Here is a 270971-nt window from a genome sequence, read left to right on the forward strand (position 1 = left end):
TCAACATTAACTTAATTTCATAAATCATAATAGTTTGGAGAAGTCATGTCAATGTATAATCATATATCATTATGTAGTCCTGGTAGAAAATTCATCATAATAATTAGAACAAGTCATCCATCCAATTAGAAGCTAATGCATGAGAGCTTTAAACAATTTACACAAGTCAATAGACCAATTGTGAATAATTTATAATATTGAAATAAACTTATGACTTTAATTTTTTTTTTTTTGCAACCTGTAGTGCATTTAAGTCATATACAATATAGATGATACAAAAGTGAATACTTGAATAAGTAATAATGCAAATCAATGATAAAAAAAAAAAAAATGAACAAAAATCATAATAGGTATATTAATGAATTTCCACTTTGTTACATCATGTCATATTTTTAATATCTTTGTCATAACATTAAAAGGGGTTGAATGTGTCATAGAGTGCTATTCTAATGCCCCTTACAAAGAGTAAAGATGGTATCATGACTTTTTCTCATGCCTTTTTTTTTATTTTGTTTATTTTACAGTATTATTATTCATTCATTCACTATTTTTTTTCCTTGATGTAGAACCTTAGGGATACTAAGCCACACACTTGTTGATTATTGGACGTTTTCTCAAGTGTTGGATCCTCTTTACAGTTTTTAAGATTTTGTAACCCGTTTCTATAAAGGGATTTGATGACATACATGAACTCCTTTACCCCCAATTTGATTAGAGGCATTGGTATAAATATGTTGTTTGTCGATAACGGTTTTTCTTAGCCAAGGCCTTTTGTCATAATTATGTGAAGTTTTCTTCCCCAAAGATAAAGATATTGTTGCAAATTTTTCCCAGGGTGTTCTAGAGGTGGTCCCTACCGTTGTTTACAAGTCTTCTTGCTATATGAAAGAAATTGAATGATAAGGATAATATTTTAAAGGAAAACGTGGATAGGATGGCAAGTCTTAAAGTGTTCATTTTTTTTTCTCAACAAGAGATCAAGATTTATGAGACAAGGCTTCCTATCTACGAGAGTAGGTTAGTCTTCTTGAGGTCAATCCAATTGCCTCCCAATCTCAAGTAAATGCTCCGGATAAAGAGTAATAATATGGCAAGATTGACATTGATGAACTTTTGATGGCTTAGGAGGAGAAATCTCATGAAGTCATTGATTGATAATATGAAGACTATCAATTCCCTATTTGCTAACATAGCCATTGCCCATATGGACACGTGAAGGGTAATAGATGAGACAACTCAAGATTTGACCACACAAGTTAGGTTGACTTTTATGCGAATAAAATGATGGATAAAAGGAAGTTGTGGCTAGGTTTGACATGAATGAGGCTAAATGCACCAATGAAGAGAAGGGATAAAAAAAAGAGGTTGAAGGAGGATAAAATGGGAAAGGTGAATTTTTATTTTTATTTTTTAAAACAGTAGAGGATAGTGTTTTGGGCCACCTCATTTTTTATTTATCAATCAATCATCTATTTGATAATTCTATTTTTAGTTGTTTTTTCTTAAGTGGTTTTGCTTATGTTTGAGGGTTACTAGATAAGTCATCGATGACCCTTCAAAGAAAAATTTGTTTATGGTTTGATTACCTGTGCAATTTATTTCAAGGGTCGTTAATATGACCTTTTCTTAAGGCTTCATTAGTGAATGTACTCAAGGGTTGTTAAAAGGATAAAGGTCTTATTAGAGTACTCGTATTGGGAGGTTAATATCCTTGAGAGAGTGCTTTTAAGGGTTTTAGGCTATTGGGATTGTTAAAAAAAATATTGCCTAAGGAAAGTGCTCGATATGGGTGACTAATGATTCGGAGGTATTTGTTGTTGAGGACTTTTGACTAATTGGGCATAATTAGACACATAGTTCTCACATTGAGGTGTTCGACTTGAGTAATTGGTCATTTTTAACTCTTAGGCATATGTGGTTGATGCGTTTAGACTACTATAAATCGAGTTATCACAAGGAGTTGTCGTATCCAAGTAACTAATAACCCTTGAAAATCTATTTTTTCGTTAACTAAGAAAAAATAAATAAAAACTAAAATTATCGACATAGTTTTGTATCGAATAACAAAAAGTAATGTTAAACCATATTAAACAAATTAAAAGTAATTTTTTTTTTACAAGAAAACCAAATTAAAACGGAAAAGAAAATAAATAATGAAATTTTTTATTATATAGTATATAAATTAAAACTATAAAATACAATGCGTAAGTAACAAAATCGAAGTTGCATTGATTTAAAATATAAAGTTTAAATAAACAAAACTTCAAATGACATGTATGGTGGATATTGTCGACTTTGGACCAAAATCATAACTCTGTACTTTAAAACGCATTTATAAGATTAAAAAGAATTCATACTTATATAGTATTATAAACTTTATCCAATATTTACAAAACATAAAATATTCTTATCAATAATTTCTGGATTAAAAAGATATTTAGAAAAATAAAATTTGCCTTTTAAAAACATAAAATATAACTTTTTGGAACCAAAAAAAAAAACCCTATCAGTCTTTTATCCTTATTTCAAACCCATATTCCAAAAGGTGTAAAAGTAACGACTTAAAGTTACATTTATTAGTCTTAACAAAAAAAAAATTTAATTAGAAATGAATAATTAAAAGATAAATATTTATTTTTAAAATAAAGTTTTTTCTGCAAAAAAATCGGCGATTTTTTGCCCCAAGTGACTTTTAGTCGATTTTCTCGATTTTTTCCTTATTTTTTGTCCAACAATAATCGTTCGACCATGTCCAAATATTTTATTGGTATTTCGGTGAAATATTCCGATTTTTCAAACCTATCAAATATTTCATATTATATAATATGAAATCCCAAAAGAAACCCAATAAGACCTTACAGCACTTCCCAAAAAGAGAGGGAATGACATAAAAACCATTCAAAAAGTCCGGTCCATGACCTCCTAATTTCCAGGCGATAAATTTATTTTTCTGTTTTCATAAGTTTAATACTCTCTTCCTTCTTTGGAATCGTCGTTTGATTCTCGATCCTCCGGGTGGGGTAGGTGACATTAGCTCCACTATATAAGGAGCCAACCACAGATTTTCGTCAAGCCAACTCTCTCTTTTTCTGCATCTGTGTCTTATTCTATCTATTCCACCATGTCTCTCCTCGCTGATCTCCAGAACATCAACCTCAGTGACTCCACGGAGAAGATTATCGCCGAATACATATGGTATCGCCTCTCAAATAACCCGCCGATTCTTCTTCCTTTTTCGCTTTATTTTTTGGGTCTATTTTTTATTTTTTATTTTTTTGTTTTAGGATCGGCGGATCCGGAAATGATTTGAGGAGTAAAGCAAGGGTTTGTATCAGTCCGCAGCGTCTCTCCGTTTCTCCGATTTCTCTTTGAAACAAAGCGACGCCGTTTTGACTTTTTAAAAACTTTTCTCTGTTTCAGACCCTCTCCGGTCCGGTCACTGGCCCAGCGCAACTGCCGAAGTGGAACTACGATGGATCCAGCACCGGCCAGGCTCCCGGCGAAGACAGTGAAGTCATTTTATAGTATGTGCTATATAAATATATTTATACTAGCCGTGATTTGCTTTTGCGATACTGAAGAATCTTTTTTATTTTTTGACCGAGCAGCCCTCAGGCGATCTTTAAGGATCCCTTCAGAGGAGGAGACAATATTCTGGTAGAAATCTTCATATTTGTTTCATTGCTTTTCCGGGTAACAAGAGGGAGTGTTGAGGGGTAGTAATGTCTTTTTTTGTGGGGTCGAATAGGTCATGTGCGATGCCTACACTCCAGGGGGCGAACCAATCCCGACAAACAAGAGATTCAATGCTGCCAAGATTTTTAGCCATCCTGAAGTTACCGCCGAGGAGCCTTGGTAATATCATATAGTATCCTTGAATTTATCATCTATGTTGGTTTCTTAGTTCTCTTTTCTTGTACTGAAAAGACGAAAATGCCACTGCCTTCGCGGGAGAATCCTGTTGGGGTTGGTCGTGGTGGAAGTTTGGTAGTGGTATTCACGTGTTAAAACTTAAAAGACACCATTGCCATTCACGTGTTATCCACCATCCCTCCTTAAAAAGTCAAACGTACCATCAGCCAGTCACGGCGGTGCTTTCGTATTTCTATTTTTACTATTTTAATTTTTAATAAAAATTTCATACCTTAGACAGTAATGAAAATAAAAAAATTATCATATTTATAAAAAAATAATTTTCATAAAAATCAAAGTACAATTCCTCTTTTTTTCTATGGATAAAACTAGGCTTAATCCGACGTGGCCATGTAGATTCTAGCTGTTTTGGCTTGTCTCATGGTCAAACAAATCCTATCTCCAATAAATTGGAGCAGCCCATCCAGGCTGTCGTTTTGAATAGGCACTTTCATGGAGGTTGTGGTGTTGAATATACCTTTCTGATTCATGTGGTTGGTGGTGTTGAATATACCTTTCTGATTCACGTGGTTGGTGGTGTTGAATATTCCCTTCCATGTATATCATTTACAAAAGGGTTTTTTTTTATTTTTATTTTTCTCTCTGGGAAAATTCCCTCTTTACTGAGTGTTATTATTATTATTTTATTTATTTATTTGTCGGTGGCGGAGTTGTTTGGTTTAGGTTGTGGTGGTTGGCTTGTTTTAAACTTTTTATTGTTAATAAATTGGAGTCATGCTTGGACTTTAAGGCAAAGCGGGTTGGCGGGTTTCTTGGGTGATTATATTATGTTTTCTTTGCTTTTAGATTAATGTATAGGACAAATTTGCCAACTCAGACTTTGCGTTGGTTGCCCATCAGTCCATGTCAATGCGACGTCGTATACTCCAAACCCACTTTTTATATTTATATGTGTGTTTTTAAATTGATACAATGAGTTCGTTCTACCCTTTCTTTTTTTTTTTTTCTTCAGAAAAACTTACTAATGCCTCCTCTGCTAATCCAAAAAGATAACATCCAGGACTCTTGTCACATAAGCACTGTTTTTTTTGTGCAAATAACAAGATATTGTGCCAATAAGTCAGTCATTGGGTCTTAACTGTGAATCTGTCTCCTCTTGTGCCTAGGTATGGCATTGAGCAAGAATATACTCTTCTTCAGAAGGACGTCAACTGGCCGCTTGGATGGCCAGTTGGCGGCTTCCCTGGCCCTCAGGGGCCATACTACTGATTATTGTTCTAAATTCCACCTATGTCCCCAACTGTCTTGCTTAATGGGTATCTGAATTTAGGATCTGAACACCTAATTGTTGCCCAGTTTATGAGAGTCTCATGCGTGTAAACCTGTTTGCAGGGGCCATACTACTGTGGAATTGGGGCTGACAAGGCCTTTGGTCGTGACATAGTAGATGCTCACTACAAGGCATGCCTGTATGCTGGAATCAACATTTCTGGAATCAATGGAGAGGTCATGCCTGGGCAGGTATGGTTGTTAGTCCTCCAACTGATTGTTGAGAAAAATGGATAATCATCTAGTATGCTTTGGTTTAAAGCAATATTAGGAGCTTCTTTGATAGATAGTTTCTGTCATTGCCTTGTTTGGTCCTCCTACACTGTCCTAATTTCTCACTTCTGTGTCCTTCATGCATATCGGTTAGTTGTGATGTTCACATTATTCGTAATATTAGTGGGTCCTTTTAGTTGTTTGAACTATTGTTTAGTTTTGATGGAATAACTATGGTTTGTAACCATTTAGAAAAAGATTGTCTTATCAATGTATGGGACATTTTAGAATGACTATTATTAGGAGTTTTGCCTTTACTGAAAACTTCTAAATACATATTCATTATGCTTGCATGTATAGTGGGAATTCCAAGTTGGGCCTGCAGTTGGGATCTCTGCTGGTGATGAATTATGGGTTGCCCGGTACATTCTGGAGGTATTTATTTTCAAACAGTTGGTTGAAGTGGCTGCTCTTTTACTATTTTTCTGAAGTTTTTTCCTGATCTTTGATCCCCTTGACATTAACAGAGGATTACAGAAATCGCTGGAGTTGTCGTTTCATTCGACCCAAAACCTATCAAGGGAGTCTGTATCAGTTGAATATAGAGCTTCTCATTCTCTCTAGTTCAATTTTAATAATCTTGATTATTGTTCCATTTCCTTTCAAAAACTACTCTGGGGCACTGGTAGTTGACTTCTTTAGATTTCTTGGTTCCTATGACTCAAGATTGTGCAATCAGTAGACACATAACAGACCATCTCATGTTCAAAAATGTTGCCAGTAAAGAATTGAACTGTTCTACGTGTCCATGATCTTGCATGGTCCTTTTCTAGCATTTGGTTTTAGTCTAATCTTATTTTCTACGAAAAATCAGGGAGACTGGAATGGTGCTGGAGCTCACACCAACTATAGGTAGATATTTACCCTATTCTTTTGAAGTGCTTTGCTTGTGCTTTTATTCTGTGCAATTTTTCAACTCGTTGTGTTTTTCAGCACGAAATCCATGAGGAATACTGGTGGATATGATGTGATTAAAAAGGCAATTGAAAAGTTGGGTTTGCGCCACAAGGAGCATATTTCAGCTTATGGAGAGGGTAATGAGAGAAGATTGACTGGTCGCCATGAAACAGCTGACATCAACACTTTCTGTTGGGTAAGTTACAAATCTATATGCTGTGTTCTTCTTCCATCCCATTGTTGTTAGTAGTACAATTTTCTGCTCACAAAAGTTTTTATTTAACTATATTTTATACTAATCTTTGCATCATCCATCCAAATCCCAGGGTGTTGCCAACAGAGGTGCCTCTATCCGTGTTGGCCGTGACACTGAAAAGGAAGGAAAAGGTTAGCCATATGCTTGCACTTCAGTCATTTCCATTTATTCAACTCTTCCCAATGCCATATTTCATTTTCTATCATTTCTTGACGAGCCCTTCTGTTCTGAGCTTGACTAAACAAGCTTTTAAACTCTCTGAATTAGAGTCACAGACCAAACTTCACATGTTATAACCTTTCTGCATGCTTCTTACACATAATCTCTATAAGATTAGTAAATAATAACTACAACTGTTCTTCCCATTGCAGGTTACTTTGAAGACAGAAGACCTGCTTCCAACATGGATCCATACGTTGTCACTTCCATGATCGCCGAGACCACCATCCTCTGGAAGCCTTAGAAAGGAAAGTGGAATATAGAAATTGATTGAAGGAAAACCAGTATGGTCAGATTTCTATAAATAATTGTGTTAATTCCTATTTCTGCTGCTTTGAATTGATGGGTTGCTTGTCAAACTTGGGTTTCCTTTTGGCTTTGGTGGAAAGTTCTCATCTGTGGAACTCTCTGTTTAAAGTACTGCTATATTCTGCCTTTGAATATTGACGTTATGAAGTGGTATGTATGCCTTCTCAATTCATGTTTTGATTCATGTTGTGTTTTGAATTTTATGCTTGTGAGTTGGCAGTCCCGTTTCGGATTTGGGCTTATTAAAAATGGTTTTTTGTTTTTAAAAACAAAAAATTGTTTTTAAAATTTCCTAAATAGTTGTTATTTGAAAACACTTTTTAAAAATAAAGTGAAATAGAAAACAAATAAAACTTATTTTTTATCATTAAAAAAACAAATAAAATTGAACATGATATTATTCATCATCTCTTTTCATGATCTAACTTCAGTGCATACTTAATATGAATTTTTATTTCATAGCAATATAGATGGTATGAAAATTCTAAAATATATGCAAAAACAATTATTGCTTAAAATTTATTACATTTTAAAAATACATTATTAATATTAAAATTGTTATGAAAGTTTTATTAATTACTTTCAACGGATACTAAAATGTTATATCATTAATAATAAAATGAAATATGAAAAATAAAAGTAAAAATAAATTTAAATTATATAAAATATTTTTTTTACTTAAAATTTCACTTATTCAATTATAAAATATAAAAATAAATCAAATTATAAATATTTAAAATTAAAAATATATAACTAAAAGTCTATTAATATATGTATTGTGTTTTCAATTTTCAAAATTTTTTTAATAAAAAGAAAAATGAACAAATATTAAAATATTTTTAGAAAATAAATTAAAGAAATGAAATAAATGTGAAGATCGAAATGAGAGAATAAAGGAGTAAGAGTATATATATAGGAAAATATGAGACTCGTAAACACATTCATTTTTCGTGATTTTTTTAAAATATATTTTTGTCTTTCATATTTCACTTCTCAGCATCAATTATGTTAATTTTAAACCCATTATTCTCTTTATCAAACCTGAATCATAATTATCCCTAAAAAATATATATTATTTGTTGCATTTTTAACATTTTGTATTTGAGATTTGAAGCCGCGAAACACAAACAAGGAGAAGTAAAAAAAAAAAAAAATCTTTTAATCAAAATAAAAAAGGCAAAACTGTTTCTCAATTCAATTTATTTTCAGAAAAAAAATCAATTATTATAAAAGAAAATTATTCCAAAAATGGGAAGAGAAAATAACCTAAATTGTATGATTGTTATTTTAAATTGATTACTTAATGTTCAATTACTTTACGTTTTAAAAAGAATTGTTTGGGATAACATAAGGTTTTTGACAACGGTAAGTGAGTTGGGAAGTGGGTTTTTTAAACTTCAAATGATTTCATGAGTGAGTGGACTCGGTATGAGAGTTTGAGTTTGATAAAAGCTCTAACCACCGTAGTCAAGTTTTGTTTTTCTTATTTTATGTAAACTCGAACTTAGCTTAACTTTATTTATTATCACATGAAATTGAGCTACAATTTTTACTTTCCTTTTTATCAATATATGCCTTTGTCGTTTCCAATAAAAATAAAATAAAAAATTGAGCTATAATTTTAAGTTAGAATTAAACTTAAATAAAGTTTGAAAATGGTAAATTTACTTTTAAAATAAATATTAAAATTTATTATTTAACATTTAAATTTTATTTTTTATTGATTTGTGATTGGAGTGTAGTGTAAAATCCAATTTGATTTATCGTGAGTCTTAGGTTATGTTTGGCTCTTGAAAATTTTGAGAGAAAATGCAATAAAAAAATGCAAAAGGAAATAAAAACGAAGGAAAAAAAAAAAAGAAAATTGATAAATTATTGTTATTTATCGCTTCAAACTCATTTTACTTATTTTAACTTATTGAAATACGTGAATTTTTAATTATTTATAATTATATTTGATTTTCTTTAATATTTTTCATAAGACAACAAAACTTGAAAAAATAATTTTTCTTTATATTTTTTTTTTTAGTATTTCTGGATAACCAAACATAACTTAAAAAGTGTGTTTAAAAGTATTTCTATTTGAAGTATTTTCTTATTAAATGTTTTAGGAGAATTACATATCAAGATTTCTTCATTTATATTTTTTACTATCTTAAGTGATTTGAAAATTTTTAAAATGCGTTTTCGAAATTTTATTAAACATTTACAGCTCATTTGGTAATAATTATGAAAAATATTTTTAATATTTATAATACTTTAAATTTTTTATCATTCAAGTATTATAAATGTTTTTTAAAATCACTTTCAAACGCATTATTATAATTATTATTATTTAGTTTTTAGATTAAAAGCTTGTTTGATAATAGTTTTAGAAAACATTTCGAAAATTTTGAATACTTAAAAGTTTTTATTAAAAAAATTGTATTCAAATATTAAAATTGCTATAAATGTTTCATCTAATCATTATCAAATGAGTTTTAAAAACACTTGTTGCCATTATTACCAAACAAATTTGTAGAACTCAACATTGAATTGATAAATCCAAATGACAATTATTTATGATTAGTCTAATGCAGACCTAAAAATATATATATATTTCTTTTAATAAAAATTATATTCTGAGTTATTTTTTTTATTCATGTCTACCATGTTCACTCTTAAAATTTATAGTTTTGTCTTTATTTAAGTTTAAACTAAATGTTCATTTCATCGAGACCCTCATATTTGGTGTAAATATACAACAATACCATTAGTTTCAAAATTCTTTAAATTAGCATTCCTATAAATTTATTTGTTTATCAATTTTATTTTTTAGAGATATATCAAGTAAAACATTTTTAATAAGAGAGTTCAATAATTATCTAAAAACTAAAATTAATTATTTAAAAAATAAATTTTATATATAAAATACATTTATAAGGGTGATAACCGAGTATATTTGAAACCCTTAGTGACTTAGAACTCATTTAACACTACTTCTTGGTGAAGTGTTTTTATTGAAAGAGTTTCATCCTGTAAGATTTATGCGAAAAATGTTTTTATTAGGATGTAAAAAAGTGATTATAATATAATTTATGACAATACATTGTATAAATACAAAAACCGTTATAATAATAGTAAATTATGAAAAATGACATTTATTAAAAAAAAAAAAATAATAAATCGAAAACTTTTAGTACAAAAAAAAAAAAAATTTATATTATTAAAAAAACTCAAAACAAATATTTTTATGAAAGGGAAGTGAAAGAGGGATAAGAGAGTGAAAGGGAAATGAAGAATAGCGGAAAATGGTATTTTAAAAATATATGAAAAATTTTTAAAGTATTATTTTAAAGAAATACCTTTTTTCAAGTGATTATTTAAAAATCACTTCGAGTGTTTTTCTAAATTTTTAAAAATATTTTTTAAATATTATCAAACACTTATTTTTTTTATTTTAAAAACACTTTTAAGTGTTTAAAACTAAAAACACTTTTAAAAAATATCATCAAATGAACTTTTAGTGTATTAACTCTTTAAACTAAAGTAAAAAAACAAAAGAAAAGGTGGAGCTCGAGGAGTTGTATTTAAACCTTCACAAAAATTGCTTGTAGAACTCCAATGATACTTTAAGGGTTTAGAATGTCTCCCAAACATGGCCTTAACCATAAAGAGGTACAATCCTAATTAACAAGGATAAAAAAAGAGAAAAAAAAGTTTTGAAAATGTTTTTGCTCTTAAAATCATGTCCTAGTAATTCGTTCGTATTTAACACGGGGCATACGTGGTATATATGGCACTCGGCTGCCGTAGGTTTTCATTTCTCACTTTTTACATCCGTTCGCGTAGAACCCTGGGGTCTGAGCTCTTATCTCTCCCCAAACGGTCTTCACGCACCTTCTTACGCTACTCTGTTTTGGACGCCCATGGGCCACCATTCTAGGGTTTGATACAACAAATTCCATTAGGTCAGTTTCCGTCTTTCCGTCTGATGCACCGAGTTTGAATGCTGAGGATATCATTGGATTAGATTTACAATTTTTTTTAACGAGAAACAGATTTGCTTTTGATGAGAAAGGACAAAAGTTGCGAAATTTGAACGCTTATGAATTTAAGCGTATGGGTCTTGATTCAATGGGGTTTTGTTTTCCCCGGTTTGGGCATTAGGAGGATATGGGATTCGGAAATTTTTTTTTATTAGTTTGTGCTGTTAACACCTTTTTTCTAGGCGCCCAAACGGAGGATCAGGGTTTCTTTATGGTTTGGAGGTTGAAGAATCTATCAAATCAGCTGTTCGTAGTTGCCACTGAATGCATTTAGAAGTGCAATTTTATTTTTAATGCATCATGAACTGATGTCTCCGTGAGTGTTTTTTACGAGTATTGAATGCACACAAGCTCGTCCATTGATTCGGTATTGAAGCACTTTGCCCTAGCGTTATTAAGATTCAACTCTTTACGAAAGAAACATTGCATCAAATAGGTCTTATGCAGTTCTCTGTTAATTTTAGGTTTTTGATTTTTCCCCGGGAACTAAGGGGTAGAGAATGTAAGACTTCAAATTTCATGTTGTTTTCCTAATAGAGCCTTAGCCTCGTTTCAGATAAACATTTTTTCTTAAAACTTAAATTTGGCTTTTAGTCAAAGTTTAGAGCAATTTATATGAACTAATGCGTGGATATTTTGCCATGCCAGGTATTCGTCATTGTGAATTAAAAAGTTGCAATGTATGCGAGGAGACTCCTCAAGAATAGAAATCTGAAATGGGATTTTGTGTTTCAGCCATCCAAGTATTATATTACTCCGAAGCACAAAGATTACATGTTTTCCCGGTCTTTGTGCTCTAGAACTTTAGCAGGAAACTGTTCATTATGTGATAATTTGATCAGAAGATATCTTTCAGATTCATTATTGACTCAGGGTGTTGCCGCTGGAAATAGTAATGTTAGGTTGCATGGGAGTTTTAATGTAACTTTGCGGAGTAGTCAGTTAAGATTCTACAGTTCTGATGGTGATGGAAGGAATGCCAGTGAGGATGAACATATACCTGTGAAGGATGGGGCTAACTTTGATAAGGGGAAGACTAAGCGGAAGGTTAGAGAAGCTGTGAGGCACTGTGATGAGCACATTCGGCTTGGGGAACAAGATCAAAAGGAATGGCTCAATAATGAGAAACTAGCCATCGAGAGTAGAAAGAAGGAATCACCATTCCTATCTAGACGGGAAAAGTTAAAAAATGAGTTCTTGCGGAGAGTTGTTCCATGGGAGAAAATAACTGTTTCATGGGAAACATTTCCTTACCACATTCCGTAATTACTGTTAACTTTTATGTTTTCTATCTCTCTGTTTTGATTATTAGATTTTTACTTTTTATTTTATTCTTTTCTAGGGAGCATACCAAAAATCTTTTGGTGGAATGTGCTGCTTCCCATCTGAAACATAAGAAGCTCACTGTGTCTTATGGTGCTCGTTTGACCTCTTCAAGTGGGAGGATACTGCTTCAAAGTGTTCCAGGTTGGTCCATTTGGAACTCTCTTTTTTCAGTCATTTTTTGTCATCTCTTTTGCTCAATAATGTGCTTTTGAGTTTGCCTTTAAAAGAGAAATGGAAATCATCAAAGTAGATTTTTTGGATTACACATGCTATTTACAGGTACTGAGCTATACCGAGAAAGATTAGTCAGAGCACTTGCAAAAGATTTACAAGTTCCCTTACTGGTTCTGGACAGCAGTATTCTTGCTTCTTATGTAAGATTGTCAATTGTTGGATAGTTTTTTGATGGTGAAATCTCTTTATTATTCTTCATATCCATGGTATCTGATACTGCTAATTGGTGCAGGATTTTGCTGAAGGTTGCTCATCAGAATGTGAATCAGATGATGATAACTTGGAATCGTGTGAAGACTGCATTTCAGAGTCTGAGATTGAGGATGAGAGTGATTCAAATGATGAGGAAGAATGGACAAGCAGTGGTGAGGTGAAGTCAGATGCTAGTGATAATGATGATGTGCAGGCGTCTGCTGAAGCTCTAAAGAAGCTTGTTCCCCACAAGCTCAAAAAATTTGAACAGGTATAATTTGCTTGATGCATTAAACAAAATTGTTGAAATTTGTGAAAATAAGTAGCGATATCACCCATTCATGCTTTTTTCTCTCTGAGAAAGTTTTTTTTTTTTTTTTTTTTAATTTAATTTTTCCTTAAGTAGATATGTGCTTTTATTAGAAATTTTAAACTGAGATAAGAAACTATTTTATTCCTGCTTGATTGCTGGAATTCTGATGTCTTGAGGGAGAAAGCTAAATAATTTATGCAATAGGTACAATTTGGAGTATAGGAGGGCATCTTTTTAAAGACACTTCAGGAGTTCACACTTCAAGAGTTTGATATATGATATAAGGAGATCATTCATTTTTATCCATCAATTACTTTTCTACAGAAAGAATGAAGTGGAGGGTTCCTGGGAAAAATGAGACCATAGATTGAACAGCACAAGCCTACCATCTACCATCTGTTTCTACAATTATCGTTAAATGCATGTGATTATTGCCTTAACTAGTCAACTTAGATGTTGTCTCTTAGCTTGTTCTCACCATCTTTGGATGTGCACTTTTTGGTGGGCTTTGGTGTATGAGGCTTCCTTCTCTTTCATTTATTTTTTGAACACTGTGATATGTTATGAACCATGGTTTAATTTCTTGCTTTGAAATTATCTTTTATGCAGAGAGTTGCTGCAGAATTGGAAATTTCCTCCGAATCCTCAACTTCTGAGGCTGTTGAATCTTCTGATAAACCTAAATGGTCACTAAAGAAAGGTAATATATGTGGTCCTCATAATTTATTTGTATTTTAACTTTCATGATTTGCAATGTTTTTTAAAGCCCTTCTTTCATGTTTTTAGTAGTACAAGTCAATCTGGCATACTTTCTATTTTTAATTTTTGACAAGTAGTTATATAATGGATTTCTATCACAACCACCACTTCTACTATTAGCATGATATTGTTGCTGCCACCATCACCAGTATCAGTGTAATTCCTGCCACTACCAGCCCTCCCTTTGTTAAACATACACCTTCATTAGTTACTACTACAATGCCATCATATTCACACACTTAAAACCAAAATATACATTGAAACTCTCTAGAAAAAACGCCTTCTTTTGGGGGAAAAACCATGGGCCAGAGTGGTGACAAGGAAACTTCATTAAATTCATGAAAATTACATAGTTTTACCTAATTATGTACAATTCTGAAGGACCTAATATTGTCTGCAGTCATATACTTCCACACTTTCTTGATGCCATGATACTCATCACACTTTGGGAGTTCCAATTGAAAACACTTCTCCAGAGCAGAACTCTTTAGCCCCTTTGAGAGCCCTGCCTTTGTTGGGAAAGGTGGATGTGAACCACTCATGAGATCAACCAGTGAGATATTTGGGATTTTTGATTATCAAGATGTTGTAACTATGTCTCAAATAAAGAAGGAAATTGGTCTAATCACTGTATCTACATCAATAAACTTTTATTTGAATTTTATTCAACTAGGAAGGATACCCAAAAATATGGGCAGGGTAACTTTTTCCTTGTCTGGTCAATAAAGTCATTAAACATTGTAATTTCTTTGGCTTTTTTTTTTTTAAATTTTATTTTATAAATTTTTAATGGATTTGCCTAGAACATTACAAGATTTTTTTTTTGTAGTCTAGCTGGGTATTAGGTCTTTATGTTAGGGGTCTAGAAGTGGCATTACTCACTAATTCAATCTCGTTTACGTTTTCATTGAGATAGGTTTTTGTTCATACATCCTTATTCTATATTCCATGAAACTGCCATTTGGTAGTTGTGGCACAACGATTCTTTTGAAAGGCATAAAAAGTCTCCTAAAGCTTAGATGCTAGGAGCAATACAATGTACACGCATGATTGGAGTGAGACGCAATCTAGGGTGCATGTTAATTTTACAAAATGCGATCCAATATTCAATCCAAGCAACAAAAAAATTCAATATTCCAAGCATTTAAAAGAAGCCTCTAATAAAAAACTGACGCAACTATATAATTTCAATTTATAATCATAATTTTAAGAATAAAAATGTTAAAAAATTAACGAAGAAAATAAACGAGGCATGCTGCACTGACAAGGCAAGCTCATTTGTAAATGAGGCATTATCATTAGGGAGTTATTGCACTTTTGGCCTGGGGTAGCCTAATATGCACCTTTAACAACTATGGGCTTAACTCCCTATTTACATATTTATATGGGAGCTACAAATTTTTTAATCATAATTGTGGTGATGTTCACGAATGGTCCAAAATATTTACAAAGATTTTAATCTTTGGTATTTTGTAAATTTATTTTTTGCTCCACTTACTGCTGTTCTAGTTATGTCAATTTAGGAGGCTGTTTAAACTATAAGATTGTTTTGTCAAAAAAAGTATCGGAAGAGCTCCTTGTAGAATGTACCCTGCTGTCTTTTCTCTAAAGTGCCATTTATATCAGAAAAAATCAAAATCCTATTAGAGATGAGTTGTCTCAAAATTTTTGGGCTTGGCCCAATAAAAACTGATTTTTAAAATAAAATCCAAGCACTAATCAATTTGAGTCTAGCATTGATCCATTTCTTGAAGTTGAAGGTACTCTAAACAATTGTTCAATATACTCCAATTTCTTTTTCTTCATTTTTCAAGGTTGAAGACTTGATTTATTGCACTTATCAAAACTAAAAGTTTGTGTATGTTAAAAGCTATGCATTTAGTGTAGATTCTTCCAATTTCATGCACTTTCCTTTTTAAAGAAGGTTTGTCACCATAACTCTACATCTCTTTTGAGGCCTAACCATTTGGTTCCTGAGGGATGTGTCTTATTTACCTTGGTGTACTGTTTTCTTTTGCCATTTATATATACACATCTTTCTTTGCCTATGAAAAAAAATACCATGACTCTGCAACTGCACACTAGCCCCTAGGAAATTATGTGAAACAGTGAAGCTTAGGCTGGATGTTTGGATTGGAATTGCCAGCACATTTTACATACACTATTACTGCTGCTACTATGCCTACTGCAACAAGTACCATTGTCACTATCAATATTGCCACCATTATACTACTATGGCATTCCCAAAATTATCATTGTGATCCTTGCGGTTGCTATTGCCACCATCACTACCACAATTTCCATGTCATGACTGCCATGCCAGAGATGGCAATGCCATTGATGTGGGTGCCCCCCTTTCTTTGTTCTTTTTGCTTGGTGCCCTCTGTATACTACTTGTGTATGTTGGTGCGCCTTAGCCCTATCTTTTTTTCATATTTATACCATTTTCTGTGTGCTTATCTAAAAAAAATATCACCATCCACTCGCACCACTGCTGCCACTACCATCATTTTGACAACAACATTTCCTCCATTGCTGGTTCCAGGTTCACCATTGTTTCCTTCATTGGCACCATAATACCTATTTCCACCATCACCATAGTTTTCTTTGATAAAATTGCATATGACCAATTCATGACTTGTCTTAGTGGTTTCCTAATCCAATTGTAATCATACTCTTACCAAACGTATTTTTTTCTATTTAATTAATATTTAGTTAGTTTACCAATTAGGGTGGTGATAATTCTTTCTATAGCTAGACAATTCAATTTATTAAAATCAGTGGTCATAATTGTTTTAAGATTTCATTCATATGCCGAAATTCATTTACTAATTCATATATTTTTGGCCTAAATACTACTGTATTATAATAAGAGGTGGTTGTTAAATCCTATTAAAAGAAAATAAAAAAAGGTAGGTGTGAGTGTGTGAAGGTAATGATGACAGTGGAGGTTATGGTGGTGACAGAGTGGCTAATGGAGAATGGCAATCCATGATGGTGGTTGCTTTGGAGTTTGGAGGTGGGCTGGTTATGGTGGTGGTGGGTAGTGGCTCTGCTTATGACCATGGTGGCTCATGACACTTATGGTTGCTCATAGTGTTTTAGTATTGCATTAGAATATATGCAGATTTTTTTTGCATCTGTATTTGGAATATAAATGATGTCAATTTTTCAATATTGAATTCTTTATGCTCTCATTATTCTACTGATTATTTTTATGACATTTGTTTCTAGGGGATCGAGTAAAATATGTTGGGGCTTCTATTGATATTGAAGCTGATAACAGGTCATGGCCTTTCCTTTATTTGTTCTATTTGTGCTTGTCATGCTAGCTTTCTTATGATTCCTATGAGGCTAGGAATAACTATTCTTAAAATGGTAATCTTATTGTTTGCCATTAGCTTATCATTCCCATGACATTGGAAATTGCTATTCTTAAGATGGTATTCTTGTTGAGTTGACGTCACATACATACATAAATATTAAGTAGCACCATAGAGGGGGGGCGCATCCTATGTATACAAGCAGTACACACCAACAAAAATCATTTACAAGGATGGCCTACATAAACAAGCTAAGCTATCCACAAGGAAGAGCATCCAAGAGATATAAATTAGAGGGGCTCTCCATTTCTAATGAAGCATAAGAGCACTTCAATAGTGATTTAATGACGAATTCCTTCAATCTCTGATCTAGGAACTCTTCTTCATAAAAAATCTTTCAGTTCTACTCTTTTGTATAGACCAAAATTAGCAAATCGGAGCCATACACCAAACAATTCTTCTCATCTGATCTAACCCCTAAATTTCCACTTGAGGAGGGGGTTTCTTGCTGAAACCGGAAACACCCATTTCTAGCTAAAGAGCCATACACCAAACAATTCTTCTCATCTGATCTAACCCCTAAATTTCCACTTGAGGAGGGGTTTCTTGCTGAAACCGGAAACACCCATTTCAAGCCAAAGACTTCTAAGAGGAAAGGTCCATAACAATCGTCTTATCACAATGAATCAAGATATGATCAATTGATTGTTCATTGTCTTTACAAAGGCTACATCTATTGACCATGGACCATTTCATCTTCATTAACATATCTATAGTTGACAAGTTTTAGGGTCTTAGAAATATAAAGGTCATCACTTTCCGTAAAACTACACAACAATGCAATAACTTAGGATTTCCTTATGCATTGTTTGGACAGTTTGGAAGGAAAGGAACATAATTGCTTTTGAAAATGAGACCTTCTGTAATGGGATCGCCAATGCTTTTAAGACGTTGTTGTCTAACCCGGGGGATTGGAGACCTTCTGTTTCTGGGCTGCAGTTTGAGATGTTAGAGCCTTTGGACGTCAGTGCATTGGAGTCTCCTTTTATGGAAGAGGAGGTGTTTGACGCTCTAGTGGGCTGTAATGGGGATAAAGCCCCGGGGCCAGATGGATTCTCTATGGCCTTTTGGCTTTTTGCTTGGGATTTCGTGAAGGCTGATGTGATGAGCTTCTTTAAGGAGTTTCACGAAAATGGCAAATTTGTTAAAAGCCTAAATGCAACATTTATGGTCTTAATTCCAAAAAAAGTAGGGGCTGAAGCTTTAGGGGATTATAGGCCTATAAGCTTGGTGGGAAGCTTGTACAAGTGGCTGGCCAAGGTATTAGCCAATAGGCTAAAAAAAGTGGTTGGAAAGGTGGTCTCCAAAGCTCAAGGGGCGTTTGTGGAAGGTAGACAAATCCTAGATGCAGTGTTGATAGCCAATGAAGCCATTGATTCGACCCTGAAGAATAATGAGAGCGGCATTTTGTGCAAATTGGACATAGAGAAGGCGTATGATAAAGTGGACTGGAATTTTATTCTCACAATCATGAAGAAAATGGGCTTTGGGGAGAAATGGATTCGGTGGATTCGGTGGTGCATATCCACTGCAAGTTTCTCAGTGATGATCAATGGAACCCCTACGGGCTATTGTCAAAGCTCCAGGGGTTTGAGGCAGGGCGATCCCCTTTCCCCCTACCTCTTTGTCATTGCTATGGAGGTCTTTAGTGTTTTCATCAAAAGGGCATTAGAGGGAGATTTTTTATCTGGTTGTAGGGTAAAAGGTCGGAGTGAAGAAGGGGTCCTAATTTCCCACTTGTTGTTTGCTGATGATACACTGGTGTTCTGTAAACCTTCACAAGATCAGTTGACTTACCTCAGTTGGCTTCTCATGTGGTTTGAGGCTGTTTCAGGATTGAGGATAAATTTGGAAAAAAGTGAATTAATTCCAGTGGGGAGGGTGTGGAGAGTATGGATGATCTTGCTGAGGAGTTTGGATGTAGTATGGGTAGTCTTCCAACCACCTATTTGGGGATGCCCCTGGGTGCTCCTTTTAAGTCAGTCACAGTTTGGGATGGAGTGAAAGAGCGCTTCCGAAGAAGGTTAACTATGTGGAAGAGACAATACTTGTCCAAGGGAGGAAGGGCGACTCTCATTCGTAGTACTTTATCGAATTTACCCATCTATCTAATGTCATTGTTGTGCTTACCAAGCTCAGTTAGACGAAGATTAGAGAAAATCCAAAGGGATTTCCTATGGAGTGGGGGCAACCTGGAACATAAGCCCCATTTAGTAAGATGGGAGTTGGTGTGTTTAAGCAAGGCGAAAGGAGGCTTGGGGGTCAAAAGCCTATCCCTCCTTAACAAGACTCTTCTTGCTAGATGGAATTGGCGTTTCGCAAATGAGAGAGAGGCTTTGTGGAATCAAGTGATTAGAGGGAAATATGGAGAAGCTAGAGGGGGATGGTGCTCGCGGGAAGTGAGAGAGGCTCATGGTTTGGGTTTGTGGAAAGGAATTAGGGCGGATTGGAAGTTGGTGAGTGATAGGATGGCTTTCACAGTTGGTAATGGAAGAAGGGTGAGCTTCTAGAGGGATAGATGGTGTGGGGAGTCTCCTCTATGTATGACCTTCCCCTCTCTTTTTGTTTTGACGGTTGAGAAGGAAGCGTGGGTGGCAGATATATGGGATCCCTTGGCTGAGGGGGTTGGGGGGGTTGGAACCCCTGTTTTTTAAGAGCGTTCAATGACTGGGAGGTTGAGGAGGCAGAAAGATTTATGGAGAGGATTCAGAGTAAAAGAGTTATTGAGGATGTGGAGGATATGGTATCTTGGACTGAAACCAAGAGCGGTAAATTCTCGGTCAAGTCTCTTTATATAGCTCTTGAAGCAGGTGGTTCATCTTTGTTTCCTTCAAGCTTTATTTGGAATGCGAATGTGCAGCCCAAGATTAGTTTCTTCGCATGGGAGGCCACGTGGGGCAAAGCTTTAACATTGGATCTAGTCCAGAAAAGAGGATGGGCCTTGGCGAATAGATGTTTTATGTGTCTTGAGAAAGAGGAGACCATAAACCATCTCCTTCTTCATTGTCCCAGGGCGAGGGCATTATGGGATCTTCTCTTTGCCTTATTTGGGGTGTCTTGGGTTTTGCCCTTTTCAGTTAAAGAGACCCTTCTGAGTTGGAATGGTTTTTTCTTGGGCAAAAATCGCAAGAAGGTGTGGAGAGCTGCTCCTCTTCATATTTTTTGGACGGTTTGGAAGGAGAGGAATCGATTGGCCTTCAAGGATGAGTCGGTGTCAATTCAGAGATTGAAACAATATTTTATTCTTACGTTATGGGCTGAGGCTAAATTGTTCATAGACGATTGCCCTCTTACTATAGCTAACTTTATTGATTGGTTGGGCTCTAAGTAGGTTTGTGGCAATAGGTTTTGTGTCTTTTGGCCTTTGATGGCGGGTGTATAGGTTTTGTATACTTAGAGTCGCTATTTTAGCGTCTCTTTCCCCCCTTTTTCTTTAATGAAATTCATTTACTTATCAAAAAAAAAAAAAATAATTGCTTTTGAAAATGAGGAGCTTTCCCATTGAAGGTTGAAATACTTTTTTGTTTGTAGTTTGCGTTTATGGACTAACTTGCTTATTGATGACGGTCCTTTATCTTTAATAAGCTTTATTGATTGGTTGGTTCTTGTTGAGGGTAGGTGTTGTTTTTTGTAGTCCCTCTTTGCTTTTTGTTGTGCCTTTTAGCGATCAGTGTATACTTCTTATGTACTTTAGGACGCTCAATTAACATTTCCTTTTTATATATACACTTTTATTTTACCTATCCAAAAAAAATAAAAAATGATGTTTGTCTTAGATGAGGTTTGTGGATGAAATTAGTGGGTTAGATCCAGTCATCCCTCATATATATATATATATTTTAATTTTTTTAATAAAAAACTATATTTGTATTTTATTAGATAAAGCAAAGATTTAGAAAATAGTGCTTTACAAAGGTCTTTATAAATAAAAAAATATTTGGCTTCCAAGACTTACGGAATTTGTCCACAAAAACTCAAAAGGGCATCAAATTTTAAGGAATTCAAATAGAGAAGAGACTCATTGCGAGGCCTACTTATTAGCTTTGTGATTTGTTGATGTAGATTTCCATGAGAAAGAACTAACCAATCCTTTGATCCACAATCCTATGCACCCAATGGTCATACCTCTATGAACAAAGTAACAATTTTGTTCATTCTTTGAAAATTTTTAGAACTAGAAAACACTTGGTTCTTAAATTTTCTAATCTTGTTTTTGAGCTATCATTGGGGAGAACCAAAAAGGTTGGTTGGTTGGTTTCCATTCCCCAATTCATTAGGAAAAAATGATCTTTTTGCATCGTATCACTCGTCAAGTCTCCTTCAAGGGATTTTTTTTTTTGGAGGATTGGGCCAAGGTTTTGCATAGAAAGGAAATATGATTTTTTTTTGAGTACTATTTCTAAACCATTTTTTTTTTTTTACTTTTGTGGAAATTCTGTTTTTGATAATTGAAAACCATTATAGGTGCATTTAACATGCATTTTTTGATTCAAATCCTTTAAATTCTGGGACCATTTGGGAAAATATTGGAGTAAACTTGCTTCCAATTTTTGAGACCTTCAAGTAAAACGAGTATTTTGGTTATGCTAAATTTGACTTCCTTTGAGAAAGCCTGGATAATCCCTCCCCTGCAATCTTATATGAGTTTGCCAACACTCAGTTGGCCGAAATTATGCAAGGAAACATTTGTCAAAATTGAGTTTTAAATAAGATAGGCGAAAGAGCCCATCATACCAATATATTGATCACTTCTTTATGGTGAGGCAAATGGATCTTCATGTCTATAAAGAACGGTAAACAAAACTACCATAACTATTTGGCTACTAAAATCCATTGAAATGTTAAAACTAGATATTTTTCCACAGTTCGTGCACTCATTTTTCTTATATTAAGGATCTTGACATTCATCTCCAATAAATAACTAGCAAGCTAGCTAAGGTAACCCTTTAGATTTTTACTAAAACCTTAAGAAGGATATAACCAACATATTAGAGACACCTTAGGGAGCTACCTAGGCTAACCTACTATTGAAAATAGTCTTTGCCATAAAGAGTTTTTATTTATTGTTAATAGGTTGCCTATTTTTTTTTTTTTTTATTCTTTTTTCTCTGAGAAAATTTTAGGAGAATTAGATAGGGGGTTTCACTTTCCCTTGTTTTTTCATAATTGTAATGGAAGCCTTTGATGGTTGATTATCAAATTGGAGGAGGACAAGTAAATGGAAGGCAAGAAAAGTTTTAGGCAAGACTAGAGCAGGAATAGGAATGTCATATTTGCATATCTGGGGGTATAATTGGATGTGTGGTAGTGTTATGGGATAACATGGTGTTGGAGCTTGTTAGAATGGAGGTGGGGATGTTTTCAATTTTGTGTTGGTTTAGGTCTTGTAAAGATGAGTTTGTTTGGGTATTTACTTGGGTGTATGGGCCAACTAGGGGAAGGGAGGGAGGGTTTTTGGGTTGAGTTAGGGGCTATTGAGGAGCTGTGGGATGATATGTGGTGTGTTAGAGGGATTTTAACATAGTCTATTTTTTGAGAGAGCGTAATAGAGGGGAGAGGTTGACTATAGCCATTAGAAGATTCTTAGATGCTAAGGAGGAGCTAGAGTTACGTGATCTCCACTTATAAGGGGGTCTTTTTACTTGGTGTGGTGGGACAAACAACTAGTTTAAGTCAAGGTTGGATCGGTTTTTGGTGTCAAAAGGGTGGGAAAGTCAAGCGGGCTAATGCATTTTATGTTGCTGAGGTCTGTGTCGAACACTCTTCAATTCTATTACATGGGGGAAGGATGAGGGGAGGAAGCATTCCTTCCAAGTTTAAAAACATGTGGTTGAAGATAGATAGTTTCAAAAAAATGTGGGTAAGAGGTGATGGATGGGATATCATTTCCATGGGTTGTGTAGTTTGATTTTGGCCTCTAAGTTGAAAGCTTTGAAATCAATTTTGAAGGTGGGGAATAGAGAGGGTTTTGATAATGTATCAGTAGAGAAGGAGATGGCTTTTAATCAAATGGAATTTTGTGACTCCAAGAAGATAGTATCAATTCTTTCTAGAGAGGAGGTTGTACCTATAAGGGTAGCAAGAGAAGAGTATTGTGAGTGTCATTGGAAGAAGTTTCTAGAGGCAAAAATCTAGAGAGATTTGGTTGAAGGAGGGTGACAAAAACACTAATTTTTTTGCTCATAGAAGAAGAAACTAAATTTTGAAAACAATGCTTTTTGCTTTTTGCTCACCTAATTGGCTAAATTACTAGCCACCGGAGTGTAATAATCAATATTTGGTCTTTTGTTAGACTTGAACTTTGTCTAATTAGCATCTAAAAAACTACTAAGAACATTCATGGTTTGACTTTTTTTTTTTTTTGATAACTGGACTCTCGGTGGGGACCCAAACCTCGAGCCCACGCCCGCAACAATCAGCACCGAATAAATCAAGGTATCACTAGTAGCAAGATTCAAACCTAGGACCATGTGCCTTTTACTGGGACCACACCTTCCAACATTCGCCTTGACCAATTGGGCTACCTTGATGGGCTATTCAAGGTTTGATATTTTTTTTTATAACACCTACATCAATTGTCTATATGAGATAGCCAGGGACTTCATAAGTTACTTCTAGTGGTTTCAATGCTTGAAAAATACCTTTTCACTACTTCCTTTATGCCTTTTACATCACTGCTAGAAGGAATCATATCATCTACATAAAAATAAGGATGAATCCTAGAATGTGCTTTATGAAGGCCAAATGATTAGAGCAAAGAAACTTTGCTAGAAGTAAGCAAGATGTGGTCTCTCAAGTTTGAAAGCCAAGTACACCAAGAACTTCATTCAACTTATCAAACTAGGCTCTAGATGATTATTTCAAAACATAAATTGCTTTCTCCTTTTTGCTAGCCTTGCTCGACTCTTCTTGTGTAGCAAAGCTTATAGGTTGCTCTATAAAGATTTCTTCCTGCAAATCTTCATGTAAAAAAACATTCTTAAAATGAAGTTGATGAAAAGACAATCATAAAAACAACCAAGGATATAAGGATTCAAATAGAATTAAGCTTGACAATGGGAGAAAATGTCTTAAAGTAATCCACTCCATATGCTTTTGTGTGTGTGTGTGTTTATTTATTTACTACAAAAATAAGATGTATTAATTATAGATAAAAAAAGTACATGAGAAGAATGATGAGTCCTCCCCACAATCACAAACACCTTATTAAAAAAACTGAACACCTCTATACAAGGAGGTCCATACAAAAAGGTTAAGTCCACATAAGAAAATACATGGATGTCATCTTTTGAATTCTTAACTAAGCTCTTCTTATTGTTGTCTTGTCCCTTTTTATCTATACATTGAATGCCAATTGAGGTTAATAACATTGGGAGGAATGCCTTTTAAAAGAATTGGTATAAGAGGGTAAAAAGAAGGATAAAAGTGAAGAAGATCCCATGACGTCTATGATGACCTCCACTTATCCTCAAAGATTTTAGTATTTCTCTCTTACTGCATAATCTAAAGCAAAGTGAGACAAACGATTTTCCATAGAGCCTTACTTGTAATTGATCTACCCAAACCCCTATATGAAATGATCATTATGTCATGTATACTCCTTGGTAGAACCCAATCCATCCCAGTTTATCTGAATAGATTGTGCACAATGCCAAAGCTCCAAAGTGAGTAGACAATGAAGAAAGAGATGGTGAATCATCTCTCCATTTTCTATGGATAAACAATACCAATTAGGACTAAGGATTCAAAAGATCTTTTCCATTGTAGCATGTTGTTGATATTTACCTTCTTGTGTGCTACTAGTCAAATAAAGATCTTGACCTTAGATGGGGTTTTAGATTTTCATATAAATTTGGCTAGAGAGAAAGGGATTGGATTTGATATATTGGACAAAGCCATAAAGGATGATTTGACTAGGAATAAGCCTGAATAGGTCAATGACTAGGTTTTAGCATCTGGGATAGATGGAGATAAGTGCATAGGCGTGAGATATGACATGGGTCTTTCTAGGCCCTAGATCTTCCCGTCAATGAGGTTGTGATAGAAATTAAGATTCTAAGAAAAGGAAGAAGAGTTGCCAAGAATTGCGAATATGGTAAGATTTTTAACTCTAGCAACTCTATAAAACTTGAAAAATAATACAATGGTTGATCCCCCCACCAGAAATCTTCCTAAAAACAAATTCTTATCCTATCATCTGCTACAAAGGGAGAGGGTCTAGGGAAGGCTTGGAACACTTGTGCAATGGCCTTCTAGGGGCATTGATGTGACTATATGACTAGAATGTTGGAGTTACATCCATTAGGATGTATTCATAAATGCTTATAATAAACTGATGTGGAAGGTAGAACTTTCCCTAGGGAACCTCCAAACCACCTACCTAAAATAGCACAATTCCTTAGAGAAATCCTCCAAAAGCGTAAACCACTCCTTAGTTCCATACACTAGGTCCTAACTAATAAGATGATCTTTTTTACCCTCCCCCGACGCCACCAAAGAAAATTCATTAGAAAATTCTCAATCTTTGATGTTATTAATGTTGGAATCTTAAAAAGAGATAAGAAATAGCTAGGGAGGTGGGATTAGAGGTGAAGTTGGAATGTCTTTGAAATAGAATCTGTAATAAACGGTATGAGAATAGAAAGGATATCTACCTGCTGGTTACTCTGTTGTTTAATTCTCTTTCAAACATATACTTGGAGTGGTTGAAGAGGTTATTATTACGTGGGTTAGAATTAAGGAGTGAGTAACTCAAGATCAGGATTAACTGCTTAATATATGGAGTTGTTCTCCTAAGTTCTAATTCAAGAAAAGGAAAATAAAATATTCTATTAACAAAAAGAAAATATTGTGCTACCTCAAAAGGAAAATATAATTAGAAAGTTTAAAAGGAAAGAAGAATCACAAAACAATTCTAGCCAGCAGTTCAGTGATACAATTCTAATTTTATAATCATTAAAAATTGAATTGCTGGAGATTGTTTTATCCTGTTCTGCAGTTCTATATATATATATATATATATTACATTTTTGCATGGTGCATGTGGGCTTTGGAGGCTTACAATTTTTCCTCTCAGAGACTCCATTTAGAACACTTCATTTTGATTTTAAGTTGACTATTCATTCATGCTATTTGATCCTATACTTACATTCTCTATGAAAATTTTCAGTCTTTGGTGATTCTAAATTTCTGCTCTTTTGGAGGTTGCTTAACTTTGAATTAGGATTATCCTTTGTTTGTGTGTGACAAACTTGAGTTTTTGTGTACGTGTTTAGGATCTGGGATTTGAATGGCATTACATATGAGTTTTTAGAAGTTTAACCTACTTCTGGAAATAAGATAGCTGGAACTTAAAAATTTTGACAGGGGATGAGTGTGTTGCTGGGGGATTCCTATTCATGGTGTAACTCTTAAAAACCTTTAGCATTAACTGATGTCCGGCAAGCTATAAGTTTGCTCCTCCCTTATATTGACATATATAATGGCGTCACAGGGTCATTTTGGGGAAGATACCAACATGTGATGGTCCAACAAATGCTTATACCATTTTCCGTGGCAGGTGGGTTGGTAAGTCGTCCCATTGTATAGAAGAAACATATTTGAATGTCCTCTTACTCTTGGCTCTTTCTTGGAACTCGATGTATTAAATGTAATTTTCTCTCTAAGGATCTATGTCCATTCCTTGGTTCTTTCACTCTTAGGATACAACCATGAAGGGTATCACAAATCCAGATCAACAGTCAAGGAGGAAGTCCTCACTGAATGCCTCTAGCAACATCACTTCTCTCTTTGTCAAAAATCCACTAAACAATTGGCGGATCTAGACATTTATAGTCAAAGGCAATCCAATTATCTTGCAAGATATGAATCTTCCAAATCCACACGTCCAATCTCCATTCTCCTTTTTTCCCTGAGAAAGCCATGAGAGAACAGCAAATGGATTCCCCTGTGCTTGAGAATTACTAATTTGGGTAGCCTTTGTTTTGTTTAAACATTCATACATAGCTATTGTTTCAGCTCTATTACCATCTAGAGCCTTCTGGCATAGGGAAGTTCTAATCTTACCATGATCTCTGAACATTCCACAGACCTCCACATAACTAGGAATCACCCAGGAGCATTTGCCAGAGTTTAGTTTTGCAGTGTTCAAACTTTAAGACATTAAAACATTTATCAACATTTTCTTATTGTTATTTATTTGAGTTTTGACATATTTTCAGGCCTTTATCAAGTGGTCAACGTGGAGAGGTATATGAGGTGAATGGGGATCGAGTTGCTGTTATCTTGGATAGAAGCGAAAAAAAACCAAATGAAGGAGAGGAAGATGAAAAGCTTATAGACCGTGCTGAAAAACCCTCAGTTTATTGGATGCAAGGTATATTTTTCTCACATTACTGAACACTAGAGTAATTGATTGGATGCTTTTAAAATATTCCGATTTTAGGTTTACACCATTATTGTCTTCGTGCCTTTTACGTTCTCTTAATCTTGGTGTCTGGATAATGGATTGGCATAAGCCTTTGACGTATTATTGATAGATGGACATGTATGCATTGGATTCATCTTCTGTGAAACAAATATAAAGAACTGAAAAGACAAGCTTAATTGAAAAATTTATGAAAAAAGAGAGGATGTGGAATTGTGGAAGAACATTTTCATACATTAGCCAATAGGTTTGGGAGGTAGTTTGTATAAGTTACTGGCAGAAGTCCTTGCTAATGGACTAAAGGTGGAACTTGTATTGGAATTGCAATATCAACTTGTGGAGGGTTGGCTAGATGCTGTTTTTATTGCTAATGCAGTAATTGATACTAGACTGAAGAGCGGGGTGATGGGATTGGCTTGCAAATTAGTTATTGAAAAATTTTATGGTAATTTAAGGGAATTTTAATTTCGCTATTTACTCGAACTTTTGACACTTCCATTCAACCGTGTTGAATGTAAAGTGTACTTCATTGGAATTTTCGACATCATGTCTCTTATATTTTGGTTTTAAAGGAGATTCCATGCTTTCAGTCAGTGAAGGCCTAAAGTTGCCAGATTGTTTTACTGGTCTTTCCTGTTGAATTTCTTCTAATGCATTATCATTTCTGTTGTCCCCCCCCTCCCCTCTCATTTTTTATAATATTAGGCAGTAGGTTAGTAATGAGTGGAATGTGCATACATAATTTTCAAGCACTAGACATGGCATTAGATGTGGAAATTATGATTTGCCTTAGTATTTCCATTAGTATGTTCATTTATCTGTAAAGAGACTAACATGTCTTGTCTACTTAGCAGTTAAGGACATTGAGTATGATCTTGATACTGAGGGAGAAGATCGGTACATCGCAATGGAGGCTTTGTGTGAGGTGATGCTCAAGGTGTTCTGATTTTATACTTTGTGTATTTGTGTTAAATATCCTTTTTGCTCACCTCTTCTTTCTTATATTGTTATGTTATAAGATCCTGTGCCTTATGGTCTCAAAAATATTGAAGTTTGCTTTTGCTTTATCTACAGGTTTTGCATTCTACACAGCCTCTTATTGTCTATTTTCCAGACTCTTCTCAATGGTTGTTGAGGGCCGTCTCCAAGCCAAATCAGAAAGAGTTTGTTCGTAGGGTACAGGAAATGTTTGACCAATTATCAGGACCTGTTGTTTTGATATGCGGGCAGAACAAAACTGAAGCAGGGTCAAAGGAGAGGGAAAAATTTGTAAGATTCAAAGTTCAACATAAAGCTTTAATTCATACATCAAAGTTCAACATAAAGCTTTAATACATACATATACACGCATATATATATGCACGCATTAATCTTTTAAAAGATACAAATATATACATGTTTAGCAAGTGTACATTCTCTCAAACAAATTCATCTCTCCTTTCATTTGGTCTGTTGTTGGTAATTTTTTAGATTGCTTCTCTTGATACTTACATATTTACATATATGTAGCAAGTGAACATCCACTAAAACATATTCATATCTTCTTCTATTTGGTCTATCATTTGTCAGTAACCTTCTATATTTCTTCTGCTCAACAGACGATGCTAGTCCCGGGTTTGGGTCGCCTTGCTAAGCTGGTAATAATTATGTTCTAAAGAGTATCATCCATTCTAATTATGATATATACCATTTGACCGTTCCTGTTAGCTATTTTATTTCTTTACTGGCTTAATGAAATATGTCTTATTTTTTCTAAAGGTTAGATGTATAGTGTCTACATGACCTAGACCTACTTGAGACTATATTTCTGTGACCTACACTCTATGGAAATGTGTTCACATGTTGCTATTAGGCTCATGCACTTTGTGATATGCTAATGATGATCCTAGGTAATGTCAGCAAAATCTGTTATCATTTGGCATGCCTGGACAAGGTGTCTTTGGTAAAGGGCACTTGTATGGTTATTCTATGACACCAACACATTAAACTTTGTGTTTCCTTTCATATGAAGTTAATCCCTGGGAGGTAGATGTTTCATATGGTCTTGCAGGCTATGGCATTGTCTTACAATGCCATATTTGTAATGTCACCATTTCTTGAAATGAAAGTGACTCTCAAGCATAGAAGATATATATATATATATATATATATATATATATATATATATTTTAAAATTTAATTTTCTACTCCATTAATAATATGTTTTGTTGATTTCCTCCATTCTTTACAAAGGTATGTCAATGTAGTGGAAAAGAAATTCTGAGCTGTTTTTCTGTTTATTTGCCTTATTGCTAACTTGTTAGAACAAAACATGGACATTAAGGAACAGTATTGATTATTTCCCTGAGCTTAATGTGCATATGATGTTTGCTGTCATTTTATTGTGAGTTTTTTCTCTTACTTGGTACTTTGGTTTTTAACACTATGAGAGTGTCCATTCAATTTACATTGTATAGCACTTGGGGTTGATGTATATTCCATCTAAGATTTAAACATGCAATTTGTTTTGATACCACCATAGGAAGATCTAATTTCTAATGATGAAGTAGAGCTACTTGATGTTTCAATTGTTACTGTTTTTCAGATGCAGGGTGCATTTTCAATGTATATTATTGTTATTGTCATTACTCAATTGTATTAATTTAATTTTCCAGCCTGTCCCATTGAAGCAACTTACAGAGGGACTAAAAGCAACAAAGACATCAGAAAACAATGAGATACTTAAGCTTTTCAGTAATGTTATATGTATCGATACCCCAAAGGTAAATAACCAAAAGCTCTTCAGTAAATATCCGTCTGATTTATATTTAAATATCTCAAATAGTGAAGGATTTTTGTTAATGCTCAAATGATGTTTCCGTGATGTTTTGTTGCATGTTTTCTCATTTTTGCCTTTTTAATTTTTTAGAAATTTTAGCGAAACTAAAATTGGGACAATCATTTGCTTGTGGGAGATATATGACTTCGTGATGTTATGAAGGCTTTGAAGAGCAGAAAGAGGAGATGGAATTATGTTTGCAGATTTTACAATGTGACAAGTGTCCTTATAAAGAAAAAAATTCTTTTTGGAAATTGATGGCCTTTAATTGTTTGGTGGGTCTGGTGGAGAACCCTTGATGAAGGAATTTGAAATAGGATATAAGAAATAGCAGCACTAAACAGAGTTGGATTAGATCATATGGATGGAAGCATTGGAGAGACTTGTCGCTATGATTTTGGGGACTTGGAAAACTTTCAACTTCTAATTGATTCTGACTGACTTTATAAAAACTAGAAGGTGGGAACTCTCCATTTGCATAACAGATGTCCTTTTGGCTTAGACTAAGTTTATCTTGATACCATTTTATGCACTACTTTGTGTCCCAGTTTGACTCCAGTCTCACCTGCTGATTCAAAGCTAATCTACCGTGTCTCATCAAGCCTCCTAAGAATTGTAACCCATCTGCTGGTTCTGTATGCTGGTGTTATAGGTCTGTTTGGCTTCCTGGAAAACCATTCTGTAGTTACAGGCTAGGACTGCTGTGCCATTGGTTTTTCTTTCTTTTTTTATTTGGGTGGGGGTACAAAAATGAAAATTCGCGTATGGACACTTGAGAAGATGAGCCCATGTTCAACAATGCTTTGAGCACTTAAGAGATGAATTGTACTTCATTTACTTAAAAGAATGTGCTGTAGAACAATCAAATTGCGCACTTTTAGAGTGGAAGTAAGTTTGAATGCCATCTTTTCACGAGTGTTTTAATTGATCAGTAATCTTGAGCAGCTGGACCATATTTGAAACCGTTGCTCATTTATTGACCTTGGGCTAGCAGGGAAAGAAATCCTCGCCTGGTCTCCTATTTGTTAATTTAAATATTTCTTTTTTGTTGTAATTGGTTATTTTTATCCTTGGTTGCTTTCAAATTTTATGCATTAGACTTGTTTTTTGCAGGATGAAGAACTCCTTAGAACATTCAATAAGCAGGTTGAAGAAGACCGAAGGATCATTATCTCCCGGAGCAATTTAAATGAATTGCACAAGGTATGAAGATCGTTTCTATGAGGTACTTTTGAGGGATGTGTAGTCATGGAGGCAATTTACTTGTGTATTGTGTTAAGCTGGTACTCTACTTGTGCACTGCTTTGCAAGTTCAGTGCCTAGGGTTTTTAAGTGTTACTGAACCTCTTTGATCCATGGTATTCATTTCTGAAATAAATGTTTATTGCAGGTTCTGGAGGAACATCAGCTGTCATGCATGGATCTGTTGCATGTAAATACTGATGGTGTGATACTGACTAAGCAAAGTGAGAAACTTATATGGCTATATCTTTTTCATTCATTTCCAATTTTATTGAGAAATCATTTTGCATTTATTTCAACTTGCACAAGTATTCATTTTGATATTAAAACATTGATGCTTACTTATCAAAAATATTAAATCATTGATGCCTAGATGGTGTTTATTTATTATTTTTTTGTGAAAGAAATTTGTTTTGTCAAAGTTAAGTTCAACAAATTTAAAGAAATTTGTGGGAAAGAAGAGAGGGGAAGTTTGGAGAGCAGGCCCCTTATGTATTTTTTTTGGACGATTTGGAAGGCAAGGAACAAAATTGCGTTTGAAGATGATGTGCTTTCCATCCAAAGACTTAAAAGTTCTTTTGTTTGTTTTCTTTGGTTGAAGACGAAATTGTTCATAAAAGATGGTCCTTTGACATTAGTTGGTTTCATTGATTGGTTGGGCTCTTGTTGAGGGTGGGGATATTTTGTTGTACCTCCTTTGTGACAGCTGTTTTTGTTCCATCTGGGTGGGGGTGGGTGTATCTATCTTGTATACTTTGAGTCGCCGTTTTGGCATCTCTTTTTAATATAAATATATATATATATATATCTTCACTTATCAAAAAAAGAAAAACAAATTTATAGTTTACCTCATTTGTCAAGATATGGGCATGGCAATGCCGTATTCAGTGTCAAAGCTAGAAACCTGCTTGTTAGCAAAACCTAGGTGTAGCTCTGATAGGAGTTAAATTATGATCCATTTCAACTTGATAACTATTTGGGTATTTTCGACGTACTTTTTAGGAAAGATACCACTGAAAGAAACTGATGATGAATCCTTCATGTTTGACAGAGTTTTATTCTTAATTTTAGTGACCTGATACTTGTTGCATATGTGGGCATTCTGTTATGGTGTCGGTTTAAACAATGAATGTTCAAAATCTTGCTTGAACTTCTTATAAGTTTTTAGCTTATTCTAAGTTTGTGAGAATTAGAGGATGAAAATGATATTCTAATGAAATTTTTTTAACGGAAGGCATTCGTGGAATTAATGTTATCGAAACAAAGTTGCCGCTTAATTTTCTAGTTAGATGTGCTACAGAACACGTAACTTTGAGTTCATTTATGTCTAAACTAATGTTTTTTGACCTCTTAACAATTTGTTTGAACTTGAGTTAGATGTACTTATATTTGCTACCAATTTATATAGTTAATATGAGTTGAAGGCAAGATTGGCATGAGTATACTTTCATTTCTGTTCCCCGAAAAACTGCAAGTCCAGAAAATTATGCACGTTGTTCTCTTAATGTTTTGGAAACTGGTTGCTCAAATTCAAATGTTGAATTGAATGCTAGCACTTTTTAAATCAGTTGTAAGGCATTTCCTGGATCATCTTTTGAATTCTTTGCAGAAGCTGAAAAGATTGTTGGCTGGGCTAAAAATCATTACTTGTCATCTTGCATGCTTCCTTCCATAAAGGGGGAAAGATTATCTGTACCTCGTGAAAGGTATATATATTATGTTCTCTACATTCCTTTGCTGCTTACTGGATTATCATGTATATTCTGGAGTTGATTGCTGTGTGTATGTTGTGAAGCCTTGAAATTGCAGTTTTGAGATTAAAGGTGCAGGAAGCAATATCCAGAAAACCGTCACACAGTTTGAAGGTATGTGGTTTCATTTAGTATACTTGCCATGGAGAGTTTGATGGCTGTTTATCTTGTTTTGATCCATATCTTATACACATTATGACAGAATCTTGCCAAGGATGAATATGAGAGCAACTTTGTTTCGGCGGTTGTTCCTCCTGGTGAAATTGGTGTTAAGTTTGATGATATTGGTGCTCTTGAAGATGTGAAGAAGGCATTAAATGAACTTGTCATTCTTCCAATGAGGAGACCGGAGCTTTTCTCTCATGGAAATCTGTTGCGGGTGTGGCATGTTTTTCTTTGTGACATTTTCATGAAAAATTGGAGTTCCATCATGTGCTTTTTTATTTTTATGTTATTTATTTATTTGTCTAATTGCTGGACATTTTTTATCAGCCTTGCAAAGGAATATTACTTTTTGGTCCTCCTGGAACTGGGAAAACCCTTCTTGCCAAGGCTCTTGCTACAGAAGCAGGGGCAAACTTTATCAGCGTAACTGGTTCAAATCTTACATCGAAGGTATGTGGAATAATGCTGCTGCATGCCTGCATCTAGTTAACTTGATTTCAAGTGAGAGCCTATGATGCCCGGATCCTTCAATTTTACCCAATGTACTCATTTTGACACATGACTATGAGATTTATTGAACAACCAATTTTCTTGAAAGCTTAAGCTTGTAGGATTTAGGTTTGCCATGAATATCATGCACTTAAAAACCCTCCCTCATGTGTAGCCCGCATACTCACATGTGAAGAGAATGCCAGTCCATAGACAAATAACTACAATCAGTCGCTTTTGGGCTTGTTTAATAAATTTTGGGGATATAAATACGTGGTAGTGAGGTTTGAATGTATGACCTCCTACCAAACGAGGTTCTGATATCTTGTTTAACTACCAATTTTCTTAAAAGCTTAAACTTGTAGGATTTGAGTTAACAATATATATCATACTTTTCATGAGGATCCTTGTCGGATACTCCTATTTTACTTTGGGTGTGACTGTTTGATTTTAAAATTGATATCCTTTTATTCTTTGAACTTTCTTAGTAAGAATTACTTCAGAGTAGCTGAAAAGTGAATTTTTGTAAGAATATTTAGGGACATGAGGAAAAGAAGGGGATTAGAAGGAAAAAATGAGGGCTTTTAAAAATGGATATCTTCACTTCCCATTTGTTTTAATTGACTTTTCTTTCATTTTGTTGTATCCTAGTACCCATGCCCCTTTTTTAGATCCTTTTCAGCTGAGTCCCCATATCCAAAAATTTGAGTTGTGAAGGATCAGACACCTGGACACATACCCATAGCCAACACTCATACCTGAACCCATGCATCATAGAAGTGAGCCCATGTCTTGGGCTGTGTTAGTTCGTGCTTCTTATTCATCATGTTTGCTTACTCCTAGTTCTGATGTCCTGTTCCAGTTTTATCTGGATTTTCTGGCTTTATCAGTTCAGATGAACTGTTGAAAGCCCAATTATATGCTGAACACTAGCTTATTGGTTTTTGTCAGCTACTTCATGGTTACATTTGCAAAGCAACAAGAGAAGTATTTCTTTTTGGTCCTCTACTTTGCGAGTTTTAGGATATAGCAATGAAATTATTGTGAATGCTTAAGTCCACGGTACGGTATTTCAGCTATGTTGACTATATTCCTAATAATTCATCATTGTCTACATACTTTGATTATGATACCTATATTAAATTGAAAATTTATGGAGAACTTAGTATATATTTGTTGTAATTCAGTTCATTCCCTAAAATATTTGAGTGTAGCTTGTGTGTTAAACAAGCAATAATGTCTTTGGTCCAATTGATTGTTCAAAAACATTGGATTTCTTAAATGTTTTTACATTTTTGTTGTTCCCACTATTGTACACAAATGAACTATTCTTTTTCCCACCACTTTTATGCAGTGGTTTGGAGATGCTGAAAAGCTTACCAAAGCCTTGTTCTCCTTTGCTGGCAAGCTGGCACCTGTTATCATATTTGTGGATGAGGTAAGATTTCTTGGTACCAAATGTAGGCAAATACATTGGCCTGCATAAGCATGCATTGTAGATATTGAGTTGGAACTTTTCTCTTTTTCATTATGCTTGGGGAAAATCTTAGGATAAAGATAGAGTGAGAACAATATCCTATGGCAAAAAAATGCCAAATTTTTAGCATTGAACTGCATGATTATATAATCACCATAATATCACATTTCTTATGGCAGAAAATGGTAGAAAGTCAAAAAATAGAAGAAAAATGAATAGAAAGGATAGATATGGAAGAGTTCTTCCCAAACAACATATACCACTTGATTGCATATTATAAAGGACTACATAGTCCTATAAAGATCTTGATGTTCTTGCAAAATGTAAACTGGAGATAACAAATAACATGTTGCTTTTCGTTTTGGTACATTTTGATCAAAATGGTATATTCCTAGGTCTACTTTTCGTTTCTCTCAGACTTTAGATTCTGTTCATATAGGTTGACAGTTTGCTTGGTGCACGTGGTGGTGCTTTTGAGCATGAGGCAACTAGGAAAATGCGGAATGAGTTTATGGCAGCTTGGGATGGATTGAGGTCAAAAGACAACCAGAGAATCATCATCCTTGGTGCCACAAATCGGCCTTTTGACCTTGATGAGGCTGTTATTCGTCGTCTGCCTAGAAGGTATTATTGCTCCAGAAACCTGGTCAACCATTGATCTTATGGCGTTCTGCTTTTGAATCATGAATGTCAAAATTATTCAAAGTGTAAATAACAGAAACTCAATTAAGGTTTCTTATCAAATATGTTGGGTTTGTATTTAGGATATATGTGGACCTACCAGATGCTGAGAATCGTATGAAGATTCTAAGAATATTTCTTGCATCAGAAAATATTGAACCTGGTTTCCAGTTTGACAAACTTGCAAATGCCACTGAAGGATATTCAGGGAGTGATCTGAAGGTATTGCACTGGCTTTTTATTTTTATCCCTAATCTCTGCTGCTGTGTTTCTCATGTTTATCTATTTTGCAGAACCTCTGTGTTGCTGCTGCATACAGGCCTGTCCAAGAACTTCTGGAGGAAGAACAGAAGGTATATGCCTTCACACTTGGATCATGTTTTATTTGAGATTTCCTTTTTTGATCAGATCTTGTATATTTCTGATGGATGTGTCATTCTTTATTTTACCTATTAATTCATTTGGAGGAATTTGTGTTTTTGAAGTTTGAACCTCCCTTCCTCACTCCCTCTCCCTCTCTCAAGATGTCTCATTCTTTATTATGCCTATTAATTCATTTGAAGGAATTTTGTTTTCTTGGAGTTCAAACCTCCCTCTCTCTCTCTCTCTCTCTCTCTGTGGAGTACCCATGCATAAAGAGATTAGGTTCCAGCTGCTTGATTCCGAGGAAAAAAAAGACTGATTCGGGATAGGATATCAGTGAAGCATGTTGGGTCAACTTGAAGCAGCTCTTTGAAAACTTGGAGAAGCTGGATTGCAACAGGAGTGAGTAGGTATCTCCACCCCAAGGACAGAGTTTACCAGCTTTGCCTCACATCTAGGAGGACCTGCATTCGTGGCTTTTGGATCAAATGATCGGCCATGTAGAGCAGTCGATTATTTAGCCAATGATGGATTTTTCAGGTAGGAGGGCCCTTGATGTATCAATAGAGAGAGCAAAAAATGGATGGCAAGTTCAAAAGCTTGACAATTTACTTTGGAGAGCCCTTCTTGGAGTTAGCTCGCCCATAAAAGTAGACTAGACTAAGTGAATGAATCATTTTCTAAGTTGCAGTAGAAAAAATGCTTTATCCCCATTCATAAGTCTGAGATCGACATCCATGAATTGAAGAGTCCAGATGTATTTGTATTTAAGATGGGATGAGACAGAGTTTGGACTTGGCCAATGAGCTCTAGCTGCTGGAGAGGAAAACGGGGCAGCCAAAATGAATGCTATCAGATATTTTACATTTTCTAGGAGGACAATGCAGGGTTCCATCTAACCTTGACTTTTTTTAGGTTGTGTAAAACCTTGAAAGGAAGGAAATCTAAGCAACTGAACCTGCTGGCTAGGAAAGACTGCATTCATTGAGCCTCGGAAGTGAAGGGAACGAGCCCTACTGATCTATGAACAAGATTGGGGAAGTCCCTCTCTTGCCTTATCTTGTTTGTTTTCCTTCAAAGCCTCAATCTGCTGTGCGGTTCAGCACTCTGAATGTTGGCCTCAAGTTTCTGCTCTTTCTTTTGGGGGTGCATATAATACCTAGAGATGTTTGGCTGGTTTGGTTGCTTAGTTCCTTTCTTTTTAACCTTTTTGTTCGATGAAGTCTCAGCAAGAAGCTTAAAATTAAGGATTTGACCTCCCGTTGACTGATCTCATAGGTCATAGGAACTTAAAACCTCTTTAGTAAGGATTTGCAGTCCCTTTCCCTATTCCTGCTTCCTGCAGATAACATAATAGAGGTACTTCATGAACAATTGCACACACTAAATAATCTTGAAATTGATGAACAAGAAATGTGCTGGAGTGCATGTGGAATGGTTTTGGCCATAGCATTATGCTAATAGAGTATATTTTTTATAAATGAAATAATTCAAAGTAAATGCATTTTATATCAATTTTTTGTTTCTAATTGTTTGTGCTCCTATCTACATGCTGAATTATGTGCCTGTGGTTGGACAGTTTTAGTGGGTATAGAAGCTATTAGTTTTGTTGCCTGATGCTGTTAGCATCAATCTTGGTTCCCAAAGCTTTTGGACCTGTACTGATGTCGTTGTGCCCACTTTTAATAATTGGTTACATCTTTCTGCAGGGAGGCGGAGACATTCTTCCTCCAGTATTGAGGTCTCTCACTTTGGATGATTTTATCAAGTCAAAAGCGAAGGTATTGCATTTTCTTGATTTATATCAAATATTATTGTTAGTTAATATTATTAGGGTTAATTTTGTTCACCTCCCTCGAGGTTTTGGTTTAATATGCCTAACCTCTATCGGTTTGAAATTTCATCATATATCTTCTTTATCATTTTCATTTGTTATTTTCACTTTCATCTCCCCCTCACTCAAAATAAGAGGGGGTATTTGATAAAATTTCAAACCAATGGAAATCAAGTATATTTAGTTAAATCCTAAGGGGAGGTGAATGAAATTAACTTATATTAGTATCAAAGACATCTCTAGTGAATTTTCCACTTAAAAACTTATCAAACAAAACGTGGTATTCGATTGTAATATTCACACGTGGATTAAAATTCACGGATTTTGTAGTATGAAGAATATGCTTGACCCATATGTGGACATTTTTGTGGAAAGTGTTAAGCAATAGCCCATCTGAAAAGTCCCATACCCACAGTATACCATGTCTGGCTCCCGTTCTTGGTGTATTTTGAAATAAACATATAATAAAAGATACGACGATGGTATCACTCTATTCACATGTCTCCTGGGTTGACAGTCTGTTCACTTCTAGTATTACTACTTTACATGTTTGTTTCTTGAGACGTTAACTTGTGGTCTTATGGTAATGTATAGGTGGGGCCATCTGTTGCATTTGATGCGGCGAGCATGAATGAACTGAGGAAATGGAATGAACAGTATGGAGAAGGTGGAAGCAGGAGGAAATCGCTGTTTGGTTTTGGGAACTAACATCATAGTTTGGTTTATTTATTTATTCTTGAAAAGAGCCCAGAAAGTGTAGTGACAGTGTATTCTTAAAGAGGGAGCCTTTTTGAGCGGGTGAGAAAGAAGTCCCCATCATGTTAGACTACGTAATTTAGGCGGCTGCTAGACCCTTCCTCCCCTGTAATTTTATGCTTCAATATGCGGCTGATAAGACAATTTTCCGCCTCCAATTTTAGGTTTAAATATGCTCTGTATATTAGCACTAATCCACAAATTTTTTTCACAATAGAAAAATAATTACAGGTTATAGCCCATGTTTTTTTCCCCATTTTCAATATCATTGCACTTGTACTACTTTGCCCTTGAATATCCAGGGGAAAATTGAAAATTCTCGAATTACTTGAATTTTACGGTCTTAGAACCTAGTCTTACGTGTTGAGATTTGCACTCCTTTGTTTGCTCAGAAGAAATGGAAAAATGGTTTGAATTAGACTCTCTATATTTGATATTGTAATTTGAGTTAGAAACTCGCTAAACAAAAACTTGGTATGACGTGTAAAATCTCAGGTTAGTTTGAAAATATTTTTCAAAATTGTAATTAAAAATTGTTTTTTAAATTTTATTAAAAAAATAAATATAAAAATTAATTTTCTTAACTTATCAGTGACGAGGGTACTAAAAAATAACGTTTGTCTTTTTATTAAAAATAAATTATTTTTAGATTTTAAGTTATTTGTTTTTTTATGATTTATTATAAATTTTTTTGTTGAATAAAAAAAATAACATATCAGTTTTTTTTTTCTAATGTTTTTTTTTTTTTTTTTTAATTTATATTTTCAGGTTCATATATCTACTAGTTTTCACCGTTTGGGTGTGGAGTTTCCCACGCTTTGTCAGAAGTCCTAGTCCCACCGTTTCAACGAACGGAGAAAAACCGTCTCCAAGCTCCACTCAAAACCCTTCCAGTGTCCAAACTGACTTGGGTATCAAAATTGGCATTTCAGGTTCCCGCGCTTTACATAACTGAGAAGAAGAAGAAGAAGAAGAAGAATAAGAAGAATAAGACCACTGAGCCACTGCTCTGACTCTTCCTGCTATAAAATGGCTGCGATTTGGCGTTCCCGTCATTCTCGCAAGTTTCTACAATCATCTCCCTCTCTCTCCTCTTCACTCTCTCTATTTTTTCCACTTTCAAACCCTAACCCTATTCCTAAACCTAATCCTAATCCTACCAGTCCTCCTATCAAATCCTTTGAACGCACTTACTTCGACTATCAATTTTCTCGAGAAAATTTGAGCTGCTTTTCCAGGGAAAATTTCAAATTCGGTCAATGCGGCTCAATTTGCAGATTCGGTGCTGGAATCTCCACGTCCTCGTCTGGTGTTGCCGAGAAGGATGATGAGGATCGGGGAAGAGATGACGGTGGCGGCGAAAGGCCAAAGGTTCAAGATTTGTCATGGATTGATTTGTATCTCCCGAAGCAGGCGCGTCCCTACGCGCGTCTTGCTCGCTTGGATAAGCCAATTGGGACGTGGTTGCTTGCCTGGCCATGTATGTGGTAAGATTTGCTGTTTTTCTCTTACCTGTGTTTGGTTGGTGATGAAGCTGAAAGGAGATTGAAATTTTCTATTAAATCTTGAATGTTTATGTTTTTTCGGGCTCTCACTTTGTGAAAAATGGCATCCAAGCTTTCAGATTTTTTGTTATTTTCTTTGAGCGCAATTTCCTCAGCAGCCAAACAGCGGGTTTAGTCTTATATTCGTCTCCTTTTTGGTTTGTTTGTCAGATTTTGAATTGATTTATTTACCTTTTTTTGTTTATCATTTGTATATTCTTTATCACCTAACTGTATTATAACCTCTAATTGACTAGAGATGTGGCACAATCGGTATGCACTGCCACTGCTTTTACAGATGAACCCCTCCTTGAGTCGACATCTGTTATCTTATCCTGCCCCTGCCCATTCTACATAGGTCAGGAATTTGCAATATTGCCATCTGTATCTTCTTGTGCTCACATTCATTTTACATAGGTCGTGTTCAGGCTGCCTGGTGTTCAAATTATCGAGTTCATTTTTCTTATATCAAATTTGAGCATGAGCTATATGGTGTCTTAATATCATAACGTGTTAAGGGTGGTATGCTTTGGATTGCACATTCTTCTACTTACCTAAGACTCATGTTTATTGCTCTAGGTCAATTACGCTGGCTGCAAACCCTGGACACTTTCCTGATATTAAGATGTTGGCACTATTTGGTACTGGGGCTTTGCTATTAAGGGGTGCTGGATGTACCATAAATGACCTCCTTGATCAGGATATTGATCCAAAGGTATTTTCTTTTTAATGGTTTTCACTACCTTGGATAAAGTCAATTTTATTTGCCTTCTGTTACGTGTATTACATTGTTCCGTTCTCTGTATTTGATTTTGTTTCTGTAAGTGTTTGCTAAAGTATGTTTGGTGAATAGTTCTCCTAAGGATATTGATCCAAATATACTTTTATGCCTTCTTCTTCCTCTGATCGATGCAATTATATTTGCATTTTATTAGGTGGACTATGATGTCCTGGGTGGTCTGCGATCATATAATGAAGAATGGGGTTTACATTTTTGATGTCTGTCTATTTTGCTTTTGTTATTCTCAAGTCCACTTGAGTTTAATTGCAACACCTTCTCTATAAGTGTTCAGGGTACTGTCATTTGTATTTTTGCAGCACAGAGGCAAATTTCATTTTACTCCTTTATGGCTATGTGAATATATTTTTGTACTACAGGTGGAACGCACAAAACTGAGACCAATTGCAAGTGGTATTTTAACACCGTTTCAAGGGCTTTCTTTTCTTGGATTTCAATTGCTCCTGGGTCTTGGGATTCTCCTTCAACTCAACAATTACAGGTTAATGTTGCTTGCACTTGTGTTTTTTCAAGACACATTACGAAGTAACAAGCTTTTGCAATGATTTGCAGCTTATGATTTTGAATCGACACCCTGAATAGGTTGCCATTATATGAACTTTGCAAAAACAATGAATTGGATTAGTTCTATAGTCATGCCACCTATTATTGTAGTAATTTAGTTTTTGGTTTACTTCTCAGTTGTAGCTTTATTCATCAAGAATTCATATATTTTCAGTTTTGATAGGAATCTGCAGTGATGTATTGAAAAACTAGTGTTATAGTGCTTCTGCAGTAATCTTTCATTGATATAAGTGATTGGCGTGGTAGATTTTTTCCCTCTCTTCTTATGGTAACCCTGTGAAGCCCTAGGCTTAAGCAAAATTTTGATTGAGGAATATCTTCTGTTATTATCATCGATAATTTCCATTATATCTGAAAGGAAAGGGGAACAAAAACAGAGTTTAAGATTGCCCTTGAAGCCTGGCTCAAGTGGAAAAGGGTTGGGGTGGGGTTGACGGAGGTTCTAGGTTCATGTCCCAGAAAAATTAGTCTGTATTGGACTGGATGGTTAAACTTTGCATCCCTATTAAAGACTACTGACAACAATCTCCTTTAGTCATAATTAGTTAAATAAGATCACTATGTCTATGTACAAAAGTTCCTGCTGTTTTTTTTTTTTCTCTTTTGTTAATTTTTTTGTGAAGATTTATTTTGTCAGTCTGACTAAATTAACTTTAGATATGAGCATCGCATGTTATTAATTCTTTGGAATTAATGTTGATTAGCTGTTTCCGGACAGCCGCATTTTGGGAGCTTCATCCTTACTGCTAGTCTTCTCCTATCCCCTCATGAAGAGGCTGACATTTTGGGTAACCATGTTTGAGTATCTATCTCTGCTAACTTATCCCTAAGTCTTTGTTCCTTTATTTGATGAGAAGTTCCCTGTCAACTAGCTGATTTCTCTATCCAATGCTACTATGTTGGTGCAGCCTCAAGCCTATCTAGGTTTAACCTTTAACTGGGGAGCTTTATTAGGATGGTCTGCAGTTAGAGGAAGTTTGGATCCTGCCATTGTCTTCCCACTGTACATTTCTGGAGTGTGTTGGACTCTTGTGTATGACACAATTTATGCACATCAGGTATGGTGATTTATCTCTTAGTATCAGTAGCCACTTAATGCTTTGCTGCACACATTGTAATTTCTTAATGTAATTAAAACCTTGCTCTTGGGAACCTTCCAATAACAGGGAAACTTTTGGGCTTCTACTTTATTGCTACCATATTTTTGAGAAAGCTTCTGCTAATACTTATTTTTCATAATAACAATAATAATAATAATAATAATAATAATAATTTTTTTATTTAATGTGCCCAGTAAAAAATGAAAATTTTTTATCTGCACAAATTCTTGTTTTAATTATACTACATACATGTGTATTAGCTAAGATCAAGTTACATGTGAGACTTCTTATTGGGTACACCCCTTACCCCCTTGTGTGTGGGATCCATGTTCTTGGAAGCTGATAATCCTCATGTTAATCATGCTTGCAAATATGATGTTGATAGTGGGATTAAAGACTATGCCTTCCAAACTGTGCTCTAGCTTACAGTTCTATTTTAGATTTTAATGAAAGAAAATATGAGTTATGGATCAGAAGCTGCCAATATACAGTCAATGTGATTATTGGAGTGTGCATCTCATTCCTGGCAGTTTTCTTTCCAATGGTAAAGCTTTGGTAGGCATGATTATATTATTTTTTTATAAGATATTAATACATGTGTGTGTTTCCAGGTAATTTAGTGAGATGAAAAAACTCAGTCTATCCTTGTGTATATCTTCCTGCAAAAATGTTTATTACATTTTTATTATGCTGTATTTTTCTTATCCAAGCTTGATAGGTTATAATATATATATATATAGACGTTGATATCTCTTGTTGATGTTTCCAAAATTTACAAGTTTCAATGTAACTTTTTGAAGTATTTATCTGAAATTTCCATATTTTTCTGCTAACCTTAACCTGTTCTAGAGTTTTGTAAATATTAGGTCAATATCTAGTTAATGAAAGTTTTTATAAATAAAAATTCAGGATAAAGAAGATGATTTGAAGGTGGGTGTTAAATCCACGGCCTTGAGATTTGGGGACTCAACAAAGGAGTGGCTTTCAGGGTTTGGAATTGCTTGTATTAGTAGTCTTGCCCTCAGTGGATTCAATGCTGATCTTGGTATTTACTTGCTTTTTCTTCTGTCTCAGCAACTTCCAGTCAGTTATAGTTGGCCTATAGTAACTAATTCTTTTCATTTTTATTTTATTTTGAAAGCAGGATGGCCTTATTATGTGGCTTTGATGGCTGCATCTGGGCATTTAACGTGGCAGATTTGGACAGTTGACTTATCATGCCGTGCTGATTGCAATAGGAAGTGCGTACTTAATTTGGAGAAAATTGTGGTGTTATTGACTAGAAGTTGAAAAGTGCCTTTTCTACCAACCGTCTTGTGGCCCACCTGATCCATAAATTCCTTTGTTTCATTGTGTGCTACCCCTTGAATATAGATAGCTTAGAGATTAGATTAACTACCATCTTAAGTTTCTGAAAAGTTGCAGTCCAAAAGAAATGAGTAATTGCTTTAAAAACAAGCCTTGAAGTAAGGTTAGAAGATAGCCTAATGCTTATGAAAAGTAATACTCTGATGACTAGTCTTAGAAATTAAAGGAAGGAATAAACTAAAAGAATTAGCAATGTGCTTTGGACTCTCCAAACACTTTTGGCTGGGTAAATCTTTTAACAAGGTAAAGATCTCTAGATTTGGTTCAATAGTATTACCGGTTGTCTGCGGTTGGGATGTCCCAACACTCCCTGTCAAAGCAATCTTAGTCTAGTTCACATTTTTTCTTGTTTCTTTTCTTTGATGATTTATTGTGAAAACACAGTTCATGCAGCTATGATTACCATGTAGCCTCCAGTCCCTTCACCCACCATCTTTCACTACTTGTCAAGCACAAATTAAACAGTCCTCCACTCCTGTGATGCTACAGAAAGTTGTGAAATTTTTTTTAGCTCTGAATCTGTCTTAGTGTTATACAGAAGTCATGTATACTTTGATACTTTGGATTTTAATTGTTCTAGTTCACTCGATTTATTTCTCATTCAAGCAAAGGACTACTTCCATAGCTATTATCATTTTTAACTCACTTCTTTCATCGTTGATGCCAGGTTTGTGTCCAACAAGTGGTTTGGTGCTATTCTTTTTGGGGGAATTTTGCTTGGAAAACTCTCATCATAACGGTATTATTACTTTTTAGAACAGTTTCTTTTACGAACACTGATTTTTGTTCATCCTTTGGGTACTTATTCGTGGTCATTTCCACTCAGGAACATTGCTAATATTCTGTTTTCGTTCATGTTCGCTTGGAAAATTATTATTTTCTTGTCTTGATATTGGCCGGAAGGATCATAAAGTACCTCTTTAGCGAGACTGGTTTTGCCAATTTCTGAATCAGATATCAAATGCCTCCTGAAGAACTGGAATCTCAGGACTGGATTTTGTTTGGCTGATTCCTAAATCACTGGGACAAGCCCCTTTGACCATATCTTAATAAAAAAAAGGGTCGGATATGGAAGTCTCATACCCATTAGTTGAAAGCTACCTTAATCAAAAATTGGAATCTAGAGTGAACAGGGCTTTTAGGAATATTATTCTTTTCGGACAGAGAGATGCATAGTGCAGTGAATGTTGTAATACCCTTTTTTTTTTTTAAATTATTCATCAATTGATATAGTTCTCAATAAGGGTCTCCAAAAAGCCTGCGGCCCGGCCCAAGCCCGCCGGGCCTGAGCCCATTTTTGGGCGGGCCGGGCAAATTAGGCCCGACCCAGCCCGCCTCTTTAAAAAAAACTACAAAAATAAAAATTATTAAAAAAAATATTCATTTCAAAATTTTATTCATTGAATGTATAATTACATTTGAAAATGTGGGAAAAGTTTACATCATTATAAAATAAATACATCCCAACTAGGTTGGCACCTATTTATTTGTCAATCATCTGTATTTTTCAATCACAAAAAATAAAAATAAAAATATAATATACATTTAATCATTATTTTCTGGCGGTGATGGCGAACTATCATGCATCCATGAAGATCTTGATAATTTTAAAGATTCCATATCGGTAAGCATCTCTGTTTCTCGAATGGAATCGTACATCTTTTTATCTGCTATTTCCCAATCTTTCACACATATCCCTGCTTCAATAATATCTGGCGCTAAGTTGCATCGTTTTTTACTAACTACTCTTCCACCTGCACTAAAAGTAGCTTCTGATGCAACTGTACTCACAGGAATTGTTAGTACATCACGAGCAATTATAGAAAGCACATGATATTTGTGTTGATGTGATTTCCATCATATTAAAATATCAAAATCTTCTTGATCTTCAAATGAAATTGTATCAGTATTAAAATATTTATCTAAATCAGATGTATTATTTTGAGAACTATTTGTTGTCTTTTTTCGACTTTTCAACATTTCTAGAGCTCCTTTATAAAAAGATGAGGAGTTTGTAGATATAGGTGGTAATTTAATAATATTAATATCATTACCATATTTTTCTTTATAATAGTTATATAAATTATATAATAATGAATTTATTTCATTTTTAATTTCTTCAATTTTTATTTGGTCATTAAAATAAATAACTGTTAACCATTCATCCAAAGCTTCAAATTTCAATCTAGGGTCTACAATTAAAGCAATATAAAAATGAAAGGTATTTCTCCCTAATATTTTCTAAATTTTTCTATCATTGCAAATATTGTATCATTAAATATTTCAAAACTTAAATATTTTTGAAATACAAGAAAAATATTAGTTATTTGGGTAATAACTCGATTTGAAGTTGGATAATATACACCATAAAAAATGTTTGTTGAAGTATCAAAAATTTCAAAAAGATCTCTTAAAAGATCCGCAATATGCCAATCATAATCATTTAATGCATAAATATCTGCTTCACAATCATTGTTAATTAATTGTATTTCATATAATCCGACTACTTTTCTATATTTTGTAATATTTTGTAAAAGTTTATATGTGGAATTCCATCTAATGGCCATATCCAAATTTATATTTTTTCTTTTCATATTTAACATTTTGCAACAATGAAAAAATAATTCATGTTTTGCTTGAGAACTATTAATACTATATGCAATGTCTCTAAATTTTTCCAATGTACTATCAATATTTTTTAATCCATCATTTACAATTAAATTTAAAATATGTGCACAACAACGCACATGAAATATTTTAGCATGATCTTCTTTTACTTGCCATTATAGTTTTAATCTATGTATTGCTGCATCATTATTAACAGCATTATCTAATGTTATTGTCAATATTTTATCATGAATGCTTAAATCTATAATTTCATCATTTATTAAAGATGTTATATTTTTACCACTATGTGGAGCATTTATTAATTTAAATGAAATTATTCTTTTATTTAATTTCCATTCATTATCAATGTAGTGAGCAGTTATACATAAAAAACCAGTGTGAGTTAAAGATGTCCAAATATCAGATGTTAAACAAATATTTCTTTCAAAATTTGCAAAAAAAAATTTTAAAATTTCTTTTTGTGTATAAAATTTTTTCATAATATCTCTTTTAACTGTATTTTCAGACCAACATTTAAATTGAGGATTAATACCTCGTTGAATTGTTCCTACAAAATCATGAATTTCCATCATGTTGAAAGGTTGTTCTGCTCTTATTATATAATCAATCATTTCTTCACGATAGTTAGATTCATCATAAGAAAATGTTTTTAAATTTCCACTTTCATTTTTACCTAATTGCATATAATTTCTAATATCTACATTATTTTTAGTTTTACAATTTTCATGATGTCTTTTTAAATGACTTGTGCATGCATTTGAGCCACCAGTAAGAAATTTATTACAAATTTTACATTTTGCTTTTATTTATTTTTTATTATTTTCTAAAATTATTTCTATTCTATAAAAAAAATTCCATATATTTAAAGTAAATTTTTTGTTTGATGATATTTCATCACATAGACTAGATGAAGAAGCACTTGTCATATTATAATTATTGATAAAATATTATGTCAAAAATAATAAAGTAATAAATATAAAAAAAAATGTAACAAAAAAATAAAGTAGTAGGGGTGAAGTATGTTACTCAGTTAGAGAACCGATGCAGAAATTCCTAGCAAATTTGAACTCTTGGAGCCACCAATGCTTGTTTTGCACCACCAACAATATTGTATAATTTGATGAAAAAATGAAAAGGAAGAAGATGTATTTATAGGAAGGTTAAAAAAAAAAATTAAAAAAAAATTGACCATGTGATCGTTGGAGCCTTTAATTTTTTTTTAAAAAATAATATACTTTATTTTTATATACATATAACTAACTCAATTAATAAAAATAAAAAGAATGTAGTTTAGTTGGTTAACGCCTCAAGATTTAAGCATGAGGGGAGGGGTTCGAATCCCCCCCTCTCCCTTCCCTTGGTTTCATTTTGACTTTAATAAAAAAGCCCGCCCACTAGCCCGCCAACCCGCGGGCCTACCATTTTAGCATGGCTCGGCCCGGCCTGGCCCGTTGACCAGTCAACGGGCCCATAGGCCCGGCCCGAGCTGGGCCGCAGGCCTCTTATTTACGGCCCGGCCCGCCTGTTGGAGACCCCTAGTTCTCAATGCATAAGTAAGCCTTTTTTTTTTTAATTGCTTTTGCTGAATGTTTCGTCTTTGGATTGGAGAGAAAAATGAGTAGAGGTGAAGAAGAACTTCACTCAAATCATTCACTAGAACTGAGAAGTCTATAATCATAGAAGTTCTGTTTGTTTTTATAGAAAACAAAATCAGGAAAACCATTGTGAGCATGCTGTGAGACGAGAAAAAATCTAGATTAGATCCCATATAAATGGTACTAGCTATATTATCAATTTTCTATTTGTGTTCTCACTATCAACTATCAAGTTATTAGAAAAACGAGGGTTTGCTTGACAATATCCTCAAAAATATTTCTTAAAAATCAGTTCTTGATAACACATTTTAAAAACAGTTTTCAATTGTTCTTAAAAATAAAATTTTGTTTGAGAATTAAATTTTTTTAGCCTTTATCTCAAGTTTGAAGTTTAAGTGGGGCTTTTGCATTTTTATTTTAAACTTTTTCTCAAATTTAAAATTTAGATGATATTTAGATGAAGCCCTATACTTGATGTTAAAATGCTAGTGGTTTTTAAAAAATATTTAGATATTAAAAAAATTTTACTACATAAAATTTAAATTTTTGAGAGTGATTTTTCAAGATACAAGTCTATTATTTTTTACAAGAAGTTTTTCTTTTTTCAAATAATTATGTAAGTTTTTATTATTTTTTATTTTTAAAAACAGACTCTTATATGTTCTCTTCAAAATTCTAAAAATTTTAGGAAGTGAAAATTTTTAACTTTGTGAAAAATTAAAGAGTTTTTAAGTATAAAGTTTCTAATTTTTATATATATATATTTTTAATTTTTAAAAACAAAAAATAGAAAATACATCCCAACATCATCTTACTACCAATTACTGTTTAATCCTTTATAAATTAATAATTTTTGTACACCCTTAATGAAATAATGTATACCACCATACAACCTTAATGGTGTATCCCAACCCAACACCATTTTACTACCTGAGTTAACAACTATTTACACAAATTTTCTCTATTTAATAAAGAAAATATGGAAAAAATTGGGAACAATCTTCTGCTCTCTAATTCTTCTTACAAAGACAAAAACACTATTTAAGCAATTTAGTGCTTAATTTTAGATCAAAACGGGTTTTGTCCACACAATTTTTCCAATAAAAAGAAATTAGTCTTCTTTTTCTTTAAGAAGTTTTCAAATCTCATCTTTGATTCTTTAAGAAATCTTGAGTTTTTAAATTTTCTTTAAGAGCTATCCAAATTTTCTTTAATCTAATGTATTTTGGGATGAGAAGAACCTCTCTTTGAGATAATTATCATATTTATTATGATAATTATTATTTATTTTAATTATCATTAGTTATCATGATAATTATGATAATTAAATTTTCATAAGATATTAATTATCATAATTATACTATTTATTTGATTTTTTTATCAGATTAGTTTATATTATTAGCTAATTATTGACACGTGGTAATTAATAAGGAGATAAAATTTCTCTCTCTACAGTAATGATAAAAAAATCAAATAACAAAAGTACAAAACTAAGAGAATAAGAATAAGACGCATCCCAAAAGTTAATTGTAACAATGAAAACAATTCCATCGTCACCAATAAACAAAATATAAAAATTAAATTAGGAAACTAATTAATAGCATGGTGGGGCCACATAGCCACATGGCTGGAGATAAGAGACTTATAAATATATATATATATATATATATATATATGATAAGAATGTAACTTGGAAAGCGGAAGACAGTTCATAACAATAACAATAGGATGCGAGAAAGCAGAGTCTGAGCTGGCCTATTTCAAATAGTAGAAATTTTAGGAGGAATATTCATTACGATTAATTATTAATTTTAAAATATTGTAAAACCCCATATTTGAAAAAACAATCTCCATTTATTAAAAATTGTAAATATAATATTAATTTGAGATAATTATATCCATATTTTTTTTAAAAATAAAATAAAATTGGATATAAGATGAGGATTAAAAAATTGATGGAGGATATTTTTGTAACAAAAAAATATATTTTATTTTCTTAAATAATAAAAATTATTCTTTTAAATATAAGTTCGTTTTATCTTTTTAATAAAATAATTCTTGTTTTATTACAATATTTAATTTACATTATATAAAATATAAATTAATAACTACCCAATATGAAATTAAATTTATACTAATCTCTCTAAATAATACTCACTATTAGAATCATAAAAAGAAAGTTTGTTGGAGGCCCCCCTTTTTTTTTTTCCTTTATTATATTATATAAATAACTATTTTTCCTTAATCTATATCCTAAAAAAGGAAGCCATTTGGACTTCCCTTACGTCCAACATCCTTTTTTTTTTTCTAAAAATAAAAAATAAAAAATTAATATATGCGTATATATAAAATGACATTTTTATCCTTCTCTTCAACCTCATTTCTTTCCCTCCAAAAATCCGGCGCTTGTTTCATCATTCTTTTCCTCAGACTCTTCCGCTCCCTTCTCTCATTTTCCAATTTTTTTTTGGTGTGGTTTTTAATAATATGTAGCGGAGACGAATACGAAGAGCTCTAGGTAAAATGACGTAGGTACCCTTCTTAACCTTGTGTTTCTGCGTCCTTCCAGTTGAGCGGTCAGAGAGTATATAAGACTTCCATGGTACACGAATCACCTGATTGTTATCCAATCCTGCCGTGGCTGATTCGTTATTAGGTTTTGAACCCGAATTCATATTCCACATACCCACTATAAAAGCCTTCTGCAATTCAAATTCTTGTAAGTATAAAAAAATAGTAGGGTTTTCTCAGATTCAGTGAGAGGCTATAGAACGAGAGAGAGCAATGGAGAGGAGAAGGCATGAACATGATTTCGAAGAAGAGTGGAGGGAGGCGGGAATTTCGAGAGGGTATTCTTACACTGACTACAACGTCAATGGCCGCAATATAGAGCGCATCGTAGAACCGGAAACGGTGGAGCAGGTGTTCAAGAACCTGGAGGTGCCGTCATGGAGGAAGCAGATAACGATTAGGGCAATGGTGACCAGCATCGTTCTCAGCTTTGTCTTCAACTTCGTAATCTGCAAGCTTAGTCTCACCACTGGTATCATTCCCTCTTTCAACGTCGCTGCGGGGCTTCTCGGCTTCGCCTTCGTCAAAGCCTGGGTTTCGCTCATTGAAAAGTTCGGACTCTTGAAGCAGCCTTTCACTCGACAGGAGAACACTGTCATTCAGACTTGCGTGGTAGCCTCCTCCGGGATTGCTTTTAACAGTATGTTCTCATTTATCCGATTCTTTGAAGTCGTGCCTCCCAGGTTCAGATTGAGCTCGAAAGCAAAAATAATTTCTTTTCTTAGATACCGTCAATCAGAAGCTTGAATTTAGAAGATAATAATATTTGCGATTGAGTATGAATTGTTTTTCTTTTCTTTTTGTTCTATATATGTCTACAATCCTCTGTCTTGGCATGTGATCATGGCCTAAATTGCTATGAAATTGTTTCCAAGTGTGTCTACTAGAATTATCATTGTAAAGGATGCCAATTTGTTAACCTTTTGGACATAATTATCAGATGGAACTTCAAGTTATTTGTTGGCAATGAGCTCAATCGTGGCTGATCAGGCGGATAGGGACATTCCAACCAATGTGAAGTCTCTCTCTCTTGGTTGGATAATTGGGTTTCTCCTTACTGTGAGCTTCGTTGGCCTTTTCTTAATGGTTCCCTTGACAGAGGTTAGAATTCCTAAGCTTTCATTAATTTATTTACTTTTAACTCTTTTCTCACTTCCTTGTTTATTAATTATAAATCTAAAATTCCCTCAGATGATGATCATCAAGTATAAGTTGACATATCCAACTGGAACTGCAACTGCCTACCTTATCAATAGCTTTCACACTCCAAGAGGAGCCAAGCTAGCAGGGTAAGTAATTGATTCTGGTTCTTTGTTATTCTTTTATGGGGACGACTTTTCTCTCCTTTTTCTGTATTTAAATTGCTCCCTTTTTATTGGGTTGCCTCCTTATCGGTATAAATTCACACATTCTCATGGATGCAGGCAGCAAGTTTCTGCGCTCTTCAAAAGCTTCTGTTTCAGTTTTGCATTCGCATCTTTTCAGTGGTTTTTCAAGTCTGGAAGCGACTGTGGGTTCAGTAGCTTCCCTACATTTGGTCTCCAAGCATACTCTCATAGGTTTGTCTTTTCCTTTTTCATGTTTTTGTTTACCATGAAAGTGAATTTGCTGCTTGTTGGAGATGATAATCAATGTTTTATAGATGTCTTCTCTTTATGGATTACACTTATTTATCATGGCATCTTAACAGAAGCTTTCAAAAATTTCAACTAGAAATTGGAATTTTCTCTGGCTGGAATCTCAAGATCTCAAATGCTTCATAGCAAAGCAGAAAAATAAAATTGGGAGGTCAGTGTGTGACTTGGAAATTTTTGTCTTGCTGCAGGTTCTACTTTGATTTCTCATCCACATACGTTGGTGTTGGAATGATTTGCCCTTATATGGTAAATGTATCTTTACTTCTGGGTTCTGTCTTGTCGTGGGGAATAATGTGGCCATTGATTGAAAAGAAGGCAGGCATCTGGTACAGTGCCGACTTGCCTGCTAACAGTCTTCATGGCATCCAAGGATATAGGGTATTCTTTCTTACATCTGCTATAAATTTTCTACTTCAACTACTAATTAACATATGGTAATATATGTTAATGAGCATAATACGGATATCGAGTCCAAATCTTGTAAGCTTAAACTTTTAGAAAATTGGTAATTCAACGTGGTATCAGAGTTTGATTTAATGGGATTTCCTCTCCATAATTTGGAAAATCGGTAGTTATTGTTACATATTTTGTTTCATTTGATCTTATAACAGGTATTTCTGGCTATTGCCATGATGCTGGGCGACGGGCTTTACCATGTTGTCTATATAATGGTGAAAACCATGGTAAATATCATACAGCAGCATAGCATGAAGAGGAAAGAAGCAACAGTCATTAATACTCACTTCAGCAATCAGACGCTAGAGTTCATGTTGGAAAATTTCGATGAGAGACGCAGGAAAGAGTTTTTCTTAAAAGATCAGATACCTTCATGGGTTGCTATCCCTGGGTACATTTGCCTTGCCGGCTTATCCATTGGCGTAATACCCGTTATCTTCCCGCAACTCAAACCGTATCATGTACTCGTTGCTTACCTTATGGCTCCCATTTTGGCCTTCTGCAATGCCTATGGATGTGGACTCACTGACTGGTCTCTAGCCTCCAACTATGGCAAGATGGCAATCATGGTCTTCAGCTCTTGGGTCGGTCTTGAGAATGGTGGGGTTCTTGCTGGTCTAGCTTCTTGTGGGGTGATAATGAGCATTGTATCTACAGCTTCTGATCTGATGCAAGACTTCAAGACGGGATATCTCACGCTTGCATCCCCTCGCTCTATGTTCTTCAGCCAAGTCTTTGGAACCGCCATAGGATGTCTCTTCTCCCCTCTGATCTTCTGGTTTTTCTACAAGGCTTACTCAGTAGGCGACCCTACCGGCTCCTACCCAGCACCTTATGGCCCCATGTACCGCGGCATGGCGCTTCTTGGAGTGGAAGGCGTAGCCTCCCTCCCCAAAAATTGCCTCGAATTTGCAATCTGGTTTTTTGTTGCAGCCCTTCTTATAAATCTGATAACCCATCTCTTCCAGCGCTATGAAACCAGGTACAGGATCTATAGATTCATTCCTAGCCCAATGTGCATAGCCATACCTTTCTATCTTGGCGGATACTTTTCCATTGATATGTGTATTGGGAGCTTGATTCTTCTCTTCTGGGGTATGAAGAACAAGCAGATGGCCAATGACTTCGGCCCTGCTGTGGCATCTGGCCTTATCTGTGGTGAGTCTTTGTGGGGTGTACCTGCAGCTATGCTCTCTCTTGCTGGCCTCAAAGCTCCAATTTGCATGAAGTTCCTTTCAGCCTCTACCAACAATAAAATGGATGCCATCTTGAGTGGTCTTTGAAATTATTTCCTTTTGTTTATTCTAAATTATATCTCACATTCTTCCATTTTACTGAACCATTTCTGGTGAATTTCACTTGTATTGTATATAACTTGCTATTTATTTCATTTCCCACATGGACACACAATGTGGGAGGGATTCTTACGAAGGCAATTGATGAAACCATACTACAAATTAAATGGTTTCAAACTCTACGTTCCATTAATAATCTCACCTATGCCCAAACTTATTCAGATCCTGGCTCCACTTTTTTACACTTACCACCTTACAATCTATTGAATACTCTTAAAAAAAATGTTAATATTAAGAGTATCTTTTACAATGATCTTAGAATATACTATGCTTTCGAAGGAAAATTAGATATTCAAAAAAATTTAAAAAGCATTTTTATAAAATTAAAAAATCACTTATAGTGCTTCATGGGTGAGCACTTGATATGTGAATCTTCTAAACATTTTTCTAGAGACAACGTTTTCATTAAAAACATTTTAAATAAAAACATTGTAAAATAAATATTAAACTTAATAACTCAAAATGAAATTAATTAGATAAAAAAAATATGGCCAAATACAAGGAAATGTAACTTATCTATTAAATTGGATTATTATAAAAATATAAGGAATTTTTTTTTTTTTACTCGTGATGACGTGTGATCATCATTATTTGATAACAAATGATTCTATTTGATTTTGGTAAAAAATTATAACAAATAATAAAAGTTTTGATTCGATATATTTTTAGGGATTGTTTGGTACATGAGAATGAAGAGTGGAAATGTATATCTCATTCTTTTTCTCATTTATTCCTATATTTGAATAATTTAAATGATGATATAAATAGAATTTAATGGAAATGAAATTCCATAAATAAGTCTTATCTAATTTGAAGTTCATTTGCCTAGTAAAAAAATGGAAAATAATGACTAATTTTTATGTAGAAAAGAAATAATAGAGTTGTTTTAGATTAATTTTTATTCATAAATTTTTAATATTAATTGATTTATTATTTGAATTTTAAGTTATTTTTTAAAAATTATAAACTTGTTAATAAATTTAACGCATTAAATCTTGCTTATCAAGTAGACTTTGATTTGAAATTTATTTACTTAATAAATTTTTTTAAAGAAGTTAAAAGAAATTTAGAAAAACATGTATAATTTTAATAAAGACATATTTGAAGATTTTTTGTAACCGTGCGAACAGAAAAAAAATGATATCGTTTTCAAATTTATTTATTTTTTATGGTTTTTTCTTTTTAGTTTTCTATGTTTTCCATTTATTTTTAAAAATCGATAAAAACAACTTTTATTTGTTTTTTACTTTACTTTATTTTTAAAAACTATTTTTAGAGAACAATCACCATGTGTTAGAAAATTGAGAAATAATTTCTTTGTTGTAATATTTATTTATTTATTTTTATCTTTATTCAATATCTTAAAGAGACAACTACAATAAAGAGGTTGTTAAGGTGATGATAGCTCTAAAGTCTTGTGAAATGGTTGAGCAAGTTTCAAAATTCCTTTCAAAGATATAGACACATTTTATGAGTAAAAAATGCCCTTAATAGAGTTTTTTTTAAAAAATACACATGGTGATAAACTGGGGTGACAATTATTTAATTGAAATGAGACCAAAATATGTTAAACTCCCCAATACGGCTTATAATTTTAAAACTCAAAATTTCAAAAATGTCAAAATATCCATCATTACCTTAAAATTTAAAATAATTTTCTTATTACCATAGAATGTAAATTTTTTGAAAATTAAGGTTTCTTTTATATATATATATAATTGTTTTTAAAAATAGAAAGTAATAATAATTTTGTAACTTAAAAAATAAAAATTCTTATGTGAAAAATATAAGCTTGTTTTATATCTATGGAAATTACTTAAAAAATTTTTTAAATGTGAGATAGTAAAAAAATTTAAATACCTCATTTTTAACATATTTTTTAAAATCATTACCAAGCTTATGGAAGTTATTATCATTTTCGTTTTTCAAATTAAATATGTTAATTTTTCTATTTATTTTAACAATACTTACAAATAAAATGAAAGGCAAAAAAAAATTAAAATTATCATTTTTTTCTTCCATTTTTAATTTTATCTCAAAAAATAACAATCTATTTTAAAATAATTGTATTTTTTAAAATTTGAAAACAAATTACAAATAAGATGATGAATTGAAGACCACCCGATTGGTTGAGGTGATCTATGAGATGGGGTTTGTAGGACGAAGATAATGGAGACTTGGATTAGGAAAGGATTAGAACCAGGGATACAAAGATAAGAGAAGGGAATGAAAAAGGAAAGTATTGGTTGATAAAGAAATTAAAATTAAAGTATACATGCTTAAATATAGAAATTTCAATTAAAGAAGTAGCATATAATTTTCCTTTCTAAATAGTTTGAAAGAACAGCTTTGAATTCTTTGGCAAATATTTTCCCTAAAATGACCATTTTTAGCATTTATTCCCTTGCTAAAAAACATAAAAATAGGTACTTGTAGGTTGTACTTAATAATTGTCAATGGTATGGAAAATGTAGTAATAAGACAAGGGAGAATTAAGAAAACATTTGTGTGAAAATACAAAAATAATATCTTACCAAATTATGTTTAATAATAAATTTGAAAAATTGCTTGAATGTGAGAGGTGGGATTAAAAAAAAAAAAAAAAAACAATTTAATGTTTTTAAAATAGGTAGGGTATTTTTCCTAATATGCTACTTTATCCCTTTTAATCCAATAAAGCCTGAATTAAGTCCTTGTTTGGTTGATTACGGAAAGTTCCCAGCAAACCCTGCTAGTTATAGATCATTGATGTTATGAGATGAAACCAACAAACGGACGTTTTGTCTGTTCACACCTCAGAAAAATGGCATGCAGCCAAACAGGTCACAGCTTCCACACTTAGACTCTGGAATGCAAAACCCTTTATAAATTGTAGACAGAAACCCAAATTCTCATCATCACCATCCGTGGTCTCTACATTCCAAAACCATGGTTACCCATAACGCTGAGAGAGGCTTCCACGGCGACAGCCATGAGAACGCCACCTTCGCCGTCGAGGAAACTCCGTCAAGCGGGACTATGATGATAGAGAACGAACGTTATGGCGATGGTGAAGGTGGTGGTGATTCAGATGATAAGTCGCTGTCGGTGGAGATGCTGTTTAAGGGGAAGGTGGTGCCTTCCTGGAGGGAGCAGCTGACTATTAGGGCTTTTGTCGTGAGCTTCGTGTTGGGTGTGCTCTTCACTTTTATAGTGATGAAGCTCAATTTGACCACTGGGATTATTCCTTCTCTGAATGTTTCCGCTGGGCTGTTGGGGTTCTTCTTCGTGAAGTCATGGGCCAAGTTCATGGAGAAGTCTGGGATGTTGAAGCAGCCCTTCACCAGACAGGAGAACACCGTTATTCAGACTTGTGTCGTCGCCACCTCCGGCATCGCCTTCAGCGGTATAAAAATTTTCTTACCTTTTTTTCTGGCCAACCAAACATGTGAATGTTAGATTTTCTAAAAAATGATTTATGCAGTCTGATTTAAGATTAATTTCATCATCTCTATTATTATTATTATTATTGTTATTATTATTAAATGTTGGAAATGAATTGAATAAGCATGGTTTGTCTCACTTGCCTACAGCACGTGAACGGAGGAAAGGAATTTAATTTTTTGGGTTCAAATCATACTCTTAGAAAATATAATGTAAAAATGTTTTTAATTTTTCAAAAATTAGACGAAAAAGTATTATTTCCCTGAGAAAAGATATGATATTTGTGGGTCTTGGTTTAAAAAATTTGGGGTGTTTTGGTTTGAAAGTGAGGGAATCTTATTTTACCCAAAAAGAAAAAGGAAAGAAAATTTGTTCATCCATATATCCATATTTTAATTTATTTTTACCAAAAAAGGAAAATAATCTTATTTTACCAGAAAAAGAAATTTTGAATTTTATGGGAGAATCCTATTTTACAAAAAAAATAAAATTTGAATTATATGAAAGAGGCGTTCATAAACCTCATATAATTGATGATCAAATTTTAAGTTTAGGGTAGTTAATAAAAAATCTAATGATAGTTGGACTGATCCTATTATCAATTGGGCCTTCTTTTATTTTTAGTTTTAGTTTTTTTGATATGTGATTAAAAAATAATTTTTTAATTTTAAAAACAAAAAACTATTTTTAGAATTCCTATTTCATTGTTGTTAAAAACAGAAAGTTATACTTAAAAATTATTAATATTGTTTGATCATGAAAACAATTTTTTTTAAATAAAGTAAAATGGAGAATAATTTTTATAAAATAAGTAGAAATTATTTTTATCAGATCAAATTATATTTGATACATAAAATTTATTAACTTTTAAAGTAAGTTGAAATTTTAAAAGTAATTTAATTAATACTAAATAGTCGTAAAACTTAATAACATAAGTAAGTTATAAACAAAAAATACATTAGATTCGTTCATGAATTTAATAATTTTTAAAAATCAATTAATATAATAAATTTATAGATAAGAATCGATTTAAAACAACTTTATTATTTTTCTTTTACATGTTCAAAAAATTAAACTTTATTAATTATTATTTTTAAATAAAATATTATAAAAAATTATCATTTAAAATTATTATTATTATTCCTTTTTAACAAAAAAACTATGAAGATGTTAACAACGTTATATTTCTAACATATGCTAAAATAATATATTTGTTATAAAAAATATAATTTATGATTTTATTATTATTTATGTTTTACAAAAAATTTATTTGTAATTATAAAACTATTTTTATTTTTAATGAATTTGAATTAAATTTAATTTATATTATATAAGTTGAATTTGTAATGCTTTTATAAATCCAAAACAAAAAATATTTTTTTAAAAAAATTATTCAAACAAGTTTTTTATTTTTAAAAACTATTTTTAAAATAATTTCTCATATACCCTTATTTTTATAAAACACTAGAAACTATTTTTTTAATTTAAAAATAATTTTAAAAAACAAGTTTCACAAAACACGAGAAATCGATCCCTTAGATTTTTGTTTTCTAGGCCAGCAGCCCTGTGGAGATTTTTGAAGAGACCATTTGATGACGCTTTGCTTGCTGACAATGTTAAGTAATGATTCGAATGAAAACAGGAGGCTTTGGGAGCTACCTCTTTGGAATGAGCTCCATTGTGGCAGGTCAGTCAGCAAAGTCCAACGATGCCCAGAACACTAAGGATCCAAGATTGCCTTGGATAATTGGGTTTCTGTTTGCCGTTAGTTTCCTTGGTCTCTTCTCCGTTTTGCCTCTTCGAAAGGTACATTTACCAAAATCCAAACAAAATTATATGTTCATTACTAATTTTTCTGTATGCATTTGCTCGTAAGATTTTGAGTTAGTAATTGAATTTTGGGTTTCCAGATCATGATTATAGACTACAAATTGACATACCCTAGTGGCACTGCAACTGCTCACCTTATCAACAGCTTCCATACTCCTCAAGGAGCCAAGCTAGCCAAGTATGCCATTCTCTTTTGCAGTGTTTTATTACTGGACACGCGTCAAGATTACAAACATGAAACTCTAATCCTTTTCATTGCCCCTTGTTGATTCTAGGAAACAAGTAAGAACTTTGGGCAAGTTTTTCTCCTTCAGCTTTCTGTGGGGTTTCTTCCAATGGTTCTTTACTGCTGGGGATGGATGTGGATTTGTAAACTTCCCCACATTTGGCCTGAAAGCCTTTGACAACAGGTACTTGGCCTTTGACAATAATGCTATTTTGATTGCTGGAGAGAAGCAGAGGAGAAGCAACGAAAATTGGGTTCTCAAAACAACCATTCTAGGCTTTAGATAGCTGAATGTTTCCAAGATTTCTGTTTTTAATAGAATAGTAATGATCATACATACAATTCTAAGCTACATTCAATACTGAAGTAGTTGCAGGCGTTGCTATAATACTGTAACAGCAATCAGCGTAATATTTGTTTCTTCTACCTCTAAGCATAATGTATTATAACATCTAATGATCTGCCTTGCAATGAAAACAGGTTTTACTTCGACTTCTCAGCTACATATGTTGGCGTAGGGATGATCTGTCCTTACTTAATCAACATATCTGTATTAGTTGGTGCAATTCTGTCATGGGGCCTAATGTGGCCTCTCATAAAAAACAGGAAGGGGGATTGGTACTCATCCAAGCTTAGTGAAAGCAGTCTCCATGGCCTCCAAGGTTACCGGGTATTGTCTTCTTAAGATATCTCAAAACCCCATTTATATTCCCTATCCTACTGCTAAGAGGAAGTCTTCAAAACAGAAATAATCTAGTAGCTGAGGTAACTTATCATAGTTGCTTAATAATTGTAATGCAGGTCTTCATCTCTATTGCAATGATCCTTGGTGATGGCCTCTACAACTTTATCAAGGTTCTTGGCCGAACGATTCAGGGCTTCATCAAACAATATAAAAAGAAGGGAGTTATACCTGTTACTGAACGAGACTCTCCTCAGAAAGTATCCAACTCTTATGATGACGAGGTCCGGACCAAACTCTTCCTCAAGGACGGAATACCAATGTGGGTATCATTCGCTGGCTATGTTGCAATTGCTGCCGTTTCCATGGGAGTAATTCCAAAAATTTTCCATCAGATGAAATGGTACTATGTCCTGGTCATATACATAGTCGCTCCAGCTCTAGCCTTCTGTAATGCATATGGGGCTGGGCTGACTGACTGGTCACTTGCCTCAACTTATGGAAAGCTTGCCATTTTCGCCATTGGAGCATGGGCCGGAGAATCTCATGGAGGTGTCCTTGCAGGTCTTGCCGCATGTGGGGTTATGATGAATATTGTATCAACAGCTTCTGACCTAATGCAGGACTTCAAAACTGGGTACATGACTAGATCTTCCCCCAGATCCATGTTTTTCAGCCAAATAATTGGAACTGCGATGGGCTGCCTCATCTCCCATGTGTCTTTTGGCTCTTCTACAAGGCTTTCAAAGATCTAGGCTCACCGGAGTCACAGTACCCTGCACCTTATGCTGCTGTCTACAGAAGCATGTCAATCCTGGGTGTTGAAGGCTTTGGGGCTTTGCCCGGTCACTGCCTCACCCTTTGCTATGTCTTCTTCTTCGGCGCCATCATTATCAACCTCATCAGGGATACTATTGCAAAGAAGTGGGCAAAGTACATCCCCCTTCCAATGGCCATGGCTATACCATTTTATCTCGGCTCCTACTTTGCCATTGACATGTGCGTTGGAAGCTTGATCCTCTTTATCTGGGGCAAGCTGAACAAGGCCAAGGCAGACGCTTTTGGACCAGCTGTTGCTTCTGGTTTGATATGTGGCGATGGAATATGGACTTTGCCCAGTTCCATCCTAGCTTTGGCTGGGGTGCAACCACCCATCTGCATGAAGTTTCTGTCAAGGGGAACAAACTCCATGGTGGATACATTCTTAAGTCCTTAGTCCCTGTATTCAGTCACTGAACTCTAGTGTTTCCTTTCTCCCTTTCATAAATAACTTCAATAGTCCACTTATCAATATGTGAAGAAGAAAGACTCCAGTGGGTGTTTGTTTTTTTTTAATTTATTGTTGAAGGAGTTTGTTTATAGATTTTAAATGTTTGTTTTTATCTTTTTAACTTATTCTTAAATGTTTTGAGTGGAAAAAGCGACTGTTTTAAACTCCACCAAAACGCGATTTCAACCTTCAATCCTCACCCTTTTCTTGCTTGCTTACTTGTTATCATCCTCCACAACATTCAAAACCAATCCCTCATGCATCCTCCCAAACACCATTCCCATCTACTCTCAACCCAGTATTATCCTCAGAAAAGCGAACCCAATTGGGATTTTCTCACCATGAAACCCAACAGCCCTATTGAACTAACCGAAAATCCTCCTCACCCTCCACACGCCTCGACTACTCCCAACTCAACGACGCCACTACCTTGGGGTCCTTCTCACCAACCAAATCCCCAAACCGATCAAGTACAAGTAGTTAGACAGAGTCACAAAAACGAAGTGTACCCATCAGAATTCAAGAGGTGAAACCTTGAATCAACTCCCAACTTGGTCTCAGAATCAAACACACTACTGGGTTCTTGGTTCACACTAGAAGGTTGGATGGTGGGTATTTTGTATATGAAAGAGTTCAATCCATCAATCCATACAAGTACCCAAAATGCAAGAAAAAATGTTTTTTTTTCTTTTTCTAATGCGACACAAACAAAGCAGAGAAGAGACACAACAGATAGAAAGGATTTGATGGAAAGGAGAACATCCAACATTATGCCATGTGATATTTGAAAATATGTAATTTTCAAATATTACTTTTAAAATTATTAATCTTAAATATTTTATTTTTACCAAAATCCAAACAAACTTACATATTTTTTACTAGGTTTTCTTTATTTCATTGGTGCATTTTTTGCTCTAACTGTTGTAAGATTTTGATTTAGTAATTGAATTTTGGGTTTCCAGATCATGGTTATAGACTACAAATTGACATAACCTAGTGGCACTGCAACTGCCCACCTTATCAACAGCTTCCACACTCCTCAAGGAGCCAAGCTAGCCAAGTATGCCTTTCTCTTTTGCAGTGTTTTATCACTGGACACACATGAAATTCTGATCCTTTTTATTGCCCCTTGTTGATTCTAGGCAACAAGTAAGAACTCTGGGCAAGTTCTTCTCCTTCAGCTTTCTGTGGGGTTTCTTTCAATGGTTCTTTACTGGTGGGGATGGATGTGGATTTTCTAACTTCCCCACATTTGGCCTAGAAGCCTATGAGAACAGGTACTCAAGCAGACCCCTTCATTGAAGTAGCAGCTTGATCTTCTACTACTCGATAATAATGCTATGTTTGATTGGGTTCTTATAACAACCATTCTAGGCTTTAGATAGCTGAGTATTTTCAAGTTTTCCGTTTTTAACAGAACAGTAATAAGATGATCATACATACAATTCTAAGGTACATTCAATACCGAAGTAGTTATAGGGATTGCCATAATAATATAACAACAATCATCATAGTATTTGTTCCTTCTACCTCTATGCCTAAGACTGGTGATATTCTTGATTTACCCTCTAAGGCAATTGTTTTGGTATTCTAACATCTAATGATTTGCCTTGCGATGAGAACAGGTTTTACTTCGACTTCTCAGGTACATTTGTTGGAGTAGGGATGATCTGTCCTTACTTAATCAACGTATCTGTGTTAGTTGGAGCAATTCTGTCATGGGGCCTAATGTGGCCTCTCATAAAAAACAGAAAGGGGGATTGGTACTCAGCCGAGCTTAGTGACAGCAATCTCATGGGCGTCCAAGGTTATCGGGTATTGTCTTCTTAAGATATCTCAAAACCCCAATTTATTTTCCCTATATTACGTCTCAGAGAAAGTTTTGAAAAACATAAATAATCTAGTAGTTGAAGTAACTTATCACTGTTGTTTAATAATTGTACTGCAGGTCTTCCTTTCTATTGCAATGATCCTTGGGGATGGCCTCTACAACTTCGTCAAGGTTCTTGGTCTAACTATTCGGGGCTTCATCAAACAATATAAAAAGATGGAAGTTATACCTGTTACTGAACGAGGCTCTCCTGAGAAAGTATCCAACTCTTACGATGACGAGGTCCGGACCAAACTCTTCCTCAAGGACGGAATCCCATTATGGGTATCAATCGTTGGCTATGTTGCTATTGCTGCCGTTTCCATAGGAGTAATTCCTAAAATTTTCCATCCGATGAAATGGTATTATGTCCTGGTCATATACATCTTTGCCCCAGTTCTAGCCTTCTGTAATGCATATGGGTGTGGGCTGACTGACTGGTCACTTGCCTCCACTTATGGAAAGCTTGCCATCTTCGCCATTGGAGCATGGGCAGGAGAATCTCATGGAGGTGTCCTTGCAGGTCTTGCTGCATGTGGGGTTATGATGAATATTGTGTCAACAGCTTCTGACCTAATGCAGGACTTCAAGACTGGGTACATGACTCTAGCCTCCCCCAGGTCCATGTTTGTGAGCCAAGTGATTGGAACTGCAATGGGCTGCATCATCTCTCCATGCGTCTTTCGGCTCTTCTACAAGGCTTTCGTTGATATAGGCTCACCGCATTCAGATTACCCTGCACCTAATGCTCTTGTCTACAGAAACATGTCAGTCCTGGGTGTTGAAGGCTTTGGGTCCCTGCCCGATCACTGCCTCACCCTTTGCTATATCTTATTCGCCGGCTCCATCGTTATCAACCTCATCAGGGATACTGTTGCAAAGAAGTGGGCAAAGTACATTCCCCTTCCGATGGCCATGGCTATACCATTCTATCTCGGCCCCTACTTTGCCATTGACATGTGCGTTGGAAGCTTGATCCTCTTTATCTGGGGCAAGTTGGACAAGGCCAAGGCAGACGCTTTTGGACCAGCTGTAGCGTCTGGTTTAATATGCCGCGATGGAATATGGAGTTTGCCCAGTTCGATCCTAGCTTTGGCCGGGGTGCAACCACCCATCTGCATGAAGTTTCTATCAAGAGGAACAAATGCCAGGGTGGATCAATTCTTAAGTCCTTAGCCCTCGTATTCAGTCAGTGAACTCCTGTGTTTTCCAGCCCTTTTTCTTCCTGTTATAAATAACTTCAATATTTCCCATATCAATATGTGAAGAAGAAAGAATCTGTTCAATTCAGATCATTTCAGACGCCTTTTCCCATTCCCACATCAATAAAGAATATCTCAACAGTTTGCTTCACCATTTTCCATTGCTGATCACATCCGCTTTGCCCATCACAAAAACTAAGATGCAAAGCATTTCTCTTAGAGCTGAGATGGTTCCAAAATGTGATGTTTGAATTACCCTTTTCCTATTGCTTATCACGGACATAGCTGGGGACCACAAGAATAGGTGGCTAAAAATCAAAGCCCATTCCGCTCAAATAAAAGAAGGAAACTGTTAATTTTTCAATTTTTATAGGGACAAATTTTGTTCAGAAATACCATGAGGGCCCATTAGGTTTGTGCCAACAACATTTGAATCATTACAAGAATTTTCAATTGTTTTTAGGAATAATTCCCAAAAAGACATAAGTTTAAAGAATTTTGTTTACAACTAGTCGTAGTGGCAGACAATTATCTTTGCTTTAAATTTATTAAGGCTTAAAGTAATATAAAAAGGAAAAGAATTGACACTTTCATACTATATTTATAAGTTTTTACTTTTTACTGAATTTTTCTTATTAATGAAAAAAATCATAAATTACTTAATATAATCAAAAGTTAATTCTAGTCAAAATACTCTTAATTTGTAAGACTTTTTTTTTTCAATAATGCGATAGATACATGTTTTATGAAAATTGGTACATGTCGTATCTTATTTTAAAGAATATCTTATATTACATATATGATATATGATACAACATATGATATTACGATACAATGATATATACATCCTCAACTATTTTATATTTTTTTAAAAAAAAAATCAAATTATTTTTTTTTAAAAGAAATTGTTATGTTAATGGTTTAAAATATATTAAAAAAATAAAAAATTGATCAAAAAAAGAAAATAAATAAGAAAAATAATTTTAGATGAGAAACTACATTTTTGTTATCAAATGTTATATTAGAAGTCAAACAAATTTATCTTTACAAAGAAGATTAATTTTTTTTTTTCATATTAATGGTTTGAATGTTGACAATGAAAATAATGATGATTAGTAATTAAAAACTTTTATTTAATATATTAGTTTTTTTTTTTTAATTTCATTTTTAATAGAAAAGGAATGATGATGAACCTAAAAGGCTAGAAATTTGAAGATGACACGTAAAGGAGTGTATATATATACAACACCATAAGTACATATACCTTATAATTTGAAACTAAAAATCATAACTAAAAATTAAAGAAGTTTATTTTTGTGGATTATTTGATGAATCATATTAAAGTTATATTTTATTAATTTAAATTTGTTAAAACTTTAATATGTAGGGCCATTTGACCATATTTTCTTAAATTTATTTTTAAAATTATTTTTTATTCTTTAAATTAAAAATAACTTTTAAAAACAAGTTTCAGAAAATATGGTCAAACCGGTCCATGTTTTTGTTTTATTTTTAAAAACTAGTGAAAACAACTCCTTTCAATATGGAGTGAGTGATGAATTTTAATTTGTAAATTTTGCCATCTGAATTTTAATTTGACAAATAAAAAAAGGAGACTCCTCATGCAATGGAGGCTAGGGACAGCAATTTAATACTTGAAGTTTCCAAAAAACAAAATTTGCAATTAATTATTGGGTTATTTGATTAAAAAGGTAATTGAAAATTCAATTTTAAAAATCTGAAAATTCATTTTTTTTTTGTTTTATTTTGATAAAATTACCCTTATTATTTTTTTCTTTTTTGTTGTAAAAATAACCTTTTTTTTTTTTAAACATATATATAAATACTTCAATGGTTAAAGGTATTTATGCTAAAAATACATTACTCTTCAAATAAAAATATGAAAGGACTTAAATTCACAAATATAAAGATTATTTCATCATTTTTAATTGATTAATTCTTGATTTATTATTTATAGCTAATAGCAGATGAGGATGCGACTCATGCTTGTTGGTTCACCATGCTTCTAAGTAGGGCACTGAGGTTGGAATCATTCACGAAAATTTTGATGACACTTTGTTTGCTAACTATGTTATACGATAATTTGAATGGAAACAGGAAGCTTTGGGGGCTAACTCTTTGGAATGAGCTCTACCGTGGCAGGTCAATCAACAGAGTCCAACGTTGCCCAGAATACCTAGGATCCAAGCTTGTCATGGATATTTGTGTTTCTGTTTGTCGTTAGTTCCGTTGGTCTCTTTTCCGTTTTGACTCTTCCAAAGGTACATTCACCTAAATTCAGAACAAACTTGCATATTTATTACTAGGTTTTCTGAATTGCATCTGTGCATTTTTCTTGTTCTCACTCTCGTAAGATTTTGGTTCAGTAATTGAATCTTGGGTTTCTAAATCATGATTATTGACTACAAGTTTTAAGCAAAATGCTAAAAAAAAATAAAAAATAGAGAGAAAAAATAAAAAAAGAAAAAGAAAAAATGAAGGACATCAATCCGTGGCTATGTCCCAAGTGCTTGTTGCATGTGGGATTATGATGAATATTGTATCAACAGTTTCTGACCTAATGTAGGGCTTCAAGATTGGGTACATGATTCTAGACTTTCCCCAGGTCCATGTTCGTGAGCCAAGTGATTGGAATTGCAATGGACGGCTCATCTCTCCATCTGTCTTTTGGCTCTTCTACGAGGCTTTCGGTGATCTAGGCTCACCGCATTCAGAATACCCTGCACCTAATGCTCTTATCTACAGCAACATGTCAGTCGTGGTTGTTGAAGGCTTTGGGTCTTTGCTCGATTAACTCCTCACCCTTGGCTCTATCTTCTTTGCTGGCGCCACGGTTGTCAAGGATACTATTGAAAAGAAGTGGGCAAAGTACATCCCCCTTCTGTCTCGGCCCATTCTTTGCCATTGACATGTGCGTTGGAAGCTTGGTCCTCTTTATCATGGATAAGTTGAACAAGTCCAAGGTACACGCTTTTGGATCAGCGGTTGCGTCTGGTTTAAAATGCGGCCAGAGAATATGGACTTTGCCCAATTTGATCCTAGCTTTGGCTGGGGTGAAACCATCCATCTTTCCTTCATATTTTCTCTCAAAATTATTAGGAAACAAGCATAGTTTTAGTGAACGTTGATGTGTACTTTGATGTTGTTAAGATATATAATGGATTCCGGAGGTACCAAAAATCAACATATCTTTAATGCATCACCTTCCAAGCGAGATATCTGAAAAGGCACAAAATCACATCATCTCAAAACCAGGACTATCAAAGAAGATGATTTCCAGGACCTGTAGGATGACTTGATTGGCTAACCCGTGCCTAGAAAGATAGTCCAACCACCCTTGTCTTCATATGCCCAAAAGTTAATAAAGTTTGCCGACCTATTGTAAAAAACTTGTTAACTTATTACAAAAGTCACTCCTTCGTGCTCATTCACAAGTAAAAATGGTTATAAAAAAGGAGTCTCTTCCTTCTTAAGGGATTCTCTCTCTCTCAGCCTTTAAAAGAGGAGACAGAAAATGCATCTTTATGTCCAGAACATTGTGGATTGAAATCTCCAATGTTTTTATCGAAGAATTTTAGCTCTTCAGATTTTATTCTCATTCACATTCAAATTCAAATTTGAAGTGTGCTTTTAATATAATCTTCTTACTATACATCTCTTAGTGATAATTGGCGTGTACGTAAATACTTTGAAAGATATATAATAGATTTTATTCTCGTTCTCACTCTATTTAACGATAATTTTGTAAGCTATGCAGATTCTTCCACTTTGTTTTCTTTCCACTACGATTCTCATTCATGAAAGCTTACTGAAAGCCCTAATTAAAAAGGAGACAGCTCACATCTGCAAAGATTCCTGCAAAAAGGAATCTTCTCTCATTCCCCTTCTCACCATATGAAAAGCTCAAGCTTTTGACACAACAAGGAATATTAAAATGGAGTCATGCAGGGCGCTGAGTTGAACCCATCTCATGAGTCAATATCTATGGCCGCTGGGGGCCATTGTCAACCCTTTGGATAAGGCCATGACAGATCAATCTTACTCCATAGCCAGCCCACAATCATTGATTTAAATGTGAATGCAAGTCAAAAGACTGATTTTGACTTCAAAAATAAAACCGTGCACGGAGCAATCCATCCATATATTTTAAGGTGATATTCATTTTTTGGATAAATAAAAAAGTCAAAATATTTGACTTTTTCTATTTTGTAAAAAATGTCTTATTGATATTAATCAATATAATTAAAATAAATTTTTTATCAGTTTAATTTAATTATATTGATTGATGTTAATTAATTATTTTTGACTGAATTGAAAAAATCAAATATTTTAATTTTTTTTATTCAATCAAAAAATAAACACCACCTAAGTATATATATCTTAACAAAAAGGTCTCGATGAAGAAGCTTTGACAATTTAAACAAATTAAGAGTTTTAGTATTTTTTTAATTTTTTTTTTTCATATTGTAGTCCAATTATGAATAAACTGTAGATGCCTAGCTAGCTAGGTTGCTAGCTAGGTTAATATTTCTATTCCTCTTACTCCCCAACTTACTAATTACCAATGAAAATAATTTTTTATTTTCTAAAATAAAGAAATAGGAAAATAACTTTGATAATCAGAAAATAATTTTTATTTTTTTTTATTTTTTTAAAACATTAAATAACATGTTTTAAGATGATATATTTTAATTGTTTTTAATTATTTTCATTTATTTTAAAATTTTGTTTAAAAAAATAATTAAACAAATATGAAAAATAATTAAAAAAACATAAAATATATTTAAAAATATAAAAATAGATTAAAAATATTTCAAATTTCTAAATAAACTTTTATCTTACAGAACATTATAAAATAATTTTTAAAAACTATTTTAAAATTTTGGTTTTAAAAACCGTTTTCAAAAATATTTTCCAAATGAAAGCTAATTCTCTCTTGATATATGTTTAAACAATATTAATAATATTTTTTCAAGCTATTTTAGTGATCGAATTGGTTGAAACAAAGTGTTAACCTCCTTTATAATATTATGAAATATTTCGATATACCATAGTCTACTTTTTATTTGTATTACTACAAGGACAAGTGAAGAAGCAAAAATAAAATAGGAAATTTTGGAAAATTATAATTAACAATGTTTCGGGAAAGTGTTCCAAAGATAATACTTAAGAATAATTAATAAAAATGATTTTTATTTTTTAGTAATAATATATTTCAAATATTATTCATAAAATTACTTATTAGGTTTTATTCTGGTTGGTGAGGTGTGAAATCTTGGATCCAAGAATAAATTCCAATCACTCCATCCAACTTCATTCATTTATACCTTTCCATAATGGAATCCAACCCACTAAGAATCTGGGAATTTTTGCTTGATTCTCCATGCCACGTCATGAATTGACCTCTCAACTCATTTTGTCTCTTCAGCTATACCCATAATATGATATTTATATATGCCTACTTTAGAAAAATAACCAATTTGTTCAACACACGACAAGTGGTTCGTCTCCACGCCCATGAATTCTTTCAATCCTAATAAAGGGCATTTAGTAAAATATCTTCTTTTCTGAGCCCCTTCTAGAGGAAAAATAAAAAAAGGAGGTTGGGTCAAATAGTAGAAATTTGACTTTTCTATGCCACGCTGTACATGACTTGACATTTTTATGAATTATTATTGTTTTTAAATAATTAAGGTAATGTTTTCATACAACTTTTTTGCTCCGCTGTTTTTAAAAGCAGTAAATATAATTGATTTTTTTTTAATATATTTTGAATTTTTATAACACATTAATATGTTTATTTGTTTTTTTTTAGAAATGAAGAATATTAAAAACTTGTTTGATAATTATATTAGAAGAGAATAATAACAATAATAATTTTCTTATGATTTTTTTTATACGGGTGAGTAGTGAAATTTAATTTTTTTTTTAAGAAATAAAAAGAATTAAAATGCAGCCAAACAACATGCCTAACATATTTGACAAATAACTCCTCGTGTTCTCACAATGGAGACGGGTGACAGTGGGCAGCGATTTGGTAGTTGACTTTTTGAAGCAATCAAAGTCGCAATTCGCCATGCTTTTAAGTAGGGCACTGAGGTTGGAATCATTCATGGAAAAGAACATGTGAATGGTTATGGTTCATTTTCAATTTGTAACACAGAATTGGACAATTTTTAGCCGCTTTCTTTTTTTTCTTTTTTGTTTTTAATCTTTAGATGGAAGAGAATTCGGTCTGTTGGTAACCATTTTTTTTTTTTTTTAAAACTGTTCTCGAAAACAAAAAACAAGAAAACTAGTTTTGATAATATATATATATATATATATATATATATATATATATATATATATATATATATATATATATATATATATATTTAGAGAATAATTTTTAATTATTTTTTTATTATTTTCATTTATAAGGAGTGTTTTAAAAAAATAATTATATAAGTATGTAGAATGATTAAAAATAAAACACTGGATATAAAAATTATTTTTAAAACATATTTAAAAATATTGAAAATATTTAAGGTTTTAAAACAACTTTTATTTTAAAAAACATGATAATAGTTTTTAAAAATTGTTTTTAAAGATTATTTTTCAGAACTATTTTCGAAAATAATTATAAAACAAGACCTATATATTTTGTGTGTTGACAAAAATGTGTCGTTTATACCATATGTATATCTAAATCGCTTCCATTATTTTATATCCTGATATCATTCGTTATTTGCACTTAATTTCATTCATTAATTGTACTTAATTTCACTTTTTTTTTTGTATTTTCATTAGATTTTTTAGCATATTTTTAACAATTGAAATTAAGACCTTGTTGGTGGTTATTTATGAACACAATTTGTTTCAGAATTAAAAAGCAAAAACTTAGTTGACAATTAGAAAAAAAATAAAAATTTATTTATACAAATAAAAATATTTGTTTTTAGTCATTTTAGGATTGTTTTAAAATAATTATACATATACATGAAAAATAAATAATTATTAATAAAATTATTATTTTTAAATATTTAAATATGAAAAAGAAGGAGATTTTAAATTTGTAAAGAGATTTTTATTCTATAAAACATTAATGAACAATTTTAAAAAATTATTTTTGAAAATGAGTTTTTTCATAACTAATTTTAAAAATATTTTTCAAATAGAATATGAAAGACGGATAAGTACCCTCTTTATTGCTTTAAACTTTTCCAAAACAATATGCATTCAAAACCTTTCAAACCCAATCAATTATTGAGGGGTTAAGTCTGTTGTAAAGTTTGTTTCAAATATTGTAAGTTTCAAATTTTCAAAGTTCTTGTATATTTTGTATTTTGAATGAAAGTTTAGATTTCAAATTCAATTGTGCATCAAGTTTATTATTATGTATTCAAAAACTTCTTTAAAAGTTCATGAACTTTCGAGAAGCTTTGTTTTAGTTATCTGGATTTTAAGCGAGACCATTGTAATTCATCGAGATTCAACTGAGAGATTTCTTCAAGATTCTTAGATTGAAGTGTTCTTCTTTCTACTTTTTCTATTCATCTTTCCAAATGAATCCTTAATTTTTATATTAAATTAAAAACCAATGAAAACAACTCCTATTTATTCTCTAAGAGTTGTTATCTATTTCACTTTATTTGTATTTTTCCAGAAATCAATTGTCCAACATTGTTAAAAAATTTTAAAAATAGTTTTCTATTTTTTAAAACAGAAAAACTGTTTTTAATCACTCAATCAACTTTAATTCACCATTGACCAAATTGTAGTCTCTTATTTGATTTTTTAAATGAGATTGGTGAAAGGTTGTCCAATGAGTTCTATATATAAATTTTTATAATTAGAAATGTATAAAAAATTAAGAAGTTGTTTTTTCCTTTTAGCTTTAGTATGTAGGAAATATTGAGGACTTTATAGGGGAGGTATGACAACAAGTGACATGATAAAGGAGAAGACGTTGGTGTTTTCAAAGTAAACTACATTGGGAATTTGGCATTTTCTTTGCTTATATAATATAGCTGGAACCCCTCAAGTGGGAATTGGGAAAATGATGGGCACAACAGCTAAGATAAGACGGCTAAATTGATTCCAAATTTCCCACTAGATTCAAGTTTTCTTTGACCCACAAGACGGAAAATGATGGGGACAAATTATTTTTAGTAAAGATCTTATGTGAATAAAAATGATTTGTGATCAATAATAAAATAAAATATTTTTAAAATACAATCCTTTTTTATATAGGTGGGGAATTGATGTTGTTTGTTTTCTCACTTTTTATTGATTTATTATTTATTTATTAAATTTTTTTATTGAATAGAAAAATCAAAATATTTGACTTTTTCTTAATACTAAAAATGAGTTTTTTTTTATTATTTTTAATACTTAATATTATTAAACACTATTTAGTTTTAAGTTATATTTAGAATTAAGTTTAGAAAACAAAAACGATATTAGTTTAGAAATGATTATAAGGTAGTTAAAAGTATTTCTAATATTTGAGAATATTTTTTTTATAACAAAAATAGAAATAAATCATTTTAAAAATCTAGAATATTTGAACATGTATTTGATTGATATTACTTTTCATAAATGAATTTTTTCCTTTTTAGTATTTTTAAATTTATATCCAAAAGATAATAATTTTTTAAGAGAAATATTTTGTATTAAAGTGTAATCAAGAGAAGCACTATAAACTCAAAATGCTTTTGCATAAATCATGTAAGAATTTCAATATATAAAAATTACTCTATGAATTTAATTTTTTTAAAAATACTATCAATATTAAATTATATATAAAAATCAAATAACAACCTATATATAAAAATAATTTTTAGGGAAAAGTATGTTTTCATACACTCATACGAAAAAACTGTAAATTAGGAACTCGATTTTATAAAATATAAACTTCAAATAATTATTTAAAAATAATTAATATTTCATACACTTTTTGATCAAATGTAATACATTTTACCATTCAGGTATTACCTTCCTAGGTATTATCTTTGATCGAATGAGCGTATAAAACCTATTTACCTATATACCTATATATTTTTAGCAGAAAAAAAATTCTAATATGATTTATTTTTTATATTTTGTCGTTTTCTCACACAATATTGAAAATTGACAATTTTCTCAATTCCAAGTACTTATTATAAAGAAATAAAATATGACATTATTCTCATCAATAATGATGAATATTTATATACCAATACAATTAAGTTTTATAATAATTCAAACTGTGAGTAGACTTCATTTGGACTCTATCTCCTACTTTAATTTAAAATAGTAGTAGACTTTATTCAAACTCTATATTTTATTCTAATTCAAATTCTATATTATAATCATATTCAAATTAAGATAAACACTAAGGTGGTGTTTGTTTTTTTACTTAATTTTAAATAGAATCTTAATGCTTAATAATATTAAATATTAGGTTGTTTGTTTTTGTAATATTTTATTTCTATTAAGTATTAAAAAGTAAAAAAAAACCAATATGTTATTTTTTTATTTAGAAAAAGTTACATATTTTGGTAAAGAGTTTATAATAAATTATGAAAAAATAAAAAAACAAACAATCTAAATTCTGAAAACAAATTGCTTTCAGTAAAAAGCCAAAAGAATAAACACCACCTAATAGTTAAATTAAGGATAAATATCTAAATTATTTATTTTATTTATTATTTATGTCTCTTTTTTTTTCATATTTTTATTTTTATTTTTTATTTTTTGATGCATATATGACTTAATTTTTTAATATTTATTTAATAATTTAAATTAAACTTAAAAAGGCTCAATTATAGAACTTCCATATTGGATTAAAGAAGCATCATACAATTTTCCTTTCTAAATTGTTAGAAAGAACACCTTCGACTTCCCATGTTGGCGAATATTTTTCCTAAAAATGCCATTTTTAACTATTATTCCCTCATTTAAAAATATAAAATTAGGTCCTTGAAATTAAAATTTATGTCAATGGTTTGGAAAATGTAGTAACAAGACGAGGGAGAATTAAGGAAACGTCTGTGTGAAATGGTAAGAGATTCTATGTGTTTAAAAAATAATTTTTATTTATTGAAAATTATAAATATAGTTGGAGTTAGAAATTTTTATCCTTATATATATATTTTTTTAAAAAGAAATTGCTGGAATGTGAGTTGAGATAGATAAACGATCAAGGATAGTTTTGGAAAAAAAATATTAAATAATAGGAAGGTATCTTCCCAAATATGCTATTTATTGCTTTTAATCGAATAAATCGTTAACTAAGTCCTTGTTTGGATGATACGGTACATGGACTCCTTGCTTATCACGGTAAGTTCCAAACAAATCCTGCCAGTTAGAAACCATAGATGTTACGCGATGAAACCAACAAACTAACGTTTTGAAAGTTCACACCTCCGAAAAATAGCATACAGCCAAACAGGTCACAGCTTAAATGTGGAATCCACAACCCATTATAAATTGTAAACACAAACCCATATTCTAATCATCATCCTCCAGACTCTACGTTCCAAACCATGGTTACCCGCAACGGTGAGAGAAGCTTTCACGGCGATAGCCACGAGAGCGGCACCTTCTCCGTCGAGGAAACTCCGGCGAGCAGGACTATGACTGTAGAGGACAAAGATCACGGCGATGGTGGTGGTGGTGGTCGTGATTCAGATGATAAGTTGCCGTCGGTGGAGATGATATTTAAGGGGCAGGTCGAGCCCTCCTGGAGGGAGCAGCTGACTATTAGGGCTTTTGTTGTGAGCTTCGTGTTGGGTGTGCTCTTCACTTTCATAGTGATGAAGCTCAATTTGACCACTGGGATTATTCCCTCTCTGAATGTTTCCGCTGGGCTGTTGGGGTTCTTCTTCCTGAAGTCATGGACCAAGTTGATGGAGAAGTCTGGGTTGTTGAAGCAGCCCTTCACCAGGCAGGAGAACACCGTCATTCAGACTTGTGTCGTCGCCACCTCCGGCATCGCCTTCAGCGGTATGAAAATTTTCTTACGTTTTTCTTTTCTCACCAACCAAACGGGGGACTATTAATTTTCCAAAAAATTATTTAAATAGTCTGTTTTATTGTTATACCTATTTATTATAAAAGTACGGCCAAGCATATGAATCCCAATTTAAAGTTGCAATATTTTTACGTGATTTTTTAAAATAAACAATTAATTTATCACCTTAATTATTATTATTATCCTAATTTTTAAATTGTTTTTATTTTTAGGCTATTTTTTTGGTTCCACAAAATATGAGAAAGAAAGAAAAAAATAAAAAAATAAATATTTTTTTTGTATAAAAAACTTAAATATAATTAAAATTATTAAAAAAATTATATTTTTAAATTATTTAATTTTTATATATTTTAAATATATTATTTATTATTATTATTATTTTCTTTTACTTTTTCTCTCATTTTTTTCTTGCACTTTGCGTTCAAACTTTCCGAAAAGCAAGCATAGCCTTAATTTTTCTTTTTAATTACGCCGAACCAATCGGATCCAACCAGATGTGCGGCTGATTATAGTGAATTGAATGGGAAATTGGAATGGTTCGTCTCTGGTGCATACAGCACGTGATCTATAGTTCTTTTAATTAGGGGGTAAAGACTGGAATTTACTTTTTATTTGGGGTCAAATTATACTTTTAGAAAATATATTGTAAAAATATTTCTGATATTTTAAAAAATTAGGTAAAAAGTATCTATTTTTGGTCAAAAAAGATATGATATTTGCGAGTCTTGTTTTCAAATATTTGGGAAAGAAAATTTGAATTATATGGAAGAATCTAATTTTATCGAAAGAAAGAAAATGTGAGTTTTGTGGAAGAATCTAATGATTCAAAAACCTTAGATTGTATTTGACAGTAATTTTATAAAATATTTTTAATATTTTTAATACTTAAAATATATAAATATTAAAAATATTTTTTAAAATTACTATTAAACGCACTCTTAAACTTTAAATCAATTGATTTGTTAATACGAGCCATATTCATCAGCCATACTGGAGTTTAGGGTAGTTCATCGAATTCTGACTCCTGCCCAAAACCAATACTCCAAATCTAGAGATAGTTGGACTGCTCCTATTATCAACTGGGCCTTCTTTTATTTTAATTTTTAGTTTTTTCTTTTCTTGGCCTCCAGCCCCGAGGAGTTTTTTTAAAACGCTGCTGAATAGACCATTTGATTACGGTTTGTTTGCTGACTATGTTAAATAATAATTTGAATGAAAACAGGAGGCTTTGGGAGCTACCTCTTTGGAATGAGCTCCACTGTGGCAGGTCAGTCATCAGAGACCAACGCTGCCCAGAATACCAAGGATCCAAGCTTGTCATGGATAATTGGGTTTCTGTTTGCCGTTAGTTTCCTTGGTCTCTTCTCCGTTTTGCCTCTACGAAAGGTACATCCACCAAAATCCAAACAAAATTATATGTTCATTACTAATTTTTCTGTATTGCATTTGCTCGTAAGATTTTGAGTTAGTAATTGAATTTTGGGTTTCCAGATCATGATTATAGACTACAAATTGACATACCCTAGTGGCACTGCAACTGCTCACCTTATCAACAGCTTCCATACTCCTCAAGGAGCCAAGCTAGCCAAGTATGCCATTCTCTATTGCAGTGTTTTATTACTGGACACGCGTCAAGGTTACAAACATGAAACTCTAATCCTTTTCATTGCCCCTTGTTGATTCTAGGAAACAAGTAAGAACTTTGGGCAAGTTTTTCTCCTTCAGCTTTCTGTGGGGTTTCTTCCAATGGTTCTTTACTGCTGGGGATGGATGTGGATTTGTGAACTTCCCCACATTTGGCCTGAAAGCCTTTGACAACAGGTACTTGGCCTTTGACAATAATGCTATTTTGATTGCTGGAGAGAAGCAGAGGAGAAGCAACGAAAATTGGGTTCTCAAAACAACCATTCTAGGCTTTAGATAGCTGAATGTTTCCAAGATTTCTGTTTTTAATAGAATAGTAATGATCATACATACAATTCTAAGCTACATTCAGTACTGAAGTAGTTGCAGGCGTTGCTATAATACTGTAACAGCAATCAGCGTAATATTTGTTTCTTCTACCTCTAAGCATAATGTATTATTAACATCTAATGATTTGCTTTGCAATGAAAACAGGTTTTACTTCGACTTCTCAGCTACATATGTTGGCGTAGGGATGATCTGTCCTTACTTAATCAACATATCTGTATTAGTTGGAGCAATTCTGTCATGGGGCCTAATGTGGCCTCTCATAAAAAACAGGAAGGGGGATTGGTACTCATCCGAGCTTAGTGAAAGCAGTCTCCATGGCCTCCAAGGTTACCGGGTATTGTCTTCTTAAGATATCTCAAAACCCCATTTATATTCCCTATCCTACTGCTAAGAGGAAGTCTTCAAAACAGAAATAATCTAGTAGCTGAGGTAACTTATCATAGTTGCTTAATAATTGTAATGCAGGTCTTCATCTCTATTGCAATGATCCTTGGTGATGGCCTCTACAACTTTATCAAGGTTCTTGGCCGAACGATTCAGGGCTTCATCAAACAGTATAAAAAGAAGGAAGTTATACCTGTTACTGAACGAGACTCTCCTCAGAAAGTATCCAACTCTTATGATGACGAGGTCCGGACCAAACTCTTCCTCAAGGACGGAATACCAATGTGGGTATCATTGGCTGGCTATGTTGCAATTGCTGCCGTTTCCATGGGAGTAATTCCTAAAATTTTCCATCAGATGAAATGGTACTATGTCCTGGTCATATACATAGTCGCTCCAGCTCTAGCCTTCTGTAATGCATATGGGGCTGGGCTGACTGACTGGTCACTTGCCTCAACTTATGGAAAGCTTGCCATTTTCGCCATTGGAGCATGGGCCGGAGAATCTCATGGAGGTGTCCTTGCAGGTCTTGCCGCATGTGGGGTTATGATGAATATTGTATCAACAGCTTCTGACCTAATGCAGGACTTCAAAACTGGGTACATGACTAGATCTTCCCCCAGATCCATGTTTTTCAGCCAAATAATTGGAACTGCGATGGGCTGCCTCATCTCCCCATGTGTCTTTTGGCTCTTCTACAAGGCTTTCAAAGATCTAGGCTCACCGGAGTCACAGTACCCTGCACCTTATGCTGCTGTCTACAGAAGCATGTCAATCCTGGGTGTTGAAGGCTTTGGGGCTTTGCCCGATCACTGCCTCACCCTTTGCTATGTCTTCTTCTTCGGCGCCATCATCATCAACCTCATCAGGGATACTATTGCAAAGAAGTGGGCAAAGTACATCCCCCTTCCAATGGCCATGGCTATACCATTTTATCTCGGCTCCTACTTTGCCATTGACATGTGCGTTGGAAGCTTGATCCTCTTTATCTGGGGCAAGCTGAACAAGGCCAAGGCAGACGCTTTTGGACCAGCTGTTGCTTCTGGTTTGATATGTGGCGATGGAATATGGACTTTGCCCAGTTCCATCCTAGCTTTGGCTGGGGTGCAACCACCCATCTGCATGAAGTTTCTGTCAAGGGGAACAAACTCCATGGTGGATAAATTCTTAAGTCCTTAGTCCCTGTATTCAGTCACTGAACTCTAGTGTTTCCTTTCTCCCTTTTATAAATAACTTCAATAGTCCACTTATCAATATGTAAAGAAGAAAGACTCCAGTGGGTGTTTGTTTTTTTTTTAATTTATTGTTGAAGGAGTTTGTTTATAGATTTTAAATGTTTGTTTTTATTTTTTTAACTTATTCTTAAATGTTTTGAGTGGAAAAAGCGACTGTTTTAAACTCCACCAAAACGCGATTTCAACCTTCAATCCTTACCCTTTTCTTGCTTGCTTACTTGTTATCAACCTCCACAACATTCAAAACCAATCCCTCATGCATCCTCCCAAACACCATTCCCATCTACTCTCAACCCAGTATTATCCTCAGAAAAGCGAACCCAATTGGGATTTTCTCACCATGAAACCCAACAGCCCTATTGAACTAACCGAAAATCCTCCTCACCCTCCACACGCCTCGACTACTCCCAACTCAATGACGCCATTACCTTGGGGCCCTTCTCACCAAACCCCCAAACCGATCAAAGTACAAGTAATTAGACAGAGTCACAAAAACGAAGTGTACCCATCAGAATTCAAGAAGTGAAACCTTGAATCAACTCCCAACTTGGACTCAGAATCAAACACTCTACTGGGTTCTTGGTTCACACTAGAAGGTTGGATGGTGGGTATTTTGTATGTGAAAGAGTTCAATACATCAATCCATACAAGTACCCAAAATGCAAGAAAAAATGTTTTTTTTTTCTTTTTCTAATGCGACACAAACGAAGCAGAGAAGAGAGTAGAGACACAACAGATAGAAAGGATTTGATGGAAAGGGGAACATCCAACATTATGTCATGTGATATTTGAAAATATATAATTTTCAAATATTACTTTTAAAATTATTAATCTTAAATATTTTATTTTAAAAATAAAAATAAATAAAAATATAATAATTAATTTTTGCTTACTTATTATAATAATTTTATTATTTTAAATTTTTTAAAAATATGTTAAATTATTTTTTGATGAAATAAAAACTAATATAAAAATTATTTCTCTTAATATATTAAAATATTGATTTTTTAACATATAAAAAAATAACTTTAACACTTAATAAAAATAAAATATTAAATAAATAAATAACCTAATATTTAATATTATTAATCACTATATATTAATTCCCTTCTTTCCATTCCCACATCAATAAACACAATTTTAACAATTTGCTTCATCATTTTCCATTGCTGATCATATCCGCTTTGCCCATCACAAAAACTAAGATGCAAAGCACTTCCCTTAGCGCTGAGATGGTTCCAAAATGTGAAGTTTGAGTTACCCTTTTCCTATTACTTATCACGGACCCAAGACCCAATAGTTGGAGGCCACGAGGAAGAGTCCCTTATTGGGAATTTTATCAAGCAGTAGGTGGGCAAAAATCCATGCACTAGGCTAGGCACAATTGTAGGTGAATTGGGCGAGGAAAAGTCCATTCCGCTCAAATTTACCCGATGAGGCCCAACCAATTCAAAACTTCGGTGACAAATGCGCATCACTATCCTACAAAGCTAGTGTATGATGACATGAAAGTCACTTGTCGCCGTTTATATTGTTTTTCTCTTTTATAAATCATATTTTGAGTACTAAAATTTATGTTGTTTTCACAATTACCTTCCCTCACCACTTTCCTTGAACCAAGACCTGTTAAAAGAGGGAAATTACTGATATTTGTCAAAATACTAAATGTTGGAGAGTAAGTCAAATATAAGGGATCAAAGTATAGAAGTGAGGCTCATAATTGAGAAAGAAGTGTATAAAATTATAAATGTAATGTATTTTTTTTAAATATTTTGGTGTTTGTTTTTTTATTTAATTTTAAATTGAACCTTAATGTTTAATAATGTTAAATATTAAGTTGTTTGTTTTTATAGTATTTTATTTTTATTAAGTATTAAAAAATAAAAAAAATTAATATATTATTTTTTTATTTAGAAAAATATATATATTTTGATTTTTTTTATTTAGTAAAAAGTTTATACTAAGTTATGAAAAAGTAAAAAAAATAAATTACTTTTAGCAAAAAGTCAAAAAAATAAACACCCTCTCAATCTCACTCTAAACATAGAAGAATTCATTATCATAAAATGACATAAAAAAAAAAAAAACAATTCTTATAAGATTTTATTTGTTTGATGTTGAGAGGTTGACATGGGGTTAAGCGAAAAAGAAATTCCTAACAGTAAAACCGTAAAAGGTCACTAAATTTGTGTAAATAATATTTCAAGCATCATAATAATTTTTAATTATTTTTAAGAATAAAATTTTATTCAAAAATTCAACATAAATTGGGTTTTTGGAATTGAAAAACTGTAACTCTTTTTTATTCTATAGAATAAAAAAAAAACACCAAAGGATATAATAATTTTGAGGCATTTTATTTACACTCTCCGGTGCACAAGAAAACTAGTTGTAGTGGCCGACAATCATCTTTGCTTTAAATTTATTAGGAAAAAGTAATATAAAAAGAAAATGAATTGTCACTTTAATTTTTCTTATTAATGAAAAAATATTAAATCACTTCATATAATCGAAAGTTAATTCTAGTAAAATACCCTTAACTTGTAACACTTAAAGACTTAAGTGATTGTTGTGAACCTTGCTAAACATTTATTTATTTATTTATTTTTATTTTTTAAAAAATGTTTCTAACAATTCTTTTAAGGCACTCGTTGTCATACAATCTTACAGGCGTCATAAATGACCGCCAATTTCAAAATTGAAGGGCTTATAGGAGGGTGAAAGGGTCAAAATGAAGTCAATTTTGCGCTAGTTAAAAGGCAGAGAGGCCCCAATTTTAGGAAGAAAAGAAAAAGTAAGGCGGCTTTCTAGTGCAGGGACATGAGAAATTGTATGGTAGTATGACCCCCCTACCAAAAAGGCAGAGAGAGTTGGGAGTGGATGAGTGAGGAATCGTCGGCGCACAATCAGGCGCACTGGGCGGAGGGATCGGGAAATGGTGAGGACTGAGGACCGTATCACAAGCCCACAGCCAAGCTTCTCCAAACAAAGAATACTACTCAGTCCTGAGTCCTGAGTCCTGAGTCCTGACTGACCACTCTCTCTCTCTCTTTGTTTATCGGAAACGAAAAGAATGGTCAAAGATCAAAACCGGCCCACGTAAACGTAACGCACTCTCAAAGTCTTAAGACTCTGACACCGGTCCATCGCCATACCACCCGGTTCGCCCATTTACGTTCCTCGGGAACCGTTTGCGTACGATCTGCATGCCACGTGCCACTTTCTCACTCGGTTTCCGCACGTGTGGGTAACTGCACCTCTCTGGAATCACTTTCAGTTAAAATTTTTTAAATTTTACACGCGAGGGGGGAAAGCAGAAAAAAAGAAAAAAGATAAAAGGAAAAAAAGAAAAGAAAAAAAAAAAGCAGACCGGTACTCTTTCTCTCTGTCTTTCTTTCTCTCATCCCAAACACCAGCCCCTACCCCCACCATTATCTCCTTCGTCTCTCCCTTTCTCTCTCTCCACCCCATCCCTAAAAGCTATCTTTCTCGATCTCTCTAGTTTCTTCCATTTTCCCGGAAAATTTTCTGAGAAAAATTTGTCAGTGATTTTCACTTTCTATTATTGAATCTCAATTCCTTTTTGTCCTCTCTTTTTCTTCGATTTTTTTTTTTTTAAAGAAAAGACTGCAATTTTCATTTTCCATTGCTAAATCTTAGTCTTGGTTTTATTTTCTTTCTTCTCTCCTTTTCTTCCGTATTTTTCCTTTCGTTTTCGTATTTTTCGGAATTTTGACCTAATATCTTTGAAATTTTGGAATACGAGAAGATAGGGTTTAGACTTTGGAGGAAAGAGAGAGAAAGTTGTGTTTGTGTGTGAAACGCGAAGAACTGAAGAAGATGGAAAGGTCGTTTGCATGCTTTTCCACGGCTTTCTTGAACTTGGAACTTAGGTGTGCTTCTCTCTCTTCTTCTTCTCCTTTCTCTCTACATCCATACGTATGTTTCTCTTCAGAGAATACTCTTAATATGAAATTAAATCTTAGTACGAAGTTCAAGAAAGCCGTGGGAAAATATGAAATGATTTTGTTGTTTCTCTGCTACAAATTATAGCCATATCTCGTCTCGAGCAGGTAATACAGACTCAGATTATCACATAATCTTTCTATTCTACTCAAAATATGGAAATGTATGGTATTTTTTTTCACTCTTCTTGTGAGAATTATTCAACATTGATGGAGTGAAACTCTGGATCTGGCTTTGGAAATTCAAAACAAGATTGATTTGTTTGAGAAAATGATGATTGAGTTGGAAGCATGAACCAGATCTGGATTTCTGATAATGCATGGTAGGGCTGGCAACACACTGTCAACACATGAAGTGCAGTCCATGTCTAAAAAAATTATATAATAATAATTATTGTTTATTAATTATGAATTAGTTTTTTATTCATCACGATTCAAGGTTGTGGCAATTAGTTTGAATCATTCAAGGTATTTTTATTTTTTTATTTTTTTAAAAAAATCATTCTGAAAAAAAGGCAGATGAAGAAGGTGGAATAGTTTGTGTTTTTGCCAGGAATTTTTTTTTTGTTTTTTTTTAATCCATTGGTCACTTTATAATCTGAATGTTGGCCTTTGATGAACTTCAAATACTTTTTTTTAGCCATTGTTGATTGTTTTTTTTCCCGGGATTTTTAGCTCCATTGGTGACTCTATCTGTCTATCATCTGATTGCCGGCCATTGGTGATTTTCAATCATTTTGGAACTTTGAAAAGTAATAATTTTATAAATTTTAGTCATGATTTTAGATCTGGGTGAAATTCAGAAAAGTTTGAAGATCACTTAAATTAATTCAAGATTGGTGATTTGCATAGTTTTAGTGAAAATTTTAGAATTTGGATCATGTGTTTGTGCTGTGAATATGTAGTTTAGGTAGGAAGTTTTATCTCTGAAAATGAAAAAATAAAATAAAAAAATCCCCATAATTAAATTTTGCAAAGTCGGTGCCAAAATGTGAGGTGTAGTGAATAATTATTGGTATTTCATTACATATCATTAAACATTACAACTTGAAAGGCATCCATTATGATACCTTCTGTGATTATATGCTTTTTCTAAGGTTCTAAAATCTAGTTCAAAAATATTTTACATTTTTTCAACTTGAACAAAAACAATAAGAAAATAGCGAAATGGTCAAGTCTCGAAATTCTTATATTTTCTCCATTTTAATCATAAAATTAAAAACCCAGCAAATTTACCTACAATCCAAACCCTAGCTTTCTGATGGAAGTTACTGAAATGCAATAATGCAGTAGCTAGGAATTTTTATAAATAATGAAAAAGGTTAAAACAACTTTTAAGTGAATAAGATTGCTATTTTCAATTGGTGGGACAAAAGAGGGAAAGCATAGTGTGGACCCACTGTAGACTTGTCCATTAATGGCCAAATGGTCAGCTTTTGGCTCCTTTTCCTTTAGGATGAGATGAGAATAATGAGATCCGTGATCTGATATTCTGATTTTCTATAACTAAAGTTACCAAGGTAGCAACCGCCAACCAGATAAAATTATTCACCATTATTATTTTTTTTTCGAAAAAAAAAAATAGCAAACTTGTTATTTAAATAAGTTACTGGCTACCACACACTATGCCCTACCTTTCATTTATGTGTCTTTCAGTTTCAGCATGTGTAGCTTTCAAATAAAAGGTGGGTGTGATAAAGATTTTTTTACTTTGTACCAGACGTCTATGTCCTAAAACAGCATATCAGCATTTGGTTTCATACATGCTGAGAGTATAAATTTATTTCAACTGATCACCATGGTTCAATTATTAGTTGTGTTCTTTATATTCTAGAAATTGTATTTTTATTTTTTAAAAAATTTTAATTTTACTTTTTATATTTTAATGAAGTATAGGGCTTTTATGAATAAGTTTATTCAATAAAGTAAAATTTTATGTAGAAAATTAAAGGAACCATCGACCTCTGAGACATGATTTGTGAAGGCATTATATCCAGGCTTGCAATTGGTGGGAATCCTGGCTCAGAGGATAATTTTCGTTGTTTTCAGAACTAGGATTAAACCGGGTTGTTGACTCACGTCCTACTTTTGACTTGCTTAGGTCGTAGGATGATAAACTTATCGCAGGGTATACCCCTTTGTAACGCTAATGGGGTAGCTCGACCTCATGATTGAGCTGGTCGTGTTAATTCTAGAGTCCGGCCAGTCAACTGACATGCCGGTCAGCGTCCCTAGCCTATTTTATTTGAGTCCGAATTGTGAATAATTATCGTAAAAGGAATACTGAGAGATCTCTTGAAGGGAAAAATATTTTTATTTTTTACTTTCCCAAATGCTTGTTTCTCAGTTGTTTTTAAAATTTCTGAAACTCTATTAGCTTTTAGAACAAATTTTATGTATTTTTAATTATTTTTCTATAAGATGTTTTAAATAATAATTGAAAAATATGAAAAATATTTTTAAAACTTTTGAATTATATATAAGGGTATAATATGTTTGTAGAGAGAATATGCAATAATAATAATAAATATCAATTGTTTTTTTTAAAACATCATCAACTAAAGCGAATAGGTGTCTTTTTATCGATTATAGGTTGATTTCTTTCTAATAAGGTTAATAAGGTGTGCTCATATTTGTTTTACAAATCAGAAAAATGCTATTTACTTTATTCATCATAATAGTCAATGTCACTGTGGCTTTTGTGATTCGCATTTTCTTTGTTGGAATGTTGGAATGTGAGGCATTGATTGTTGTTGGTCTTGTCAATCATAATGTGGAATATGGAAGTTATACGTGGTTGTAGCTTGATACCTAGGATCTGAATGGCAAGTTGAGTGTGTTTCTTTGATAAATTAATTGATCTATGAATATATAGGAATCTGCAACATTTAAATTATTTTTTATTTTAACTTTCCATTAGCGATGGTGAAGCCTAAAGAGGGTAGATTAGAGTGTGAGCGGTTGAAAAAAAGCAGAGAAGACTAAACTGCGGCTCAACTGGTTGGCTTTTTTCTTATAGTATTTTTCTTTATCGAAGTGGATTCTTGTTAGAAAGAAATTATGATGATTCGGGTATGATTCTATCGTGAAGAGACCGTCCTTTGTACCTATAAATTTATTCAACGATCATAGGAAAAACGATTAAGTTTACAAAAAAATAAAAAGAAAAACTGTGAATAACTTCTATTTTAGAGCCAGGATTATAGAAACTTGAGGATTAAAGACAAAAATAAGAATACGAGGTTCAACAATCATAGGAAGAATTTTCATAGTTTTTAACATTAATTTTTATTAACCAGGTTGATGTGTATTATTGTAAAATAAATTTAGTTGTACATTATTATAACCTTGGAACTTATTAGCTTAACATTGAAGATTAAAGACAAAAGGAAGAGTACGAGGTATTAAAAGTCCAAGGTATGATGCTAAAACAAATCAACAATATAGAATTTAATCCGTCGTCCTTTTCCGCACCAAAGATATAGATGATTACATAGTATGATGTAGAAAAACATTTTTTTTAAATAGCTTAGAAAACATTGATAATTGTAATGCACAATATTTTATCATTCACCCCTTAGGTTACTAATGCAAACAACTTTGGCCGTTCAATGAATCGATGGGTATAATGTTAGATGAAGTAATAGGTTAAATATCTAATCATATTGGTTTAAAATTTCAATCAAATAACTTCTCTATTTTAAATGAAATGGAAAGAAAAAAAAAAATGAAGAAGATATTTGATGAAATCTCGTATCAATGAAGGATAAGTGTGTTTAGACAAAATTTGATGGGAGGTGAATATATATATAGGTATGTATGTATGCATGTATGTATGAATGCAATATGCTTCTTTTAATTGTGTAGATTCATTTTAAAGTCATGAGAATTTATTAGACTTAAAACAGACAATATTTATATGGGAGAAAGCAAATCATTACAAATAATATTGTAATCGATTTTTGACTCTGATTTAAATCTTTATCTAGTTGACCTCATTAAGGTGCTTATTTATTTGGATTCAGAGTCTTGTGAAATACAACTATGATATCGTGTTGATATGAGGGTATTTCTAATACCTCTTATTAGTTAAAGGGAGAAAATTTTCATATTATATATAAAGTGAATTTCTTTTAATCAAATAGATATGTTTTAAAATCATAAAAATCCATTAAACTAAAAACAAACAGTATCTATGTAGGAAGAAGCAAATAGTATCATCTTCTAAAACCTAAAGATTTCAAGCAAAGAACAAAATAATATCTTATTGATATTTACAATATGAGAGTGACTAGTGTAATGTTCTTAATTTTCATGTAATACTAACTCCTATTTAAGAAAGTTTCCTTAAAATGAAGCATCTAATGATACTTTACCAAGGATATTATTCCTTACGGTTTCTAATATGATTTAATAGAAATATGGTTACTAAAAGTAGAGGTTAAATAGTAGGTAACAAATAAAGGTGTACTAAAAATTGAATGACCCTAAAAAAGCCTAAACCAAATATATATGACTTTTTTCTTCTTCTCTTTTTCATTTTTAATAATTGAGTAGAATTGGTTGTCTATCATTTCCCATTTGAAAAATTGCAGATAGATCAAACCAAACCGACAATTGTTTATAAACATATGAATAGAAATATATAAATGTATTGTATATATAAGCCTTTTTTATAACATAAATTTTCATAGTTTATAACATTAATTTTTATGAGCCAGGTTGATGTGTATTATTGTAAACTAAATTTGGTTGTACATTATTATAACATTGGAACTTATTAGTTATTTAAAGCTATAGTAGTAGAATGATATGAAAAAGGCCTCCTCTTAACAATACGTAATGCAAGATACGAAATGTTACTGAGTTCAATTTTGGATGTATAAAAATATAATGGATTATAAAACTAATAGAATTGAAAATTAATTAAGCAACATTATGCAATATTACTTTTTTAATTGGTACTCAACTAATTCAACTAGTGGCAATATTTTCAAGTCATTACTCACACTTGATCGATGATTAAATGTGTGATATGCGACTATCTTCAAAGTAATATAACCTTAAAATTTTTATTGTATTTTTTTTTTTTTTGAGAGTATGCCTTGGACCTCAACCAAAATTATATATATTAGTTATGTCTTCTTCATAGATACTTTTAAATGTAAGTTATCATTTCATTCATTTCACCTCATCAAAGATTCTTGGACCACTCTTTATTTTTCTTCTACCTCTTCATAACATTTTATGTGCAATTATGTGATTATAATTATTTTTGTTGTCATAAATTGTAGGAGAAAAAAAAAATGTTTGTTCAAAATTATGGGAATGAAGGGATTTACAACACTATTATCACATTACACACTCAATGGTTTCATTATCAAATCAACAATATATAACCTTGAGATAAAAATTTTTAACCATATTGCATGACTTATGATTTCATAACATGCTACAAACAATATCTTTAATGAGTCTTGGCTAACATACCTAAAAAAAGTGGTGGAAAAAGTTGCATGAAGTTCTTAACATGCTTTTGTAAAGGGTAGGAAAATTCTAGGTGTAGTTCTCGTTAAAAAATGAGGCTCTCAAGGATAAAAAGTATCAACAATGAAGTTATTTGAAAGTTGGACATCAAGAAGGCGTATAATCATGCTAATTGGGGCTTGTTGATCGTAGTCTTGGATAAAAAAAGCTTTGGTCAAAATTGGGTTAGATGGATAAAATAATGTATTTTCTAGGCATTTTGTCTTAGTTATACGACACCATTTGGCTTCTTTTAAAACTCCAAGGAGTTGGGGTAAGGAGATTCTTTTTCTTTTAACTTACATATTTTGGCTATAGAAGCACTTAGTCGGATTTTTTGAAAAAGCTTATGTTTATCTTGGGCTTCAAGGTAGATGGTGAGATAATAAGGAGCTAAAAATGACCCATTTGTTGTTCATTGATAATACCCTGATTTTTTATGACATTAGTCAAGAGCAATTACAACATCTAAGTTGGTCTTTTATGTAGTTGGAAGCAATATTCAGTTTAAAGATTATCTTGGAGAAAAGTCAACAAATTCCAAATGCAGCATTGATAATGTAGGGGCATTAGCATCTCTATTTTGGGTTGTAGGGTGGGGATCCACCAACTTCTTATTTAGGCTTACCTTTAGAAGCTGCATTCAAAACAATGAGGGAAGCTTCATTGAAAACAATGAGATCTAGGATGTGATGGATGAGAGAGATTTGAAGGAAGGCTCATTATATGAAAGAGGCAATACATCTCAAAATGAGGGAGACATATTTTGATCAAAAGTATGTTATATAATCTATCAATTTATTTCATATCCCTATTTGTCACCTTGAAAAATATAAGTTTAAGATTGGATCAAATTCAAAGAAATTTCTTTCGGGGTAGGGGCCACACTTGTGAAAAAACCTCATTTGGTTAACTGGATAGTTGCTTGCTTGAAAAAAAAGAATAAGGGCCTTGATATTAGAAATCTCTCCATTCTAAACAAGGCTTTTCTTAGCTAATAAAGTTGGAGATCCATATTGGAGAGAGAGTCCCCATAAAAATAATTCATAGCAAAAAAGTTAGGTGGCAACGGGAAGTAATAGTTATGAAGTGAGTTTATGAAAAACAATTAGAAATGAGAAGTATTTAAAAGTAGATCTCACTTCATTATTGGCAATGAAAAAGTTTAGAAAGATAGATGGTGTGAAGACTTGTCTTTGGAAGATTGCCTTTCTGATATTATTCTCTCTGGCCACCTTAAGGATCCATGGTTAACACAAGTGTAGGAGCAAGTTGAGGGAGGAAGTTGTAGTCCTTGTGTTTCAAGATAGTTTCGTGATTGGCAGCTTAAAGGAGTGACAACCTTTATATAAAGAGCACAAATGAGCTTAATTAAGAGAGATGACAATCATATAATAGGTTGTAAGGAATTCAAGTTTGATAAGTTTTCTATTAAAAATTTCTACTCCTTAGTTTGGGGAAGAGTAAAGTCTTTTCTAATAATCCTAGTTTGGAACTCTTGGATACCTATAAAGAAGGGATTCTTTTCATGGGAAGCAACATGGAGAAGGATTTTAACAATTAACAAGCTCAAAAAGAGGGGATGAATAATGTCAAATAGATGATTTACATGCAAAGACAAGGAAGAACCTATTAATAATTTATTCATTCTATGCCTTAAAGCAAGTATAGTGTGGTAGCCATTTTTTTTTTTTTTTTTATATTTGGTGTGGCTTGGTTAATGCACTCTATAATAAAAGGAACTCTATTAAGTTAACAAGAATCATTCATGGGAAAAAAATGAAAAAATGCTTGGATGGTTGCTCCCTTGAATCTCTTTTAGATGTTGTGGAATGAAAGAAATCATAGGTCATTTAAAACGTTGAACAATCAAACTAAACAATTAAATCTTCTTTTATGATTACTTTTTTGGAATGGGTCACAATGTATACATATAAATAAATAAATATGTATATATACATATATATCATTCATTAACCCAAGTATTCATTTTGCTCAAAGTTAAGGAGAGAGAGCTTGCATTTATGTTATTCTCTCCTCTATTTACTAGTCCATTTGGTACCTCTTCTATACATAGTGCGTATTTTGATGTATCATTTACTTAGACATTATTAATACATATTCACTTTTTTCTCTAAAAAAAAAAAAAAAGGAAAAATGACATATTTGTCTTCACCTTTTTGGTTGGGTTATTTAAAAGATTAATTTTACATGATTATTTATTCTCTCACTATAAGGTGAGTGAAATGGTCTAGCTAAGATATGGGATATCCTCAATCCATCTTTCCCAATACAAGAATAGCCTTACGATTTGAGGATGCTTTCCCTATGAAGACGAACAAACCTCCTCTTCCCACTTGTTTAAATCTGTCGAAGAACTTGAAGGTCGATGAAGACCCCCTTGCCGATAAGAGGGTCTGGTTTAGCTGTTTTGATGCTAAAGAGTTGCCATTTTGTTGTATGTTGGATCCACAACCCAGAATCAAATTAATGTTCTCTTTGGGACATATCCATGGGGTTTGGTAGAAACGTTTATCATGGTTCCGTATCAGAACTAATGGATGGTGTCATAGTTCAAGCCAGCCATCCACCATGGCTGGTAGTTGTGTTTTTTAATTTTTGTTACCAAACTTTGTTTTTGTCTTTTTCAATGTTGAATGGGAATGAAAACTCTGAATGCATTACATAATGACTATCGTAACTGGTTCTTGTCTTCGTCATCATGTTCAGGCACACAGGCGTTTTTTTACAGAAGTGTAGGATTGATTGTTGTTGAGCGTCTGGAACCGGGATTTTGAGAAAAATAAATAAAAAGTAATAATCTTAAAAAACATTTTTTAAATAAATCTGACAGTTTACAAACCATTTTCAAATCTTAAAATTGTTTTAAAAACAATTGGTGACTGGTTTTTGTCAATATCTGGTTCTTGTCATTATTAAGTCTTATTAAAATTAATATATATAAAAAAGGATTTTTAAGTTTGAAAAACTAAAAACCATTTTTAAATCACATTGTTAATCAGGTTCTAAATTTAAATAAAAATCAGAGTCCAAGAACATTGACATGACATTCAAACAGTATCAACCCTCAATCTAGGGTCCATGCACACGCAGGAAAGGTATCTTCTATTAAAATATTCTAAGAAAATTAACGAAAAGTCCTTTGCAGTCGTATAGGTTTGTAAAGTACGTACCTATAAGAGGTTTACATTATACACAATTTGAGCCAAGAGAACAGAGTAGTGAAGGAGAAGGGAAACAATTTTGGATTTTGGCAGCTCACTCATGCAAAAAAAGCCACCCATCTGGAACTTGAAGGCATCCCAGATATAAATAAAGCGACATCCCCAGATCTTGTTTGCTCCACAATATTTAGAAAGGGGGTTCAAAAACAATAAACGAAAAAGAAATTAAGAGAACCCAAAAAAGAAAAGGGAAAAAAAAAGGATGATGTAAATACATTCCTTCCTAGACAGACCAAATATACATTAGGGAAAAGAAATTTAGGGACCTGAATTTACAAAACGGTGTTGATATGGAGTGCTTTAAGGAGAGAAGTAGCCATCTGTTTAACCAACACTTGGCCTCCAGAACGTTGCCCATCTCTGCGCTCCTCAATCAGATTCTGGAGCTTCTGAGGCAGATCATTCTCCACGATCAGTTGCTTTGGCCGTGGATGGTGCTCATAAACAGACTGCCAATGCAAACAATAGCTTTTAATACAAATCCTGGCTACAAACTCAATAATAATGCTAAGAAACAGAATGTTCAGAAGAATATTTCTGTGGAACTTGTTATTTCAAGTCAGCACATCAAGAGAGCCAGTGCTGACAACTAACGTAGTGTAAATCCAACTACTGGAATTAAAACTGCACAAGCCAAATTCCAATTGCATGGAAGTTGGAAATTGCTATCTCCAGGTGGGAGGAATGAAGTGTAATTCCAAATTCTGAGGTTAGCTACACAAGCCGAATCCAAAAAACTGGCATCAGCCAAACCAATCCTTTTCTATCAAACACATTTACATGTATGTGCACCTCAGTAATATAGCATCTACCTTAACAGTCTGCAAATTTGCAACAGCAACAGGTATAGCTTATCATAAATATAGAACTAGCAGGGGATAAAAAATTCAAATCATCTAAAGATGAACTGGGAAAAACCGTCTGCAGCAGCATCATGGTGAAATATATTAACTCACACATGCTTGCTAATGTTTACTAGAAATTGTATGCTAATCACGCAAAATATGCAACATAGAAGAATACAAGGGCAGTCTTACCTTTATTAGTTTGAGCAGATTAAGACGAGCTATAGCATCCTGATGGTCAAGCCTTGCAATAAGCAAGGGTGTCAACCCATTAATAGCTAGTGTTGTATTTATCCGGGATGATTTCCTGCATTTCGAGAATGTGTCACACATAACTTTACAACACCCAAAAACAAGACAATTATTAAACCATATAGGAGTATCTGCTAGTCAGCTAGTAAGCTATAACAATGGTGTTAAACTTGAGAACAATTGGAGGTCTTAGAACATCACTGTGACATTGATGCAGTTTTGATCAAAATTCTTTGACCAGATATCAGAGGTCTAATTGTTCAATCAGAAAACCATTGGATACTAAAGACTGCTCTGACTAGTCAGTGGGAAACTAGGGAGATAAAAGGCATTTGGTAAAACTTAATCCTTAATGTTTAATGACTTAAGATGACTTTGAATTAAATTATACTTAAGAGTCAAATAAAGTTATTAAGTTGAATTAAATTAAAGTTGTTTTTAACTTTAATTTGCAATATCAAGCTATTTTACCAACTGTACTTACTGTGCTTAAGAACTTAAATTCAGTAATAAAGTCTTATTAGCTCAACAAATTGATTTACCAAACACCCTCTTAATGCTGTCCCAAAAACAAAAACGAACACCAAGAACCAATTGGGTTGATTTATCAACCCAAAATGCATTCTATAAGGAGGACCAGTGGTAAGAGGTTGAAAAATGCATTTTTAATGTGCATTTCATGTATCAGGGTGCCATTGACAATTAGGATCTTGAATAGGAAAATGCAATCTTAATCAATACAGTGAAAAGCCACAAAACAAAAGATAAAAGAAATGGAAAATCACATACGTGATAATCTTCAAGAAGGGCTCCAATATGTGCACAAAATGTTGTTCAGGACAGCACTGGAAGAATTTGACCAATTTCTGAATTGCATCCTTTTTCAGCAATGCCTGTTCCACTTTCCGGTTGTCATTGTCATGGGCCAAGCACACAGCAATAGAATCTAATGCTGTCACAGACCAAATCTCATCCTCAAGTAGGCTTAAGTACACATCCAACCCATCATGGGCCCTTAATTGCTCCCTTGAGTTACGTGATGCATGGGCCATATCGCACAGTAGAGGCAATGCATGTTGTTTCAAGGGAGAATCTGACATTATAAAATGCATCAAGTGTGGAATGATTCCATTTTCAGCTGCTTGTTCTTGCCTCCTCTTATTTATCTTGCAGAGGTTGAATAATGCATAGAGGACCTTCAGAAAATGAAATTTATGAGGAAGCATCTAAATTGGGGCCTCAAAAAAAGTTAAACCAAAGTACAATGTGAAGAATCAGCCATCTTCAGACATTTAACAACCAAATTTTCAACTCTGATAGATCAATAAGATGCTATATCATAGAAGTTGTCAAGCTGAGATAAACCAAACCCACAAAAACCAGCTCAAAGCACATACCTCCCTACAATCATTTAGTAGAGAAGAAAGAGAAAAACATGTGACAAAATATTATAGGTAGCTGTATGGTTAAATTTCAAGTTAGATGTAGTTAACATTCTCCTGTGGAAATGAAAAATATGCCCATAAAACTATAGTTTTCAATCATATTAGCATCTAAGGATGATCAACATTTCTATGGTCAAAACTCAGAATAGATGCTCACTTACCAACAATCATAATTCTTATTATTTGAAACCCCAACAAAGAAATTGTTTTGGTGTCTTAGAAGAGGATACAGACTATAGCACATGGGTTGGATTTGAGTAGGTCTGGTGGAATTTGGAAGGGATGAGAATTGCCTAAACCATTGTCGGCCATGGAAAACCCACCAAATATACCTCAAGCAATTATGGGCCCTGCCTTGAGAATCTCTTCCAATAGTCAATTCAAAGCTTTTTGTGATCTTGGTGCATGAAAACACTATTTTGAGTTATCAAAAGGTCACTGCACTTTTCATGGGTGATTTGGGGTAGCATTTCATAATAAACCCTCTTGATAAGTAATGCATATTGTTGATATGAATTTAGGCCCAGATCACTAGATATTGCAAAATGGTTGACACAGATACCAGACTTGAGGGATTTAGACAGAAAAAAGAGAGAGGCGAGTATCGCAGCATACAAAAAACATGGTCGACAGGTAAACAAGTATTTTAACAATTAAACATGGTCCTCATATAATCATCTTGCAACAATAAGCATGACATACAGAGCAGAAAGTTTACCTCATAATGTATTTGAAATACAAGAGGTCCTTCTTTGAGTTCAAGGTTTGGGATCAAGTATTTGATTGCATCGGCACGCTGAAGATTTTCTAAGCAATTTGGGTCGGTTGACAAATGATTGATACACTTTAGTATCTATAAATAACAAAGAGCGACAATGTTAACAGAGTAGCAAAAGTTTAGACAAGTTGAAGCAAATGTTACCACTGGAACTTCTTATCTACCTTCAAAAGAATAGGCGGCTCTATCCGATTGAACATCTGAAAAAGACGGCTAAGCAAGCTTTGGCTACACATGTAGGATTTTACTGTCGTATCTGCTTGGGCAAACTCCAGCAGAAGGTCTGCAACCTTTTCTAGATATTCCTTAGCAACATCAGCATTGAGTGATGATACCATATGGGAAAGCAACCCAGATGACGTTGCACTTCCTGGCCTAGCATTTAAAACACCAGAACCAGACAGTACACCTGATGCTGTCTGAGAAGCAATCCCAGATGTAGAAGCAGCACCCTCATTAGATGCCAATGGAATCTTCTTATTTACAGTTTTATTTGAAATTCTAGGTGCAGAATCCAGATTTCCATTTTCTCTTCCACGACCAGAAACCTCTGAAACCATGAATAGAACATTCACCTTCTATCATATCAATGTAGAGGGTCACAAACTATGAAACAAAAACTTGTACCTATGAGTAAACTAAATAAGATAATGGTGAAAATTGGATACAGACTAATGAAACAAATCTGAAGGCATGCACTTCATCACCCCAAAAGGTGGAACCTATTAAGTAAATGCAAGCATGTTACATTACCCATTTCCTAAAATAAAAACGTTCTCAGGATATAAAATCATAATTCAAATATCAAGCTTACCAATTCAGTCAATTACCTGCAAATTCTGCCATCAGAAAATCTAGTTCACCATTTGTTTTCTTCTCATTGGTTGCATGTAGTAGAGGCAGTATGCTTTCATGTCTCTCCAACCCAGAGAGGTGCCGTACATACTCTAGCTGACCAGAAAAATGCCGGGAAGGGGGCTCCTTATCCAACAAGCTAAGAAGAGGTCGAACTTGCTCTTGCTGGGTCCCTATTGTACTAGGAAACCCATTTGACACACCTTCCACCAATTTTGAAGGTCTGTCTACTGATGTCCTATTAGCCGAATTAGGGACTCGTTGTGGATCAATTTTCCAGCGGTCCAAGTTTTCTCGCTCTTTCAAAATAGTTCCAGAAGATTCCTTTGTTTGCATATTTGCAACTTTTTCTGAAAATGCAAGGTCTTGTAATTTAGAAGCAACTGAAGCTTCCATTGCAGGCCTGTCAGTATCCAGAGAGAAGTATCGGGAATCTGGTTGGTTAGCATCTGACCTTTGGGGATGTGATGCTGAAACACGTGAAGGTTCTTGGGTTGCAGTTGACAAGGAATGATCAATTAGCCCATGCCTAACCTTAAGGAGATCAGGATGATCGATTCCGGTAAGTGATATCTCACCCTGAATAAAAATAGGAGAGCTGGGATCCAGTGAACCAGAACGTGGTCGCGGAGCCAAACCTTCTATTGTAAATCCACTACCACCAGCTATGGAAGCTAGACGAGCAGCCTCATTCAAACTATAAAGAGTGTTTATAAGCCTAGGAAGTATTCCATTCTTTGCAGCTATGCGACAGAAATCATTTCTAGGTGTTGATCGCTGAAGCTTGAAGACCTGCCACATGCCATCAATAGCTAGATGAACCATTTCCCTGGATATAAAGCAACTTAATTAATATGATGTTTTGGGATGCAAAATGCAAAGCCATGGAGAAAAAAGATGAAAAAAATTGGGTAGAAGAAAACAGAATACATGATGACAAGAGTGCCTGAGTCCTGACATAAATATGCTTTGAGTGTGAAAGGAAAGGATAAAAAGTCTAGACACATAACAAACGGTACACTAGAAAATCTCCAAAAGAAAAAGAAATAATCTAAATAAAATCATAACATTTTCCACACTGTCATATACTCATAGTCATCAAGTTTGGAAAGAAAGAGAAAAGGTTATCATCATTTCAATATGAACAAGTTAAAAATATATAAACCATACACACACACATGCACACTCTAACTGAATAGGGTTTAAATACACTCTAGATGGGCACTACACGTGCACATATAGTATTTCTGAGAGAAGTTAAAAAAAGATGCAAAAAGCAGGGTGATAAAGGCTGAAAGATCCAGCAAAAGAAAATTTGTTCTTTTTTATTTGTATTTTGAAAATGATAGTTTTATCACACTCTTATTTAATTTGTTCTAATTACAGTAAATTATTAGAAAAATGGTGTTTTGGTGTTTCCTATAGGAAAGGGACATGAGAGAAAAATGGGATGTCACATTCTCTATAGTATAGAGTCTATAGATTACTTGTATGAGAAAAATGAAAAATATATAAATAGTATGAGATAATTCTAGGATATTCCTTGAATATGTCTAACCTAGTTTAAGCCTGGTAGATACGATAGGATTATCACAATACACTACAAATCCAACTCAACAGTTATCAATTTGGAGCTTTGAACATATCTGTTTCCATGCTCAGCAGAATCATAGAAAAACAAAAATCCACTCCCTTCCTAGTCAAGCGATTCATTCATTCATAGCACAATGAACTACATACCTGTACCTCACATAATCAGCCTCCAGAAAGCCCACTAAAACAGGTATTCCACCACAAGCAATGAACATTTGCAATGTCAAGGAGCTGCAAAGATGTAGCAATCAAATATATAATCCCTACTTTTACATGATAAAGCATGCCAAGAAAACCACACAAGGAATAAATTCAACACCTAGACTGACAAAGCTGCTGCGAGAAATAAGCGGCTTCCATACGAACTTCCCGGGGACGATCAGGTACTGCAAAGCCCATAACAACAGGGATCTGCAGTGTAACTTGGCAATAAGTACAACCACATTTAATAAAATAAAAACAAAAATACAACATTAGCAATGCAGAAGATGTTACAGCTTGAAACACATTAATATAAGATTGATTTGGTTGTTTTTATTTGTTCTTTTGGATAGAATGGAGAGTCTAGACCTTCTGGCCTCAGACTCTTCAAATTGTTAGTCTAATAATCGTGATACTTGTGCAGCATGAGAACATAAAAACACAAACCCACATGGTTCTTACCAGGCCAACAAGACAAGCATTTTCCTGGAAATCGGTATTATCCTTGATTATCTGATTTACAATTTGAAGCACTGAACATATAACCTGCAATTATATGGAACATTCATAAGCTCAAAAATTGGCATTAATGTTAGAACATTAAAGAATTTTATTAAGCTTCATAACAGCATACGTACACGAGTTCTAGAAACTTCAAGTAGTTCCATGAGGGGGAGTAAACCATGCTGAGTAACAAAAACACCTTTCTGCTCAGGGCGTTGGTGAAAAATGGATATAAGCTTCAAACAGGCAGACACGATCACATCTTCTGGTTCCTGTGGTCTTAATGACCCAACTAATCTGCTAAACTCAACAGCCTATGGTGCAAAAAAATAAGAAAGGGTTACTAGTTTGGTCAATGCAATATATCAATAAAATTGCTTTAAACAGCCATCAAAACAGCATTCTCATTGTTTAAAAGGGAATAAAACTCTGATATCTTTATATACATACTCTGGTCCCATCATTTGCCATTTGTCATGTGAATGGATCAACTTTTGCTTTCAACATTTGTTGATTATGCATTTCTTTGTGCAGGTGTAATTTTCTATTTCCTTTCCTTCTTTTAAGCAATACGGAACGTTTTTTTTTCTCTCTCTTTATTTTTGAGTTCCATGAAGATGCATCTATCTGACTCTGTCAGACTAGTTGGTATACATGGCTTTGTTGCACATCCCAGCACTCAAAGTTCCTGTTATCACTGTTTTAAGTAAATCCTAGAAGTATAAATTTACTATATTTTGGAGCATCACTTGAGTTATTAATGTTAAAAACCACTACATGCTTCAGTTCACTGAATCCCACCATCCATTGAAGCTATTTTATTCAGCTATATAATGAAGCAAAGTACATGCTATTAGAATAAATGCAGATAAATCATGAACCTCTCCAAGTTACCAATAACTTATTAGGAGACATGGTAAAATAAGAAGAGCTTCAATTTTGTCGTAAAGCTCCAGAAAACTTAACATCACAGTAACTTCTTTACCCCTAGCTTCAACTGTAGTTCCCAATTTCCCAGTTCAGTACTAAATTTACCAGGAGAATCACATGAAGTACCTTCCACTTTTTACCAAGCCCATTTCATCAACCCCCTTCACAAAGTACCAACTTGTGCCAATATTATATACACATGATACATGCATAATGCATACTACACAGACCCCCACACACAGGTGCACCCGCTGACATGCATATATGCTAGAAAAATGAGCAAGGCTATGGGTATTTAAACAGTGATTAGGTTTTTCAAGAAGCTTCCAGCACTAATATAACATTACAAAGGCCACGAGCTCCATAAAACCTGCAGCTTCCTCCACAGGCAGCAACCAACTAAAGCATCAGAAATGTTTTCCAATGCAACTACACAGTCTCAAAGATATCCACCAAAATAAGCATTTTCACCAACAATGAGTGGATTTATTTCCACAGCAATTTGGAGGAAATCTAACCATTTTTATCAGATGCCACTAAAAGTACAGCTTCTGACCATTTTTATCAAGGATAATATAGTATTGAAAGTAACAATCAAGTGAACTAAAAAATAGCATGCTAGTCAAAATACCACTTCCAGTCATATTTATTGAGGATAATAATATAATCTAGTAGTGCAGCAACATCAAGAAGTGCATCCTGGTAATGCCAAGTACCTGTAGGGGAAAAAGGTTCTCTCCAGGCATTTTGTCATCAAAAACCTGGAAATACATGAATAATACAAAAACTGTCAGCTATGAATAATGAAGACACCAACCTAGCAACCTGACATTCTCCAACATACCAAACCATCAATATCCATCACGTCCTCCTTCAGAACATCCAACATTAAACTGAAGAGATCTCCATTTGTTTGCCCAATCTCATTCTCCATTTGTTTCTGAGCAATTGTAGCCCTCAACTTTGTTGCCAGGTCATTTTTTCCAGCATCATTTATGAATGCATTGTCTTGTACAACATGCGATGAGGATGCAGATGTTGAAGCTTCAGCTGCCTGATCCTCAGGATTCTTATGCAGTGGATGAAATAAATCTTCCAAAGAAGCATCTCCTGGCGTGTCACTAAATTTACTTAGCTCATTTCCGCCCAAAATGACTGGTGCCTTTGCAGCCTTCAAAGTTATTGTTCCAGAACTTAATGAGACTTAAATCCGCAAATTGGAAGATAAAAAAGATTTTAAACAAAAAAAAAATTCAATGTTCAACCTCAATGTCCATAAGTTTTTATTCTAGAATAGATAGCACTTATCATGCCCAAGAGAAGAAAGTACAAGCACAACATTATATTGTCATACAAACACAAAAATAAATAAATAAATAAAATAAAATTAGGAACAATGCACTGAGAGTGGATGCAATATTTGAAGAATTTTAGGAAATTAACTTCTTCAGAAGTTCAGACACATGAGGATAGTGGATGGTAAAAAATCAACAACAATCAAAAGTTGAAAGGATTATTGTGGAGAAAAAGTCTTTTCAGGTAGAGTTTGAAGGTTTGAATGGTGGAACTTGGGTATCGGTAACAGAGAGGAGCCGAGGTTTCGTAGTTTCAATAGGATTTGACATGGAGGAGTTGGATTGGCTGATGGAGCATTTGAAGAAAGTTGTGGAGGTGGAGGCTTCCAGGGGTTTTGTATGAAAGATCAGGGGCAAGACTAAGACCCTCTTGATGGAGATATGCTACAATAACAGAGGGCGGTTCATGAAAATTACAGAATTTGTTACAAAAAGGAAACCTCTTTTTCTTGTCGTCCCCGAGGGCGTCAAAGGGAAAGGATGGGAAGATCTTAGGAAGGCAATCCCATCAGTGCAAGAGTATTCTGAACGAGACGGAGGAGCTTTGAAGGAGAAGAATGGTGATATTCGGATGAATGGGGACACTTTCAGAGGAGGACGGTCATATGCAGAAGTGGTGGCAGAGGCTGGTTTGAGGACTGGAGGTACGTGGTCAGCTGGAAAATGGGCCAAAGCTGTAATATGTGAAAGCCAAGAAAAAGTCCAAGACTGGACTCACGAAGGAAGAGCCATTGCGAGGATGATGGGGATGAAAGGAATGGTGTCCATTAATCCCATTTCCGTTTTTAAAGGATGCTTCTTTGTGAGTTCAACAAGGAAAGCGGAAAGGATTCACGGTCAGGGAAGACTTTTAGTGAAAGGAAGGACGATTCTGCTAAGGAAATGGTCGCCTAAGGAAAATATGGTGGTTCAAGGAAAGTTCAGGAGGGGCTGGCTAGTACTGAAAGGTCTCCCTTTCCATTTGTGGGATGAAGTCCAGTTGAATTTCATTTTGAAGAAATGGGGGAGGGTAACGAAGGTGGCAAAGGAAACTTTGAAGCTGGTGGACTTGACGAGGGTGAAGCTGTGGGTGGAGATGCTTCCAAACGTCGTGTTACCAGCGTTGCTTGAGGTGGAAGATGGAGAATGGTCCTATACAGTAGCAGTTTCAGTCATCGGAGAAGACGACGACGCCGACGCTGTCACGTCTGAAATAAACCGTAGCAGGAACGAGTGGGTGAGAGTGGGTGGTTGCGTCTCTCAGTTGCCAAAAGTTGCAGAAAGGCTACGAGGCAATGTTAGGGACATCGAGTGCTACAGAAATAGGGGTCTTCCCCGGGCACGTCAACGGCAATCAAGGATGCGTTTGGCAGATAAAGGGGAGATAGGAGGAGGATGGAGCAGATCGGGCCCAGCTGATTATATTGGGCCTGAGAAAGAGTCCACCTCTAAAGCCCACAAGGTTAGGGCCCAAAGAGGGATGAGGCTTAGTGGGCTTCAAGATGGCCCAGAAGCTCCTCAAGCCCACCAGTCTGCATCGACGTCGTCCCTTTCTCCCCAGCGAGATGCTTCTTCTACAAAGGCGATCGCGAAGTTCAGTCCAGATGATGCAAGGGCCAGCGCCGAGGCCTTCTTTGGAGAAGAAGGTCGGGCTGTTGAGCTAAAGGCCCAGTCCCTTCCCAACCCTAGGCCATCGTCAGACAACACCGTGGGCTGTAAGTGTAAAGGCCCGTCGGGGTTGGGCCAAAACTTAGGAGGAATGAAGCCCTCTGGTATGGAAGTCTCGTCGCGAAGGGAAGAAATTGAAGCGAGGAAGGGGAAAGCCCCGCGGTTCACACGAGAGATGCAACGCAGGAGGAAGAGACGACAATCTCAAAGAAGACGTGGTCTAACCTCTTCCCTCCAAGCGTCGATCGACGACAGGGAGATTGGTGTCGCAGTGAGCCTATTTTCACACGGGGATCGTCGTCGTCAAGTGAAGACCGCAACATGGAAGAGGAGTTTGGGATGGGCTATCAGATGGAGCGAGGAATCAGAGTGAATCCTCTCTCCAGATGTCCTCTGATTGGTAATATTTCGAAGGAGGACACCTCGGCGAGCTGCGTGGAAGTCAATCGAGGGCTAACGGGACGAGTGGGGTTTGATCCTCGTGGCTATTCAGACTTGGTTTCACCTTCTAATTCAATAACTAGAGGTAAAGGACCAATCTTTGAGGGGATTTGCGAAATTCCGGGAGCCAAAATCTTGGAGGTATGTCAGTCCTCTTCTTCTCAGCCATCCGAGTCTCCTTCTCTTCCTTTCTGTAGTCCGGATTCTCCTTTGATGAATCCCTCTGGTCCACTTCTTCCCAATTCAGTCCCTCTTCCTCAGTCTCCTACGGAAAACCAAGGCATCTCAAAAAATTTTTATGAAAAAGGTGGTGTTGACTGTTTTAAACCTGGTGACATCCCTGACCATGTTGAGAAGGAGAACCAGTGTGCTTTATCTAACCAGATGACCGAGTGTTATACCCCTAAGGAATCTATTGTCAGGTCGCATAAGGAAGATTCGGGTGATTTCCTTATTGATGGTCTGTCCCCCGGGAAAATGGCCAAAGTGCGAGAGGTATTATGCTCTCTTGACATTAAGGTGTCCCCACAGGTTATTGAGACTTGTTGGTTTTGGGTCGGAAGGTTAGGGTCTTCGTGTTTTCCCATGAAAATCATTAGTTGGAACGTGAGGGGTTTGGGTTCAAGGAATAAGCGTAGGATGGTTAAAGATTTTCTCAGGTCAGAGAATCCAGATGTTGTGATGATTCAGGAAACAAAGAAGGAGAAGTGTGATAGAAGGTTTGTGGGTAGTGTCTGGACGATCAGAAATAAGGATTGGGTTGTTCTTCCGGTGTCTGGGGCTTCAGGTGGGATTTTGATCATCTGGGATTCAAAAAAGTTGTGTAGAGAGGAGGTGGTAATAGGATCTTTCTCGGTCTCAGTCAAGTTCGCTTTGGACGAATGTGGTCCTCTTTGGATTTCTGCTGTTTATGGTCCAAATTGTCCCTCACTTAGGAAGGATTTTTGGGTGGAACTTTTTGACATATATGGATTAACTTACCCACTTTGGTGTGTGGGCGGTGATTTTAATGTCATTAGGAGAAGCTCAGAAAAAATGGGGGGTTCTAGCCTAACTCCAAGCATGAGGGACTTTGATAGTTTTATTAGAGAATGTGAGTTGCTTGACCCACCTCTTCGGAATGCTTCATTCACTTAGTCGAATATGCAAGAGTCTCCCGTGTGTAAGAGATTGGACCGTTTTCTCTACTCAAATGAGTGGGGGCTGCTCTTTCCCCAAGGCCTTCAAGAAGCCTTAATCAGAAGGACATCGGATCACTGGCCAATTGTTATGGATACCAACCCGTTTATGTGGGGCCAACACCTTTTAGGTTTGAGAATATGTGGTTACAACACACTAAATTCAAGGAGAACTTTAAAGATTGGTGGAGTGGGTTTCAAGGAAACGGATGGGAAGGTCATAAGTTCATGAGGAGACTTCAATATGTTAAAGCTAAATTGAAGGAGTGGAATAAGTTTTCTTTTGGAGAGCTTAAAGAAAAGAAAAAAAGTATTCTCAATGATTTAGCTAACTTTGATGCCATTGAACAGGAAGGGGGTCTCAATCCTGATTTGTTAAGCCAAAGAGCCTCAAGAAAAGGGGAGCTAGAGGAATTAATATTGAGGGAGGAAATTCATTGGAGACAAAAAGCCAAAGTGAAATGGGTCAAGGAAGGGGATTGCAATTCTAAGTTTTATCATAAAGTGGCTAATGGCAGGCGGAATAGGAAATACATCAAGGAGTTGGAGGATGAGAGGGGCATAGTGCTGAAGAATGCCGACAGTACCACAGAGGAGATCTTACATTACTTTGAAAAGCTTTACACAAATCCCACAGGAGAGTTTTAGGGTGTTGAAGGATTAGATTGGTCCCCTATTTCGAAAGAGAGTGCGCTAAGGTTAGACTCCCCTTTCACTGAAGAAGAGATTTATAAGGCCATTTTTCAGTTGGATAGGGACAAGGCTCCGGGGCCAGATGGCTTTACTATTGCCGTATTCCAAGAGTGTTGGGATGTGATTAAGGAGGATTTGGTGAGAGTGTTCGCTGAATTTCATAGGAGTGGAATTATCAATCAAAGCACTAATGCCTCTTTCATTGTTCTAATACCCAAAAAGAGTTTGTCAAAGAGAATATCAGACTTTAGACCCATTAGTTTGATCACTAGTCTCTACAAGATAATAGCCAAAGTGCTCTCAGGGCGGCTAAGAGGGGTTTTACATGAGACCATCCACTATACTCAAGGCGCTTTTGTTCAAGGGAGACAAATATTGGACGCGGTTCTTATAGCGAATGAGATAGTGGATGAGAGAAGAAGGTTAAAGGAGGAAGGTGTCGTATTCAAAATAGACTTCGAAAAGGCATACGATCACGTGAAGTGGGATTTTTTGGATCACGTGTTAGAAAAAAAGGGGTTCAGTTCTAGATGGAGGAAATGGATGAGTGGATGTTTATCTTCGGTATCTTATGCAATCTTGGTGAATGGTAGTGCTAAAGGATGGGTTAAGGCTTCAAGAGGATTGAGACAAGGCAACCCTTTATCCCCTTTTTTGTTTACTTTAGTCGCAGATGTACTGAGTAGGATGCTTATGAGAGCTGAGGAAAGAAATTTGATGGAGGGTTTCAGGGTGGGTAGGAATAGAACTAGGGTGTCCCATTTGCAATTTGTTGATGACACCATATTCTTTTCTAACTCAAGAGAGGAAGAGCTGCAGACCCTGAAGAGTCTTTTGTTAGTGTTTGGGCACATTTCTGGGCTCAAGGTCAATCTTAACAAGAGTAGTATTTATGGCATCAATCTTGATCAGGTTCATCTTTCAAGATTGGCTGAGATGCTTGATTGTAAGGCGTCTGGATGGCCTATTCTATATCTGGGTCTCCCTTTGGGCGGGAACCCTAAGGCGTGTGGCTTTTGGGATCCAGTGATTGAGAGAATCTCAAGTAGATTAGATGGGTGGCAAAAGGCCTACTTATCCTTCGGGGGGAGGATAACTCTTATCCAATCTTGTCTTACCCATTTGCCAAGCTACTTCCTTTCCTTATTCAAAATTCCCACTTCAGTGGCTGCAAAAATCGAGAGGTTGCAAAGGGATTTTTTATGGTCAGGGGTTGGGGAAGGCAAAAGGGATCATTTAGTGAGATGGGATGTGGTGTGCAAACCGAAGACAATAGGGGGTTTGGGTTTGGGGAATATTTCTTGGAGGAATCTCGCTCTTCTAGGAAAATGGTTATGGAGGTATCCTAGAGAGGGTTCAACTCTTTGGCATCAGGTCATTTTAAGCATTTATGGTTCACACTCTAATGGTTAGGATGCTAACACTCTAGTCAGATGGTCACATCGCTGTCCTTGGAAGGCTATTGCTCAAGTCTTTCAGGGGTTTTCTTTGATTACTCGGTATGTGGTAGGAAACGGGGATAGAATTCGGTTCTGGGAAGATTTGTGGCGGGGGGACCAACCTTTGGGAACCCAATATCCAAGACTATTTAGAGTAGTTGTGGATAAAAACATTTCTATTTCTTCAGTTCTCGGTCCATCTCGACCTTTCTTGTGGAATTTGAATTTCCGCCGTAACCTGTCAGATTCTGAGATTGAGGACTTAGAAGGCCTCATGCGCTCTCTTGATGATTTGTATCTCTCTCCTTCGGTCCCAGATGCTAGATTATGGCCATTATCCTCTTCAGGGCTTTTTTCAGTCAAATCCTTTTTTCTAGCATTATCTCAATCTTCTGGATCCCCTCAAAACTTTCCTTCAAAGTTCGTGTGGAAGTCTCAAGTTCCTTTCAAAGTGAAGTCCTTTGTCTGGTTAGTGGCACACAAGAAGGTGAATACTAATGACATGTTGCAAGTGAGAAGACCCTACAAAGCCCTTAGTCCTGATATTTGTATCCTATGCATGAGGCACGGGGAATCAGCAGATCACCTTTTTCTTCATTGCTCCTTGACGATTGGGTTGTGGCACAGACTATTTCAGTTAGCTAAGATGGATTGGGTTTCCCCAAGGAGCATATATGACATGATGTCCATCAAATTTCAAGGCTTCGATAATTCTAAGAGAGGGGCAGTTTTGTGGCAAGCTGCGAGCATAACTCTAATTCGGGTTGTGTGGTAGGAGAGAAACGCAAGGATTTTCGAGGATAAAGCAAGGAATTCAGAGGTCCTTTGGGACTCTATTGTTTTCCTTGCTTCTCTTTGGGCTTTCTGTTCCAAGGCATTTAAGGGGACTCCCCTTAATGTGATTCAGTTGGATTGGATAGCGGTGTGTTCTCCATAGGGATTGGTCCTTAGTGGGAGTTCGTTTGTTTTTGTGTATTTTCCTGTTTTTTAGTTGTCTTTGGTGGGAGGATTTCCCATCCTTCTTCTTGTACTTCTTTTTATATTAATATATCTTTGTGGCGTTTCCAATCAAAAAAATAAAAATAAAAAATATCTGTAGAAGTCTTGTGATGAAAAAGGATATTCCTTATCATAAAAATTAGGAAAAGGAACGAAATAAACAAAAATCTCAAAAGTTTAAAGGAAAATAGTTATTAGTAGGTTATAGATTAGAGTTGATTGTTATTAGCAGGTTATAGATTATAATTCATTTAATTGAACTTAAACACAATGTATTAAGGTTCAATAAACTCCACAAGTTGATTTTAGGAAAGGGCCATTACCAAAGCTGTTCTGGTAAATTCTACATCTTATATCCCAATCTCTTTGAAGATTTTCACTTGAAACACTGCAGAAACATATAATGGCTATGGCAGTAGCCAGCCCCTTAGTTTTTTTTTTTTTGATCAGAAACGAAGAGAAATATATTAATAGAAGGAAAGATTTATGAGAAAGAAAGAAAAAAGAAACAAAAGAAACCACAAGAAGGATGAGAGGTCCTTCCTACACAATCTGAACAACATAAAAACCCCCAACATTAGCTAAAAACAAAAGAAACCCCCAAACTCAAACTTTTGAAGCGCAAACCTCACTCCAGTTGAGTTGTAACACATTTAAAGGAACTCCTCTAAAAGCTATAGAACAAGAAGCCCAAAGAGAGGAATAGAACAAAATCAAATCCCATAACGTCTCTTCCCATCTCCCCTTATCCTCAAAAATCCTATTGTTTCGCTCTTGCCACACTATCCAAACCAAAGTGAGGCAAGCAACTTGCCAAAGAGTCTTGCCTCTTAAGGAGTTCCCCAAGCCTTTAAAAGCAATAACCAACATGTCCACAAACCTCCTTGGAGGGACCCAAACCAGCCCAACTAGCTTGAACAGCTTGTTCCAGAGTCCAATGGTAACAGGACAATGAAGAAAAAGGTGATCAATCGACTCCCCATTTCCTTTGCAAAGAATGCACCATTGAGGACAGAGGGACTTGTAAGGTCTTCTCAACTGCAACTTGTCATTGGTGTTCACCTTCCATGAGCTACTAACCAAGCGAGGGCCTTAACCTTTGAAGGGGCTTTTGAACTCCACAAAAACTTGGCCGGAAGGAACAAAATAGGATTAGAGACTTTTGACAAGGCCAAGAAAAAAGATTTCACTGAAAACAGGCCTGATGAAGACAAAGACCACGCTCTATAATCAGCCAAAGAAGGAGAGAAACGCACTAAACTGAGGGAGGACATTAATCTCTGAAGGAGATCAATTTCCGAGTCGATAAGATTGCGGCGAAAATTTAAATTCCAAGCCAATGGAAAGGAATTGCCAAGGACATTTGAAACAGTGAGGTTTTTCACAGAAATAACTCTATAAAGATCAGCAAATTGCGAACACAAAGATTGGTTACCCCACCAAAGATCTTCCCAAAAGCGAATTCTCTCCCCATTGCCCATCACTAGACGAACAAAAGGGGAAAATTCCTGGAAAACTTGAGCAATAGCCTTCCAAGGACATCTGTGTGACCATCTAACCACCATGTTGGCGTCCCATCCATTAGGATGTGTCCCATATATACTCACTATAACCTTATGCCAAAGACCACTCCTTTCTCTAGGGAACCTCCAAAGCCATTTCCCTAAGAGAGCAATATTTCTCAAAGAAATCTTCCCAAAACCCAAACCTCCCAACTCCTTTGGTCTGCTAACAACCTCCCATCTGACAAGATGATCTTTCTTCCCTTCCCCTACCCCAGACCACAGAAAATTCCTTTGCATCTTCTCAATCTTTGAAGCAATTGAAGCTGGGATTTTAAATAGGGAGAGGAAGTAACTAGGGATGTGAGACAAACACGACTGAATTAAAGTAATCCTCCCTCCCAAAGACAAATAGGCCTTTTTCCAACCATCCAACCTTCTCGAAATTCTCTCAACCACTGGGTCCCAAAAGCCTATTGTCTTTGGGTTCCCTCCCAAAGGAAGACCTAAATAAGATAAAGGCCACTCAGACACTTTGCAATCAAAAACCGAAGCCAGACAAGACAATAGCTCCTCCTAGTGTTAATACCAACCATGGTGCTTTTCTCTAAGTTGATTTTTAAACCAGAAACTTGCCCGAAAACCAAAAGGATAATCTTGAGGTTTTGAAGATGTTCCAAAGAGGCTATAGAGAAAAAGATAGTGTCATCTGCAAACTGTAACAAAGACACTCTTGTCCTATCCCTCCCCACAGAAAAACCCTCAGTAATCCCAGTTTCCTCTGCTCTAAACAACAATCTACTCAGAACATCTGCCACTAAAGTAAAAAGGAAAGAAGACAGAGGGTCTCCTTGTCTCAAACCTCTAGAAGCCTTAACCCAACCCTTTGCATTCCCATTAACTAGGATTGCAAAACTAGAAGAAGACAAACAGCCCCTTATCCATGATCTCCATTTCTGGCTGAACCCCTTCCTTTGAAGCACATGATCTAAGAAGCCCCAATTCACATGATCATAGGCCTTCTCAAAATCGATTTTGAAAACAATTCCTTCCTCCCCTGACCTTCTTTTCTCATCCACCACTTCATTGGCTATCAACACAGCATCTAGAATGTGTCTCCCTTCAACAAAGGCTCCTTGAGAACCAGATATTGTCTCATGAAGAACTTTGCGTAAACGCCCTGATAAGACCTTAGCAATTATCTTATACAAACTTGTAACCAAGCTAATCGGTCTATAATCTAAGATTTTAAAAGTTTGACTTCTCTTAGGCACCAAAGCAATGAAGGTCGCATTTGTACTTTGGTTTATTACCCCATTGGTGTGGAACTTAATAAACACCCTCATAAGATCCTCTTTTATCACATCCCAACACTCTTGATAAACTGTAATAGTAAAACCATCAGGACCAGGGGCCTTTTCCTTATTTAATTGGAAAACTGTCATGCGAACCTCCTCTTCAGTAAAAGGCCTATCCAGCCAAACTCCACTCTCTCTAGAAATAGGGACCCAGTCTATTCCTTCAATCCTCCAAGACTCACCTACCGGTTTGGAATAAAGATTCCCAAAGAAATTAACAATCTCCTCATAAATAACCTCAATGTTGTTCAAAGTCTCCCCCCTCTCAGAAATCAGAGACTTAATGAACTTCCTACTTCTCCTTCCTGTGGCCACTCTATGAAAGAATTTAGAGTTACAATCCCCTTCTTTAATCCACTTAACCCTAGATTTTTGTCTCCATTGAACCTCTTCCTTTAATAACACATCCTCTAACTCCCTTCTTCTTAAGGTCCTTTCTAACACCAGATCAAGATTCAAATTCCCTTCTTGTTCAATTAGATCAATTCTACCTAAGTCCGTCAGAATGAGCTTTTTTCTCTCTTTTAAATCACCAAAGGCCATTATATTCCACTCTTTCAACTTTGACTTAACAAACTTTAATTTCCTCATAAACTTGTGACCTTCCCACCCTTCACCCGTACATTCTTGCCACCAAACTCTAAACTTCTCCTTAAACTCTGGATGGAGCAACCACATATTCTCAAACCTAAAAGGAGTTGGACCCCACTTTAAAGGATTTGTTTCCAAACAAATAGGGCTATGGTCAGAGGTCCATCTAGGAAGCGCCTCTTGAAAACTTTGAGAGAAAAAGGTATCCCACTCAGAAGAAAACAAGAACCTATCCAATCTCTTACAAATAGGATCAACTTGCATATTTGACCATGTAAAAGCCGCATTCCTTAGAGGGGGGTCAAGCAAGCCACTCTCCCTTATAAACTCATCAAAACACCTCATGTTGAAAGTTAATCTGGTCCCATCCAATTTCTCAGATATCCTCCTAATAACATTAAAATCCCCTCCTACACACCACCTTGGGGATGTTAGACCATATAGGTCTTGAAGCTCCAACCAAAAGTCCTTCCTCCACAACGGATTAATCGGGCCATACACTGAAGTTAACCAAAAAGATCCTTCCTCACCAGAGTTAAACTTCACAGTTACAGAAAAGGATCCTAACACCTTCTCTGTACACTCAAACTTACTAGAATCCCACAAAATCACAATTCCCCCTGAGGCCCCACAGGCTGGAAGAGCAGCCCACTCCAAACTCTTGCCTTTCCAAACACTGCTCATAAACCTCCTGTCCCAAGTTTCCCTCTTTGTTTCCTGAAGCATCACAATATCTGGATTGTGAGTACTTAAAAACCTTCTGACAGTCCTCCTTTTCTTCTTGGATCCTAATCCTCTCGTATTCCAGCTTAAAATCTTCGTATAAACCAAAAATAACCCAGTACAACCAGCATCCAAACCTAATCCTCTCCTCGGTTTCCAGAAGGATTTCTCCTTTTCCTTCTGGAATAAACCTTGTCCGCAAGAGAATTACTCTGGTTTTCTTCTTCCGCATCTTTTCCATTTTCTCTGACTATTCTGATCCTCAAACTCTCCAAAACCGACTGAACCTTGACCATATTTCCAGGCGTGAGTCCCTCAACCTGAAAACCTTCCAAAGGGAGGATGGGAGGTTCTGGGTTTGGGGACGGAGCCTTCCCTGAGACACAAAGCTTCTCTGGGCTACTTAGAGCATCCTTAGATAAAGGACAGTCTTCAGAATTTCGGTTAGAGGTTTCTAGAGAAAACTCCACTCCTTCAGAACGGGACACGCCAACATGACGACTGGGTTCAACAACAGCAAATTTCGGAAAGGGACTACGCTGAGAGACAGGGCTTGATTCCAAAGGAATCGGAGAAAAAGCCTGACATCGAGAAGGAAGAACCGAAGAAACAAAGGATTCGGAAAGAATATTTGGATTAAAAGCCCCAGCCAAAGGAAGACCCTTCTCAGAGAAAGCTAAGGAAGGAGGACGAACCTTTTTTACCCAGTTGCAAGGCGAGATCCCTTCGTCTCCCTCTGTCCCCCCGGTGAAGTGTCGGGATTTTTCTGAAACAGGAGAAAGGGCGCCCTTCTTGAATACTGATCTACCCCAAATAAAGCCTCGATTTGCTTCCGGTGCGTCATCCCCATCTAGGTTGCTCTTTGGGTCAAAAGACGTCACCTTTAGGCTCGACGGCCAACTCCTCACCTTGCGTCTTGCGGTAACTGATTTGCCTTCTAGCTTTGCTGACTCTTGAGAATGTGTTTTCGGCAACACCTCCTTTGCAGAGGTTCCTGATCGCTGAAGCTTTGAAGACGAAGGCGTTGCTGGGCCATCGTTAGAAGACCCTGCTTCAGTTTCGTGGACTGGACCTGCACCCGCAAAAGGCCCAATGTTCTTCTCCTCAAAATGGGCCCTAGCAAAACGGCCTTTAAAAATGGCTTCTGGATTTGTTGGCCCGTCAACACTTCCCGCCGTTGGGCCCAAACAGTTCTTCCCCCTTCCTTTCTCCACTTTAGTAGCTGAATTTGAAGCTGAAGACTGAGCATGAAAGCGCTGACGAGGCCTCCATCTGTGGTACTCATTATCCCTAGCAGTAGCTCGTAGCCCTTCAACGTTCTTTGGCCTCTGGTAGACGCAACCTTCCGCTGACGTAACTTCGTCCTTGCTGCGATTTGACTCTGGCCTGAGAAGAGCGTCTTCTTCAGCTTCTCCGATGACGGAAACTGCAACCGTAAATGACCAGACTCCATCTTCCACCTCTAGCAACGCTGGTAGCACGACATTTGGATTCATCTCCACCCACATCTTTGCCTTCGACAAGTCTACGAGCTTCAAAGTTTCCTTTGCCACCTTCGTTACCCTCCCCCATTTCTGCAGAATGTACCTCAACTGAATCTCATCCCATAAATGGAACGGAAGGCCTCTCAGTTCTAACCAACCCCTTCTAAACTTTCCACCCACAACCGAGTTTTCTTTTGGCGACCATCTCCTCAACGCAACAACCCCTCCTCTCGCTGTTAAACTCCCTTGGTCTTGAAACCACATAGCTCTCCTTGCAGAATCCACAAAAAAGCATCCCTTGTATTCGGAAATGGGAGTTACCGACACCATCCCTTTCGTGCCCATCATCCTCGCAATACCTTTCCCTACATCAAACCAATCAAGTATTTTTCCTTTACTCTCACAAATTACAGCTCTTGCCCATTTTCCAACTGGCACAGAAGCTCGGTTTCTATGTCTTTCCTCTGCAACCACATCTGCATAGGACCGCCCTTCTCTGTACATTCCTTTGCTCACCTGAGACTCATTATCTTTCTCCTTCGAGGCTCTTACAGCCTGATCAGACACATCTTGGACTCTAGAAATCGCCTTCCTAAGGGTTTCCCACCCATTGCCTTTAACACCCTCAGGAACAATTAGCACTAGAGGTTTTCTTTTTGCAACAATTTCTGTGATTTTCATAAATCTCCCTCTACCATTGATGCAAATCTCCATCAAATGCGTCCTCGTTTTGCCCCTCATCTTCCGAGTAAAACCCCTGGAAGCCTCCAACTCCACAGCTTTCTTCAAATGTTCCACCAACCAATCCATCTCCTCCTCACCAAAGCCTAATGAAACAGCATAACCTCGGCTTCTCTCTGTTATTGAAATCCACATTCCCCCATTGATGCCTTCAAACTTAACCTGAAAAGCCTTTCTTTCCACGTCAAATCTTTCCATTACCAGGCCTCTCTTATATTCCTTCAAAGATTCTTCTGGTTCACTCCCAATTTTGATCAACTTCACATCTGTTACAGTCATTGAAGCTTGTAATCACCAGCCCCTTAGTTTCACTTCCAAGAAAACAAAGTTTAATCCAAAGTAAGACCTCAAAAACATGGATGCAAGCCTCTGATGATCCAATTTGCAATTTAGTTCTACAAAGTAACAAACTCATTCCAACACTTAAAAAGACTAACATAAATGGTTGTTCACTGTCACATAAATTCACATACACAGTCACAGGATTCATGCGTACGTGAACACATTTGATTGCTTCCATGAATTAAATTTAAGACTTAGGCAACCACACTTGTTGCTCAACAAAGAACACACAAAATTAGTTGGTCTAGAAACTAATATCATCACTTATATGACCAAAAAACATGCTGCTTCACCCCAACTTTTTTTTGAAACATGAATATCTGAGTGGGAACGGAAACTAGCAAGCAGTATGCCACTTACTTTGAACTGTGATTTAGAGTAGGCTTGCCTAGATTGTTTCTTATGAACATGATAAACTAGTTATGAAATCCAGACCAGTTTTCTTTAGACCAATTTAAGCAAGATCAGTGATAAACTAGTTGTGTAGATTGACTAATTTTAGTATATTAGCACAACAGAATCTAAGAAGGCACATTTTTCATCTCTCTACTTTTAAGCACCTATAAGATATGGCATAACCATGGAATACCATAATGCTACTCATTGATTTGCTGGCACTTAGCTCGAATTTGCCCCCAATAAGTCTACATTATGCTTTAATCTGATATTTTCATACTTCGCCTCTCAAAAAGGAAATAAGGAAAGAATTTTAAAGATCTCTAAATCTAAAACAAACTTTGGCAACATATTTTTCATTAGTGTTGCACATAAACATAATGCTCAGCAGCCATGACAAGAATACCAAAAGAAAATTATACCAGAAATTTTTCAGAACCAAAAATTCAAGAAAAAGTTTAGAATATCAACAGAAATATGGTCTCAGACAAGCCCTAACCTTAGACACTAAGTTTAAAAAGGGGGACAGGAAAAAAAAAAAAAAAAGCTATTAGGTGTAAGGAAGTTCTGAATAGGAATAAATAAACATGTCAACCCTAGATGCCCATATAAGAGTTTGTCTAAATTGCTATTATTGAACTGTAATTTGTCCACCTGATAAAAATAACCAACTCACTTGTCCAGGAGTAACAAGAAGAAATAAAAATAAACAAACAAATAAAAAATAAAAAAAAGGAGCAAATTTACCTTTCGAGAACTATTCTCCTGACTTCTTGGTACGAAACCAAATTTCCCTTCACTCTTTTTATATAAAACATTGTTCTTTCTTGACTTAGGAGATCCCACCTTACCATTCATTAGTGCTTCATCCTGATCACCCATGTCTAGTACCTCGTTAGAATCTGTTGGACTAGGGGGAGCCACATCCTTATTAGCAGGCAATATACCAGAAGTAGTTGGTAGAGATGATTTTTCGTGAATGGCCAATGTGGGTACTTGATCTGATTGAACATACTCTTCTGGATTGTCAACTTCATCCTCAATAAGATCTCCATTGGAATCCGTATAAGATTTGCCGGTATCAACAACCTCAGTTGGTAAACACTCTTTTCTGGAATCCTGAAATTGAAAATATCCAGATCACCAAGATATCACTTGTGAGGTCCAATTGCTTCAATCTAAAATAGCAGCCAGACAAGCATTTTTTAAGCATATTTAAAGATAAATGGTAACCAATTTACATGCCAATATTTAACAAATACCTACAAATTGTTACATGGAAAAGGTTCATGCTACAACATACTCACATTTTCAAATTCAGAGGCAATTACTTCTGCTTTCTCATCAGAAGGGCTTTCACCAATACTTTGATCATCTCCATTGGAAATCTCTGCATCAGCTGAAGCATCTTCCTGTATATTTCTGCAAGAAACAGAATTAGATTATCATGAAATAAAGATCACAAAAGGAAAGATCGGACACTGCTGATCCTGAATAGGGGAAATACACAAGAAATATAACACACTATCACATCAGAACAATTTGATGTTAACAAAAATAATACAATAAAGAAATGAAACAACTTCCAAAACATGGAAGCAGAAAATAATGGGTCATGTCCAGCCAGTCAGAATGCAGTTCAACTTATACTACTTTTTTTATGGGTAAAAAGTATAATTTTATAAAGAGGAATGGCAAAAGAGCATCCCAAAGTACACAAAGAACGCCTGAAAACACCACAAAAAACAGAGGACAACAAAAATACAACCCCCCCAAACCCGAACCCAACCAGTCCACAAAGATTACAGTGGACAGAGGAACTAGATACAACTTACACCACATCCACAGATTACAAAGGAAAGAAGATTTAAGCCCTTAAACCGACTGCCCCTTATTTTCCAACACCCTACTGTTTCTTTCCTTCCAAATTGTCCAAAATAAGCATAAGGAAGCAGTCTGCCATGCCTTTTTCCTTTTTCTACCCACGAAAGAACTTTGCCATCCTAAAGACGTCTCTCTAACCAAAGAGGGGAGCACCCACGACATACCAAACAGAGAGAACAGAAGATGCCATAAAACCCTTGCCCTGTCACAGTGCAATTCAACTTATACTATTGCAGTAGCATTTCATTCAAGTTAAATTTCAATGGATGCACTTTAGGTAACCCAACCTACTTGATGACCAGAGGGATGATCAAAGACCATAATGGTCCAGTAGTGAGCTTTTTCCAAACTAACAGGAGAGAGTTTAACCATCGAAGTAGGGATTTTAGCCCTTTTAGAAAGCTTGCTACTTTGATATCTTAGGGTGTAAAAATCAAAGAGAGGGCCTTGAGGTATGATGGGTGGCTCCATCAAATTCTAGATGTCATTTGCAGCCTCAGCTGTTCAGCTAATAATATCACTGATTAGCAAAGAGAGGAGCCAAGCATCACATAGTCTTAAAAGGCACAAGGAGCACTTAAGGCACAAAAATCTTGTAAGGATTAAAGAGCAAGGAGCATGCTTTATCGAAATGAAATGCAACCTATAGTGCATGTCAATTTTATAAAATATGATCCAAAATTCAATCAAAACAACCAATTCAAGATTTTAGACATTTAAAAGAATCACCCAACAAAAAAATAACAACAAAAATATACAAAGTTTTAATATTCATTTAGGAATTTCAAGAATAAAAAATAAATAAATAAATAAGATGCGCCTTTCCGAGACGGCGTAAGCCTTTGTAGGTGAGGCCCTATAGCTATGGAGTGGTTGAGCCTTAGGCCTAAGCGCCTTTAACAACTATGGGTTCCTTATGTAGGGAATTTTTTACATCCTCATGGAGTGTAGAGACAGTTTTACCTTATACAAGTTTATATGGTATTCTTATGATGTATAGTTGTCCTTATATAGTCTTTCCAATGCCTCATTCCTTGCTGCTAGCATATGCTACTTCGAGAGTAAGTCCTAAACGGCCTTCCTTGCATTCTAGAGATGGTAGCTTCCCGTTGGAGAAGTTCTCTCTGTTTCTTCATTTAACCAAATTTTGTATATTGTGGAACGATTTTTCCTCCCTTCATTTGCGGCAGGCACCCACATCTAAATATTACACACAATTGTGGCATATGGAGAAATGAGAAGAAAAATGAACTTATTCATGCATCGAAGCCCTAAAGCAAGGTGCACCGGGTGTTAATGGAGAGTTGAATTAAACATGTGACACTAAGTCCTAACACAAGTGACACTTTGTATTTGTTGTGCATGGAGCTCACATGCCATAAGTTGAACACATGGCATCCAATGATTGGTCCATGTGGACTTTTAAAATAAGACATCAAGATTGCCTAACAAAAAGCGGGAACAACCCAAGTACACGAAGTATACAAGGGTGTTTATCAAAGGAAACTAAGAAACAAGCACAAAACATGTCTCAAATCCTATCCATGCTATCTATAAAACCTAATAAAGATGAGTAATAAACCCCCAAAATGACCCTTTCACCAAGCAAAGAGAATCTTTAAAAGTCAATCCAAAATGCTTGAAGCCCTAAAAAAATTCTCTGATTTCACTCTTTCTTAACATACTAAACAAGCCCTCCGCCAAGCAAAGAGAAACTTTCCAAATCAATTTAAAACGCTTCACGCCCTAAAAAATTCTATGATTTCACTCTTTCCTAACATACCAAACAAGCTCAAAAGGGGCATCAGCCATATCCTCTACCACCCTTCTTTTAATTAAAAACAAAAACTTTCTTTTCATGGATTAAATACAAAGAAGGATGAAAAATCCTTCCTCCAAGCATAAGGACAACATAGTTGTGGTCAAAAGTGGGAAAAAACTATCTGCTTTAGATGTCATTAGAGGTGCACATCTAAAAATGCTTACAATTATGAAATCAAGAACTTAGGGGGTAGAAAATACCCTACAAAAGGAATCAACTGCTTCGCTCCCCGTTTTGCTAACATATCATCTGGCATCCTTCACCAAAAAAAGTGCGATGCCAACCACATAAAGCATGCTCCAACAGAGAGACAAAACAATACACCCCAAATAAGGGATGATAATGAAAACCACAAACTGCACAGCAACATTTAATGGATAAGAATATGATTTGCCAAATCCTCTCTTGTTCACATAGACAGACAATACCTATTAACAAAAGCCATAAGATGGTCTCTTGAAAAATCTCTCACACACGCCTCCCAAACAAAAATACCAATGTTACAAAGAATGCTTGAACTCCACATCTTGGCTGAAAATGGTTAAAAGGCTCCTGAATACAAGGATTTGCAAAAAGATTCTATAGAGAAGCAACCATCCTTAGAAATCCACCCAGTATAACATCACCTTACCATGACCCACAACAGGTTGCATAAAGTTATTTTGGGACATTGGACCAGGTAGCAAAAAGGTCATGTGAGGGTCAGACCCAAAATTTCTCAAGCATTTGCTGCACTTCCTATATATATATATATATATATAATATAGGTAAGATAAAAAAGAATATAGCTTCCTATATATGTGTGTGTGTGTGTGTGTAAATTTTAAAAAAATTAAAAATTATTTTTAAAAAATAAATAAATAAACAATGAGCATAATTCAAATGAAGTTGTTGAGACAAATGAATAGCTACAGGCAAGACCATAGAGGGGGGAAGACAAAACAATCCAGACCCATATATGGAAACTTAAGTAGTGCCAAAAGGTAAAGAAGCAAGAAGGAAAAGTTAAAAAATAAATAAATAATTTACTAAGAAAAAAGGACACAAACACAGGTAAAAAAATAGCAGCAGCGAGGAGCACTACAGTAGGTAGAAGATTTTGCATGGATAAGTACCAAACAGGAACAGATGGATGAAAACAATGACCAAATTAATAAAATTCTAATAAATAATGGAAAACATGGTTTTAAATAATTTGGATCAACTTGTGAAGCCAAGAATAATGATGAAAGCTCTTTATACTTAACTACAGAAGTAATATAGCTAATAAATATACCTTTGTAATGTAAGCTTAATATTCACTCCAGAAGAAATACCCCTAAAGAATATTATAAGGACCAAAAAATTTACCTCAATGTTCCACTATGACGAAGAGAGGACTGCAAAGCACGCCTACAGTTCCGTATCCAAGGATGTGAAAGCAGTGTCTTTGCATCAGGCCTCTGCCTAGCATCCTGAAATATGCCATTAAATGTCATAAAAAGCCATTCAAGTTATCAATGAGCAAAAGTAACAAGGTCTTGACCACCAAACTTGGAACCAGGATGTAGCTGATGAGAAAGATTATATCATTCATGTCTAATGAATTTAGCTATTTTCACATTTGTTAAAGGTCTAATGAATATTTCTCCCACTCACCTTCTTAAAACACTGCCGCAGAAAATCTGTAATGTCAGTAGATAAGCCATCTGGTATTGGAGGATGATCATCCTGAAAGTACAAAAAGAGGAAAAAGATGCTCTGTAACTGTTTCTATCCAGCAGTCAGAGAAACATAATCATATTTAAGAATCTCAGCAACTTTCTCAGTTGGATTTAACTAGTTACAAGTATATCTAAGGGAAAATAAAACATTCTCTGAATTCAGGATGATATTCATTCACCATGAAAAGCCATGTGAGTGAAAAAAAGGCAGAGTAGTTCAAGGTACAGAAACAAAATATTTTTTGATAGGAAATGACAAAGAGATATATTGATAGAAAAAAGAGTACAAGAGAAGGATGAGGAATCCTCCCACCAAAGAAAAGCTAAACAACAAGAATACAAAAACAAGAAGCTACAATGAGAACAGATATAGTTATCTGAAAATAACGGCAATGGAATTCCGCAGGATTCAGAGATAGTTTTGCTCACCCATCATAGTGCATAAAAGATAACAATGAGAACAGATATAGATCCTGGAGAAAACCTGAACAATACGGAATAGAGCTGGCATAGGCTGGAGGTCATAGTAAGGAGGTACACATGTAAGAAGCTCAATCACAGTGCAACCAACACTCCAAATGTCCGAAGCAGCACAAACCCCAGACATTTCGATCACCTGAAGAAGTAAACCAGTTCAAAAAAATGAGGTCTCCCATATACAGCTTCTCAAGTGAATCATCATAATTTGGGTTCCGCATGCCATACATAAAGCTTTCGATTGCCTCAAGTGGCACCATGGCCCGCAAGGTCATGCTCTCGGAACTCAATAATACACTTCAGTTAATGATTGATAAAAAAAATATTGCGAATGTGATAAAATCAAACCCACAAATTATACAAAGGTTTACATCAACAATTAACTAACTAAATATAATGATATAACATATATAGAGGCTGAACATATCAATCATATATTATTGAAGGATAAATTCATACTGAGTAGATGGATACTAAATCTTGACCTCACAATTGGCAAAATGTACACATGCACAAATACATGCATGCAAACACATATATAGAGACATCCATCTGGCTATTAATCCATCCACCCATCCATATGGAGGTCCATCTACCCATCCATTACATGCATAAATACATAAATGCATGTCACATTCCAATCACATTATTCCATCTATAAATGACACAAAAAAACTGTAGATTACCTAAAATGCCCTTCAATTATAGGGTAGCTGGCACTTCACCCCCTAAACTATAAAGGCAAAGGCTCCATGAGCTATTCAAGGTTATGGAGTAACCAAAATATTAAAATGACATATTCACAATCCTTTCAATATCTTTCTCTAGAACAGCGATCAGCTCTCAAGCATTTTTCTTCCATCCCCTTTATGGTTTTCAATCACCATATTTTCCAATATCTAAAACACATTCTAAATCTCTCTAATTTTCTTTTCTTTCCATTTTTTTTCTGATAGACAAAAGAACATCTATTAAAAAGCGGGGCACACCCTATATACACAGGCAGTATACACCAACCACCCTATGAAAAAGTGCTATAAATCTCTCAAATTTTCACTTGCTTTCTCCAGTTCTCAGCATCTATCACAGAAACTCTTTCTCTCTCTCAAACTCAATCTGAATTACTCTTTTATCAACCATTTTCTCTCAATTTTCAGTGCCCACTTTTAGAATAGTCTTTTGCCTACCCTTTTGTCCAACAGGGGTGATGTTGACTTCAACACTAAGGGATGGTGCTAACAAGGGCAACAACAATGCTTCTAGCTTCTTGCTTCCAGTTTCAGAAATCTAAAGTTTGATCACCAAACCACACCTCAAATCAAACCTCTAATGCTGATTCTAGCTTTTGTCACAAACAATGCTAAGTTGTTTTTCCTAACCAAAACACGCCTCACATCAAGCCTCCTTATGCTGATTCTAACTTTTGTGACCAACAATACTAAGCTATTTTTACACAGAAAAGAATAAGAGAAAAATCTCTCCCCCCCACAAAAAAAAAAGAAGCCAACAATGACAGCAGAGTCCAAATTAAAATACATATGGATACACACTCATATGAGAGAAATTTGCTTCAACTTCTTTCTTGAAGGTGAGATTCCTATTAGAGGGCTTTTTTCTTTCTTTTTCCTATTAGAGGCCTTTTTTCTTTCTTTTTTTGGGGATAAAATGGAGGATAATGAATAAAAAGAACTGTACCAGATTGAAACAAAAGCCAAGATTCAAGATTGGAGACAACCAGCTCAGTCAGCACATCTATTGTTGGTTATCATCAGTATCTATTTCATAGCCAATCTAATATTAGGAGTTCTTTCAATGTACTTTTCGAAACAAGGGAAAAATGAACATTAAAATGATTTCAATAATGAAAAGTGTTCTTCTATTTTACTTTCTAGAACAAAGAAATTGACGAAAGGGGAAAAAGGGCCACAAAGGAATGGTTCAGGAGTTTTCTACCTAGTTTTATAGCTTAGAGCAAAATCAACATTGAAATAGTTTACAAAGGAAAAAAGAAAAGAAAAAAAAATGACTGAAGGAAGAAAAGTGCCACAGAGGAATGGTAAGGAAGCTCCCTGCCTGATTGTATAGCTTGGATAATAGTGTCATCACCATTATAACTGAGAGAGGCAAAGTGTAATTCCCTTCCACCCACCCTTAAGGAAAGAAAAACAAACTACATCCAAAAAGGCAAAAAAACAAAAACAAAAACAATCAATCTCATGAACCATGATTTTATAAATCAGAGTAGACCAGCCAGTTGGACACCCAACCAGGTCCTTTTCCAGTCCTTATCAGGACTTTGGCCCATTTAAGGGTTGAACTGATCACAAACTGGCCAACCCAGTGGTCGAACCAGCTGGCCAAATAATTGAACTAGTTGTATCCATGTGTCCAGTCCATTAATTTTTTTTTTTCTTGAACTGCAAAATAACAGCATTTTCAGCCCAGCATCAACCACATGAACAACACCATCACTATCTACACTGGTCCCTGATCCGCCTTTTATTTTATTTTTTTGATAGGCACACTGGTCCCCAATCCAGTATTAGAGACTAATTCAAGAAAAAGCCTTGATGATGGGGGAGAAGCTTTGATGAGAATGACATGAGATGCTAAGCAACCCAAATATAGAAAAAAGACATCAGAATCAAGGCTTCTCGACTGATGTTGATTTTGTATGGAAACATGTTGCTGTTGATGTTGCGTGGAATCATGTTGCTTTCTAGAGATTTCGCTTCTATAGCTTTCATCTTCTTGAAATAGGAAAGAAAAAATTTAAAACAAAAGAAATGTATATGATAAAGATTGAGGAGATTGAAGCCTAAAATTGAAAATTGAATTTTCAGTAATATTTATCATTTACATAAATATTTAGTTATTTTTTATTGATATTGGGAAAGTTAGAAAATAATTAGAAATGTATCTTCACTTTTTAAAAACGGTATTAAATTTTTTTGTTATTTTTAATATTACATATAATTATAATAAAATTAAAACATTATGCATGCACACAACAATGCTCATGGTTCAACAGTTAAACCAATGGTCCAACCAGGGACTTGTGATCTAGCAACCTTTTGGTTTCAAATACCAGTCTGAGTCTGAAAATAGCAGGGTTAATTAAAGAGCATAGTTTCTTGCAAAAATTGAAAGTTCCCCCTCTCAAAGCTATAAGATCTTTCGATTGATCATCTCTTATTGCACTGTTTGATCACTTTAGATTTGTGGCATACGATATTTTCTTAGGCGGGGATGGATTGGATTCAACCAGGCAGTATTCTCAATGTGATGGTGATCTCCTTTAAGCGTTTTGGGAATTCTAACAGAGGCAGGACTCTCTCGAGGATAGCATGCCTCTCTTTGTTGTGGATTGTGTGGAGAGAGAGGAACGTTAGGATTTTTGAGGATACTTGGAGGACACAGGAGTTGATGTGGGATTCTTTTCAATTTTATGTCTCTTTTTGGGCTTACTGTACATACAGATTTAAACCCTATCCTTTGTGTGTAATTCAGCTTAACTGGTTGTCGATTTGCACACCTTAGGGTTGAGTACACAAGGTCTAGGTTCATTATACACGTATAGGCCTTTTGTATTTTTGTATAGCCTTTCTTCTTTAGCAGAGGTTTTCTCTGTTTTTTATCAGGTTTGTACTTCTTGGGGAGGATTTCTCATATTTCTCATGTTTTTCTATTTTAATACAATTATTCGTTTATGATCAAAAAAAAAAAAAAAAACTATAAGATCTTTCAGATCTGGCTGATAAGAGTTAGTATAATTAGTTTTCCACAATAACACTTGGTTTTCTTCTATCTGGTATTAAAAGATGGAAGAAAATGGTAGAAAGAAGAAAGAAATAAAAATCTTCGTTTTGTAGATTTTGTAATGATCTAATAAATACACACACACACACACACACATATATATATATATATGTATGTATGTATGAAAGAAAATGTCATATTTTGTCAAATATATTGCATCTAACCACAACCATTAAGTGCTCCATAACTAATCACATATATAGCCTCCTCATACTCAATATTGGTTAAACATTTTTATGAGATTAGTCATAAATTCTAATATGAATTTTTCATGTTGCATCTACCATATTTTATCATCTATCCTAACATCTAAGCACATGACAAACAATGTAATATAATATCCAAAATGATTATTTTTTTTATCAAAAACAAAAACATATTCATTAAAAAATGAGTGATCAGAAGAGAAAGATGAGAAATCCTTCTCTAAATTAAAAAACCTAATGAAAAACAAAGGAAAAGAAGTACCCTCCAATCGACACAATAGGATAGCTATTCCACATTGGACATGACATGACAAGCATTAAACTGCAGGATAGGTTGCAATGCCAACTGTTCAGATTTTAAAACCAACAAAACAGAGGAAAAGAAGAACAATATTTTAGTTTTTTCTCAGTTATGATTTGTAACTTGTTATCTTATAAGGCAAATATGAGTCAAGTATCCATGTCATGCATTCCATATTAAATACATATTCCAATTTGACACAGTAGAATGAGAAAATATCATAATTAGGTTATTTCCTTGTTTCCTAAGCTCTAGGAATTAATATATCTGGCACCTAGACCGTACCAATTACTAACACCCGCTTGAGATCTCTTTCTCTTGGGTTCCACTCTTAGCCAACCATGATGCAGATCTTTCAGCAAAGCAAGGAGTGAAGAAGCTAACTTCGCAGGCACTGCACATTTGCGTTTGTTTCTCAGCTGTGAAACTTATCTTGATTTTCTTTTGGATGTTGTGAACTTGTTTTTATGTTTTTCTTATCAGTTTTCTGCATTTTTGGGAAGCACATTTGGTCCTTCATTCTACTTACTAATTCAAAGTGAGTTTTATTTTCCTTTTTACTTACTGATGATCTTTAATCCTTTCAAAATGGCAGCGATTCTTTCTCCACTGCTTCCCAACAAATGGTTTGCTTTGGCTAAGTTCGTTATCAATTTGCTTGGTGTCAAGTTCAGTCTAGTGACCCTCCTACTCCTCTTTTATTTTTATTTTTTTGAGAAACAACAGTATAGTATATAAAGGAAAGTAAGAATAAGTACAATAAAAGGATGAGGAGTCCTCCAAAAAACTACACAAAACGAAAGTAGGAACCTCCAAAGTATAAGTAAATCTATACAACTATGAGGTTCCACAGACCATGTCCCATGTGGGAATATACAAAAAACAGTCTATCCTTGCTAGCCCACACCCTTGGAACTACACGTCAACAACCAATCAAGTTGGATCATATTAAGGGGAATACCCCTAAAAGTTGTGGTGCAAGAGGCCCAAAATGAGCCTAAGAAATAAATTATGTCCCAAAGACTCTCTGAAGTTCTCGCCTTGTCCTCAAAAATCCTAACATTTCTTTCCCACCACACAACCCACATCAAAGCAAGACAAGTGAACTACCACAACACCTTGCCTCAAATGTTACTTCTCAATCCTTTATATGAGATAATCATCATGTCACATACACCCTTAGGAGGAACTCAATCCATATGAGCCCAACTGAATTGCATAGCCCCAAACTCAAAGGACAATGCAGGAAAATATCTGTTTCACCACTCTCCATACACAACAAACAAACATCAAGACTAAGAGCTTTGTAGGATCTTCTCAATTTTTATTTTTTTTATAACCATGGATGTCCGGGTCAGCTTACACGCACCTCGACTAATCCCACGGGGCCCTGAAGTTAACGATCGGGTAAACCTCCAGTGGCCCTGAGGGGACTCGAACTGGTGACCATTGGGGAGCAAACTCTAGGCCGGACCAACTGAGCTACCCCTCAGAGTTTGTAGGATCTTCTCAATTGTAGCATGTCATTGCTCCTCTTTCATCGTTGTTGGGGAACTTTTACTTTCTTGATTCATGTAGATCATTCACAAGCACTGCACATTTGATTTTGTTCTCAGCTGCAAAAAGTAATTTCTTTTGGAAGTTGTGGATTTGATTTTATGCGAAACTTAATTTCTTATGGATGTTGTGGACTTGCTTTTATGTTTTTCTTATCAGTTTTCTGCATTTTTGGGAAGTATAGTTGGTCCTTCATTCTACTTACTAATTCAATCCAATGGATTGTCGTTACTAATCATGGCAACACCCAACCTATTTATCCAAGTCAATGTAACACAACCCATTGGACAAATAACAAGATCAAGATAAAAACACATTCCCTAATTACATAACCACTTTCCCGTCTATGTTTTACACAATTTTCTTTCTTTCTTTTTTTCTTTTTTTTTATAGGTAAAGGAAGGTATATAAAAATTAGAAAAAGAAGCCGAGTATGCCAACGTACACAGGATGTATACAAGAAGCACCTAAAGCAACCACTCCAAAAAGAGCACAAAAAACACCCAAGCCCTTAACGAATTATTATATATATACTTGCATAGAAGATAATACTAGAAAAATAACCAATTATTACTAATTAATACAAAAATTTAAATTAAAGTTTGCAATAACTCTTTCAATATCAATAAGAACAAAACTTCACTCTACATACATTTAAAAGAACAACTACAAATGTACCTCAGGGGCCATCCAATATGGTGTCCCAACAACGGAATGCGTATTAACATCTGCCTCAGTTAATTTTGTCGCAACACCAAAGTCAGCAAGTTTCACAAGACCCTGAAAATATAAATCAGTTCAAGCAATTACTTAAGAAAATCCATCCAGAAGCTCCTATACCATTCCAAACAAATTGTGAGCTTAAGTTTCATATAAAATGAAATCATAGCATGGAAATAACGCCTCATTCCACACTATCACCTTGAGTACATTAAATCAGAAATAACCATAAATTAAATTGGAAAATCCCTACTCACTCTCTAGTGTGTTTTATCATGTGTAATAGCATATACCATTGTAGATTTGGTGTAGAGTGCAATTCCAACTTTCTGCATGCCTAATTTTAGCATTTGCTCATCTTTTAGTGTTTATCATAAACAAATATTTTCATTCAACAATCAATTGATAAATATAAGACGGATAAGCAATCCTTCAAAGATGTACAAAAGTTGGTGGAAAGTAACCAACAACTAGAACCACAAAACCAGACCTTCCTCATAAAAACCTGTACATATACAAGAGAAAAAACATTGAACACTCAAGGGCAAAGGAAATCTCCAACAAAGAAGATCATATGATTTGCTCCTCTGGAAAGGAGAGGCAGACTGCAAGCCACGATTGTGGAAAGAAAAGGAGGGATCTCGTCGTGGGTTAGACTAGGTCCGGTGAGCCTTGGGATAGTATTCGAGTGCCTGACTCTGAGTATCAAAAATGTAAGGATGGTGAGGTGGGTACGAGAATGGAAGGAGAACGGGAGGGAGTATTCTCTGACGCGCGATTTTAATAGAGGGGGATGCTTTCTCCGGCTGGGGGTCGCGGACCTGGAGAGAAAGAGATCAGCGTCTTTATTCCCAAAGGCAGAGGAACAAAGGGTGGCTGGGCTTCAATGGTGGAATTACTACGGAGATTGGGCTGTGTAGAAGGAGGCATTAAGAACCAGAAGGAAGACGAGCCATGGTTGAAGCCATTTTTGGCGAAGACATATGCGGAAGCGATCAAAATGGCGAGTGGAAAGGAACGATCAGTAGCAAGGGTAGAGGTATCCAAGGAGGAAATGGGTCGGAATCTGTCTAAACTTGAACATTGCATTGTCGGGTCTTGGAACCCTAATGCAGGAAAGGGGGATGAGCTCAGGGGGTGGGGAATTCAATTAGTGAGAATCTGGAGGCTTAAAGGAAATTTAGGGCTTGCAAAAATGGAGAAGGGTAAGGTTTTAATGGAGTTTGAGCTCCCGGCAGAGGCAGAGCAAGCTGCAAAGAGCGGAAGTGTGTCGGTCGGGGGGCTAATCCTCCGCTTAGAGAAGTGGAGGCCGGAGACAGGATGCCTGAGGGAAGGGAATAGGTGTAGTGAAGCATGGGTGAGGGTAGTAGGCCTACCCGTTTCCTTGTGGGAGCAGGGTATTCTGAGGAGGATTGGGGATGCGTGTGGGGGATTTCTTGCGATGGATAATCAAACGGAAAAAATGGAAGAGTTACAGTGGGCACGTCTCCTGGTGAAGCGGAACGGTGAGTTTCGTCCTAATGAGGTGGAAGTCTGGGTTGAAGGGACTTGTTATTTGATAACCCTATGGTGGGAAACCAGGCCAGTCATGAAGGTTCCGGCAACTGAAATGAAAGGGAAGGCCGTCGTGATGGGAACGGAGGTAGGGGGTGATGAAGGTGCACGCGCGAGGGTGCGCGTGACGGGGGTGATGGAGAGCCCGAGGCTCGAGGACGTCCTGCTGACTGCTGATGGGACGCGCGGTCAGTGCAGCAGACCGGGCCAAAATTCGAATCCTTCTCGGAGCGAAGATGGGCCTCCAGATAAGTCCCTTGCTTTGGGTGGGCTGGATTTATTGGGCCAAGCAAGGCTAACTGGGTGGTCTAAGGACCCGTCCCCTGAAACAATCTTGTCTGGGCTAGTTAAATCCGAGCCTGGGAAGCCCATGGAAATGGTTTCATCCTCAAGCCTGCTTAAAGGGGTTGGGCTGGCTTCTCAAAGCCCATCTTCTTCATCTAAGGCCCAGGCAGAGAAGGGCCTCTCTGATGCGGAGTGCAATCAAAGCCCGTTAAGGGGTCCAGACGCGGCTATCTCCTCCTTCTGGGTGAATGATGGTCAGTGGGGGATCCATGGAAACGAGAATCAGTGGGGGGGGATCTCCAAGACCGATTGTGCACTGCTGGAGGAAGACGCAAGGTATGATTATGTCTTTTCCTCCTATGGAATGGCGGCCTTTGAACCTTCTTCCTCCTTCTTTTCTTCTTTTGGTCGGACTTCTGTGAAGAAGTCTTTCGACCGCTCTGGGGCTCTTGAGGGTTCAACCAAGGGGGATACTCCGTGCAATGGAATTGGGATCTCAGAGCAGGATGAAGGGAAGCGGTGGGATTTGGTAGAGATCAGTGATGATTGTAGGGAGGATAACAGTAAGGCGTTGTGCCTAGCCCGGCCATTATGTCAAGAAGAGAGTGGATGGGTGGAAGCGAGATGGGAGGATGGTGACTTAGCCAGGTTCAGTCAATTCCTGGGCTTCTCGACGGTGGGCCTAGAGAAAGACATTTTGGAGTTTATGGGCAAAATCAGGAAGAGGAGAGAAAGAATTCACAACAAAGCCTTGTTGGAGAAATCGAAATTTGAAAGAGAGTTGAGAAGACTAGAATGCTCAGTCAACTATGAGGGAGGGAGGAAGAAAAAGTGTATTGTGCAAGGAAGAGGGTGCCAAATTTTGGAAGTCCAATGAAAATAAGGCTCTTGAGTTGGAACGTGCGCGGGGTTAATGATAGCTCCAAGAGGAAAATGATTAAAGCTATCATTAGAAAACAGAAAGTTGACTTGTTCTGCATACAGGAAACGAAAATTCAGTCCATGAATGAGGGTTTGGTGAGGAGTTTGGGCTCTGGGAGGTTCATTGGTTGGGGTGCTTTGGACGCTCAGGGAGCTGCAGGAGGGATTCTGATTTGCTGGGATAAAAGGACTCTGGAAATCATTGAGATGGAAAGGGGTCAGTTCTCAATCTCGTGCAGACTCAGGAATGTAGAAGATGGGAAGATCTGGACTTTTACAGGGGTGTATGGTCCATTCACCAAAGATGATAGGGAGACCCTTTGGGGGGAGCTTAGGGCTATAAGGGGAATCTGGGATGATCCTTGGTGCGTAGGGGGTGACTTCAATGTTACTCTATCCCTTGAGGAAAGGAGCAATCAGGGGAGGTTGACTGGCGCCATGAGAAGGTTTGCTCAGGTAGTGGACGAATTAGAGCTTCTGGATTTCCCCATGCAAGGGGGGGTGGCTTCGTGGAGTGGGGGGAGGAATAACCAAGCTTGGGCTAGACTGGACCGATTTCTAGTGTCTCAGGACTGGATTGACTGCTTCAGTGGGGTTAGTCAATGTAGGCTGCCCAGACCCACATCTGACCATTTCCCCATTCTTCTGAATGGTGGAGGGGTCAGGAAGGACCCATCCCCCTTCAGGTTTGCGAATATGTGGCTCAAAGTGGATGGGTTTAAGGAGCTTCTTCGGGGTTGGTGGCAGAAGGCGGGGGGGAGGGGGAGGGCTAGCTTCAGATTGGCCACAAAATTGAAGTCTCTGAAGGAGAAGATAAAAATCTGGAACAGAGATGTGTTTGGGAGGGTTGAAGTTAACAAAAACCTAGCCTTGCAACAAGTAGAATTTTGGGACAGGGTGGAGAGGGATAGGGTTCTAACTGAAAGAGAGACAGAGATGAAAACAGAGGCTAAGGATACCTTCAAAAAATGGGTGATCTTGGAAGAAACGCATTGGAGGCAACTTTCTAGGGAATTGTGGTTGAGGGAAGGCAATAAGAACACGGGATTCTTCCATAGGATGGCTAATGCTCATAGAAGAAATAATTCCATGGAAAAGATCAGAATCAATGGGAGGTGGCTGGAGGAGGAGAGGGAGGTGAGAGAGGGGGTTGTGCATGCTTTCAAGCAGTTGTTGACAGAGGAACAGTCTTGGAGAGCTGACATTGAAGGGCTGCAGCTGCAAAGATTAAACCATGCTGAAGCTGAAGGTCTGGAACAGTCTTTCACTGAGGCAGAGATCCATGCGGCTTTGATGGGGATGAATGGTGATAAGGCACCAGGCCCGGATGGGTTCACAGTAGCATTTTGGCTTGGGAGTTTGTGAAAGAGGAAATTGTGGAGTTCTTCCAGGAATTTTTTGAAGAAAAATCTTTTGCCAAGTGCCTTAACTCTACCTTCCTAGTCCTCATTCCTAAGAAAGGGGGGGCGGAGGACTTGGGGGATTTCAGACCCATCAGTTTAATTGGGGGTTTGTACAAGCTTTTGGCTAAAGTGCTAGCTAATAGAATAAAGGGGGTGTTAGACAAGGTGGTTTCGCCGGACCAAAACGCTTTTGTGAAGGGTAGACAGATATTAGATGCATCACTCATAGCCAATGAGGTGACCGACCATTGGCTCAAAAGTAAAGAGAAATGGCTGATATGTAAGCTGGATATTGAAAAAGCCTATGATAGCATGAACTGGAGCTTCCTCATGAAGGTCATGCGAAAGATGGGCTTTGGGGATCGTTGGATGAAATGGATTTGATGGTGCATTTCTTCGGCAAGTTTCTCAATTCTGGTGAATGGGGTGCCAGCTAGTTATTTCCCCAATTCTAGGGGGTTACGCCAAGGAGATCCACTCTCCCCCTACCTCTTTGTGCTGGGAATGGAAGTCCTAAGCGCTATGTTAAGAAGAGCTGTTGATGGGGGCTTCATCTCAGGTTGCAATATTAAAGAGAGAGGGGGAATGGAAATAAATGTATCCCATCTACTATTTGCTGATGACACGATCATTTTTTGTGAAGCAAGACAAAGTCACATGACCCACCTAAGCTGGATTTTGATGTGGTTTGAGGCAGCCTCTGGTCTTAAAATAAACCTTGATAAAAGTGAAGTAATCCCGGTTGGGGAGGTGGAAGATATTGAGATGTTGGCGGTGGAGTTAGGGTGCAAAGTGGGGACCCTCCCTTCTGTCTACTTGGGGCTGCCTTTGGGAGCCAAGTACAAGGCTAGGGCTATGTGGGATGGGGTTGAAGCTAGATTGAGAAGAAGGCTTGCCTTGTGGAAAAGACAATATCTGTCAAAGGGCGGGAGGATTACCCTTATCAAAAGTACTTTGGCTAGCATGCCTATTTATCAATTGTCTCTTTTTCGCATGCCTAAGCTAGTTGTAAAGAGACTTGAAAAAATTCAGAGGGATTTTCTTTGGGGAGGGGGAAGTACGGAAAGAAAAATCCATCTTATCAATTGGGAGGTGGTGTGTACCCAAAAGGAGAGTGGGGGTCTAGGCATTCGGAGAATTGATCTCTTGAATAAGGCCCTGCTGGGGAAATGGATTTGGCGGTTTGCCTTTGAGGAAGATAGCTTCTGGAAGAAGGTGATTGGGGTGAAGTATGGCAAGTTGGGCTTTGGGTGGAGAACTAAGGAGGCCCGCGGAACGTTTGGGGTGGGGGTGTGGAGGGATATTCTGAAGGAGTCGTCTTGGTGTTAGGAGAATATAGAATTCAAAGTGGGCAAGGGGACTAAGGTAAGGTTCTGGACTGATCTGTGGTGCGGTAATGAGGCGTTGTCCCAAGCCTTCCCCCAGTTGTTTGCTCTGGCGGTTCACAGGTATGCTTCGGTAAATGAGATGTGGGACTCGAGCCTAGGTCAAGGAGGTTGGAACATAAGACTCTCAAGAAACTCCAATGATTGGGAATTGGACGCCTTGGGAGAGCTGTTGCATATGTTGAGGGACTTGAGGATCTCTAGTGAAGAGGACGCTGTGATATGGAAAGGAGAGGGACACGGTCGCTTTCGGATTAGAGATGCCTACAAGTTGTTGACAGGGCCTAATGACATTACCTTCCCGAAAAAGAGCATTTGGGTGGACAAGGTTCCAACCAAAGTTGCTTTTTTCGCTTGGGAGGCTTCTTGGGAGAAGGTCCTAACTTTGAATAATCTTCAAAGATGGGGATGGCAGTTTCCAAACCGGTGTTTTTTGTGTGGTTGTGAAGAGGAATCTGTGAATCATATTCTTTTACACTGTACAGTTGTAAAGGCTCTTTGGGAGATTGCCTTGGCCTTGTTTGGGGCTAATTGGGTGTTCCCGGAGAAAGTTAAAGAGATGTTAGAAAGTTGGAGGGGCCCTTTTGTGGGGAAAAAGAAGAAAAGGATTTGGACTTCCATTCGATTGTGTATTTTTTGGACGGTTTGGAAGGAGAGAAATAGATTAGCCTTTAGGGGGGGATCTCTAGCTATTCAGAAATTAAAAAATTCGTTTGTTTGTAATTTGTGGAGTTGGGCTAGGGTGTATATGGGAGAGGAGTCCTCTTCGCTTTTAGGTTTTTTGGAATGGCTTGCCACTCCCTAAGGGATGGTGAGTTTTGCTTTTGTTTTGGCGTAAGCTATGTATACTCCCTGTATGCTTTGGGGCTTTTTGCCTAATTTTATATATATGCGCTCATTTATCAAAAAAAAAAATATGATTTGCTCCTCTGTGTCCTTTTTGAACAATTTGGAAGGAGAGGAACAGCAAGGCATTCAATAGCAAAGAGCATTCTGTACAAGGGATTAAACTTTCTTTTCTTTGTAATCTTTGGGCATGGTCCAAATTGTTTATAGCTCTTAGCCCTTCTTCTACGGTAGATTTTGTGGATTGGATGGGATCTTGTTGAGAGGGGTCGTTTTTTGTCGTCCCTCTTTGTTTTTGGGTCACACTTTTAGGCACCCATTGTTTACTCTTCGTGTACTTTGGGGTGCTTTTTTGGTATTTCTTTCTTTCAATATATGTTTTTCTTTATCCATCAAAAAAATGATTTGCTCCTTGATTGGCTAACTATCAACGACTTGGTACCTAAACGAGGAATCCAAGAGAAAGAACAATTAAACTCATGCACAGTATAAATGAATTTGCATATCCAGATGTCAAACTTCCATGAACTCTTTTCCATATTAGTCACCTAAGATATTACAATGGAAAAATCTCCCTCTACAATTAGACTGGATAGAGATAAAGCTTTCACCTGCATCAACCTTTTCTTTGATAGGTAAATAATGATTGTATTATCAATGATAGCAAACACGGGAAGGTATACACAATGTATACAAAAAAGCCAAAAGGCCAAAAAAGGTGTGGAAACACAAAAAACAGCAATCACACCCTACCTAGAGCCAAACCAATCCACAAAGTCCAACATGGACAAAGAACAATCCCCTATAAACACTCAAACTCACTCTACAAAGATATACAAGAATGAATATTTAATTACTTGGTCCATTTTTTCACAATTTTCAAAAGCTATCCAATTCCTCTCCCACCAAATAGTCCAAAACAAATACAATGGAGCACCTTCCAAGCTTTTTTCCTCTTCTTTCCTACAAAGGACCTCTATCAACTCAAAAGAGCACCCCTAATTGAAGAATGCAACACCCCTTGCACACCAAAAAGAACATAAATCAAATGTCACAAAAGGACTACTTTCAAGCAATGAAAGAGAATATGGTCAATAATTTCTTCTTGTATACACATGTAACATCTATTTGGAATCTTCCAACCCTTCTCTTCGAGTTGATCCAGAGTTAGAATTTTTTTTTTTATAGGAAACGACAAAGGAATATATTGATAAAAAGGAAGTACAAGAGAAGGATGAAGAATCCTCCCACCAGAGAAAAACAAGACTACAAGTAATCAAATATAAGAAAATACAAAGAAAAAACAAGCGAACACTCTAGTTAGACCAACCCATTGGGATTACACGCCACTAACCAATCAAGTTGTAACACGTTAAGAGGTATCCCCTTAAAAACCTTAGAACAAAAAGCCCAAAGAGAAGCTAGGAAATGAATAGAATCCCAAAGATTCCCTCTAATATTGTCAATATCTCTGCCTCGATGGTTAACCCTATTTTTGAATGCTTAGAGAAAGGTCACAATACCATACCAAAATGATCCCTAGTCACACCTCCAAAACTTATCTATCCAGTGTTACCCAACAAACATCTTTCAAAGTTTAACTTTATCAAACCCAAATCGCATTAAAAGGCTTGGTGACTAAGGCCTATAGGAAAGAGAAAAAGAAAATCGAGTCCCAAATCGCATCCACCTATCTTCATTTATCCTCAAAAATCCTTGCATTCCTCTCCAACCAAATCAAAGATACAATAGTCACCTGCCAAAAAATCTTCCCTTTTGGAAGATTTCCAAAGCCCTTAAAGGAAATTCAAAACATCTTTGTTATGCCTCTAGGAGGAACCTAATCAACATTGGCAATGTTGAACAATCTAAGCCAAAGTACCAGTGCAATGGGGCAATGAAAAAATAGATGGTTGATTGATTAACGACTCTTGAAATACATCACACAATGGTATGGACTAAGAACTTTGTTAGACCTCTTTAATTGAAGTAGGTCGTTCGTATTAACCTTCTTATTTGCAACAAGTCAAGCAAAAGCCTTAACCTTTGGTGGAGCTTTTAAATTCCAGATTAACTTAGCAAGAGCAAAGAGAAGTAATAATAGGAGCATGAGGAAGGACTAAGAGAGATTTATAGAAGAAGCTCACAAAGGAACATCCTGAGGGAGTCAACGACCAAACTCTTCCATCTAGAAAAATATGATATATATACATAAAGCAAAGATGAAAGAAGGCTAGTTAGTTCCTCAATCTCTAGATCAAAAAGGTTTTAACAAAAATTGAAATTCTAAGGTGGATTGTAAGAGAAACGATCAACACCTAAGAAAACAAGGATTAGTCTTTGTAACCCTAAAAAAATTTGAAAATTAAAACATGAGCTTGGTCGCTTACCCAACCAAATATCTTCCCAAAACAAATTTTTGTGTCATCTCCCACTAAGATAGAACAATCATTGATGACTTGAGAAAAGATTTTCCAACGGCAATGATGCGACCACTTAATCATAGCGACAGTAGTCCAGCCATTGAAGTGAAATCCATAGATACTTAGAATGACCTCACGCCAAAAAGCGTTGATCTCTCTAAGAGACCTCCACAACCACTTACTTAGAAGGGCTTTTACTCCTCAAGGAGATCTTCCCTAACCCCGATCCTCCTTCCACCTTCAATTTGCACACAAGATCCTACCCAACTAGGTGATCTCTTTTACTTTTCCCAAAGCCTAACCAAAGAATGTCTCTTTACAATTTCTCAATCTTAAGAGCCACCTCCATTGGGACCTCTAAAAATGAAAGGTTTGTTTAGTCATTATATTGTCATCTTCTATTTTTTTTTTTTAAATAAAAAACAAACTAGTAATACACGTGCATAGTTGTTAGTGCAAAGGCCCAAGGCACAACTCCACGCCTACAACACCTTGCCTACCCTGGCATGTTCCTTGTCGAAGAAGCATCTCTCTCTTTTTTTTTATTTTATTATTTTGGAAAAATTTTTTAATTGAATAGGGCGGGACAAAATGGTGTCAACACCCAGCCTCAAGGTCTAACTCTAGTGCAAGACGTTGGGTGGAGATACAGGAAGTTTAAGTTTCACATTAAGGTTTCATGTTCAAGTCCTAGCATGCACCAAAAAAACGTGTTAACCACTAAAAAATTGCTGATGTTAACACCCAAAAAGTGTTTATATTTTCCTATGTTTTTCTAGTCTATCAACACCCAAAAAAAGTAATCATTTTTTTTGGTTTTATGCACATTCTTCTCAATTTCTCCTACGCACATTGAAATTTTATATTGTTACATTACTTTTTTTTATAGGTAATATCATTGCATTACTTCGGATGTTTCTTTTAAATGTTTGAAATGTTGATAATCTTGTTACTTACATTGGAATTTATATCATACTTGGTGATATATGAACATATGAGTTTTGCATATCCCATTTACAATATTTTACAAAATTGCACATGAGCCCCACTTTGTGCCTTGATATTTCTTGTGATTAAGCCCACCAAAAGATCTTTGCACCTTAAATGTGCCTTACACCTTACAAAATTATGCATATGCGCTTGTATGTCCACATGTCATACATACGTGTGTGCAAATGCATGTCTATGTATACGTTTATATTCTTAATATGATAGTAAGGGCATATTGAGTGGAACTTATTGTAAAAATGCAATAACATGATGTGTTTTTTTTATATAAGACTATGAGTGATACATGAAACAAAGAAAAACATGAGTAAACACAGACCAATAAATGAAACAAGAGAGACAGCCCTTCTCTAGTTGATTTTGTTAGGGATCTTATACCCCAATAACCCCCTTTAGTGTTGGTGTTCTATTTTCTTATGGGTGAGAAACTAAAGGCTTTCTACTGAGAGGTTTTTACTTTATACTTTGTACACCATAAATATTCATTCCTTTTTTACAAATCTTTACATTTGTAATAAAATACAAATATAGTCTCTTATCCTAAAAAGGGGGGAAATAGGGAAAAAATAAGATGATGAAGAAGAAGAAAGAAAGAAGCAAACAAAAGAGTTGGATGGTCTTCCCATAGTTTAAATAGAGTGATAACAATTGGTGAAGGCTAAAAAGTTACAAAACCAAAAGGCTTATATTGAGAATCAGGGTCAAGTTCCTTAACTTTGTATGTTTGTTATGAGACTTCGCATTGACCAAGGAACTGTCACCAACTTGACAACAAAGAGTCTATTAATAGAAGAAAACTAATGTTGATAACCATAGAAGATTGACCTAAATAGCAATCAATTGCTCTGATAAAAGAATGTTGTTGATAAAACAGAAGCTCAAATAGCAATTATATTCAATTAAATTCTTCTCTGAAAAAATAAAACAGAACTTTTCAGATAGGGTTACCTCTTTGGTTGTCAATATATTTGCACCCTTGATATCCCGATGGATGACACCTTGTTCATGTAGATAAACCAAGCCCTCCAAGACCTGTTCACCATGACAAATTTTAAAGCTATAAAAACCGAACACTGAAATAGAGAAAAGAACTGCTAGGTCATAGGCAAACCTGAGAGATATAAACAGCCACCAGTGATTCTGGAAATGGCCCAAATTTATTTGGTTTGATGATGTTTGCAAGTGAGCCATTCTCCACATACCTATTTGGAAAAAGATTCAGAAAATGCAACTAAGTTTGTACTGCAGAATATTTATTCAATTCAAGAGTAATTCTGTTAAAAGCAGGAAAATTTTAAGTTTGCTTACTCAAGAATTATGTGCAGATGACTCCTTGTCTTCAAAGATCCAAGATATTTCACAATGTTTTTGTGGTTCAAATTCTGTAAGAGAGAAATTATGCTTCAAGTGACATAAACTGCATACTGAGAATCCACACTATTTCATGTGCAAATCAAAATGCATAGTTCCAACTTCCAACACTATGAACCATCAGAAGAACCAAAAAGGTAGTCAGGCTGAACAATCTCAAAGGCCAAATTTTCAATGAACAAAAAAATCCAAGTAGTTTTTGTAGTTTCACTTAGTAGTATAAATTAGAATCAGTCCCCATAATTGTTTTCAAAAGGAATTAGTAGGAAAAGCAGACAACCAATGCAGCATATCCCAAGCTAACACATTGTATGGTTAACAGAAACCCTGATGTGCAGAGTCCGTGTCGGTATTCTCAAATAATGGTCTGACTAAAAATGTATATCAAAGAGCCATCAGAACCTTAAGAGCAACGCAAGAGGAAATGTTACCTTGAGCAGATCAATCTCTTGCTGAAACATCAACGCGTCCACGAAGAATCAAGCGTGCCAAAAGAAGCAACAAATCAATCAAATTTAAGTAAAGGATCCTGTATTTAATTTTACAAGTAGATTATGCTAGTATGCTCAACAATGCAAACTAAATCCACGTAAAATATATTCTTCATTGTCGAAATTTAAGCATGAATCTCCTAGTTTCATCACTTTGATATATTGACATAAAAAAACTAAACATTGAAAGAAATAACATAAAGAGAAGGCAGTTCACAAGGATCCGAATTAACTCATGAACACTTCAGAAGTGCTAGTTTCTCAAGCATGTGCAAGTCAGAAAATTAAGACCAACATTTTCATTCACCATAAAATGGTTCATAACAATCTGAAATTCAATTCCCTCACTAAGTTACTATACTAGAGAGATTTTATGCTTTCATAATTTGGCGTCTCATGCGCCATGCTTGTCCTTCTGACAGTGAATTAATACAATGTGGCCTCAAATTAGGTACCCAACGTCTAGAATGCCATATGGCCCACACCAATTAAGGCACTATATTCCACTTTTTAACTATATTAGAAGAGAGAAAATTGCAATTAAAATAAAGTGATGTTGAAATTGAACCATGATAATGTTGAGATCTTCTTGAGCAATATTCTCCAAAGAAACTTGTTTAATTGCAACAAAGTCTCCATTCTCCAAATCCAAACCCTTGTAAACTCGACCATATGCTCCTTTTCCGATCTCATCTCCAAGCATCTGAACAAAAAAATGGAAATCATATACAGACATCAAAATGACACTCAAGATCCGACGACTTGAAACCAAACTAATCAAACCTGAACTACCAAAAAACTAAAACCAGGTACCCGCTCCCCTTTGATTTCCAAGAAAATGTAGAAAGGGAAAAAAGATGAAATGTTAAATTTGAAATTTTCCATCATTTTGAGAAGTCTACAACTATTTCCCTTAGTTCAAGCCAGTTTGTAGATTCTTGGAAAAGAAAACAGCATAAAATGTATGTTTCAATTTTTTGTCTTTTCTGCACATTTCCCGTACAACCAAACAGAGGAGACAAATAAAAGAGAGAACACAACGTCGATCTTTGATTGATTGGTAAAAAAAAAATTGCAATTAAAGAACACACAAAGATTATGAATCTTCAATTTCCCCAAACCCTTCGGACCCATACAAAACAGAAACCTCCACTCCTTGTCGAGTCTTTCAATTTTTATCCTACAACCAAAACAACAACGTCCAAAAGAATTCCTTCCTCCTCTTTCCTTTCCCTCCATTTTCTCCGGGACCAAACGGCAACGGATTAAACGGAGAAAGATCGAAACCCAAGAAAGAGAAAATGCAAACATCTCTTACATATTTGTTGTCGAGAGTCTTCGATTTGTGGAAATGCGACGTGGCCACTTGGCGAGACATGTCTCCGGCGTTGTTTACGAAACCCTAGAACCCCTCCATTTGATTCGACAGAGACAATCGCCGCGAAATTCTGATTCTCGCGACGGAGGGCAGAGCGCCGGCAAGGAATTATAGAGAGAGAAAGAGAAAGAGAGAAAAAAAAACCGGCAACGCTTCCTGCGTTTTTGGGTCTGGGTTCGTATCAAAATAAACAAAAGTGAGAGCACTCCAACTCAGATTGAGATGTGCACTCTCAGGAAAGTGGCTTCACTACGATGTTTCTCACCCCATCTTAGCCCAGTGGACCCTAGTTTTCTTTATAATGAAGAAGGACAAATCAACACATTTCAAGACATTTCATTTTTTTATTTTTTTATTTTTTATTTTTTAAAAACTTTTACTAAAATAGTACTTAAATTTGATCACTTCAATAGTTGAATGTAAATTTTGAGCCCTGGAACCTCGTATTCCCCTTTTGTTTCTACCTTCCCAATAATTTATTTGAAATAAAGGATAAGTCAAAAAGTATATAGTACAAAAGATGCTGCGTAGAAAAGAAAAAGTAATGGAAAGTAGACATTTCTACTTTAAAGTCATAGTTTTCTCTTTTCCTCCTTTTTCTTTTTTAAGGGAATATTTAAAAATATAAATGCTTAAATAAATAAATATATTTAAATTTAAAAAAAATGAAATAATACCTCTATTTGGAAAAAAAAAACTACCATATTTTGAAAATTAATAATACAACCTAAAAAAAAACTAAGTTGTAAGGAATGAAATATTACCTCTATTTGGAAAAAATATATATATATATACCATATATTGAATACGATAGATATAATCTTATTTTGATATTTGAACCCTTTAGTATTTAATTTTAAAAAGGGTTAATTGAATAAAAAGGTTATTAAAAATTTAAAATTTGAAATTTAACCCTTCGTCGTTTTTTTTCCTTATTTGGACAAAAATGTCCTTATTATTTTCTTGTAAAAATATTTTTTTTTAAACATGCATGTAAATATTTGATATAGTAAAAGGCATTTTATGTAAAAAAAAAATGAATTACTTTTTAAATAATAATATGGGAAGAATTAAATACACAAATTTGAAAATATAATTTACATGAAAAAAAATATTAAAGAAAAAAGTTGAAGAGCATTTTTGTTATATTTCATATTTCTAAAATGGAAATATGTTTTTATTTTATTTTTTTAATCAAATAAAAAAATAACCTAAAAATAAAAGTGTATTTCCAAATTATTCTTATAGATAATTTTTTTGTTATTATAAATATGTTTAAAAAAATTAAGAATTTTATTCAAAAAATAAGCAATTTTGAGATATTTTTAATTATTTCTTATAAAATATTATAAGAAATAATTGAAATCATAGATAACATTTCAATATATATATATATATATATATATATATATATATATATATATATATATATATATATATATATATATATATATATATATATATTGTATAAAAATATACAATATTTTATTAAAAAAAAATAAGGAGATAAAAATACCCTAAAATTCTCTTATTTCTTTCCTCCATTTAATATTTAAAGACAAAAATAATATCAACATATTTAACTTATAAGAGGTAAAAAATAAAATTTTAAAAACCAATTCTCCTAAAATATCAAAATCCACTTTCAATAAGATCTTCTTCCTCTCCATATTAAGGTAAGATAACTTCCTAAAAAATTCTTACATAAACTAAAATACAACTTATTTAAAAAAAAAATCCTCAATTAATTATTTAATTAAAAAAAATTAACTTCTTAGAAGTTGAGACCAAAACATTTATGAAAGAGTACCTAACACCAAAGGTAAATTTTAAATAATAATATTTAACATAAGATATATAGATAGTTAAAGGAGCATTCTCAATATTATGCCTAGAAGGGGAGTCCAACCAACTAGAGCACCCATGGTTAGTTACAAGTAACACTAGATATATGCAAATAAAAAAATAAAAAATAAAACATGGATTGAAAATGATTGAATTAAAACCATAATAAAAGCGGAGTTTAGCTTCATGCGGACGAGAGATGTATGATGTTCCATAATCACTGTTTGGCTTGAATTCATTTCCTAGGAAAAAACTGGAAACAAACAACAACATCCCACTAACCATTGACTACTTACCATGCAACAACCCAAATGATAAAAAGCAAGGGAAAGAGTGCACTCATTGTCATACTGACACATTCCTTAGGGTTTTCATTTTCTTGAGACAAATGCTTTCTAATTGTTATGCCATTTGAAGCCAAGAAAGTGATAATAATAAACAATAATACCATAAAGTATTCATCTGCACTCATTTCTTTAGAAAATGTTGTGGAAGCATCAATATAATGATTCCATTTTAGTCCACTATTTTCCTTTTGTGTTTCAATGTATCTTGATCATCTGAATCAACAAGAATGTTAGTTGTGAACCATGAACCATCATCTCAATTTCATTGATGCAAAATTTTCTGCCACATCCATGGCCTCCTTCACATGCGATGAATCTGTACCCTGAAAAAAAAAAAGAAGGGAAATTCCATAATATAAGTTACCAGAGGGTACAAAGGCATACTCAAATATGAAAAATGGAAGCAACTTGAATTTGAGAGTTGGACCAGGAAAAGCATGGTTCCTTTCCTTTCACAGAGAGTAACACTACTTTTGTGGGTAGGTGAAGTATTGCTAATTCATGGATCAGAACATGGGCTGACTAAACAAGTTGTATGCAAAAAGTCCACATCGAGCAAATATTTACATGGGTGAGTGATAAAACAAGAAAATATGGAACAGGAAATGAATATATTCACAAGAAGCTGGAGGTGGCATCCACTAAAGATTAGGATAAGGAAACTTGTTGTTAAGATGACTTGCCTGCTTGTAACAAGAGCAATGGAGGTGTGTCATGAGGACGATAGGATTCAATGTACCAAAAGAACATAATCAAGGCAAAAAAGTAACTGGGTTGAGGCAGGAAGGGAAGGCATAATTGCCAAAAATAAATGGGGGATATTGCTTTTGGTAGAGCTAGCAAAAGGACTTCATGTAGCCAAACCCAATAGCAGAAATTAAGGCTTTTTGAGTTGAGTACTAAATGATTTTCAACCGAAAGTTTTGAGGGGTAGAATAATTTCTAATGCAGGTAGGGGAAGGGGTAGTGGGTAGTGGGTCCAAAATTCATTTTTGTAACCTAATACCATACTGTGGACAAATTTGGTAGGACTCATCTATGTTCGGTTCCAAAGTTACTAACTTCTATCAGTAAGACATGAGTAAATAAATTCTGATTTAGTGAAGGGCCTGAATACCCAGACTCAACAATTTCCCCCATAGTTGAGTCATAGGAATTGGGATGGAAAACATGTGGAAACTGCTAACCTGGCCTTGAGCAAGACCGCCTTTTCCTTTACCACATCGCCCTTTTAGAGGCCCTAAAGCTGCTGTCAACCATTCTGACACCTCTAACTGCTTTGCTTTATCTCCCTTCTGTGGCACTCCAGCATACACTACCGCCTTGTTTGTGGTTTCATCTGTACTGAAAATCATCACCGATATTCCCTGTCCATCCATCAACATACAGTGTGTGACTTTATGCAAAAAATGACTATTGACACATTTTGTAACACTGTAGCATTAAATTAGATAATCTGAAAGGCCAGAAGCTCCTAACAACCTTTTGCTCTATGACTTTTAGGACTGCTTCACGCACTGCAGTTGTATCTAAACCAACATCCACATGAGAGATGCAGAACGTTTTTCCATCTGAAGCAGCAAGCTGGGCCATATCAGTTGCAGCCTTGACAGCTTTCTGTATATTTTCTTCAGCGATCTTCTTTTGTGCCTTCCTGACTTGATCCTGCCAAGTAATGCAATTTAGAAAAATCTAGGACAACTACAACCACAAACAGACATACTAAGGGAAAGGAAAAAACAAATGGTGATTATAAGGGCCACAACAGTGGCTGCAAAGCCAGCGACCATAAAGAAGAAAATGGATATTAATAAATGGGAAATGGTGCATTTTCTTGCCAAAACTAGTATAATACCTGAAGTAGGGAAATCTTGGCCCTGAGATCAGCTTTCCTGGCTGCTGGAATAGGCGCAGAGTCAACACGACTTCTTAAAGAAGCAACTTTCTGTAACGATGAAAAGAGAAAATCAATTGACTACAAAAGCAGAGAATACATGGTTGTCTTTATAACATAGAAAATAGTAAAGAGAACACTAAATTTATTTATTTATTTATTTATTCAATCATTTATTTTTTGATAGGCAAAAAGACCACTAAATTTAGTGAATGCCAATTTCCTGGAGACAAAAACTTAAGAGACTGATTGGTATAGGAAAGCTAGTTTCTAGGAACCATCTTGGGAAATTAAAATAATCAACATGCTCACAGCACACTATGGAAATAATCCCCTTAAGTGAAGGAAGTGGACTTAACATTTCTTTTGGCTTTTTTTTTTTTTTTTTTCTGGGGCCGGTTGATTGGAATTGTGAAAACTGTCTTATAAACATATGATTCATAGGGAAATAAAAAAATAGATCAAACCAAGTGGGGTGGGGAAGATGAACTCATGTTTTCTTTGTAGTTATTTGAGGTAAAATGGTGGTCTAACTAATACTTTTTTGCACAGATTGTGCCAGAATTTTGTTGAATCCTTCTTACTATTTATTCAGAAAGAAGAGACAGTGAGACACCAAGATATATGTGTGTTCCACAAATTGACTTGACTGCCATCTCTATTCAGAAACTTTCATAAGATAGCACAAGCACCAATTATTTGAAACAGAAATATTGCTCAGAGTAATGCATGTTACAAAAGCACTACCCACTTAGTCACAAAAATAAGCAAAAGGAATGTTTAGATAAAACAAATTAAGCCATAAGCACAGCCTCCAAAATGCCTAAACAAGTTTATATGATGTCTGCTTTTTGTGTGTGTGTGTGTGTGTGGAGAGAGAGAGAGAGAGAGAGGGAAGGAGAGGGAAAGAGAGAGGGAGAGGGTGGAGGTTAGAAATAGTGAAAGCACTGGTGAAAGTAGGTTACTATAAGTTTAAAAAAAAGTCATTCCTGAGGAAGGTGGAGACAGAGATGGAGGTTACTACAAGTTAAATAACAGTCATTCCTTACAAAAGTGGACACACACACATACACGCAGAGAGAGATTAGTAGTGAAGGCACTGGTGAAGATACGCTACTATGAGTTAAAGAACAATTCGATGCTTGGGAAAGTAGTTTTGAAGGTTTCACATTGATAGAGATAGATTGTCATTATGCGGCAATTTGGTATGGAGGATAGAGCTCAGCGGTAATCAGAGGGAGGGGGGTAGGGGGTTAAGGGCGAAGAATTTTGCAAAGCAATTAGAAAAGGGTGAGATGCCTTTCTCACTTTTACTCTTAAATTAGTGGGCTACAGGCTTTGAACAAAATTTTCCACTGATACTTGGTTTAATGAGATCCCTCATCATAGTAGATTTTTGGAATTGTTACCATTGCAGCAGACTGAAGTGGTCAATAAAATTATAGGTTCATCAGAAAATAATTGACTGAGAGTTGAAACAATGAATACATTTCTGGGTTGTATTCAATATGTGGTGGCCACTATAGGTAGGGAGGAGAAATTAGGTTCAAATATACCAAAGGATGGTTGCTTCACTATCTAATCCTATTCCACTGCTATAAGTCCAAATGCAGCATTTCTTTTCCATCCAAGATGACACAAGGGCCTCTTGCTCCATCCCAGATTGGTCTTATTACTTGGGAAGCGGCTTAGCCGAAATTTTTTACTATAAACTAACTTATGAGAAGGGTAGAATTTTAGTTAATGGGAGCTACATGTGCAGATGGTATGAGGGACCAGCCAGTCGCTTACTCATCCATAGTAGAATCTTCAATAGCATATGGTCATCATCATCTTCCGCCTTTGGGGTTTCCTGGATGTTGCCTTTAACAGTAAAAAATACTTTGACTAGTTGGTAATAAAGGTTTTGACTAGTTAGCAATAAAGGTTCACACATTAAGATAAGAGGGAAGCATCATATTTGAGTTGCATCTGAAAATTTTATCACATCAACTCTCTGGTTGTATGGGTGGTTAGTCCCTTCGAAAGCAGAGGACTTTTTCTTTTAGAATACTTACACCTATTGGCATTAGCCTAAAGCTAGTGGGGAGGTTTTTTTCCCTTTAATTTGTCCATTGGGTGATACTTGCATACTTCTAAATACTAGGTTGCAAGCCTCTTGTTAGGAGCCTGTTCATAAAATCCTTTTTTGTCTATCAAAGATGATGATTATACAAAGTGGGGCCACAATGTCAAAAAACACAAAACACAACATATTGATGAAGTTTTCAACAAAATGTGACTGATTATGATTTATAACCATCATCCAAGGAAATATAACACAACTTTTATTTCTATTTACCAGAGATATGGTTCATATAATTGTAAAATCAGTACCAACCTTTTCCAACGAGATCCCTTCCGTCTTAGATGCATCATCCACTTCCTGTTCAAGCGAGCGTGCCAACTCTATTGCCTTAAAAGCAACATCAGTTGTAACAGCAGTAATCCTTCGGATTCCCTTGGCGATTCCTTCCTCAGATAAAAGAGCAAATGCCTTAGCCTCTCGGGTATTTGATATATGGGTACCTGAGTATGTCCATAAAATCAACATCGACACAAAATGATGGAAAGGCTCAAGAAGAAACATAGATTTGCAAGAAATCTTTAACCTCCACAAAGTTCTGCAGAAATTGATAACCATTTTTCATTTCCTGGATCAGCCAAGAGATCCTCCACTTTTTGACCAATTGACACAACCCTAACTGGGTCTGGATAAACCTACATTAAAGATGGAAAACATATTTAAGAACTGTAAAATCAAATAAAACTTCAGGAAATGGTATTGTAAAAAACAAACATTAGAAGATAATCATAAAAGAATTCCAGCTTACTTCTCCAAAAACAGCTCGTAAGCCATTTATACTCTTGGCATCAGCAAGGCTTGCATCCTTTGAAAATACATCTAACTCAGCATCGATTTGCTCATTCACAATTGACTCAATCTTTCTTAAATGATCAGGATGAACGGGCTTGCCTGTCCAAAATTCCCACCACATTCAGAATGGATTGCATACACACAAATAAACTAATCAAAAGTAAGCTTTTTTCAAGAATAAAACACACCACAAGAGAAATTAAATTTTAATTTTCAAGAACAGAATTGCATCCAAAATTAACTGTGTACAAAAACTAAACTAATTAACAATAAATGATACCATGAGAAAAATCAAATCGTAACTTCTCAGGAAGAACAATGGATCCCTTCTGATCAACATGATTGCCAAGTACTTCCTGCACTCTTATTAAAGGGTATTTAGAGAAATAAACACAGAAACTGATTTACAAAAAATAATAATAATAATAATAATAATAATACGAAAATAAAATTATCGGAGTTCATAAACAAGGAATGTTGGGCATACCCTAAGAGCAAAGTTCAACATATGTGTACAGGTATGGTTAGGAGCAATGACTTTACGCCTGTCATAGTCAACCTGCTCAAGTAATCAGAGCAATAAAAAAAGTTACCAAAAAAAGGAAGCAAACAGGAAAAGTAAATAAATAATAAAAGCAGTTGATAAAATGCAGTCTTTACCTTACATATTACTTTATCACCTACAGAGAATCTGCCAGATGCTTCAGTGAAGGAACCAATATGAAGAATGAAGCCACCATAAATTTGAACATTACAAACTTGAAATGACCCGGAGGTTCCCTCAAGTGACCCGGTATCAAAAATCTATACCAGAAGAACTATGTAAGATATGTTGATATGTTCAACATGTCAAGATGTATACATGCAACAATGTGAAGTTAATACAAAGTGGGGAGCTGCAGAGGACCAGCCAAATTGACAAAGAAGTAAAACAAACATGAGAAAAGATGTAGTAGGTTTATTACTAAATCCTCAAGGTTTCACCAGTCTTACAGTCTCACCACCTTTTATCCATGAATGGTAAACCATTGATTTCTGGAAGAAAAAAAATAAGCTAGCAAACTACAAGTAGACATTAACATAAATTCAAATACAATATTCAACTCTCTCCACAGACCAGCTTTTATATTTATAGCATGCACATGAAATCTCTGTTACATTACCACAAATTCATATCAATGAATTGGTTTGTATCTGATAAAAAAAAATGAAGAGCCTGTGTGGGAACTGTTTTCCACTCTTGAAAACATGTTTGGTAATTCTTTAACAGGGAACATGTTTTAAAAAACTTGTTTTGATCACATGGTGTCTTCAAAACATATATTAATTATTTTCAATTGTTTGTTGAGGGCTGTTTTAGAAAATAATTGTACAAACATGCAGAATGATCGAAAATACAACACAATAAATGAAAATTATTTTTAAGAAATATTTCGAAACACATAAAACAGATTGAAAACATTCCAAGTTCCCAAACAGACTTCTATTCTTGAAAACATCAAAGAACTATTTTCGAAAACGTTCCCAAATAGCCCCAGAATATCTTTTTTATTTGTATACTTACTACAATTTATACATATAAGAGTTACCTAAAAAATAAAAAGAGGCTTTTAAATAGAGCTAATAGTACAAGGAACTGACCTTCTTTGTATATACTATCTTCAATGCAATGAAACACTTGTTTCTTCCCATAAATAAATAAACCAATAAAATCCATGATCAAGCCAGTATAAACAATTATTTGCTGACCTTTTTTTATTTTTTACTTGAAAATCTTATGCCTGCATGTGTATGAGTGTTTGTGTGTGCATGTTGTGCTGGGGGGTGTGTTGAAGGGGAGAGAGTCTCGACAAAAATAAAATAAATAAATAAAGAAAAAAGAAAAAAAAAAAAGCCATACTCTCGGAAGGTTGAACTCATTGTTTCATTTCCCCTTTTTCCTTTTGAGGGGAGGAACCTCTATTCTTGCATCCCAATACAATTGTGGTTTCCTTGTGAGATTGTAGCATGTTTGATGCATCATGCTCTTTGCATTACTAACATATTAAACTTGTATACTTTCATAAAATGGCAAATCCACCAGCTCAATGCACTCCACAAAGATCAAGAAGTTGCACATGATGAAGAAAATACAAAAACTTTCACACCTTAACTAATTACATTGTAATCTGTCCACAAACATCAAGATTTAGAATACACTGTTCTCAATTCTTCCAACCCCCTCCACATATCCAGTCTCATCCCTTTTTTAATAAAACCCCCTTCAAAATTTTAGGCCATACAAAAGCAAACAATGACAGAATAGTTAGGATAATCCTAAGATAATAAGTCCCCATACTTGGAATTCTGCAATCAAACAGGTAATCGTCCACTTGAAATCATGCTTGAGTGTTTATATTTACCATTACAAACTTTCAGACTTTAACAGTTCTTTTTTTTTTTTTTTTGGGGGGGGGGGGGAGGGGGATATGTAAATTTTTGTCCACATTGGGACTTGAACCACCTAAAACCTCCCACAAACCCCCCAACCTTTACAACTTGAGCCAGGCCTCAAGGCAAGACTTTGACAGTTCTATGTATCCATACAAACTTTGTAAACAATTGCAAGGCAATCTGTCTTTAGAGATAACAGTGACTATAAACTTTTCACACATTACTTCTTTGAAGAGGAAGTTAAAGAAAGATAACTGGCTATTACATTATATTCATAGCAGCAGATATATGGTACCACACCAACTTGAATTTCTATTAATATGTATTGTACCGACTTCCGCATCGCCAGGTACCACACCAAAATGTGTGGCACTGAGAAAGCACTTTCTGCAACTTGCTATAACCCAAGCCATTTTTCTAATTCAATATACACACAATAATCTATGAATCTCCCACGACTCTCATCTTTTATACTGAAACATGCCTCAATAATAAAATCCAATTCATAAAAGTTTTAAGTGTCGACCAAAATAAGTAGAACAACCATTGTATGGAGTGGTAGGTGCACAATACCTGACCACCTTGTTCAGCATAAAAACTTGTTGTTTCTAGAACAATTCCAACTTCATTCCCAGCAGAAGCACTTTCCAAGAACTCAGATCCGGAGTAAATAGCTTTGATTACACTTCCATGATCCTGAAATAGTAAATAGAGAGAGAAAACCATCAGTGAGAAATAGTCATCTAATTTACAAGTAAATGTGATTTTGTTTAAAAAAATAAATAAATGATGCAAACAGTAGTTTCCTTCTGTTGACTTAGAATCCAAAATTTGATTATCGACATAATCCCAACTTTATATTACAGTTATTGTTAAAGCAGAATCCCTCAAGTGTTCATGTAAGTAGAAAGGAGATTTGTGTTGTCAGAGTTTCAAATAGAACTGAAGTCATATGAGGATCCCGGTACCTGTCCCATATGTAGAAGTTTCAAGGAGAAACACCTCCTTCAAGGAGACACAAGAATTGACATCTAGGTCACTGGATACTTTTTAATAGATGCTACATGCAGAAACAGAGTCATTCTAAAAACACAATGATGTGGAGAGACTCAAGATAATCAGCAATTTTGAATCCATTCCTCTAATGCATAGTAACTAACTAACTGGAAATTTCAAGTAGACATTTCTTAGTAGTAGCTGGTAATATTCTTTAACAAATCAAATAATGATCCAAGGTCAACAATATCTAAGACTAATCCTACCAGCTCATATTAGAAAAAGAAAAAAATAATTCTGCAAACAAGTTTACCTGGAACCATGTGAACTTGAAGGAATCATCTGTTGGAGCAACTCCCCGCTTGTGCAAAGCTGAGGTAGCATCAGCATCCATGACAATAGTGCCACCAGCTTGCTGCCAAAAATTTAGTACAAAAAGCGATCAATGGTATAAAACTTTATTTATGTTAATTCCCTTTCATGCACCAATGAAGCTTCTGCTACAGAAATATTTGTAAACTTAACTACTTTTTAGACATTATCTTCATAGTTAAGTAAGGATAGTTGCCAATGACACTTGTAATTTTTTTTTGATGGATAAAGAGAATAATGTTAAACAGGAAGAGGAAACACCAAACTAGTGCCCTCTAGGTATACAGGCCAATGACACTTGTAATGATTGATTAAGATAAAAGATGGCAAAGCAAATGATCAAACACCTTATTCTGAGCGCTTCTTGATCTTTCCCTTGCCTCATCCAGGGCAGCATTGAAACCCTGAACATCAACTATTAAGCCTCTTTCCTCTGCCATCAACTGGTAGCAAATATAATTAGTATTTGAAGACACATAGAAGAATATCTGAAATTTAATAATAAAGCAAGCCTTCCACCTGAGTCAGGTCCAAAGGAAAGCCATATGTGTCCCACAATACAAATGCATCCTGCAACCAACACCAACAGTCAGACACTCAGAAGGAAAGATAGGTTCAGTTACTAAAAATATTCCATAACTTTAATAATCATCAAAGACACAAGTTTGTTTCCATCTTCTACATCTTGGAACGGCATTAAAAAATATCACTCTTTGAGTAGCAAAATCAGGTGTAAAAAATCTTGGGAGTCAAATGCCAGAACTCATAGAAGTACAAAGTTTTCTTGTACCTTTTAGTCTCTTTTTACAGATCTATTTCAGAGGACATGCTAAATGAAAATTAATAAAATAGATAAAATCCTATGCTTTCCATTCATCGGAAAGGAAAACTCACACTGCCTACTGCCATTAACTAAAAAACATGATATTTATCAGATGTAACCCATCAAAAAAAAAAAAAAAAAAAACTGATGTACTGTGAGGAACAAGAAATATAAAATAGAGAACTCCACAAAATGGACAACCTCCACACTCCCAGAAGGCCAGAATGCACCCCCTACCCACAGGAAGATTTCCTTAAACTATCCATACAAATATATTATAAATTTATATATATAAGAAACGATACAGGCAGGAACCTTTATACTCATTCATTTATAAACCATACTGACAGGAAACTTTATATTCATTCATTTACCAACCATACTGATAGGCACATTTATACTTGTTAATTCATAAATGTAAGAATCCATACTTATTGGCACCCTTACACTCATTCAAATATACATTTACAGGATCCTCTGAGCCAAGGAAATTGAGACAGTCAATGCTCCATTGTTCTCGTATAGAAAAGTTCAACAGTTTTTTTCCATCTCAGATTCCATTAATGAATTACTACAATTTATAACCACACATGCCACTTTAGAACCATTGAATTGAATTAGTTCACATGGTTACAACATTTTTGTGAATCATGGATAAAATTAGTAAATACTGGTATAGTATAAAATTCCTCAGCAACTTTAAGAATGAAACAAAATTGCGTCTAATATTGGTGTGCATCATGGAGGAGAAAAATCATTTAAACAACACCTAAATATCTGTAAGAAACTGAGGAAAAGGAAAGAAAATAGCAAGTCATTACAAAACATTTATTAAAGAATTAAAATACAATGTATTTAATGAAAATTAATTCTTAACTGTGAAAAACGCTTCACACAGAAAAGTCTAAAGTTTCTGCTTGATATGAAACTTATGACATGTCATGGAAAATGAATGCATGAAGCATGATAACTTTATCGTATAATCACTAAAAATAAAGAAATTCTAAATTAGAAATTTACTTGCCTGTCCATTCAATATCTTCCCCTGAACTTCCTGAGCAGCCTTCTTAAATTTCTCGATTCCCTGAAATTTTTTTATTTTTTATTGATAGGTAAATGCAGATTTTATTAAAAATTAAAAGTATACACGAAGTATACAACGCAAACAAAAAGAAAGAAGGCGGGAGTACATAAAAACCAACAACCACCCCTTATTCTCAATTCCCTGAAGATAAATCAATCATCAGTATTACATTATCCAGATTGCCATAAGAACCCTAAAAAGGCATGGATGCATTATGTTCACTGCAATTATATTATATGGGTTCACTAATAAACCAGCTTGCCTAGAGATAAAATAGGATACCAGTCTAGCATCTTACTTTCCATAAGGGGTTGTTCCTCTGTTCCATGCACATGTCAAAAAGTGTGAAGTATGCATGTCAAATACAACATAATATGAAGACAGGCATGGGGCATGGGGCATGAGTGCAACAGGCCTATTGTTATATTTTGAATTCGACAGGCTTACTCATTTAAAAAAGAGAAAATCTGCATGCTCACTATAAGTCCCCAAAAATACATCCTTTATCTGCTTATTAGTTACATGGATATATTTGTAATAGTGAAATACTGTTCTTGGAACCAGGCATGTTATGTGTGTGTGTATTAATTCACCTACCCTTGATGAAATTTGACAACTACAACACCTACTAAAAATACTTGTAAACAAAGGGTGTTCCTCTCTTTGTCTCATCCCTGAAAGACCTCCCAATTTAATAGGTTCAATGTCCCTCTCCATCTCTCCCCAACGCACACACAAAAAGTGAATACTTCAAAACCCATGAAAGGGAATATCTTCCATAATGGGCATCCCTCTACCCATCTACTTGTCCAACAACATTAAACCCAACTTGGGAGAGCTTCTAAGATGTTAAAAGCAGGGTTTGAAGGTCAAATGCAGCTTTTGAGAGAGTATTTGGATAGAACTTTCAACAATGGCCATGTACATTCAAACATGATTTATTCACAATTTGGAAAATCAGGAAGACCCATGGTTTTCCTCAAACATGAAGCAGGGAGAAATATTTTATTTGATTAAAATGTTTAAAAATGTGAAAATTGTCCTTCTTTTGAATAAAAGTATTTTTAAAATACAATTCCCAAACATAAAATGCAAACTGACAACAATATCTACTTCTACTTCCACCTCTACTGCACAAAAGTAAATGCTATCCCAAACAAGCCTTTAAGATCAACTCTTTATGTGGAATATGCAAGCAGTGCACTAACTACAATAGGCAACAGAAGGAAGGACAAAATCCAACAACACAACCAAAAAGATAAATTAAAATTAAAAGAAGATAATAAAAGCCCTCTTTGTATTAAACTAACAACATGATTTCAAAAATAATGGTTTCAACAAGACACAAAATCATTCCCGTTAGCATTCTAGCAACATCAGACAATGAAAGAATACGAATTTGAAATTATTTTAAAGTTTAGAATATATGCCTAGCAGTGAGAAAGTTTCTGAAATTATTCATGCTCACTTTTCTTTTATAGGAAAAAAAACATGGAGCCCTAGAACTTGTAAAGTTTTTTAAATCCATTTCTAGGGAGTTCCACAACATGTCATTGTAGATTTGACCTAAAGGACAAAAAAATGTCACCACAACTTCAAAGTTCTACCCATTCAGAAATATATTAAAGTTTCCCATTTTCAAAATTTTCAATATTTCTAGCAATGCTAAACTGTGAACCCATAAAAACAATTCAGTGAAGTCCACAAATTTTAGAATTTCAGACCAAAACATCAAGCACAAGGTAAAGAAACTTAGCAATAATTGTATACATATACGCACGCATACCTTAAGTAATGTCTTGCCAAAACTTGCTTCCTCTTCAGCAATTATTTCCCTGATGTGCACTTCACGTTGTTTCAGTTCAGGGAAAACATCACCCATCACCTTTACAACAATGTTTACGAGGCTAGTTTCAAAAAACCATTAACAAAAATGATCAGTATATAGAGTTATGAATTAGTAACAAAAAATGTAAACAAAGTTTCAAGTGGTCCTTTATGTGAAAAATTAGGGAAAAAGATACAAGAGAAACTTCAATAAATGCCTACACTGGGGAAAATTAAAAGAAACCTAAGCACCATTGTCATTCCTACCTATTGAAGAATCCTTCTTGTGCTTTCAGAACTTCACTTCCATAACGAACAGCTCTACGGAGAATACGCCTCAGAACGTATTCACGACCCTCATTGCCTACAGAGTAAGTAAGGTAGTCATGAATACTGCTTTGAAAAAAGATACACTGAGATAATAAACAAAACAAGGAGAATTAGATCTTCATACACAATCCCCAGCATCTACTTCCTCCCACCACCACTCATCCCAAAAAAAAAAAAAAACAAGGAATTAAAGCACAAGTTTATTATGAGAAAATAATCGGCAAATATTATTTCAAGTACAGGATAAAATAAAGAATCAATATCCATCCAAGACATTAAATATATTTCCACAAGATCTTTTTAAACTTTGCCATCAGAGAAAAAAATCATAACATAGAATCCCTTCCATTCATTGGTTGCAGTAAAATTATATAACTAAACTTCAGACTTTCAAAGTACAACAACAAGAAGATAGACAAAGAGAGTGAAAACAAAAAATTGCCAATCATAACACTACCCCACCCCCATATACTTTCTTCTCTTCTAGAAAGACAAGAAAGAAAAGATATCTTTAACCAAACCAATGATATTCCTACAGTTTAAATACAAAATCCCAAACTTCTGAATAATTCTTCATAGATAAAGATGAAATGTGAAAAAGAAGCCATGTATCTAACCCCAAGTAGTCAGAATTAAAGCTTTGGTGAGCTAAGTTGAATGTTCTCTGTTTATTGTTTCACAAGTTAGCAAGCTTCCACAGCCCAACAGTGTCAAAAGATACTCTAAAGAGCAAAGGGAATTTTTATTAAAATCTCCATCAATTAAGATTAAAGCTCTCAAGTCTCAATAACAATCTCTAGCCAGCGACAACTAGAAGAGAGTATCAGTTAAAGAGGATTAACTTCATAGTTATATGTTTACAGAGGAGAGAAAAAAAAATGACCAATATCCATAAAATGCCTGAGTGCCTAGCTTCTAAGCAAGCCAATAATAATTCCTAAATTGTACCACAACAGAATTGCTAACAACTATGATGTCTTACTGTTTTAGCAAGCTTCCAATGACCAAATCAATAACTATAAATAAAAGGCTAAAGAACTATCCAAAGAGAGAAAAAATAAATAAATAAATAGTAGCAGAAAAATTTATTTCTTAAAAGAAATATAAAAAAGGAAAACAAGAGAACCATAGAGATCAAAACAGAGCCAAAGGGCAGTTTTCTGATCAATATAGCCAGAAAAATAAAATAGAAGCATTACACCCTCAATAAAAATAACTGGCAATCTGGATAAATTGATTGCAATTTCTCAGGACCCATTTATTAGACCTAGTGGTAACAATTCCCAGTCATCATACAACTCCAATCTCATATGTATATTGTACCTTACATAACAACTTTAAAGGCATAAACTTCCCTTACTAATACTACAGTAATGAGACGTACTCATTACACTAACCCTATGATACCCAATAACTAGACAGTAACAATAAAAATTGATAATTGTTAGAGAACCACCATTACTATGGAAAAATATGTTGATTCGAGAAAGTCTCTACTTTATTAGAACTAGGGAAACAATGCCATTGACCCAAACTAGACAAGTACAAAATAAAGAAGCAACAATAATGAGCTAGTGATGTCTGACTTCCTAATAGTCTACCTGGACAAGAACCATCAGCAATAGCAAAAGAAAGTGTTCTTATGTGATCAGCAACAACCCTGTATGCCATGTCAACTTTGTCTGCATCATCTGATCCAACTTTCCCTGAATATGGTCGAGCACCAGTCGCCTACAAACAAATCGAAAAGAAATGTAAATCTACATAGTATTTGCATAATAAATATTCACTGTGCATCCACCAAATCACGGTCAGTATAACTAACTCCATGCACAAATGGATAAATTTTGAAAAGACTCCACATCAGATAATCTGATAAGCCAGTATTATTTGCCTATCAAAAAATAATAATAATCTTAAAAGACAGATGCTAACACAATAACCATATCAGTAAAATGATTCCACCATGGATGACAGGCATTAAGGTTCAGATTAGGAATTAATGAAAATAATCATGCAGTTACATTGAGAAATATAATAAAATTCCTTTAGCATCATCATCCGACCTGTTGAATAGCATCAAAGATGGGTAAGAACACATCAGTATCATAATTGCTCATCTTGCCCTGAAGAATAGAAGTCAATCTTTCAAAGCCCATTCCAGTGTCAACATGTTTAGCAGGCAGAGATTTAAGAGAACCATCGCTTTCCCTGTTGAACTGTGATAATCCAAATGTGAACAATTTGTCAAATCGATTAATAAGTATCATAAATGCATAATACATCAGAAAAAAAAAAAAAACAATACTCTATATTATTACAACAAGACTATTCTAGCCTTTAAATGTGTGTCATTACATCTGAAAAGCACACATGCCAGACTCATATGCTTGCCCATAGTTAAACATTTCACATCTTGTGAACTTGATGTCTTTGACACCTCGTATAAAGGATAAGAATTCATCAATGGAGAACGCAAAAAATGACTTGCAAAGTTATACCTGTATAAACACGAGGTTCCATATCTCAATACACGTAGGGTCATCATTGTTAACCAATGATGCAGCATCACGATTACCAATTCTATCAAAATGTATTTCAGTGCAAGGCCCACAAGGACCAGTATCACCCATCTCCCAGAAGTTGTCCTAGGATCAAAAAAACAAAAAATACAATGAGATATAAAAGATTAATTCTGCTTTCATAGGTAAGAAAATTATATTTAAGGCACTAGAAAAGAGTGAATCCAATACATGGGAGAACACAAGAAGTAAAATGTTAGTTAACTCAATAATATATGTGTTTATATATATATATGACAAACACCAAGGGTCCATTTTGTAACCGTTCTCGAAAATAAAACTGTTTTCTATATTAAAAAATATTTTTGGCAAACTTTTGACTGAAAACGGTGTTTTCATAAATTATTCTACAAACATATTGATTTTTAGAATAATTGAGGTGTTTTCAATTGTTTTTTGTAGCATTTTCTAAGCAACAACTGAATGTTTTTTAGAATAATTGAGGTGTTTTCAATTGTTTTTTATAGCATTTTTTAAGCAACAACTGAAAAGTGTAAGTGCCTTTATGGAGTATAAGCAAAGGAAATTATTTTTCACATTTGAGTTCCCAAACTGAATTTTGTTCTAGAAAACATTTGAGAACTGTTTTTAAGAACGGTTCTCAAAAACTATATTTTGAGAACTATTGAGAACTGTCTATAGCCTTTTATTTCCAGCCAAAGAGATTTGGGGTTTGTATGCCCCCTCTTAGAACTCGTTTTTGTGCATGGGAAGCAGTTTGGGGAAAAAAATTTAACAGTAAACATGTTAATGAAGAGGGGTTGATCCATGGTCAACAGGTGCAGCCTTTGTAAAGACAATGAGGAATCGGCGGACCACATTCTGATTCATTGTGGTAAAACAAGGGAGCTATGGACTTTGTTGCTATCTGCTTTTAGTTTGTTGTGGGTGTTCCCGGCCTCAATGAGAAATTTGCTTCTAAAATGGGAAGTTAAGGGGCTAGGGAAGAAGAGGAGAGCGGTTTGGAGATTGGCACCTATTTGTCTTTTTTGGTGTATTTGCAAAGAGTGAAACTGAAGAACGTTCCAAGAGGAAGAGATGTCAAATCCCTGCTTAAGGAACCTCTTTTTTAGGTCTCTTCTAGAGTGGCTTCAGCAGTTTTTGGATTTAGACTCTCCATTTTTTCTGAATTTTTTGGGTGATTGGCATGTTAACTAACTTTTTACCTCTCTAGGTTTTTTCTTTCTTTTTGCAGCCTTGTTTCGGCTCTCTTTGTATACTACCTGTATACATAGAGTGCGCCCCCTGTTTTGACATCTTTTCAATTCAAGTTGTCTTCATTTATAAAAAAAAATATATATATTTTGAGAACTATTTTTGAAGACATTACCAAACAAACCCCATATACCTTGAATTAAATTCTTTCTAAGATTATTTTTTTAATTTCACATACCATTTAAAACTGTTATTGAGAACAAATGAAAAACCAGTATAGGAAAACTTAGGTGGGAGGAGGTTAGGTGGAGTTTGTGTTAAAACGTCCTAATGTTCCTACAAGCACACAAAAAATACTCAAAGTTGAAAGTCACAAAAACATGAAATAATCCTTTTTTTCTCTTTATCCTTATCCTTGCTTTCTTTTTTTCTTTTTTTTCTCTTGTTCCTTCTCAATGGAGATCTCCTTTGATTAAATTTTTTCCATCTCTATTAAACATCAACTATATCGTTTCTTATTTTAGAAAAAGTGAAAGGAAAAAATGATCGAGGCATGTTCAAGACCCAAATAACTCGTATTAACTTTTTCTTGTCTTTAAGTGGTCAAACCAGAAACATCCATATAAAGCAATAGTCGCCTTCAGTAGTGAATGCTGATATAACAAAAACCCTATGGCACACTCATAGAACAATTCATTTAAAGTTGTGGGAAGCTAATATTCAACAGACATAAGAGATAGAAATTGAAGGAAAACATACTTTACAACCAAAGGGCAATACATGTCCAGGTGGCAAAAACTTGAGCCACATATCCCTAGCTTCAGTATCAGGAGATAGACCAGATTTCTCATCACCACCAAAATAAGTGGCATAAATACGATCAGTAGGTAGTTTATACACCTGTAGGCCAATAAGCAACCACAAAATAAACAAAAAGAAAATGAAGGAAAAAACCATGCCAAATACAAGGATTTACACATTTCAAAGAAACTACAAATGGACTCCAAATATTTACATCCAGTAAAATTTGATAAGCATTTGTCTCTTGCTTGGGTCTATGCTCAGACATCATCTCTTAGTTGTTTCATTCAGCATGGACAGAGGACTTGTTAACCAGATTTTCTTCCCTTTACAAAGTTTGTTCACATGGTAATTTATGATAATAATATGCTGACATAAAACTTATAAAATATCTCCATAGGTGGAGCAGGCAGATAAATATGAATGAATAAATAAATAAATATAAATGAGTAAGGCTTAGTTGATGAACATGTATTGAGTTAGATACAATAATATTTTAATCTGTAAATATTATTTTTATACTGGGTTATCATTCTCAATAAATGATTTCAACATTTTGTGGAACCATTTGTGTAATGCCTGATTTCATACTGCATCTTGTTTACAAGAAATAGAAAGAAAACTATGAAAATTAACTATCAAAATGCAATGCAATGCTAAGTATAATAAGCATTGACTTGCCTTGGTGAGAAGCTCCCAAGCCCATTCAATAGCTTCCTTTTTGAAGTAATCCCCAAATGACCAATTACCAAGCATCTCAAAGAATGTGTGGTGGTAAGTATCTTTTCCCACGTCATCAAGATCATTGTGTTTCCCACCAGCTCGGATACACTTTTGGGTGTTGCAAGCACGAGTTAGTTTACTCAAGGCAGTGTTTGGATCAGCAGTCCCTAAAAAGATTGGCTTAAACTGGTTCATACCTGTAAACCACAACAGGCAATTTTATCATAAAACAATGATGCAAACCATAATTCGTACTAAAAATGAGGAAGTGCTGCTATTATGAGAAAGATTCGTACGATTTGCGGCAAAGAAAACAGCTTTAGGATGAATTTTCGGTCTTGTGCGCAAAATTAAAAAAAATAAAAATAAAAATAAAAACGTAATTTTGTGCAAATGCCCTATCTAATTTTCTATCTTGATGAAAATGGGAATATAAAATGAGTGAATATTTTAAAATAAATATATAAAATGAAATAAACCCCGTGCTTCCTTCAAGCGAAAATGAACAATAAATAAATAAAACGAAGCTTAATAATACATGAATCAGCTTAATTGGGATCAAAATTTCGTCCTTTCCGCGAACCCAAAACGATAATTCAGACACAGGAGAGAAAAAGTGCAACAAACAATTTTCTTTAAGGCATTTTCGCGGCAAACAAACGGAAAGTAATATGAAAACAATGAAATGAACCGAACCAGCATTGGCAAAGAGAAGAGTGGGATCATTGACGGGAACAACAGGGCTAGATTTCCAATCGACGTGGTTTTTGGACTCAAAGAAATTGATAAACGTGTCCCTGACTTTGTTCGCCGGCCACTCCACTTCCGACACCGCCTTCTGCGCCATGCCAATGACTGCTGCTTCAGAAGAATAAGTGAAAAACGAAACCCTAATCGGCGGAGGAAGCGGAGGCGAGTGGACGAAAGCAGCCGCCACAGAAGCAGTAGAGGAGCGTCCCGCAAAACCTCCACACAAAGCCCTCCTCATCCACGATCCACGCTTATATTATATTTTGCCCTTGTACTTCCTTTTCACTTCCTTGAATAACGTCCTTTTTTTTTCTTTTTTTTAATATACTTTTTTTAAGTTTTTAATATAATATGTTTTTTGTTTAACAAATGAATTAATTATAGAATTTAACTCAAATTTTCGCGGATTTGTTCACTTAAGCTTTCTACAAGTATATAAACAAATTAAAATAAGAAAATTATGTTTCATATAGTTTGGAATATGTTTTTTAATTTTATATTCTATTTTTATATTTTTTAAAATATTTTAAGAAAAAAAAATGAAAATTCTTTTTATTACATTCTAGTTCTAAATTGGGACTTAACGTGTATTGTCAAATTTGAGTGTTAATAAGTAATATGCAAATATTCAATTTTTTCCAAAAATACTAATTAAAGAAAAAAATATTTAAAAAATTATCATATTTAATTTTATTATAAAAAATATTAAAAAAAATTATATTAGTAAAAAAACTATACATTTTTTAATTATTTAACTTATATATAAAAAAATTAAATACATAAAATGAATTTATCATATAATTTATTAACTTTAAATATGTTTTTTTTCTTTTTTTTATTTTTTTTTCTTGATTATATTTCCCTCGTATTTTTTATCAAACTTTTTGAAAGCCAAACATAACCTCAAACAATAAAAAATTCATAAAAATTTGATCAAACCAAATATTAAATTTAAAGTTTCCATCGTAAACTATTTCTAACACATGTAAAAATAATAATAATAATAGATAAATAAAAGCAACAACAACAATGACACATCATGATTTAGACCATCTAGGTTAAAGAAAAGTTTGACATTTATCTAATGACTCATGATAATTTGATTTAATTTTAATATGTTCGACTTATTAAAATTAATAAACTTCATCAATTAAGACTCCACTGTATCCTCCTTTTCCATGTGTTGGTTAAAGCTAACAATAATTTTAATGAATAGCTTTTCCTTATGATTACATCAATTAGAGTTTGTGTTATCAGTTTTTAAGTGTTTTCTTAAAATATATATATGATGAATATTCCATTTTATATGGGGTGGATGTAGTTGCATGATTGCAAGAGGCCTCAACTTTTAAGACATAAATTATAATGTCATTATTTACTTCATCTTGATCCAACAATTTTAAAACATTTAGAATTATTGTGGCTCGTTTTTCTATAAACACGGTTTTTTTATCAAAAGCAAGACTTACATCATCAAAATGTAAAATTTGTTTGAGTCTCGAATAATTAACAGTTATATGTGTTTATAAATATATAACAATGAATAAATGAGTGAAGGAAATAAATAATAACAAACACTAATTGTTTAAACAAATATCGAAAATTTGAGAATTCACATTAACTTATAATGAAATTTATATGCAAATGAAAAAAAAAATGTGGTTCCATTATCAAAATCCCAAAGCTTTGATTTTTCTTCACTTTTAATTGAGGAAGACCATAAACAAAAAAAAAAAGGTTCATGAAAGAGAGATGACCAATAGAAAAGGTTTTGTCTTATCCCGTCCAGCCTCAATCGATCATATATAAAATTAATTTACACACTTACCTTGTCCGTTCCACCTTGTTTAATTTTTATAGTGAGATGAGTATGAAAATTATTTTGAATAAAAGAGACAAGATTGAGAATAAAGTGACCCATCTTAAACTCATTCTATTATCATTCATACTCTATATAAATAATGAATATTAAAATAATATCGCAAATGGGTCATTAGACATAGGTATCACTACACAAATATAACTAAAACATAAGTACTATTTTATATATATTTTTTTTACCAAACAAACACCTTGAAATACAATGAACAATAATAAAATACATACACATTACATAGGATTGAAACAATATAATTTGATGATACATAAATAAATTGCATATATTGGGAACAAACTCCTAAGACATTTGTTGCAATTTCATTGATCCTTTGTCCATGTACAGGCACGTATTCACTTTAATGCAAATATCATTTAAAGTTCTTAATAATTCTATTTTAAAAATAATGTCGGTATTACTATGATATGAATCAATTAAATCTACACAAACTAGATTATACTTTATATATATTAAATTATGTTCACCTCTCATTTATGGCGTCATCAAAGATTGGTTGTTTTATTTTATTTTATTTATTTAAAGGAGTACTCCTTGTAGGCATATAATTGCATTCAATATTGCATTAAAATGTCTTTCAACAATTTTTCAAAATCCCATAATCAATATTTTATGTTAATTTTACTAAATAATATTAATACTTAAAGTAAAAATAAAATAATAAGTTTTAACTTAATAACTTAAGAATAAGTTAGTTTACGTATATAAGTAACAAGTGTTAGGTGCTATCAAACACTTCAAAACTCTCATTATTTCATATCTATATTGATGAAAATCATAAAGATAAAAAAAAGAATATGACAACTTGATTGGATTGAGTTGATACCCAATCCAAACACAATAAAATAGAAGAACAATAAACCCAAGTCCAACTTAACCTTCGAAGTACGAACCGACCTTATTTTTTAAGTTCAAGTTGAGCTTGAGTTGGTTGAATTATCCTAGTTCTTTTTAAGAATTTTGAGGGCTACTTAAAACAATTTAATCCGACAATTTGATTTTTAAAACTCAAACAAAAATTTTAAGTTATAAGAAATAATGAAGACATGATAATGCATTTTTGCAACCAACAAAAATATTTTCATATTATTAATCTAATAGTTCATTTAAATCACAAGAAAAAATGATGAGATGGTAGGGATATAATTTGAGTAGTTTGGCTCGACTAATCCAAACCCAACTTGATGTTCGAAAAAATTTGAATAATCATTTTTAATATTCGGGTTGGGTTTAAATTTAGTTTTTTTTCAACCTAACCTCAATTTAGGTTAGACCTAGTTAAGATTCGAACAACTGGAATCTAACCTAAATATGATTTAATATTTTTATGATATTTATAATATATATTATCTTATATAATAATATTCATTTTATTTTTATGTTAAAAAAATATAAATTTATATATATATATTACACATGCAAATGTGTTATGTTTACTATTTAAATTTTGTTTTTGAATTACGCAACCCAATTTTAGTACAAGCAATCCGAACTCAATTCGAGTTTAGAGAAATGATATTGAATTAAGTTTAAGTTGATTATTTATTAACTTGGGTTGAACTCATATTAGTCATCAACTTCACGGATGATTATTTGGGAACTATTTTTTGTTATCCAGAATAAAAAACATAGAAAACACATTTAATAACGAAAAACCATTTTCTATTGAAAATCTTTTACTTGTTTTCACTTATATTTTTAATAAGTGTTTTAAAAAATAATTATACAAACATATTGAATAATTAAAAATAAAAAAAAAATTATTTTTAAAATATTAAAAACATATTTAAAATATTTTAAATTTCTATATAGACTTTTATTTTAATATATTGTTAATTATTAATTTCAAAATTTTTTAAAAGTTTTAAAGTTTTAAGATTATTATCAATTACATATTTAAAATTTTATTGTTAATTTTTCAAAACAAGAAGTTCAAACAGGTTAATAATTAAACCGAGTCTTTTTATGGTTTTTTTTTTCAAAATTTTAATTTTAATTTTTCACATAAGATTTGAATATATATATAGAAGTTCAATGACTTGGAAAATCCTACTAGAAGAACTGATGATAAATCCTTTGTGTAAATAAATACAAATTATTTTTTAAAATAATTCAAGAGAGGTATACATAAATAAATTAAAATAGAATATATTGATTTTTTATATTTCTATTTTGCTATTTAAAGTATGGACAAAATCTACCACTAGAAGGAAAAGGAATCCAACATTTTGTCTTTTGACTTGACATAAAAAGGTTGCTTATGTATTTCTAAATTTTTTATTTCTAAAATTAAACAAAAATAAAATAAAATAAAAATGAAAATTTATTTTTATTAAATTTAAATTTATTATTTGTGTTTATTCATTAGTTTTTTTAGCTTATATAAAAATAGAAATTTGTCTCTATAAGAAATTGATTAGTTTTTTGGAAAGTAGTTTTTCGGAAAAAGAAAAGTAAATTTAAACTATTCTAATTGATACATATATATATATATATAGGGATGGATCTTTATTTGCTTTTGAATCTTTAAGAAATGTTCGGCTTTATGAGTTTATGTCCATGGCCCCTCTACAAGCTCATGGGACATGACATGGCTTCTAAAAAATATACTCAACTCTATGTTTGGACAATCTAATCCCTATGTTGCCCTCAATAACTATGAGCAAAAATCAAAGGCTTGACCTTCTTCATTGCTAAGCAATCCAACTCGGCTTGAAAGCTAGAAACACTAAAAGCGTTTAGAATAATAGAACTTGTATTGTGGCTTGAAAGTGAGGAACACTTAAAAGGCATTTGGAAGAACATAGAACCTGCATTCCATTAGAATGCTTTACAAGACTAAGATTGTTCTCAAGTATTTGGTGCTTTATCCAAACGAGGCCACCCCATGTTTACCCTTTGAAACCCTTGACGGTTCCTTATTTCTCTAGGAGTCACAAAAATTCCCTACACAAATTCTATATACAAAAGATATATGAAACTCTCTATAACGTTGCACACTACTCCACTTTCTTCCACACACACACACACACACACACATATATATATATATATGAAACTCTTTAGATCTAGAACTCTTTATAATGTTGCACACTACTCCACTTTCTTTCATCCATGTGAGGGTATGTGCATATCTCTCCAAGCTTCTCTAGAATTTTCTATACTCCTTCACTAGTAGAGATGTATAAATTACTCCACTTGATTCTAAAAGCTTCTTGTTTCTTATAAAAGCTCAAGTTCGAGTCATTTTGGGTAGGTTGTGACACATTACTCTTTCTTCCTTCTAAGCATACTCCAAGTCAATACAACCTTGTCCATGGCAAATGGCTTGAGAGGGGACAACATCTTGCTATTGCTATTTATTTCTTGGGATAAAAAATGAAAAAAAAATATTTGTAGTCTAATTCATTCCCTATTCTTAGAAAATGGTTCAAATCCCTCCATGTGAAGTATTGATCCCGTTCTTAACTAAAACCTTTCAACAAAATACACCAAAAGTTAAGCCCATATGTGAGGATGCCCTTTCTCTTGACAAAAATAGATGAAAAATTAATCCCATATGGTAAGCATGAGTTTGAGTACCAACACAACAGAGTTGAAGAAGATGACCTACCATTAATCTAAACACAAGTACTTAGTCTGGAAGGGTGTATTGTCTATCGACCCAGGTTTATATCCAAATAGTTTTGCACTTCGAGAGAGTAGGCAAAGGAAAGACTTGGACATTGAGAGGTGGACAACGAGGTTATATTGGCTCTAAAACTAATAGGAACCACAAGCTCTAGCTTTTAAGTCGAAATAGGAAGATATTGTACTTCAAAATTTTTACTAGAAGCACTGCAAGCGCACTACCTAACTACGCAAACCAAGCTCGTTTAGGCGTCAGTGTGCTAAGAAATTGGATCGATTAGGTGACTTATTATGTTTGGGTTTACCACCAAATATCTTTTGAATTTGACATCGCGCATCTTTGATCCACAATGCAAAACCTCGAGTTATATTGCTCCTCACATATGTCCCCCAATTCCGTCATATGCTCCCTTGAGAGAAGAACTTGAGGGGGCTGTTGATTAGGAATCCTTTAACTCGGGTAAAAGACTCAATATTTATTTAAAAAATATTATAAATAATTTTTTAATTTAAAAAAAATACTTTCTAAATTATGTCAAATATCTATTTTTTTTTTATTAAAAAAGGAGTTGCTATTCGCAACATCCCTTTTACTAAACGTAACACTTTTTTGTCATATTTTTTTTCCACATATACCCTTTTTAATAAAGAACTCTCTCTAACCTCCCCTCAATATATTAAACCCAAATTCTAGTTGATTAAGGTTGTGAATCACATACGAAATACGATGAATCACGAAATTCAATCCTCCTATGATAATTTTCAGGTAAGATTTATAACTTTCATTTTGTAATTAAATATTGTTTATTTAAAAATTTTAATAATAATTTTTATTTAAAAAATTGAGTTATGAATTTCACATTAAAACATTGAATATAATAAAATCATTTTACATAATATACTTTTGGTGAAAAAAATCATTTTATAATTTATTATTTAAAGAAATCATTTTGTTTTAAAATATAAGAAGAATATGAAAAACAATTGAGTGTGAAAAAAATAAAAGAAATGAAAAGAAAAAAAAAACAAAGTTTACGTGGGGGTGGGGGGTTGGCAAAAAAAATAAAGAAAAAAATATCAAAATGGGGTGCAATTGGGACGTGAGGTTGGGAAGAAGAGAGAGGAGATGAGAGAGGAGAAAGAAGGGGAAGGAATAAGGGAGGGTAATTTAGGAAAGTAAAATGCTGCATTAGTAAAAATGGTGTTACGAATAACAATTGAGAAAATTTTTTTTTCAGTGTTTTTTAAAAACACCATAAAACTGATTCTACTAGAGGATTTGGGAGAAGTTTTGTAATTTGGAAATATAACATTCCATGCTAAATGCACTGTTGAGAATGAATACATATTGGAAATTTTCATGGTTGATTGTTAATTAGAAAGGAAAGAATAACAATATTATTTTATAGGAAAATATATTAAAATTGTGTCTTCAAGACATAACATAATTTTAATATTTTACATTAAAGTTATATTTATTGAAATTTCATATATATTTTAAAATATTTTTTAAAGTGCCATTTCTTCTAAATTATTTTTTAAAATTATTGTATTGTTGGTTTTTTTTTTTTTTTTAACCCTTAAATAAGAGTGATAAGTCACTAAGTGCAGATAAATTTTATATTTGAAACAATAGAAAGATTACTATTCAAATTTGTTATTGATTAATTAATGGGTCATTACTTTAAAATATCGTCGGTATATCCAATATCCATGGATTTCAATATTCGGGAAGATATATCAATTTGAGTAGATATGTCCATTAATATTTTCGGACATTTTATTGATATTTCACCTATTTTTCTTCGATATATTTCACAAATTTTTCATTTTTTATTATTAAATATATTAATTCTAATTATTTTATTTTTACATTTAATTTAATTTATTATCAAAAATATAAAAAACATGATTTTCTTAATAGTTCTTTTTTTATAATATATATATATATATATATTAAATATAAAAAATATAAATATTAATTTTTTCATATATTATTATTATTTGATATCATTTAATACATTTAAATTAATTTGGGATATTTTGGACATTTTATCGATGTTTCACCTATTTTTCTTCAATTTTTTCCGATATATTTCACAAAATTTTCATTTTTTTATTATATAAATTAATTCTAATTATTTTATTTTTACATGTAATTTAATTTATTACCAAAAATATAAAAACATAATTTTCTTAATTGTTCTTTTTTATATAATATATATTTATTAAAAATAAAATATAAAAATATTAATTTTTTCATATATTATTATTATTTGATATCATTTATCACATTTAAATTAAAATGGATCATGATTTTAATATTAAATATATTTTAAAATTAGACATATTATCATAATATTATTGTAAAATAATATATAATGCAACTTAATAGTAAATATATACTTATTACTTTATATTTTCTTATAAACTTAGAGGATATTATTATCAAATATAACAAATTATATATATCCATTTAAAAAATAAATAAATTTAAAATGTTTTATTTATTTTTTTATATATAATTTTTTAGAGTTTTTCTTAATATTTTTAGAATTTTCATTAATTTTAATGTTACAAAAAAAATTGAACTGATATTTTCATTATTGATTACTATTATTATAAAAATAAGACGTATTTTCACCATAATACTACTTTCTATCAACTTTTTGCAAATATTTTCTTGATACACAAGGGTGAAAATATTATAAATATTAGAATCATTACATAAAAATTAATTTTTTATATTTGTAAAAGTGATATTGATTTATTTAGGGGGCTTATAAAAAAACATTTTCTTATTTATGGTGCTTTAGAAGAGAAATATCAATCAAAGGAAGTACATTAAAGAAATACTTGTACTACATTTTAAACAAATTTAATTATCTCCATAGATAAAGATTTAATTAAAAGTTCAATCATAACCGTAAAAAACACTTCATGACTCTCTTCTCCTTGAAACCAAAATTTCAAGATTTAACAATTTCCATGTGACAAAGCTAAAATTAAAATATTCCACCTATTATAGTTTATAATCTTCCTTGTAACTTATCAGGCTAACTTATCAGGCTTCAATGGTTGGTTTTGTTTCATCAAAATCTCACGTCCCATGGCTTTGTAGTCGAAGTTGCATTTGTGTTTTTCAGGCAAACGATGCTTCCCACAAAACATACTCCTATATCGGCACTCGAATCCTATTATTCCCACCTTCTTACACATCTCGCATCACTCTAGCTTCTTCTTCATAGAAGAATCATCATTAATAACCTTGTTAGTATTCTCAGAAGATAAAGATAGTTGAGCCATGGAGGTGGCAACATCATCTAAGGATGAGGTTGACTCTACCCTTGACCCCATAGCTTTCTCCATGGACATGACTTTTGCTTTCGCGGACTCTCCTTCTTCCTTAAGAAAATCTCTATAACACTTGGGACATAGATTTCGAGTAGCAGGTGTCCCAAAGAAGCCACAACCATCAACACATAGTGGAGGATCTTCCATGTTTCTCTTGTTCTTTGTTCGCAGAGGACTCACCATTATTCTCCTTTTCATTTGGGGTATTGCTTGAGATTTTTAGTATGTGAGAGGGTTGCCCTTTCTACACTATTTATACATATATATGGTTGAGTAGTATTTGGATTTGGAAACCTTTTGGAGAGAAGTTCTATTTTCTAAAATCCTATTCAGATAGTGTTTCTAAACTTATATGATATATCCACAAAAATTACTATATTTAGAGATATTCATGGATGCTAAGGAAATAGAATATTATATTAATAAATATTCTTTTGAAGAAATTCCAAAATTTAATTATTTTTAGTTATATATTTATTTTTATGCTATTTATGTCATTTTTGTGATATCACTATTCTAATAATGGATTAAAAATAATAATATTTTTTTTATCTTTAATTAATAATAATAATAATAATTTTATTATTTTTATATTTTTTTAGTATAATAGTAGCATCTTTTGAAAAAAGTAATTTGGTTTTTTTTTTTTTATTATGTATGAAATTTATCTATTTATTTAACATTTTTTCTTTATAACTTAATATTTAAAAAATCGTGTAAAATTTTAAAATATTAAAATTTTATTTTAAAAAATTACAAGGAAAAAAAAAAGTTGGGTGCATTTAGCCATGATGAGTTTATAAAGCAGGAAAGGTAAATAATTAAATAAATAAATAAATAAATGGGTATATTTTGCAAGGCTAGTGAGTTGTAAAGTAGAAAGTTAAAGAGAAAAAATGGAAGAAGAAAGAAGAAGAAAAGCAAGAATTGTGTATTACACTTAACATGATGTGTGAGTTCACAAAATAAATTTTTTCAATGTATTACTATTTGTGGTAATTTAGACCTTTGGCTCAAATTGTAGCAAAATTAGGCTATCGAATTGTTAAGTAAATCACGCATACATAAATAAAAAATAAAAAAGAATACGAAATTTTTAGTGTGGTTCGACTATCAATGTGATTCATATATCCAAATAGTGTACTAACACTTAACAACCCCCTAATAAAAAAGGAAGAAGAAGAATTATAATAATGAAAGCTCCAAAAAAATATTTCAATTGCAATTGAATGAGCTCAACCCCCATAAGCTGATCAGATAGTTTGACTCTCAGATATCTGGAGCATAGTATAATAAAATTAATTTAGGTTTCACAATCCATCACAAATGTAGGTTGCTCTCCAACTTAGATAGCATAATTTTTCCCAAGTATTTTCTTAGGCCTTGATGGCCTTAATGGAATCCATAACAATAAATAAATAAATAAATAAAATAAAATAATAATATTTAAGACGTGTCTTATTGTTTGCATAGTAAATAAAAAAATAATAATCATTTTTTTTGTTAGCCATAAAAATCAATACAAAATAAATATAATGAAATTTATTTAAAATTTTATATATTTTTTAAATACCTAACAAATGTGATAAAATCAATTTTAGTTAAGTGAATACATATAATATAAATTTCTTTTTCATCTATTGAGTTTGATAAAACTTTAGTATTTGTTTGTACATATTTTTTATTTTTCATTTTTTAAAATAGAATATAGTAGTAAATTCTATAAAATAAAATAAAAAATATACTAATTTTTATGTAAAATGTCTGGAATTATCATATATCTTTTAAAAAAATTTAAATTTGATATGATAAAGAAAAAAAAATTATCCTCTCAAAATTTTTAAATAGTTTTTAAAAGTCGTTATTTTTTTTAAGATATGTCTCAAAGAGTTAACAAGAGGAAACATTTCAAGAGAATCCATGCAATGACCTTTAAAAGTAATACATTGGGCATCAATATAAAGAGAGTTAGGTATCTTTCCCTTTAAACTCAGAAATATTAAGTAGTGGTTCGGGCACAAAGCTCCCGATCCTAAACAAGATCACAACGACAAGACCTAAGAGACTTTATCTTCCAATGGTATGTGAAAAACTAATTCATAACCCATTGGAAAAAGCAAGCAGTCTCATCGAGCCTTAAATATTTGATGAGTTTAAATTAAATTATACTTTAAATTGTTGTAACTTACGTACTGTGTTGATATTAAGGCATGGACAATTAATATAACATATTTAGCATTATTATTATTAGGTAATAAGCTTCTTTTGTCAAATATTCATTTAAATAAATAGAACAAAAGATATTTGAGATTTAAAGGAAAAATTAATTATTTTAGTTTATTATTATAAGTTGTTTTTAATTTTACATTATAATATTAAGTTATTTTATTAAATATATTTAATGTAACTAAAAACTTAATTAAATTAAATTATTAAATTAATTTAATAATCAAACACATAAGCATATTTTCTCACTTTTGGAATAGTAAAAATAAAATATAAATGAAAAATTAAGTATCATATAAACCATACAAAACCCTTACTCATAACAATCCGTGAAAAGCATGTATCCAAAATGTAATTTCATTGAATATATTTGAAAAAAAAAATGGAATAGATTTCTCACCACAACCCAATGGACACTCACTTTTGAAGTATTATGCTCTTCCACCATTTTGTAAATTTGAAAGTCTGTAGTATGTTATTTTAATTTTATTTTATTTATTTTAATTTTTTGGTATAAGAAATAAATAATTTAAAAATATATAAGTTTTAAACTAATTTTCATAATTTTTAAATTAATTTAAAATTATTTTTCTTAATATTTTTTTTCTTTCTTAATATTTTTAGGAACAAACATAGCTTTCTAAAACTAATCATTCTCTTATCAAGACAAATTTCTATTTTTATAGGAGTCCAAACTTAATAAAAAAAAGTCAAATTAAAGAGAAAAAAAAATCAAAAACTTGAATAATAAATTTAAATTTAATAAAATTAGTATTTATTTTTCTTTAATTTTGGAATAAAATTTTTAGGAATACATAAGCTTTTAAAAAATTTTAATTATATTTTATTTTATTTTTGTATTTTGTTTATAGGCAAGTTAAACGACAAAATTTTAGATTCCTTTTGTTTATAGGAAAGTTATGTGATCAGTCATTTTTGTGGATATATCATACAAGTTTAGAAACACAATCTAAATAGGATTCTAGAAAATAGAAACTTCTCCCCAAAAAGGTTTCCAAATTCAAATACTACTCACCGTATATATGTATAAATAGTGTGGAAAGGGCAACCAAAAGGAGAAAGGAGAAGAATAGTGAGTTCAACCAATATCCAAAAGGAGAAAAAGAAGAAAGAAGAAAAAGAAGAAACATGGAAGATCCAACACTATGCGCCAATGGATGTGGCTTCTTTGGGACACCTGCCACTCGAAACCTATGTTCCAAGTGTTATAGAGATTTTCTCAAAGAAGAAGAAGAGTATGCGAAAGCAAAAGCCATGTCCATGAAGAAAGCTATACGGCCAAGAGTAGAGTCAACTTCATCCTTAGATGATGTTGCCACCTCCATGGCTCAACTATCTTTATCTTTTGACAATACTAAGAAGACTATTAATGGTAATTCTTCTACAAAGAAGTCGGAGCAATGCAAGATGTGTAAGAAAAAGGTGGGAATCATAGGATTCAAGTGTCGGTGTGGGAGTATGTTCTGTGGGAAGCATCGTTTGCCCGAAAAGCATGAATGCAACTTCGACTACAAGGCTATGGGGCGTGAGATTTTGATGAAGCAAAACCCAACATTGAAGCCTGAAAAGTTACTAGGAAGGTTTTGAACTATAATAGGATTCCTTTATTCTTCATCACATGGAAATTGTTAAATCTTATGATTTTGAATTTCAAGGAGTGATTCATAAAGTGTTTCATATGGTTGGGACTGAATTTTCGATTGATTGATATTTATCTTCTATCAATTAATTTAATATCTTTTATCAACGGTACTCCTAAAAACTGTTATTGTTATTCAACGGAATCTTTTAACATTCATAAAAGAGTGCTAAAGAAGAAAACAAAGAAAATCTTTTAACATTCATAAAAGAGTGCTAAAGAAGAAAACAAAGAAAACCTATTTGCCGCTGAAAACTGTTTTTTTAATAAAACCTGTTTTTACTTCTTAAAAACATTAAATGAAAAAGTTATTTTTACTTTTTTATTATAATTATCAAAGTATTTTTATTTTTTTATATCAAAGATATATCTACTAAACATACTCATACTTTAAAAATATAAAATAAATAAATAAATTGCATTTTTCTATTTAAAAATAATAAAAATGGTAATTTCGGAATGTTTTTTAAAAACACTTCTCTAAAAGTTTATTGAGGAATTTGGAATATTTTCAACTTCCAAAAAGAATTAAAATTATCATTTACTTAAAATGAACAACTATTATTAATTAATTATTAAAATGATAGGTTAAGAATAATCTAAATATCTTAATTTTTTTTATTGACTTAAAACAAGAACTAAATAATTAAAGATAAAAAAATAATAATACTAAAGATAAATATTTTTTATCTTTATTTTTTAAAATAGATGAGGATAATGCTAATTTATTATTATCATCATATTGTTTTTGAAAACAATTCTCAACCATCCCCTAAAAGTTCATTTGAATACAATTTATTCTTCAACTCTTTTTAAAGTAAATAAAAGGTGTTTTCATACGTTTTTTAAAATATCACAAAAAATAATTTTGAATTTTTTTATATTATACATAATTAGACAACACTTTCGTTGATAACATATCGATAAACTATTTTTCTTGTTTTGAGTTCGAAGCATTAAATAGGGTAAAGATAATCATTGGATTTACTCAGCATGTGAGTGGAACTCATGGATAAGATCATGGTGGTGCATGGACTTACCCTATATGATTAGCAAATTTTCAGAACCTTCGATCACAATTCTAACTCTTTCTCGCTTACCAATCAACCTCTCTTCCTGTAACACCAACAGAAACACCATTAATCATTCACATTTCTTCCTCTCCTACTTCACAGACAGCATGACCATCCCTTCTGATATTGTGATATTCGAAATACTCACAAGACTTCCCGTGAAATCTCTACTCCGGTTCAGATGCGTTTTCAAGCAATGGCGCTCCGTAATCGCCGACCTAAACCTTTGTTGATCTACACAGGAGCCGCTCCTTTACTCGGCCGGGCGGCACCGCCATCGTCCTCCCACTCTGAAGCCAAAAGTACAAGCAACCAAACATCATTGTCACCATCCAACAGCCACAACCTCCACTATCACATTCAGTACTCTGCAACCCCTCCACCACGTCAACCTGCCTGAGTTCCGGTTTAATTTCACCACCGAGTTCATTAACAGCATAATCTGCTTGTATGGGTCATCTGCGTTTGCAATCCAAGCACCAGAGTTTGACTCTTGTTCCTCCTTCGGCTTTGACCCTTTCACCAACACTTACACAGTTGTGAGGTCATGGTATCACTGCCAAGCCTCCCCTTGCAACCACTCCATTTTCTTTCACTCTGGGCACCAATACATGGAGGAGTTTCAAGGGTGGTCATCCTCATTTCATTCATACTCAAGGTGTGTGCATCAATGGAACTATGTACGGGAAGAATAAACCCTACAACTATGGGCCATTTGGGATAGTGGCATTTGATGTCGGAGACGAGAGGTACCAAATGATTCAACTCCCCTTCCCCCATGAAGCCGACATGATGACCGATCATATGGGTTCAGTTTTGATACGAGTTGGTGAAGATTTAGCCTTGGTGGACTATGAGCATCTAGTGAAAGGAAACATTATAACGATGTGGGTGTTGCAGATCAACCATCAAGACAAGGTTTGGGCGGAGAAGAGAATTGAGTTTCCATCTCACTGGAGGGGAGTTCCAGAGGCAAATACCTGCTTTCTCATGAAGCCTATGCTTGTTTTCACAGTCCTTGTATTGATTCCATCTGTATTGTCTAAGAATTTTGGTGTGTTTTACTATGATATGGAGAAGAAAAGTTTAAGGGAAGTGAAAGTATCTAGGTTACCAGACTATGGGATGACACACTATCCTCGAGCACTTTTTGCCCTATTTGCAACCGAAGTAGTGGAAAATGTTTTGTCATGGAGGGATACGAGCTCATAGATCTCTGCTAACATTGACTTCTTTTTTAATTCCATCCTTTTGTTTTAGTCACTTATGAGGAGTCCCTTGTTTTACTCTAAATCCATTTTCAAAAGGCTGTTTAGCTCATACAACTAAAAGGAAAAGTCCTGCATCCTCCAAACTGCTGAGGCCTATTGGACTATGAATATAGCCCTATAATCCTATGAGATATGACAAGAATGTTATGTTATCATTATAAATGGTATCAAATTAGATTCCCGATCATCCTGTTGGAGTCTCTACCTCATCCCGTAAGCTTAAGGAACAAAAGCAAAGTAAGTGACTCTTTACATGAACATAAATAAATGAAACTACTCCCAGATACAAAGAAATGACCTTCTCTCAAAAAATGTAGCGTATTTATGGGAGACCCCTTATCTCTATTGTACAGTTTATTTTGGGAAAAGATAGAAACATGTGGGAAGTTGCTGCTAAAGTTGAATGAAATTGAATTTCTAAATTTTAAGTTACCTCCATTCTTTAGTCTAAAAAAATGTTTTTTTAATGCATAATATGCTCAGTGACCTCCATCAAATAATAAGTCAATTTTTTCCTTTTCTTTTACTTTCACACAATCAGAAAATAAAATATATAAGACTGACATAAACTAGTTTTCCAATTGCCACCTAAAATTGATTGAAAATCAACCGAGCACTTTACTGAATCATTTTGGGTAAGCATGTAGCCAAATCAAGGTTCAGTAACTTCACTCTAACCATAACAGCTAAAGGGTAATGCCAATCTTCCCTTTCACTTACCCTGAAGACACCACCATCTTCATCTCCTTCTCAGCCAAGGACTTCATCTGTGGGGTCTTATTTTCTCCATCGACCACCACCCGCAAGAAGGACAAGATTGAGCAAGTAGCAATTCCATGCAACTTCTAAAGCAACTCACTTCTCTTATTTCTTCACTACTGACTCTCTATCAGGTTACTTTGCAAGATGCTTGTGACCAAGAGATCACAAATGTATTCTTTCTCTGAAATCCAAGACCACCGACTGTCTTTCATTTTACTGTCATGGTTTGTCCTTCCCCCTAGCAAATATGGGAATTTTACTCTAGCTAGCAAAAACATGGAGAAGTTTCAAGGGTGGTCCTAAAATCTTCTTCATACAAAAACCATTTGTGTGAATGGAGCTATACTTTCCAAATTTTGCTCAGGTATCCAATAATTCAATCCCCTCAGAAGTTACTGGTAGAAGAATTAACCTCTGTTTTGGCAGAGTGGTGAGTATCCAGCCTTGGTGGCTTATGAAGGTCTTCAAAACCGTAATGCGTGAAAATGTTAGCATCTGAGAGATACCAAATTGAGATTTGGTTGGAGAAGAGAAATGGATTTGGATCTTCTTGGACAGACATTTGACAGTTCAACACCTGTATCCCCCATAAACCTTTGCTTACAGTTAACAATTCACCCATGTTAGATCAGATTGATGAACTTTTTTGTCCTATGCGGGATGTTAACTTATAAAGTTGCTACCATAGACTTCACATTCTTGATTTATTTTTGTATACAATAATCATCTTTTGGACAAGTAGGAAATATAATTATCTTTGTTATTGGTTCCTATACAATGATTGTTGTTCTAGTGTTGTTCGACCACAACTTAGGTGCAAAATTATAGTTTTTTAACTTCAGCATTTGAAAAATGCTACTTCTGGCATTAAAATGCGCATTGACCTAAATACTAGTGGGAAGCACTGGTATGCTTGTTTTGATGTTGCTTCATTTTCTTTTTAGCATCTCATTTCGGTATTTTTATCTTTTTTTTTGTGTGCTCCCACATGATAGAGGACAAGTCTGTCTCTCTAATCTTAACCATCATGTGTGCTACTTTAAGATAAATAAATAAAGCAATTGGCTAAACTGGTAGACAAAAAATCCCTCACCCAAAAGGGCCCCTACACAATGATGAATGATACTTTATAATCATGACAAAACTGAAAAGAAATGATACATGAAGTGAATCTTAAAACATTGCCTGATGCAAGTTATGAATCATAGTTGCATATTTGGCACATTGAAAAGGAAAAGCATTCTGACTTGAAAACATAACAAGCACAGGGAGGAGCTTTGATCGTAAAGACTATCAATGAATATCATTGAGACATTTTTTGAATCTTAAGCTATATATAAAATATCGTATTATAAAAATTGACAAATAAAGACCGATGAAAATGGCAACTCACTTCATACCAGGATTATATTGCCTTCTCCAGCCATCTTGGCATGGTTAGTGAAGCCTTCATCCCAAGTCTGCTAAGGAACACAGCATACAAAATGTGTAGCAAGAACACGAAAAATCCAGAATTTAGCAAAAGCTGTTGAATGGCAAGAGAACTATATTAGTTTTCCACACATGAAAAACACATGGGGAAAAAAAGGACAGTTTATTTGGTCCACAAGTACCAGAGTCCCAAATAACGCATATATAAGATCCATTGATGGAATTGTATTAACACCAATAGCAGTGAACATGTAGGTGATGGATGCATGAACATTCAGGGTGATCTACAAGCAAAAGGAAGAACTTTTGTCATTGAGTTCCTGGGACAGGGTGAAGCAAAATCTCAGAGTTACAAAGATAACCAATTACCAAAGCAAGTATGTTTTCTCTTATTAAGAATGAGGTTATTAGAACATACCCCACGGCACCCATTGCCCGAACCTGCATATTGAGTAAATGCCTTTTGTTAGAAAAGGGAGGTCATTTCTTTAAACAGGGGTAAGAAACTCAAGAAGTGAGTAAGCAAACGCTACAAATGTGCACAAGCAGATTGAAAGACCCCAATTCGCTCCCAACCTGAGAAGATAAAAAGAACCTAGCAGTTAATGCATCACTCTGAATCATCTAGAATTCTTTAGAGATCAAAACAAGAGAATCATGTTGACAGAAGGCTGATCCCTTTGTAACAACTAGAAAATTTAGAGGTTGTAGTAGTCTCAATAGCTGATACATGAGGCTCAACCAAACTGTACCAGCCTTACAGGATCAATTGGTTTAGACACTACCAAGAAACAAGCCAGAACATATACTTTTCACTCTGAAATATTTCTAAATAAAAATATAAGCAGGCAAAAGCATCCACATGTTAAAGAAAAGTAATTTTCCATGAAATCATGAAAGATAGTTAATAAATTTTCAAAGATAATTCAAGAGATTCAAACTGTTCAGATATCTTCATCAACAATATTAATTATTCAATGAAGAAGTGAGAATTTGACCACTTATTATTAACCAATTTGGGAGTATTTAGCAAATCCAGGGGATTATTTCTATCAAGTGTGCTCGTGTGGTGTTTGGCTTGACAGTTGCCCGGAGGAAGACAAGAAGCAGCCTTATTGCAACTTGCACAAAGAAACAGCAAATCATCAAAACCATTTGAAGATGATGAATCATTTACCGCCATAAAGAACCCATGGTGAGACCAACTAAACCATGCAAAAGCTGCAAAAGATAAATTTCAACAAATGAAAATAAATCATTAGCACTCCTTAGGCAGCTGGTTTGGCAAAAAGAATCAACCATATGTATATAATCAATGAAAAGGAAAATAGAAAACAAAAGATAGTGTTGCTAGAGAAAAAGATATAAATTTCCCACTATCCCTATTATAGCTTTAAGAGAGACTAACTCGGATATACTGCTCAGATTAAATTAACCTGATCATTGTGGCATCAAATCTATGAGGCAAACGGATTTTAAACTGAAGCTAGATAAAAAATCTTTTACAAATTACATTGATGGTTTGCTCTAAACTTCCACCAGCATGCACAATCAGTCCTCTAAAGAAGCACCAAATTAAATCAAAGCAGGTAAATAGGAAACTCTAGTCACATTTAGAAATGAGGTAGAGAATGGGAAAGAGAATCAATTTTATTCCCATTCATTAATGTGTTTGGATTGTTTTTTAGAATGAAAATAGAAATAAAAATTCATTAGTATAGGGAAACCAAATCCTACTCTCATTAGGATTTTGATACCTCTCTTCTACATGGTATTGCAATTCACATCCTATTTCCATTCCTATTCCGGCATACCAAACATGTACATTGTAAACAAATAAATAAAGCAAGCAGGAGAGCAATGCTCACTAGGTAAGTGGATGCTTTCACTGGACCGGACAAGACGAATAATAGCATTGTGGTTGCCACCTGCCAAGAAGAATAATTATGAGCTCCATACAAATCTTAAAGAAACCAAAACGTGGAAGGTAACAAACCATGGTTTTTCTCCCTGCTGCAACGCCCCATCTCATTGAGGAGAGTACTATTGGCAATGAAAAGAAACAGCCGAAGTAATTCTGTGCAAAATCAAACCAAATAATAAAGCACCGGATATTAGCAAATATATACGGTAACAACTGGTTTCCCAAATCTCACAACAACTAATTTGCTCTGTTTGGATGCTGAAAAACTGCAGAAACGGACAAATAAATAAGAGGTTTGAAACTTATGTTTAATTCAGTCGGGTTCAAACTTGTTCTTTCTTTTCCTTCCACCGTTTTCTCAGTAACCAAACAGTATTCAAGAAACAAGCGAGTTTGTGCAAAATCAAACTCAATCTCAACACGTGTTTGAATTAAAAAAAAAAAAAGCAAAGCACAATACGCTACCACTATATAATAACGACTGGTTCCGGAAACCCCCACATCAACTAATTTCTACTTGTGCTCCATTTGGTTACTGAGAAAATGAGGAAAAGAAAAATAAAATTACAAGTTGGAAACTTATGTTTACTGTTGCAATATTCCAACTCGTCTCTTCGTTTCTTTTCAGCCATTTTCTCGGCAACCAGACAGAATTGGAAACCGCTGAAATTTAAACCTCAATTGCGAGAGAATTGCTCAAGAAATACGCCAATCCGGCGACGGCCGCGAACATCGAGCACTCCACCAATCTCAACGTTTTCTGGTAAACAACGCTGTTTGGGGCTAAATCCTCGAACTCTTCTTCCTTCTCTTCATTGGTCCAACGTGAGGGTTTCGTTCCCGAAACCCTAGAAATTGGGAATTTATATTTGTGGAGAGAAAGTGAGGGAAATGGAGGAAGAGATGGAGTGGTTCTGAAGCAAGGAAGAGAAAGAAATCGAGGAGGAGAGAGAGGGGCAGTGTGAGAATTAAGGAAATATGAGGGCTGACGGTTATGAATCTTCAGAAGATTCATGGAGGAAACGGTTGAATTTGTGACTCGCAGTCGCAGGTGGCTCTGGTGTGAGAGCGGGAGAAGATTTTGGGGTGGAAACAAAACTTCGCGTTTTAACGTATGAGGCCCAAAACGATGCGTTTAAATCCAAAACGACGCGTTTAAACCCACTTTCGAATATTTTTTTTATATTTATGAGAAGCGACATTTGTATATATTTTTGCATTAGATTTTGGAGATCCAAAGCCACATTTTTATACACTTTTGTATATTTTCTAAATGAACCCAACTTTAAATTTTTAAGCTTCCATTTAGATTTTGGAAAATATGACAACAAATATCAAAAGAAAGAAAATTGTAGGAAAATAAAAAATAATTTAAATTTAATAATTTATTTCACATGTTTCCCTAAATTTATTTTCAAAAAATAATAATTTCTATATAAAATATATTTTTTTTTTAAAATACTTTGAGAGATAAATGATTTGCACAAACTATTTAAAAAAATAGTTATTAGAACAAATCTTGCCATTTAAAATATTTTAAAAGTAATTTTTTTAAATACAAAATAAATCCATGATTTTTGTATAATATTCCATTGTTTTTATAACTATTTGCTAAAAAAAAAAATAGAAATCTATTCCATTGAGATTTTAAGTAGATGTTTGGTAAATCAACTTAATAATTTAATGGTATAAGTTAAAGTTAAAACTAACTTTAAGTAATAAGTAAAAAAATCAACTTATTCTTAAATTTATATATTTATTTTAGTTTTTTACCTCCATCTATTTTAGTTACCTTTATGATCTCTTTTACTATTTTACGATTTCCATTAATACTTAACATTTTTTGTTATTTTTATAATTTATGAAAATAAATATATCCATATGATAATTTTAAATTAATTTTATCAAACAACATTAATATTTAAAATAATAATTAAATAATAAATTTTAAGTATGATTTAACTTAAAATCAACTTAACTAAGGTGGTGTTTGTTTTTTAGCTAAATAGAAAAAATAAAAATATTTAAGTTTTTATATTCAATTAAAAGTACCTTATTGATATTAGCCAACATAATTAAAGTGAATTTGTTATTAATAAGTTTAGTTTAGTTATATTGATTAATGTTAATGAGTTACTTTTTACTGAATGAAAAAAATCAAATATTTTGGTTTTTACTATTCGATTAAAAAACAATCATCACCTAAATTATACCAACTTATTAGTTTCCAAATAAACGGCAGATGGTTTGGGCTTTAAATAATGGGTTGATTCCACATATGGGTCAAGCTCATTCTAGAGACGGCAAGTGGGTCACCCATTAGCCCAATAAACACATAAAAAAAAAACCATTTTTTTTTTTTAAGTGGGTCACCCATTAGCCCAAATAAACACATAAAAAAATCCAATTTCTTTTTTTTTTTTTTTTTAAAGAAAAAAGAAAAAAGAAAAATTCAAATTAAGGAAAGGGGCACTTCCATGTTAGATTGTGCATGGGAATAGTAGCATTGGGGGGCATGTGATTGAAGAAGGAACACTTTTTCCTTGAGCCACATATTCCACTATCAAAAACAGTGGTGCACACTCTATAAAAGGATTTAACTCCTAGTTGCTTGGATCTATAGAATAATACAACTTTGAATATGGAGTCCCCCCTCCCCCTTTGCTTTTTGGTGACCTCTTTTGAATAAAGCGTCCTTGGTTGCTGGGACTGAACCCCATTTCTAGGATTCAAAGCAGAATCATTTGGTCCCATAAATACATCCCCATTAATTAGAAAAAATATTTTTTTCTTTTTAAGAAGAAAAAGAAAAGGGAGAGAGAGAGAGAGAGAGAGAGAGAGAGAGAGAGAGAGAGAGAGAGAGATAGAGATTTTGTGGGCAATAATAAGTTAGAATGATGTTGAAGCAAACAGGAGTGAAGTAGCATTTTGCGTATCCTAGTGAAAAATGAAAAGCGACACGCCACACTTGATTTCTTCTGCAACTGCCTAACTCTACAAAGTTTGGCATCCGTCCGTCTCCTTCCACTTGGCCTTCCCCGATTTGTTTACCAATCATCACCATCACACTTTTTTTTTTCTTCTCCTTTCTCCTCTTTAATTCAAAATTTTAAATTTATATATAGTTTAAGTACATGAGTTCCACCAATATGTCCTTATTATTTTGTATCAAAATACTTCTCATTTTCTTATACGTATCATTACTATATATTTACGTTTATAACAATTCAGTCATTATAAAACTTCTATAAGTCTCGATTTTATGTTTGTAGAGATTTTTTTTTTAAATATATTTTGATAAATTATAATTAATACATAATTATATTACGTATTAATTAAAAGAGTTATTTGATTAAAAGAGTGATTGAGGGTTTGTTCAATAATCGTTTTTATAATATATTTTGTTTTAAAAAAATCAATGAAATATGTTTGGTAAAAAATTATTTTTTATTTTATATTTTTAAGAATAGAAAAGATAATAATTTTTAAAAACATATTTTAATGATTTTATATTATTTTCATTTATTTTTAAAAAATAATTATACATGAAAATTATATGTAAACCACATTTTAAAATATTTTAGGTTTTTAAATAGATATTTGTTTTATGAAACATCAATATAATTTAAAAAAAAATATTTTTTAAAATAATTACCAAATAGCCTTGAAAGGCCAATTTTGGAAATGTAATCCTTTATTTTTTTTTATCATATTTCAATTAAAATATCTTTATTATTTTATTATAAAAATAATTATTTATTTTAAAACTAAAAATAAGGATTATGTAACCCCTTCAACCAATTAATTACAATAAAAGAAATATTTTTTAGGTTTGAGTTTTCAAATAAGTATTTTTAATAATTGTTTTTATAAAAATTATAACATATTTCAAAAACCATTTCATAAGAATGGTTGCCAAACAAGTACTATATTTTCTCAAATCAATTTAAGTTGCCAATAAAATTATTGATGTATTTATTATATTGGGTAATGCTTCCTTATTTATATAAGACAAAACATACGAGGCAAAAGGTAGATTAATTACTCATGGGAAAACTTAATAATATGATTAGAACGTTTATAAAATTAATAATTTATTTATTTAGAATGTAAAAGGTCAATTTATTGAATATTTTATTCTTAAAAAAATAAAATAAAAAGGAAGGTAACATGTCAACTTTAGTATTTGACTTTGATAGCTAATTATACTTTATCATAAAGACAATAGAAACAAAAAACAAAAATATTCCCTAGCATTATAATTACAAATTTTGTTCTCGAAATTTAAAAACCCAAAACGCAAATTTATTATTGTGTGGGGGGCAATGGAACATGAAGCATGATTATGGTCCTTTAAAAAATAAATAAATAAAATTAATTAAAATACATCTTTCAATGATGCATGGGGATCCGGCATGCGTGGCGCGTGCCACCACACCATCATGTTTGAATCGGAGACGTGCTGTGAACCGTAGGAACCAGGGTGGATCCGCTGCATCCACATCATAGTGGCGGAAAGTGGAAACTCTAGAGTGGCAGTCGCTCAGACCCCAACTGTTCGCTTTGGTGTGCGGATCAAGAAACCAAGAAACATCACATCCCACGATCGGATCAGCCTGTGGGTCCGCGTCTTATCAGTGGTCGCATCCGCTGCCATCAGCGGAGCTGGATGGTCCCGCACTGTAGGCTGCCATTTTGCGTGGGTGTGGCTCAGCAGCATGGAGATTAATGCGGACCAGCATATCCGCAGAGCGAAAATGACTTGTCAGGGGACACGTGGTGGAGATTCATTGGAAAACGACGGAAGAATGTGAAAAAGTGATGATGCGTGCTTCATTCATTTTCACCCCGTATACCGATCTGAAGGGTCACTTTCATCTACGTGGACGAGAAAGCGAGAGAAAATGAGAGAAAGAGAGTGGGAAAATCTCGGTAAAGGCGAGAGATGGATGACAGATGGGTAGATCATAGATGATCTCATGATGAGTTCATGGAAGTAGGGATCAGCGTAACTGCGGTGAGCGCGGCTGCAGTAGAGCAGAGGCATAGAACAGTGGACAGATACATAGATACGGCAGCAGTACATGCAAGAGAGAAGGGAGAAGCAGCGAATGAGAAGAGAATTTTTTTTTTTTTTCTTTCACTGTATTTTTGCTGTTGAATTCGCTTCTTTCACAGTTCACACCCAATAATACCTGCAGATACGAATGCCCTTTTTTTTTTTCTCTTTTTTTTCTTTTCTTTTCTTTTCGCCACTACTGTTGTTGGGTTAGAAAACGTAAAGGTGACGCCTCTCTCTCTTTCTCAGTCTCTCTCATTCTAAAAAGTCATGGTACATGATACTCGAAATCCAAGCCTCATTTACCTTTCCTCTCTCTGCTCTCCGTTTTTTCAAATCTCTGTGTTGCTGTTTGTTTCTTCCCATTTCAGGTGCATAACAGATAGTAACGCATTTTTCTTGAATCTGAAACAATCTATATACTGAGAGTGGTAGGTTGAGGGGGGCGGGGAAGAAGCCATGAAGGAGAGGGGCAAGGCTGTGGAGACGTACGGTGGGAGCTGCTTTGCGGACTACTACTCTACATCCGATCTTCCATGCAGAAAACACCCATCTTCGTCTTCTGTGGGGATCTGCGCTTATTGTCTCAAGGATCGTTTGATCAAGCTTGTGTGCTCCGACTGTGGGGAGCAGCGGCTTTCTTCTTGCTCATGCTCTGAGATTTCTTCCATTCCCAATTCCTGTACTGTGGAGGTGGGGAGCGTTGGGAGGATCTCGTTCTTGATTGAGAACGAGAGGGGTGAGGTTTCGCATTCGAATTCGAAGCTCAAGAGCGAGGAGAAATCGGAGCAGGTCGTGCTGCTCAAGAGGAGTAGCAGCAGCAGTGTTGAGATCAAGAGAAGTAGGTTTTGGGGAATTGGGAGGCTCTTCAGGAAGAAAAGGGACAAGGGTTTCGATGATAAGAGTGAGGGTTGGATGTTTGATTATATGGGTGTGTCTAGGTCTAGGTCTCTCTGCAGTTTCAGAGGTGGTGGATACAACGAATCAGAAGACGGCGATTTGGCTCACTCACACGCTAGAACATCTGGCGTTAATGGAGCTCTACCTTTTGATTTAGATAAGAAGAGCGGTTTCAGCGAAGAAGAAGCAAGAAGAAGCGGCTTCAGTTGCCCTGAGAAGAAAGATTATGATGCTTTAGACTCCAAAACTGGTCTTGATTTCAAGGCTGTGAAGAAGGGTTCCAGCTTGTTGGAGCTCGAGACTCGTCTCAAAGGCGCAAAACGAAGCGGTTTTCCATTAAAGGAAAGCGATTTCAGCGGCCTAGACGACTCAGGCTTCATCGATTTGAAACTCGATTTCTCATCAGAATCAAAGCCGGACATCTTTTCTCTCAAAATGGGTGCTCTCTCAGAATCAGGATCTTGTTTCAGCAGCATGAGAGGCGGTGGCCATGATCAATGTGGAGGTTGCTCCTTCGGGAATTTAATAGGAGACGACGATGGAGCTTTCAGTAATGGCGGAACTTCATGTAGGATTACAGTGAATGAGAGAGGCATAAAAAAGGGTAGGAAAAGCTTGAAGGTGTGGAGATGGATTCTCAGGAACCACCCCAGTTGGGTTAGCACCACTGCGAGAAAGAAGAACGAAGATCAGATATTGAAATCCTGAATCAGTACTGAGACAGATGAAGGGGCTACAAGGATCAAAGGAGAGAGAACTTTTTGTTCAAAAGGCCAGAGAATTTGATGTGTATTTTATAGTCTCTCTTCCTTGAAAATTTTCCTGTATTCACTTGATTGAGTTCATGGCTGAATCTTAATCCCATCAAAAGAGAAAAGGTTTGTGAATTATGAATGATGGTTAAACAACACCAAATATGTACGTCTTCAAATCATATATTTTACTTGACATTTTTGCTAAGCAATAGAAAGAAAGAAAAAGGACGAGGATGTTGGGACCGTTTGGCTAGATGGAAAGTGTTTGGGCATAAGACGAGTATTACCACTTATGATTGCTGGTTTGTGCTGTCTAATTTAGTAATCTTGAGTTTTGAATCAAATTGTTAGCGTGTTATCGAAGCTCTAAAAAGTCTAATCATTATTGTTCCTGCAATTTTGAATTTTGGGTCAAAATGGGCATTTCCCTTGTTCTTTTTTCTTCAAACAAAAATATAGAGGTTGATTGGAAATTGTTTGAAGCAGCTTTGCTCTTAAAATTTTTAAGACTATAAATTTTTAATTTTTTCTTTTCATAGAAAACATATTTTAATGGCTATCTAAAAATTATAGAAAATAAATTATTGTAGAAATTAAACATGTATATTAAAAAAATAGAAAATGAGAGAAATATAGCTTTGTACATCAGTCAAATTGATCTTTCTAGGTTTTTTTTTTAATTAATTTGAAATCATATTTTGAAAATATGATTTTCAATTTTTTTTTTTTGAAGATATTAAATGAAACAAATGTTTCAAAATAGGGGCTAAATGCCTATTATATCTTTAGTTGAATACGACCTGAATTGGGCTTAGATATTGGGTTAGTTAGTGGGACAAGGCTTTGAAAAATATCAATCCAGATTAAACTTTGATTAGGACTTCATCCCATTAATCTTATATATATATATATATATATATATATATATATAATGATTTTTTTATGTTTGATTTTATTATAAAAAATATATAAGAAAATAAAATATAATTAAAATTTATTTGAAATTTATTTAATTATTGTATAATAAAATAAAAAATAAGTGAAATTCATTTAAAGTATAAAAATAATTAATTGATATAAGATCTATTTTTTATTTTTTTTCATTTTTTTCTTTAATTTTTTCTTAAACCAAACATACCTTTATTATTAGTTTGCTATATATTTTGGTGTACATAGGCCAACTTAACTTGAATAACATGTCAACTTAACTAACCAATTTGAATATATATTTACTAATTTGAATCAAATATAATTTTAAGCATGTACACAAAAAACATATTTAATTTGAACTTAGATCAAATAATTTCAATTAAATTTGTTCCAATGATCACAAACTTTTAACGATTGATGAAAGTAATTATAGATGTTTTAAAAATTACTTTGTTTCCCCCTACAAATTGGATAAAATCACATTTATTTACAGATTGCAATTATACTATAACATAATATTAAATATGTACTAATATCAAAATTCTTATAATTCAAAATATTAAAATTAATAAAAAAATTAGCAGAAAATAAATTATAAATTATTAACATGTTTTCCTTTTGTTAAAATTTTAAAGAATCGATTTAATCTTATTATTGTTATTATTTAAATTTGGGTTGTAAAACCAAAAATCACATTCCAAATATATTATATTAATCATATAATCACATTTAGCCAAAACAATTTTATATGGAAAATGACAAATGCTAAATACAGTTCTAAGATTTGTTTGGATGATGTTTGATTTCAATGATGGCAGTAGAAGAAAAAGGGCATCAATCACCACAAGTCAATCACCCTAGCCTTCTTTCAATGTACAAAGTGATCCAACCACTGAAATTTAATCAACCCAACTACCTCACCTTCCATCAAACACTTAACCATTCCTTGACCATCAAGCTTATGACGATAATTGCCTTAATTACCTATTGCGGAAATCTTATATACTCATGATGATAAGAACTTATGATTTGGAAGATCATGCCAAGGGCATCATAGTCTGTGCTCAAAAAACTTTCCCAAACTCGAATGTTATTAATCCTCTATTTGCGAAGGCAAAGGCATAATCGGGCAATCCCGAATTGGATTGTCTCATTACCATAAGAAGGAATTCTTGTTTGCATCTTGGAACTACTTGGAAAAGTTGCATACTTCTTAATCTTGAGCAAGGATAAAGTAATATAGAATTTATGGAACCAAGATTTAGTCAATATCGGATTTGATGTAATTATATTTCAAGTGTGATTAGGTAATAAAAAATTTTAAAAAGACAATTAAGAAAGCATCAAATGAAAAAGGAAATCAAGAATAAAGAGAAAATTTCATAGAAATAATATTCCAAGTTCAACATCTTTGATAGAATTTATGTGAAAGGTTGTTGGTGTACGTATTACATCTTATTTTTACTTAAACATTTAAAATCATCCAAATGCCTGAATCGATTTTATTTTTTTATAAATTGGATGAATAATTTATTTTTTTAATAAATAAAACCATATTTGTTTAATGCTATTCATAGTTAAAAAGTTTTTAAATTGATAAGAAGTTCATTTAGGCAAATTTACCTGAAGATTTTATGTTAAAGATGAAAAAGTTGTAAAAACTATAAAGTTCATTTATACATCTTTTAATGATTTTTATAATTTTTTTTTAAAAAAAAAACGAGATTGATTGTTTCAAGGATAAAAACCCATGTTTTGAATTGTATATTATTTACAATAGTTTTTTAATCTTAAGGTTTCATATTAAAATAATTTGAGTCGTTAAAGTTCATCTGTGCATCAATTTTCCATATTTTATGTATGTTTGCAAAGGAGTTCAATTGATTATTGATCACTCAATCGATCAAGGAATGGTCGAACCAATGATTGACTAATTGAGCTATTATAATCCAACAACCGCTTTTTATACCTTCTACCACCCAACAACTACTTATTGGATTACTCGATTGATCCCAAATTGTGTCTAATGGCTACTTTAGGTTTTCAACTTCTATTTAAAGACTCTAAACTCGTTATTTTGCATGAGGAAGAGTTCAAAATCATTCTTAAATATTATTTGAATTTTGGAGGAGTGTTTTTAGAGTGTGTTTGCTTTCAAACTTGTATTTTATTTTAATGCATCATTCAATCCTAGTTTTTTTGTATTTTTTTTTAACAAATATTGTAAACTAATAATATTTTCTTCATTTCTATATCTCGAAAGGATGTTTTAGAACTATAATTCAAAGGGAATAATTTGAAGTCTTCGTGGGTCATTTCAAATCATAATCTAAATGTAAAACTTGAAAGTTTGAGAGCTTTGATAATGGAATCCTCACTCAAAGGGAAGTTTGAAGAGGGTGGATGTAGATTGAGTTACGCCGAATTACTATAAAAACTAGTGTTGCATTTATCTCTTTTCTACTCTCTTAAGTTATTTGTAATTGTTTTCATATTATTTTTTTTTATCATATTATTATTTATATTATCACTTGCATTCAAAATTATTAAATTTGCAAAAGGTAACCATCACCCTATTCAACACCCCCTGCTTTGAATAATTACTTTAGATTGATATAATTAGAATTCGATCAATTAATAATAAAGTAAGGTCTCTTGTTTAAAATTTTACCATCTATGAGAAATAGCAAATCGACCTATTTCTATACCCATGGAAGATTTTTTAATTTTTAGACTCTCATTCTTTTTTAAAAATGGTTATGGGTATTGAAAAATAAAAATGAGTTAGCTTTTTAAATCTATTAATTTCAAAATAGATATGATATTCTAACTAAATAAAAAATAAGGTGTCAATTTCAAAGTTAATCCATTAGTGGAATGAGCAATACAATTAAATTCTAAAGTTATATGTTAGAAAAAGATAGGATTTCTTAATAAAAAATGGTGGATGAGCTGTCATAGCTAAGAAAGGGGACAAATACATTATTTATTTGTGTTATGCATTAGATAAAAATGAATATAATAGTACATGTCAATGTGGAACTCCAATGGCATATAAAGACTCTTAAAAATTATTTGTGAAGAAACCATTTAAGTTAAAAAGTTTAAAATCAACATCGTTGTGCATAATTGTCAATTATTTTCTATTAAGGATTTGAAAATAATTGTTGAGATGTTCACTTTATTAATAAACATTATCAACGAATTTCAAACTTTGGGAAAAACTTATATCACGACAAAGAAAATCATGAAGATTTTAATGTGGATAAACATAAAAGGTCATTAAAAAATTGAGAAAAAAAAGATGATATGACATTCAAAACTGTTAAGTATTGATGACGAAAAAGAGGAAAATGAGGATGAAAACGTTGATCTTATCCTAAAGATGAAATTTGATATCAAGAGAAGTGAGATTATAATTGAAGAGTCTGAAATGAATAGGTCGAAATTCTAAAACTTGGCAAGCTTCTTGTGGAAACGTCCCATGATCGGACCAGGTTACAGAAGCATTAGTTTTCTTGGAAGGAGGTTGTCATTTGTATGTATGTTGGAATAATTCAATGAAATTGACGACAACTCCATCTCTTCATCACCAAGTAATTGGTATGATCTGTGTCCATTGTCCAAGGTCCATCTCTTCATCACCAAGTAATTGGCAGAGCCAATTAAAAACCAAGTTGTCATTTTCTCACTGACTGCAAGTTTGAATTTTCATGGCTGGGAATCTATTAAAGAAAACGCCTTCTGTGGATTGAAGATGAATGGAGTTTTCATTCTAGCTGACACTGATATCCCACCTGCCACCATTCAATCTCAGTCAAATGGATGGGTTTTTTTTTTTCTTCCTATAAATGCAAACAGATATACATGAAAATGGAGATAGGACCCATGTTTTGTGAAAGAAAATGTATGTGACAATACCTCTTTCTCTGTATAGATTGTAGAAACATTGCTTTTTTTGAGATCAAACAGGTGGAGGATCCATCTGCCAAAGGGTGAGACAAATACAAAAATAGATATACACAACCACGCATGCAACCTTTGTCCTTGTCCCATGCTTACTAATCGAGTCATTGGTCCAAAATTCCTTATCCGTGGGCGGCATTCATTGAGAAGAAAGAATGAGAGTTTTTAGGATTAGGAATTTAGGTGTAATTGGATTATGAAATTATGTATATGTATGGCTCGTGACATTTGATTGAAGTTGGATGCTGAACTATAATGCTCTTGCCTCTGATTGAGAAGGGGAAAAAATTTATTCAAGGAGATCCACACTACATATAGGATGTGGAACAACCGACCTCCTTAGCAAGTGGGGCTTCAGATGTTGTACACAGTAATCAACTCAGACAGGAGACTATCCTTCTGTTTCATCCCAGAAAGGAAAATTAATTATTCTTTGAACAGCATGCTAAGGTTTTATGTTCTAATCTGCAAACTCAAACTGCATACCATACATATATAGAAACAGGGGAAGCTATAGTTTTTTTTAGTGCTACAAAAGCATAGTAGACGGTCTCATTCCCATCTGCACTTAATCTGATGAGTGTGCTTGAATCCATGGCTCAATACCAAGCTTCCATCGATTCTTTTCAATACAAAAGTCTCAACCAACACATAACAACCGAATTTTCTCCACCCACCTGTGCCTCCATACTCCTCTGCTCTCTCTACTCTCGTTTCCTTTTTCTTCTCTCCATCCCAACCAGCCCTCACTTGCTCCCATTTCATTCTCTCAATAATTTCCAATCTCAGCCCTACACTTGCTCCTGAACTACTCCTGAACCACATCACCCCATCTACCACATTTCTCTCGTCATGCACAGTTTCCCCTGCGGCTACTGCAACCACTTCTCCTTGAACAACGACATCCACAGCCACAGTGTTGTTCCCTTCATTATAACTGTTCTCACACGCAAAAATCTGTTCCCATTTCTGCTCAAGTGTCATCTCGTAATACACAGATCTCTTCGCCTGATCTTTCAATTCTCCTTCTTTGACAAACATGAAAGGACAGTACCATTTTCCCACAACAACTGGTTCAGAGCTCTTAGAGTGTAATGGGAAGTTGAAGTCTGGGAGGCGAGCCCTGAGGGAGGGGTCAAGCCCTGCCGCTTCACCCAACTCGAAATTGCGGGGAGTGGAGGTAGAAAGATTCCAACCTTTCCTCCTCAAGAAGTTGGGTGGAAACCCATCTGGAGCAATAGATTTGGCAGTGAAAGAGCCCTTGGAAGTGCAAGCTCCTTCAACGAGAGAGATCTCAAACTGGTGGTATATGTCTTGGGGATCCAGTGGTCTTGGCTTTACATCCTTAACGACGTTGCAGAAGCAGCAAGTGCCCATGTCATCTTCCCTCGAACTTGCGTGTGCTACCCTACAAAACGGATCAAGTACACACGCTTAATTAGGAATAACAAGGAGTTCGTAAAGCATCAGTACATACCTTAAAAAAAGGCCTAAATCAACATCATCTGGGGATTATATGCATACCCTTTATGCCTTCCATGTCGCTTTATTGCATAGTAACGATTGAGGGACAGCGGCTGATTCAGAACTGGAATGAAGAAGACCTCGTCATGGCTAGTGTGCCTGTGCTGTCCAGCACCCGTGCTATAGCGAACTGTTAAGTTCTTGTTTTGAGGGAAAGGCAGGTCCCAGATATCAGATTCCTTGCACAATCCGAAACAACAAAAAGTTTCAGACTCTTCATCTTGGAGAATGAGATAACCAGAATTTGGGCCTTCAGGGGGAGGTAAGGAGAGAGCCTCAGGAGACTTTCTGTACAGAGAAAGAGGTCTTGTCACATACATTTTCTTTCACTGGGGTTCGTTGTTATTCTCAACTTTCATGTATGCTTATATTTATAGGCAAAGAAAAAAAAAATTGAATTCAAATGGCGTGTGAAACTCATACAAGTAATGTTCGGAGACCTGTTCGTTATTTAAAACAATGCGCATAATTTTACGAGACTGTGGGCTGGTAGGAATGCGTGCAATCATACAACACGAAGGATCTTCATTAAAGAATTCTTTTCCACCCATGAAAATTCAAACTTGCTGTCTGAGAGAAAATGAACCCTCGATTCTTGATGGGCATTTTGAGATTCAGAGGACCCTCTGTGTCTTCCTTGGGGATGGAGGGATGAGTTGTCCCCAATTTGATTAAGACAGGCCTCATTGAATGAGTCAAACGTCCATATAACAATCTCTTTCATTGGATGAAGCCAAGAAAATGCCTTTCTAACTTGGTAGCATCATGGGATGTTTCCATGAAGATTCAGACTTGCTGTTTGAGATAAAATAACCCTCGATTCTTGATGGGCATTAGAGATTCAGAGAACCCCTCCGCGTCTTCCTTGTAGATGAAGGGATGAGTAGTCCTCAATTTGATTAACACAAGCCTCATTGAATTAGTCAAACGTCTATATAGCAATCTCTTTCAGAGGATGAAGCCAAGAAAATGGCTTTGCAACTTGGTAGCATCATGGGATGTTTCTGAAAGCCTGGACCATTAGATTATCCTCTCTTGATGGGAATATATATAATTTATTTATTTATTTTGTAGAAAAATCTTAATCAGCGTCAAATTCGAATGGCCAAATAGACTAATCTCGACCGTTGACGATGCAAATTGGATTTAGAGCTAATTAAAACAATTTTATACGTAACCCTTTGCTTAGAAATGTTTTCAAGGTAATTTCTTTACTCCTCTTGCATATACAATATATTTTCTTAGTCCTCACTTTTATTTTTAAAAATAAAAAATAGAAGTAGCTTTGACTTTGATTCGGTGATTTAAATACAGTTTTCTATTTTGAAAAATAAAAAATTATTTTTAAAAATATCTAATATTGTTTGATTGTGATTCTTTATAAATAATTTTTAAAAAATCAAAGAAAAATATAGAATAATTTTTAGAGAATAAGTAATAATTGTTTTCATAAATTTTAAAAAAACAAAAGGAAAACATTAAAACCTCATTTGTTTTAGGCAAAGTTACAATATATTATATAAATTTTATTATCATTTTATGTTTGTAAAGATTGAAAAAATGCAAAACTATGCACCATAATGTTATTTTTAAGTGTGTTTGATAATGATTTAGGAAATGTTTCTAGCATTTATAATACTTTAAAATTTTCATCATTTAAGTATTAAAAATGTTAGAAATTATTTCAATAATTATTGTTAAACATACTCTTAATATCTCTAAAAGTGTTTTTGAGAAAAATCACTTGTTAAGTATTTATTTTAAAAAATGTTATAAATTATTTTTAAATTTTTCAAAAACATTTTAAAATCTTATTAAATTTCCAATTTTTTTAAAAATATATGTTTTAAGTTATAAGAACTTTTATAGAGAATACAGTCAACCGGACTCTACGGATCCTCGGTAGCTATATATAAACTAAAAAAAATAGCAATAAAGTGGTTATTGAAGAATCATTTCGAAAATTAGTAAAAGTGATTTTAAAATTTTTTTCAAATACTTTAATTATTCTTACGAATAACTTTTAATCCTTTTTAAAATCATTCTTAAACGGGTTCTTAAAAATTAGATATGGTTCATTCAAAATGTTATCCAATATGTAACATTAACTACCAAAATTGGGGATACTTATTGGGAGGTTAAAATAATTTCTAAATCTAAAATATAATCCGTTTTAAAATAATAAAATATAAGATAAATTTAAATAATAAAATTACATCTACTTCATTGGATATATGCATATGTATTATTTAACAAAGTGAAAAATATTAATAAAATTTTATTTTATTTTATTATTAATTCTATTAATATTGATTTAAAGATAAAAGATGAACGTTTTTAGGCCCTTTAATTATTTACATAATTTTTAATTTTAAAAATATATAAATTATGTGTTTATAATATGATGTTGACATCATAGTCTTATTGGTTTATGGTAATAATTCCTAGTTTTGATTTGTTATTTTAACTTACGAGCAATTCTATTTATTTGAGGGTCATGTTCCTCAAATATGGCTTGAATTTGATCTACATTTTTCAGAGTGATTTCTTCTATCATATTTACAGACTTTGTGTTTAAAGTTGATGCTTTATTTGAAAGATTTAATTATGTAATTTTATTTTTTAGAGCTTGTATTAAATCATTTGAATCATTTGAAAATTTAAGGTCTGCTCTATGTGCACGAGGTATGCCTGTGACTGATACGTGTGTACTCTGTGGAGGACATGAAGAGGATTTAATGCATCTTTTTCTCTCCTGTCCGTTTGCTCTTTCATGTTGGTCACAAGTTGACTTGATTCCCTCAGTTAATGGTGTCTCTTCTTTTCTTGACTGGTTTTTCATGTTCCTCACTAATGTTGATAAAGAAGTGGTGGGGCGTGTTGGGTCTATCATTTGGGGTATATGGAGGCAAAGAAACTCATTGTTATGGAATAATAGTGCCTCATCTCCTACTCAAACAGTCTCTGCTAGCTTATCGTTCCTAAAAGACTGGTTAGATGCAAGATTGGGTTCTGATCAAAAGTTTTCTAATGGAAATGCCAACACTCAAGTCAAATGGAGTAAACCTTCCCCGGGAATGTTGAAATGTAATGTGGATGCAGCGATTTTCTCAGAACATCAAACCATCGGGCTGGGTGTGATTCTACGAAATGAATTCGGCTCTGTTGTTGGTTGCTACTCTAAGGTTGTTAATGGTGTGAGTTCTCCTATGGAGGCTGAAGCTTTGGGGTTACGTGAAGCTGCAAGATGGCTATTGGAGCTGCGTGCTTCAAATGTTATAGTAGAATTGGACGCTAAAGGTGTTTATGATGCATTTTACTCTAAAGCACTTGATAGGTCTGAATTTGGCATGCTTATTCAAGACTGTAGATCTCTATTTTTAGATCAAAGTTTTACTCTATGTCATGTGAAAAGGCAAGCTAATGCTGCTGCTGATGCTCTTGCAAAAGCAGCAAGCTCTTTTGCTAGCCCAAGTTTTTGGCGGGATGCTCCACCTCTATTAGGAGCTATCTTAGCCTCTGATGTTTCTATTTCTTCTCATTAATAAGATCTATCATTATTTCAAAAAAAAAAAAAAAAAAAAAAAAAAAAAAAAAAAAAAAAAAAGTTTATGGTTTCCTACTTCCGTGGGTTTGGAAATTTGACAATTTTTATCTAGATTTCTATCTAGAAAATTGGGAGTAATAATTTGACAAGATGTGTGACGGTTTTCTAATTTGTCTTCTATCCTATCAAGTTGAAAGGAGAGAGTTTCTAGAATTTTATTTGTAAAGTTATTTTGTTATTAAAAATTTTTACGGTATTTGAGTGTTACTATTATTCTTTCATTCTCTTTTAAATTTATAATTTTGAAATGAGAAGCTATTGCTTCCATATTTTGAGCAATCATGGTAACTTGATTTGAAACTATGTTTTTGAGTGTATTTGGCAAAATATACTTCCTTATACAATCCGTAATCACTCAATTTTCTACATCTTAGATTTTGAAAAATCTCGGAACCACGGGACTGAAAGGAAATTGGATCTCCTAAGAAGTGTTCAGTAATAGCATCGATTAAAGTATGGACTAAATTCTGGTAGGCTATTTTGAATTAATTTTTTTTCTTATTCATCGAGAGCATTATCCCACCATTATTTGAGTTGACCTGTAAAATCTGCTATTAGGTGTGTATAGATCGAGTGGTCAGGTTTCGTCTAGATTTGTAGGATGTGGAGGATTGAATAATATTCAAGACTTGATGATCATTTATTGCAGCAGTTGTCCTACACCTACTTCATAACCGAGGAGTACTACTGGCTCCATGTGGCTGTTGTGTATTGGCAAGGCCTGTCTTCTTATCCATAACAAATCGCAGAGCGATCATCTTATGCCCATAAAAAATCAGAAGGCCAGTCTCTGACCGACGGTAGGTTTTACTTTTCATGGGTGGGAATGATTTAATAACGGCGCTCTATAAGGACAGAGTCGGATGATACACCATGTCAACAACGAGGGCCGTGCTTGAAAGAAAAGAAAATGTATGTGACAAGGCCTCTTTCTCTGTACAGAAAGTCTCCGGATGCTCTCTCCTTGCCTCCCCCTGAAGGCCCAAATTCTGGTTATCTCGTTCTCCAGGATGAAGAGTCTGAAACTACTTCTTGTTTCGGGTTGTGCAAGGAACGTGACATTAGGGATCTGCCTTTCCCTCAAGACAAGAACCTAACAGTTCGCTATAGTTCTGTGGTTCCTGGAGATATTAGTCTTCGCAGACACACTAGCTTTTACGAGGTCTTCTTCATTCCAGTTCTGAATCAGCCGCTGTCTCTCAATCGATACTATGCTATAAAGCCACATGGAAGGCATAAAGGGTATGTTTATAATCCCCTATATCTCGTTGATTTAGGCAAGTTTGAAGTATGTGATGCTTTAAGAACTCCTTGTTATTCCTAATTATGCGTGTCTGCGACTACTTGATCCGTTCTGTAGGGAAGCGTACGCAAGTTCAAGGGAAGAGGACATGGGCACTTGCTGTTTCTGCGACGTCGTTGATGATGTAAAGCCAAGACCACTGGATCCCCAAGACATATACCACCAGTTTGAGGTCTCTCTCGTTGAAGGAACTTGCACTCCCAAGGGCTCTTTCATAGCCAAATCTATTGCTCCAGATGGGCTTCCTCCATACTTCTTGAGGAGAAGAGGTTGGAAGCTTTCTACCTCCACTCCCCCCAATTTCAAGTTGGGTGAAGCTGCAGGGCTTGACCCCTCCCTCAGGGCTCGCCTCCCAGACTTCAACTTCCCATTACACTCTAAGAGCTCTGAACCGGTTGTTGTGGGAAAATGGTACTGTCCTTTCATGTTTGTCAAAGAAGGAGAATTGAAAGATCGGGTAAGGAGATCTGTGTATTATGAGATGACACTTGAGCAGAAATGGGAACAGATCTTTGCGTGTGAGAACAATTATAATGAAGGGAACAACACTGTGGCTGTGGATGTTGTTGTTCAAGGAGAAGTGGTCGCAATACCTCAAGGGGAAGCTGTGCAGGACGAGAGAAATGAGGATGATGGGGTGAGGTGGTTCAGGAGTAGTTCAGGAGCAGGTGTAGGGCTGAGATTGGAAATTATTGAGAGAATGAAATGGGAGCAAGTGAGGGCTGGCTGGGACGGAGAGAAGAGAAAGGAAGCGAGAGTGGAGAGAGCAGAGGAGTATGGGGGCTCAGGTGGGTGGAGAAAATTTGGTTGCTACGCGTTGGTTGAGACTTTTGTATTGAATAGAATGGATGGGAGCTTGGTATTGAGCTATGGATTCAAGCACACTCATCAGATTAAAAGCAGATGGGAATGAGAGTATCTACTATTCATTTGTAACACTCAAAAACTACAGCTTCCCCTGTTCCTTCGTATGTGTGATATGCAGTTCCTTGCAAAAAGATTTGAGTGGTTGATATTTCAAGTTGGTAATGGCCCATTGGAGTTGTAATTCTAAATGAACAAGATTAGATACTTGGTTTGAAGTCTTGTTTAATCGAACCCTCACTTGAAAAGGGATATCGAGAAGAATGGATATAGTTAGGATTGTCGAAAATATATATATATATATATATATATATATATATATATATATATATAATTAAAATTAATTAATAATTTATATATTTTTAATTATTTAATCTTCATATAATGAAAAAATAAGTGAAATAAATTTTTAAAAATATATAAAATAATTTATTGACTTTCATTTTTTTTTCACTGCTTATGTTGTGTATGATTTTTTTTTTTCATTTCTAATGCAATCCTTTACTCTATAGCTTATTTTTAATTAAATATCACTTAAAAAAACATTTGTGAAAACAATTTAATTCAATTTAATTATACACCCGAAGTGGGGTGGGAAATGGGGGTTGAATTGAGTATTAGTTATTTTTTAGAAAGAAAATAATAATTTTTAAGCAAGATATGAAGAAAACAATGAAGGGTAAAAATAAAAAAACCAATAAAATACAAGCTTTTTTTTTATAGAAATCTAATAAAACGTCTATATCCACTTTCTTCAAATTCATTAATGAGTGAGGTTTTTACTCATGTCGAAGTTTGAATAACGAATTTTCAATGAGTACACTTAGATTTTGGGACCCTAATAGACCTTTACAAACATTTTTAAGTACTTGACCTTACTTGAAAAACTTTTCTCACAAAGATAAATGAAGGCAAATGTATAAACTCCAATCATAATAACAAACGAGACTCTCTACATAGATGAAAATTTGAAATGACTTCAAAGTACACTTGAAAAAATTTCAAGTTTTGAATTGAATGCATTTAAAAAAAATTTTAAATGAGAGAAGAAAAATGGCTTAACAATTTAATGCAATAAATTTCTTAAAAATTTCAATTTATAATTTTCCATTTTGGGGTCCTCAAAACTTTCAAAAATGACTTAATTGATCATTAATTTGACTGATTTACTAGTTGTTATGCATTTAATGCATTGGTGACTATTAGAATTCAAACCCTCAACTAAGGACCGATGGAGACTTTACCTCAACCAATTGAACACACACTATTAGGAGAGGAAAGTGTGCAGTTATATATTTTAAATAAAGTGTTTATCATACAAAAGAATATTAGAATTATAAATAAAAGCTCTATTTATCACTTCTATTAATTTAATACTTTATTTTTAATTTTATCAAACATCATCTTAGTATTAAATGTAAAAAAAAAAAAAAGAGGGTATTTTGATAGTATGTATGGTACATTGTTATATAGCAAATAAGGTGATTGCCTTCCAATAATTTATTTCCATAGTGATTTATGAAATGTATCCGCATAATTTTAAGTAGGACTTTTAAATATCATGTAATGCTTTCAATTTTTTTTAAAATCACTATCACACACGTTCTACAAAATTCAAATGGGTGGACCTAAAAATTATGCCTTAAGTTCCTCCGAGTGAATGGTGAGCATACCTACGATAAGACATGTCCAAATAATTTTATCGAACATATCTCTTCGAAGTTTAAGTTAGTTTTTGAAAGAGACATACAACTGTTTTATAGGAAATTGTTTTTTTTACACGAATTCGATGTTTGATTGCATTTTATTTTGATAGAGTTGTAACGTTTTATGTATCTCTATAATGCTTTAAATGTCAATACTTTTATGCTTAAAGTTAAACATTTATGATAATGATTTATACTAATGTAATGGTTTGATATATTTATCACTCATGAAATATGAGCGTGGTTGTCGCTGAGGTGACACTTGGTTGGTTGTTGGGAGAGAGATTGCTAGACTGACTTGGGGTCCCACAATCTTGACAAAAAAAGTGGGTTTTGGCAAACTAATTTTTAAAAAATATGAAAAAACCATCAAATTTTATAAATTAGTTTTATCTTCATCAAGTTAAAAATATATTAAAATATATGCATTTTTTATAAGTTATAAAATTGTTTTATGAAATGACTTTTTATTTGCCAAATTAATAATACCAATTGACAATTTTTTTAAAATAAAAATATAAAAACACAATTTAAATTAAAAAAGCTTTAAAATAAAATATAAACTTTTATTTCGCTAAAGCATATTAATAGAAAATATAAATAGTAAGAAAAAGTTGGAAATACAATGAGAGTTGATATTTTATTTTTTGTTTTAATTATATTTAAATTTTAATTATTTTGGTTTTAATTTTTAAAATTTTTTATTTTATTGTTGATGTCAACTAATAAAATTTTAATTCAATTTTCTTAAAAAGAAAAAAGAGAAGATGAGAATCTTAGAGAATTTTAATAATATCATATTATATAATAAAAAATTTAATATTATCAAATAAAATGGTATTTTATAAAATAATTAATATTTTAATAATAAAAAAATATTTTTAAATAAATAAAAATAAAAATAATTTATAAAAATTGAAGTATTTTTTTTATATTTTTTCAAATTAACGAGTAAAAACTCACTTTTCCCGTTTCTATACACGTATACTTAAACCCTACGATATCAAAACGGGTGGTACTAAAAAATATGCGTTACGATGATGATATGAATATCTCACCTTTCTCTGTGCTAGATGCAAAACTAGTGCAGATTATTTAGGCAGCTCTTTTTGGTTTTGATGCATGATTTCTTTAATGACCACAACTTACAAAAGCTAACAAATCAGGGTATCAAAGAATTATTAATTAATTAATTAATTTTTCCAGCTAATAGAATTTAATTTTTTTCTCAGGTAGGATAAATGCCATATGGTTAATAGCAAAATAGAAATAGCGGTCCGACCGTAGCATACGATTTCGGGGAACCCTAAAAATCTCAAAACGCAGCGCCAAAACCAAATTTTCGTATCTGTCACTGCCGCCCCCCACTCTATATATACCCCAAACCACTACAACAACTCTGAAGTCGGTTGTTCCGATTCACCCGTTCCCCCATCTCCACAGGCGGGAAAATTCCCGAGAAAGGAAAGGAAAAAGGCAACAAGATGGCGGATCAAGACCAGCAATGGCTATTGAACTGCTTGACTGCCACTCTCGACACCAGTCAGGAAGTCCGATCATTCGCCGAAGCCTCTCTCAATCAGGCCTCCCTACAACCTGGTGATTTTTATTTTTTATTTTTGTTCTCTTTTCTGCTTAATTTAATCTAATTTTATAGAATTGTTTGATGTTGTTGATGTTTGTCTTGTATAATTGGATTTGTTATTTTGTTTGGTGATGTTCCATTTATAGAATTCGGTTTTGCTGTTTATCTATGTCGGGTGCTTTGATGTGGAATTTTTCTGTGTTGCGGAGAGGAATCAGAATTGTTGCGGACTTTTGTGAATATGGAAAAAGATTTTGAAAGACTTGAAAGGATTAACTACAACGGTCATATAGTTTGAAAAAAATCATTTGCAATGGGATTATCTAAATTTAAAATTTCATACATAAAAACTCTAACCAATCTATGAGAAAAAAACTTAGGTGGCTAGATGCAGATGGTTCTTGATTCGAGTAAATTCTTTTTGAATGAACGAGGTAGTAGAAATGCAAATTAGTAACATTGTCTCTTACCCTTTCCGATCATTTGATCATCGTGTCATAAAGATTTGGAAATTTAAATGGCTTGTCAGGCCAGAATTCCTCCAAGAACTCAACATTTTTTTCTTGTTTATGCATCATTAGTTCTTTTGGTTCCATGTTATCATTTAATGGCATCCATCTTTGACGAACAAATGAAATGATTCTATTTTTGCATTTGTCATATGCTTCCATGGTGTCGTGAATTATGAGAGTACATGGAACAAAGGCTTAAGTTCGTTTTTTTCTTTTTGAATTTTCTTGAAGGGTTTGGAGGTGCATTGTCCAAGGTTGCAGCAAACAGGGAGCTCCCATTGGGATTGCGTCAGATATCCTTTTTCCGAATTGAACTAATATTACTTTTATTATGCTTTTCCCCCACTTTTCCCTCTCTTCTCCTTTTCATCTTCAATAGAAGAGGAGAATTATTTAACTACTGCTAGATTTCTCATACGCATTGCTGGAGTTACAAATAGCATCTTCTTCTTTATGTTATTCTATAAAAGCATGCTTGTAGATGTTCTCGTGTCTCTTATGCTAAGAAAGTTTTCCTTGTAAGATTTAACGCAACTTTTACCTAGCTGCTGTCCTTCTCAAGCAGTTTGTTAAGAAACATTGGCAGGAGGGCGAGGAAAATTTTGAACATCCTGTTGTTTCAAGTGATGAAAAGGTATTGCTGATCTTTTTTATTCCTGAATGCTTTAGGTTCTATGCCTTGGGAATACTTTGTTTATTTTTTGTTTTTTATTGGTCATACTTTACCCCAGGATGATAAGGTCACTCCTTTACTATGGCAGTTAATTGCTTCTCATATTGCTTAATCTTTAATATCCTCTCAAGGCTTGTCTCCCTGAAATTTTCAATGTTAAACTTGCAGGAAATTATACGCCGACTTCTTCTATTATCATTGGATGATTCTAATAGGAAAATCTGCACAGCAATTAGCATGGCTGTGTCATCGATTGCGCATTATGACTGGCCAGAGGATTGGCCTGACTTATTGCCATTCCTCCTGAAGTTAATTAATGATCAAACTAATATAAATGGGGGTAAGTCCTTGGAATTTCAAGCTTCCACCAATCCTTTTATACCGTGTCTTTTTAGTTATCCTCTTTAGAACTCCTTTTTCTTATCCCAGTACAGCTGGATGTTGGCCAATTTAATTTTAAGATCTTTTAATATATAGCATAGGGCTTGAAGACTTTGTCTTCATCCTTTATTTTCTAAAGCAAAATTAATAGGAAAAATTCTGACTGAAAATGAAGTGACTGAACTAAGGCATACTTATCAAGGAACAAATATGGCACAATAAACTCTTTAAACTAATTGTTATGACCTGAGATGAAAGTTCTCTTCCATAAACAGAATATTAGACCAATTATATTGAAATAGCTGGTTTTTAGTAAAGCCAAAAGTATCAAGCTACTGGTCTTTTTATGTATGCTTTTACATTGGTTGGAAGGACCTCTAACATTGATGAATTGAGGATAGTTAATTAATTTTGTTGAGCATAAGAGTCCTGTTTCTGTTATTGATCAAGGTTATCAGGATTTCTGTTTTAATGTTATCTTGCTTCCCTATTGTTGTTTCATATTCTTTTTTTGAAGTGTTGGTGTGATGAGTTTGGCTGCAGATGGATTTATATCATGTTCTCAAATTTTGTAGTGCATGGAGCTCTAAGATGCTTGGCACTTCTTTCTGGGGATTTGGATGACACAGTGGTGCCAAAACTAGTGCCTGTTTTGTTCCCATGCTTGCATACAATTGTCTCATCTCCTCAGGTTAGCTTTAGTGTCAGACGAATCCCCTCACGAGACTATTTTGCTTTTCTTTGTGGCATAGTCCTCCGTTCTTTGTGACTGTAAACAAATTCCTGAGCTATTCAGGTGGTTGCTAAGAGGGTTAGCTCCAATATCTATCCATGGTTTTCTCTTGTTTATGATTTTAAGGAGTTTCTGTGCTATATTTTGGCTCATAATGTACCTTGGTATATTAATGGTTGATTTGTATGTTTTTCTTCTCTCTCTCACTCTCTATCTATCTATGTATCTACCTCTATTTCCCTTCTAGGTTGTGCATATGTCATTCATCTTCATCAACATGATGTTTACTTATGCCAAAAAAGGAAAAAATCCTAATATTTCACATCAAACTTGTCTCAGGAATCCTGGTCTCTCTTGCTAAAACTAGAAAGTAAAGCATCTTTGCTGTTTACTCTATGTGCCTGCTTAGTTGTGGAACTTGTTTGTGCAGATTTATGACAAACCTTTGCGCACAAAAGCACTTTCAATAGTTTATTCTTGCACTTCCATGTTGGGTGTGATGACTGGTGTATATAAGGTATTTTCTTGACACCTAATTTCCAATATGTGGTTCTGGGTTGTGGTTGATTTAGCTCATATTATGAGATAACAGATTTAAGATTTATTTTTGCAGACAGAAACCAGTAATTTGATGATGCCAATGCTTAAACCATGGATGGATCAGTTCTCTACCATCCTAGAGCATCCTGTGCAATCTGAAGATCCTGATGATTGGAGCATCAGAATGGAGGTCGGTGTTGTGTTTTGATCCATGAAAATTCCTGGCATCATTTATTTAATCTTTGCTTGTAAATTAAAACGAGCATTTAGTTTATAATAATAAATCTTATTCAACTCTCTCCATTATCAGGTTTTAAAGTGTTTGAATCAGTTTGTCCAGAATTTCCCAAGCCTCACAGAAACAGAGTTTAAGGGTGAGTTTTATGTTCATGTTACCTAAAAGTTACCTTCTATTCCAGTTACCTTCAGTCATGCTTATTTTATTTCAAATGGTTGTACTTTGTCCCTCTGACACCCTGTATTATTGCAGTTGTTGTGGGACCATTGTGGCAGACATTTGTATCATCATTAAGAGTGTATGAACTGTCATCAGTTGAAGGTGCAGATGATCCTTATGAGGGAAGATATGACTCTGATGGTGCAGAGAAAAGCCTTGAATCCTTTGTAATTCAAGTAAGTATGTCCACAATGTTTGCTGATCCCAGTCCATGTGTTTGTTGCTCAAGCAAACATTCTTTCATTACTCCACCAATTATTACATTGAAACATTTTCTGAAGATGCCTTCCGGGAAAACTAAAGCTCAACCAACTTTGAGAAACTTGAATTTGTAATGAAAGGGGTGGTTTGAAGCTGTTGAAAAAGTGAAATTTATGTTTGTTTTTTTGCAGTCTAATTGCTGTTTAGTGTTTCAAGCATAAATTCAAAGAGGATTCTGGTTAGGTTTGTGACTCAGTTACAAAAACATACTCAGTCCACTGTGCTGAAGCATTCCCTTAAACAATGACACTATTTGCTCTTTTCCACTCCTTGGAACTTTTGATGTAAACTAGTCATGCTTATCTTAAATTTCACTTGTTCGCTATCAATACCACGTGTCACATTTTAAAGAGCATGATATACATTGTGAACCCAAATGCTACAAACTTAAGCGTTTAGGAAAATTGGTAGTTCAACATGGTATCAAAGTTTTGTTTGGTGGGAGGTCATGCGTTCGAACCTCACTGCATGTTTATTTCCTTAATTTATGTGTAAGCCCAAAAAGGCTAATTGTAGTTGTTTGCCTATAGGCTTGTGTATCTCTCCATTTGTGGGCATGGGGCCGCACGTGAGGGAGGGTGTTAAAGTCATGATATACATTGTGAACTTAAATCTTAAAGCTTAAGCTTTTAAGAAAATTGGTAGTTCAATGTATTTGCAAGAAACTTGCCTTTTAACTTGTTAATTGGTATCAATCAGCTTCATCTACTTTTATGTTACTTTTTTTCATGAAGTTCCAGTCAAAACTCATTTATTTTTCACCTGTCAACTGATTCTTTTCTTACATATATTTTGAAACTCACAGTTATTTGAGTTTCTGTTGACCATTGTGGGTAGCAGAAGATTGGCAAAGGTACCACCCAATTTATTTAACTTGTATTCTGCTCCTTATCATTTCTTTTTCTCCCTATATTCATGTCATACAATATCAAAATTGAGCATCCTTTTGTTTTTCTTTGGTGTAGGTTGTTGCAAATAATCTCAGAGAGCTGGTATATTATACCATTGCTTTTTTGCAGATAACAGAACAACAGGTAATTTTGTTTTTATTTTGTTGCATGTTTTGTGGAAAACATAACATTTGTAAGATTTTTTTTTTTTTTTTCTGCAGTATTTGCTTTAATTTGTTCAGACATCAGGTTCTCAATTGTGTTTTTAATATACCTTCTAGTCAGTATGCTTGTTATGATTGCGTAATGAAAGTCTTTTTTTTTTTTTCCAGAAATTGAGCTTTTAGACTGGAAATTTATATTTTCATTCAAGATTCACAAATGAAAAAATTCTACACCCAATCCATCTTCATAATTAAATAAAAGGAAGAAATGGAGAGGATAAAAGTTCTTTAGGTTTTGTAATAAAAGACAAGGAAAGTTGTGGTAGCCAATAAAAGGATGGTCGATTGAGAGATCTGCCTTTTTTATTGGATTTCACAATTATAATTTGTTCATGACATACCATCGTGTTGACTGTGTTCAAATAGAAAATTTAGGGAGAGAAATTTCTAATGCAGTGAGTTATAACATAATTCAATCACAAGGCATTATAATCAATACTGAAATTTGAAATTAATAAAATAATGACATGGCTTTGGAGCTCCTTATTACTGTGGAAATCTGTTAAAAGCCATCTGCGCTAGTTATATTTACTTGCCTTCAATGTTATTTGATCAGTCTCCTCTTGTCTGCTACTGTATTAGTCAATGAAATTTTTTTAATATATTTTCTTGACCATTACTTAAATATTAAGCCTTTCGTTTTTTGGTATTTGTTTTTCCTGTGTGACTGTTTTCCAGGTTCATACTTGGTCACTGGATGCTAATCAATATGTTGCAGATGAGGATGACACTACTTATAGTTGTCGTGTTTCTGGTGAGCAGCAGTTCATAAGCTGATCACATGTTACTTATTTCTTTCAATAGTAACCTAGTGTATCTTTTTACATGCATTTCAGTATAAGATCTGAAATATTGGCATCTGCCATTCTCTTGAACATCTTGAAAAAAGAGAGAAGACATAATTGACAATTAGAGTTGTAGGAAATATCATATTGCTCAAAAAATCTGTGTCTAGTTTGACCAAGTGTTGAAGTTATCATTGAAAGTTCAAGGACACTCATATTATTTCCATAATCAACCAGTTGAGAGAAACAGTTTAGTTGGTGGGGTGCATACAGACAGCCTTATTGAGTGGTGTAAATATATAATATACTTCATATATATATATATTTTGATAACCATGGATGTCCGAGCCAACTTACGTGCACCTCGACTAATCCCACAAGGCCTTGAAGTTGACGACCGGGTAAACCTCCAGTGGCCCTGAGGGGACTTGAACTGGTGACCATTGGGGAGCAAACCCAAGGCCGGACCAATTGAGCTACCCCTCAGGGTTTATAATATACTTCATATATCAAGCCATAATTTGATATGACAGCAAAATGACATTACACACACCAGCCAACTTTCTACCAATAATATATGAAGTATAATTATGGTTTGTTGCATTCTGGTATTCTCAGATTATTTGTGGGAATCTAAGGAGTAGAATAATTGAATAATTTGGTATGTCTTGGAACTATTTCTGTGTTGGTCTATGTTTATCCAAAATTGAATTGCTTAAAGGTAATTTTTTAACTTAGAATCTTCCTTCAGATATTATTTTGTGGTCTGACTGAGTTTCATATTCTCAATTCTAAAATTTATATTGTCTTCCAATTGATGTTGGTTCCTCCCAATTTTCATGTTCTTGTCCTTTTTTGGTATTCTTTCACTATCTACCAGTTGGCATTTCTGCTTATTGACCTGATATTTTGAGCTATAATTTTGATGTACCTTTTGGTAAGAGAAGAAAATTGTATCGTATTAAATAAGGTAAGATGTGCAAAAAGTATAATTTCATGTTCGAGCTGTGGATATTCAGTGTCATGCATGTGTGATGCATCTGGAAGGCCAGTGCCTGTTGGTTCAGAGTTTGAAAGTGACTTTCTGAATATCATTTCATTTTTAAAAAAGGAGAGCAGTGAGAATCTTTGAGAACTTATATTTTTTGGGTTGTTCTTAGTTGTTCAAGGACTTTATTTCTAAAAAATTGAAGAATTCCAATGGTTCCTGAAAATGGCTCCTTTTTAGGAAGTAGTTTTGATTTGTTTCTGATAAGAAAACAGTTTTAAAAAATTTTGGATTTGGCATGATACTCATTTTTTTTTTGGATTTTGAAAACTGAAAGTGCCTCTCATTTCTGTTACCAAGGACCTCTTAAATTCTTATTTCCCTTTGATGAAAATTTTAATTGGTGATTTTTGTGGTTTGAAAATTTAGTATGTGTTCTTAATCTAATTGTTTGTGCTATAGGACAACCATCTCAAATAAAAGTGGTAGTTATTTAGATTATTATGATTGTTGTTATTATTATTATTTTGGTGACTTGTAGGCTATGTTTGGTTCCTAGAAAGTACCAAGGAACAAAAAAAAATGGGTTTCTCACGTTTGGTTTCACCATGGAAAATATGAAATAAAAGTAATTTATAAATTTTGAATCTATTTTTTATTTTCCTTTACTTTTTCTTTCCTTCTACTTTTCCTCTCTATTTTCTTTCCCTCACATTTTCCGGGAACCAAACATAGCCTTAGTAATGAAAGGTTGGATTTTCTTTTATTTAAGGTGTCATTTATCTTATGCATCCTTTGGATCAAATCCGAGCTATTTTTTATTTTTTTCCTTCTGAAGGTTACATGAACTTTATTAGTGCTTATGCTGTGTTATGAATGTATAAAAAAAGTTGTTTCTTGCAGGTGCTCTTTTGCTGGAAGAGGTGGTTAGTTCTTACGGTTTAGAGGGAATTGAAGCCATAATAGATGCTGCACAAAAAAGATTTAATGAGTCCCAACAGGGAAAGGTTGCTGGTTCTGCAGTCTGGTGGAGAGTAAGTAATGAAAATTATGAAGTTGGGTTTTTCTTGGAGCTTTTTCTAAGTAGTTCTGGTGTTTCCTTTTGTCCACCTGTTAATGTAGTCACCTTATAAGGTATTAACTAAATTCCTTATCTATGGCTTGAGAGTGGAATATATGTATATAGGTGCATATTTTTCATGCATTTCCATCTAACTAATGTGTATGATGCTTGCTTGGAAGGCTAATTGGTTGTGTTATTAATTGCGTTGCTCTAGAGAAAAAAATCTCTTTTTTCCAGCATGATGTGAAGTCTTAAAATTTCTTCTAGGTGATTCAGTTGGGCAGAGCAGGTCTATGTATGTTGTGCTATAGAGCTTCTATTGGTGATTGCTCTAATCTATGCAATAATTTGTCATGTATGTTGAACTGTTAATCATTGCCAATCTCACTTGGTACACATTTTTAGTTTCTGTATTATTAATGTCTGGTTGGTGATCAAGTACTCGTTGGGTTTGCTTTCAATTTACATACTTATAAAAGCGTCTCTAGAATCTGAGATGTATTGGTCAAGAGTATGCTTACTAATTTAGTGAATTAGTTGCCACTCCATGTCAGGAGTAGCCACACTTTGGATTTATTTGAGATGAGAATCCTTTTCGTTGGAAGTAAATGTTTAATAAAAGTTGGACCCAATCAGGGTAGATGCTTGTCTCTAGTCTTTTCCATTTGTTTATTGTTTATATAATGCTCAGATTCTCTTGGAAGACTTGTTCTGTAGTCTTTAAATCTTTTGTGGGATGAGTGGCAAAATGTGAAATTTGTTCCAATTTAAGGTTCCCCTTTATGTGTTTTCTTCTTTTTCATTTTCCATTTTAGTTTTCTGTTTACAACTCAGTTTCAAAGTTAATTTTGGCAGATAAGAGAGGCTACTATTTTTGCTTTGGCTTCACTGTCAGAGCAATTGCTGGAAGCCGAGGTGTGTGCTTTTTTCATAATCTCACTATCTATTGATATTCTTGTGCTTGGGTCAGTTCAAATGGGTGTGCAGTATTGCCACCCTTTTCTTTATGGACAATGCATAGCTCCTTTTCTCAATGGATTTTGTATTTTGTTATTTAGTTTAATTTACCTTCACAGGTTTCAGGAATGACTAGAATCAGCTTGAGGGACCTTCTGGAACGATTAATAGCTGAAGACATTGGAACTGGTAGATGTTGTTTTCCAATTATGTGTTGATACTGTTAATCCTTGGATACAATTTGATGCTATTTATTCTTCTGTGTCATTTATTTTGCAGGAGTAGATGAATATCCGTTTCTTCATGCTCGTTTATTTTCATCTGTAGCCAAGTTCTCCTCTGTGGTAATTATCACAACATTTCCTATATATATGTATGTATATGCATATATTTGTGGTTATGTCTTTCCAGAATAACTTTACTTGTTGAATTTCTAATGCCATACAGATCAGCCATGGAGTCCTTGAACATTTTCTCTATGCTGCTATCAAGGCAATTGGCATGGATGTGTGAGGATCTACATTCCCCTGTTGATATTATCTATCTATCTATCTATGAATAGGATGAATCTAAAGGTGATAGTGTTCATCTGACAGGCCCCCACCTGTGAAAGTAGGTGCTTGTCGGGCACTTTTCCAGCTCTTACCTGGAGCAAACAAAGAAATTCTTCAGCCTCATCTAATGGGTTTATTTTCATCACTCACAGATCTCCTCAATCAAGTAATGTATTGCTGCTAAAAATTCCTTGTAGGTTATTGTTGAAGTTTCATTTAATGGTTACTCAACCCCTGCTTGTCAGGCATCCGATGAAACGCTGCACTTGGTCCTTGAGACACTGCAAGCAGCTATAAAGACAGGTTGACAGCTTGGTCTAAGTTTAAATTCCCTTAGTTCAGATCCATTTTTTGAGCCTAGGCTGGTGAATGCCTCCAATTTCATGCTGATTACAGGTCTGCTTTGTATTTTGATTGCAGCTCATGAAGCATCTGCAGCGATAGAACCCATTATATCTCCTATCATCCTTAACACATGGGCTTCTCATGTCTCAGATCCTTTTATTAGTATTGATGCTGTTGAAGTTCTGGAGGTATGATGTTGAGTCATCTTGATAATTGTGATGGTATGTTGGAATACCTGCATCAATCTTCTTAATTTGAGTTTGTTATGTTAGGTGTAATTAGGTCCTTGCATTTGTAAGTGCTAATTCATATAGGATGGTTAAGTTTGATTCTCAGATTGAAGCTTGATATTTTTTTTTGTTACCTAATATTAATGTCAATCCTGTTGAAATGTCATCTTAATTACAATAACATTGACTGTCACATTAATTCAATGTTTCTACACATGCAAAGTTGGAGACCTTACACGGTTTTGTTTGAAAGGAGGTAGAGAAGTATTTTTCACTTGTTCTTGATTCTTAATCATATAATATTCTTAAAAGGGTAAAAAAATACTGAATTCTTTACATGCTATGGTATCTTGCCAATTTTTGAATTTGTTAGGCTAAAAGTGAGGTATTTTCTTATTCTATACGTTTTAGTAACAAGACTTCATGATTCTGCTTAATCTTCAAGTTCTCAACCTTTTAGTCATGAATCATCATTGTTGATATTTTTTTTTTTGATAAGTAAAAGACTTTATACTATTGTTGTTGATATTGTTTTCTAAGACTTAAACAAGTAGTATTGGAATTCTACTGAAAGCTTAGGCTCCTAGCCATTTTGTGACCTTAGGTGCCAGCTTCTTATCTTTAATGAAGACTCTAATTATTGGTGTGATAGACACTGCAGTTGCATGGTTCAAGACATCAAGTCCTTGAAGTGAATTATGTACTAAAGATTTGCTCGTATTATGACTAAAAGAGCTGTAGGATAAGCGCCAAGTAGAATTCTCACTAGAAATTTGTTTCTAACAAATTTGGTGAGTTGGCAATTACTGAATATGACATCTGGTGAAGATTGTTTTCCTGAACATCTGTCAAGGTAAATTCAAAGCAAAGATTAAATCTCTAGAAAGTTGCACCACTTCTGGCCAAATTGTATCTAAATTTTACCTCTGTTGTAATATATTGATTGATATAAAAAAAATTGCCACTATTGGGATGACATTCTAAAATTGAGGTTTATATATTTTTTTTTTGGAAATTAATATGTCCTTGGATTGCTAAGACAAATAGTTTTTCCTAATGGTTGTGGAACTGGTTATTATTTTATCTTTCTACCATCTACAATGTGCTTGTCTTTGGTGTTGATTGAGTGGATTAGAATCCCCAGTATGCCCTTACTCTGCCCTTGGGTTGTCAAGACAGTTTCTTGAAACAGTTCTGGAACTGGAGACTAATTTATCCTTCTATTTGTCTACAATGTTCTTGCCCTTGGTTGATCTATTGGATTATTGCATGAAAAATTGGAAAATGGATTGAGTTTAAACTTTACAGGTTCATATATTCCTCTGCTCTTGCTCATTGTCCTTTTTCTTTCCCATCAGGCAATAAAAAATGCTACCGGTTGTGTTCGTCCTCTTGTTTCTCGAATTCTACCATATATTGGGCCAGTTCTGAATAATGTACGGGTTGCAATACTTATCTGAAAACAAACTGCATCTGGTGGTGCACCTTGATATTTTTAGGTTTGCTCTGTGTGTTTTATGATAAATTTTAATGGCAATTGTCAGCCCCAGCAGCAGCCTGATGGATTAGTAGCTGGATCACTGGATCTGGTGACTATGCTATTGAAGGCAAGTGACATTGACAAGATATTATTGTTTTTTTATTTTTTTATTTTCCATGTTTAAAGAGCATCATAATTGTATTACACAATTTTCTAATGACAATTCGTAATGACATTTTGCAGAATTCTCCTAGTGATGTAGTGAAAGTAGTATATGATGTTTGTTTTGATCCTGTCATCCGAATAGTTCTACAAAGTGACGATTATGGTGAAATGCAGGTTACCTTCTTTTGGTTAAAGTGTTCCACGTTTTTTAGTTTTTATACTAGTTCTGTTTTTTAAAATGAGAAATGACTTTCTATATTGCATACCTTCCATATTTCTCATTGCTGCAACATTGACCAGAATGCAACCGAATGTTTAGCTGCTATTATAGCTGGGGGAAAACAAGAAATGCTTGCTTGGGGTGGTGATTCTGGATATACAATGAGAAGTTTGCTGGATGTAGCTTCACGGTAGTTGCTTGTTCTTTTAGTTTGTTTCATATCCTTTTGGATACTTTATAGATGGGAGAGGAGTGGGGAGATTTTGCTTACCTCTTTTTTCTTTCATTAATTTGTGTTGATTTTTGTTACCTTGCCTTTAAAGTGTTTATTTTGTTGCAAAATCATGATTTTACCTTTTGAGAACTGAACTAGGTCAAGTGCTTGAAGGGCATAACAACCTTTTGGAGACCCTCTTTTTCTGGGGTTGGTTTTAGCCTTTTCTTGGACTAGATATTTGAGGTGGGATCAATTTTTAATGGTATTTAGGGATGTCAAATTGTCCTATATAAAGTCCTAAATTCAGTTCTTGGGAATCTATTGCACTTTTTTTTGGTTGCTGTAGCTCATTGTAATTTTCTTCTTCATGTTACATTAAAAATTTTGGGAGTTTTAAGGAACTGTTGGAATTTATTTGGGAAAGACAAAGTTCATTGTCAGGCACTTAGTTTGGGAGAGAGGTTTTTGACACTTAAAAGAGCAACTCCTCTAGTATATGTACATGTTTTTAAAGCTGTGAGGCCAATTTGGGCTAAAACGGACAACATCTACACAGTATTAGCGGGTTGCGACATTTATGATTAGTATCATGTTGTAGCATGTTTGGATCTTTAGTGGTTTTATTTACATATTGGAGACTACTACAATTGTTGGTCTGCTACTATGGTCACTAACTACTTATTGATCAATGAGATTGAGTAATTGTGACTAGTGAAAAACCTTATGAAGATATACATAAAAAATAGTCTAATTTTAATGCTTCTCTTCTTTAAAATGAAAATGATAAGCACTCACACTAAAGTTGCAATTCATATGCATGGTTACAACAAGAGTTAGTAATATTATTTCTAATACATCAATGCACCCTCTAAAAAAACCACTCTGCAAATCATATGCTGAAACATCCAATATAGATGTACCATGACTATGCTAGATCATCAAGTATGATTAGCTTTCCTAGTTGCATGTACCACATATTGTTTACTTTTAGGTGGGGTAGAGCCTCAAGTTGGGTAGGTTTAACCTAATCCCAACACAATCATTTTCCAAGCTTGCAAAAGGGATTTTCTGGTTTGGCTTTAGCTGTGATATAGTCTGATATGTTGTGGTAATATAATAAGGATAAAGCCAGAGCATGGGTCCATTGTAAAACACAATTCTCATTCGATTACCTCAAGGACCCTGAATATATTGTTTCTCTAAACACTAAGCCTCTAAATGTTTTTGCTACTAAGTCTCTCATGATCTTTCAAGAAATTCAATATGTACTTTTAACTTCTGATGAAATGCTTCTTCGAAAATATTTGTGTGAAAGAATAGAATATTTAATTTTTTAAAGTAAATTCATAAACATCTTGCTGTGATATTATAGAACTTTTCAGCCCCAAATTTCTTCTACTTTGAAGTATTTGAGTATAATCAAATACTTCTAAAACATTTTAACAGTAAAATAGAGTTTGTTGACCGTTTAGAAGCTACTTGGCTTCTCCAAATGGGAATTTCATCTCCTGAGTATCTCAGCCAACCTGAACAAGCCTTAGTGTCTTAGTAGAGAATTGAGTCCCAGTTGAGCTTGTTAGAGTTTGGTTGGGCTTTTGTTCACAGGGTATTTCTTCTTGGCTGATCTTGGGTTGACCTTCTATCTGAATCAACCTATTTTTGCTGCTGCTCTAGGTGGGGCTATATGTCACATCATGCCTTAATCGTCCTAATTTGGGCATGGTGTGACATATAACTGTGACCTGTGTTCTTTGACTTCTCAACTTTATCTGGCTGCTCTGTGTTGACACCATGTGATATGTGTGTGGGATCCTTGTATGATACACTTATTTTAATTTGGGTATATAACTGTTTAATTTTTAATTGATTTTCTTTTTCTTGCTTGGATGCACAACACACATAGGAATATTTCTTTTTCCCCTTTGGAGTCCCTTTGTGTATGGTTACAATGAAGAAAAAAATTTGTTGAGAGGTAGCTTTTTATGGATAAGAGAGGAAAGATTAAGATGTGATAGAAATGAGAGGCAGTTTTTGTTATGGATATGCTTGTTTTTTCATTTAATTGTTTTTATTGAGGGGTTTCTCTCCCCCACAACAACACCCAACCCCCCACCCCCCTTATCCTTTTTACCTGAATTCCTATATGCTAGAAATGGGGATGTGGAGGGTGTCACTGGTCATGTACCTAGTCCCGAACCTATGTGATATTGGGATAGTGAAAGTTAAAATATGTACTAGCTTAGCTGGTGGGCTAGTCTTATAACCATCATACACGCATTTATATGAATAAGAGTATTGTCAAAACCTACTAGTACTGTGTTAATGAATTGAATTCTTTGTAGATTTAGCTATTATTTGAACTACATGTGTGTATTAATAATAGGATATTTTTAGATCCTGAGTCCCAAAACTGATTTTTGGTCAATCCGTGTGCAGGCTTCTAGATCCTGATATGGAAAGCTCTGGATCTCTTTTTGTTGGGACTTATATTCTGCAGCTTATTTTGCATCTTCCATCACAAATGGCCCCTCACATCCGAGACCTAGTTGCTGCTCTTGTTAGGCGCTTGCAATCTTGCCAAATAACAGGATTGAGAAGCTCATTGTTACTTATTTTTGCTAGATTGGTAAACCCTTTTTCTTTTTAAACTTTTCACTTTGATGTTTAGGAAACTGGAAGTTTTCCTCAGCCGAGCCTTTTGTTTTGAAATATCATACTAGCAAACAATTTATCTAGCTTTGTCCATTGGACTGACAGAAAAATGCATGTTCCTGAAGATGCAATTTACATTATTGAACTGTAGTCATAAACAGAAGTTGGTGAACAGAGGGCCGGTGGGAAAAGAATGTAAAGATGGTTTTTAAACTGCTAGTTGCTTACTTGCTCTGTAACATGGAATACAATACGTTTAAGCCATTATAGTACTTGCGACATAGGGGAGACATGTCTGAATTGTCTAAAGCATGAGTCCGGCCTATTTTCTTTTGGAACCTTGTCTTAAAGAGTTAGAATTGCCTGTTAAATTTGATTAATTCCGTCTTGTAATGCCTGTATCTTGTTATTTAGTGGTTATGTGAATTGTGAAAAGAGAGAAAATGGAGAATCCCTAATTTTTGTTATTGAAAAATTGTTAATAATACACATTGGACTTGGGTATATATATACATGTTAGTGGGACCCACAATACAATAAGGAAAGAAAAGGAAAAGGAAAAGTAAATAACCTAAATAACTGTACACTATCTAACACTCTTCCTCAAGGTGGAGCATATATGTTATATGCACCAAGCTTCTTACAAATGTATTTAATTCTAGGACCTCTGAGAGATTTAGTAAAAATATCTGCTAGTTGATCATTTGAATTGACAAAACTAGTCGCCACACATCCTGATGCGATCTTCTCTCTAATGAAGTGACAGTCAACTTCAATGTGTTTGGTCCTTTCATAGAAGACTGGATTGGATGCAATATGCAAAGCGGCTTGGTTGTCACAGATGAGCTTCATCTGTTTATCCTTTCCAAATCTCAACTCCCGAAGAAGATGTTTCAGCCATATGAGTTCACATGTTGCCAGAGCCATAGCTCGATACTCGGCTTCAACACTAGATCTGACCACTACATCTTGTTTCTTACTCTTCCAGGATATTAGGTTACCTCCAATAAAAACACAATACCCGGAAGTGGAACGTCTATTTGTGGGTGAGCCAACCCAATCTGCATCTGTGTAACCAGTTACATGGGTATGACCTCTGTTCTCCTTGGCCTAGTGTGCTTTTGATATATCGAAGAATGCGGATTACAGCATCCCAATGGCTATCACATGGTGATTGTAGGAATTGACTAACAACACTTATAGGAAAAGAAATGTTTGGACGAGTAATGGTGAGATAGTTCAGTTTACCTACAAGTCGCCGATATCTCCCAGGATCTCCTAAAGGCTCCCCCTGTCCTGGTATAAGTTTGATATTTGGATCCATAGGAGTGTCTACTGGTTTACAGTCTAACATACCGGTTTCTTTCAAGATGTCTAAAGCATACTTCCTTTAGGAAAGAACCACACCGAAACTGGATTGAGCTATCTCAATCCCTAAGAAATACTTGAGTTTCCCCAAGTCTTAAGTCTGAAAGTGGGTGAAAAGGTGTTGCTTTAGTTTCTGAATACCATTCCGATCACTGCCTGTAATGACGATGTTGTCCACATAAACTATCAGATAAATACACTGCCCCGAAGAGTTATGATGATAGAAAACGGAATGGTCTACTGTACTACGGAACATGCCAAACTCCTGAACAACAGAACTAAAATGGTTAAACCATGCTCGAAGAGATTGTTTCAAGCCATATAGAGAACGACGTAACCTGCACACTAAACCAGACTCCCCTTGAGCAACAAAACCAGGTGGTTGTTCCATATAAACTTCCTCAGCAAGATCCCCATGAAGGAAAACATTTTTAATATCTAATTGATAAAGAGGCTAAGAACGCATAGCAGCTATGGAGAGCAATAGACGAACAGAAGCTATCTTGGCAACAGGAGAGAAAGTGTCACCATAATCAGAACTATAAACCTGAGTATAGCCTTTAGCAACTAAGTGGGCCTTAAGGCGATCAACTTGACCATCAAGGCCAACCTTAACTGTAGATTTACCAGAGGGTAAAACAACAAGATCCTAAGTGCCGTTGGAGTGTAAAGTAGCCATTTCATCTACCATTGCTTGTCGCCAGCTTGGATGGAAAAGAGCCTCAGGGGTGCTCTTGGGAAGAGAAACAGAAGATATAGCAGAAACAAATGTAGAATAAGGTGAAGATAATCGATGGTAACTTAAAAAATTGTAAATGAGATGAGGATTACGAGTAGATCGATTACCTTTTCGAAGAGCAATGGGTAAGTCAGCAAAAGGAGGCAGAACCGGGGCAAGAGAAGTTGAAGGGATAGGAAGTGAGTCAGCAAGTACCTCGACCAAAGAAGGAGGAACAACGACACAATAACGGCGATGATAAACCTGAAGTGGGTGAGAAGGCACTGCATCAAGTGGGGAGATAATGGGAAGGGGTAAGACTTTAGAAACAGGAAGAGACTCAGAGGTGGAGAAGAACAGTGAGTCTTCAAAGAAAGTGACATCAGCGGAGAGAAAGTAGCGATGAGTCTTAGAGGAATAACAATGATAACTCTTTTGAAGTTTGGAATATTCTAAGAAGATGCATTTTGTGGGAGGCGACTGAGGATCAGATGACTGGGCCACGTGGACAGTGCGGGGAAGCCGCCCATGTAATTGATAACACTGATCACGAGTGTGGCCAAGCTTATTGCAATAGGTGTAATGAGGACGTTAGCCTCTACCGCGGTTACCATTGCGTCCTCCTTGAGAGTTAGTTTGAGAAACTAACACAGAAGAATCTGAAATGTTATCAGATGGCAAAGTTTGAGTGGAGGAGATACGGAGGAGGCGAGCAAACACATCATCCAAGGATGGAATGGAGGAACTGCCAAGAATCTGATCGCGGACGGTCTTGAGATCTGGACGGAGGCCAATAAGCATAAGAACTATGAAGAACTTGTCAATCTGTGTTCGTTGATCCCCAACATCAGTAGTAAGAGGCATCACAGTCAAGAATTCCTCCTTAAGAGAGGCAATCTGGCCAATATAAGTAGATAAATCCATGTCTTGTTGTCTGACATTGACAATAGAAGAAGCCACCTTATAAAGACGTTGGATATCATTCGTGTATAGCCCTTTCGCCTGATTCCAAAATTTAAAGCATGTTTTGTAGGCCCGAAGATGAAGCAGAATCTTAAGATCAACTGATTGCCATAACATACTACATAACTGTGCATCTATCTTCCTCCATTGTACTCTGTCAACCTCAAGGATATCCGCCTCCTGCATAACAAGGTGATTCTCATAACCTTGACCCATAAACCAAAGCTCCATAGAGGTAGATCAAGACAAATAATTTTCACTGCCAACCAATTTTTCCGAAGTAATCATAGGAGATCCAGATATGACAGAGGAAAAAATGGAACTTTTAGTAGCCATATCTATTTATCTGGAGAACGAAATATGTTTGGATCGAAGAGAGCCCTGATATGATTTCAGATCGCGGCTGAAAGAAGAAAAACCGAGGATCCGCGGCTGTGAGAGACCAAATAGTAAAGAAAAACAAATGTGGCACTACTGGAAGGGTAGAAGAACACTTCCTAAGACACGTGCAGGGCTCGGGGTGGAGAGGAAGTCACCAGAGGTCGTCGGAAAGGCCGTTTAGAGGGCCGGTGGAGACAAAAAACCCCAAAAAAATGCACTTTTAAGGCTTGGATGGCACAAACACAGATGGAGGGTGGCTAGACGGCGTCAGGCGAGGCTGGAGGTGGAAGTGCGTGACTGGAAAGTGCTTCATGCATCGGCGCGTGAGATTCAAGCTGCCGAAGAAGAAATGCTTGTGGCTGGCGCGTGGATGAGAATTTCCCTCCGGTGCTTTGAGAAAACTTGAAGATCTCCTCCTTGTGCACTTGATGGTATGGTCGGTGTCGGAAAAAGGACTTCGTCGGAAAAGTTGTCGACAGTGAGGGTTTTCTGACGGCGGTGAGGGTTTTCTGACGATGATACGATTGATCGAAAAGTTTTAGGAGATGGAAAAGGTGACCGGAATGAAACACGGTCACTAAAAGATTTCCCAGAATGGATTCACGGATAAACCAGAAATAATTAGGGTTTTTTTCTCCTTAGGCTCTGATATCATGTGAAAAAAGAGAAAAGGGAGAATCCTTAATTTTTGTTATTGAAAAACTGTTAATAATACACATTGGACTTGGGTATATATATACATGTTAGTGGGACCCACAATACAATGAGGAAAGAAAAGGAAAAGAAAAAGTAAATAACCTAAATAACTGTACACTATCTAACATGAATGATACCATTTATGATCCCCGGTTATCTTATATAAAACGTTCAATGTTCTTTCCTTTTACTGCAGGTTCATATGAGTGCTCCAAATGTAGAACAATTTATTGACTTGCTGGTCACAGTCCCTGCCAAAGACTATGACAATTCATTTGTTTATGTAATGTCAGAATGGGCTAAGCAGCAAGGTCAGCATCTTCAATCCATGTTTTTTGGGAGTGGAAACTTTGAGGCCTGAATTGTACATGCATTATCTGAAAATTACAGTAAATTTGTTATCCAGATTCGGTTTTATTGCAGCTTTTTTATTTCTGTGTTAATTTACTTGCTAAAAATTGGTAGTGGATTTTGTCATTGATTTGTGCACTGATAATGAAAACATAATCTGAGATAATGATGGTGCCGAGAAGTGGCATCTTAGTTTAGACAACTTTAACAATCATCTAGCTTTTATGCATCATTTTTATGCTTGCTTACATGAGTGTTTTTGTTAGTCATCCCAACAAATATGGTTTTGCATAATTTTGCGTATATATTCTAGTCATGTAGCCTTGTTAGATGTCATGTGTCAGTGAGACTCACATGAATTTTATGCACATACCGATCAAGTGCAGGGGAGATTCAGGGGGCTTACCAAATTAAAGTCACAACCACTGCTTTGGCTCTATTACTATCCACAAGGCATGTTGGATTGGCAAAAATCAATGTCCAGGGCCATCTTGTTAAGGTTTGGCATATATTTATTACCTGTATCTTTTTGTGGTCCACACATTTGTTTGAGAACTTATTCTGTTTCTCTGGAAGACTATTGCAGGGATAACTACTCGCTCAAAAGCTAAATCAACTCCAGATCAATGGACTGTGATGCCGCTTCCTGCAAAGGTACTTCTGAGCTTTGTTCAAATCGGCTGATATAATTTTTGGATTGAAGATGTTGCTAACCAACAGATATTGCAACATGAACCCATGATCATACTTGGCAAGGGGCTTTGCTGCACACAAACAATTTTCTCCTCTTTTATAATGTTGTGAATATTTTGATGGCATGGTTAAGCTGAATAGACTGGTGAGCATGGAAAAGCCTCAGACCTCTTCTTTTCCTCCTTGGTAACAGATACTTGCTTTATTGGCGGATGTGTTGATTGAGATTCAAGAACAAGTGGCCATTGGCAATGATGAAGTACTTATTGCTCTTTAGCTTCGTCTTTTTTTTTTAAGATTACATACTAGATTGGAACTTATAATAAAGTTTTGAAGCTACTGCCGTTGCAGGATAGTGACTGGGAAGAAATTCAAGCAGAGGATGTGGAAACAGATCAAGATTTGGTAATTTCATCTGGTGCTACATCATTTGGCAGACCGACATATGAACAGCTTGAAGCAATGGCAAAAGTATTTGACGAGGTTTGGTCAAAAGAACCCGGGATTTCTTGTTTTCTATATTTTTGATACGTATGCATGGTTTTCTGAATTGCTAATTAAACTCCATTTCACTCATGATCTTTAAGAACCAAGAAGATGGTGATGAAGATGACCTACTAAGTGGTGCTGATCCCCTTAATGAGGTATTTCTTCACCCTAAATTTAATACGTGCCAGAAATCCTCAAATCATTTCATATATCACTAATGTCTTGCACCCTGCCTGACAGATTAATCTGGCAAATTATCTAGCGGATTTCTTTGTGAAGTTTTCTCATAGCGATAGACAGTTGTTTGACCACCTTTGCCAGGTTAGTTTTAGCCTGTAGCCGACGACTGCTGTAATTAATATTCAAACGCTTCTAACATCCCTTGTTTTTCTATTGAATTTGCAGAGTCTGACACTGGCTCAGCAGAATGCTATTCAAATGATACTGAATCGGTGAGAAGTCCAATCCTTATGCCAATATGTTTTATTGGCTACATAAAGTCCGTTGTTTCTTTGCTTGTCCAAACCAGCCTTTAAGGGTGGAAAAGCGGTCAGTTGAGTTTGTAAAGCCGGGTTTTCTTTATTTTTCCTATTTAAATTACTGGGGGAAAATTCTTTCTTCGTCTGCCTTTCAGTGGGTTGAAGAGCTATTAATTGACCAATGTGCTTTATTGGTGTAAATTTTCGTTATTATCTATAATATATTCATACATTTTTTTCCGACAGAAGGCAAGAAAAAAAAAAAAAAAAACAAATGTAAGACTCGAGAGCTCTGAAGAACTAAGAATTAAAGATTTTGTTTGAAACTATTGTCAAAAATAGGTTTTTTTGGGAGAAAAAATTTAAAAATAAGTTTCATTATTAATCTTTTTCAAAAAAGATTTTTGAAAATTATTTTGAAGATAAATTGTTTTTTAAGAACATGTTTTTATTATTTTATGGTTAAGTATTACAAATAAAAATTATCTTTTAAAAAAATTTGAAAATAAAAATAAGTTGAAAATATTTTAAATCTTTAAATAAATTTTTTTATATATTTAAATTCTCAAATAAAATTTTATTTTAAAATATAAGTCAAAATTGGGGGTGGGGTGAACGCAAACTTGGCTGTTTGGCTAGAGAGAAAATGCAGGAATCAGGTTCCACATGGGGCACCCCAGTGGCATTGCTGTGGTGGGAGCTACCGATGTAGCTGGGCCCGTGAGTTTCACGTGTGGAATATAGGCATGTTAGATAGGATTGTACTCTGGTCAGGGTAAGGAACTGGTCCCCATTGGTTTTTTCTCCTCATTGGCGTCATTCTTCCAAATGTTTGGAGATCTTTCTTCACTGTCAATTCTTCCCTATTTGGATACTTTGGATTTATCTTGTGAGAAGGCCATCCTGCTTCCTAAATTTGTGGACGCCATTGCTCTCCCTCTCTATTCCTAAATGTGTGGACGCCATTCTCCTCTTTCTATACTGACTTTTGCACCATTGATCTGGTGAAATGGATAAGTTATGACTTTTGCACCATTCTCCTCTAATCCTACCATAAATAAATATACGATGTTTTTGAAAAAGTATGTTTTAATTTTTTTCACTTATTTTTCTAGGATTATTTAAAAAAAAATAGTGAAAAATAATTGACAATAAAACACACATAATATTTATTTATTTTTTAAATATCTGAAAACATAAAAAATAAATTGAAAAGATTCCAAATTCATAAATAATTTTCTTTGTTCTAAAAAGCATTTGTGAATTATTTTTAAAAACTATTTTCAAATATGATTTTTGAAGAATAGTTTTTGGAAACATTTTTAAATAGTCCGTCAATTTAGATACATTTGATATTATTTATTTTTAAAATAAAAAACATTTATATAAAAATAGAACATAGTATAAACAATAATAAATTTACCTTATTTTAAAAATTAGTTTAAAAAAATTTAAAATACCTGGTAATAAGATTTTTTGAAACCTTAATTTTTTTTTTTGAATAGTTTTAAAAATTTTAAACCATTACACTTCAAAAGTTTCATATCTTATGCAAAAGATACTACTATCTTTTAATTTTAAAAATAGAAAATGTATCTAAATGAATTCAAATTTATATACATAAATTTAAAGTCCTATGACTTGTTCATTAAATGTTAACGGTGGAAACAATTCTTTATCAAGAAAGGAATATGTTATAACTACTTAATATCACGTTTGGTTAATTGAATATAGTATGAGATCGGATAAGCGAAGAGATATTATATGCTATTCTATGTTTAGTTGGTGATATGTTATAATAAGTTATCACATATTCAAATTTTTTTTTTTTTAATTTCTTTCATATGATATATGTATATCCCATATCTTAGTGATTGAATATAGATTAAGTAAATATATATATAGTTTTTGATTGATTGAAATGTTGAAAAGTGTCTTGTCCATAGATAAATCCAGGAAATTTTATTTGGGAAAGATTTTGGTGGTGATTGGAAAGCATTGTGGCCTTGGTTCATGTCAAATGTCAATGGTGGAAACAATTCGTGGAACTAAGGCAATTATCTATCACCATCTTGCTTTTATTTGTAGCACAATTTCTTAGTGTAACAAAATGGGCTTCACTTATTTATCAAAACACACACACGGCACCAATTCATTGAGGGACCCAAGTTGCTTTGTTACATTGCACGGCATCTTTTGTCACCTAATGCAGCCCTTATCCCACCAAATGTTGGGTGAGGATACAAATGAAAATGCTGTTTTATTGGGTTTAATCAATGTCTTATCAGTATAGTTTGATTACCTCGTTTATGTAATGATAAATGATTTTAAGGTTGGGTACAATTGTGAAGACGTGTTTGTTTAAAGATGCGATCCATCGTAATGAGAGTTGAGCAGTATTATTTATTTTTTAATAAAATATCTATATTATCCGATATAAATAAAGTTAACTTATTATTAATAGATTTAGTTTAATTGTTTTGATTGATATCAAATTGAATAGAATAAGTTACATATTTTGATTTTTTTTATTCAATTAAAAAGCAAATATGTAACAGTTTTCTTAATGTCATTAGATTTTCTTTGGGTAGAAATAAGTTATAGAGTATATTTAGAAAAAGAAAAAAAGAAAAAAATCCAAATCTAATATATTCAACTTAAAATAATTAGGATATGTATGTTTTTAGATCAAAGATATATAACATCTAGATATTATTTTCATTTTACTTTAAGGGATAGTACCTTTTTTTACTAGTGAGTATTTTTTTTAGTGTACATGCAAATACATTTGTCGATTTCTCTTCTTTTCTCTTTATTTATTTATTTTTTTTATTTTTAATCTAGTGGATGCTTGGACAAAATTAACTTCTAAAAGAGGTGGTATAAGTGGTAATAGATGAAATTATAATAGAAAAAAACAATTAAAAAAGTGATGCATTGAAAAATATTTCATTACACTGTTTTAATTGACAATGCTTATCATTATAGGTATAGTTTTACAAAAAGAAAATATTGAGACACCGTAGTGGTACCTAATATATAAAAGATTTGAAACTGTTGAGTAATAATTTTTTTTTGTTAATTATATAAAATATGAATAACTTCTATTTTTTTTTTAATTTGTTTTTGAAAAATTGTTGATATATGCATATATATAAGTTGTTTTTAAATACATAACAAGATAGAAATTGGTCTTTAAAATTATGTTTGATTTCTAGAAAGTTTGAGAGAAAAAAAGGGAAGAAAATTATGGGTAAAGAAAAATTTATAAAATTTTTCTTTTATTTGAATGTACCATGAAAAAGTGGAGGGAAAGAAAATTAAACTTTGTTTATATATAAATTGTTTTTAAATACACAAAGTAGAAAGTGGTCTTTAAAACTATGTTTCATTTCTAGAAAGTTTGAGGGAAAGAAAATAAAAGAAAATTATGAGTAAAGAAAAAGGGAAAGAAATGTATACAATTTTTGTTTATATTGTGTAGATTAAAAGTTGAGGAAAAGAAAATCAACGTTAGAGCTTTTGTTTGGATATATATTCTACTCTTTATTTTCAAAAATATAAACTTTTATATAAAATAACAACTCTTATACAAAAAATAAATATAGTCAATGCCTTATATTTTTTAAAATTACTTTAAAAATATTTTAAAATTTGGAATGGCAAATTTTTTTTAATACATGAATTTTTTAAATCATTTTTTAAAAATGATTACATTTTTAATATAAGATTTTTATATACAGGTTACTATTATTTTTTGTATTTTGTTTTCAAAAACATAAAATAAGACATGTATTCAAATAGACACTAAGGAGTTTACTTCCTCAAATTATGCTCACATTTACTCAAAGAGATCATTTTTCCTTAACTTTTCTTTATTATTCTTTTATCACATTTCTTTATGATATTCAAAACATAATATATATATATATATATATTCTTAAAATTTGTTAATTTTTTTATACTATATTTATTTTTTTGGGAAGATATTAAGAAAAAGAAAAAAAATTAATGAAAATAATTTTCTTATATTTGGTTTAAGATAAAAAAAATATGAAAGAAAGTCAAATATACCTAAAATTATTTAGAAGCGTTTAAAATGATTAAATAAGTGAAATGATTTTCAATAAATATGTGTAAAATAATTTATTAATTTTATATCTATTTTTCATTTTATTTTTATTTTTATTTCATTTTACTTTCTTTTTCCAACACTTTCCTCAACAATTAAATGTAGGGTTTGTACCCTCAAATTATGTTTGATTAAAGAGAGAGGATGGACCATGTATACCGAAAGACATCATCTCCAATGAACATGATATTATAAAATAATGTATACAATAATATATGTTATGTTATATTTATATTTAGTTTGTAAAAGGAAGAAATACAACTAAAATGGAATATATAATGTAATGTAATGTTTGATATTTGTTTAAAATAAAAAGTATATTAAATTCCAATATTTATTTACGTTTAACAATATTAATGATTAAAATTTATAAATAATTTTTTTTTATGTTATATTATTCAATAAATAAAAATAGCTTATATATATATAAATTTTTTTTAACCAAAATTATTTATTTTGGAAAAAATTTAATAAAAAATATATTTATAATGCATAGGATAAGTATATCTTACATAAAAGTGATAAAATAAAATAGATAATATATGGATAACTTATCCCTTATCAAATATAGGATAATATATGGATAACTTATCCCTTATAATGCATAGGATAAGTATATCTTACATAAAAGTGATAAAATAAAATAGACTTTAAAAATCTTGCGTTGTTTCTTGTCATGGGCGACGAATTCAGCGCAGCCACCACATAGACCGAGTACTGGAACTGAATGAACAATACCTGAACACTATTACTTCCTCTCCCACCTCATTCACCATTCTTGGAGGAGCAAGGCAACCGCGACACAAGGGACATGTGCCATTTCTATGTCCAACCCATCTGTCCAGGCAATCTCTGTGAAACATATGACCACACCTCAACTCTCTTATCTCTTCTCCTTCTCCTATCGTGCATAGGCACACTGCACACTCTACTACCTCCTTCGACCCCGGATTGGGTTTGTAGAGCCCTAGGCTTAGCCCCTGGTCACCATTTTCCAGCACATTCATATTGTGATGAGAATTAGGAAAGAGAGAGTAGTGAAGCAAGAAATCCCATGCCCGTGACAAATGGGCAGCGGTTGGAATTATGTAATTGAACAAGATGGAGCGAGGGGTGATCTTGGGAAAGAGCTTATGGCAGATGAAGATGAAGAAGCATGACCACATGAGAATGGGAAAGAGAGGAAAAGATGGGGTTGTTGAAACAATGCCCATGGTCGCTGATTTCAGCAAGAAAGCCAGCTTTTTGAGTATAGATCTTTGCACCCAAAGCCACACGTATCTATATTCATATGCAGCTTCTTAATATATATAGAAGCTTTTGCTCTACTTACCTACGTATGTAAAGTTCAGTTGTTTTTCGGATTACGACACGTTGAAGCCGCCAATTATTTCTTCTTCTTAATAAGGTTACTTTTAGAGGGAAAGTTTCTTTCTTCTCATTTTTCCTAATTTTATTTATTTTATTTTAAATTTTCTTTTTACTCTCTAGAGTCTTTGGCTTCCAACAGTTGTGTAACGCATTAACTGTACGGTCTTTGGTTGGGCAATAAAGATTGAAGAAGGGTATGTATCAAGAAATTTAACAGGTGAGCAGAAGGATTTGATTGGATTAATTGAAGTTGGATAAAAAATTAATGGATGGATTAGAGGATGAGAAAATGAATTCCAAAAATTCAAGATTTTTCAATGAAACCCATTTTAGGATTTCTGTATGTCTATAGAAATTAACTAATTAATTGGATCAATCTTTTAAGACTCAAACGGCTAAACCTTCCAAAGGAACATCAATATTTCTAATATGGGGGCTGCCTTTTCTTTTAATTTGGTCGTGAAGCATACCATGAAGAATTGAGTTTGAGTCTCCCAATTGTCTAACTGTTCATGTGGGGCAAAATGTTTTGTCAAACCGACAAAACCAATACTGTATGGAACAAAAATCAGCCGGCCATGCAAAGCAATACTGACCATGTATTTTAGATACTAAGCCTAGTTTCCTCTCCACCACAAAAAAGGTCTATAATTACGTACGACAAGAAAGTGTTTAACTCGTTTTACTCGTTGAAAATCTCTTTGGAGATGAATTATTTCTTGACTATCTCTAAACAAGACACATAGATGAATTATTGATCGATTGTAAATATATATATATATATATATATATATATATATATATATATATATATATATATCTATAGCAATGGAGTGAAGGTAGGTAGCTGGACCTATTTCAAAATTCATAACCTAGTTAAAACTCTTTCAGAAGGTAGTTGAGCATTGCAGCCTTCTTGGACTTAAATATTGGCCCACATTCCAATAAATGTGAAGGTGGGTCACAAATTCATTGGAACATATAATCACCTGATCTTGAGTCATATGTGTATGTGAAAGATGATAGAGATTGAATCAAGTGTTAGACAAAACTCTCAACAGGTGGGGTTATTATTCTTGTAGTGCCTCTTAGCTTAAATTTAGGGTTAATACTGCATTTTCTTTTAAATTTCAATGAAGGAACCCTACATGCGTATTAATAAATAATTTTTATGAGATGGAATAATTATGCACATGAGGGAGAAGGAAATTAGGGCTTTCAAATCCGGAAATATTGGGAGCATGTCTGAAATGTTGACATATAAAATGATAATGAAAAATTTATTTTATTTCTCCTTATTATTGCATGTAAATTATTTATTGAAATGTGAATAAAATAAAAATATTTATTTTTTAAAAAATTAGAAGCTATTAACTTTATAATTTTGATTTTTTTTTTACCATGATTTAGCTTTTATATATATATGTCAAACATTGTGTATAAGAGCGTGTGTTTTTAATAAAAGCATTTTTAAGATAATTACTTATCTAGTATTTTTCTAGAAAACATCATAAGTAATTTTTTAATATCATGATTTAAAAAAAATTTAATTTTTTTTTTTAAAATTTACTAAATATTTAATTTTTTAAAAAAATATTTTTTTAGGTTAAAAGTGTTTTATAAAATTATTATCAAACGAATTTTAAGTTTTATTATATTTTTTAGTTATTTTTTATTGCCTTAAATCATGATTTTGATTCGAGAATTATTAAACACAACGGCGGACCAAACACTCCCCAAATCTACTCTTTTTTCTTTCTTTGTAAATAAATCAAGGGTGTGAAATCTCAAAACTATCATCTTTTTCAACTTTTTCACCTTATCCTAACTCTACCCCCTTCTTCGATTCATATTTTCTTTTCTTTCCTTTTCTTTCCTCCATTTTCTTCCTTTTCTAGTCTTCTCCTTCGTAACAGCCATGTTGAAGAAGAGGGTTAAGTTTTGGGTGAGTGGGGTTGAGAGGTTGTAGAAGAGTTTGGGTTTTTTATTTGACACCTATAATTTATTTTAACTAAGAAAAAACTGAAAAAAGAACAGTACATGTAGAGTGATTTCAGGTGGATATGTTCAACAATTTTCTCCTGATTTTAGCAGAGAGCTAACTGGAATTAATAGAAAACTTAATTATGACGAGCTCTCATTAATAAGTTTGATTGTTCAATTTAATTCAGATCTGAAATGTGATTGGGGGGCAAAACTTGGCAGGCAATAAATAACCTAAATAACATATTAATTCATAAATTAACGAGACTGATTTGAGACCATTGAAATTAATAATCATTCATAAGTCTCTTTATGTTGGATACTTTCTATTAGAGACTAGGGTTTTATTTTCATGTTTGAAAGCACTACATGAAAAATGGGAAACAATGACGTTTTTTAAGCGTCAAGAAAGGTAACAGATGACGCTTCTCTAAAGCGTCCTCTTAGCCTCTGTCATTGTATGTCTTAGGCAACAATGACACTTTCAGGAAGCGCCATCTTTGGCTGAAAAAAGCCCACCAAAATAAAGGTTCTGTTTTTGGCTGAAAGATGACTTTACAAAACTCTAAATCCGATCTTCACCGTTCAAATTTAAGATTAATGACTTATGAACCTCTCCTTCAAATTTCAACTCGATCGGACCACAGACGAAGCAGGATCGGACATTTGATGAAATATGGGCATGATGAGAAAAACCTGCGTTTTTCTCTCTTCTCCTCTTTCTTTCTAATGACTTTCTGAAACTCCAAATCCAATCTTCACCGTTCAGATTGAAGATAAATGAGTCACGAAACTCTCCTCCAAATTTCAGCTCAATCGGACCACAGACGAAGTGGGATTGGACCTTTGATGAAATCTGGGCATGATAAGAATAACTTGCGTTTTTCTCTCTTCTCTTCTTTCTCACTAAAAACGGTGGCTCTCTCCCTTCTTTCTTGTCTTCCAAAAGTTAGGGTTTTCAATGGAGACTTTATAATAAATTCTAAAATACCATGCATGTCCTTTTTCAATAAATTAAAAATAGTATTCTTTATTTCATCTTTCAATAATAATTTTTATATATTGAACTCATAATGAATTTATATTGTTTAATTATTTGATATTTTAAGTTGATGTTGGTTTAATTTGAATATTGATATTTAAAAAAAAAACTAATTTAATAGAATGAGCTTAATTCCCATAAATATTAGAAAATTTTTATAAATATTTTTATTGCATTTAGTTTTATTGTGAGTCTAATCATCATTAAATTAATTTAAATATTAATTTATTTCATTTTAGTTAAATATTTTCAAATTTATATTCATTAACTATAAAACCTTCTCAAATAAAAGGGTTAAACCCAATAAATGTGGCCCAAGGCCCGAACAAGTGCTCAAAATAGGCCATTTTTTTGTGGTCCTCAAATAAATTAACAAATTATTTTTAAATGAAATATAAGATAATTTCTAATTTAATAAAAATGAAAAATAGTTTATGAAAATAGATTGTATTGATACAAACTATAAAAAAAATTATATCAAATAATAAAAAAATAATTTATTAGGATTTTATTTTATTTATATCCAATTTTTTTTAAAAAACCTTAATGTAGCAACTTTATGTCATTAATATTAATGTCAATTTACCATAATTAATTTATAGAATAAAATTCTAATATCAAAATTTGTATAAGTTAACTTAAAAACAAAAATTTTAAAAGTCAATACAACTATGACACTTATCAGGAGCGTCATTACATACCCATCAAATAATGATGCTTATAATAAGTATCAAGGTAAATAATAAAACTATGATGCTTCTTATAAGCGTCATTATATACACAGTTATAAGGAAAAAGATGACATCAAATAATGACAATTATAATAAGTATCAAGATAAATAATACAACTATGACACTTCTTATAAACGTCATTGTATACCCTCAATAATGACGCTTTTAGAAAGCGTCATAAAATAAAACGTCATTAATTTCAATTTTTGTAGTAGTGAAGGAATTTTTGTCACCAAACTTTCTTCTTTGAAAATAATATAGTTTATTCAAAATTAGATCATGTAATTAGTATTTGTTATAATAAACTTGCTTTTTTATCTAAGTTTTTGTATACTTATTTATGTTCATATTATCTTTTACTATACTTTCAAACTCTTCATTTTCTAAATCTTTTTTACATACCTTGGATACGACGAGTGATTTACGTCTATTACCTAGGATGGAATATATTTGAGCTTACTGTTCTTTACTTGCTATTATCTTATTTGTTAGCTTTTGTTACATTGTTATTTAGGAAATTCCAAACCTTCCATAAAATTTGATATATGCTCTTTACGTGGTAAAGTATATTAATTGATCATAAAAGAGAAATATATATAACTCAAGGATTGAAAATATTTGCAGTGATGCTTTCATTAACATAACAAGTGATACTCGTGTCATGGTTGAAGATTTCTAGAAGAGTAAAAAGAATGCAGCACAAATATATTACCACATTGTGCAATTAATTTTGCATTGTTTCTAATCATGGGCAATTAATTTAATGCAGCCACCACATTGTGCAATCCCTGGAACTGAATGCACAATACTTGAAAGCTATCGATTCCTCTCCCACTTCGTTCACCGTTCTTGGAGGAGCAAGACAAACTGCGAAGGGACATGCGCCATTTCTATGTCCAACCCATGTCTATAGGCAATCTTTGTGAAACATATTATCACACCTCAACTCTCTTATCTCTTCTTCTTCAATCTTGCATAGGCACACTGAATACTCTACCACCTGGCCTCCTTCGACCGGCTCCGGTTTGTAGGGCCTTATGCTTAGCCACCTGATCTCCATTTTCTTGCACATTAATTTTGTGAGAATTTGGAAAGAGCGAGTGGTTGGTGAAGCAAGAAGCCCCATGCCCATGTCAAATGGGCAGCGATTGGAATTATACAGTTGGACATAATGGAGTGAGGGGTGAACCTGCGAAAGAGCTTATGGCAGATGAAGATGAGGATGCATGGTAAGAGGACTTTTTGTTGTTTTACGAGGAGCCTTTGGTTTAAAAAATGTTCGAATCTGGTGAATAAATCTGCCGAACTTTCATTAACCTGGGCTGCAATAAAAGTGGGACTCAGGTTCAACAAGTCTCTTAGTGCTGGATGTTGGCATTCTTTCCCTTCCATGTCCCTCCGTCTTTCTGATTGTTTAAGCTGAATTTGGAGTCCAATTTTTACATTACTAAGATAGACAGCTTTACATTAACTTATAGCATGGCCATGGCAAAGTTCGTTGGATTGTGAAATATAAATTAGTCTTGTTGTGCTACCCATCTACGGGGTTGAACTTCTATTTAATAATTTTATTTATTTATTAAATAACAAATTTGTTCAAATCATATTTTTAATTCTCTTATCATTTAGGGATTCATTTTGAAGAGAAAAATTGAAGTATGACCACAATTGAAAAAATAAGGAGAAGCTTTACCATTATAATCTTTATCTTTCATTTCACTAGTAGATTCATGAATGTCGATACACTTCATGAATATAAGGATCATATTGATCATCGAACCATATTAAAAATTTCTCGATTTTATTTATTTATTTCTGTTGGTATGTGTGATTGATTAACAAAGAATATGCTTTGCTTTAAAAGGAATAATTGTGTTAAGGAATACACCGATTACCATTAGAAAAGTGGGGTGCGGAAAAGCTAGGCACAGGGGCACGGCTGGCCCAATGCAGTAAAGATAGTTTTAATTACTGTAGTACATGCTCAGACTTCGTGGCAATAATAGCTGGGCCTTTTTTTTTTCAATCTTTTCTACCAAAGCCCCAATGCGCCTGCCTCTCTATATGGGTTGGCCTGTTTTCTTTCTACCAAACACCCCCTCTACTCTCTTTTCCCAAAATCAAGTTTTAGTCCAACTACTTGGTATTTCTTTCTGAATGAAGTTCATTTTGTTATCTAAACGACCTAGAAACAAGGATCACGCAGCATAAACATTTCAACCCTTATCAATAATAAATCAGGATTACATGCACAAAATTTCAGTAAGTCTAACATTTGATTCATATTTCAGCAATGATAGGGTTCTTGATCACTAACTACGCACTAAATTCTTCGTTGAACAATGAAATCACGCATCTGGTTGCTCTTGTTCTAAGGTTTGCTAAATGAGTGGGCATGCCTCTTCTAACTAAGTTGATCAATTATTTGGCAAAAATGGGCCTAATTGATTCGCCTTTTACCAATAAAATCAAGAAGACATGACCAAACTTCTTATCAAATCATATGTAGCTGGAAGTGGAATTGCAGTACTTCAACAATTCTTTCCTAAACTTGATCTGAATTTTCGGTCTAAGGAATATAACTACATCTCCATTTTGTTAGCAGTTTGATTACTGAAATGGGTTTTTATACATTTGACAGATGATCATGAAGAATTTGGAGGTTTTATGTATCATTTATAGAAATCAAGTTGAAAACCAGTGAACAGCTGACTATTAATTAATAAAGGAAAGGTGCCAATGTTGCCTGTGCATGCCTTGGTGAATTAGCTCTTATATATATAAGACTACCCACAGATGAACTTGGGGATTCATTCTATGAAATGAACTGGTTGTATGTGGCTATGACTTACCGTAGCCACCAATTACACCGGTCACTGGAACTGAAAGAACAAAACCTAAACACTAGAGTTTGTTCACCAAGCTGTCCGACTGCTCTACGCGGTGCAAGAGAGCCACGGCACAGTGGACAGGTTGCGCGCTTATATTGAAGCCATCTGTCCAAGCAAACTCTGTGAAAGAGATGGTCACATCTCAATTCTCTGATCTCCTCTCCTGCTTCAATCTTGCATAGACACACAGCACATTCTTCTCCCTCCTCGCAGCCTAACTTGACCTTATACTGGCTTATGGTGGGTTGTTCATCGTCATTTCCTGGCATGTGATCAAGTGTGTAAGCTGCAGAGGAGAAGTGGTGAATCAACAAATTCCACGCCCGACTCAAATGGGTCGTGGGTAGAACCATGTAGCTTGACACGATCGACCCTGGAAAGACTTTGGGAAGTACGGCATGGAAAATGGAAATACAGAATGAAAGAAGCGAAGAAGGAAAGGCTGAGATATGGGGTATCTTTTCTTTTCCTCTTGGAAAATATTGAGGATTTGAAGACCAGAGGGTTGTGCCAACAGTTTATATAGAGATAGGAGCATGGAAAATGTCAAGCAATGACGGTGATTTTTGTGGTGATTGGTGAAGGTTGCTTGCTCAATTATTCGACCCGTGGACCCTTGTATAATTGCGGGGACTCCGAAGGATAAGAAGACTGGGCTATAAAAAATTAAGGTATACATTAACTGTATTTTTTATATTAAGGTTGCTTCTCAAAAAATGTTAAAAAAAGAAAAAATATGTTAGAGAAAAATAATTTTTTTTCCTATTTAATTGTCTCATAATAAAATTCTAATATATATATATATATATATATATATATATAAAATTAAAATTAATTAAAAATACATCTATTTTCAAATTATTAAATTTTTATATAAAAGAATTAAAATAATTAAAATAGATTTAAAATAATATAAGAAATAATTTATTGATTTTAAATCTATTTTTAATTTTATTTTATTTTTTTTTTATTTTCTTTTATTAATATTTTCCCTCAAATATTTTAAGAAGCAAACACAATCTAGATGGATTAATTATTAAAAGGATTAAAATCTTGGATTGAAGAATAAAATTTTATTAATCACGTGCCCAAAAGGATTGAGAAATTTATAGTAAATAACAAAAAAAAAATGTATGAACGTGAATGGATGCAAATAACATCGGCTTTGACTTTTCTAAGACATGTGGATTTTTCACGTGGGAGGAAATTTTCACAGTCCTTTGCCACGTTTTTAATGCAAAAAAAAAAACAAAAAAACAAAAAGATGCTTTGACCCACCAAACACGTGACAAGTTCCCTATATTTATATTTTCACATGCTCTTGTTTCTGGATAGTAATGGGGTGTATTTTTTTTAGTACCTGTCCCATCCTGGCTTTAAAGGGACGGGTTTGGGTATTGTCTTATCCTACTCCGTCTCACACCTCGATTATATATAAAATTAAATTTTAAAATAAAATAAAATTAATTTTTATTTTACTATTTTTAATATATCGATAATAATAAAATATTTTTTAATAAAATAAATTATAAAATATAATAATTTAATTTTTTATAAAATATATTTGTTTTAATATAATTAAAAAAATTTAAAAGTAATTTTTAAAAGAAAATTAAAAAGAAAAATTAAACGGGATGAGGATAAGAATTATTTTGAATAAATAGGGTAGGGTTGGGATGAGGTTGACCCATCCCGAAGTGGCCCCATTCCTTCCTATTTTTTAGCTAATTTGTATTCGCCAATGTCATTCATCTTTATGTTAGACTTGTTGATTATTTGTTTGAGTTTCTTTTTAATATTGATTAATTTTACTTAATTCTTTACAAATTCATTATTTGAAAAAACTCCAATAATTTTTTTGTTATGTTTGGTTCTCGAAAATGATGAGAGAACATGTGAGAAAAATAAAATAAAAAGAAAAAGTAGAAAGAAAAGAAAGTGAAGAAAAATAAAAATAAATTTAAAATTAAATTAATTATTTTTATATGATACTCCAAACTCATTTTAATTATTTTCCTTTTTTATGGAAAGAATAAATAATTTAAAAATACATAAAATTTTAATTAATTTTAATTATATATGATTTTCTTTTATATTTTCTATGTTGGAATCACATATGATAAAATAATTTTTCTTAATATTTTTTTAGTATTTTTCGGAAACCAAATATAGCATTAGTTTATGAAGGGATAACAAATTAGTAACTGTTGTGAATTTGTTCTAAAATAAATGTAAAAAAAAAACTGTTTTCTTCCAAAAGTTTGTGAAATACGTTTTATAAATTAGAAATCCATATACCTTTTTTGTTTTAAAGAATAAGAAACAATTTTCCAAACATGCATCAATTTCCTTGCCTCAATCTTTTTGAATATGATTAATTAGAAAGCAGTATGACAAATGTAATAGGAAAAATGTATTTTCATATATTCATATAAAATAGGAATTTAAATTTATAAAATATAAATTTCAAGAGCTATCTAAAAATAATTAACATTTCATTCATTTTTTTAGTCAAAGGTACTACCTTTGATCAATTATATATAATCTTTTAATAAAATAAGTACTATTTTTGATTATCGTAAGTGCATGAAACTTGAATTAGTTTTAAAGAATTCTTATTTTGTAATTATTTTTATATGAGTATATAAAATAAATTTTGGTTGCGATATTTTCCACTATATTCTTTATAAAAGAATATTAATCTTTTACGATTTCTTACTTATTGTCAAATTTTGATTAAAGGGTGATGGGTACTTGCCCTCAAAATAAATTTAATGGCGGATAAAGAATGACTTGTGATCAAATGGCCATCATTTTCTTTGCTTACATGGAGAGTGAAAGAAATTTCTTTACATATATGTTTCAATCTTTTTATATATCTATTTTAATATTCTTTCACAGGCAGGCTTGTCTAAAGTTTTTGGGTCTATTATTTTCTTATTTAGTGGAAGACAATTTTGTCGAGGTTAGCTATTGAACTAACGGAAATTTAAATACTTTCTAAAATGAATTAAGAGTGTATTTGGTAGTAATTTTAGAAAATATTTTAAAAAATTTTATACTTAAAATTTTGTATCTTTCAAATATTAAAAAAAAAAAGAAAAACATTTTTTAAAATTGTTACTAAACGTACACTAATTGTACCATCATCAAACATTAGTGAATATGAAGCTTGCAACAAAAATTTTCAGTAATAGAATAAAAATTAAGCTAAACATAAAGCAAGGACTAAAAATCCCTACAAAATTAATTTAAAAATTTTTATTTTAATTATATATAATTAAATAAGATAAAAACATATACATACAAATTTTAATATGTAAAAATAAATAGACTTGATTAAGCTATTAATAAAAACAAACATACTTAATATTAAACTTTATTCAAATTTAAATATAATATTAATTAAGTGTTGGATTGTGAAGTTAAATCTATTTCGTTCGGGGATATCGGAGGTTGATCTCTCACTTGACTTAACTCATGAGGATTGTGCTTCATTATAGTGTTTTTATTTATATATTTTTTATTAAGAAATTATTGAATGTTTGATGCACTCCATAACAAATAGGGATGCTCGGGTGGGCGACAGAGAGAGTGCAATGCCACTGTTTAAGATAGGGTTGGGGCTCAATCATGGGCATGGTCAAGCTTTTTAGTTGATGTTAAAGGATTGGAGTGACAAAAAGTGGGGATTTTTCTCAATAGTACGGTAATTTAAAAAAGTTATGCTTAAATTACTGTAGTAGAAGAAGTTATTACAAATATACGGTAGTTTTTGCCACCTAGGAAAGAGGATTTACCACTTAGGAGAGAGGAGAGAGGAAAGAGGTTCAGCGGATAAATTTTTTTTTAAACAAAGGGAAATCGTCTTTTCAAAAGACGAGTTCCATGAAAAAAAAAAATAGTATTTAAAAAAATTCCCCATTTACAAGGAAACTCGTTTCTTGAAGAGACGAGTTCCATGAAAAAAAATATATATATAAAAAAAAAATTCCTCAAGGTATATATTTAAAAAAAAATTCCTTTTAAAATAAAAAAAAAAAAAACTTCCACAAGGGAAATTCAAGAGACGAGTTTCCCATGGGAAAAAATTTTTTTTTTTAAAATAATTTTTTTTAAAAAATTCCCAAATTAAAAAAAAAAAAAAACAATTCCACAAGGAAACTCGTCTCTTGAAGAGACGAGTTTCCCATGGGAAATTTTTTTTTTTTTTAAATTCCTAAATTAAAAAAAAAAAAAAACACAATTCCACAAGGGGAACTCGTCTCTTCAAGAGACGAGTTTCCCATGGGAAATTATTTATTTATTTATTTATTTATTTTTTAAATTTCCAAATTAAAAAAAATAATAATAATAAAATAAAATTTTCCACAAGGGGAACTCGTCTCTTCAAGAGACGAGTTCCCCATGGGAATTTTTTTTTTTTTTAATATTTTTTTTTAAATTCCTAAAAAAAAAAAAAAAAAAAAAAAGCCCAATTCCACAAGGGGAACTCGTCTCTTCAAGAGACGAGTTTCCCATGGGAAATTTTTTTTTTTTAAATATTTAAAAAAAAAAATTCCCAAATTAAAAAAAAAAAAAAAAAAAATTCCATAAGGGGAACTCGTCTCTTCAAGAGACGAGTTCCCCATGGGAAAATTTCTTTTTTTTTAAATATTTTTTTTTAAAAAAATTCCTAAATTTAAAAAAAAAAAAAAAAAAACAATTCCGCAAGGGAACTCGTCTCTTCAATAGACGAGTTCCCATGGAAAAAAAATATATATATTTTTTTAAAAAAGTTCCCAAATTAAAAAGGAAAAAAAAAAAAACAATTCCTCAAGGGAACTCGTCTTTTTTTTTTTTTTAAAAAAGTTCCCAATATATATATATATATATATATTTTTTTTAAAAAAAAAATTCCCAAATTATTATTTAAAAAAAAAAAAAACAATTCCTCAAGGGAGGGAACTCGTCTCTTAAAGAGATGAGTTCCCATAAAAAAAATCCCAAATTATAAAATAAAAATAAAAAATTCCAAAGGGGAAATAGTCTGTTTAAAAAAAGGTAATATTTTTAATATATTTTAAAAAAAATCCCAAAATAAAAAAAAAATATTGCAAAAGGGAAATCGTCTCTTCATTAAAAAAAAAAATCCCAAAATATAAAAATAAAATAAAATTTACTAATTTGGGAACTCGTCTCTTCAATTGAATTGTGTGGTTGCGTCTCTTCATTAAAATTTTTTTTTTTTCCCATGGGAACTCGTCTCTTGAAGATACGAGTTCCCTTGAAGAATTGTTTTTTTTATTTTTTATTTATTTTTAATTTGGGTATTTTTAAAAAAAAATCAAGAGACGAGTTCCCTTGTGGAATTGTTTTTTTTTTTTTTTTAATTTGGGAATTTTTTTATAAAAAAAAAAAATTTTTTTTAAAAATTTTCCCATGGGAACTCGTCTCTTCAAGAGACGAGTTTCCTTGAAGAATTGTTTTTTTTTTTTTTTTTTTTATTTGAGAACTTTTTTATATAAAAAAAAAAAATTTCCCATGGGAACTCGTCTCTTGAAGAGACGAGTTCCCTTGTGGTATTTTGTGTGTGTGTGTGTGTGTTTTTTTTTTTTTTTTTTTTTAATTTGGGAATTTTTTTTAAAATATTTTTTAAATATATATATATATTTTTTCCCATGGGAACTCGTCTCTTGAAGAGACGAGTTCCTTCGAGGAATTGTTGTTTTTTTTTTAAATAATAATTTGGGATTTTTAAAAAAAAATATATATATTTTTTTTCAAGGAACTCGTCTCTTCAAGAGACGAGTTCCCTTATAAATGGGGAATTTTTTTAAATACTAATTTTTTTTTTCATGGAACTCGTCTTTTGAAAAGACGATTTCCCTTTGAAAATTTGAAAAGATGATTTTGGTTTAAAAAAAAAATTATCGGCTGAAACTCTCTCCTCTCTCCTCTCTCCTCTCTCCTAAGTGGCAAATCCTCTTTCCTATGTGGCAAAAACTACCGTATATTTGTAATAACTTTTTCTACTACAGTAATTTAAGCATAACTTTTTTAAATTACCGAGAAAAATCCCAAAAAGTGGACGAAATGAATTCCCCTTCAAGACAAATGATTTCTATTGCTCAAAGTGAAGCAATATACTAAACCAAATGCCACGAGTCATGGGCCCTAGTAGAGATGTGACACATTGGCCAGAAACCTCAAATTGTCAAGAGACGGTGACTTCCAATGTTAGACACATTGCAATGCTGGGGTTGCACGGATTCTCAAAAGGAGGTTGAAGCCAACACGGTGGGAGTTTGGTTGGAAAATAAAAAATGCCTTTAAGCGAAGCAAAATACAAAACAACTCATTTCATGGCGAAAAATAGAGAAATCTTCCACCACATACCAAAATGGTACCATGATTGAATTAAATTTGTACGGATATCACATGCTCTTCCAACTAAATTGAGTGATACCTAAGGATTTTAATGCTTATTGAATAAAAAGCTTGAAATAATTAAAAATATGGAGAGATGAGATGACTTAAGACTGGCTTGATAACTATTTTTAAAAATAGTTTTGAAAAATAATTTTTTAAAAACTATTCTTTTTTTATTATATATATATATATAACAAAAGTTTGTTTAAAAATCTAAAATATTTTAAATTTGATTTTTAATATTTTAAAATATGTTTTAAAAATAAATTTTATATCTAAATTTTTATTTTTAAATCATTCTATATATTTTAATAATTATTTTTTAAAACAAGAAAATAAATGAAAATAATAAAAAAAAATAATTAAAAGATGTTATATGAAAACATTCTATTTTTTATTCTTAAGAATAAAATAAAATAAAAAAGGATTTTTGATTGGCAAACATATTTTCTTAGTTTTTGTTTCGGAGAACAGAAAACTATTATCGAAAACAATTATTAAATAAACTCTTAAGACCTATTTGGTTCTTGTTTCCAAAAACCGTTTCTGTTCTTGAAAATAAAAAACACAAAAAACTTATTTAGGGAAGGGGATGTGTTTTTATTTTTTGTATTCTCAAAAACCATTTTTTTAAGAACAATAAAAAAATGTTTTCATTGTTAAAAGAATATATATTATTTTTCATATTTTTTCTTCTTTCTTTTTGTGTTTTCTTAACTGTTTTTTGTATTTTCACAAAGGTGAGCTCCACCCAACCACCACACCCTCACCCAAAAATATTTTTTTCTTCCTTAAATTATTGAAATTAATATACTTACATATGATGACAAAGTCATAATTTGTTTAAGAAAATTATAACTGGTGTAAAAATTTTAAAATAAAATATATATTTTTTTAATTTAAATGAATTGTGCATATGAAAATTATTTATATATTTATAATATCAAGTAAATGAAAGAAAACGCTTTATTAATTAAAAAAATAAATTTCAAATATATTTTTTGTTTTATTTATTCTAAAAAACTTTTTTTATTAACTCAATAAAACATATTTTTTTTAAAACAAACATATTTTCCAGAATTCAGTTCTCAAATACAATTTTTTTTTTTTTTTTTTTTCTGAAAACATAAAAAAATGTTCTTAAAAACTGTTATAAAAAAATGTTTTCTAAAACAGTTTTAAAAAACAACAACCAAACATGACCTTATATTTTCCTCAAGTCATAACATTGGAAACAAACTTTATTTATAAATTAAAATTTTAAAATAAAATTATTAAACATAAAATCAAATTACATTAAGAGAGTGTTTGACAGTAATTTTTAAAAATATTTATAATATTTTTAACATTTGAATGATAAAAATTTTTAAGTGTTAAAAATATTAAAAACATTTCTCAAAATTACTATTAAATAGGCTCTTGGTAATTGTTATCTAATTCTTCTGCTCTGAAGGCAGAAATTAAAAATTGCTATTCCACATCAGGCTTATACTCGAATTCAACTAATATTCTTAAATTTATGATAAAATTTAAGTCAGGACCACTTACTAGCACCATTCTTTTCGGTATTCGGCCAGACTAATTGGCCTACTTGGTGGGTGGGTCTGACGCGTCTGTTGATTAGAAGGTTGAAAACAACATTCATCCTATTCCATTTTTATATTCAACGATCTCGACACTTGGATTCTCTATTCTCTTGAAAAATTGCTTGGTATTTGTACTTTTATGAACCCTAAATTTTATTATAAGAATAAGAGATAATTATTTGCAATAAAAAAGTAAAGCAACCCCCCCTTTAAGGAGGCTTAATACTCCGAAAAATCTATGGATTGAATATATACATTTGATGGGAATTTTTACTCTAATTATTAAGAATAGCAATCCCACGTAAATTTTTGTACATATTCCTTAAATTTAGTGAAATTTGGATTTACTATTTCTAACCTTGTGGTTTTACAACGATAAAATATTAGAGATGCTTTATGGGTGATTTTTTTTTTTTTTTTTCATGAATCATTGAATTCATACATGATTGAAATTCTTATCCTAATTATTAAGTTTCAATCTAATAAAAAATTTATACAACACTTTTGGTTAAATTGAAAAAAGGTTCTCTATTTATCCTCCTTAGGTGTTTCTAGAGTTTTTAAAATTTTTATTATCATTTTAATATTTTAAAACAAAAAATATAAAAATAAAATAAAATTAAAATAGTAAATATATTAGAAAATAAAAAATAATGCGATGAATAAATTTAAAATAAAAAAATTAAAATTAACATAAAAATCATTATTTGTGAATTATCTTATAAATAAAGATCAGTTATGACCAAGTCCAGACATGGATTGAATATATACATGGTGACTTTAAAACCAGAGGCCACATTCAACAATCAAATATGACTTTGACATTATAATTTAATTCATTGATTAAGTCATGTTAATTAAGAACTTCAAATGGAGAGCTTCTTGTACTAATGGGTACATTCAACACTGGAACGATCAGGTGACATGTATAATTCTAATTTAGCTTTGCTGTATGAATATGAGCGGCTGTGTCTCCGGCTACAAATTAAACTTTCAACTAGCTTACAACCATATTTCTACAGAATATTACTAAAATAGTTCAAGTTGAGGGCTAGAAACTGCCCACAGACAGGCACATTGAAGCACCAAATATAATTTGCTGTTCTCACCAACTCTTTACCGTTGGGGTACTACATGCATATGGCCATGGCTTAGCGCAGCCACCAACTATTCCGGTCACCGGAGCTGAAAGAGCAAAACCTAAACACAAGCACCTCTTGACCCAGCTCAGCAACAGCTCTACATGGAGCTAGAGAATCACGACACAGCGGACAGGTTGATCGCTTATACTGAACCCATCTATCTAAGCAAACTTTGTGAAACAGATGATCGCATCTCAAGTATCTTATCTCCTCTCCTTCTTCAATCTTGCATAGACAGACAGCACATTCTTCTTCTGATTCCTCAGAGCCTAATTTAACCTTATAGTGGCCTATCCTGAGTTCTTCCTCACCATTTTCCAGCATGCCAAGTGTGTAACTTGCAAAGGAGAAGCGGTGGAACAAGAAACTCCATGCCCATTTCAAATGGGTAATGGGTAAAACTATGTAATTCACCATGATCAATCTGGGAATTACCTCAGGAAGATGCAGAAAGCGAGAAGAAAAGTAGAGCGGGAAGGCTGAGATAAGTAACAAGGGACCATTCAAAGCTTGTCTTTTGAAACTACGAGGAAATTGCACAGCCCTACATCTCCTTTCATACCAAAAAACTATTTGTTAAATAGAACTGATTTCATTGATCACCTCATATTCCACCAACTTTTTGAATTGTCATTTTTTTATACGTCTATATTTAACTTAATTAAACTTGTTTTAGGTGACTATTCTTCATGGAAACGTAAAAGCTTGCCCTCTTTTTTGAAAAAACAGGCTGCGGCCGTGAAATTCCTGTGCAATTTAGTCACACTTTTACTGCAAAAACAGTATAAAATATTGTACGTAATGGCAATCAACTTTGAAAATTATAAGGAAAAAAAAAGAACAGTAGAATGCGTTGAATAGTCAGAACAGACAAGGAACTCTCACAATCAATGCGCGTGATGGTGACAAAGAAAATTGGATTGCAGCTACATATTTAGCAGCCTCGCAAATGTCATTATAATAGAAGAAAAAAATGCAGAATATTGAAGACATGAGGTCAGATTGGCAATATTTTCCAAAACCGGATTTAAGAAAAAACTGTTTTTGGAAACAGTTCTTGACCAGCTTAAATTGTTCATTGGAACAAAATTTTATATGAAAATTTAAATATAAAAAACAGCTTTCTCAACTCGTGGTTCATGAAGGTATCCGATGCAAGAGTTGACAATATGTTCTCGATCTGATCTATATTGATGTTTAGAATAGTATACAAAAAGGCAACTGAAAACGTGTCATATTTGTTTTAAAAATTAATCTCACAAAGAATGATTTTCTTCGTCAAATGTATTTTTTTCTGTTCCAAAGATGGCAAAATTGTTTCCAAAAATGATGATTTTCTCCGTCAAATGTATTTTTTTGTGTTCCAAAGATGGCAAAATTGTATCCAGAAATGGCTTCCAAACAATCCTATGATTGTTTTTCAAATATGATCTTGACACATTCAGAATTATGGTCCGGTGAAGAGAAAAGGCAGAGATCCAAATTTAATCTGGATTTGCCATTAAGGTAGATAAGTATCGATTCAAACATCTGTAGGTGACAAGGCTAGTGCCACAAATCCCAAATGGACCCACAAAAGACGATCTGCATGAATAGTACTAGGCTATTTACAGACTCATATTTTCTTTAGCAGTCAGGAATGTACTATGTGGCCTGTGCTGATACACATGTGCCATCAATGCAATAGTTGGTATTGAAATATACCCAATTTTCGGCCAGAATATTATTCCAGATGAAGAGGATATCAGTGAGTTAGTCGGAAGCTGGAATCAATCAACAACCAATTCAGGAAATTAAAGCCACAAAAATGAGAAATCTATGAAAGCAATTGTTAAATTTACGTAAAAGTAGACTGGTTTCAATGCTTGGCTGAGAAGAAACAGCATCAAACTACATAATTTTAGAATATACATTGAATAGGAGTACTTAGAAGGCTCTGATTGATGACAATGATCAATTTAGCGCAGCCACCACATACTGCGATTGCCAGGACTGGATGAAGAAAACTTGACCACTATCACTTCCTCTCCCACCTCATTCACCATTCTTGAAGGAGCAGTACAACTTCGACACAAGGGACATGTTCCATTTCTATGTCCAAGCCATCTGTCCAGGCAATCTCTGTGAAACATATGACCACACCTCAACTCTCTTATCTCTTCTCCTTCTTCAATCTTGCATAGACACACCGCACACTCTACCACCTCATTCGACCCCTCCTCAGGCTCATAGAGCCCTATGTTTAGTCCCTGGTCAAAATTTTCATGCACATTAATTTTGTGCGAATTAGGAAAGAGGGAGTAGTGAAGCAAGAAATCCCATGCCCAAGCCAAATGGGAAGCAGTTGGAGTTATATAATTGGACATGATGGATTGAGGAATGAACTTGGGAAAGAGCTCATGGCGGATGAAGATGAAGGTGCATAGCATCAGAATGGGGAAGAGAAAAAGAGGTGAACTTGTTAGTAGAAAGTTCATGTTTTGTGATTTCACGAAGAAAACCAACTTTTGAGGATAGAGCTCTGCACAAAACCACAGATATAAATAGCTTTTATTGGCAGCCGTATACGTATTAAATTTTCGAAACAACAGTACATAAACAAATATGTCTGTATAAATATACACAATGAAAAACGTGTTCAACAGCTTTTACTTTTCAAGGTTTTGCTAAACAGCTAGGGCCCACGCTATGACTTATGTTGACAGAGACCACAACCAATGGAAAATTCTCACATTTAGAAATCAATAATATGGTCATTTGATTTCCAACGTTCTCTTTCTCGGGCAAGGATCATCATTCATCCAAGGTACCAGAGTCTCTGGAGGAATTCTTCAACTTTCCCTTTCACTCCCGGGAAGATACACGGGACTTCTCAGGAAGGGAGGTAGGCACATAAGACAAGCTTTGCATTAGTTTTCCATGAAGTTAGGATTAGGTTTCCAAAATAGATACAGATTCAATAAATAAGAGCACACTTGGGAGTCATTTTCGTCAAAGCGTTTAGAACAAAACAGTGTTCTTATGGTAATTTTTTTCCCTTTTTTGGTAAGATATTAAGATGACAGAGAATATGGAAAATATTTTTAATATTTATAATTTTAAGTATTAAAAATATTAAAAACACTTTTTAGAATCATTATTAAATAGGTTTTAAGAGTATATTTGACAGTAATTTTAGGAAGCGTTTTTAATATTTTTAATATTTAAAAATTAAAAATTTTAAGTGTTAAAAAAATTAGAAATATTTTTTAAAATTATTAGCCAACGGACTCTAATAACAAAAAATGAAAAAATAGATTATAAGTATCAACTAGTTGTTCAAAACTCACTGTCTAGATTTTTAAAAGTGTTTTTAAATGCTTGATTTTGTAAGAAAAAAGTTAGAAGCCTAGAAAATCTAACCCTCTCCAACAAGTGACCTAAGAAAATTTGACAAATGCCTGATTTTTGTAAGAAAAAAAAGTTAGAAGCTTAGAAGATCTAACCCTTTCCAACAAGTGACGTAACAAAAATTGATAAATGCCTAACTTTTGTAAGCAAAAAGTTAGAAGCTTAGAAAATCTAACCCTCTCCAATAGTGACCTAAAGAAATTTGATTCCAATGCCCAAATATTTTCCTAGGTTTGGATAGTGACCAAAAATTTGATATTTTCTGGCTTAGAGTAAACAAAATGAGGTTGGAAAATAAGATGCTTTTGTTGGAAGTATTTTTGTACATGCTTATCAAGTTGGACCTATTTTCTTTCCTGCCAAACACCCCTTTTCCTTTTTGTTCCAAAAAATCCAGGTCTAGTCCTATTAGCGCATATTTTCTGTCATTTTCTTTTCCATTTTTTTTTTGTTAATTTTGGATTTTTTCTATACCTACCCAGGGTAAGGATCATTCTCAATTCAGATTAGTAAAAAATGGGAAATCGTGAGGTTTGATATTTGCAGTAAAATTCAAGATTTTGCCCATGGCATTAACCAGTATAAACCTCATGGGTCTTTGTCATTTGCTTTTTAGTGTCGATCACTCTTCTACTATATTCAATCGATCACCCTTGAATTATGGCGAATTTTATGGTGTCCCACAAGAAGTATTTTCCCATTGACATTTATGAGCTAATAGAATTTTAAGTGGACACAAGCCTCCATGAGTAGACATATATATGGGATAGGGTCAAGGACATCAACTCATGAACTCTCAATATAGAATGGAGATACATGAATCCTGCAAGCTTCTTTAATTTCATATGGACTGGAGTCAAGGTCATCAACCTATGAACTCTCAATATAGAACATAGATACATCCATCTGCTCTATGTTCGGGTTTTTACCATACCGGTGATTTGATTTAGGACCTGCAGCATACTAGTCATGCCATCTGCTTAATTAAGCCGAACTACTTCTTGATATTAAACCCATTGTTTAAACATTTGTTGACGTTTAATTGCTTCAAATGACTGTTGTACGCATGCAAATTAATTACGATCATTTGACTGGTCATGTGGAATAAGTATGTACTAATTAAGCAAAATATGTTATAGGGAAAATGTGCAAGGCCAAACAGATGTAGATGTTTGGATAGTGACCAAAAATTTGATATTTTCTGGCTTAGAGTAAACAAAATGAGGTTGGAAAATAAGTTGCTTTTGTTGGAAGTATTTTCTACATCCTTATCAAGTTGTTTTGGGGCTTACACATCTGCTCATCAAGTTGGACTTATTTTCTTTCCTGCCAAACACCCCTTTTCCTTTTTGTTCCAAAAAATCCAGGTCTAATCCTATTAACGCATATTTTCTGTCATTTTTTTTTCAATTTTTGTTTTGTTAATTTTGGATTTTTTCTACACTTACCCAGGACAAGGATCATTCTCAATTCAGATCAGTCAAAAATGGGAAATCGTGAGGTTTGATATTTGCAGTAAAATTCAAGATTTAAAGTGAATTTATTTTTCGCTGGTTACAACAGCCTTTTGAGAATATTGAAGGTTTTCTAGAAACTCCCATATTAGAGTTCATTAAAATATATATGATCTTTCTACCTCTTCAAAAGGCTGCCATCAATCATATATATTTTTATTCTAATCCACATGCATGGTTGAATATATTTTCAATTTATCGGAACACGTGATTTTGATTATGATGTTTGTTTCCAGAGAAAACTGGTTTTAATTATGTCAAGGTGCACTGCTTTATACTTTTCAAATGTCACGCTAGTTGTGTGTTTGAATATTTCTTTCTAAGGCTTTTGAATGGGGGAATTTAAGTCAATTATATATTGAAGTTTTTTACAACCATTGTTGAACCTCGATCCTTTGTTATCTAATCTCTCCTTTTACTGGTAAGAATGTTAGAAAATGGCAACATTGAATATTTTCCTGAGAAACAAACAAGACAATGCTCCCAGACCATGGTAGGATACTCTTGAGATTAGTGTAGCAGCATGTAGCAGCCTAGCGTTGTGTTAGGGCTAGTTTGTGCAGAAAAGTCAAACTTGCTTCAATTGACCTTGACCTATTCTTTTATGGATAGTATAACTTTTATAATATTAGAAAAAGACTTTTCCACTCTAGACCTACACCATAGCTTTTCAAATTTGTTCAGCTGTCAACTAGCCATATTAGGCATAATGGATTTTTGGATATGGGGCACTTGCAATCGTTATCTCATGAGAGCCTAGCCAACAATTTTGATGAGAGTCTGATATTAAATTTTAAATTCAATATAAGGTGCTTAGGCTTATCTAAGCCTAACCAATTAACCTATGAGGAGGTGTCTCCAAAAGGCTTCACAAATAGACTCATTTTTTTTTATTTCTTTTTAATTTCAACTAAGGATTTGACACTTCAACATAAACTATGAAAACTATTTGAGCCATCTCACTCTTTTGTCTTTAATTAGTATCACTCTTAGTTATTTGTGTTGCCCTTTTATTTATTTTAGGCTAAGAAAATAATTAGCAACAATTATTTACCCTCATAATTAAAGCACTCAATAGGCATTTATTTAACTCATTTTATTTTTCTTTTTTCCTTGGTAAGATTAATTTTTTTCCTTTTAAAAATATGATTTAGAGTTATTTTTATTTTGAAATTGAGTAAATTTCTTTAACCTTTGCTATGGTTAGTTTTTTTTTTTTTTTTTTTAATTTCAACTAAGGATATGACACTTCCACATAAATTATGAAAACTATAAGTTTTGAGTCATCTGACTCTTTTGTCTTTAATTAGTATCACTCTGAGTTATTTGTGTTGCCTTTTTATTTATTTTAGGCTAAGAAAATAATTAGCAACAATTATTTACCCTCATAATTAAAGCACTCAATTTAACTCATTTTATTTTTCTTTTTCCTTGGTAAGATTAATTTTTTTCCTTTTAAAAATATGATTTAGAGTTATTTTTATTTTAAAATCGAGTAAATTTCTTTAACCTTTGCTATGGTTAGCATAAGTTCGCGCTCATCTATTAATTGCAACTTTCAGTGTTCACTCTCATCTATTGATGCAACTTTTAATAGCCAATTGCGGGGGGAGAGGGTGAGCGCAACTTCTAAAACATATATAAAATTTGTCAATTACAAAATATATGAGTTTTAGCCTAATAACCAATCATGGCACTTTTCATGGGAGGCAAACACTCGATTTGAGGTTAATAGCCAATTGGGGAGGAGAGGGTGGGCACAACTTCTAAAACATATATAAAATTTGTCAATTACAAAAGATATGAGCTTTAACCTAATAACCATGGAGGAAAATATCGCGAAATATCGGCGAAATATCGCCGATATATCGTGTATCGGACGGCGGCGACACGGCATTTGGAGGAGAAAAATCGGCCGACGATTTTTCGGGAAAAATCGGCAAAAAATCGCCGATAAATCGGCGATATATCGGTGAAAACCGATAAATCGGCGATATTTTGGTAAAATCGCCGATAAATCGGCGATAAATCGCCGACTTTTTGGCGATTTTTCTCCCCCTCTCTCCAGCGCGATCTAACGGCCCAGATCACTCCCGCGTTGATCCAAGGGCCCAGATGCGATTCCAACGTTCTGAATGTGATCTAACGGCCAGATTTGTCCCAGCTTGTGATCCAACGGCCAGATTTGAATTTCAACGGTAAATTGGTGTTCCAACGGCTATTTTGGCCCAAATTGCTTCTATAAATAGCTATTTATCCATCAATTTCACCCATTTTTGCTTTCATTCTTCATTTGCTTTCTCAAGGTTGCTCAATTATTCAATCTTAAGGTATGATTTAATGTTATTTTTATATTCAATAGTAATTAATTTGTATATTTTTATTAAATTGACTTAGGTTAATTTGATCATTTAATTATAAATTGATAAGTTTATTTTAGATAATTATTTGTGATTTAGTTTCACATTTAATTAATTTAATTAACATGAACTAGTATATTTTGAATATGAAATATGTTCATTTTTATGATTATTGGGATTTTTTTTCATATGCAATTATGATTAGTTTTTAATTTAGTAAATTTATCATAGAATTAGATCTAGATTTAAAAAATTAACTTAGTTAAATTATTTAATTAGTTTAATTAACATGAACTACTATATATGGAATATATTAAATATATTCAATTTTTATGATTATCATGATTTAGTTTCATATCCAATTATGATTAATTTTTAATTTAGTAAATTTTTCATAGATTATATTTAGATTTAAAAAATTAACTTAGCTAAATTATTTAATTAGTTTAATTAACATGAACTACTATATATGGAATATTAAATATGTTCAATTTTTATGATTATCATGATTTAGTTTCATATCCAATTATGATTAATTTTTAATTTAGTAATTTTTTTCATAGAATTAGATTTAGATTTAAAAAATTAACTTAGCTAAATTATTTAATTAGTTTAATTAACATGAACTACTATATATGAAATATTAAATATGTTCAATTTTTATGATTATCATGATTTAGTTTCATATCCAATTATGATTAATTTTTAATTTAGTAAATTTTTCATAGAATTAGATTTAGATTTAAAAAATTAACTTAGCTAAATTATTTAATTAGTTTAATTAACATGAACTACTATATATGGAATATTAAATATATTCAATTTTTATGATTATCATGATTTAGTTTCATATCCAATTATGATTAATTTTTAATTTAGTAAAATTTTCATAGAATTAGATTTAGATTTAAAAAATTAACTTAGCTAAATTATTTAATTAGTTTAATTAAATATATGGAATATCAACTATGTTCATTCTTTATCATTATTTTGTACATTTCTCATATATTTAAATTTAAATATTGACTTGATTTTTGTTTACATTGAAATCACATTCAAGTGTATTTTTATTGCAATAGATTTAGCATGGCTAGTGAAGGTGGTTCTGCCCTGCCAGGGCGAGATCCGGCTTGGAAGTATTGTTTACCAATTGAGGGTAACCGAAATGGAACAATTTGTAATTTCTGTGGGTTGGTGATGAAAAGTGGAGGCATCACGCGATTCAAGTTCCATTTAATGCATAACGACCCGCATAACAACACCAAAAAGTGTCCGAGTGTGCCGCCCGAAGTGAAAGAAGAGATACGATTCCTAGTGCGTGACAAAACAAAAGCAAAAGCAAAGAAAAATGCTGATATTGAAAACATTCGTGCTGAATTACGTGGCACAATGGGGACTCATCATACACATTTGGTAGACGAAGATGATGATGAAGATGTTGAGAATGAAGATGTGTATATGTATCCGGCAGATATGCACCTAGATGAGCGGGATGCGTATCGATCTGCAGTTCGTGCCTCGAAAGCATCAGAATGGGAACGTGAACAATATGAGAATATTGTAGGAAGCAAACGCAAAATGGGGGAGTCTTTCACAGTCTACTGGATTACCGTCGATGATGCGAAAATCACATAGTATGCGACATTCGCAACAATCACCCCCTATTGCCCCTTCGCTTTACAAGTCTTCTGCAGCAAAACAAAAAAATATCAAAGATATATTCAAGGGTGGTGCAATTAAAGAAACGATGGGACGCTTAATTAGCAAATTCTTCATTTATGAGAGCGTCGCACCCGCAAAAGCAAAGTCTCATCACTTCAAGAATATGATTATTGGTGCACAACAAGCTGGTAATTACTAATTTTTGAAATGTTATATTGTGCTATACTTTTAGTAAATATAGTCTTTTGTGACATGTTTTACATATTTTTTTTATATGAAGTGTAGGAATGGGAATCGAACCTCCATCTCCATTTGACATAAAGAACAAGTACTTGGAAATGGAGTACAGAGAAATGGAAGCTTATGTGAACCAACAAAGAGATAAATGGAAGACATATGGGTGCACAATAATGTCAGATGGATGGACAGGGCCCACGAAATTAAGTATTATTAATTTCATGGTTTATTCTAAAGGGAGCACGGTCTTCCTTAAGTCAGTTGATGCATCGAACCATATCAAAGACCACAAGTATATATACGACCTATTGAAGACTGTTATCAAAGAAGTCGGTAAAGAAAATGTGGTCCAAATTGTCACAGATAATGGGTCGGCGTTCATGAAAGCAGGGAAACAATTGATGAAGAAGTATAATTTATACTGGACTCCGTGTGCGGCGCATTGCATCGACTTAATCTTTGAAGACATTGGTAAAAGACCCAGTGTTATCGAGGTGATAAACAATGCTCGCAAGATAACTAACTTCATTTACAATCATGGTTGGTTACTAGCACAAATGAGACTGTATTGTGGTGGAGACATTGTTCGACCAGGAGCTACAAGGTTTGCTACCAATTATATTGCTCTTGACAGTCTTCTTAAAAAAAGGGTTGATTTGAAAAAATTGTTTATGAGTGATGATTGGGCACAACACAAGCTGAGTCGAACAAAACATGGACGAGAGTTGGAGCAATTATTGTTTGACCATGCGTATTGGGACAGAATGACAAATATAGTTTCATTATATGAGCCATTATACGTGGTGCTTTGACTTATGGATTCTGAAGTTGTTCCCACAATGCCATTTGTGTATGAGCTTATGCACGTGATGAAAAAGAACCTTACGCATCAAGGAGCTGGAGATTGGATGTTCAAAATAATACAAGATCGTTGGGAGAAAACACTAAAACATCCACTTCATGCAGCAGGTACTTAAGTACTATATATCTTTATAAGTTTTTACTCTGTATTTAATTTTGTTTTAAAAAATACTAACTCTACTTAATTTTATTGTAGCATACTTCTTGAATCCAAGATTTCAATATAGGCGTGGAGTTGGTAGTGATCCGGAACTACTTCAAGCGGTCCATGATGTTTTTGCAAAATTAGATCCAACTACTGAATCACTTGGTCAATTTGGAAATGAGGTAAATAAAAAACTGTTATTTGTCTATAAAACAATAATTTCATTCATCAATTTATTTGAATGTTTACTTACAAATATGATATTAACAAATTAAATGTTGAATACATAGCTTGTGCTTTTTCGAGATGCAAAAAGAGGATTCGGTGATCGAGCGACAATTGCAGCAAGGTCAACCATGGTGCCCGGTGAGTCTTTATAGGAAAAAATTGATTATCATTATTGTAAATTCACCACATAAGTATTTATATGATTATCAAATTGGTTGCAGCTGAATGGTGGTTTATGTATGGGAATCAAACACCTACATTGAGAAAGTTAGCCATCAAAGTTCTCTCACAAACTGCGTCATCTACTGCCTGTGAGAGAAATTGGAGCACGTTTGCTCTCATCCACACAAAGCAACGAAATCGTTTGGCTTACTCTCGATTGGAGCAATTAGTTTTTTGTTACTATAATATGAGGCTAAAGTTACGCGATATGGAGGCAGAAAATGATCGAGTTGCTGAAAAAGATTATCTTGATCTTCTTGACATTTCAGCCGAAGTGGGTGAAGAAGAAGATAATCAATTGTTCCAATGGGTGAGACCTATACACTTGGATGACGAAGTTGGAAATCCCGATCCGCGAATTGCCGCTCATGCTCGAGAATTTGGAGTTAATGTTGAACGTGTGTTGTCTGAAGAAGTTCACTCTGAAAGTTTTAGCAAAGATACTGATGATTCCCACCAAGAGATTGACTCCACAAGTGCTGGCCATAGTAGTAGACCTAGTGCTGCAGGTACTTCTGCTTCTGGTTACGATGGTTCAAGAGGTGGAACTGATGATGGTGGTGATAATGCGGGAGGAGATATTAATGAACGTCAACATAGTCAATATCCAGTCAGCCAATTCACTTGTGAAAATACTTTCACACACTGCACACAGGATGAAGACCATGGCTTTAGAAGAGCTGGTCCAGGCATAGGAGCTATTGGGAAGCCTTATAGAGGAAGAGAACGAATGATGAAACCATATAATGAGGAGTTACTTTCAGGGAGTTTTGAATCTATGAGTATAGGAACTCAATTTAGTGACTCCTCGAATGAGACTAATGTCTACCCTCCTCATGTGATGAGTTATGGTCAACCTTCAAGTTCAACAGATGAAGAGTATGGTATGTCACGTTATTCACCTTCTAGACAAATGCCTTACCAAGTTCCATATCAGATGGAAGGAGGATTGGGCATTAACACATGGGTGAACTTTGAGTATCCTATCCATGTAGAGGTAGTGGGCAGGACTCAAGAGATATATGCATGGCATGTTAGAATTTTTAACCAATATTATTGAGGCTCATTGAGTTGGTACCAATATTGTCTCCAACAGCAAGACGGCGTTCCTTCATCTATCAATCCCATTGAACCACATCGATCCTCATTTTGGTACTAAAGGGACATTGTAATGTAATGTGTACAAATTATTGCTATTTATTGAAATGAAGTATTTTATGTGACTTTATAATGAGAACAATTACAAAATTAACATTTCTTATAAATCAACATGATATAATTACATTTAATATCGCAAATTATATCATATGTATATCAAAATTTTCTACAAAACAACTTTAAAATGTTTATTATACTTCTAATTATATTATTATGAAGTTTTCTTTACATTTCCATGAGTTTTTAACAATTTTAAGCCTACCGATATTTTTTTCCAAAATATCCGTCGATATATCTCCGATATATCCGTAAAATCGAAGTACCGATATATCCGTGATTACCGATATTTTCTTCCATGCTAATAACCAATCATGACACTTTTCATGGGAGGCAAACACTCGATTTGAGGTTCGATTTCGCTTGTGAGAAGTAGAAATTTTTTCAGGCCTTGCCTGGATCCACCCCTGGATTCTCTTTAGAAACTCTTTGGCTACATTCTTAGAATTCATAGGGAGAAGAAATATCTTAAAAATCAAGAGAGATTCTACTAACTCATCAATGAGAAGGGAGTTGACATCAATAACCATCATCATGCCCTTTTGCTAAAGGAATAACACTCGCACTCATGGGATCTCTATCCTAGTCCATCTACCCAAATGTCTCCCTTTTAACCGCATCTCCCTTCCATAAATGGCTAGTCACTCTACGTCTCTCCTAGAAAGCTGACCTAAAATGCTTTCAAAATCCTTTTAATAGAAAATCGTAATGTGTTGTAAAATGATGTAACTAATATTGAATGCTTTCCCTCAATGATGCTACCGTCAAGAAATCTCTCAAAAATCATACGTCAACATGGTGCCTACATTTAAGGATAAAAGACATAACCCAACATATGGGGGCAATTGGCGACTATAAATAGTACTGAATTGTGGGGCTGGGGACTTAAAAAGGGTACTGAAGGAAGGGTAGATCACATATTCTTTAGGCTTCTAAGGCTGCAGACCCTTCAATTCTAGGCCAATTTTTAAGTTTCATACAAAGAGACAACTTCATTGAAGACTTCCAAAATTTCACTCCAATTCTCCACAGATAACTTAAGATTCACCTCTCTCAACATGGCTTTTATGAGGCCACCATATTCATATTGCATGTTGGAGTAGAAGCACAATACTAGGCTACACTCAGTCAAGCGTAATTCAGCAAAATCAAATAACTCCACTTCCATAAAATCAATATTCCTACCTGGGAAAATAGGCCTACAGAAGGAACTCTTTGAAAACCTAATTTGCTACTCTACGGAAGGCAATAGAGACGGATCATATATTCATATCTGGCTTTGGCCCTTCACCTCTTGAGAATATTATGCATACAAGTATTAACCAAGTTAAGACGGATATTGAATTCAAGCATCAAAATGAGTCAATCAAGCATTGTAGAGTTTTCTAAACGATACATGAAAAAATAGAAAATATTTTAAAAACTTTTGTATTATTAAATAAGTAAGGAATATATTTATAGAAAATAAATCAAGAAAGCTATGTCTTATATTTAACATCCAAACAAAATTTTGTTCTAAATTAAAATTAAAACTATTTTTTAAAATTATTTTAAGAAAATGTGATTAAATAAGCTCTTAAAATCAATAGAACTTTTAAAACCTTTAGGGGGTGTTTGGTACGTCGGAATAGGGAATGGAAATAATATTTTGTTTCCTTTCCTATTTCTTAGTGGAATGGAATGAATTTGATGATTCCATTTCTAGCATTTGGACGAACTTAGGAATGCAAGATTGGAATGATTATTTGTTTCAATTCCAATGTTTGATAATAATAGGAATGGAAATGAAAAAGAAATAAATTTACAATAATATCCTTACATATAATTTAAAATATTTTTTTTATTTTTACTTTTATTTTTAAAAAATAAAATTTGAGAGGTTTTTTGTTATTAAATAATAAGACTAAAAAATATATATATATACTCAATAAATAAAAAATTAACCATAAAAAATCGTATAACTCTAATGCACAAATATTCAATTATTATTTTTATTAAAAATTTGAATAATTTGTCATGCTTAAGTAGTTATAAAATTATATTTTTCAAAAAAAAATTATTTATTATAATATTTAAATTCTCAAAGCTAGCAAATGTTTTTCCTATTTTCAAAAGAGGAAATAAAAGAATTCAAATTTATTTTAATTTTCAACGAGTATCATATCCAATAAAATCCATAACCTTAAAAAATTTTAAATATTCGTTTTTTTTTTTTATCAAAATTTTAAATAATTTCTCATGCAAAAAAAGCTATAGAATTATATTTTACTAAGAAAAAAAAAGAAAAAAAAAAGATAAGAAGTGGATGATGAATGGATAGACCTTTACAAAGAAGATAAACATTGGGTTTGAAAAACAAGATAAGAGGGTAAAATAATAATTTAGGTTATTTTATATTATCAAATAGGTTTAATGAATCAGAATACCACCTACTTTTAATGAATGCAAATCCGACTCATAAGTTGGATTTGATTTCTGTCGGAATAATTTTTTATTTCATTTCCGTCTTCTTAACATTTATCCAAACATAGGAATAAGGGAGAAAAGGAATGAGATGTCTATTCCCACTCCCTATTCCCGTGTACCAAACACCCCCTTAGGGTTTGTTTGCTAATTGTTTTTTAAAATAATTTTTGAGAATAATTTTTAAAAATTATTTTATAATTTTTGTAAAATAAAAATTTGTTTGAAAACTTAAAATATTTTTAATCTGTTTTTAAATATGTTTTAAAAATAATTTTTATATGAGGTGTTTTATTTTTAATTATTTTATATATTTGTATTTCTTAAAACAATAATAAAAAAAACAAGTGGAAAAAAAATAATTAAAAAATAATTTCAAAAAATATTTTATTTTATATTCTTAATAATATAAAATAAAAATAGTTTTCTATATTTTTTTTAATGGAAAAAAGAAAATCGTGTAAAAAACAATTTCAAAACAGGCACCTAGTCATTTTCCCACAGTAGCGAGAGTACGAGGAGAGATAGATGTGACTTCCAACGTGAACCGCACGGCAAAGCTAGTCGTGTTTGGATCCACAGAAAAATAAAAAAAGCCAAAGGCTTTGGTCTAGGTTTCGTGCTCGCATATCTCCCTCTTTCCGAGGATTTTGGTGGGCAAGATTGCACTGTTTAAATCCTTCGCCGCAGGAATTGGGTGGTGCAAAATTGGCAGCCTACAATATTGCAGTGTTTATTCCACCACCGCACATTGGCCATTTCATGACTCAGCTTCTTACAAACAGAATATACAATATACACTCACGAGTCGTAGTTTTAAGGCCAAAATCCCAATTTTGCTACAATATTTTTTTGGCATGAATAATATTTTATGATAAAAAAATAAATTTTTGCAATGATTTTCATTTTTATGGCAAAAAAAGTTCTTTTATGATGAATTTTTTATTAATGATAAAAAATCATGTTCAGACACATAATATATTTGAGGTAAATACATTTTCATAATATTTTAATATGAATGTTGTATTTGTAATAAAATAAATAAATTTTATCACAATATCAATTTATGGTAAATAATTTTTGTAAAATCTTATGACAAAATTTTATTTATAACTAATAATTTTTACTAGATTATTAATCATTTAACACATACTTCTTTTAATAAACTTATATCTCATACTTTTAAATTCAATATTATAATAAATAAATAATTTTTACATTTATGAATTTAAATTCAAAATAATAAAAAATAAACAATTTTACTATCAATAAATAAACTTTCACTCACCTCTGTTTAATATAATCTGCAACAAAAACTTTCATATAAATATTGTTAACATATATGTTTTGGTTTTACATAGGACAAAACCAAAACATTATAGAAGACAGAACTAAATATAACTATTGAGTTCCCAAAATATTCCATTAACCTAATATTCTATGTTTCCCCACTTTTCGTATCCCTACCCTACCATGAGTCCTCTCGCTCTATCGGGTATCGGGTACCTTCCGTTTTTCCTCACATCTCTATCTATCTTATATAATCTTTATAAACTCATCTCTATCTCATAACTTTTTCCCCTCATGACTTAGAATATTTATAAAAATATTTCCAACAATCTTTCTTATTTTATAAGGAAGTCTAATATTACAATAATATATCAATTTAAAAATATTCTTTATAAAGAATCAATCTATACTAATTAGAAATTTGAGGCACTTCCTAAAAATCTCCGCCATGAACCAAATTCCATGAAGTCAATTCTCAACTTTTGTATACCAATTTGTTGCGGTAGAAACTTTGATGCAAGATCATTAATAAATAATACAAAGATAAAATAATCAACACAAACTGTACATGAGGTTTTAATGTGGTTTGACCAACCATACCTATGTCCACAGATAAAAGAAAATCATTTCACTATACAATAAAAAATATTATAGAGGACAAAACCAAAATATTATAGAGGAAATAACTATATACAACTATTGGATTCTCAAAACATCCCACGTTTTCTCACTCTTCGTATCCCTACCCTACTACGAGCTCTCTCGCTTCACTAAGTACCTCTCGTTCTCTCGTTCTTCCTCATATATCTATCCACCTTGTATAGTTTTTACAGACTCATATCTATTTCATAACTTTTTCCCCTCTTGACCTAAAATATTTATAAAGATATTTACAACAACTTTCCTTATTATATAAGGAAGTCTAATATTACAATTATATCTCAACCTAAAAATATTTTATATAATATTATTTATAAAAAAAACCTATACTAATTAGGAATTTGAAACACTTCCTAACATGAAATCTTAATTGCAATCTTGAGTCTTCCTATCTTCCTATCTGTGTCTGCTTTTGACATTATTGTTGCATAATCACACCTCTCTCTGACTTTTCTTTTTTTTGGTTTTCCTCATTTTTTCTTGACATCCAAACAGATCCTATTGCTTGATTGATTGGTCTCTGTCTTTCTTGTAGGTTGAGTTACATTCCCCGAATAATCTAGACTTTTTATGTGATCATGTTCATCAATCGCAATCCCCATGACTACTATTGGCACTAGCTCAATGCTTAGTTTATCTTTCCCCTGAAATGTTTGACTTAAAATTGCTAATTGTCTATTGAATCCATTTTTGGTGTTTGAATATTCATGAGTGGTTGAGGATTTTGCTTTTTTGCTTTTCACTTAGTATTTAATGATGAACTTCGAATTTGATTCTTGGTTAATGTGTTTTTTGGAGGTATTTGTTTTGCGCAATTTGGAGAAGTAAAAAATTGCAGGTATGATTATGTCTAAAAGTTAATTGATGGTTTAATATGTGTATTTGAAGGTTTGTACCTGCTACCAAATTCTATTTCCTTTGGAATTCTAATTGTATGGGAATAAGCCTTTGCATACTGATTATGGAATTGTGAATTAAGACCATTAAGATCTAAGTCAGTTAAGAATCCAAGATTGCCTATTGATTCTAGTATTTTCCTCTGAAATTTTCACTTTACATTCTTGCCATTTAGATACTTCCAAGGTGTGTAGTTTTGATTATCTTATTGCTATGTTTTGTGAGCTTGTGAAGTACTGAATTTACCTTTTCTAATGATTTTTTAAGGAATGGTAAATTTTACAGCAATATTTTAATCAACTGATTCAACAACTGACAATTGTTTGCCATTGAGTTTTAATGTCCAGTAACCATAGATCTCTTACAGTGAACCACTTTGATCGTCTTGAATATGCATTAAGCTTTTCTAAATTGAGGTGCATATTTGTTGTCTCATATTTGGAAATTTTCTCATCTTCTTTGGACTACTTATAACTCATTATCTAAATTTCAGATATATCAGAAGTTTTAGATTCAATAGAGATTTTGAAAACAAAGGAATTGACCCTCTCCTATTACAATCCCTCCAAAGCCTCTTCCAACCCAAATGGGGGAAACTATCATCTTGAAGATGGCAGAGGTTTGGTGTCCCTTTCGGCTGCTAGGAGCTGTGACAATTTTGAACAATTAAAGCTTGTTAACTCTTTCTAGCTTCTGACTTTGAAAGAGAAAAACCCCATGGTTATTGATGAACCACAGGGACATGAGGAGGTCCCTAATACTCAGCTATATAAGAAACTCCTCCTCTGAACAATGCCAATACATGAATACTTTAATCTTAAACTAAAGTTGCTTATCGTGGGATGATGAATTCAGCGCAGCCACCACATAGACCGAGTACTGGAACTGAATGAACAATACCTGAAAACTATTACTTCCTCTCCCACCTCATTCACCATTCGTGGAGGAGCAAGGCAACCGCGACACAAGGGACATGTGCCATTTCTATGCCCAACCCATCTGTCAAGGCAATCTCTGTGAAACATATGATCACACCTCAACTCTCTTATCTCTTCTCCTTCTTCAATCTTGCACAGGCACACTGCACACTCAGCCACCTCCCTCGACCCCGGCTCGGGTCTGTAGAGCCCTAGTCTTAGTCCCTGATCACCATTTTTCGGCACATTCATATTGTGATGAGAATTAGGAAATAGAGAATGGTGAAGCAAGAAATCCCACGCCCATGTCAAATGAGCGGCGGTTGGAATTATGTAATTGGACGTGATGGAGCGAGGGATGAACTTGGGAAAGAGCTTATAGCAGATGAAGATAAAGAAGCATAGCATCAGAACGGGAAAGAGAGAAAGAGCTGAACTTCTTGGTGGAATGCTCATGTTTGCAGATGATTCCACGAAGAAAACTAGCTTCTAGTATTGAGCTATATATATATTTTCAAATCCTCTCGTAGATATTTTTCTGATGAAGTGACATAGTCCAGACATCTACAGCAATAGAGAGATGTGACTTCCAACGTGGACCGCGTTCCAAAGCTAGATTTACTTGGATCCCCAGAAGTTTTCTGATGAAGTGACATCTCCTAGGGCCAAAGTCCAGTCTTCTACAGCAATAGTAGTTAACATTGGGAAAGAGATGACTTCCAACGTAAACCGTGTTGCAAAGCTCGATTTGCTTGGATCCCCAGAAGAAGTTGAAGCTGCCTCTCATAGATATTTTCTGATGAAGTGACATCTCCTAGGGCCAAAGTCCAGACTTCTACAACAATAGTAGTTAATATTGGGAAAGAGATGACTTCCAACGTAAACCGTGTTGCAAAGCTAGATTTGCTTGGATGAAGTTGAAGGCGCCCAGGACGTCATGTTGGATTGCCAAAAGGAATTGCGTCATGTGTCTATTTCTGATGGGAAGTATCGGGGCCAAATCCCCATTTTTGATAAGATTACTGTCATTTTAAAAATTAATTCTTAAATTATCGTAATGAGAAAAATAATTTCAAATTTGATGTGGTTTTTGCCGATAGAAGGGAATGATATTTATTTTTTTAAATAGTCTATTTAAAAGATGATTTATGATTATTATTTTTAAAAAAAAATCATATTTTCAAATTACTAAAAGTGAGAAATGGTGTTTAGAAGAGACGATGTCCACTAAAAAGTTGAAATCGTCTTTTGAAAAAATAATTTAAAAAAAAAATGTATATATAAAAAATTAAGCAATCAGAAATCGTCTCTTAAAAAGATGATTTCCACAAAAAAAAAAATTAAATAATTGAAAATCGTCTTTTGAAGAGACCATTTTCACAAAAAATAAATAAATAAATAATTTAAGCAATGAAAATGTCTATTGAAGAGATTATTTTTACCACAAAAAAATAAATAAATTAAAGCAATAGGAAATCGTCTCTTCAAGAAACTATTTCCATAAAAAATTAAAAATAAAATAAAATTTAATATATAATATAATATAATTAATTATGATCAAGAAGTGGGAAATTGAGACAAGAAGTGGCTACGCTTAAGTTATGATCAAGGGCTAATGACAGAAGGTAAAAAAGGCTTTTGGAGTGGGAAATTGAGAGGAACAAAGGAAAAAATTGGGAATGAGTTTATGGAATATGCAGGCTTTATGGAAAACCTGTTTGAGAGAGCTTCTCAATTGGAAGTAGATTTTTATTTAATTAATTAATTTTAAATATCACAATTATCCCTTTTTATATAAAAACATTCTTAAAATATAACTCATAAACATAAAATTCAACTACTTTTACTTTATTGGTAATCACTTATGAACTTAGAAACATTCTATTTTTCTAATAAAACGGGTTTCATTGTACATTTTCAAGAACTGATATGGTAAGTTTGATAGGTACCATATTTTTAAAATAATTATTTAATAAATTAATAACAAATTTATTTTTTATAAAATCATTTTTCACATAAACAAAAAAATAGATAAATATTATTTATCTTATAAATAAAAAACAATATCAAACTAAATTAATTTTATTAGTTGTAATTAATTAAATTAATTTAAAGAAAAATTAAAGATTAAGAACAATTAAAATTATTTAACTTATTTTTTTATATATTTTATTCATTTTACAGTGAAATTTTAAGTTAAAGATTAATATTTTTAATCTTAAAATTTATATAATAAAATTAATTTTAAAATTAAACAAAACAAAATTATCTATTTTTTAAATAATTATTTAATAAATTAATAAAAATTTTGTTTTTAAAACTCATTTTTCACATAAAATTAATAGTAGTTTTTTTTTTGTTTTTTTTTTTTAATTTCAAAGTGGAAGAAAAAAAATAATGGATAAATATTATTTGTCTTATATTAAATTTAATATTCTATTTATAAATTAAATTTAGTAAATAAAATTAATTAATTTTATAATATATATTTTTAATAATTGTATTATTGTATAAGTATAATAGGAAATGGAAAAATGGATTTTTAAAGTTTTTTTTCTTTTTTTGGAAAATTATCGGTTGAAGACACAATTTCTAAAGTTTTTATTTTTTTATTTTTTATTTAATAAATTAATAACAATTTTTTAAAACTCAATTTTCACGTAAAATTGATAATAGTTTTTTTTAATTAAATTCCAAAGTGAAAGAAAAAAAAGTATATAAATATTATTTATCTTATATTAAATTTAGTATATTATTTATATATTAAATTTAGTAAATAAAATTAATTAATTTATAATATATATATTTAATAATTGTATTATTGTATAAATAGAATAAAGAATGAAAAAAAGTGGATTTTTAAGGTTTTGTTTTTGTTTTTTTTTTTAAGTGAGAATTTTTCACTTTTGTGCTGGCCACTTTGCTTTTTGCTTTTTTTTTTTAGGATTTATCATGTGAAAATTATCTCTTGAAGAGATGACTTCTGACTTGGTGTTTTTTTGTAAGACGATTACTCACATACATATATATAGTTTTTTTTTTTTTTGGTGGAAATCGTCTCTTTAAAAAACGATTTCTCATTTGGTTTTATTTTTATTTTTATTTTTTTGAAATGGTATCTTGAAGAGACGATTTCTCATTTCTTAATTATTTTTTATTTTTGAAAATCGTCTCTTATTTCTCATTTCATTTATTTCTAATTTGAAATCGTGTCTTGAAAAAATGTTCTTTTTTTTTATATTTTTTTAAAATTGTCTTTTGAATATACGATTTTTCACTTCCAATTTATTTCTTCTTTTTTATTTGGACAAAATTACGTAAATATTTGAAATTATTTTTCCTGTTACGATAATTTAGGAATTATTTTTTAAATTACTCTTATAAAAAAAATCCAATTAAATCCTAGCAAGAGGAATTGAGTGGTGCAAAAATGGCAACCTAAATGGAGAGTATTGCACCACAAGCTCAAATAGTACATAATCATTCACCCGAATTTATCCGGAGTTATATACGACCTTTTAGGTACGTGCAGAGCACAATTGCAGTAATGGCTGAATTTACTAGCACGAAAACCTTGAATTGAGTGATACCAAAAGAAGTTTAAAAGAAAAATTGCTATGATGGAAATTAATACTTCATCTTATTTTATATATTATTATACTTAGATGACATATATCCTAAACCCATTTTTTTTTTAATAAGAATCCCAAATTGTTTCAAACTCATTTTCCCTTAACTTTAAGAATTATTTCATTACGGCTTTCAGTGAAGATAGTTTTTTTTATCCAAGTATGGAGGATTATTAATGAATAATCTAAATTATTATTGTGATTTTATAAATTAAGATCAAATAGGAATGAAAATTTTTAATTTTTAAATTTCACTACTTTGATACGAAGTCAAAGTTTATTTGTTTATGAAACTAAAAATATGTTTGATAATGATTATAAAAAATATTTTTAGTATTTTTAATATTTAAAATTTTTTATTTTTTAAGTATTAAAAGGGTTAAAAACATTTTCGAAAATCATTATTAAATAAACTTTAATAATATTAAAAAAAATCATAATTGGTATGTAATGAACTTAAAAAATCACATACAATGTTTTCCAAAAACTTGGATCAATCAACCTAGGACAGATTCACTAAATTTGAAAGAAAGTACATAATACCTAGACTACACACTACCTACTTCCAAGGGTATTATCAACACCTATAATTACTTTTATATCCACAACGCAATACCTATATGGTCCTTGGTGAACTTGTCAACAATTTGAAAGGATGTGATTAATAGCCAAAATTAAAATATAGACTTTGGAAGTGTTGGGAATTTTGACTTTTTAGCTAAAAAAAATAAACCCATTTTGAAATTAAGCCCCATATATAACACGCCTTATACATGCATTATTCACCACATATGCTTATTAATACTTACTTGAAAAGCTTTGTGAATGAATTAGGAATAACATGTGTTTCAAGGCCAATGTAAAATTCAGAAAGCATGTATAATTGAATCCAAAAATAAAATTGTTAATCTAAATTAATTAGTCTAGCTCACTAACGCAAATGAATCTTTTTGCTGCTACAAAATATATAAAACTTACTAGGATTACATATAAATCTTCAAATAACTTGCACAATATTAGGTTTGGCAATTGTTAGATAGATGAAAGAACCAATTAGGTTTGTATAAATTATTGCTTCTATTTTCTCTTCATTATCGCTCAAGTGTAACTTCTCTTTGAGGGTCATTAGTGTAAACATAGGTTTGCAACTTGTCATTTGAAATTTCTCCAACAAATTTTCAAGATACAAATAAAAAATTCCCTTTTTGATTGCTTTACTTGAATTCCTAGAAAAAAAAAATTACTTCATAAGACCTAAATCAATCATCTCAAATTTCTCATCATTGTGCTCTTAAATTCATTCATCATTCTAGTATTTGTCCTTGATTTGCATCAATCAAATCATCAACATACGATAAAACAATAACAAATCCTTTATTTCCTCCATTCTACACATAAATTAAAGGAGCAAATGTGAAAATGAACATATGCCATGTATGCTCATTATTGCTTCTTTGAAGTTCATATTGCTAAAAATATGAATCACTTTTGTAGTTCTAAGTTCTAGAAGTTTATTTTAGCCCATATAATGACTTTTTAAGCTGTTAAACCTTGTCTTTCTTTTTTTGCAAACATACTCTTATGGTTGTTCCACATATATTTTTTCTTTAATACTCTATTTTGAAAAGTATATTTAAAGTTGGCATATTTGTAACTCTCATTGAGCTTAGGGATGAAAAAAAAAAAAAAAAACATATTAGGTCGAGTCCTTATGAGGATCTGATGCTAATGGGGTGAAGAGGGAGAATGATAAGTGAGGTTGGGGGTATGAAACTTTTTTATAAACTCAAAATAGGGATGGCTTGGGGATAAGAACCTATTCCCCAACCCAACCTTGATTATATATATTTAGGTGAATGTTGCAATAGCAGGTTGAGCCTCAATCATTATAGAGGTAGTATTTCAAAAGGTTGATTGCTAATAATCGAAGGGCCTCATAGCTTAGTCTGTCCATGCATTGAGTGGGTCAATCTTTCTCCTATTAGCAGAAGTCATAACCTTTTGCTAGAAAAAGAGCATAGAGCCTTACGTGATAGAGGGCAAGGTTATTTCTCACGTACCCCTATTATCCCCAAGAAAGTGAGGAAATACCAAAAAACCAATTTAGTTTCCAAAGCTAGTGAGCTTCTAAGCTTTATCTAAACACTTTTTCCTTTTTTGTTACTCCTTTTGATCATTGTTGTTGAATTAGGTTGTTTAACATGTCCCCTTATCCTCTTTTAAGGTTGTTTGTGTAGAACCATATTTGTGCAAGTAAATAAACTAAGTATGTCCAAAATATTTCTCTTCTTTTTTTGAAAACATCAAAATGAGTAAAAAAAAAAAATACTTTAGTAGGAAGAGAAAAAGAAAAATTGAAATGGCCTCAAGGCTTCTAACCACATTAAAACCTTATTTACTTTTATGTGTGGTTTACCTTATTTTGTCTTCTTCTATTAATATGTTTACATTGACGCTTCTGTTGACACAACATTAAGTGGTGTCAAAGCCTTGGTTGCAGTTGTCAGGAAGAGTTTTGGAAGAGCAAAGAAGAATAGAGCACAAAAGATGATTGTAAAAAGGAATTTTGGTTAAGGTGGAGTCAATTAGTCTCTCGTCAAAACATGATACAAAAAATAAGAATCACGGTGCATGAAAAAACTGTGGTTCACAAAGAGAACTGTAGTGCACGAGGATAGCAAGGTGCATAAGGAAATCGTATATCATGGAAAGATGAAAGATTGATTTAGTGGAATTTTATTCAAAGTAGAGATTGTTGTGTAGTGTCTTAAATTACTAATTGGAACATATTCATTTTTGTAGAAGGATATGATATGGAATATCTCCTAAGTTAATATATGATTATAATCAAATTTATGATAGAATAAGAAAAGCAAATAGGAAATTTTTTATCAATATTCTAGGTCATAAAGAGAAAATTTTGAGAGAAATATGTGCTTGTGAGGGCTACAGTGGTGCATAGAGATGTAAGGAAGAGTAAAAGACACCCAATGGAGAAAAACGACTCATCAAGGTATGGCTACGAGGAAGAATGAGGGACATTTGGTGAAGACTTATGGTTCAAGGTGAAGATACCAAGAATGGGAAAAGTTAAATATTTTAGGACCCAATAATTATATTTATTTTTGTCCTATGTAATATTCTCTATCATATAATGACATGTTCTCTTTTATCTACGGAGATAAGTATGATTGGGCAGGCCGTTCAAACCTTGTACATATTTATATGTGATTTGCTTTAACATGCTTTCATTAATTCTTCCAGTGGCATAATAGCACCTATCAACTCGAATCTCACCCATCTAAGCATCATGCAACCATCCTCCTATATATGTCATGTACTCATTATTTTGTTGAAAACCAAGCTCCTACATCATTGCCCAAGGATTCAATGGACGTCCATAGATTTTGAAGCTACTCCTGGATATCCTCGTGAGGTGGAGCATCCCTATGCATCTCCTCAATCAACTACATTGTAGGGTTGTCCCTTCTTATGTTTCCAGGTTTTCTCTCCTTTCCATAAATGGCCGGCCACTCTACTTGGGTAAGTTTGAAAATATCGATGGATATTTTTACACAAATATCAATGAATATTTTTACACAAATATCGATTGAACATAAATGATTCAAAATTAATGGCAATGCTTGGAAAACTTTCAAAAAAATGATAAAGTAAGAAATAATAAACTTATTAAAGTTATTTTGTAAGGTGATATTTGTTTTTTGATTGAATAAAAAAACCCAAAATATTTAGATTTTTCTATTCAACTAAAAATAACCTGTTGACATCATCCAACATAACTAAACTGAACATATTAATAACAAGTTCACTTTAATTATATTTAATGATGTCAATAAGTTAGTTTTAGCTAATAGAAAAGTCAAATATTTTGACTTTTTCTATTCAACCAAAAAACAAACATCATTTAAGTGTAATTGACATAATTAAGATTAAAGATAATACTTACCAAGTTTTTATAAAAAAATTAGCTTAAATTCTTTTAATATATTTATATTCATTTATTTTAAAAAATTTAAAACATCTTTTATTACATTTTAAATTAAAATCAAAATTAATTTATATAAAATATTTTATTTAAATTTTAATTTCTAAAATTTTATTAAAAATACGTGGTAACAACTTTTTTTATTAAGATTAATTTATTTAAATAATTACAAGTATTAATAATTTATCTTATCAAATTAATTTTAATTTATAAAATATTATAACTTCTTTAATTTTTTTTATATTATAGCATTTTTTTTTGGGTAAAATTATATTTTTAATATTATAAAATAAAAACATTTAAAATTAAACAAAATTGAAAGGATAAATATAAAAAAAATAAATTAAGAGTGAAGTGATAATAATTTTTAAAAATAGAATTAATGAGATAAATATGAAAAGTAGTTAAAAATAAAAGGATAATATAAAATAAAATGATAATATAAATTTCAAATGAAAGATAAATTAAAAATAAAAAATAAAAAAACACCGAAAAAAAAAAGGCATCAC

At 33.4% G+C, this 270971-nt stretch overlaps 19 protein-coding genes and 2 pseudogenes across 41 annotated transcripts; 12 read left to right on the plus strand and 9 right to left on the minus strand.

Moving 5' to 3' along the window:
• The first annotated feature begins 2911 nt into the window (after window positions 1-2911).
• Window positions 2912-7340, plus strand: LOC117918892 (glutamine synthetase nodule isozyme-like). Its single transcript, XM_034835864.1, has 13 exons — window positions 2912-3195; window positions 3285-3324; window positions 3421-3524; window positions 3609-3657; window positions 3749-3855; window positions 5040-5127; window positions 5266-5394; window positions 5776-5850; window positions 5943-5996; window positions 6290-6327; window positions 6409-6568; window positions 6699-6759; window positions 7000-7340. Exons 1-13 carry the CDS (start codon window positions 3122-3124, stop codon window positions 7089-7091), a joined length of 1071 nt encoding a protein of 356 aa, XP_034691755.1. The 5' UTR covers window positions 2912-3121; the 3' UTR covers window positions 7092-7340.
• Window positions 7341-10962: 3622 nt separating this feature from the next.
• Window positions 10963-39635, plus strand: LOC117918812. Of its 6 annotated transcripts, none has more exons than XM_034835720.1 (25): window positions 10963-11106; window positions 11833-12446; window positions 12527-12651; window positions 12790-12884; window positions 12977-13207; window positions 13859-13949; window positions 17243-17294; window positions 26885-26950; window positions 27612-27766; window positions 28672-28754; window positions 28892-29086; window positions 29416-29454; window positions 30472-30579; window positions 31749-31838; window positions 32026-32101; window positions 33487-33583; window positions 33673-33742; window positions 33831-34007; window positions 34121-34243; window positions 35637-35720; window positions 36199-36383; window positions 36524-36662; window positions 36734-36793; window positions 38513-38584; window positions 39232-39635. In XM_034835720.1, exons 2-25 carry the CDS (start codon window positions 11863-11865, stop codon window positions 39343-39345), a joined length of 3111 nt encoding a protein of 1036 aa, XP_034691611.1. In that variant the 5' UTR covers window positions 10963-11106; window positions 11833-11862; the 3' UTR covers window positions 39346-39635. The 6 variants fall into 6 exon arrangements, with proteins under 6 accessions (XP_034691611.1, XP_034691621.1, XP_034691631.1 ...); XM_034835730.1 differs by having other exon boundaries at window positions 28672-28742; XM_034835724.1 differs by lacking the exon at window positions 10963-11106 and adding an exon at window positions 11157-11551.
• A 540-nt stretch (window positions 39636-40175) lies between these two features.
• LOC117923787 (4-hydroxybenzoate polyprenyltransferase, mitochondrial) lies at window positions 40176-45977 on the plus strand. Of its 4 annotated transcripts, none has more exons than XM_034842276.1 (9): window positions 40178-40880; window positions 41517-41652; window positions 42096-42217; window positions 43019-43088; window positions 43209-43358; window positions 44310-44445; window positions 44542-44641; window positions 45436-45507; window positions 45595-45977. In XM_034842276.1, the coding sequence occupies exons 1-8, from the start codon at window positions 40423-40425 to the stop codon at window positions 45503-45505; spliced, it is 1242 nt and encodes a 413-aa protein (XP_034698167.1). In that variant the 5' UTR covers window positions 40178-40422; the 3' UTR covers window positions 45506-45507; window positions 45595-45977. The 4 variants fall into 4 exon arrangements, with proteins under 4 accessions (XP_034698376.1, XP_034698167.1, XP_034698249.1 ...); XM_034842358.1 differs by having other exon boundaries at window positions 45723-45977; XM_034842405.1 differs by having other exon boundaries at window positions 40180-40880; window positions 44545-44641; window positions 45436-45837.
• A 5667-nt stretch (window positions 45978-51644) lies between these two features.
• LOC117914558 (probable metal-nicotianamine transporter YSL7) lies at window positions 51645-54938 on the plus strand. The gene is made up of 6 exons (XM_034829919.1): window positions 51645-52202; window positions 52503-52663; window positions 52754-52851; window positions 52987-53121; window positions 53388-53577; window positions 53811-54938. The coding sequence occupies exons 1-6, from the start codon at window positions 51776-51778 to the stop codon at window positions 54936-54938; spliced, it is 2139 nt and encodes a 712-aa protein (XP_034685810.1). The 5' UTR covers window positions 51645-51775.
• A 3000-nt stretch (window positions 54939-57938) lies between these two features.
• On the plus strand, window positions 57939-62467 carry LOC117914564 (annotated as a pseudogene).
• Window positions 62468-62782: 315 nt separating this feature from the next.
• Window positions 62783-65487, plus strand: LOC117914574 (annotated as a pseudogene).
• Window positions 65488-75975: 10488 nt separating this feature from the next.
• LOC117920614 (probable metal-nicotianamine transporter YSL7) lies at window positions 75976-80225 on the plus strand. The gene is made up of 6 exons (XM_034838244.1): window positions 75976-76505; window positions 77756-77919; window positions 78025-78122; window positions 78220-78354; window positions 78652-78841; window positions 78973-80225. Exons 1-6 carry the CDS (start codon window positions 76046-76048, stop codon window positions 80068-80070), a joined length of 2145 nt encoding a protein of 714 aa, XP_034694135.1. The 5' UTR covers window positions 75976-76045; the 3' UTR covers window positions 80071-80225.
• A 12486-nt stretch (window positions 80226-92711) lies between these two features.
• On the minus strand, window positions 92712-140907 carry LOC117918328 (MAP3K epsilon protein kinase 1-like). 4 transcript variants are annotated; one of them, XM_034834901.1, is made up of 24 exons: window positions 140649-140907; window positions 139899-140033; window positions 139271-139291; window positions 138777-138850; window positions 138580-138670; window positions 138417-138500; window positions 127602-127703; window positions 121048-121179; window positions 120499-120570; window positions 120211-120314; window positions 116462-116576; window positions 115902-116273; window positions 101110-101436; window positions 100982-101026; window positions 99470-99649; window positions 99294-99377; window positions 98950-99041; window positions 98784-98861; window positions 97013-97866; window positions 96347-96732; window positions 96123-96257; window positions 94749-95155; window positions 93900-94014; window positions 92712-93311 (listed from the first exon to the last, which is right to left on the minus strand). In XM_034834901.1, exons 1-24 carry the CDS (start codon window positions 140706-140708, stop codon window positions 93135-93137), a joined length of 4242 nt encoding a protein of 1413 aa, XP_034690792.1. In that variant the 5' UTR covers window positions 140709-140907; the 3' UTR covers window positions 92712-93134. The 4 variants fall into 4 exon arrangements, with proteins under 4 accessions (XP_034690792.1, XP_034690784.1, XP_034690800.1 ...); XM_034834893.1 differs by having other exon boundaries at window positions 98778-98861; XM_034834909.1 differs by lacking the exons at window positions 100982-101026; window positions 101110-101436 and having other exon boundaries at window positions 98778-98861.
• A 1848-nt stretch (window positions 140908-142755) lies between these two features.
• Window positions 142756-161826, minus strand: LOC117914167 (alanine--tRNA ligase-like). Its single transcript, XM_034829396.1, has 23 exons — window positions 161534-161826; window positions 160796-161034; window positions 160073-160213; window positions 158078-158224; window positions 157643-157795; window positions 157178-157307; window positions 155514-155610; window positions 155206-155326; window positions 153360-153419; window positions 152032-152082; window positions 151860-151955; window positions 151454-151555; window positions 150718-150840; window positions 148372-148515; window positions 148199-148270; window positions 147992-148067; window positions 147668-147810; window positions 147446-147554; window positions 147175-147362; window positions 144756-144845; window positions 144383-144565; window positions 144088-144267; window positions 142756-143223 (listed from the first exon to the last, which is right to left on the minus strand). The coding sequence occupies exons 1-23, from the start codon at window positions 161823-161825 to the stop codon at window positions 143152-143154; spliced, it is 3009 nt and encodes a 1002-aa protein (XP_034685287.1). The 5' UTR covers window position 161826; the 3' UTR covers window positions 142756-143151.
• An 8336-nt stretch (window positions 161827-170162) lies between these two features.
• On the minus strand, window positions 170163-170612 carry LOC117914582 (zinc finger A20 and AN1 domain-containing stress-associated protein 1-like). Its single transcript, XM_034829968.1, has 2 exons — window positions 170379-170612; window positions 170163-170318 (listed from the first exon to the last, which is right to left on the minus strand). Exons 1-2 carry the CDS (start codon window positions 170610-170612, stop codon window positions 170163-170165), a joined length of 390 nt encoding a protein of 129 aa, XP_034685859.1.
• A 3228-nt stretch (window positions 170613-173840) lies between these two features.
• Window positions 173841-174299, plus strand: LOC117914591 (zinc finger A20 and AN1 domain-containing stress-associated protein 1-like). Its single transcript, XM_034829980.1, has one exon. It carries the CDS (start codon window positions 173841-173843, stop codon window positions 174297-174299), a length of 459 nt encoding a protein of 152 aa, XP_034685871.1.
• A 4264-nt stretch (window positions 174300-178563) lies between these two features.
• LOC117928858 lies at window positions 178564-181901 on the minus strand. 5 transcript variants are annotated; one of them, XM_034849284.1, is made up of 9 exons: window positions 181489-181576; window positions 181278-181347; window positions 180885-180965; window positions 180757-180816; window positions 180066-180109; window positions 179422-179464; window positions 179307-179329; window positions 179071-179172; window positions 178564-178982 (listed from the first exon to the last, which is right to left on the minus strand). In XM_034849284.1, exons 3-9 carry the CDS (start codon window positions 180913-180915, stop codon window positions 178863-178865), a joined length of 423 nt encoding a protein of 140 aa, XP_034705175.1. In that variant the 5' UTR covers window positions 180916-180965; window positions 181278-181347; window positions 181489-181576; the 3' UTR covers window positions 178564-178862. The 5 variants fall into 5 exon arrangements, with proteins under 5 accessions (XP_034705175.1, XP_034704858.1, XP_034705103.1 ...); XM_034848967.1 differs by lacking the exon at window positions 181278-181347 and having other exon boundaries at window positions 179258-179329; window positions 181489-181901; XM_034849212.1 differs by lacking the exon at window positions 181278-181347 and having other exon boundaries at window positions 181489-181577.
• Window positions 181902-185837: 3936 nt separating this feature from the next.
• On the plus strand, window positions 185838-187735 carry LOC117926564. Its single transcript, XM_034845729.1, has 2 exons — window positions 185838-186096; window positions 186243-187735. The coding sequence occupies exon 2, from the start codon at window positions 186331-186333 to the stop codon at window positions 187477-187479; it is 1149 nt and encodes a 382-aa protein (XP_034701620.1). The 5' UTR covers window positions 185838-186096; window positions 186243-186330; the 3' UTR covers window positions 187480-187735.
• Window positions 187736-192690: 4955 nt separating this feature from the next.
• LOC117924569 lies at window positions 192691-194298 on the minus strand. Its single transcript, XM_034843230.1, has 2 exons — window positions 193947-194298; window positions 192691-193830 (listed from the first exon to the last, which is right to left on the minus strand). Exons 1-2 carry the CDS (start codon window positions 194264-194266, stop codon window positions 192975-192977), a joined length of 1176 nt encoding a protein of 391 aa, XP_034699121.1. The 5' UTR covers window positions 194267-194298; the 3' UTR covers window positions 192691-192974.
• A 2335-nt stretch (window positions 194299-196633) lies between these two features.
• Window positions 196634-197491, plus strand: LOC117914600. The gene has a single exon (XM_034829993.1). The coding sequence runs from the start codon at window positions 196634-196636 to the stop codon at window positions 197489-197491; it is 858 nt and encodes a 285-aa protein (XP_034685884.1).
• Window positions 197492-198272: 781 nt separating this feature from the next.
• On the plus strand, window positions 198273-199954 carry LOC117924646. The gene is made up of 2 exons (XM_034843336.1): window positions 198273-198795; window positions 198914-199954. The coding sequence occupies exons 1-2, from the start codon at window positions 198464-198466 to the stop codon at window positions 199767-199769; spliced, it is 1188 nt and encodes a 395-aa protein (XP_034699227.1). The 5' UTR covers window positions 198273-198463; the 3' UTR covers window positions 199770-199954.
• Window positions 199955-202712: 2758 nt separating this feature from the next.
• LOC117919376 (importin-9) lies at window positions 202713-223721 on the plus strand. 8 transcript variants are annotated; one of them, XM_034836560.1, is made up of 33 exons: window positions 202716-203025; window positions 203755-203816; window positions 204065-204157; window positions 204365-204536; window positions 205153-205268; window positions 205741-205827; window positions 205924-206040; window positions 206161-206224; window positions 206341-206483; window positions 207374-207421; window positions 207534-207602; window positions 208361-208436; window positions 210359-210489; window positions 211374-211433; window positions 211595-211664; window positions 211755-211819; window positions 211923-211984; window positions 212072-212195; window positions 212275-212332; window positions 212450-212562; window positions 213963-214040; window positions 214149-214211; window positions 214328-214423; window positions 214550-214659; window positions 217123-217312; window positions 221661-221775; window positions 222202-222314; window positions 222392-222469; window positions 222702-222767; window positions 222845-222991; window positions 223096-223152; window positions 223238-223318; window positions 223403-223721. In XM_034836560.1, exons 1-33 carry the CDS (start codon window positions 202911-202913, stop codon window positions 223451-223453), a joined length of 3090 nt encoding a protein of 1029 aa, XP_034692451.1. In that variant the 5' UTR covers window positions 202716-202910; the 3' UTR covers window positions 223454-223721. The 8 variants fall into 8 exon arrangements, 7 of the variants coding, with proteins under 7 accessions (XP_034692475.1, XP_034692466.1, XP_034692482.1 ...); XM_034836568.1 differs by having other exon boundaries at window positions 202717-203025; window positions 222860-222991; XM_034836584.1 differs by lacking the exons at window positions 223096-223152; window positions 223238-223318; window positions 223403-223721 and having other exon boundaries at window positions 202714-203025; window positions 222650-222767; window positions 222845-222934.
• Window positions 223722-228181: 4460 nt separating this feature from the next.
• LOC117924484 (E3 ubiquitin-protein ligase RNF181-like) lies at window positions 228182-228863 on the minus strand. Its single transcript, XM_034843106.1, has one exon. It carries the CDS (start codon window positions 228820-228822, stop codon window positions 228298-228300), a length of 525 nt encoding a protein of 174 aa, XP_034698997.1. The 5' UTR covers window positions 228823-228863; the 3' UTR covers window positions 228182-228297.
• Window positions 228864-244507: 15644 nt separating this feature from the next.
• LOC117925724 (RING-H2 finger protein ATL5-like) lies at window positions 244508-245192 on the minus strand. Its single transcript, XM_034844816.1, has one exon. The coding sequence runs from the start codon at window positions 245181-245183 to the stop codon at window positions 244776-244778; it is 408 nt and encodes a 135-aa protein (XP_034700707.1). The 5' UTR covers window positions 245184-245192; the 3' UTR covers window positions 244508-244775.
• A 1382-nt stretch (window positions 245193-246574) lies between these two features.
• LOC117924532 (RING-H2 finger protein ATL47-like) lies at window positions 246575-247272 on the minus strand. The gene has a single exon (XM_034843173.1). The coding sequence runs from the start codon at window positions 247241-247243 to the stop codon at window positions 246725-246727; it is 519 nt and encodes a 172-aa protein (XP_034699064.1). The 5' UTR covers window positions 247244-247272; the 3' UTR covers window positions 246575-246724.
• Window positions 247273-262397: 15125 nt separating this feature from the next.
• LOC117924043 (RING-H2 finger protein ATL51-like) lies at window positions 262398-263284 on the minus strand. The gene has a single exon (XM_034842596.1). The coding sequence runs from the start codon at window positions 263281-263283 to the stop codon at window positions 262762-262764; it is 522 nt and encodes a 173-aa protein (XP_034698487.1). The 5' UTR covers window position 263284; the 3' UTR covers window positions 262398-262761.
• Window positions 263285-270971: the final 7687 nt, after the last annotated feature.

The sequence above is a fragment of the Vitis riparia genome, chromosome 1, assembly GCF_004353265.1.
Source record: "Vitis riparia cultivar Riparia Gloire de Montpellier isolate 1030 chromosome 1, EGFV_Vit.rip_1.0, whole genome shotgun sequence".
NCBI classification, from domain to species: domain Eukaryota; kingdom Viridiplantae; phylum Streptophyta; class Magnoliopsida; order Vitales; family Vitaceae; genus Vitis; species Vitis riparia.

What these genes read in the sequence shown, in the direction of transcription:
- LOC117923787 (XM_034842276.1), top strand. Translation starts at nt 40,423, where the DNA reads ATGGCTGCGATTTGGCGTTCCCGTCATTCTCGCAAGTTTCTACAATCA. An exon ending in TGAAGAGGCTGACATTTTGG is followed by an intron (nt 43,089 to 43,208) that starts GTAACCATGTTT and finishes ATGTTGGTGCAG; the next exon opens with CCTCAAGCCTATCTAGGTTT. An exon ending in ACACAATTTATGCACATCAG is followed by an intron (nt 43,359 to 44,309) that starts GTATGGTGATTT and finishes ATAAAAATTCAG; the next exon opens with GATAAAGAAGATGATTTGAA.
- LOC117914600 (XM_034829993.1), top strand. Translation starts at nt 196,634, where the DNA reads ATGCCTGTGACTGATACGTGTGTACTCTGTGGAGGACATGAAGAGGAT.
- LOC117924484 (XM_034843106.1), bottom strand. Translation starts at nt 228,822, where the DNA reads ATGGGCATTGTTTCAACAACCCCATCTTTTCCTCTCTTTCCCATTCTC.
- LOC117924569 (XM_034843230.1), bottom strand. Translation starts at nt 194,266, where the DNA reads ATGTATGTGACAAGACCTCTTTCTCTGTACAGAAAGTCTCCTGAGGCT. An exon ending in CGACATGGAAGGCATAAAGG is followed by an intron (nt 193,831 to 193,946) that starts GTATGCATATAA and finishes TCCGTTTTGTAG; the next exon opens with GGTAGCACACGCAAGTTCGA.
- LOC117928858 (XM_034848967.1), bottom strand. Translation starts at nt 181,827, where the DNA reads ATGAATCTTCTGAAGATTCATAACCGTCAGCCCTCATATTTCCTTAAT. An exon ending in TGAAAGCATCCACTTACCTA is followed by an intron (nt 180,110 to 180,756) that starts GTGAGCATTGCT and finishes TATCTTTTGCAG; the next exon opens with CTTTTGCATGGTTTAGTTGG. An exon ending in ACCATGGGTTCTTTATGGCG is followed by an intron (nt 179,465 to 180,065) that starts GTAAATGATTCA and finishes TTATCTTCTCAG; the next exon opens with GTTGGGAGCGAATTGGGGTC.
- LOC117926564 (XM_034845729.1), top strand. Translation starts at nt 186,331, where the DNA reads ATGAAGGAGAGGGGCAAGGCTGTGGAGACGTACGGTGGGAGCTGCTTT.
- LOC117914558 (XM_034829919.1), top strand. Translation starts at nt 51,776, where the DNA reads ATGGAGAGGAGAAGGCATGAACATGATTTCGAAGAAGAGTGGAGGGAG. An exon ending in CTCCAAGCATACTCTCATAG is followed by an intron (nt 53,122 to 53,387) that starts GTTTGTCTTTTC and finishes GTCTTGCTGCAG; the next exon opens with GTTCTACTTTGATTTCTCAT. An exon ending in ATGGCATCCAAGGATATAGG is followed by an intron (nt 53,578 to 53,810) that starts GTATTCTTTCTT and finishes ATCTTATAACAG; the next exon opens with GTATTTCTGGCTATTGCCAT.
- LOC117914582 (XM_034829968.1), bottom strand. Translation starts at nt 170,612, where the DNA reads ATGGAAGATCCTCCACTATGTGTTGATGGTTGTGGCTTCTTTGGGACA. An exon ending in CTTCTGAGAATACTAACAAG is followed by an intron (nt 170,319 to 170,378) that starts GTTATTAATGAT and finishes ATGTGTAAGAAG; the next exon opens with GTGGGAATAATAGGATTCGA.
- LOC117918328 (XM_034834893.1), bottom strand. Translation starts at nt 140,708, where the DNA reads ATGTCTCGCCAAGTGGCCACGTCGCATTTCCACAAATCGAAGACTCTC. An exon ending in TGCGGCAGTGTTTTAAGAAG is followed by an intron (nt 120,315 to 120,498) that starts GTGAGTGGGAGA and finishes GGCATATTTCAG; the next exon opens with GATGCTAGGCAGAGGCCTGA. An exon ending in ATCTGCTCAAACTAATAAAG is followed by an intron (nt 93,312 to 93,899) that starts GTAAGACTGCCC and finishes TTGCATTGGCAG; the next exon opens with TCTGTTTATGAGCACCATCC.
- LOC117918812 (XM_034835720.1), top strand. Translation starts at nt 11,863, where the DNA reads ATGTATGCGAGGAGACTCCTCAAGAATAGAAATCTGAAATGGGATTTT. An exon ending in TGGGTCGCCTTGCTAAGCTG is followed by an intron (nt 29,455 to 30,471) that starts GTAATAATTATG and finishes TTAATTTTCCAG; the next exon opens with CCTGTCCCATTGAAGCAACT. An exon ending in TATGTATCGATACCCCAAAG is followed by an intron (nt 30,580 to 31,748) that starts GTAAATAACCAA and finishes TGTTTTTTGCAG; the next exon opens with GATGAAGAACTCCTTAGAAC.
- LOC117914591 (XM_034829980.1), top strand. Translation starts at nt 173,841, where the DNA reads ATGGAAGATCCAACACTATGCGCCAATGGATGTGGCTTCTTTGGGACA.
- LOC117920614 (XM_034838244.1), top strand. Translation starts at nt 76,046, where the DNA reads ATGGTTACCCGCAACGGTGAGAGAAGCTTTCACGGCGATAGCCACGAG. An exon ending in CCGTTTTGCCTCTACGAAAG is followed by an intron (nt 77,920 to 78,024) that starts GTACATCCACCA and finishes TTGGGTTTCCAG; the next exon opens with ATCATGATTATAGACTACAA. An exon ending in CTGAAAGCCTTTGACAACAG is followed by an intron (nt 78,355 to 78,651) that starts GTACTTGGCCTT and finishes CAATGAAAACAG; the next exon opens with GTTTTACTTCGACTTCTCAG.
- LOC117919376 (XM_034836560.1), top strand. Translation starts at nt 202,911, where the DNA reads ATGGCGGATCAAGACCAGCAATGGCTATTGAACTGCTTGACTGCCACT. An exon ending in TAGCCAAGTTCTCCTCTGTG is followed by an intron (nt 211,820 to 211,922) that starts GTAATTATCACA and finishes AATGCCATACAG; the next exon opens with ATCAGCCATGGAGTCCTTGA. An exon ending in TGGCAAAAGTATTTGACGAG is followed by an intron (nt 222,992 to 223,095) that starts GTTTGGTCAAAA and finishes ATGATCTTTAAG; the next exon opens with AACCAAGAAGATGGTGATGA.
- LOC117924646 (XM_034843336.1), top strand. Translation starts at nt 198,464, where the DNA reads ATGTATGTGACAAGGCCTCTTTCTCTGTACAGAAAGTCTCCGGATGCT. An exon ending in CCACATGGAAGGCATAAAGG is followed by an intron (nt 198,796 to 198,913) that starts GTATGTTTATAA and finishes TCCGTTCTGTAG; the next exon opens with GGAAGCGTACGCAAGTTCAA.
- LOC117924532 (XM_034843173.1), bottom strand. Translation starts at nt 247,243, where the DNA reads ATGAACTTTCTACTAACAAGTTCACCTCTTTTTCTCTTCCCCATTCTG.
- LOC117924043 (XM_034842596.1), bottom strand. Translation starts at nt 263,283, where the DNA reads ATGAGCATTCCACCAAGAAGTTCAGCTCTTTCTCTCTTTCCCGTTCTG.
- LOC117914167 (XM_034829396.1), bottom strand. Translation starts at nt 161,825, where the DNA reads ATGAGGAGGGCTTTGTGTGGAGGTTTTGCGGGACGCTCCTCTACTGCT. An exon ending in TCTTCTCTTTGCCAATGCTG is followed by an intron (nt 161,035 to 161,533) that starts GTTCGGTTCATT and finishes TGTGGTTTACAG; the next exon opens with GTATGAACCAGTTTAAGCCA. An exon ending in ACGATTTGATTTTTCTCATG is followed by an intron (nt 147,811 to 147,991) that starts GTATCATTTATT and finishes AATTTTGGACAG; the next exon opens with GCAAGCCCGTTCATCCTGAT.
- LOC117925724 (XM_034844816.1), bottom strand. Translation starts at nt 245,183, where the DNA reads ATGGTGAATTACATAGTTTTACCCATTACCCATTTGAAATGGGCATGG.
- LOC117918892 (XM_034835864.1), top strand. Translation starts at nt 3,122, where the DNA reads ATGTCTCTCCTCGCTGATCTCCAGAACATCAACCTCAGTGACTCCACG. An exon ending in GAGAGGTCATGCCTGGGCAG is followed by an intron (nt 5,395 to 5,775) that starts GTATGGTTGTTA and finishes TTGCATGTATAG; the next exon opens with TGGGAATTCCAAGTTGGGCC. An exon ending in TTGCCCGGTACATTCTGGAG is followed by an intron (nt 5,851 to 5,942) that starts GTATTTATTTTC and finishes TGACATTAACAG; the next exon opens with AGGATTACAGAAATCGCTGG.